Genomic DNA, 288358 nt, shown 5'->3' with positions numbered 1-288358 from the left:
GAAGATGAGACCAGATGCCTGGCATTTCTACCATACGCGGGACCGCCAACAGCCAAGATTGCCCGCATTCTGGAGAAACACAACATCAAGACAATTTTTCATGCCCCAAGTAAAATTAAGGACATACTTGGCTCAGTCAAAGACCACCTAGGACTGCAGACTCCGGGCGTATACAGTATTGAATGTGAATGTGGTACGAAATACATCTGACAAACGCAGCGCTGCATCACGCAGAGGCGCTCGGAACACATTAGAAATGTACGCCTTGGTCAGACAGAAAAATCGGCGGTAGCGGAACATAGCCTTAACGAAGGACACACCTTCCTCTTTGAGGGTACGAAGAAGCTGTGTGACGCTAAAGGATTTTGGGATTCAGTTTTCAAAGAGGCTGTAGAAATTCGGTTGAACAGCAACCTGATCAATCGAGACACTGGTTTCCAACTTAGTACAGCTTGGAATCCCGCAATAACTAAAATTAGAAGAGAACGCTCCGGCACGAAGACGGTAGCGGCCACAGACGTATTAGGAACCGGCAGGGACTCGACGCCCGGTCCGCGCCGCGAACCCTCCACCACTGGCGCGGCGGCCGATTCCGCAGGTACCTGATTGGTCGGCGCCCGGAATCAGTCACTGGTCCAGGAGCCTTTATAGGGTAGGCAGGAACTAAATTATACTAGTGCCGACTGAACGGACGCACATTCCCTATCAGAGGGGACACAGGCGAGACGTGTTAGACATGGCCCTCATCAAGGGCATTACATCGACACTCAACTTTGCCGTTGAAAACGATCTGCCCTCAAACCACCAACCTGTAATACTATACATTGAGGAAAAACTGCAGCACATGGAACAATGCAGGATGTTGAACTACGAGCGTGTGAATTGGACATTGTTCAAGGAAACGCTCAATAGCCACATCCCACCCATACATGAAATTAACGAAAAAGCAAAAAACGACGAGGCGGTAGAAACCCTCACTAATGCCGTCCAGGACGCAATGGCGGGCGCCATACCTGATCGCCTCTCACAACAACACAGTGCGGCCCTGCCCCAGGAAATCCTGGGCCTCATCTCAATGAGGAATCGCCTCAGGAGACAATGGCAGCGTACCAGGCGTCAGTACTTCAAACGGCACATTAACAGGCTACAGGACATCATACGCGACAAAATACAAACACATAGAACACAGCAGTGGAACCAAACCCTTGAAGGGCTGGACACCGCGCGACCTGATGTGTGGCATCTAGCCCGACACTTCACCAGGGAGAAAATGCATACCCCAACGCTCTAAGGGCCTGACGGACCTGCATACTCAGCGGTGGAGAAAGCACAACTAATGGCCCACGTCATTCACACCAAACCGGGTAGCATCAGATCCAGTGTTCACACTTGCTGCTGACCAGGAGGTTACATGCATTCTAGCCCAACCATTGCTCGACGACATTCGACATGCTAGTACAGCCGAAGTCTCCTGGGCTATAATGCATTCCGCTGCGAGAAAAGCCCCTGGTCATTATGGCATTTAAAACTGTGTCCTCCAGGAGTTCGCGGATAAAACCACTGAATACCTAACACACATAACGAATGCCATACTACAACACCAACACTTCCCCACCTTTTGGAAGACGGCCAAGGTCCTGATGTTCAGGAAGACGGGGAAAGAACACAGCCTCCCACAAAATTACCGACCCATCAGTCTTTTGAGTTCGCTCAGCGAGATTGTTGAGAAGGTGATTCTCAAACGCATCACTAGGCACTGCATAACAAATGACGTCCTGAGACCAGAGCAATTCGGCTTCAGGAATCACCACTCCACAACACAATAATTCTTACAGGTCACTGAACGTATAACTCATGGCTTCAATACAAACAAAGCAACAGGGGTGATGTTCCTGGACATCGAAAAGGCTTTCGACCATCTATGGCACAACGGCCTCATTCGCAAACTCAGCGATGCGCGGTTCCCAGATCGGTAGGTGCGTCTCATAAACTCATACGTCACAGACAGGAGTTTCAACACTGACGTGCAGGGAAAACAATCAACACAACACGCAGGAGTACCCCAGGGAAGCATCCTAGGGCCCCTACTGTTTAACCTCTACATAAACGATCTCCCAACCACACACAACACAACGATGGCAATCTACGCAGATGACACAGCCATCCTCGCGCAAGATTGGAAACCATCAAACATTACGTCAGGACTACAGACCGCACTCAGAGTGGCTGAGCCTTGGTTAGAGAAATGGCATGTTAGAATAGACGTCAACAAGTGTGAAGCCATTCTGTTCACTAGAAGACCGAAGCAACTGCGCAAACACCGATACTGCAGACCAATGACTCTACATGCACGCCCAATACGTTTCCACGAGAAAGCCAAATACCTTGGTGTCTGGCTGGACCGGAAATTACTCCGAGGGACCACATACAACACATGAGCCATAGAGCAAGTGTGAGGCTCAAACAGCTTTACCCTATGTTCAACAGGTGGAGCGCTGAAGGGTGCCGAGGTCCATGCACATGACACTTATTCGACCCCTGATGACATACGCAGCCCCTGTCTGGGGATACGATCCGCCCATACGCCTGCGCCGTCTGCAGCTCATACAAAACGAAGTACTCTAAATCATAAGCAATGCTCCACAATACATCGCGGATCTTCACCGGGAATACCGACTTGAGACTCTTACGGAGGCAATCCAAAAACTCACCACAAGACTATAAAGAAACTCCAGACATTCACAGAATCCGTTCATTCTGAATCTGGGGAACTACAGCCACAACCATAGATGGAAACATAAAAGACCAAAAGACATACTTGCAAGGACCCACCATCTATGGCCAAGTACACGCAAACACAACGGTATAGGTGAGCCCCTGTTAATCAGCCGCCATTACTGGATATCCAGTTGGAAGCACTTGCTGAATAACTGGCACCATGCAGGGAATCCGTATCGTACAATACATGCAAACAAGCTACCCCCCCCCCCCCCCTTACAGTGAGATGATCTATGGCCGATCTCCCACTAATACACTCCTGGAAATTGAAATAAGAACACCGTGAATTCATTGTCCCAGGAAGGGGAAACTTTATTGACACATTCCTGGGGTCAGATACATCACATGATCACACTGACAGAACCACAGGCACATAGACACAGGCAACAGAGCATGCACAATGTCGGCACTAGTACAGTGTATATCCACCTTTCGCAGCAATGCAGGCTGCTATTCTCCCATGGAGACGATCGTAGAGATGCTGGATGTAGTCCTGTGGAACGGCTTGCCATGCCATTTCCACCTGGCGCCTCAGTTGGACCAGCGTTCGTGCTGGACGTGCAGACCGCGTGAGACGACGCTTCATCCAGTCCCAAACATGCTCAATGGGGGACAGATCCGGAGATCTTGCTGGCCAGGGTAGTTGACTTACACCTTCTAGAGCACGTTGGGTGGCACGGGATACATGCGGACGTGCATTGTCCTGTTGGAACAGCAAGTTCCCTTGCCGGTCTAGGAATGGTAGAACGATGGGTTCGATGACGGTTTGGATGTATCGTGCACTATTCAGTGTCCCCTCGACGATCACCAGTGGTGTACGGCCAGTGTAGGAGATCGCTCCTCACACCATGATGCCGGGTGTTGGCCCTGTGTGCCTCGGTCGTATGCAGTCCTGATTGTGGCGCTCACCTGCACGGCGCCAAACACGCATACGACCATCATTGGCACCAAGGCAGAAGCGACGCTCATCGCTGAAGACGACACGTCTCCATTCGTCCCTCCATTCACGCCTGTCGCGACACCACTGGAGGCGGGCTGCACGATGTTGGGGCGTGAGCGGAAGACGGCCTAACGGTGTGCGGGACCGCAGCCCAGCTTCATGGAGACGGTTGCGAATGGTCCTCGCCGATACCCCAGGAGCAACAGTGTCCCTAATTTGCTGGGAAGTGGCGGTGCGGTCCCCTACGGCACTGCGTAGGATCCTACGGTCTTGGCGTGCATCCGTGCGTCGCTGCGGTCCGGTCCCAGGTCGACGGGCACGTGCACCTTCCGCCGACCACTGGCGACAACATCGATGTACTGTGGAGACCTCACGCCCCACGTGTTGAGCAATTCGGCGGTACGTCCACCCGGCCTCCCGCATGCCCACTATACGCCCTCGCTCAAAGTCCGTCAACTGCACATACGGTTCACGTCCACGCTGTCGCGGCATGCTACCAGTGTTAAAGACTGCGATGGAGCTCTGTATGCCACGGCAAACTGGCTGACACTGACGGCGGCGGTGCACAAATGCTGCGCAGGTAGCGCCATTCGACGGCCAACACCGCGGTTCCTGGTGTGTCCGCTGTGCCGTGCGTGTGATCATTGCTTGTACAGCCCTCTCGCAGTGTCCGGAGCAAGTATGGTGGGTCTGACACACCGGTGTCAATGTGTTCTTTTTTCCATTTCCAGGAGTGTATATAACGATCCCGAATGTTCCAGGAATACAGCGGCTGCAGCAAACCAGGATGCATCGCCATTGCCTGCCACGGTAATGATGCATTATACCCACACTAACAAACCCAACCTTGCATGAACTATCGCAGCTAGTAAGCCACTACTGCTCTTACTACCCATCTCACTGTTGCAGAGGTTTTTTTCCCACGGCACGAGCCTTGGCACTTTTTTCCCTCTGATCTTCAAATTGCTACCCTCATTCGCGTTTTGTCCACTATCTATCACCTAATGGACCGTGTTAATGCACACGGATAACATCACAGCCCAGCATCCTGTGATCCACCTATTAGATAACTAACGTGTTGAGGGAAAGGACAGTAGAACTTTTGGTTTGGTCACCACGTTGGTGCGAGCATGGAGGGGCCCCATTTCTATTTTTTTGACCAGTTAATACGCCTGCACTCCGCCTCGCCTTCCACATCTGCCTTCCGTCCCCCATGCGGATCCTCTATGATCTTATCCTCTTCCCCACCTTCTCCTTTTCCTTGAACACATCGGCACCCTACATATTATCCGCCGCCTTGATCCCTCTCACCCCCTGATGTCTCCCTTCCTCTCCACCACCAGTCCATTGCAGCTCCTTTACCATTGTATCCCATCCTCTCTCCATCTCCACATCCTCCGCCTCCTTTCTTAACGCAACTTCCATCATCTACCTCTTCGGGATGATGGACTTTGCCCTGACATTTACCCTTCCTACCAACTCTTGCCCCACCTTCCTCCTGCCTCCTCCTGAGGGCTCCCTCTCCTCCCCCTCCCCTCTCCTGAGCGGCTTTCCCCTACTACGCCAACTTCCTCTCCTGTGCTCCCCTTCAGTGTCTTTGCCCTCCCTCCTGCCTTGTCTTCCTCTTCATCTCCCGCCCCACCTGTCTCCTGCATCTTGGTGCACCCGCAGACGCCCCTACTCTTTTCATCCCGCTCCCTCCCCTGCTGCACCTTGCTCTTCCCTCCTTTTCAATCCTCTCAGGCCTCTCCCTCGGCACGTCCCATCTGGCAGTTTTATTCTTCATCATGTGTGCTCGAAGTGGGTTTAAAGTGTGTTGTTCTGGAATGTTTTTAATACTGTGGCCAACGTTTAACCTATGCATATGACTTCAGTGTCTTTTTTGTGCCCTACGAATCGTCAACTGTGTTTTCTAACTTTATGTCGACCTTTTTAATTGTCCCCCCATGAACGTCTCGGTGTCAGCGTATTTTTACCTCCATTATCTCCCCTTACTCTGTTTTATGTCCCCCTTTTTTATCGCCTTTCTTTTCTTCTTGTGTTAGCTGTCATGTCACTTGGCTGAAGAGCAGTGGATTGTGCCGCTGACAGCCCTCCCCTGCCCTTATGGACAGGGGAATGAAATCACAATACAGAAAAAAAGACCAATCATGGGTTGAACCCCTCTACCATCCTCAACACCTACAAATCCTTAATCCATCCCATCCTCTGTTATGCCCGCATCTCGTGGTCGTGCGGTAGCGTTCTCGCTTCCCACGCCCGGGTTCCCGGGTTTGATTCCCGGCGGGGTCAGGAATTTTCTCTGCCTCGTGATGGCTGGGTGTTGTGTGCTGTCCTTAGGTTAGTTAGGTTTAAGTAGTTCTAAGTTCTAGGGGACTGATGACCATAGATGTTAAGTCCCATAGTGCTCAGAGCCATTTGAACCATTTTAGCATCTGTTATGCCAGTCCCGCCTGGATATCCGCCCCCACCCCCCCCCAAAGCAAATTCTATAAGCCCTCCAGATCCTCGAGCACCATGTACTCCGCCTCACCTTCCATATATGCCACCTGTCCTCCACACGGATGCTCTGTGACCTGATTTCTTTCCCCCATCTGCTCCTATTCCTTGAACCTTTCCGCGTCCTCTACACCTGCCGCCGCCTTCATCCCCCTCATCCCCTGGTTGCTTCTCTCCTCTCCAACCCCCGCCCTCTGCTGCGCCTTCATCACTGTGTCCCCCGTACCCTCCACCTCTACACCCTTCATTTCCTTTCCCAATGTGGCTTCCTTCGACTCCCCCTCCTGGATGATGCCCTCCCTCCCTCCATTTATCCCTGATATCAAGTTTGATCCTCACCTCCCTCTCCCTTCCTCTGTCCTTTTCCCAGGCTCCCTCTCCCCCCTTCCATCCTGTTTTTTCCCCGCCTACCCTCTCTCTGCCTCCCTTCTCTCCCTCGAGTTCTTTTGCATTCCCCTCCTCTGCCTTGTCCCACTCCCTCTCGCATCTGCCCTTCCCCCCTTATGAGTCCTCTTGTTCCATTGGTTCCCCCCTGCCCATTTCGTTTTTCCTCTCCTTCCCCTTCTTTCCCCCTCATCTGTCCAGGTCCCCCCCCCCCTCCCCCAACTGCCCTTGGCTGTGGTGTGTCATCTTTGTGCCAAGTTTTTAGTGCAATGTTTCATGTGAGTGTTAAGTGTTGTGCATCTTTTCTGAAGTGTTGCGACTGTCGCTGTGTGTGATTTTTATACCTCTTGCGAACAGAAACCAGACTGTCGCCGTGTTTTTTAATTGTCTGTCTACTATTTTACCTGTCTGCTTCCTGTGTATTTTATTAGCATCGCCAACCCTTTGTTTTATGTTTTAACTTCCACAATTTTCCGCCATTTTACACTTTAAGTCACTGTTTTTATCGCCTGCTTTTATTGATTATTATCTTATTATGTTTTAAAAATTCTGTAGGCTGAAGAGCGGTGTGCTAAGCTGCTGCCAGCCCGCCTCCTTCTGGGGGAATCGAAACTCAATAAAGGAAAAAAAAAAGACCAGTCATTTGGGACAGCTGCCTCAAACTTATCCTCCATACAATAGGACCACTGGTCGCGACTGTGTCACCTACCGCCACCTCAGAGAATGCACCTCTCCTTCCTGACTGTCCTTGCCAATTTATACAATGTCATCCTCTCTACCAGCTTCTATTTCGACCTGTGGAAAACTTCTCGCATACTCTTATTCCTCAAACACAACAAACCACCTTCTGTCGCCTCTTCCTATTGTCCCACCTGCCTCACCTCCATCTTCAGTAAGGTCTTCGAATCTGTCCCCTCCTGTCGTATCCATCACCACCTTAGTCAACACAACCTCCTCCTCCTTACCCAGTGTGGTTTCCGACTCTCCTTCTCCACCGAAGACCAACTCCTTAACCTCGTCCACCTTCTCTCCCTCCAACATAACTCCCATCGCTCTGCCATTTTTGCTTTCCCTCGACCTCCAAAATGCCAACGACCACATATGGCATCCCGGTCTCCTCTTTAAACTCCAAACCTACGCCCTGCCTATCAATTTTGTCCGTCTGGTCGCTTCCTTCCTCTCACTCCATCCTTCCTATGTCACCCTCCATGACACCAACTCCCATATCTTTTATTCCACTGCTGGTGTCCCCAAGGGCTCCATCCTCTGCCCTGTCCTCTATCTCCTGTGCACCGCAGATATGCCCAAGCCACCCTCACCTGTCCACCTCCTCCAATATGCTGATGACACTGCCTTCCTGGATCTCTATCCTACCCTTCAACAGTCCCAATGCACCCTTCAAACCCACCTTCACCAGTTCACCACTTGGTGCAACCAGTGGTTCCTTCATATCAACCCCTCCAAAACCCAGGAAATCATCAGAGGCCACACCACCCGCTCCTTCTGTGTCCATGACTTCTACCTAACCATTTATGGTCGTCCCATCCAGATCACCCCCACCCTGAGATACCTTGGCCTCACCCTCGACTGTCACCTCACCTGGACCCCTCATCTCCTGAACCCAGCAGAAAACCCATTCCCACCTCTGCCTCCTCAAACTCTTGCCTGGCCAGACATGGGGATTGCATCCTTCCACCATCCTCCACACCTACAAATCCCTCATCCATCTTATCCTCTGTTAAGCCAGCGTTGTCTGGATCTCCGCCCACCTCCCCCCCCCTCTGCTTCTATAAGGCCCTCCAAATCCTCAAATGCCATGCACTCCGCCTTGCCTTCCCTATACACCTTCCTTCCCCCAGACGACTCATGTATGACCTCATCCATTTCCCCCATCTCCTCTTTTTCCTCCAACATATCTGCATCCTTTACACTGACTGCAGGCTTGATCCCCCCATCCCCTGGTTTCCTCCTTCTGCACATTGCCACACTTCTATTGCTTTATCCCTCCCTCTCTCCACCTCCACACCCTCTATCTCCTTTATCAGGGCAATTTCCAGCACCTCCCCCTCCCGGATGTTGAACTTAAAAAAAATGGTTCAAATGGCTCTGAGCACTATGGGACTTAACATCTGAGTTCATCAGTCCCCTAGAACTTAGAACTACTTAAACCTAACTAATCTAAGGACATCACACACATCCATGCCTGAGGCAGGATTCGAACCTGCGACCGTAGCGGTTGCGCGGTTCCGGACTGAAGCACCTAGAACTGCTCGGCCACCAGTGGCTGGCTGTTGAACTTCACTGTGACATCTTCCTTTCCTACCGTAGCCTTGCCTTGCTCTGCCCCCTCCCCATGGCCCCTCTTTTCCTCTCCCCAGAATGGATTTTTCTCCTTCCCGCCTGACTCTCTGCATCCCCTCCTCAACTGTTCCCTTTCAACGTCCTTCCCTCCTTTGCCCCCTTTGGAGCGCTCCCCACCTGTCTCCCCCCTCTCCCCTTCTCTAGTACCCCCTCCCCCCTTTCTTCCCTTCTCCCTTCCCTTCTCCCTCGTCTCCATCTCCCTGGTAGATCCTCTCAGTTTGTTCATCATTGTCAGTGTGCTACATCAGTGTTGTGTTTGGTGCTGCTCTCTCGTGACGTCAAGAGCTGTGGTGTTAATCGTGTGCTGTCAGTGATTGTTATGTGCTACGCTGCGCATCGCTACTTTTATGCTCTGGCTGTACTTCGTGTTGTGTTTCTTTCAGTTGTCACAGTGTGTGGTACTTTTGTGTACAGTTTCTAGATTTTTGTCACCATTTTTACAGTCACCTCCTTTTACTCTATCTTCCATTATGTTTTCCCCTTTTATGTGTCTGTTTCGCCGTATTTCCTCCTTTATGTTTGTTTTAAATGTCTCCATGTGATGTACTTACTGTCTGTCTCTCGGCTGAAGAGTGGCGCCTAAGCTGCTGCCAGCCTACCCCATATGAGGCATTGAAATACAATAAAGAAAAACAAATAGCAGTCATCTCGAGGGTTGGATCCCCTCATTTCCAGATCAGATGATTACACTTCCTGAGCTACACTATCAATGCAATCAATGCTTTTGGAAGAGCCGTGTATGTTCGCTTGTTTGTTCATTCGTTCATCAGTGTCCACCCGGTGCTCACCTCTGGCCCCAGCTGGGAATACCATGCGTCATCATCCAGCTGCTGCCGGGAGGGATATGCCGGACCACCTTCGCCGCCTACCAGAGGAGCTGCTGCCCCCATCCTGGTCCAGTCACTGCTGCCCCCCACTCCCCGCCCACTGAGGGCTACTTTGTCGCCGCTGCTGCTGCCACCATCGCTGTAATCCCTCACCAGCGCCGCTGTTATCGCTGCTCGTCCCTGCCGCCGTCACCGCCGCTGTCGCCGTTACCACTGTCACCATCAAAATGGTTCAAATAGCTCTGAGCACTATGGGACTTAACATCTGAGGTCATCAGTCCCCTAGAACTTAGAACTACTTAAACCTAACTAACCTAAGGACATCACACACATCCATGCCCGAGGCAGGATTCGAACCTGCGACCGTAGCAGCAGCGCGGTTCTGGATTGAAGCGCCTAGAACCGCTCGGCCACCGCGGCCGGCTACTGTAACCATCTTTACCCCTACTTGCTCACCCCCACCATGACCCACCCTATCACCTCCATCATTTTCACCTCCCCTTCTGTTGCTCCAACGACCATCTCCTGGAGCTCATCAGCAGACCCCATCCTCTTTCCCCCCTTCCCTCCCTGTCTGCCCCACTCCTGCGCCGTTTTAAGCTGTCACTTCTCCCAACTCCCCCTCATCCATAGCTGTCACCACATCATCATCTTTGGAATTCCCATCACTCCCTGCATCACCTAAATCAGTCTCCCAGCCAGCAAGAATCTCATTTCGCCGTGCCACAGTCTCTGGCATACCAATGCTCCCACCCCTGCATCACCTGCCCCTCAGGGAGGACCTTCCCTCTGACACCTCCCCCTCCAATTCATCCCCAACCCCCATTCCCAACCTGCTCTGTCCAAGAAACCTGCCAAATGCCCTAATGTTGACCCTGCCCCCACCCTACCCACAAAGAAAACGCCTGATTACTGTGACCCCCCCCCCCCATGGATGTGAACCCAACCCCCCACCACTACTTTTGACCCACACCTTCACCCTCTCCAATCCTGACCTTCAGTTCCTAAATGCCTGTACCCTCACCCTGACCATCCGTAAATACTTCCCCAATACCCCCAGATCCCTTCTCATTGCTCGCAAGGACTTGGTCCTCATCAAATCCCCTACTGCATCCTTCCACACCATCACCTATCCAAAATCTCACATATCCAGTTTGGCCCACAAGCCACCCTTACCCCATACCACACCCCCTCCTCTCCCCAACAGCCTCAACATCCTCGACATCTGCCGACCTTTACTGCTGTGATCACAAAGCTTAACGCCATGATCACAGAGGTTGAGTTTTTGGCGGAACTTAATTCCCAAACAGACATTGAAATCTCCTCGGCCTGTCGCATCTTTAATGATGCCAGGCTAACTTACTTTATGAGACTATTCACGGAATCCTCCTCCTCCATCGACTGCCTCCTTACAGAGGTACCCCTCATCTATAATAGATGCCACAAAGTTGATCCCTCTGAATCCCCCCTCCAATCCTACCAAGGCGAGTGCTGCCTTAAATATAATATACATGTCACTGTCGATTGCAAGAGTCCCCCTAACAGTCCCCACTGCAAAGATTCCCACTTTCTGAAGAACTACCCCCAGCCTCGCCTCTCCCCCTTCATGTAATACCTGCAATGAACCCCATCCTTCCTACTCATATAAATGTAAAACAAAACCTCCTCTTGTCATCTCACCATTCCCATCCTTCCCGTAGATGATCCCATCCACCCAACAACACCCTCCACCCTCCTCCCAATGCAGAGGATATCATCTGCGTTGTTACCACATTCCTACAAAATATCCACCACTTCCAATGCCCCCACACCCTTGTCCAACCTCCTTGGGAGCATAACCACGGAAGTCCTTGATCTAATTGGCAGCAACCACACCCCCATCCTCCTCACTATCTCTAATTGTCGCCATTCCCACCCTGTTGCTTGACCTGACATTCCCCCTAAACCTGTCCACAATTACTCCTGCACCAACTAGGAAGCCTCAACCCTACCCTCCAATCTCCTGATGACATCTCCCAAACCACTACCTTCCTCCACCAGACCTTGACTGGCGCTGTAGCCACCCATATCCCTACCAAAGCCATCTGCAGTCATCACCCAGTCCTGCCTCCACAGACTGTTCTTCTCCTTCACGAATCCTGTCGCCTCTACTGAACCTTCCTCTGCACTCATGAGCAGGACACACTAACTTGCCACCAGAAATTACAACAACACATCCGCAACATGTTAACTGTGAAGAAATGTCGTACCTCGCGACAGACATGCACACAACTCAACGCCACGTTCCCAATAAACTGCTCCAAGTATTGGTCTGCTGTGCACTGCCTTACTGGGAACCGCCCTACCCCAAAATACCCTCTCCTCCTTGATGACCGTTCCTTTCCTAACAACCTCAGTAAGGCCGACCACTTTGCCTCCCACCTATCCGATGTCTTTTCCATTACAGAGTATCGCCAATTTGATTATTCCCTCTTCCCTGACGTCATCGAACATATGGACATCTCCGCTCCTCCCCTTGCTCCTAGCTTCCAGTACTTGGGCCACACAGCACTATCGGAACTTAACACTCCCATCACTACACAGGACATCATCCTCACACTCCGCACTAAACGCACCACTATCTCCGGCCCCGACCACATTATCTACCACCACCTCAAACACTGCCCTCCCTCCTTCTTTGCAGTTCTTGCCACGCTCTACAACTTAATCCTTGCCACCAGTTTCTACCTCGACCTGTGGAAAACCTCCCATATCCTAATGTTCCCCAAACCTACTAAGGCTCTGTCTGATGTATCTTCCTATCGCCCTATAAGTCTCACCGCGGTGTTCAGCAATCTATTAGAATCCATCCTTACCCAGTGCATCCATCACCACCTCCACCAAAACCACCTCCTCCTCAACATCCAATGTGGCTTTTGACCTTCCTTCTCTGCTGACGACCAACTCCTACGTCTCACCCATCTCCTCTCCCTCCAGCTTAGCTCCTGTCACTCTACCATTTTTGTATCCATGAACCTCAAAAAGTCCTATGACCATGTGTGGCATCCCGGTCTCCTGTTTGAACTCCAGATCTATATCCTTCCTGTCGAATATGTCCATCTGATTGCGTCCTTCCTCTTCCGCCGCCCCTTCTATGTTACCGTCCATAACACAGATTCCCACACCTTTTACCCCTCCACAGGTGTGCTCCAGGGCTCTTTCCCCTCCTGTCTCCTCTACCTCCTGTACACAGCAATTATGCCCCAACCCCCCCTCCAGTCCACCTCCTGCAGTATGCCAATGACACCACCTTCCTTGCCCTCACGCCTACCCTTCAACGACTCCAACACCTTCTCCAGAATCACCTTGACCTTTTTGCCACATGGTGTAACTAGTAGCTCCTAAACATCAATCCTTCGAAGACCCAGGCAATCATCATAGGTCGTACCACTCGCTCCTTCTGGATCCTTGATTTTTCCCTTATCATCTGTGCCTGTCCTTTCCACCTCTCCCCCACACTCACCTATGTTGGACTTACCACTGGCTGTCGCCTTACCTGGACCACTTATATCTGCTTTATCCAATGCAAAGCCCACAATTGCCTCTGCCTCCATGATCACCTCTCTGGCTGGCCATGGGAATTGAACCTCTCTACCATCCTCCACACCTACAAGTCCTTCATCTGTCCCATCCTCTGCTATGCCAGTCCCACCTGGACCTCCGCCCCCCCCCTCAAATTCTATAAATCCCTCTAGATCCTCGAGCCCCATGCACTCTGCCGTGTCTTCCCTATACACCTCTCGTCCCCAACGTGGATCGTCTGTGACTTGATTCTTTTTCCCCTTCTGCTACTTTTCCTCGTACATGTCTGAGTCCTCTACACCTCCAACAGACTTGATCCCCTCCATCCCCAGGTTGCTCCTCTCCCGTCCAACCCGTGCCCGCTACTGTACCTTCACCATTGTGTCCCACCTACCCTCATCCTCTACACCCTTCATCTCCTTTCCCAAGGAGGCTTCTGTCAACTACCCTCCCAGATGATACCCTCTCTCCCTCCATTTATCCCTCCTATCAACTCTGATCCTCACCTCCTTCTCCCTACCTCTGTCCTTTTCCTGGGCTCCCTCTTCCATCCTGTCTGCCCGCCTACCCTCTCTTTGACTCCCTTCTCACCCCAAGTCCTTTTTCATTCCCCTCCTCTGCCTTCCCCATTCCCTCTCGTGTCCCCCCTGCCCACCCTTTATGTGTCCTCTCCTTCCATCAGCTTCCCCCCTTCTGCTTTATCCTCTCCTCCCCCCTATGTTCCCCCCTCATCTTCTCGGGTCCTCCCCCTCCCCCCCCCCCCATCTGCCTTAGGCTGTGGTGTGTCATCTTTGTGTCTGCTCTTTAGTGCAGTGTTTAATGCGTGTTAAGTGTTGTGCATTTTTTGTAAGTGTTGCGAACGGAAACCATTTTGACACTATGTGTGATTTTATCTCTTGTAAACAGAAACCAGACTGTCTTCGTGTTTTTTAATTGTCTGTCTGCTTAATGTGTGTCTTAATTAGCAACAGCAACACTTTGTGTTTATATTTTTAACTTCCACAACTTTCTGTCACTTTATAGTTTTAAAAAGGTACCATTTTTATCGCCTGTTTTTATAATTTATTTCTTCTTATTCTGTTTTTAAATATTCTATAGGCTGATGAGCGGCGTCCTGAACTGTTGCCAATAAAGAAAGGAACAAAAAATATAACAGTATCCCAGCGAAGCATCTGAAACCTCCCTACAGCAGAGACGCCGGGACTGGCGCAGGACAAGTACACTCCTCAACCTGACCCTCCCTGTCAACTCCTCCAAGTACTGGTCTCCCTTCCATTGCCTTACTGGTAGCCATCCAACCCCACATTACCGTCTTCTCCATGAAAACCCCCCTTCCCTGACAACCTCAGTAAGGTTAACCACTTTGCTTCCCACCTACCCGAGGTCTTCTCCACTCCTGATGATCCTCATTTTGATTACTCCCTCTTCCCTACAGTCCTTGAATGCACTGATAACTCTGTCCCACCACTCGCCCCTTGTTTCTAGTACTTGGATCAGTTACCCCCCTCAAATGGTTCAAATGGCTCTGAGCACTATGGGACTTAACATCTATGGTCATCAGTCCCCTTGAACTTAGAACTACTTAAACCCAACCAACCTAAGGACATCACACACATCCATGCCTGAGGCAGGATTCGAACCTGCGACCGTAGCAGTCGCGTGGCTCCGGACTGAGCGCCTAGAACCGCTAGACCACCGCGGCCAGCTACCCCCCTCAGACATAAACACTCCCACCACCACACATGACATCACACTTGTCCTCCACTCCAAATGCAACACTGCCCCTGGTCACGTTGGTGTCACCTACTGCCACCTCAAAGAATCCTCCCCAGCCTTCCTTGCTGCCCCTGCTACCCTGTACAATGTCATCCTCTCCAATGGCTTTTACTCTGTCCTGTAGAAGACTTCCCGTATCCTGCTCTTCCCTAAGCCCAACAAACCCCCATCTGACACCTGTTCCTATCGTCCCATCTGCCTCACCTCCATGTTCAGTAAGGTCTTTGAGTCCATCGTCTCCCACCATATTCATCGCCACCTTAACCAGCATCACCTCCTTCTCCTTACACAGTGTGGCTTCCAGCCCTCCTTCTCAACCGATGATGATCTCTTTAGGGGGGGGGGGGGGACATAGGAGAAAATGGACGTGTTTACATAGACTAACACAGTTTTTGGTGTTTGAAAGATAATGGGCCCGGCCGGTGTGGCCGTGTGGTTCTAGGCGCTTCAGTCTGGAACCGCGTGACCGCTACAGTCGCAAGTTCGAATCCTGCTTCGGGCATGGATGTGTGTGATGTCCTTAGATTAGTTAGGTTTAAGTAGTTCTAAGTTCTAGGGGACTGATGTTAAGTCCAATAGTGCTCAGTGCCATTTGAACCATTTGAAAAGATAACGGAACCAAATTTCGCATGGGAGGTAATTATGCTATGGGCTACATTCTGGAAGTTTTTCAAATTTTTTTCTAAAAATATTTGATCATGGCATTGTTGGAAAGTTTCGCTACACATGCTATCATGCAAGGAACATTTTCACAAAAATTACTTTACTTGCAACTTTCACATTGTGATAGGCAATTCTTAGTAATCAGATAAGCAATTGTTTTTTAATACCAGTTTTAGAGCTCTTACAATTTATTTTAAAAATTAGGCATATGAAACATAGCAATTTCAATTTCACAGAAAACTAAATAATTTTGACAGAAATACACTTAGAAAAAATTTGTACTAGAGGAAGTTGTTTTATACTATGAACAAAGTCTGCAGAATATTTCATTTTTCTATCTCCAATGGTTCAGGGGAAAATGTTCCTTATACACTGAAAAACGAAAGTTCCGGGAAATGCACATAAAAGATTTTATGAGGATTTACACCATAAGCTAGTACCTTAATGTTGACCATAACCATACTTTTGGTCTCCTAGCTCTTCGCATACCTGTTTACTTTTTATCTGATGTTTCTGGCTTGCCCATTTGGCTATATCCTTCACAGGCAGTTCAGAATGTCCAACATGGGCAGTATCTATTTTCTTCAATAGCTTCTCAGTAAAACAACCTGCAACAAATCCTAGTCCAGTAAGAGTCCGTATTCTTCCAATGTTACTGTCATTAAACACCAGACATGCATCATATGTGCCCATTTTGACAACAGTAGTTGAGCTAAATGTTGGTATTGGGCATGTCTTCCAAATTGGACTGTTGAAGCTCTCATTCGGGTTTTGATTTCCACTGTGAGTATATGCCTTTAACAAATCTGGATGAGCTAGAAACTGGAATGTTGGCTTTATGGTGTTCAATACTGCTTCAGGAAGACTGTGTTTATGTGAATAGGGTTTGTTTTCTGCTTTTGGCTGCTTATATTTGCACCAGGATGTATCACACAATTCTTGTACTGGCTTCTCCTCAGTTGACAACTTGTGAAAAAATATTGCCCACAATGCCTTCTGCATTGCCTTCAAATCTCCAGTGTTTTGCCTTATTGCTTTCCCATAATATATTTACAAATTGTGGGTCTCTTTGTCAGTCAAACGTTTTAACGCACCCAGTGGCTTTCCATCTTTGGGTATTACACCTTTTTGTTCTTGTTTCAGTTTCAGAAGTCTCCTGCCCATCCTCTTCTAAAAGGCCTCACACACTCTAGCTTTTCAATGTTGCACCCATTTCCATATGGCTTGCTGTCTACAATAGATGTGAAAGCACTAGAATCCACATCAACAAGATATTTCACATATCTAACTCCATGCCTCACTTCGCTCTGATGAAATGTTAATTTTATGCCTGCTAACTCCATGCCACCACTAGAACCATCATAATTCTTGATGCAAATTATTTAGTGTTTTATTTGACATTGTCTCTCTTCTTCATTATTGTCTGACATCTTCCTCTGTGCACACATAGAGCAATATTTGGACATCACTTGCAAATAAAAAACTTTTCCTGTGTCAACACTCATAAGTGGTGAAACACCATGATGCGAGGTGTGGCCCCTCTTCATCCATGTGGTCACACTAAACACATAGATCTGTAGAAGGCAGAGGGTCATTTACATCTGTCTGAATGTCTTTGATAAATAAAACTGTCTCTTTCACTGCTGCTGACAAACTGCTATTGCATTCTGTTTCCAAGGTGCTCAGAAGATGATTGTTTAGTGTTGAGTACAAGGCAGATGGAGATGGCATACTCATTATTCCACAAAACAAATTGCTACCTTCCTGTCCAACACCAACACATCTCATCCCATAGCAGAATCTTATGTTGGCTTCATACACCCAGTTCTTAGCACTTGAGTGTTGGTGTGACAGCTGTCACAAAACAAGTGCATATTACACATAATACCATCTCTGTCATTGCTGTCATATAATCTTAAAGATTTATTGCAACAGTTACCTCACGAATACGAATTTCTCATGATAGAACATATACTTTCTAAATCAATTATCCTAAAACTACTATTCACTTCATCTTTTGTGGACTGAAACTGTACACCAATTCCAAATTTCTTCAGTGAACTGCTCTTCGTCTTAGCTTCACAATTATCTTCCGCTGAATTATGTTGACTCACTTGTAGAAACTGTTTATTCACATGTAAATGGTGAGCCTTAGCCACTTTATTAAACACTTTACCATTATATCTTGTCATTTTAAACGGTAAATCATACAAAAAAAGGTTGCACACAGTCGTAATTCTCACACTAACAGCAGAACTAAAATGTTTATATTCCTGCATCACAGCTGCCAAAGATAGCTAGCAGAAAGCAGAGAGCAGGAAGTAATAAAACATGACAAACAAGAAGAGTGTCTTCTAGAAAAGTGGTGTGGCGCTGTGCAGTGATTGAAACAAGACAGCTATTTTTATCATTTGTATTTCTAATAAATCTGTGAAAATTGGAGACAGTATTTCAAATGTACTACAGAACTACCTGGTGGCAAAATTATTTTTATCATTTTTGACCAACTTTGCCTATTTCTCCCCTTAACCTTACCAACCTTCTTTCCCTCCAACTTAACCCATCACTCCACTATCTTTGTTTTCCTCAACCTCCAGAATGGCTACGACAGTGTCTGGCATCCTGGGCTCCTCTTCAAACAACAGACCTAAGCTCCCCACATCAATTTCGTCCATCTCGTTGCTTCCTTCCTCTCTCATCGTCCCTCCTTTGTCACTATCCACAATTACAACTTCCATACTTTCTGTCCCACAGCTGGCATGCCCCAAGGCTCCGTCCTTTCCCCTCTGCTCTATCTCCTGTATACTGCTGATATGCCCAAACCTCCTCGACATGTACATCTCCTTCAATTTGCTGATGACACCACCTTCTTTACCCTACTCGTCAACCATCCAAATATCCCTTCAAACCCACCTTGACCAGTTCATCACTTGATGCAATTAGTGGTTCCTTCGTATCAACCCCTCCAAGACCCAGGCAATCATCATAGTCCGCACCACCCACTCCTTCCATATCCATAATATCTACCTCACTATTTATGGTAGTCCTATCCACCTCACTCTTACCCTAATATACGTTGGCCTCCCGTTGACAGCCACCTCACCTGGACTCCCTGGCTCCTTACAATCCAACACAAAGCCCACAATAGATCTGCCTCTGAAACTCCTGTCTGGCTGGACATGGGTACTGCATCCTTCCACCATCCGTCACACCTATAAATCCTTGATCCACCCCATCCTTTGTTATGCCAGTGTTGCTTGTATTTCTGCCCCTCCCAGGTTCTATAAAGCCCTCCAAATCCTAGAACGCCATGCAGTCTGCCACACCTTCTGTATCTGCCTTTCATACCCACATGCATCCTTTACGATCTCATCCCCTTCCCCCACCTTCTTCTTTTCCTCAAACACATTTGCACCCTGTACATCATCTGCCAACTCAATTGCCCCCAACCCCCTCGTGTCCCCCCTCCTCTCCACCTCCAGCCCATTGCCGCACCTTTACCGCTGTGTCCTGCCCTCTCTCCATCTCCACACCCTCCATCTCCTTTCCTAATGCAACTTACAGCACCTACCCCTCTTGGATGATGAGCTTTGCTCTGACATCTACCTCTCCTACCAACTCTAACCCCACCTTCTCCCCCTACACCTCAGTGTTCCCTCTCCCCTCCCCTTCCCTTCCCCTGAGCATTTTCCTCCCTCCTACACCACCCTCCCTTTCCCATTCGCCTTCTGTGTCTCTGCTCTCCCTCCTGTCTTGTTGTCCCTCTTCATCTCCTGCCTCTTAGTGCACCCCCCACCCCTTTTTCCACTTTCTCCCACCCATCCAGCCCCCATCATCACACCTCCCTCCCCTCTTCTCTCCTCTCAAGCCTCCCGTCCGTTGGCAGGTCCCTACTGGCTGTTTTTATTCTTCTTGTGTGCTCCATCGTTTACAGTGGTTTTTTAAGTGTGTCTTGCTCTGTGTGTTTTTTGTACTGTGCCCGACTTTTAACTTGTGTTTTACTCCAGTGTATTTTAAGTGAGCCACTAATTGCCAGCTCTGTTCTTTTAACTTCATGTCGACTTTTTAACTGACCCCCAGTGCATGACCCTGCGTTAGTGTTTATTTTAACTTCCATTATCTCCATTTACTATGTTTTTATGTCCTCCCTTTTTACACCCTTTTTATGTGTGAGTTCCCCCGTTTTATATTTTTGTAAAGTCACTCACCTGAAGAGCGGCAGACTGTGTCACTGCCAGCCCTACCCTGCCCATATGGAGCAGGGGCATGAAATTACAATAAAGGAAAAAAAATTATAGCAGTATCCCCTGTCTACTCCATCTTCCCTTCTCACAGTCTCCTCCCCTTTTATCTCCTCCTCACACTTGTATACCCACTTGTATGCTGCTTCTGCTGCTGCTCCTGCTGCTACCACCTGTCAGGAGGAATTTCCCCCACTCCCCCTGCTTCCTCTGCCAGAGTCACCATCTACCACACCATGAGTCACCGCCTGTTGGCCCACATTCGACACCATGGAGCACCCATCCTCTCTCCAATGTACCACTGCCTCACATGAGGGGCTTGCCTCCTGCCACTTGCCAATCCAACCAATCCCTCAACCCATGCCGGCCGCGGTGGTCTAGTGGTTCTACGTGCTCAGTCCGGAACCGCATGACTGCTACGGTCGCAGGTTCGAATCCTGCCTCGGGCATGGATGTGTGTGATGTCCTTAGGTTAGTTAGGTTTAAGTAGTTCTAAGTTCTAGGGGACTGATGACCGCAGATGTTAAGTCCCATGTTGCTCAGAGCCATATGAACCACAACCCATCTCCCAGTCCTCCCCGCCATAAACCCCCTAAGCACCCAAGTAGTGACGTCGCCTCCACCCCGTCCTCAAGAAACCACTTCCTGCCCCTCTTACTTCTACTCCCTCCATGGACACCACCCCTCCTCCCACATACCCAGCCCCCCCCCCCCCCCCTTGCATACCTTCATCGTTTCCAACCCCGAGCCTAAATTCCTTGATGCCCGCACTCTCACCCTCAAAAGCTGCACATATATCTCCAGTGCCCCCACTGCTCAACCTATCCCCCACAGATACTCAGTCCTTATCAAATCCCCGTCTCCCTCTTTCCACACCGATCTCCTCCAGAAGCTTCCCCGCATCACTGTTGGCCCACATGTGTCCCTCACGCCTTAACTTACTTCCTCCTCTCCTTGTCAGCACCAACACCCTCATTGTCTGCCAACCCTCACTGCCGTGATCACAAAACTCAGCTCTGTGGTCATGGAGGCGGAGGTGTTGGTGGAATTGAATGCCAACCCCACCCTGTAAATCCGCTTGGCCCAACGTATCTACAACAACTTCAGCCCTACCGTCCTGTTGTGTGTGTTTGCAAAGTCCATCTCCTTCATAGATCACCACCTCACTCAGGAAGCCCTGATTTTCAACTATCACCACCCTGTTTACCCTTCTTGTTTCCCTCCTCAATCCTACCACTACCAACACTGTCTCCTCTACAACAATCACCTCACCCAAAACTGCAACCCCCTCCCCCCACCTGTCCCCACTGTAAGGCCTCCCACTTCCTCAAACAGTAACATAACCTCGCTTCTCCTCCTTCCTGCAACACCTGCAACGAACCCCACCCCACCTACTCCTCCAAACCCTCTACCACCAACAACGAGCTCACCGTCCGCATTCTCCCCATCGATCATCCCATCCATCCCAACAATTCCCTCTGCCCACCTCCTACTGCTGAAGACATTATCCAGTTTCTGACCATCATCCTCCAGAATATCCACCTCTTCCAACGCCCCCACACCCTCCAGCAGATCTCCCTTGCCGCCCGCTCTTTCTTCCATTTGAATACCTCCTCCACATACTCCCACAACCAGGCCCACTTCACCTTCACCCACCTAATAATGCTTGATTAAGCCTCTCTCCTACTCCCTCCGCTTCCTTCCCCCCTCCCACCTCCTGATGTGCCAACAGTATTATCTCCTATACCTAAATATTCGCTCCCTCCCTGACATCAAATACCTCTTCATGCATACCCTATCCCAGCACCAGGTCGACTCCTTCACCCTCACCATGTTGTCGGTAATTCTCACTATCTCCTTCACTGCACTGACAACACCCTTCCCCTCACACGAGGTGGGGTTACTATTGGCCATCTCAAGCATATCCCTGTCCAGCCACAGCCCCTGCTCGATGACCTGGCCAAACACCTTATCCTCAACGTCTTTTTTCCCTTCCTCACCATCACCTGTGCCACTATCTATGTCCATCTCGCAGCTCCTCTCCCCTACAACTTCATCTCCCACAGTGACCACACCTTCTCCACCTATGTGATTGTCACAGACCTCTAAATCCACAACCATGACCCTGCCCCCCTTTGGCACTGACGTTAGTTCCTCACCACCCTCCATGGTGACCTTGTTCCCCTCCCACAGCACACTCCTCCTGAAAGTAACTCCATCCCAGATGTTAGCCTCGTTCTCCCAAGCTCCTTGATCATATCGCCATGGATGTCCTTAATCCCATTGGTAGTAAGCACCTCCCAGTCCTTCACACCATCTCCTCAGCCCATCTCTCCCCCCTGCCCCCACCTCTTGCTGCCCCTCTGGAGTCCATCCATGAGTGCAACCGTCCCAACTGGGATGGCTACTGGGAATCCATTACCTCACTGGTTTAAAGCCACCAATTACCTTTCACTATCCTGCTGACATCACCCATGCCACGTCCTTCCTACAGAAGACCATCACTGACGCTATGGAGGCCCACACTCCTATCAAATTTATCCACCGTCACCACCCTATTCTTCCTCCACAGGCTCTCATTTTTCTCTGTAAATCCTGTAGGTTCTACTGCTCGTTCCTCCACAACCGTGACTGAGATACACCCCTCTGCCACCAGCAATTATGGCACATCTGAAACATCCTAATAGCAAAGAAACGCCGGGACTGGCGCCAGACATGTACACACCTCAACTCCACCCACCCTATCAACTCCTCCATATACTGGTCTGCCTTCCACTGCCTTACTGGTAGCCATCCCACCCCGCATTATCTCTTTCTCCACAACAACTGCCCCTTCCCTGACAACCTCATTAAGGCTAACCATTTTGCTTCCCTCCTCTCTGATGTCTACTCCATTCCCAACAATCCCCATTTTGATTACTCCCTCTTCCCCACAGTCCTTGAAAGCACTGTACTGCCCCCACCCCTAGTTTCCGGTACTTGGATCAGTTACTTCTCAGACATAAACACTTCCATTATCACACACAACAACAAACTCCTCCTTCGCTCAAAACGCAACACCGCCCCCGGTCACGATGGCGTCACCTACTGCCACCTCAAGGAATCCCTCCCCTCCTTCCTGTCTGTCCTTACTGCCATTTATAATGTCCTCTTCTCCATTGGCTTTTGCCTTGACCTGTGGAAGACTGCCTGCATCCTGCTCTTCCCTAAACCCAACAATCCCCCTTTTGAAACCTCTTCCTATTGTCCCATCTGCCTCACCTCTGTGCTCAGTAAGGTCTTTGAGTCCATCCTCTTCCACTGTATTCATCACCATGCTAACCGGCACCACCTCCTTCCCCTTACCCAGTGTGGCTTCTGGCCTTCCTTCTCGGCAGACAGCCAGTTCCTTAATCTTACCAATCTTCTATCCCTCTAACTTGACTCCCATCGCTCTGCTGTCTTTGTTTCCCTCTACCTCCAGAACGCCTACAACGCCTACAACCATGGCCTCCTTTTTAATCCAGACCTACGCTCTTCCCATATATTTCGTCCATCTCGTTGCCTCCTCCCTCTCCTGTCGTCCCTCCCATGTAATTATCCACAATATCAACTCCTGTATGTTTTATCCCACCATGAGCATGCCCCAAGGCTCCATCCATTCCACAGTCCTCTAATTCCTGTGTACTGCAGATATTCCCAAACTTCCCCTGCCTGTTCACCTCTTCCAATTAGCTGATGACACCGCGTTCCTGGCTCTTTTGTCTTGCCCTTCAACAGTCCCAACGTACCCTTCAGACGTACCTTGACCAGTTCACCACTTGGTGCAACCAGTGGCTGTTTCTAGACCCAGGCGGTCATCATAGGCCATACCACCCGCTTCTTCCAGCTCCACGATTTCTACCTCACCATTTATGGTTCTCTTATCAACCTCACTTCTACCCTGAAACAATTTGGCCTCACCCTCGACTGTCACCTTACCTCGCCCTGACTCCCCATATGCTTACCATCTAACACAAAGCCCACCTTATCATCTGCCTCCTGAAACTCCTGTCCAGCTGGACATGGGAACTGCATCCTTCCAACAAGCTTCACACCAACAAATCCTTTATCTCCCTCATCCTCCGTTATGCTAGTGTCGCCTGAATTTCTGCCCCTCCCAGATTCTATAAAGTCCTTCAAATACTTGAACGCCATGCACTCTGCCTCGTCTTCCATATCCGCCTCCCATCCCCCATGTGGATCTTCTACGACCTCATCCCCTTGCCATATCTTCTCCTTTTCCTCAAAAACATCTGCACCCTGTACATCTTCCGCAGTCTCGATCCCCCCCATCCCCTGGTGTCTTCTATCCTCGCTACCTCCAGCCTGTTGCTGTGCCTTTACCATGGTGCCCTGCCCTCTTTCCATCTCCACACCCTCCACCTCCTTTCCCAACATAACTTCCAGTGCCTACCGCTCCTGGATGATGAGCTTCACCCTGATATCTACCCCTCCTGCCATTTCTAACTCCACCTTCCCCCTCCTCAGGGCTCCCTCTCACCTCCTTTTGCCCTCTTCATCCCTCTTCCGCCCCCTCCTTTTCCAGTGCACCCCTTTTGTATCTCTGCACTCCCTCCTGATTTACCTTCCCTCTCCATCACCCACCTTGGCTGTCTCCTGCCCCTTGGTCCAGCTGCTCAGCGCCCTTTCTTCTCATCCCACCCCCTCCAGCGCCCCTTCGCTGCTGTCTCTTCCTCTCCTCTTCTTTTTTCTCTCCTCTCTGGCCTCCCATCCATCGGCAGGTCCCTCCTGGCAGTTTTTATTCTTTGTCGTCTGTGCTCCATCTCGTGCAGTTCTGGAGTGTCTTAATACTGTTGCCAACTTTTAACTTGTGATTGTGTCTTCAGTGTATCTTATGTGCTCTACGAGCTGCCAACTGTGTTTTTTAATCTTCATGTGCACTTTTTTAACTTTCCCACATGAACGTCTCCATGTAAGTGTACATTTAAACCTCTGCTGTCCCTCTTATCATATTCTTATGTACCCCTTTTTATCTCCTTTTATGTGTATCATTTACATCATTTTACTAAATGTATCACTCGGCTGAAGAGCGGCGGATTGTGCCGCTGTCAGCCCTCCCCTCCCCTCCCCACATGGGGCAGGGAAATGAAATCACAATAAAGAAAAAAACAATAGCTGTACTGGCGCACAGCAAGTGTTGGAATCTCTTAACTAGCAGTGACTGACTCGCTAAAAGCTACCCTTCTAGTTTCGGGATCTGTTAATCCAAACCACTTTGTTATCATATTGGACTGTCACAGCCGCCGCTACATCCAATGCCAGCAGTGCTTACTCAGCTTCTTCTGTTGCAGATGGACGCTACCTCCGTTACTGGATTGCTATACGACGACCAAGGCTTCAGAATGAGGACAACACCCAGAACTGCTGCCACATCAAATACAGCCCCAGTCTATACAGCTCCTCCTGCTGCCTAGAGAGCAACGTGAGCAACAACTACCTCCATCACTGCCAGCTCTCCCTGCACCAGCTACATCATGGCCAGAAATGTCATCAGCCACAGCGTCATCAGCAACAGTAGCGGCCACACCACTACCAGGGGCAGTCCCAATACTGCCAGCCACAACACCATCCACACCACATACCTTGATACCAGCAGGTAAACATTCCCTACCCCATGTAATCCCACAACCTCCCTGTCACACCTAGCCAAAAACTATCACTAAAACTAACAAAAGGCCAAGGACCAGTGATCGTCAGGCTGAAACTAAAAGGACCCAGTAACTCTCCAAGATATTGATGATATACAGCTCGAAATCATCCCAGAACAGCATCACATAGTACATTCCTCTTCCTTTCTGCTCAGTAGATGTGACCCCAAATTTCTCAATCCAAAGGCAATCCTAGCTGATGTTCAGCGCTAAATACGAACAATGCAAATCCAACAATTCATTGTTAGGAGAGATTCCATCGTCATTGCAACTAATGATCCTCATTCCCATTCATCCCTCCTTCAAATTTGTCCCTCTTTTGGTGGAAATTCTTTCATTACAACCGTTACAAACCCTCCACCTAAACAACCCCAAACTCCACATTGACAGTGGTGATCAAAAAGGTCAACTTCGAATATAATGACAAAGAAATTCAAAGCTAACTCAACTCGCAACTGGTAATCAATGTACACAAGACACTCCAAATTCAAAGTGATAATGGACCTCACTTCTTAGTTCGAGTGTTACCAGAGTCACCCAACACCATTGACGCGCTTATAAAACATAGGTCCTTGATTTACAGCATAGAACATCCAATAGAAGGGTCTCAATCCACTACTCCAGCTTACAGATGTCAATCATGCCCCAATTCAAAGACCATCTGACAGAACATTGGGGTGACCCACCCACATGTCATTGCAATGCCTGAATTTAAATTCCACACCTACCTGCAACACCTACGACCAACCTCACCTCACCTACTCCCAGAAATGCAAATTCAAGCCCACTCTCCAGAAGCCTGCACTCACCGTCCCCATACGTGTAGTTGATCAACTGCTCCACACAAACAACTTCCTCCATCCTACACCAACAATTGAAGATATAATCCATTTCATGACATTAATCCTTCAAAACATATGTCCTTTTGAAAGTCCCCACATCCTAAAATAAATAACTCTCGCCACTCGCACCATCTACATCTTTATATCTACATCACGTGTTTCCATTTCATTTTCTATTGTCTCGAATCACTAGTCCAAACAACCCCTCAAACACCTTTTTTTACTGAAAATGGAACTGCAAACATACAACAACCTGTACCAAAATTTCCATTCCCTCCGCCCTAAAAACATATTCTTATCCACACCCTCTAGCAACATGAAATCCATGCCCTCCTCCTCAACGAAACCTTTCTCCAACCCCACCATTCCATCTGCATGCCTCCTTACATCCTACATCATATTGGTAATCCCCATCTAATTGTTCATCGCGGTGTGGCCATCACCCATCTACAAAATAACCCCTCTACTCCTCAGCCACTCTCAATGATCCAACTGAGCTTCTCGTACTCAACATTTTTCTCCCAAAATTCACATTAACCCTTGCCACTCTCTACATCAGCCCTAACCATCCCTTTCCTTATGATTTACTGACCCATGTAGCCCGAAGCTTTACCACACACATATTCGTACCCAACCTTAACCTTCACTCCCGCATATCCGCCGAAAAACGGCGGTGGTATCAATTTACTAACATTCTCAATTCCCAAGATATCCATCTTCCTGTCCACACCCATCCTGACACAGATACCAACTCTGATGTCATTATTGTCTCCCACAACCTCTTGAGGTGCACCACAGTAGAAGTCCTAGATCCAACTGTGAGTGATCACTTACCTGTCCTTCACATCACATACCAAACCTGCACCTCTCCTAATCGTCCACCCCCACATATCCAGGATTATTCCCATGCAGACTGGAATGCTTACCATGCTCAAATTCATACCTTAATCGAAAGCCGTGGTTTTAACCCTCAAAATCCTGATGACATCAAAAGTGAGCCTTCATACAACACACCATCTCGAATGCCATTTCCAACCATATCCCACTCCGAATTCTCTACTATGACCGTCCTATTCTTCCTCCATGTTCTCTTTCCCTGCTCCAAGAATCCCATAATGCATACAGAGTATATCTTTGTAGTCATCACTGAGACATGATCACATGCCACCGACAGTTCATGCGTCATGTTTGCAGTTACTTATGACTTTATGACTGGCACATGACATGCACTACACTAAACAAAACACCTGTAAACTTTAAAAAGTATTGAAAAGCATTCCTTAGACTCTCCAGAAACAACCCCACTCCCACCTATCCCATCCTACATCATGACAATGTAGCCAAAGCCAACCACTTGGTATCCTACTCGGAAGACACAATCATTATTCCACATGATCCCAACTTGATCGCATGATGGACCTTTATGTGTATGAATGTGCCTACACAACTATCCCACCTCTAGCACCAGACTTTGAGTACTTACACAACACTCCACGAACAGGACTAAAAACGCCAATAACAGCTGATGACATTATATAAACACTCGCTAAAAAGCGAAACACTGCGCTCGGTCACGATAAAGTTACCTACTGTCACATCAAGGAATGTCCCAGAGCATATTACGAAACCCTTGCCATCTTTTTCAATACCATCCTGTACTCAGGTTATTACCCAGAGCAGTGTAAAACGTCCAAAGACCTTCTCTTCCTGAAACCTGATAAACTACCCTCGCAGACCTCATCATATCAGTCTATCAGCCTCATATCAGTTTTCAGCAAAATCTTTGAAACTATTCTCACACAACGAATTCATCAGCATCTAGCAACCCACTTACCCATTCCCAAAACCCAATCTGGCTTTCGTCCGAACTGTTTCATCGACTACCAATATCTTTACCTTACCCACTTAACCTCCCATCAACCGAATAAACAGAAGTCCACCATATTTGCCTCTCTTGATATCCAAAAAGCCTGCGACCTGGTGTGGCATTCAGAACTGTTCTTCAGTCTACAAACCTAGGCACTCCCAGTGAACTATGTGTGCCTTATAGCATCCTTCCTTCAACACCATCTTATGTATTTCACAATCAACCATACCTGCTCCTGCATCTTTCACTCTGCTGCAGGTGTGCCTCAAGGTTCTGTTCTCTCACCCCTTCTTGACATTCTGTACACCACAGAAATATCCAAGCCACCACCCCCGATGTAACTCCTGCAATAGCTCCTGGCAACACCGTCTACCTAGCCACTCATCACACCTTTCAACTCTTCCACGCCTCCCTTCAGCATCACCTGAATCTCCTAGTCGAGTGGTGTAATATGCGGAAACTTCAAGTAAACCCACAGAAAAGCCAATCCACCATGTTTGGTCACCCCAATCAGCGTTTCCATCGTCCATATTTCGATCTGTCACTCTACAACCAACCCATCTCTCTGTGTAACACAGTAAAGTGTTTAAAACTAACTCTCGACAAAAAACTAACATGGAACGCACATCTTCTTACCACCCACTACAAAGACAACAGCCGCCTAAAACTAGTGATACTACTAACAGGCGGCATCTGGGGTCTACATCCTCCTACCATTATCCTAACCTAAGAGGGTAATTCAATTATTATCCGCAAAGTAGTTATAAAATTTTATTGTAATCAAATAGGAAACTTACAAGAACATCATTTTTCGACATAGTCTTCTTGCGTTTCAACGCACTTAGTCCATAGTTGTACAAACTTCCTGATGCCCTCATAAAAGATGGTTCTCGGTTGAGCTGCGAGCCAGGAATGCTCCACATCTTTCACTGCTTCGTCCGAGGCAAATCAACGGCCCATAATGCCTGTTTGAGTGGACCAAACAGAAGGAGCAAGATCAGGACTACATGGAGGGCGATCCAGTACTTCAAATTTGAGTTTCTGGAGTGTTTCAGTAGTGTAGGCAGCAGTATGCGGACGGGCAGTGTCGTGCAACAACAGAACACCTTTTGACAGCAATCCTCGGCGTTTGCTTCGAATTGCAGGCTTTAGCCTGGCAGTAAGCATCTCACTGTAACGGACACTGTTTATTGTTGTGCTCCTTTCCTCATAATGTCCAAGTACTGGACCTTGTGCATCCCAAAAAAAGCCCTAAGCATCAGTTTTCCCGCGGACAGTTGGGTATTGAACTTTTTCTTGCATGGCGAATTTGGATGTTTCTATTCCATAGTCTGCTGTTTCCTCTCTGGTTCTTAATGATGGATCCATGATTCTTCACCAGTAATGATCCTGTCTGAGAAGTTGTCCCCTCCGTTACCATAGCGATACAAATGTTTTTCGCAGATGTCCAAACGTGTTTGTTTGTGCAACTGTGTGAGTTGTTTTGAGACCAATCTTACACAAACTTTATGAAACCCAAGTCTGTTGTGGATGATTTCGTAGGCAGAACCATGATTAATTTGCAGACGATGTGCCACTTCTTCAATAGTTAATCGTCTGTCTAAGAGAATCATTTCACGTGAACGCGCAATGGTTTTTTCGTTTGTGGTGGTAAACCGTCGTCTGGCTCCTTCATCGTGTGTAACACTTGTGCGACAATTTCGGGATTATTCAATCCATTCGTAGACACTCCACTGTGGCAAAACACTGTTGGCATACTGTACCGAAAGTCTTCGATGAATTTCGGCCCCTGATACGCCTTCCGACCACAAAAAACGTATCACTGAACGTTGCTCTTCTTTGGTGCAAATAGACAGCGGAATAGCCATGATTAACAGCACGGCAACGATAATGAAACTAACCTAGCAGCTTGAAAATTGCAAAAATATAACAGTAAATCAACAAAGCATGCGTCATCAACATAAAACGACAGTACTACCAAATAAACAAAAATATAACTAAATTGCGGGTAATAATTGACTTACCCTCGTATAAACCCCTCATTTGCCCCATCATAACCTACACTAAAGTTGCCTGGATACTGCCTCATACGAATTCAATAAGCCCTTTGCAATCCTGGAAAGATATGCACTCCACCTCGCCTACTGCATTCGCCTACCTTCCCCAACGCGCATCCTGTACCAACTCCTTCACTTCCCACATTTTCTTCTCTTCCTAGGAAACCTTCAGATCCGATATGTAAATTGCAAAACCGAGTCCCAGTGCCCAATTTCCCACCCAATAATCACCAATCCACGTACTCTGCTGCGGCACTACATCCATATTCCAAGCACCGCCATGCCTTATCCATCCTCTCCCACAGGTATTTTAACCGACTCTTACTCCCTAACGATGAAGTCCGTCCCGAGATGAACTCCTCTTTCCAATGCTATTCACAATGCTCCACCTCACACCATCCTTCAATTTTCTCCTTCCCCCTTCATTCACCTTGCTGACTTCTCGTCGCTGCCTGCAGTTCTGCAGGGCCCCATAGTCATACTCATCACTGCACCTTTATCATGACAACTTTTTCATGTGTCACCTAGCGTCACCATTACACTATGGCGTCATTCACATTCAAGAGTGACTGTGTTGTAACTGTAATATAAAATCACCAAACGAGTTTTAAAAACCATCAATATTCCATACATAAGTATTTTACAAATACACGTTTATTGTCACTTGTTTTTGTGTAAAAATCGTCACTATCGTCCAACGAGATATTTTTAAAAAAAATCATGTAATTGTCACCTTTCATCTGTGTTATTTTTGTAATCTGTGGTTGAAGAGCGGGTTTTGTCTGCTACAAGCCCGCCCCAGTTGTGGTGAATTGAAATAAGGACAAAGAAAAAATTAATAGCAGCACAGAGACAGTGGGTCGCTGTACTAATATTATGATCCATCCCTATTGTTTAATCCTGCTTAGTCGTGAAATTTGGGGTGTCTAGGAAACCTGTTTTCTCGGATCGCCAGACAAACAATTCAAACAAGTCGTATTAATGAGTTTTATACAAAAAGTAAACGACAATACTTAACTTTGAGAATTACGTAGATGTGTCACGCAAACAAAGGGCGACATACGAAATAAACAAGCTTCTTTAGTATAGCAGTTCTAAAACAAGCAAAGTAATACAGTTGACACTTCTATTCACATCACTGGTCTTGAAGCTTCTCTTCGACTGGCCACGACCACTTGGGCGTGATGCCTACGTCGGTATTGGGGTAAGGGGGACACCACCCCACTCTGCATTGTTGCCAGATGTATCCAAGACGGCGGCGATGACGTCATCCAAGATGGCGGCGTGTAGATATGGCAACAGCACATGACATCACCCAAGAGATTGCGGCTATGACATCATTCAGTATGGCAGATTTTGGCGGGAAATTTGAATAATGGTGGGAAGATAAGTCAATTGGGCTACCTCCACTAACCTAACACCCTCCACCCGAAAATTGCGGGAAGTTCAGATTCCATCAGAACAATGCAGTCTCTACAAACGTAAGACAAATGGCGGGAAGATAGGTCAATTGGGCTACCTCCACTAACCGAAGTCATCTGACCGCCACCTCTTCCTGGGGATTGGCATGAAGTTTGAATTTTGGCAGTAAAGAAAGGTCACTTCAGCTATCTCTACAAAACTAAGAAAATGGCGCGAAAGAAAGGGCACTTGGAATACCTCCACTAACCAAAGTCACCCGACCGCCACATAGTCCGAGGAAATGGTGGGGGAGGACATGACCTGTGCTGGACATAATCTTTATTTTGAATGCACCAGTCTTTATTTAAACAATTTAATGCAGTGCAGCCATCAAGTGTAGTCACAATGGGGTCTGGAGTCCAACTGATGTAGTACACAGTACTGTCACCAGAGGTCACTGTCGTCCATTCCGTAATGTAATCCGAGATGGCGACCGTGACGTCAGCTAATGAAGCAATTACTGTTATCCAAGATGTCGGATTTTGGCGGGAAATAGTGCCTTCACCACAAGGTCTAGACCTAGTACACAGTACTGTCACCAGAGATTGCTGTCGTCTGTTCTGTGATGTAATCCAAGACAGTGAGGGGAAAATGGTGGGCCGGCCGCGGTGGTCTAGCGGTTCTAGGCGCTCAGTCTGGAACCGCGCGACTGCTACGGTCGCAGGTTCGAATCCTGCCTCGGGCATGGATGTGTGTGATGTCCATAGTTAGGTTTAAGTAGTTCTAAGTTCTAGGGGACTGATGACCACAGATGTTAAGTCCCATAGTGCTCAGAGCCATTTGAACCATTTTTGAAAATGGTGGGAAACAGGGTGGTCGCCACTGTCAGCAGAGGGCACTGTCATCTGTTCCATGACATAACCCAAGATGACTGTCTGGAAGGGAAAATGACTCAGCCTGCACTGGGCTGCTGGAGAGAGGAAGGAGTGTACTTTATTTATTTTGGAACAATTTATTTAGGGATGGATTTGAGATAGTATGTTTATCACACTGATACAAAACACACACTCTGACATGCTTGGGGTCACACCACACAGCCCACAGACCTGTAAACCACTCCTAAATAACGCTCTGCAGACATGCAAACAACGCCCAAATTACCGAAATAATTTCAGTACAGACATAAAAACTCCTAAATAACGCAGTACACTGATGTGCAGACACGAAATCAATTGGTAAACTGTCCAAATAACGCATAGCACTACAGACCTGCTCCCAAAATAATGCAGCAGACACGCAAGCAATGTACACAGGCACCGCCCGCCACCCCCTGTCCACTGGTCCGCACAGGACGGTACCGCACACGCTCCCAGAAGTCGAGATGCACTGGCAGCTGCCAAACCAAGCACAGGTGCCCACAAGCATGAGGCAGCGACATCCCTTTCATACTTGACACCTTAGAAATTCCTCTCGAAATGCGTGGTCACTTAGGCATCATTGCTGACGCGACCGGATGGAACCGAAGAGCTATTTGCAGAGCACAGACGCTCCAAGGGCGCGAGCCACTGCTGGACGCAAGGCAGCGTGAGCCATCACCCTCATACCACTGCCGATGGCATGTCAAAGTTCTTCAACTGTTATACTGACGCCCCGTGCCTCTGTAAATAAACGCCAAGTCATCCTCTGGGCCGCGCGAACTCCCCCTTCAGACCCTAGGCTACCATCCCTGCAGCTTAGCGCACGTGGTCGTTCCAATGTAAGTCGGAACTGAGTAGGAGTCAGAGGAAATTGTGTCTACCACCGCCTGCAACCCATGCAGAAACAGGCGAAGATGAGTTACTGCGAAAGAACTCCGTTTGACCATTCGACAGAAACGAAGCCTGCTCCTGCAACATGAGATAGTATTAAAGACAGTACGGGAAATGGGGGAAGGACGTGGATTTTGCTACTGCATTGTGGTGCTTTTCCAAACTACAAGCAGGTACTATAGATCCACCTCCCTCAGGGCCTATTCATGTCTATCACCCCAACATTCTATCATCGTTATTCTGTTCCATGCACCAGAGAAAAATTACGAACTAGAAAGCTCCACTAACGTCATCCAATAGAGAACCAATAAGATTTTTACTGCATCTCTCTCATCCCATATATCGGAAACAAATACCGCATGCATTCCAGCATGGAGCACATGTGATGATCCTCTTAAATATATAGGTGTTGAGCCATTGCACCAAACACTTTAAAGTTCAATCACCTGCGCTGTAGGAGGATGATGGTATCCCACAGACCATACCGTAAGTCGCAAGAGGCGCTCCCTGTGACCTTGTATCGTTGTTTGAAACATTTTTTTCTGCTGTAACTCGTGTTGTACACTGCCATACATTTTGTTTTTCCACCATGACTTCGAGGTCTATGTCAGGTTCTAAACTGACATTAACACGTTCTGATCCATTGCCTCTTGCAGAAAACTAGATGTCACATGGTGTAAATTATCTTGTTACTGCAGCTACCATAACACACCACACACACTGGATGATTTTAAATAAAAGACAGTTACAACATAAGGAAACTGGAAGAGTTTGGCCATGTTGTGGAGAGTTTCCGAACTGCTGTCCGAAAGTGATTGACAACCTCTACATTTAAACTCATCTGTCACAGTGATGGAATAGCTGATGGCTCCGCATTCTGTTTCGACTGATTCCTCATATTGCAGTTATGTACGCAATCACTGTTGTCCCTCCACCAAAACTCTTTCTCCAACTCAGACAAGTGATGCCAGTCAGTTATTATGTAGTAAATAACAGCACACTAGTGGACAGATGGGGTGGAAAAGACGCCATCAATGTAATCTAATAATAGGCATCACAGTTGATAGTGCAAACAATTTTAGCAATTTTACAGCAATTTCAACACCGAACAATGCTGCGACAGCATGTTTCCCAATTTCAGTATCATAGCTAAACCAGCCCCCGATGATAGAATGTTGGGGTGATAGACATGAATAGGCCCTGAGGGAGGTGGATCTATAGTACCTGCTTGTAGTTTGGAGAAGCACCACATTGCAGTAGCAAAATCCACGTCCTTCCCCCATTTCCCGTACTGTCTTTTATACTATCTCATGTTGCAGGAGCAGGCTTCGTTTCCGTCGAATGGTCAAATGGAGTTCTGTCGCAGTAACTCACCTTCGCCTGTTTCTACATGGGTTGCAGGCGGTGGTAGATATAGATTCCTCTGACCTCTACTCAGTTCCGACTTACATTGGAACGACCACGTGCGCTAAGCTGCAGGGATGTTAGCGTAGAGTCTGAGGGGGAAGTTGCAGGAGGCGAGGGGCTACCTAAAACGAGATGGTAATTTTACTGCAGCAGATAGGTTCGAGAAGGGTGACTCGTTTCGAGATATGAGAGTGCTAGAAATATGATTCACTAGTGGCTGTAATCATTAAAAGACTTCTCAATAGGACCCGACACAGGTATGTGCGTGAATGGCGGGGACTTGATAGTTGATTCCTAATGCCAGACGGCATTTATAGCGGATAGCGTAGCACTGGAGATCTGAAAAGCTTGTGTACATTTCTTACCCCCTCAATCAGCACACCATCTACTACTGTTTGCGATCCTTCTCAATCAACCATTGCCTACAGCCTACTGGAAATATCACAGAACCTGTGACATGATATCAAGATGGAATATGTTACAAATATTGGAGAAATACCTAGTGGCGGCGGCGTGAGGGGGTTTCAAATACCGGTGTCATATCACGTTCCTTAGCCGAATCAATTTCAAAATTCAGCGATTTTATGACTAGGTTGTGTCGCGGGCTACGTGTAACGGGACTGCTGGTCTGATAATATACACTCCTATGATCACTGTCTTGGTATTTGTCTGGAAAAACCACGTGATTTGTAGGTAATACCATACATGGATTTATAAAACCGATATAGCTTTTAATATGGATACCTTTGTGAATATGTAGAACCAAGACCGCTTGTGACTGTAACATACAGTAGTTGTTGAGATCGGTTTTTTCAAATTCTGGCGGTTTGTAAGCCAATTAAACTCCTCTTTCTAAGACACGGTGGTAGCACTCGTAAGAAAAACTTATGAGACATGTCTGCAGAACGTTGATTTTCAGTCAATATTACTTCGTATTGCCAGCGATCAGTTATTGATGAAGTATTATACTTAGTAGTAGGGGATGCGTGATAGGTTCGCTATGAGCATCAGGCTTATAAAGCATGTGTTTGTGTTCCGATATGTGCAAAGGAAATGACTATTTCCAGTCGTAAGGAAGGTATGGATTTGACATGGAGTACTGTGATAGCAAAGGGAAGAGTATGTCAAGTCATACGAATGGTATCGATGTTTCTATTTCCAGAGCCGCCGCCGTTAGCAAGGTGTATTTCCAATACTTTCATCATTATCGAATGTCGTTAAGCTGAGACTACAATCGTAACATTTAGTTGTAAGTACAGGGATAAAATATATATGAGGCTTTTTTTTTTTTTTTAAGGACGATTCTGTCTATGCGAGCTTGGCTTGCAGCGCCGGTGATATGTGGGGAATGATTCACGTTTCCCATGAACAGCAGGAGCCGTCCGCTCTGGGCACCCATCGGGAGTGGATTACCGCCGACCTCACAGGGAAATATCTAGTGCCGAAAGTATATCTACATTGCTGTCTGTCTTCGTGGTATATGTACGAATGATATAAAAGGGGCGATTTTTGTATGGTGTAGAATACGAATTGTATGTTTACTACATCGACACAGTAGGCGGTCATATACTGCTGGGTTGGAGATTGGTTTCATGCTCTAATATTCAAGCTCCTGTCCTTACTGGAAGGTCAGTGTGATTGAGTAGGAGTCTTTCCGTATTTGACGATCTGTAGGCCACTTTGCAAGGTTTAAATGTCGGTGCAATATGGCGATCTGTGTTAAATAGTTTTTTTGCCATTTAAAGTCTCATCTGCAGAAAGAAAAAGAAAAGACGGATGGTGATACCACACCGGCGGCATTAGTAATTTGGTGGGTAAATTCGATAAGAGCCAATCATAATGCACAATTCATACACAAGATATCCTTTGTGCTGGGGTATAGGAGTCTCTACATAGTGGAGAGATCGTTTACGTATGTTGAAAGCATGATGGGTAACACGTGATGGACGGGGTGCCACGTTAGAATCGCGAGGAAGAATGCATTCGACGTTATTCTGCACTATTTTTGTAAACAGGTTCTGTTAGGGCAAGAATATCCGTGCATACATGCCGAGACATCCCAAAACCTCCTACAAAAGTGCACATTAAATATTTCTGTGGCACTATACAATTTCCTAGTGTTCGACATGGTTCTTATTTTAGATAGTCACGTGGCTTCCATAGAACATTGAGAACGTTGCTAGATGCACTTGCGATGGTATGTAGCTACGCGCAGTGATGCGTCAGCCATATGTCTCGCATGGCAAGTTAAAATCGCTAGGGAGAAAGCAGCCTGTGCTATTCTGAAACGGATTTCTACAGCGTCGCTCGGCAATTAGCTCTTCGCTGGACTGCAGGTAGAGGGAGGGATCACACCAGCAGCGACAAACACGCAAGCATGCAGCCCAGAGGATGACTTGGCTCTTATTTAGAGTGACATGTGACGTCAGTATAACATTCGAAGAACTTTGACATGCCGTCAACAGTGGTGTGAGGGTGATGGCTCGCGCTGGCTCTCATCCGGCAGTGGCTTGCGCCCTTGGAGCGTCTGCGATCTGCAAATAGGTCTTTGCTCTCGTACGGTCTCGTCAGCAACAGTGCCTAGGTGACCACGTATTACGAGACGAATTTCTCAGGTGTCATGTATGAAAGGATGTTGCCACATCATGCTTGTGGGCACCTGTGCGTGGTTCAACGGCTGCCGCTACATCTCGACTCCTGGGAACATGTGGGGTAGCGTCCTGTGTGGTCCAGTGGATAGGGGGTGGCAGGCAGTGTCTGTGTTCGTTGTTCGTGTCTGTTGCATTATTTTGCGAGCAGGTCTGTAGGCTGTGCTATGCGCTATTTGGACAGTTTATGAGTTGATTTCGTGTCTGCACATCAGTGTACTGCGTTATTTAGGAGGAGTGTGCATGTCTGTACTGAAATTACTTTGGTAAATTGGGAGTTGTTTGTGTGTCTGCAGAGTGTTATTTGGGAGTAGTTTACAGGTCTGTGGACTGTGTGGCATGACCCCAAGCATGCCAGAGCGTTTGTTTTATATCAGTGTGATAAATATACTATCTCAAATCCATCCCTAAATAAATTGTTCCAAAATAAATAAAGTACACTACTTCCTCTCTCCAGCAGCCCAGTGCAGGCTGAGTCATTTTCCCCTCCAGACAGTCATCTTGCGTTATGTCACGGAACAGATGACAGTGCCCTCTGGTGACAGTATTGTGTACTAGGTCCATCACCCCATAGTGAACACACTGTTTCCCGCCATTTAACTCACACCCCAGACCGCCATCTTGGATTATCTCACGGAATGGACTACAGCACTCTGTGGTGGCAGTAGTGTGTACTAGGTCAGGTTGACTCTGGACTCCATGGCGACTACACATGATGGCTGTACTGCAATAAATTGTTTAAATAAAGACTGGTGCATTCAAAATAAAGACTTTTGTCCAGCACAAGTCGATTCCTCCCCCGCCATTTCCTATGATGAGGTTGCGGTTGGGTGACTTAGGTTAATGGAGGTAGCCCAAGAGCCCTTTCTTTCCCGCCATTTTCTTAGTTTAGTAGAAATAGCCCAAGTGACCAAAATTCAAACTCTGCTCCAATCCCTAGGAAGAGGTGGCGGTCGCATGATTTGGGTTAGTGAGGTAGCCCAATTGACCTATCTTCCCGCCATTTGTCTTACGTTTGTAGAGGCTGCATTGTCCTAATCGAATTCTCGCCATTTTCTGGGTGAGGGGTTTAGGTTAGTGGAGGCAGTCCAATTGACCTATCTTCTCGCCAAAATTCAAACTTCCCGCCAAAATCATCCATCTTGAATGACGGCGTGGCCACCATCTCGGGTGATATCATGTGCTGTTGCCAAGTCTACACGCTGCTATCTTGGATGATGTCATCGCTGCCATGTGGCAACAATACAGAGTGGGGTGGTGTCCCCGTTGCCCCAACACTTATGTCCTCTTTGCATAGAGGCCGCTGCTGTCCCGTTGTCATCCTGGAGAGGGGTTGGTCAGTGTGCAATTGGTTGACGTCTTGCTACAGCCCTCTCTGCTCTATTGTTCCCGAGTGGCGTGCTAGCACTTGACTTTACCTTCTAACACCTATGTCTCTCCTAGCAGCTATTCACTTGTAGATTGGCAGGAAGCTACTCGCCTGCACTTCAGTGATAGTTTGCTGTCCTAATATTGCTACCCATCCTTCCCCCATAGGGCTATTGGATACATTCTCTGGAGCAACTCTCTTGTTTTGCACTAGTAGCAAAAATATCGTCTCTACATCTAACAGTTATTGATGAGACTGGCTAGAGGTATTCTTTAGAGCACATCAATGGCAACTACTTTTCCACAACTCCCATGCCTCATAGCCAGAGGAAAAAAATTGAATTTTCCTGCTGGTTTTTTAATTTCCCGCCAATTTTGGAATTTATCACCGACTTTTGAATTTCCTTCTGGCAGGAGGAGGGGAGTTAGACTGCAGCAGTATTCTGGGTTGCCATGAGAGTGCACTACATCTTCCCACACCAGCGATATAAATCAATAAAGAATACATTGTGCTGTTTGAGGCTTTCCCGGCGCTGCATCTGCTTGATAGGTTCTCGGGGCTTACGCCGGATAATATTGTAGAAGCCGCACAATATTTCAGCGAGACAACTGCCCGCCATCTTCAGGTGCTACTGTCGCGTCGCTGAGAAACGCGCCAATTTATATGCTGGCTTTCTAGAACAGCGCAGGCGCCAGCGGGGCATAACGTCATCGAAGACCAATCGTAGACAGCGTCGAATACCAGAGTCCTCTGCTGGAGAAACGGGTCGCGGTCTGCGGAAGCGCGCCGCGGCGCGAGAAATGCGGCCGGGAGCGACGGACCCCGTTCGCGCGCGCGAGGTGTTGGCGCCCGATTTAAGCATCTGCGCTAAGGCTTCCCATCTGCGTTGACTCGGTGCGGTTGCTAATCTGTGGCTGACGGTTCCTTAGTGCCGACAAGGCTGGTTCCCAGGCTTTGCTCAGGTGAAACCCCGTGTCTCTGTTTATTAGCTCACTGCTTATACGTATTTCGACCGCCTCTTTGATGATGGAGTCCCAGTATGTGGAAGCATGCGAGAGGATCTTGGTTTCTTCGTAATTCATGCCGTGTCCCGTGTCAAGGCAATGTTCAGCAACCGCAGATTTCTCTGGCTGACCCAACCTCGTGTGACGTTTATGTTCGTCGCATCTGTCTTTGACCGTACGACACGTCTGGCCAATATACAGACTTACTAGTGAGTTTCGATGTGGTTTCCTTGTTCACACGGGTGCTTCTGATGGACTCATTACAACTTATAGGAGCCAAGCTGGAAGGGGACGTCTTACACCTTTTCAAACATGTGCTTACCTCGACTTATTTTTTATTTAACAACCAGTATTTCGAGCAGACTGACGGTGTTGCTATGGGTAGCCCTTTGTCTCCCATAGTAGCAAATCTTTTTATGGAAGATTTCGAGGACAAAGCACTTCAGACGGCGGTTCTGAAACCCAAATGTTTTTGGAGATATGTAGATGATACGTTTGTGGTGTGGCCGCATGGGACAGCAACGCTTCCTTCTTTCCTGGAACATTTGAACTCCATCCATCCAAGTATCTGTTTTACCATGGAGGTAGAAAAAGATGGTGAGCTCCCGTTTCTGGATGTTTTGGTGCGTAGAAAAGGTGACGGCTCCTTGGGTCACAGTGTGTTCCGGAAGCCTACGCACACAGACTTGTATTTACAAGCTACGAGCTGTCATCACCCCTCACAGCGCAGCGGTGTATTACGGACGCTAGTGCATAGGGCTAGAGCCATCTCAGATCAGGACAGCTTATCGGCAGAGCTCAACCATCTCCGCTCTGTATTTGCCCAGAACGGGTACTCCGAGAAGCAGATCCGGAACGCGTTTCGACCAGCACGCTCCAAACCTCAAGAACAACCTGAAGAAGCAGATAACACCACAGGGTTGGTTTTTCTACCGTATGTCGGTGGCGTGTCTTTTAAGGTGGGCAGAATTTTCAAGAAACACCGTATTAAATGTGTTTTCCGGCCTCCAGCAAAAGTGAAATCGATGCTGGGCTCTGTTAAAGACAACCTCGGCCTGAGGAGACCAGGAGTATACAAAATCCCGTGCCAGTGTGGAAAATCTTATATTGGCCAGACGTGTCGTACGGTCAAAGACAGATGCGACGAACATAAACGTCACACGAGGTTGGGTCAGCCAGAGAAATCTGCGGTTGCTGAACATTGCCTTGACACGGGACACGGCATGAATTACGAAGAAACCAAGATCCTCTCGCATGCTTCCACATACTGGGACTCCATCATCAAAGAGGCGGTCGAAATACGTATAAGCAGTGAGCTAATAAACAGAGACACGGGGTTTCACCTGAGCAAAGCCTGGGAACCAGCCTTGTCGGCACTAAGGAACCGTCAGCCACAGATTAGCAACCGCACCGAGTCAACGCAGATGGGAAGCCTTAGCGCAGATGCTTAAATCGGGCGCCAACACCTCGCGCGCGCGAACGGGGTCCGTCGCTCCCGGCCGCATTTCTCGCGCCGCGGCGCGCTTCCGCAGACCGCGACCCGTTTCTCCAGCAGAGGACTCTGGTATTCGACGCTGTCTACGATTAGTCTTCGATGACGTTATGCCCCGCTGGCGCCTGCGCTGTTCTAGAAAGCCAGCATATAAATTGGCGCGTTTCTCAGCGACGCGACAGTAGCACCTGAAGATGGCGGGCAGTTGTCTCGCTGAAATATTGTGCGGCTTCTACAATATTATCCGGCGTAAGTCCCGAGAACCTATCAAGCAAAGAATACATTATTGTTAATTATTATTATTATTTCTCTTTCTTGTCTCAGACGTTATGTCTGGTCAAAAATGGAGAGTGACGTGGACCTTGATCAAGCGTGACTTCCTTTTAACTGTACGGTACATGTTACATTGCATTTAGGAACTTTCGGGTAATTGAACAAGTGTCAACAATTACAGATCTCTATAGTTGTATATATAAGTTTGGATGTAGCTGTATTGCTTTGATGTAATGGTGGATATTGTGTGGCATCACTCCTGTAGTTGATAGTATAATCGGTATAGTGTCAACTTTATCCTGATGCCTCATGTCCTTGACTTCCTCAGCCAGTTGGATGTATTTTTCAATTTTTTCTCCTGTTTTCTTCTGTATATTTGTTGTATTGAGTATGGATATTTCGATTAGTTGTGTTAATTTCTTCTTTTATTGGTGAGTATGATGTCAGGTTTGTTATGTGGTGTTGTTTTATCAGTTGTAATGGTTCCGTTCCAGTATAATTTGTATTCATCATTCTCCAGTACATTTTGTGGTGCATACTTGTATGTGGGAACGTGTTGTTTTATAAGTTTATGTTGAATGGCAAGTTGTTGATGTAGTATTTTTGCTACATTGTCATGTCTTCTGGGGTATTCTGTATTTGCTAGTATTGTACATCCGCTTGTTATGTGGTGTACTGTTTCTATTTGTTGTTTGGAAAGTCTGCATTTATTTGTTGTGGTATTGGGATCTTTAATAATATGCTTGCTGTAATATCTGGTGTTTATTGTTTGATCCTGTATTGCAATCATGAATCATTCCATCTCACTGTATATATTGCCTTTTCTTAGCCATGTGTTGGATGCGTCTTGATCGATGTGTGGCTGTGTTAGATGATATGGGTGCTTGCCATGTAGTGTTTTCTCTTTCCAGTTTACTTTCTTTGTATCTGTTGATGTTATGTGATCTAAAGGGTTGTAGAAGTGGTTATGAAATTGCAGTGGTGTAGCCGATAAGTTTATATGAGTGATTACTTTGTGTATTTTGCTAGTTTCTGCTCGTTCTACAAAGAATTTTCTTAAATTGTCTACCTGTCCATAATGTAGGTTTTTTATGTCGATAAATCCCGTTCCTCCTTCCTTTCTGCTTAATGTGAATCTTTCTGTTGCTGAATGTATGTGATGTATTCTATATTTGTGGCATTGTGGTCGTGTTAGTGTATTGAGTGCTTCTAGGTCTGTGTTACTCCATTTCACTACTCCAAATGAGTAGGTCAATATTGGTATAGCATAGGTATTTATAGCTTTTGTCTTGTTTCTTGCTGTCAATTCTGTTTTCAGTATTTTTTTTAGTCTTTGTCTATATTTTTCTTTCAGTTCTTCTTTAATATTTGTATTATCTATTCCTATTTTTTGTCTGTATCCTAGATATTTATAGGCATCTGTTTTTTTCCATCGCTTCTATGCAGTCGCTGTGGTTATCCAATATGTAATCTTCTTGTTTAGTGTGTTTTCCCTTGACTATGCTATTTTTCTTACATTTGTCTGTTCCAAAAGCCATATTTATATCATTGCTGAATGTTATTATTATTATTATTATTACTATCATTATTATTAATATTGTTATGTCCTTTGCAATGCAATGTAATCAGCATTTTAATTAACGGCAAAAATTCGAATTTACTACGAAAATTTGAATTTCCCGCCGATTTTGAACTTTCTGCCGATTTCCGATATTCTGCCATTTTCCACATGGGGGAGGGAGGTGAAGAGGTAATTCATTGATCAATTTAATTAGTTCGTCGATTAATTTGATATCAAAATTGTTCCAGAACCTCTTTTACTACATTTCAATCTTTACAGGCACAATTCCCAGGTTCGAGTCCTGGTTCAGCACACAGATTTGATTTACCAGGGGGGAAGGTTGGGGTTTCCCAGAAAGGGAGAGGGGAAGAACTCCCAAGATGTGCTGGGGATTTCCCAGAGAGGGAGGGGGTAATTAATTGATAAGGCACAATTTTGGTAAACATTTTTGGAATACAGTGATCAATTAATTGTTATATTTAGATTAAAGTTCAGTCTTGATCACGTTATGTGATCAAGACTGAACTTTAATCTAAATATAATTGATAAGGGGCAGGGATTGGGGGACGGTCAACCAACTTGAATAAATTAAAAATGGCTCCAAACAAAAATTATCCCACTGCTGGCGACAGGTGGTCATTTCTGATGAATCATGTTTTATACTCCATTGGACACATGGCCATTGGTGTGTACAGTCCTGCAATAATCCTCAGAAGGGTCCAGACTGGAGGTGGAAGCACTATGGCCTGGAGAATGTTTTGTGGCCTCGTTCTGGAAGGCACAGTGGATCAACACAAATATGCATCTATCCTTGGGGACTACGTCCTCCCCTATATGCAATTTTTTTCTTTCCTCTGGATGATGGTATCTACCAGCAGAACAACACAACTTGCCATCCAGCTTGCAGCTGTTCGAAGAGTGCCAAGATTAGTTTTCTGCACCATTCTGGCTACCAAACTCCCCAGAGTGAAACCAAATTGAGAGTGTGTGGGAGCACATGGATCAGGCTGTTTGCGCTATGTATAATCAGCCAAGATACCTTGTGCAACTGCCACGGCACTGCAGTCTACATGGCTCCACATACCTGTTGGTACCCACCAGAACCTCACTGCTTCCTTCCTCCATGCCTGCACTGCAATAGGTGGGTAGTCAGGTTTTTGACAGGTGGTCATGTTAATGTGACTGGACCATACATACATCCACATTTTTTTTCTAATTGCAGTGCAATTGCTTCTTATAGTTTGTAGTGACACTACCGTTTGGGATAGGAAAAGTCAGTTTGGTGCAATAATTCAGAGTGCACAAGCTACAGCCAGGCACGGGCCTTTTGACAGTAAGTTATACTACCGGCGGTTGTGGAGTAGAATGGAGGCCACAGTGCCGTAGAAACCCCGAAAAGAGTAAATGCAGCAGTTTGCATGGCGCAAGTTACAGACAGAAGGGGCCCATGGGCCAACCTAGGTGTTATGAGTATGTGACTCGGAACAGCGCGTTAGGAAAACAGAGGCGCACAGCCATGTATAAATAGGTGCCAGTTTTCTAACAAGGCATTCAAGTGTGGCAGCTCTCCTGGACAGCAGGGTGTGTCACACCACCGGCTACACACAGCAGCATATGGGGCACCAGTCCACGGCAGGTCTCTGGTTCGACCCTCTGAGGCCAACGTGTGGTCCACAGCCAACCAGCGGCGGGCCACGTAATGGGTCAGTACCAATGGCAGTTGTCTTGGCTTCCAACACACGCTGGAGGCATTCTGAGGCGAGGGCCACAGATTCGGATGTCGGATCGCAGGCGCTTGTTGTCGCCCACGGTCTGAACCACGATGGCGAAGAAGCATGCAGCGGGCTGCCTGCGGCTCCTGGCAAGCGGCGCTGAGGCGGCAGGGGCGAAGACCGCTGAATCAGCTGTTGGCTCATCCTGATGCCGTGGCCGCACAAGGCCGACACACAGCTGTGTGTTGCATGGGCCACTTAGGCAGCCATTCCGCGCCAAGCCGTTTCGCAGACAGTGAAGTTGTGTCCTCGGTATTACTGGACCTGGTGACACAGACCGAGAGGAACGGGGGCACTATAGTTGGAAACAATAAATCACTTGGAAAGTTCGGACGAGTCTTAATACGGTGCCTTCTACCTCTTCCCGCTACATTTGGTGTAGTTGTTACATTTGGAGTCAGAAGTTGCCACTACAAGTTACATCTACATCCATACTACGCAAGCCACCTGACGGTGTGTGGCGGAGGGTACGTTGAGTACCTCTATCGGTTCTCTCTTCTATTCCAGTCTCGTATTGTCAGAATAGCGAACTTATTCTGTACGCTATGACGTTTGAGCCCACTGCCTGCATTACAGTCACAAAATGTGGTGAATGTTGACCAATTTTTCTTTTTGAGTGTTGCTCGTTTTCTTTCTTTTTTGTTTATGTTTTGAGTATGGCTCCTGACAGGCCATTTTGGATGTTTTGCGTAGGTATGTAATTTTTTGGCAGAATAACTGTTAGTGTGTTTGGGGCAGTAAGATGTTGTTTTTCGTGGCATTTGATTACTTTTGCATTGGTTTATGATGATACTGAGTGTGATGATACGGAGCTGTAGGAAGTCAGGTTGTTCTTGTACTTAAATATTTTGTTTCCGGATTAATGGAGAACACAATGGCAGAGTCAGGAATGCTAGGTGTGTCGGAATCAGAAGCGGTACGGATTTTCTTGGAAAAGGTAGTACAATTGACAGTGGACAAAACGCAGTTGAGAAGTAAATTAGCATCTAGAAGTGAGCGGGAAACTGCATCGGATCAGTCGTTGTTGCCTAGGATGCCGCAGCAGGAGAATGATCCAGTTTCCGCGAGTTTGATTATTCCGTTCTCTGGCAAGGCATCTGAGGATGTGCGTTCGTTTGTGGAGGACTTGGAAACTTCAGCTGTGATGAATGGTTGGTCGGATGAACAGTTGTTACATGCAGCCAAGATTAGATTAACGGGTGAAGCGAAGACATATGTAAGGTGTTCTGAGGCCTCAAGGAAGGCAGGACAGTTTAAGCAGTTGAAGGAGGGGCTGTTTCAAAGGTACAAGAAACAGAGTAACGGTCGGTACTTTAGGGAGAGGTTGAGTACAATGACGAAGAGGCAGAGGGAGACGGTAGAGAAATTTGCGAACAGAATAAGAGATATTAACGAGTACACTTACAAGTTGGGTCACAGCGATGAAGCGAATGGTGTTCTGTTGCAGGAGGCCGAGCAAACGGCACTTGATGTATTTTTGAGGGGGCTACTGGCGCATATGTTGCGGAAAGGGCGTGAAGGGACTCCGAAAGATTTGTATTCGGCAATTCAGCTGTCAATCCAATGTGAGGAAATGGACGTGGCAACGTGGATATGTGATAGACAAACAGTGTTTACAGCGGGTATAAAATGTTATAAGCGTGGTCGTACGGGGCATGTGGTACCCAGTCACCGAGTAATAGAGGAAGGAGTGGAAATCTGCAGCTTGGAGGATGGAGAAGTGGAGTTAGTAGAGACGGACAATCGTTAAACGGCAGAGGGGGCCAAAGACCCACCTAAGGGAGCTCCTGTTTAATTTCAATGCTACAAATACGTATACAGAGGTGGAATATTCAGTGGTAGGATCCATAGGAACTAAAACGTTTGAGATTTTATTGGACACAGGGGCGCAAGTGTCAGTAGCTACTAAGAGTTTAATGGGACGAAGGAAGTTAGACCCACCACGTTATAGGTTGCGTGGAGTGGGGGATAAGGAGGTCACACCTTTGGGGTCAGTGACAGTTGACTTTCGCATAGGGAAAGTCCGATTTGAAGCATGCATGGAGGTAGTACCATGGGTAAGCGAGGGCTACGACATGATCCTAGGAGTAGATTTCTTGCATCAACATCATGCCAAAACTGACCTTGGACAACGAACTGTGGAACTTGGTGGAGTGTTATTTCAGCTAGGGGAAACTGTTGTCGATGCAGAGCTGTCGCGAGGGGCGTTGAACGTAATGAACAAACCAATTGAACCGCGAATATTAGCGTTAAGGCTTAATTCGCATGAGTGTGTGTCTGGTGGCACCGGGAAGTCGCTTTGGGTAAGTGTATGAGTCGAATCTGTCTGTGGGTACAGTATGTGTTATTGAACCATTGCAGGATAACGAAGTTTAGGGTCCATTGGTTGTGAAACGTATTATTGTACGAGTACAGGAGGGGAACGCCGAGCGAGTAGTTCCCGTAAACGTGGATAATTTTAGCGCTGTAGACGTGAATTTGAGAAAAGGAGTTTTGGTAGCAAATTTGGATGTGCCAGACGACGAAGACTGGTGTTCGAGAGACAGGCGAAGCGATCAACCACTAACTACCGATAGAACTGCATTGCGTGACAAAATTAAGCATTTGGAAGGAGGAGAAAGACAGCGTATGGAAGAATTGTTCTGGGAATTTAAGGATTTGTTTTTTCCACAAGGGCCGTTGCCAGCAACTCCATTAGTTCAACATAGGATACCAACAGGGAATGAAGCACCTGTTTACCGTAAACCATACAGAATACCAAGGAATTTGCAGCCGATTGTGGAGAATTTCATTGATCAGCAGCTCTGCGGACAGTATTATAGAGCATAGTGATAGTTGCTGGGGAGCGGGCATTGTCGTTGTGCCTAAAAAATCTATGGATGGAACTAAGAAATACAGGTTCTGTTGTGGCTACCGATACCTCAATAATAAGACAGTAACGGACGCATACCCCATTCCAAACATATCGGAGACTTTGGATCACTTAGGGCAGTGCAAATACATTTCTACGATGGATTTGTCAAGTGGCATTTATCATTTAGAGGTGGCTCCAGAGGATCGCCTAAACACTGCGTTCTCTACTCCTGGAGGCCATTACCAGTACATCAGAATGCCATTCGCTTTGAAAAACGCTCCGACGACGTTTCAGAGGTTGCTATACAGTGTCTTGAGGGGTTTGAAACCATGGCAGTGTCTTGTCTATTTGGATGACATTACAATGTTTTCAAGTAGTATGGAACAACATAGGCAGCGGTTAAGGAAAGTCTTTATGAGGTTAAGAGCAGCTCGTTTAACGTTGAGCCTGGAAAAGTGTCATTTTGCATTAGAAGAAGTAAAATATTTGAATCATATTATCAGTAAGGACGGAATGCGAACACATCCGAGGCTGGTACAGGCTGTAAAGGATTTTCGGGAACCAAAAACAGTTAAGGAACTGCAGTCATTCATTGAAATTTTCAGTTTCTATCGAAAGTTTGTGAAGGGTTTTGCAGATTTAGCACAGCCATTGACGCGATTGTTAAGGACGGGTGTGAAATTTGAGTGGACAGAAGAGTGTCAGAAAGCGTTTGACACACTAAAAGAAGTGTTAACATCAAGTCCGGTTCTTGTGTTTCCATATTTTGAAAAGGAATTTATTCTAGCATGCGATGCATCGAATCAAGCATTAGGGTGTGTTCTTAACCAGAAAATTGATGGGAAAGAACATCCTGTAGCCTATGCGTCTAGGCAGTTGAATGCAGCAGAGAGGAATTACTCAACAGCAGAGAGGGAGATGCTTAGCGCAATCTATGGAATCACATATTTTAAATGTTATTTATATGGGAGAAAATTTCGGGTAGTGACAGATCATGCTGCGTTGAAGTGGTTGTTGGGGTTGAAGGATCCGTCCACTAGACTCGCTTGGTGGACTTTGAGGCTCAGTGAATTCGACTACGAGGTGGTGCACAAGACTGGGAAGAAGCACGGGAATGCAGATGCAATGAGTAGAAAGGTGGCAAAAGTAGAAGTCATAGGTTGTGACGTAGCAGTATGGCAAGAATTACAGGACGCTGACGACGATTGTAAATTGTATTGGACGTGGCCACAATTTAACATGTACGACGCTCTTCTGTGCAGGGAAACGAAGTTAGGGCCAAGGGTAGTAGTGCCAGCGAAACTGAGAGATGATGTTTTAAAGGAAGCACGTGATCACATGTTATCTGGTCATGGCGGGTGTAGAGCGAGGTACTAGTGGAGAGGCAGGAAAGTGAATGTGTATCAGTATGTATACCATGTGCGCAGAGAGCAGATTTGAGTCGGAAACAGATACAGCTACAACGATTACCGGAAGTGACATGTGTATTTTCTTTGTTGGGGATTGATGTCTTAGGACCTTTTAGGCGAACACCATCGGGGAACAGATTCGTTCTGACAATAATAGACCATTTTTCGAGGTATGTGGGCATGGTGGCTATGCCAAATCAACAGGGAGCAATGGTCACGCAAGTATTAGCAAACAATTTGATTTTGAAGTTTGGTGTACTGGAGACAATAATTACTGACCAAGAGACCAACTTCACATCAGATTTAATGAAGGAGCTGTGTAAATTGTTGAAAGTAAAGAAGTTGAGGATGAGTGTGTTGCATCCACAGGCCTACGGAAGGACAGAATGGTTACACAGAACAATCGGGAAGATGCTGAGTTTTTATGAGGATTCTCATCACCATCAGTGGGACGAGTATTTGAAGCATATTGTATGCGCATATAATGCAAAAATCCATACAATTACCGGTTTGTCTCCATATGAGGTAGTGTATGGGCGAAAAATGCCGTCACCATTTGATTTAGTGAAGCTACAGAAAGGAAGGACCGGTGAGTCTGTACGTCAGTTCGTGAGAACAATTCGGGATGTTTGGAAACAGGTACAAAAGGCGAATACGAAGGCTTTGGAAAGGCAGGAAGACATAGTGAAGCGGAAAGGAAGTTTACCTCAGTATAGAGTGGGGCAATGGGTAATGCTGTCCAGCCCCTATACGCAGAAAGAGAAAACGAAGAAGTTCCTCAAGAGGTATCAAGGACCATACCAAGTTGTTGGAACCACATCCCCCGTTAATGTTAAGCTTCAGCTGCCAACTAGAACAACGATAGTACACATTGGGCGGTTACGATCATTTAAGGGTTGTTCAGCGCAGAGAAAACCAGGAAGATAGAGTACAGCATGCTGTACCGTACGCTTTGCGATCCAGAAAGTAGTAGAGTATTTGTAGTTTCTTTTTTTTTGTTTTTTGTTTTCTTGTTATGTATCATTGGGTTTGCGTAGATTAATTAGGCATTGTATTTTCATACAGGGTGTCCAGAAAAGGGCTCCCTGATTTCAAAATTATATATCTCGAAAACAAAGATCGATAGAGGAATGCAGTAAACGGTATGTTTATTGTGAAAGCTGTAAGAAGTTTATACAGCAGTTTGAAATAATAGTTACAAAAGCTGCTAACAGATGGCGCTGTACGCTGTACAGCTCATATCAGCATACATAAGTGAAATAATCGTATGAAAACAATCTTTGGAAACAATCACATCACAATGTTTTCAAAATGTTCACCAATGGCACTACAGAGGTTGCGCAAACGAAGAATGAAATTCGCCATCACATTTCGTAGTGTCTCAACCGAAATGGATTCACATGCCACAGAGACCGCCGATTCAAGCTCGTCCAGCGTGGCGGGATGCTTCGGGTAGACCATGTCTTTCACTATGCCCCACAAAAAAAAGTCACAGGGAGTCAAATCCGGCGAATATGGAGGCCAATCCATGCCTGCACCAGTAAATTTGGGATATTCCAAAGCAATGACTCGACTCCCAAAGTATTCCTCAAGAAAGCGAAACACTTGTTTGGTCCAATGTGGTCGGGCTCCATCTTGCATAAACCATTCAATACCTGGTCGATCCTCTAACGCTTGCTGTGTGGCGACAAATTGTTCCAAAATTGCAACGTAACGTGTACCGGTGACCGTTTCTCGAATGAAAAAAGGGCCAATAATGCCTCTGCTGCATACTGCAGCCCACACAGTAACTTTAGAAGAATACAGGGGTTTCGCTTCACACCAATATGGCTTTTCGGAACCCCAAAATCGCCATTTCGGCTTATTCACGTATCGATTCAGGTGGAAGTGTGCGTCATCTGTAAACCAGATGTAGCCAACATCAAATCCTTCACTATCAATCATTGTGAGGATCTGATTAGCAAAGGCAACCCTTTGTTGCACAGCTCGTACGGGTATGGCCTGGTGCGTTTGAATTTTGAATGGAAACATGTGTAGGCTCTTTCTCAGTATTTTCTGCGTGCTGGAACGCTTCAAACCAGTCTCAGATGAAATTCTACGGACGGATGACATTGGATTTCGCTGAATAATTCCAGAAACTGTGGCGATATTTTCGGCCGTAACTGTGGTTTACTTGCGGCCAACATGCCCCACTATGAGGTGCATTCAAGTTCTAAGGCCTCCGATTTTTTTTCTCCGGACTGGAAAGAGATAGAAACATGCGCCTTGTTTTAAAATGAGGCCGCGTTCATTGTAAATATGTCCCAGAGATGGCAGCACCGTACGGCAGATGGAATTTTACCGCCAGCGGCGAGAATGAGAACTGTTTTAAATACTTAAAATGGCGGCGTTTTCTTTACTTGAACAGCGTGCAATCATTCGTTTTCTGAATTTGCGTGGTGTGAAACCAATTGAAATTCATCGACAGTTGAAGGAGACATGTGGTGTTGGAGTTATGGATGTGTTGAAAGTGCGTTCGTGGGTGCGACAGTTTAATGAAGGCAGAACATCGTGTGACAACAAACCAAAACAACCTCGGGCTTGGACAAGTCGGTCTGACGACATGATCGAGAAAGTGGAGAGAATTGTTTTGGGGGATCGCCGAATGACTGTTGAACAGATCGCCTCCAGAGTTTTCATTTCTGTGGGTTCTGTGCACACAATCCTGCATGACGACCTGAAAATGCGAAAAGTGTCATCCAGGTGGGTGCCACGAATGCTGACGGACGTCCACATGGCTGCCCGTGTGGCATGTTGCCAAGCAATGTTGACGCGCAACGACAGCATGAATGGGACTTTCTTTTCGTTGGTTGTGACAATGGATGAGACGTGGATGCCATTTTTCAATCCAGAAACAAAGCGCCAGTCAGCTCAATGGAAGCTCACAGATTCACCGCCACCAAAAAAATTTCGGGTAACCGCCAGTGCTGAAAAAATTATGGTGTCTATGTTCTGGGACAGCGAGAGCGTAATCCTTACCCATTGCGTTCCAAAGGGCACTACGGTAACAGGTGCATCCTACGAAAATGTTTTGAAGAACAAATTCCTTCCCGCACTGCAAGAAAAACGTCCGGGAAGGGCTGCGCGTGTGCTGTTTCACCAAGACAACGCACCCGCACATCGAGCTAACATTACGCAACAGTTTCTTCGTTATAACAACTTTGAAGTGATTCCTCATGCTCCCTACTCACCTGACCTGGCTCCTAGTGACTTTTGGCTTTTTCCAACAATGAAAGACACTCTCTGTGGCCGCACATTCACCAGCCGTGCTGCTATTGCCTCAGCGATTTTCCAGTGGTCAAAACAGACTCCTAAAGAAGCCTTCGCCGCTGCCGTGGAATCATGGCGTCAGCGTTGTGAAAGATGTGTACGTCTGCAGGGCGATTACGTCGAGAAGTAACGCCAGTTTCATCGATTTCGGGTGAGTAGTTAATTAGAAAAAAAATCGGAGGCCTTAGAACTTGAATGCACCTCGTAGATAATCAATTACCCTGCCTGTTCGTTGAAATTTTGCGAAGAGCGTACGAATGGTTTTCGCATCGGGTCCTTTTGGAACGTTAAATCGTGCTTGAAAATTTCGCCTTGTTGCCGTAGGACTCTCTTCTAACCTGTGGTACTCTAGCACCAGAAAAACGCGTTGTTCAATGGAGTACATGGTTTTAATCTCTTCCTTCGGTACGCTAACCTCCTTTCACGTTTCAATAGTGGAACTGATCGCTCTGGGCTTCGGATCACTATTTATACTAGGCATTACGTATGGCGATTACAGCGCCATCTGTTAGCAGCTTTTGTAACTATTATTTCAAACTGCTGTATAAACTTCTTACAGCTTTCACAATAAACATACCGTTTACTGCATTCCTCTATCGATATTTGTTTTCGAGATATTTAATTTTGAAATCAGGGAGTCCTTTTCTGGACACCCTGTATGTTGTATGTGTTTTCGAGTATTGTGAGCCTGCTAGAGACAGCAGTTTTTTTTGTTTTTTTTTTGAAATGAGAGGAAGGGTGATGGTGATACTGTCCTCAGGCCGCTGAAAAGGGGAGCGTTGAGCGAGTTGGTAGAAGTAAAAAACTGAGGAGGTATTGCTGACATCAGCAGCTAGTAACCGGTATGCCGAGATGACAAGGGAGGAATTATGAAGCTGCCATAGAGGGAAGGTAACGGTATGTGCAGCCAGGATGGTAAGCTCCAATCCCGACATGTGAAGCCGGCCGGAGTGGCTGTGCGGTTCTAGGCGCTACAGTCTGGAGCCGCGTGACCGCTACGGTCGCAGGTTCGAATCCTGCCTCGGGCATGGATGTGTGTGATGTCCGTAGGTTAGTTAGATTTAAGTAGTTCTAAGTTCTAGGGGACTGATGACCCCAGAAGTTGAGTCCCATAGTGCTCAGAGCCATTTGAACCATTTTTGAACCGACATGTGAACGGTGCAATTAATTTTAGTCAGGAGGAAAGAAATGTCGAAGGGACATCGTGGAGCCGAAATTGAGCTCGCAGCGGGCCGGGATGCATTGGATCTTCTCCACCTAAGACAAATTAATAGTAGTAGGAAGTTGTTTTGTGCGGGGAGTATTTGCAGAAGCTAAACGTATAGAGCTCGAGGGTAGCGGAATTTTAATAACATAATAGGACCAACCTTCCACTTGCCAGCGTCAATTTCAGGAGTCACGCAATTGAATGTTACACCGCCACAGCTATACTGGCCAGAAGCAACTTTAGAGTTTTTGCAAGGCAGAATCTGACCTTGTTAAATCAAACTCTGGAGTTAGGCCTGTTGAGATCTGTAAACCAGTTCATTTCAGAGCAAAAGAGGCTCATATCAGCTGAACAGCTTGAGCAAAATGTCCCTCAGTATAGGAAAAGGCAACAGCAAATATCGATCATTTTGAGCACCTCTGTTCCAAGTGTCTTCGCAGCCTTAACTTTGTTGTGTGTTGTTTTCATTCTGATCAGGCGTAGAGCCAATTCCAAGAGAGAACCAAGGATAGTCCAAGTCCCAGTGGATTCGATACTGAGGCACGAGACGAGTACATAAGGGGTTGATCGAGCAGTGGTCGTCAAGTAAGGAATTCTTGCGTTTTGTTTCATGTCAAGTGTTTTAAGGGGTACTAGGCCACATTTAAGTTTTCTAAAAGTAGGTGCCGACCCAAATAACTTAAGAGTTAGTTAAAGGTCGATCCGAGGATCAGGTCTGCCTGAAGGGGATAATAATGTAGTGGCACTACCGTTTGGGATAGGACAAGTCAGTTTTGATGCAATATTTCGGAGCGCACAAGTTACAGCCAGGTGTGGGCCTGTTGACAGTAAGTTACGCTACCAGTGGTTGCGAAGTAGAATAGAGGCCACAGGGCCGTAGACCTTCTGAAAACAGTAAACACAGCTGTTTGCGTGGTTAGATACAGGCAGAAGGGGTCCACAGGCCTTCCTAGATGTTATGAGTACGTGACTCGGAGCAGCGTGCAAAACAGAGGTGCACAGCCATGTATAAATAGGTGCCAGTTTTCTAGGAAGGCATTCAAGTGTGGCAGCTCTCCTGGTCAGTGGGGCGTGTCACACCACCGGCTACACACAGCAGCAGATGGGGCGCCAGCGTTCCAGTCCACGGCAGGTCGCTGGTTCGACCCTCTGAGGCCAACGCAGTGTCTGCAGCCAGCCAGCGGTGGGCCACGCCACGGCTCACTACTGCGGGCAGTCGCCTTGGCTCCCAACACACGCTGTAGGCATTCCGAGGCGAGGGCCACAGATTCGGATGTCGGATCGCAGGCGCTTCTTGTCGCCCACGGTCTGAACCACGATGGCGAAGAAGCATGCAGCGGGCTGCCTGCGGCTCCTGGCAAGTGGCGTTGAGGCCGCAGGGGCGAAGACCACTGAGTCAACTGTTGGCTCATCCTGATGTCGTGGCCGCACAAGGCCGACACACAGCTGTGTGTTGCATGGGTCGCTTAGGCAGCCATTCCGCGCCAAGCCGTTTCGCAAACAGCGAAGTCGTGTCCTCAGCATTACTGGACCTGGTGATTGAGACCGAGAGGAATGGGGGCACTGTAATTGGAAACAATAAATCACTTGGAAAGCTCGGACGAGTCTTAATACAGTGCCTTCTACCTCTTCCCGCTACATTTGGTGTAGTTGTTGCATTCAGTGTCAGAAGTTGCCACTACAAGTTACATCTACATCTACATCCATACTCCGCAAGCCACCTGACGTTGTGTGGCGGAGGGTACGTTGAATACCTCTATTGGTTCTCCCTTCTATTCCAGTCTCGTATTGTTCGTGGAAAGAAAGATTGGCAGTATGCCTCTGTGTGCTCTAATCTCTCTGATTTTATCCTCATGGTCTCTTTGCAAGATATACGTAGGAGGGGGTAGTATACTGCTTGACTCCTCGGTGAAGGTATGTTCTCGAAACTTCAACAAGAGCCTGTACCAAGCTATTGAGCGTCTCTCTTGCAGAGTCTTCCACTGGAGTTTATCTATCATCTCCATAACGCTTTTGCGATTACTAAATGATCCTGTAACGAATGCTCTCCGTTGGATCTTCTCTATCTCTTCCATCAACCCTATCTGGTATGGATCCCACACCGGTGAGCAATATTCAAGCTGTGAGTCAACAAGTGTACTGTAACCTACTCCCTTTGTTTCGGACTGCATTTCCTTAGGATTCTTCCAATGGATCTCAGACTGACATCTGCTTTACCGACGATTAATTTCATATGATCATTCCATTTTAAATCACTCCTAATGCCTACTCCCAGATAGTTTATTGAATTAACTGCTTGCAGTTGCTGACCTGCTATATTGTACCTAAATGATAAAGGATCTTTCTTTTTGTGTATTCGCAGCACATTACACTTCACTACAATGAGATTCCATTGCCATTACCTGCACCATGCGTCAATTCGTTGCAGGTGCTGCTGCGTTTCAGTACAATTCTTCACTGTTACAACCTCTTGATATACTACAGCATCATCTGCAAAAAGCCTCAGTGAACTTCCGATGTTATCCACAAGGTCATTTATGTATATTGTGAATAGCAACGGTCCTACTACTAGTATTTCGGCCTTTAACCTGTCATTCTGTGTTTCAGTACCATTTTGGTCACAGAGTGTCTGGACATTTTGTATTGATACACCTACCGCTTTTACATAAGACCAAAATTTCTTAGGATTTTCTGCCAAGTCAGTACACAGAACTTTACTTTTGAATTCGTTGAGCGCCTCTCGCATAGCCCTCCTCGCACTACACTTCACTTCGCGTAATTTTTGTTTGTCTGCAAGGCTTTGGCTATGTTTATGTTTGCTGTGGAGTTCCCTTTGCTTCCGTAGCAGTTTTCTAACTCGGTTGTTGTACCACTATGGCTCTTTTCCATCTCTTAAGATCTTGCTTGGCACTTACTCATCTAATGCATATTGTACGATGGTTTTGAACTTTGTCCACTGATCCTCAACACTATCTGTACTGGAGATAAAACTTTTGTGTTGAGCCGTCAACTTCTATTTACGGCTGAAATCACCGATGGGGTAACCGCTATATGATCGCTGATTCCCTGTTCTGTGTTAACTGTTTCAAATAGTTCGGGTCTGTTTGTCACCAGAAGGTCTAATATGTTATCTCCACGAGTCGGTTCTCTGTTTAACTGCTCAAGATAGTTTTCAGATAAAGAACTTTAAAAAATTTAACTGGATCCTTTGTCCCTGCCACCCGCTATAAACGTTTGTGTCTCCCAGTCTATATCTAGTAAATTAAAATCTCCACCCATAACTATAACATGGTCGGGAAATCTACTCGAAATATTTTCCAAATTTTCCTTCAGGAGTTCTGCCACAACGGCTGCTGAGCCAGGGGGCCTATACAGACATCCTATTACCATGTTTGAGCCTGCTTTAACCGTAACTTTCACCCAAATTATTTAATATTTCGGATCTCCATCCATTTCCTTCGATACTATAGCACTTTTTATCGCTAGAAACACACCTCCCCCTCCACTGTCCCAGCATTTCATTACTGTTTACACCTGGTTTCAGCCGACTTTCCGTCCCTAGTACTATGTGGGCACTGTGACCGTTTACTAATGAGAGCAGTTCTGGGACCTTTCTATAGACTCCCCAGCAGTTTACTATTACCACATTAATATTGTCATTCCCTGTTGCGTTTTTCCTACTGCTACCTTGTCACGTCTCAGGAGGCGTCTTGTCGGGCCTAGGGAGGGAATTCTCTAACCTAAAAAACCCACATGTGCACTCCACACGTACTCTGCTACCCTTGTAGCCGCTTCCTACGTGTAATGCACGCTTGACCTATTCAGGGGGACCCTACATTTCTCCACCCGATAGCGGAGGTCTATAAATTTGTACTGCAGATCTCCGCAGAATCGTCTGAGCCTCTGGTTTAAGCCTTCCACTTGGCTCCAAACCAGAGGACCGCGATCGGTTCTGGGAACTAAACTTCAAACAGGAAGCTCAGATTCCACCCCACGAGCGAGGTTTTCCGCCTTCGCCAACTCCGCCAACCGCCTGTATGAACTGAGGATGACCTCTGAACCCAGACGGCAGGAGTCACTGGTGCCGATATGAGCAACAATTTGCAGTCAGGTGCGCCCAGTGCTCTCTATTGCTGCCGGCAGGGCCTCCTCCATATCTCGGATGAGACCCCCTGGCAAGCAGACAGAGTGAACACTGGCCTCCTTCCCCGACCTTCCCTAAGGGGCTCCATCACCCACCTGACATTGGAGCTCCCAATCTCTAATAAACTCCTCCCCCCCCCCCTCCCCCCGTGGCGGCCGATGTGGCCGAGCGGTTTTAGGCGCTTCAGTCTGGAACCGCGCGACAGCTACGGTCGCAGGTTCGAACCCTGACTCGGGCATGGATTGTGTGATGTCCTTAGGTTAGTTAGGTTTAAGTAGTTCTAAGTTCTAGGGGACTGATGACCTCAGATGTCCCATAGTGCTCAGAGCCATTTGAAATATTTGAACCCTGCTCGGACCTTGCTGAAGGAGCGGCCACATGCCCACTCACAGGCAGAGCGGGCGACGCCACACGGCCAGCCTCCACATTGACCCTCCGCCTCGTGCGACGCGAACGCCATTGAACCAGCCACTCCCCTTGGGGAGAGGTTGGCCCAACCGCTCCCGGTACCCGCGAAGATATCTCGACAGCAGGGACCGTGGATGAAGCATGTAACACCTGGGGTGTACCATGCGACGCACCAGACTCCCCACTGCCGCTACACTCCGAGGCAGCAGCCTGAAGATGGCTGACCGCGGTCACCAGCACGTTCAGCTGTTCGCGAACAGTGGCCAGCTCCTCCTGCGTCCGTACACAGTAGTCACACATCCTATCCAGCCTAGGAAATCAACAATTTACTGTAGAGAGTTAAGTAATGAACTTTTAACTAGACTGCTAATTTACTAAAGGCGGCTGATAGCTGACTAAACTGTGGTTACTAGACACTTCTTGTTGGAAACAATGAAAAATAAGCACTAACTGTCTCTGGACTGTATTCAAAAGAAACACGAAATCTGTGGAACGCTGTTACTAGCACTCGTAAATTAAAGCTTCCTAAAAGCAAAAACACACGGAAAAAGAAGTGAAAAGCTGGAAAGACACAGTTAATACTTAAATTTACGTTGCTTGCCGCACAGATGTGAAGCAGACGGCAGTTACGACGACACTGGAAGAAGCGATTTATTATAGCCTACCATACTCATACTTGTCATCCGTCATCCATCATGTTTGCTTTGTGTCATGATTGCATACAACTTCATTCAAGATGGTGTACATTACTACTGAGATGCTGCTACTAAAACGTATTCAGTGGATGGGCAGTATATTCAGTTACTTAATGTGGTGGTTGATCATACTCATAATTCTGTAGAATGTTTTCTACACGAAAACAAGTTTCATATTTGTTGACATTCAGAAAATGATGTCATATACAGTGGCTGAATATACAAGACCTAAATAGTTTTCAGTGTTAACAAACAATCGAAGTTAAAAACAAATTATTTTTTATGTTGGTTGAAATTACTTTTAAATGACACATATCTAATCAATCATCTTCATTGCCCCTGAACCATCTATTATTGACCCTAACGATAAAGCTGTTCTTCTGGATAAATGTGGTTAGAGGTCTGCATGTATAAGAAATATGTTATTTGGATCCACACTGCCTTTTCAAGTCCCTTATCTGCATCTACAGGTTTTTTATCCACTTCTGTCGATATTAAAATATTGTAAAACACTTTAACTGGCCAGAATTTTTATCTGATGAAGTTGGACCTAGTAATTTACATTCTATACACTAATTACATATTGGCTGAACATGATCACATTTAAATACAACATAATCTGTCGTATTCTTGATACATTCCTTAAATTACAACTTTCTGACATAGTTACTGACATGGATTTTGTGAAATTTTCTGCTGGATCTTTCCTCTATATTGGGAAGTCAAATAAAGCAAAATTGATTAATTTTATTGGTTTCTTGTCTGATATACAAACAGGAGTTAGACGATGAAGCAAAGGTTACAACGGATAGACTGTCCTAGAATAGCGTTCATGCTGCTTTGCGGCAGTTTTCAATCATTCTATAAAACACCTCTCTTAATGCAAATGAAGCTGAAATGACTCAGACATAAGTTGTCCGCTGGTATGATAGGAATAAGGCATACATTTATTTGTGCAGAAAACTGCTAAGATTTCTATGTCGCCATCTTCAGTGCCCACAGATACCAACAATATGTCTATCATTTCCAACAAACTGTGCATTCAAGTCACTATAGCGGCAAATTACGACGAGTTAAACAACAATTATTATTACTAATCACTTCTAATGCAAAAGTAGATCAAAATCGAAAGATTGACACTGTCCTTTATCTTTCAACCACAAAATACTTGTAATTACAGATATCTGTAGATACATCTGTATATACCCACATCACTGCAGGCTTTCACCCACAAAGTCAATATTACTGCACCTTCTACAGATACTTGCATCTATGCAGATGTCTAAACAAGTGCAGTTACATGATATATGATACAGTTGATAGAAATTATCTTTTCAATAAACGTTATGTCTAAACATAATACTACTATAAAACACAATTTATACTTTCCATTGTTGTTTTATAAGTCTTCAATTCAAAGACTGGTTTGATGCAGCTCTCCATGTTACTCAGTTTTGTGCATCCCTCTTCATCTCTGAGTAACTACTGCAACCTACATCCTTCTGAATCTGCTTGCTGTATTCATATTTTGGTATCCCAGAACGATTATAACCTACCTCCCCTCCCCCCCCCCCTCCCGCCCCCGATTCCATCCATTCAGATGCCTCAGAATGTGTCCTGCCAACCGATCCGTTCTTCTAGTTGGGTTGTGCCACAAATTTCTCTTCCTCCAATTCTATTAGTACCTCCTCATTAGTTCTAATCTTCAGCATTCTTCTGCAGCACTGCATTTCCATTACTCATCCAGAATTTTGTGTAGAGAAGAGTGAATTATACAACCCTAAAAATCCAAGACCAATCTCCCAGTCTTCTTATATACCCATGATAACTATTATTACCGTCAAGATACCTAATCTGCTGATGAATAAAATGGTTCAAATAGCTCTGAGCACTATGGGGCTTAACATCTAGGTCATCAGTCCCCTAGAACTTAGAACTACTTAAACCTAACTAACCTAAGGACATCACACACATCCATGCCCAAGGCAGGATTCGAACCTGCGACCGTAGCAGTCCCGCGGTTCCGGACTGCAGCGCCAGAACCGCACGGCCACCGCGGCCGGCTGCTGATGAACAGTCATAGGTAGAACAAGATAAATAGCTATTACATAGCCATAGGAGAATATGACAAATATATGGCATCAATTAGTTATTTTCCAAATTTTGAAACCTTCACATCATAATGATTTGTCAATATACTGTGATGCATGAGCTCAAGGTTTGGGTGGCAAAATATTACGTCTGCAAATCTCCTCTAATGAAAGAGACATTTGACTCAGCCTTAATTATCTAATTTCTCTGAGGTTAGTTTATGCTAACAGGTTCAGTTAATTTATTACAGTGTGCACCAGGTTGGTTGCTGTCACACTGTTGAAATGTGTGCAGTGTACATACAATTCTAAAATAGAGATGATAGGAATGTGATATTGTTTAATTGTAGATATTTACTGCCTCCACATCAAGACTCTCTCAGAGTGCTTTATCTGGGTAGGCAGAAACACATATTTTATGAGATTACAAGCTCTGGTGTACTATGGAACGAGACTTATGAAAAGCAAACGGAGACGTTGGTACACTGAATAGAAGCTGACAGCAAGCAGAGAAACGCATGTGTGGCGCGTCTCCAACTGTCAGACTGGCCTTCTCAGGTGTTCTCCTCTAGGGTTCCTACTGAACTTCACTGTCTCTCAGAGCGTTATCCCTCCCTTGCTCTTCTTTTCCACAGCTTACAATTCATTCATTGTACGTTCTCCAGCCAATGAAGTTTGGCAGTACAAACTCGTGGCTTGCACTAACAAGGGAACCACGCACTTAATTGGCCATCGATTAAGATCCTCTTTCGCATGACTGTAGTATGAGGGTAATCCCAAAAGTAAGGTCTCCTATTTTTTGTAAGTACATAGACCAGTTTATTTCTACAATGTATTACACCAGTTTATAGCTCGAACATTTAGCTATTTTTCGACATAATCACCATTTCTGTCGATGCATTTTTGTAGACGCTGTGGCAGTTTTTATATGCCCATGTCATACCAGCTCGCCGCCATGTTGTTCAGAAAGTTAAGAACCTCTTCTTTCACCTCATCGTAGGAGCTGAATAACTTTCCAGCCAAATGTTCTTTTAACCTAGGGAACAGGTGATAGTCACTGGGTGCCAAGTCAGGACTATAGGGTGGTTGGGTGATTATGTTCCACTAAAACTGTTGCAGAAGAGCAACGGTTTGCCGAGCAATGTGTGGGTGAGCGTTATCATGGAGAATGTGTACACCCTTGCTCAACATTCCTCTTCTCCAGTTCTGAATTGCCCGTTTGAGTTTTTTCAGAATCTCACAGTACCTGTCAGCGTTAATTGTGGTCCCAGTGGGCATAAAGTCGACCAACAATACCCCTTTCCGATCCCATAAAACGGTTGTCATGACTTTACCGGGAGACTGTGTTTGTTTCAATTTTTGTGGCTTTGGCGAAGAAGGATGCCGCCACAGGTGTGATTGTTGCTTGGTGTCAGCTGTAAAGTGGTATGCCCAGATTTCGTACACCCGTGACAGTTGAGTCCAGAAAGTTGTCCTGTTTGGCTGCAAGGACGTGAAGAAATGCACGGGAAGCATCAAATCGTTGCCACATGTGGTCCTCAGTCAGCATGCATGGCACCCATCTTGTGCACACCTTCCGTAGTTTAATGTTTCCGTTCAAATTCTGTGAGCGATGCTTCAGGAAACCTCAGGAACCAAGGAGCAGAGATCATCCAGGGTGACCCGCTGATCTTCACGCATGCTTTGCTCAACCTTCAATACTGTCTCCTCAGAAATTGACGGTCTCCCGCTCCTTTGTTCGTGGTAAATTTCGGTCCGACCAGCTGCAAACTCTCTACACCACTTACAAACATTTTTGACATCCATGCACGACTCACCATACACTTCCGTTAATTGGCGATGGATTTCAATCGGCGCAGTTCCCATTGCGTTCAGAAGCCGAATAACTGCATGCAATTCGCACTTGGCGGTAACATCCAACGGGAGCTCCATTCTCAACGGCTACTAAGCCAACACTAAGCGCCTCAGCGCGGTGTGCGCATGTTTACACACAGCTCGTGAAGCACTCTTCATAACGGTACCACCCACTGCCACACAAACAGAGTTCTGTACTTATAAAAAATAGGAGATCTTACTTCTGGGATTACCCTAGTACATAACTAGATATAACAACTACTGCTTTAGTATGATTTCGAGAAATCGAGCTCATGTTGTTGTTGTTGTAGTCTACAGTCTAGAGACTGGTTTGATGCAGCTCTCCATGCTTCTCTATCCTGTGCAAGCTTCTTCATCTCCCAGTACCTACTGCAACTTACATCCTTCTGAATCTGCTTAGTGTATTCATCTCTTGGTCTCCCTCTACAATTTTTACCCTCCACGCTACCTTCCAATACTAAATTGGTGATCCCTTTATGCCTCAGAATACGTCCTACCAAGCGATCCCTTCTTATAGTCAACTTGTGCCACAAATTTCTCTTCTCCCCAGTTCTATTCAATACCTCCTCATTAGTTTTGTGATCTACCCATCTAATCTTCAGCATTCTTCTGTAGTACCACATTTCGAAAGCTTCTATTCTCTTTTTGTCCAAACTATTTATCGCCCATGTTTTACTTCCATACATGGCTTCACTCCATACAAATACATTCTGAAACGACTTCCTGACACTTAAATCTATTGTGGATGTTAACAAATTTCTCTTCTTCAGAAACGCTTTCCTTGCGACTGCCAGTCTACGTTTTATATCCTTTCTACTTCGACCATCATCAGTTATTTTGCTCCCCAAATAGCAAAACTCATTTACTACTTTAAGTGTCTCATTTCCTAATTTAATTCCCTCAGCATTACCCGATTTAATTCAACTACATTCCATTATATTCGTTTTGCTTTTGTTGATGTTCATCTTATATCCTCCTTTCAAGACATTGTTCATTCCATTCAGCTGCTCTTCCAGATCCTTTGCTGCCTCTGACAGAATTACAATGTCATCGGCGTACCTCAAAGTTTTTATTTCTTCTCCATGGATTTTAATTCCTACTCCGAATTTTTCTTTTGTTTCCTATACTGCTTGCTCAATATACAGATTGAACAACATCGGGGATAGGCTACAACCCTGTCTCACTCCCTTCCCAACCACTGCTTCCCTTTCATGTCCCTCGACTCTTATAACTGCCATCTGGTTTCTGTACAAATTGTAAATTGCCTTTTGCTCCCTGTGTTTTACCCCCGCCACCTTTAGAATTTGAAAGAGAGTATTCCAGTCAACATTGTCAAAAGCTTTTTCTAAGTCTACAAATTCTAGAAACGTAGGTTTGCCTTTCCTTAATCTATCTTCTAAGATAAGTCGTAGGGTCAGCATTGCCTCACATGTTCCATCATTTCTATGGAATCCAAACTGATCTTCCCCGACGTCAGCTTCTACCACTTTTCCATTTGTCTGTAAAGAATTCGTGTTAGTATTTTGCAGCCGTGACTTATGAAACTAATAGTTCGGTAGTTTTCACATCTGTCAACGCCTGCTTTCTTTGGGATTGGAATTATTATATTCTTCTTGACGTCTGAGGGTATTTCGACTGTCTCATACATCTTGCTCGCCAGATTGTAGAGTTTTGTCAAGGCTGGCTCTCCCAAGGCTATCAGTAGTTGTAATGGAATGGTGTCTAGTCCTGGGCCTTGTTTCGACTTAGGTCTTCAGTGCTCTGTCAAACTCTTCGCGCAGTATCATATCTCCCATTTCATCTTCATCTACATCCTCTTCCATTTCCATAATATTGCCCTTAAGTACATCGCTCTTGTATAGACCCTCTATATACTCCTTCCACCTTTCTGCTTTCCCTTCTTTGCTTACAACTGGGTTTCCATCTGATCGAGCTCATATCACTTGCAAATCGAATCTCCGACATGTCATTGCACTTCACTTTGTACTGTGTTTACTACAGCATAAATGCACATGTGTCGCGGGAACGCAGAACTGCTACAACGTTGTCTATAGAACATGTAACTTAGCAATAAATAAAAATTTCGAAGTGGTAGACATCTGTCGTTGAAACATAAAAACAAGTGATTTTTGCATATACAAAATGCGTTGGGATACCTAAGAAAGTTCTTGCTTAATGTTTAGAAATGTCATTCATTTTTTATTTTCTATCGAATTTAAACAGTCGTAAGCTCATGTTCCAGAAGTGACTGACGCACTGTAGGATGCACGTATTCTCGCAGATAACAAAATGCACTAGATTGACTGACTCTTTCTCATATGGAATAGAGTTAATTTCTTTGTTTATTTTTACACGTTTGCTACCATAAGTTAGTTATAATTTATATTAGCCAAGACAAAACATAATTATTTCGAAAGGCTCTGGTAGCATACTATTTTATATCTTTGGCTGTGATATACATTATCTTGCTGCGGGGTTAAAATCGATTTGTCGAGATGCGTTTGCTTGTGTTTTGAAGGTGTGTTAGTGACTGAAGGAGATGCAAATAGAAGACAATATGATGTGTCTGTTTTCGTGCGCTGTGTTTGTTTCTTCGAAATAGAGACTCAGTTTACCTATGTAACCATAATATTGTAACCAAATCCGACATAGTGTTTTTTACGTGGAAGCAATTCCTGCGAGTGTTAGCGATATTATGGTTGTGATACCCAATGGTGGTTATATGTGTGTAATTTGTTGCTTCGTTTCGCTCAGGATGTGTTCAGAAAATTTATGTTAAAAGTGAGAAATGGAAGTTTTTGTAAACATCAATTATCGCAGGTGAGTCTGATAATTGTTTTGTTGATCTTCGATATAACAATAAAAGGAGGAGTAGAAAAATGAGGACGATAGTAACGTTAGTATATGGATGAGAAATGACAGGCATTTGTTGGTTCATATACAGCTTTCGTTAGATTTCGAACATTATCAAAACTTACATGTCATTTTCACCTTTGTTCTAATCATACGTGCAACACAATCGAGACTTGATTGATTACATTTGTGTACACAGTTCCACGAGATCTTTGTGATTTATGCCCATGGCATAAGTTGTTTGAAAACCTGGCTATTCATTTGGGACTTGTGGATTAATATTTTGCTGCTCGAATGTACTTCATGACCATTTTGGGTGAACGGAATTCAATATCCGTAACGCATTATCTAGTGAATGCAACCAGTGTATAATCAGTTTACGCAAAGTCAGTGAGAGTTGACGCATTTATTTAGAAATCGCGAAATAGTGAACCCACACAATACAGAATTCAACGTAGGCGCAGGTTGCAGGCTCATATGTTTCCTTATAAATTATTGTTTCGCGTGTTTGTGTTTACTTAGGGTATCACCAATGTAAATACTGGCTGGTTGGCAGCAGTCCCTCTATTTGTACTAGTCGTTGGAAGTTGTTACAACCCGTAGCATCTTAAATGGAAGCACAAATGAGGCTCACGAATAACGTCACCTTTTGTTCTGAGGGCCACGTTTGTGCTAGGCAAGTGCTTTGTGTTGCTCTGACTTGTCCTACAGTAATATAAATGTTTACAGAGTATTAATGTATGAAGGGCACACAAATTTCCGTGTTTCACAGGTAGGAGTTGCTTTTTAAAGTGGCATTTGCGTCTGTAAGAGCATTACTGCGGATTTTGAAGAGAACTTAAGAGTTGATCAAAGTGCGCGAGATATATATATATCCTTTTTACTGGGGGGTTCCTGAGTTCTTAGGGGAACGTGGAAATTGATACTTCGAAAGCAACTACCTTTGCATTTAATCTGTAGTGGCTTAGAGAAAACGTGAAAAATTAAATTTGGGTAGATGTACTGATGTTAATATGTGGTTTGTCATAATGGAAAATCATGATGTGTTTTTGCTGCGCCATTTGTTCTGTTGAGTAACAGCCCAACAAAGAAGATACAAGGGATGCTTGCTGTGTGTAGAAAGAACATGCTCTATGAAAATGCTTTTGGTGTGTAGTATATTTCTCTGAATAACACAGGAAGATGTGGTTTTGACACATTGTTAATTTGACTGGCTAGAATTAGCAAATGGGGGCAGTAGTTTGTTTTAAACAATAACATGACATCAATAGGAAACTATATAGATGTAAGTTTGTTTAGGTAGAGGACTGTGTTAGAATCGTAAATTTGTTAGTCTGCTGGCTCGTTTTATGCCTACCAATGTTACACTTATTATGTGACAAGAATGTCATTGAGAAATAAAAGTTAACAAAGATAAGCAGGACTGCTATGGACGATGCAAACCAAGGACCAGTTCTCTGCTTCAGCATATTCAAATTTTTCCTTTGAACATAGTTTCAAGTTTGAATATAGCTGAATGCAGGTCATTACAGTTTATATCTATCTCTCATGTAAGCTATCACCGTATCCCAATTTCTGATACACACCCACTTCTAATTTCATCGGTGGCTCTAGCTGAGAGTAGAGTATCAGTCACAACAGCATTAAATATTTGAATTTCAGTGAATTGTGCTTTGTTGATTGCCTTTCGTGGAAAAGTGACGAACACATACCTTAATGGAAGTAACAGCATATATGATGTTGAAACTTTGTGGCAGATTAAAACTGTGTGCTGTACTCGAACTCGGGACCTTTCCCTTTCGAGGGCAAGTGCTCATTCTGTGAAGTTTGGAAGGTAGGAGACGAGGTACTGGCAGAATTGAATCTGTGAGGACAGGTTGCAAGTCATGCTTGGGTAGCTCAGTCGGTAGAGCACTTGCCCACGAGGTCCTGAGTTTGACTTTTGGGCTGGCATACAGTTTAAATCTGCCAGAAAGTTTCATATCACCGCCCACTCTGCTGCAAAGTGAAAGTCTCATTCTAGATATAAGACATTGCCTTGGGATTTTCGAATAAATTAAGGAAAGTAAAAATAAAAGTGTCGCATGACTAATGATCAATAACGCACAAATCGGAAACAAATACAATATGGTTTTTGGCAAATCTCTGAATATTTCTTAATTCTGATGGCAATAGTAGTTTCTTCAGTTTTCTTGGTGTGTTTTCTCTTTTTATAAATATTTTATTGCTATGTTTGTTACATTGGTGAGAAGGGAGACTACAATGTACCCTTGAGATGAAGGTGGTTAGTGAAACTTGAATACTTATGTTGTTCTTCGGAGGAAACTGATTATTGGAAATAAAAATACTGCTAAGAAGTGTGTTTGTGTTACATTGTGTGTAAGCTTCTTATTTTGACTGAGAAGAGTAGTAATTATCTGTACTCTTTAAGTACAGATATATGTTGACTGTCTGATTGGAGTTTGATGCCATCCATAGCTGTTACGAGGCATTTACAGTCATCAGATCCGGTGTAGCACACGGTTTACTTAAAATTTGTGCACTGAGTTGTGCAAAAACGTGTTGTGCAAACCCAGTGTTTAAGTGATACAGGAACAATTTGGTAAGAATTATGTTTGGGTGTATGTCATTGCTATGAAGTGTCTTTTGTAAACAGAGTAGACAATGCTTGTGAGAATTTAATGTTATGAGAGGTATTTCCTTCTGCTCCATATTGTTGTATGTTTGCAAATTTTTGTATAGCTTTTACATAAATGATGATGATGACAAAATGTTGCAGTCATTCATCATAAAAGCTGTATGTTTCTCTTTTCTTTCCACCATGTGACATAGTGCGGTGTTAAGACACTGGACTCACATTCGGTGGTTTTAATCTCCACTTGTACACCCAGGCTTAGCCTTCCTGTGTTTCCAAAATTGGTGGAGGCAAATGCCAGAATTGTCTGTTCGAAATTGATAAAGTGGATTTAATTCTCCTCCCTTCCACAGTTTGAGCTTATACTCTTACTATGATAACCTTGACATCACATTCAACCTAGACTTTTTTCCTTTTGTTTCTTTTCAGGCTTGTCATCTGTTCAAGATACCCACAGAGTTGAAAGATGATTTACCTCATTTTCGTGGTCTTGCAAATTTATCTTGGGTGTGATTTCAATGCATAGTTAATCCTGTAGTATTTGAATCTTGAAATAAAATAGTAATACTAAAACACACAACATTTTGACGAATTGGAAAATTTGGTAGTAACAGTGTCATTTTTTTTGTAATGTGTCACCATTTCCTTTTCTAAGTGTAGTCTCATTTTTGTTGTGATTTTGCTGAAGTTGCTGTTTTTGAGCTACTTTTTTATGGATTTTCAGGAAAAAGTAGTGAATTTGGGAAATACGGAAGCGTCCGGTCCCGCCCGTCTGCTTTGACTCATGTCGTCACAAATATGGCGGAAACAAAAACAAACACACACACTTTCCACAAGAAGCCTAATGACACTAACGGGACAAGCGCGGGAAATGGGGTGTTTTGGGTGGGGGGCAAACGAAATATAAACAAATTTAGACGCCTTGCGTAGCTACAACGTGTAAGTGAAGACAGCCATGCAAGAATACCCACCCACCTCCCCAGGGGTCGTAACCCCTGCAACCCATAGAAGATAAAGATGCTTCAGTAGCTGATTAGTGTTTTTTTTTTTTTTTTTTTTTTTTTTTTTTTTTAAAAATCTCACGCGATAGAACGAACAGATCAGAAAGATAAATATAATAAACTAAAACAGAAATTGGAGGAATCAGATAATTAAAATAAGTAATAAGTGTTTTTAAATTTAAAAAAATCTCACGAGATAGAATGAACAGATCAGAAAAGTAAATAAAATAAGATAAAACAGAACTGGAGACAACCACACTCAAACCAAACTCCGCGCCGTCATGACGTCACACACGACAACACCCTTACGTCACGGGTCAAAGCCGACGCGTGGGATCGGACGCTTCTGTCGACCCTGAATTTGTTAGTTGGTCAATGTTCAAATCATAACTTTGCGTATCTGTTTCTGATGCCATTATAGTACATGAAATGCAGTTTGTTTCAGAACGTAACCAACAGACTTTGCGGGCTATAGGTCACACACAGAGGATCAGTTTATGTTAAGGGACATTTTCTTTTTTACCTGTCATTTGGGAGAAGTGTACACAAGTGAGGTGCATTCATTATTTCATGTAACCCAGTGTAGCCAACTAGTAGTTAAACATTGTAGAAATAATTATTCTGGTTGTAGACCTTCAGTTCGTAGGTGTGTGTATTTCATAACTGTTTTTATCATCAGCATGTTGATGGCGGAAGGTGCCATGTAAGGACAATGGATTTTCATAATGTGGTAAACAGGTTAATTCATTCATTTACAACCAGAGTGATGGGCACAGCTCACATAGGCCCCTTAACTGTATTGCATGGGTGAAACTTATTAAATATGTAGGCACAGTCAGGAGTTGTTGTCATTAGGACCATCTGATTTTGTACCTTATGTGGACTCTGTGCGGTGGTTTGTTCATGAAAATAGGAATAATGTGCTCTCCACACACGCAAGTGTTATTCACAGAGAGGAGCTACTATACGTGTACCACTTACTTTAACAGTGGGGATAGTCAGATATGGGATATATAATTTCTTGTAGATCTTGTTAACATTTGTATTGGAATGATAAGTAAACACCTTCTAGAACTTGTGCTTCTGCCAGTTTGTGTAATGGGAGCAGCTTACCATCAGTTTCTAAATCCTATATTTGCAGAACTCCTGGACACAGTGGCACTTTCTGTGCACAGCAACCTCTGGCTCCATCATAATGGAGCCTCAGCAACATTTCAATGTTGTGCATGTGTAGTTAACTTTTGAGTTTGGGAGCATTTGGTTGCTTGAGGAGGACCTGTTGTTTGACAAGTACATGTGGCTGATGGTGTAACACTCTTAAAATTTTTCTTTAGGGTACTTCAGGTGTTGTGTAATTTACTGCAATCTCCAGGACAGAGCTGATTACCAGAAACATGTCATAACAGAAATGTCAGATTCCATCCATCTGCTTTGACCCATGCAGGAAATGCATAGTTCCTGCGTATACAATATGGCGACGATGATGTCACTATGTACATATGCTGACAAATGCAAACAAAAATAAAAATGACACAGTAACCTCTCTCTCCCAAAATGAAACTAATGGGACAACTACAGAAATTTGTCGGGTGTTTAGGGAGGGAACAAGCTAAATATACAACAATAAAAAAAATACCACACCGTCCTAAAACAAATAATCACACCAACTCCACCACAGGAATCGGATATTTCCCTTGACCTATATAATTCAACCATTCAACCACAGCTATCGATTACTTACCAACAAGCCTCTGGCAATACCACTTAGGTTGCCTCCCCCCCCCCCCCCCCCCCACAAAAATCCCTCTCTCTCTCTCTCTTCTCTCTCTCTCTCTCTCTCTCTCACACACACACACACACACACACACACACACACACACACACACATACTAAACAAAAAATCTCCAGAAGTACCCACTCGAAAACTTGTCATATCCCTACGTAACTGTAAAGCAATAATTTTTTGGATTTCTTTCTGCACAACAAGCACCAAACTAATCGGACCTGACAAAAATGCCAAACACATAAACAAAACAAAAAAAACTTAGTAACTCATTGAAAACACTTTCACAACCCACATATCGAACCAACTACCTAAACTCAAAACCACGTTAGCACATTGACAATGGAAACTCAAATGAACCCAATGCCACACGTAAACTCAGAATGTCCACTTCCGCCACTAGAGGGCACCATCAAATACAGCAACGTGACATCTACAAACACAACCAACTCAAAAACACTACACCGTAGTGATGTCCTACACCACAACACCATTATGTCACGGGCCAGAGCAGACAGGTGGAACTGGACGCTTCTATTGACCCCAAATCAGTGATGCATTTCACAACATGGAGCAAGACCTTCTATGCTGAACACAGTTGGATGGTCATTGCTGTCAGGGTTTCAGGCATGTATTGTGATTTGGGATAGCCTCTTTGAACACTTGTTATAAATTCATTTGAACATATCCTTAGAAAAATGTTCTCAGGGTCTTGCAGATGTCTGCTGCAAATAATCCTTAAAGGCTACCTTTATGAGAATATGTTCCTTAACAAAAATTTATCTCCTGTGTGTGACCTCCAGTTCATCTCACTTTTGTCAGTTCTGTCCTCAAATTCCCTGTAGTAGGTCAGTATATGTTCAACTTATCCACACCCTTGGCCAAAGTCAGTTCCTTATCAGCAGTTTGCTATTATATTCTACTTTTTCTTATAGAGTGATCATTAGATGCTGTTATTGGCATAATCCGTATCACTTCATGTGGGAGGGGGGGTTACCTTCATAGTCTTGGATGTTATTGAATTTAGTGTATGTTAAAATTGAGGAGTAAGTAAAAAACACGTACTTTTTGTTTTCTCCAAAAAAATTTCTGCCTCGAGATACAGGCCTCCAAAGATGAAACTGCGAACATAATTTTGAAGATGTGAATTTCAGAAGTTTTTTTAAAATGCTGTATCTCTGTAACAGTTCTAGATATTTTGTTAGAGTTTTTTTTTATTTGAAAGATAATAATTGCTTTATGATTACAATGGTATCCTCCGTTTGGACATATCTGCCCAAGTTCTTTTACTGTCGCCTTGTGAATTTTTTTTATAATTTACAGAAATTTTTTTATTCAAAAATGCCAATCCAGCAAAAGTTAGATTTTTTCTGTTGATTAGTACCATGTAGTACTATATTCTCTTTAAAGAAGAGCTTGCACTTTTTAGTTGGTCAGGTTTTATTCTAAAAGATATTTTTTTTTTTAATTTTCAAGGGTAATGTATGTCTTCACTGTAGTTGTTTCTTACTAATTTCTTTGTTACAATATTTATTTCTATTGTCTTTGTTGCAGTTACTTCTTACCACTTTCTTTGTTGCAGTTTCTTGTCAGTTTCTTTGTCATGGTTCTTCATTGCAAGTTTCTGTATTGTAGTTGTTAAGTGCTAATTTGTTTACTGAAGAGGCTTCTAAGAAATCTGAGACCATCCAGTGAGTTCTGTGTTTTAGTGAGAAATTTGCCAGTTGGCACAGTCGCATTTTGTTTTGTGAAAAGCACTCTTTTAAATGTCTTCTGACTGGGGCCACAGAAGAATGAAGTGTGCTGACTATTTGCATATCCATAAAAAGAGTGATATGAGACAAACAGAAAACAGACTTTGTTCAGGTTGGGAATAAGTGTTCTCATTTGAAGACTCTGTTTCAAAGTGAAGATTTTTTCAGTGGCGACGACTTTTTGTGTTTTAAATGTCTTGACGAACAACAATGATCGTATCTGAACAAGGTGAAGCATCCCATGTGCAGATGATGCAGATTTTGTATCAGTAGAGGAAGAATTAAATACCATGAATCAGTCAACTACAGAGGTAGATGTAAGTCCTGTTAAGAAACTGTGGTCAGTGAAGTCGAGTCATGAGCTCTATGCATCAAGAAAGTGCAGAGAAATTACTAAAGTTCTGGATGAATACACTACAGCAAAACTGACCACACTCTTCAAAGTAGAAATTCCATCTTCAGAAGAAAATTTTCCAAAGCTCTCTTGCACCTCTTGCCAGGAATTTTTCACAAATATCAATTCAGCTGTTGAATGTTGTGCATCCTATAGTGAGAAGGTGCAAGTTTTAAACTATTGTTCCAGAGATATTTTCAAAGAAAACAATTTTGAACCATGTTCCATCAGTATCAAAGTACATAGTAGACAAATCAAGAAATGTAAGGTCTGATAAAAGCAGTCTTTGGAATACCAGATCCCTATTATGGTCATCCTGTGGAAGCAGCTCAAGTTCAAATAGTGCAGTCATTTTATCTGGAAGATAAATGGAACTGTTCTCACCAGAGTGCCAACAAGAAAGACACTGTAACTGTAACAGTTGAAGGTCAAAAAGTTGTGAAAGTGAAGAGGTACACGACTCGCAGTATTAAAGAAACTTTTGCAATTTATAAGAGCAACTGTACAATATCACATATTGGAATATCAAAATTTTATGCACTAAAACCTAAGTGGGTTGCTCCACACGCACCTAGAGATGTCTGTTTATGCGTGTACTGTGAAAATTTTAAACTTTGTGTGGTAACTTTGAAGAACTTACTGGAGTATGTGACATATGACACCTTGGTTGGGTGTGTGAAGTCATTAGTAGTCTGTGACGTAGAGCGAGAGACTTACTTGTTTTAAGAATGTAATGATTGCCCTGGAAAGGTAGGACTGTCTTTACAGGCACGTGGCCTGGAAGACGTAGCAGATAACTCTGCAGAAATTACATATGCAACATGGTAGGAAAATAAACTAATTAAGAAAACTGCTGCCTTTGACAGTTTCATTGATGAACTTGTTAAATGGACAATGAAAGCAGTACCACACCAGCATCTGAAGATATTGCAACAACAACACCACTTTGCAGAAGTGAAAGGGTGTGTAGAGGCTGAAGAACTATGTTTAGTGCATCACTGTGATTTTGCTGAGAACTGGTCTGTAATCCTCCCACCAGAAGTACAAGGGTATCTTTGGAGTAATAACCAGGTTTCAATTTTTACAGGAGTGACATATTTTCAAAACAAGACCACAAGTGTTGCAGTTGTAAGTGATGACACAGGACATGACTCGGCACATGCTTTGCTACCAATGCTCAAAATTCTTCAACTGCAAACAGGGGCAGAGAAGATTGTCATTACTTCTGATGGTGCTCCTAGTCATTTTAAAAATCGCTACCAGCTGTTTGAATTGACTTAAGTTGCTTGTGCCAACTGACTGGGTATACAGTGTACTGGTCACAGGAAGGGGCTTTGTGATGGTGTAGGAGGTCTGTTGAAGCACCATGCTACAAAACATAATCTTTCCAGACCAAATTCAGCTGCAATTCAGAATACTGAAGATTTTACGAGGGTTGTGAAATCTTACACATCCACAGCCCTCATTCTTTTGTCTAAAGAGGAAATCGAAGAATTCTGTGAGCAGAAGAAAGAAGAATGGTCCAAACAAACTGCTCCTGTGAAAGGAATTCAGAAGACACATTTTTGGACTCCAAGTTATGGGCAAACTCATATTGCACGCACTTTGAAGAGCAAAAAAGAAGAAATTTCGCTCATTTGGCCAACACCTCAGAAACAGCAGGATAATATTCAGATTCACAACCTGAGAAGAGGGATGTTTGTGGCATGTGTGTATGACTGTGACTGGTGGATTGCAGAGATTATACACACCAGTTATGGGTTAAATGAAATTGTAGCGAACTTTGTGCTACCACATGGACCAGCTGCTGGATATAGGTTTCCAGCTGAAGGATAGCAACAACGCCATCAGTGCTCAATTCCTGTTGACAATGTTTTGAAGATTGTAAGTGCTCCAGTTCCTATTGGTTCCACAGGAGAGCATCACTCTATATGAAAGGAAGATTCTGAAGCAGTGGAACACATTTTTAGTTCATTGACTGACTAATTTCAGTACAAAACAGAGCGCACAGAAGTTGTATATATTGAAACATTTAAGTCTTTGGACGTTCCACATACATTTTGGAACCATAAGTCTCTTACTCATCTTTCAAAACTAAAATTATGTTAAATAATGCTAGGTTTTGATTTTTATGAGCCTTTTATGTGATAATAAAACAAGTTTTATGCATTGCAAAAATTTCAGTTGTTTATAAAAGCTGTTCAACCTAAAAATGGAAGCTCTCCTTTTCAGGGAATGTAGAACTATATGGTCCTAACGAAAAGAAAAAAATTAAAATTTTATACACTGACATTTTTGAAAAAAAATTGCATTAATTATAAAAAAAGTTCAGAACGCATAGTAAAAGAACTTTGACAGATAAGTCCAAATGGAGGATTTCTTTGTAATCATAAAGCAATTATCTTTCATATTAAAAAAAAAAACTAACAAAATATCTAGAACTTTTCCAGATATACAGCATTTTAAATATTTTTAAAAACTTCACATGCATTACCTAGGCCTTCATTTTAACATATACTGAATTCAGTAACATCCAAGACTATGAAGGTAAGATTTTTTCCTAGCCTGCCTGAACTGATATGAACAATGCCTATTGGAAATCTATCTATCATAGGGAGCTGTCTTTATGCGAGTGATGTGCCCTAACCAGTGTATACCCTATCTATTCTTTTTATTCCATAATCATACATAAAACACAAACGTAACATTATGATGGCGTATTACTGATTGCATTGCAGTGTACATGCGCAGATGTAGCCAAGGGATAGCCTTCTGCCTCCTCCAGTCATTTAGTGGTAATCTGTGAAGCATGTAGTAGATATCTCATGAGTGTGTGCTCTCACCCAAACTTACTCCCGCTGGGCAGAGTACAACTTACTCCCGCTGGGCAGAGTACAATTGGCAGAACACAAGACAACTGGATCCATGGTGGTCTCTTATGTGGAGCTGTATGCCTTTTGGCTTACTTCAGTCTAATGCTAAATCGCTGTTTCTATTGAATGCAACCCATATTGGTTCAGCAAATGTGTAGAATAGCTTAATGACATAGGTAAGATGTGTATGTATTGAAACTTCCTGAGAGATTAAAGCTGTGTGCTGGACTGGGGCTTGAACCTGGGACCTTTCCCTTTCGTAGGCAAGTGCTCCACTGCGTGAGCTATCCAAGCGTTACCCATGACCCATCTTACTGTGTTACTTCACCAGTAGCAGCATGTATTCATTTCTTGAAGGTTTTCCCAATGGATAGAATATTCCATCATGTTTTGGGTGTGCATAGAATAATATTTTTTACATATTATAGAATTAGTCTGACACATGCCATCCAATATAATAATCAACCACATAATTTGCAAACAGCAAACACTGTGCATGTGCTGATTCTGTGCTTGCTCTGCAAGATGATGGAATATGTATGCATTTGTCTCCACATTGTGTGTGACTTTTCATCATTAATGAATAATATAAATCGTATTTCATTTGCATCTTAAGCTATCTCCATGGACACAGTTTGTGTTACAAAACAGGAACATTGGATAGCTACAGTGGTCTATGTCCTGTCCAGTGACTATGTCGAAATTGAGATACTCAGCTACCTTATCAGTAAGGTACTTTATTGTTCATGATTGCTCATGAAACTCTGCTTCTAGTGCATCAACACAGAACAATAGGGTGAAGTGTTACTCATATGTTGAGTTTGGGCGTATAACACACACAAGCTCTGTGGCAATGTTGGTCAAGGCAGTTTAATTTGATTTATTCATCCAGGGTTCATCTCTAAATAATGTAAAGTTTGTCATCATAATAAAATGAAAATAAATGGCTCAAAGTGTACCTACACATACTGTCTGTAAATCATCAGGGATTCAGAAAACATCATTTGTGCGAGACACGGCTCACCCACTCAGTTTACACATGATATCCTGAGAGCCAACAGGCAGGTTCTATGAGGACGTGCTGAAAAGTAGTGCCCCTGAATTTTTTATGTGAAAACTCATAGCTTTTAAAACAAAACAGAAGTTATTAACATCTTTGTTCTTCATATCTACATATGTGCAGCCCTCTGCTGCTAGAGGACTCTGAATCGTAACGTGTAAGCTGGTGTTTAATGTAACTATGCCAATGTGTTAGAAACAGCATTCTGTAATCTAGTTTCAAATTTGAAGAGTTTGTCCACACATGGAGCACCCTCACCTTCAGTATGACAATGCCATATCATGCAGGAGTGCTGTGACATCTGCAACAATCCAACACCTTCGATTTACTGTCATTGATCATCCTCCATACATTCCCAACTTGTCTCTATCTGATTTTCATCTGTTTCCAAAACTTAAAGAACACCCCTGAGGACGTCACTTTGATTGATGAAGTGGTGCAGGCAGAGGTGAGGTTCTGACTCCATCAACAAAGTCAAACATTCTACAGTGACAGTATCAACAAATTGGTCTCTCTTTGTGAGAAATGTGTTTGTCGCCAGGGTGTCTCTGTTGAGAAAAAAATTAGTAGATGTAGAAATTAAAAGTGTAGAATATTAATAATAATTGTCTTATTCAGAAAGCTTAGAGTCTTCACATTACAGATTCAGAAGCATTACTTTTCAGCATGCTCTCGTGTGTTCCTAGATATGTGGACAGTGTATGACATTTTAGACTCCTATTCAAGGTCAGAGCTTATGGTATAGGTTCTCAGATATATGAATGGAGTGAATACTCTTAGGGCAATATCACCCAGCATGTTTTCCTAGTCGGCAAGTGTTCATCGGAGATGAAGGGAACATCGGAAATGCTCCAGGGAAGTGTGATACAATCCAGTTCTCCATCTTGATGAATGATCTGTTGGGTAGTGTGGTCAGCAATCTGAGCCTGGTTACTAAAGACAGTGTTGTGTACTGGACAGTGTAGGGGTGTTGATGAAGACTTGGGCAGAATTTCTGTTTGATTTAATGAATGGCAGGTTGCCAAAAAAATATGTGGATGAGTGGGAGAAACAATCCTGTAATGTTTGTAAACTGTGTTAATAGTATTCTGTTTTATGTGAAATGGATGAAATGTCCAGAGCTGCAAAGTGTATAAAAATTCAAGGGATGCTAAACAAGTAGGGAAAGGTAACAACGAATACTCTGTATGATTTTACGGCTGATCATGAGTGATTACTCTTAGAGGATGAATGAGAATGTGATGGAAACCACTGGGGACCAATAACAGAAAAATGGGAAGTGGATAAAGCGATCCAGAGTCATGAGGAAAGGAAAGTGATGGACTGTGATCAAATACTCGTTGAGGAACTGGAGGTCTTGGTCAATGATTCTACAACTAGAATTACACATCTATTCAATAGAATATATGACATAGGTATCTGGTCTGAATATCTCCTTAAGTCCATAATGGCTTTCATATCAAAGAAATGCAATGCCAATCAATTTAAAGCTACAGAATAATTAGTTGTGTATGGCATGTCACCAAGGCTGTGAGCAGAGTGGTGCTGACAAGAATAGAGAGGAAAATAGAGGAGAATATATGAGAAGATCAGTTCAGTCTTAGAAAAAGAAGGGGCACCAGAGATACAGTTGGGTGCCTGAGGATGATGGCATAAAGATTTTTGGAAGTGACTAGAGAAATGTATCTTTGTTTTGGCAACTGGGAAAAAAACATTTGATGGAATTGACTGGCATATGCTTTTGAAGATTCTGAAAGATACTGGTGTAGATTGGAAGGTAGATAAGCAATTCTATACGAGTCAGAACATGGTAGTTCGAGTAGAAGAAGATGAAACTGAAGATTTAGGTATTGGAAGAGGTGTGAGACAGGATTGCTGTATGTCATCAGCACTTTTCAATATATATGCTGAAAAGCTAATTAATAACGCCTTGGAAAGACCAAAAGACTTTTAGTGGGAGAAGAAAGAATAAACACCATCAAGTACACTGATGATACGATTGTGGTAGTAGAAATGGAAGTAGAGCTCCAGGTAATGATACAGAATATTGTAAGTGTGGGTAAAGAGTTTAGAATGAAAGTGATGAGAATTAGAGAGACATTATTAATGTATGATTAGATGGAATGGTATTTGAACAGGTTTTAGTCATTCCAGTATTTGTGAAACTTGATAACATTCAATGAAAGTTGTACAGAGAAAGTGATATGTCGAATCTCTGTGGGAAAGAGAGCTTTCAGGAGAAAGGTTTGCTGACAGCCAGAAACATCCCCATTACACCAAGGAATAGGTTCGCCAAATGTTCTGTGTGGAGTGTAGTGTCTTATGGTTCTGAAACATGTACAATCAGACAGAAAGAAAAAAAAATATTTTCTAGATTTGAAATGTGGTTATGGAGAAGAATGCATAAAGTGAAATGGATCTATGTAGTGATAAATGAGAAGGTGCTCAGCGGGTTAGGATAGGAGAGGGATTTCATGAGAATGTTACAAAAGTGGAAAAATCTTGGTTGGGACACATATTATGTAGAAATTGTCTACTACAGAGCATCATTGAGTGAAAAGTGGAAGGAAATAGAGGCAGAGGAGGGATAAGGTTTGGAATATTAACATATGTGAAGAGAGGAAGAAGTAATAAGTAAATTAAGGAGGATGCTCAGGACAGAGAGATATGGAGGACATCTAAATAATACCCTTCGGAGAACAAATTTAATGAAAGAGAGAGAACATTGCCAAATGGCATGAAACGAAATGAGCATATGAACATACACTGAAATTAGATAGCTAGTTATGCTTTATTGGGAGAGTTCTGGGAAAATGTAGCACATCACATAAGATAGCTTGTGTAATACATCTTGAGCACTGTTCATATGTTCAGGATCCCACCAGTTTGGATTAAATGAAGACATCAAAGCAATTCAGATGCATGTTGCTGGATTTGTAACTAGTCATTTCGATCAATACAAGAGAGTTATGAAAATGCTCTGTGAGCATAGCTGGGAGTCCTTCAGGGGAAAAAATCTGATCTTTTTCTGAAACATTATTGGGAAGTCCAGAGAATCAATTTTCACATATTAGGTTTTTGACATATTTTTTACATATTAAGTTTTTTCCATTTTCTGCTGCACATCGATTTTATTTGCTCATTAGTTACATATGATGAATCTTGTTCCAGCAATTTGCTGGTTTGAAGTACTTCTGCTATATATAGTATACAGTTTTTTTGGATGAAATTATAAAAATATAAGTTTGTTGGCGTACTTTTATTTTGATAGTTGAATTTTTTGTATCACAATATGGTGTCTTGGAGTGATGTGGAAAATGTTTCTGTGCTGTTGAAGCTCATCAGAGCTGTATGTGTGGTGTGCAATTTTTTATTTGCTCTTATGTTTGTTTCGCAGGACAATCCACTCCAGTCACACACATGTGTTTACAATTGATAATTGCAGAATATAAGTGATAATAGCAACTTATAAAGATCATGTTGTTCTATGTTTTCATTTATTCCGCAAAGATATAATTTGTGTTGAGAGTTCTGTTGTTTTATTTCTTGGTGTCAAATCAGTAGAACTCCCAACACAAATTATATCTTTGCACAATAAATAAAACACAGAATAACATGATCATTGTATGTAGTTATTATCACAGAAATTCCACAAATATGAATTGTAAATTAATTGAAAACATATATGTGTCACTGGAGTGGCTTGCACTGTCAAAAGAACATACATATAAATAAAACAGTACACACCATACATAGATTTCTGACAAATTTCAACATTATGCGAACTTAGAAACATTCCTAACAGACACTCCGGGACACTATATTGTGATACATAAAATGTAAATATCTATTAAAATATACATAAGCCAGCAAACAAAAAACATGTATAATACATATAAAAACATGTATAATTTGTATTGAAGGATTACTTGAAAATATCAAATTGCCAAAACAAGACTCCTTGTATGTAAATAATGAGCTAATAAAATGGAAATATGCCTGGGATTTTATCAAAACCAAAAAAGGTGCACAAAATGACCAACGGATGGCACTTCATGTGATACAAAAGCATTAATTAGCATAACAATTGATTTTTAGTAAAGACAGTGTTTTTATAACTAATGCTCAGTATGTTGGCTTTCATACATCAACAATACCTGTAGTCAAGGTAGAATGTTGTGAACAGTACTGCACAGCACATCAGTAGGTACGATGAGAAATTGCCCTCCGACGTCTTTTAACATCCTTAATGAGGTCGGATGACTGGTAGACTGAGTTCAGGTGACCCCATGACCAATGATCACATGGACTGATGTCTGGGGACCTGACAGGCCAAGCATGATGGAAATCGTGGCTCAGCATGCGATCGTCAAGAAAACAATGTGCACAAGAGATCTTTCACACTTGTTGCAATATGGGGTGGAGGGCTGTCCTGCATTAAAGTCCTAATTTCCAGCAGGTGTTTATCAATCAGGCTGGGGCTGAAGTGATTCTGTAACATACTGGCATTCCTTCACCCATCATGGTGTCACCGACGTTTTGCTGTCCAGTGTCACCCACTGGCCGGTTTTTGCACACATTTGTGGTTTCAGTGAAACCTCATGTCATTTCATACATGTGTGTCAAGTTTTACCTCTCTATCCACGTTATTCCGTGGATTAGTGCATTTTCAAATGTCAATTGACTTTCGGGTCACCCTGTACTTGAAATTTCCATGTTCTCTCTCTTAAACTATCTGAACCTGCTGAGTATGTCACTGTGAGATGAATACTATTTTCATGTACTGGAGACATTTATTTGATGTATTTATCCAGACTGTACAAACAATCTGTTCAGCAAGACTTTGGACCATTATATGTTCATCTTTTCCCGTCATATCTTAATACTAACTTATCAACAGCTATGGCAGAACTGATAGGATGAGCTTAATACATGGATGGTCCCAAACATACTCCCCATTGCACCCCTCGTCAGATTTAGTTGTAAAATGGCTCAGTGGATAGCCCGTCAAGAACTGAATACAGATCCAGCATGAAAACAGGAAGAATGTGTACTGAACTATGAAAAGAAAGCAAAATAGAAAAGTGAATAGTCCAAGAACGAGAAGTGCAATAAAGAGCAGACTACAACAGCAATGTCGTCGCGGGTAAGTGCTCACGGTGTTGGACTGCCAAGCCGGCGAGCTGTATTTAAAACTCCCTTTTGCCGTTATGCCCCCCCCCCAACCCCCACCCCACCCCACCCCACCCCCCACCCCACCACCGCAACATTGTGAACTGTCCATCTGGTTATTGAAATGTTTATTCTCTTTCAGTAGTCTTGGCAGTTGTTGTTTATGGAGGTGTAGTCATGTGGTAATAATATGTTACTGTCGCAAGTAAATATGATGGTGAGATACCACATAGGTGTTTAACAGAAATGAAAACAACAAATTCATCACAGATTAATAAACTTCAAAGATGTACTTTTACGTTTATTGAGTTTTTTAAAAAGTTTTTACTCTGTAGATAAGGGAGCCCTAGATAAAGTAATCCATGAATTTGTAGTAAAAACTAAGTTGGCAAACCTAGCTTAAGAAATTCTGATAAAAACAGTATCAGAAGTGAAGTGTATGTGTGAAAGAACTCAACATTTCATCATACAAGTGTCAGGTAAGGTGGTGGTTTATCTCCACAATTCTAAGAATTTGTAATGAAAAATTGAAAGAACCCAAAATATTGCAACTTTTGGGGGGGATGACGTCAAAGGTGTTTCAGTTAATTGCGTAGCATTTACGACTGATATTGCCAGACTTTCTGAAAGACTGATAATAACAGAAGTGTGAGTCAGTCTTCTTGAAGAGACATTACAGGTTTTAGAATCTCTGCAGAGAAAAGAAAATTTCTTACAAATATAAGAAGTTCTCCAGTATATTAAGTAACAGATATTGGGCAAATAGGAAAGGTAAAAATATCCAGCTATGTATAGGACACTAAACAAGAAAATAGTTCAGAAAAATCTGCTTTAGAGGAAAGGATACATAAGATGGAAATGGCATAAGCTATAACTAGGAATACATACAACCAAAAGTGCTTATCTAAAAAAACTTAAAGCACTACAAAGTAGCAAATCCAGTGCTTGTATGCTAGCAAATGTCTAATGTTAGAGTTTAAGGTTCATAAATTAGAAAGAAGAATTATACAAAAATTATTAGGCCTTCTGAAATACGCAGCATTTTGGAAATTAAAAAGACATTTATCAGAAACAATAAAGAAGAAGAGACTGGTATTTTGGGACATATTTAGAGAGTGGATGACAACTGACTCCCCAAGCAGATCTTCAAATAACATAGGGAGAAGAAATTAACAATCATGTGGAGCTAGCGAAGTGGTGCAGCAGTTACCAAACTGGACTCGTATTTGGGAGGATGGTGGTTCAAATCCACATCCGGCCATCCAGATTTAAGTTTTCCTTAATTTCCCTGAATTGCTCCAGACAAATGGCAGGACAGTTCCCTTGAAAGGGCACAGCCAGTTTCTTTCCCCAACCTTGAAACAATTCGAATTTGTGCTTTATCTCTAATGACCTCAATTTCAGTGGGACATAAACACCAATCTTCCTTGCTTTAACAACCACCTGGATTTGAGAGATTACGAAAGATATGGAAAGGAAAAGCATAAGAGAAGTAGTAGTATTGCAAAAAAGAGAGTTTTAGAGAAAAACTATAAAACTGGAGCGATTCCAAGTCAGGAAGGAAAAGAAAACTGGCACAAGTTGTCTGAAGACAGGAAAAAGAAGGAATATTGGATGAAAGGAGAGAATGATAAAGGATTAAGAATTGAAACTGAAATATGGTCCTTAGAGAGCCTTAATGCAAGAAGAAGAGATATTGTGGCTTAGGCATCTGGGACAACGTAATCAAAGAGGCGGTGTGAATTTAGCAACATCATCAGCTGAAACAAAGGGAAAATTGGCAGCAAAATGTAAGACTTTACACTAAAATTGACACCTTTTTTTTGCCACCATGCCAAGAAACCAATAGTAAATGGTATGTGTTGGTCCCACCAAACCTTTGTCTCCTCCAGATGCAGGTGGCATATGAAACATTTCTGAAGAAACACTTGTACCTCCACGCAGCCAATTTTGAGATGAAGTGCAAGGACTGTACAAGGAACAAAAAGCGAAACATCTCATTTCATCAAAGTTCTTAAATATTATGTTATTTCATACTTACATTTAGTGAGAATCATTTCATCATCACTGATGCATGTATTTCATGGTCTTCAGATCATCTAAGGAAGCAGGATGTTTACTTGTGGAATGAAGTGATTCTTTCTGCAGTTAAGGCAGGTGAGCAGTGCTGCAGCTGTTGATATACAGACCACTACCAACCTCTGTAGCACAGATTGGTAATGCAATTTAATCTGATAGTAACGGTACTTGGCTGTAGGAAGCTAGTTGGTGGGAAAAAATTTCGCTATTGGTTGAAAAATGGGGGAAAGTTCACAGTGTGAAGTTCCTTATCACTAGCCTGAGTACTGTTATCTTGGGTTAAGTCTCAAATCACTCAGTAGTATCTAATGGTGTGATAGCATTTGATTCTGACAATGGGGATGCCTGATACAATGGTGATGTCTGTTAGGTTTTGCTGTATAAAACAGTGGGAGCCAGATATTAACCCCTTGCTTTTGTTTTATTAGCAGCCTCTCCTGCATAGAACATTCACCTTTAAAGCACACTGCACACATTAATTAGTGGAAAGTTGCCTACTGATAGCAAATAAAAATTCCAATTCAGATGACTGAATTTTATGGGGTAAATACCAGGCTGTACCGCCATACAATGTTTATATTTCATATGCAGACCTCCTGCATCGCAAGTGTTTGAATTGTGAGAGTGAAATATTGATTTACTATTAATTATTGCAGAGGTCAAGTTAACAACTCCTAAATTCTGTAAATCAATATAATTCCATGGTGTTATTGGGAGGTGTTAGTGTTCTATGTACTGAGACGACAGTCTCAAGTAACAACAGCATTCAAGTTTTAAAGTACACATTTTATTTCTGTATGAAATCAACTTAGATATTTAGTATTGGCATTAATAACCATACAGGTGTCATCCTTACATACAAATACATCAAGTCAGTAAGAGTTACATAGTGTCCCCCCCACCTCCCCCCTTGGATTTTTCAGAGTTTATGTATGGTATATGTACGTAGTATGCACTAACATATTTGTAGGAGACTAGTGTATTATCTAATATAGGTTATGTGAATTTACCTTGCAGTTTTTGTAACAAAAGTGTATTAAATGTATCAGAGTGCATTAAAATGATGTAAATGTAGACATCATGGTACACCACAGATCAGTCTGTTAACACAAATTTTATTTTGCATTCACATTCATCAGTTTTTCCAACTCACAACCAGCTTGTCACCAGCCATCGTAACCTAGGCCTCGGGTTATGATACGAATCAGTCTGCGACCACAATCAAGATTTCAACAGGGGCCACTATTGTGCTCTTGAAAGTGCGTATATTTAAGTTTACGTGGGATGAGGGTGACGGTATGTGAAAAAATGGATGGTGATGGTGATGGTGGTGGTGGTGATGATGATGATGATGATGATGATGATGATGATGATGATGACGATGATGATGACGACATTCAAGCATTGGCTAGTGTATTACATATCAGGTGTCTCCCTTTATCTGTATGGATCATTTTCTTACTTCTTCCTCTATTTGTATCACTCTTCAGAAAACTGTGGACTCTTGATGGTTCAGGATTATATATTTTCTTTATTGTACTGTGTTTCATTTGATTCAATTTATTGGACCATAGTGATGAAAGTTCTGCATGGTTCCCATTTTGTGAATTGGAAAAGAAAGGTTAATAACATCTGTCATTTAGTTATTTATAGATATGAACAGAAGTAAGACTGTTTTCCGCCAACTCAGTGAGGTGGTGCAGTTTTTAAAGCACTGGACTCATGTTTGGAAGGTTGCCAGTCATATTCCTGCCTGGCCACCCACATTTAATTTTTTTGTAGTTTCTCCAAATCACTTAAAAACAAATAGTGGGATGGTTTCTCTGAAAAGGACAATCACAGTTTACATCTTCATTGTCCTCCATTCCAAGCTTGTGTTCTATCTCTAACGACCTCATTCTTGATGGAACATTGAACCCTAATCTTCCTTCACTATTATGATTTCATAGTTGATCAACTGCAGTTAGTTATAGAACATAATTTATGATCAAACTATTGTTCTTTATTTTATTAGGTCGTGAGAGTTGTGTACTGAATTGGGACCATAGAACCTGTGACTGTGTTCTGCTTTCAGTCCAGCATGGCTTCAACACAAGGAGAAATAAGGGTGGGACCGTCACATCAGGTTTGTATGATGCTTGTCAATTTTCTAATAATTTTATGCCTTATAGTCATCGTGTCTCTGCATTTGAGAAATGCATGAACCACAAATAATGTAAATTATTACACTGTACAGGCCCGATTACCTGAGTATCGGCCAGCGTTGCTGTCAACTTCTGATATTGCAGAGCAGTCTTCAGATCCTGAATGGGAAAAAGAACGTGAAGATTTGCGTTGGGTGCCTTGCATGACACTTGATACAGATTTGCTTATGTATTTGAGGGCAGCGAGATCAATGGCTGCATTTGCTGGCATGTGTGATGGTGGCTCACCAGATGATGGCTGTGTTGCTGCAAGCAGAGATGACACCACAATAAATGCTTTGGATGTGGTGAGTGACAGTGCTTTAATCTCCATGTAAATAATATGACTAGTACACTCTGACAATTATGAATGTTTCTTTTTCTTTAGCTGCACGATTCGGGCTACGACCCAGGAAAAGCACTGCAAGCATTGGTAAAATGTCCTGTTCCTAAGGGCATTGATAAGAAATGGTCAGAAGAAGAAACTGTAAGTAATTTGTTATGTTGGACTCAGTAATCAAAGAAATGTCATTCCCTGTGTGTAATTATGACTTTTTTCCTGTTCTATATGTATCGTTTTGCATGTGCTACTTCTGAAACACTGTACATCACGGGGATTATAATTGATGCGGAGATAGTGATTTTTTTTTTTTCTGTTGCAATGCAGATTGTTTCAGTCATATTATAGAATGTTAAGGTATTGGATTAGTGTTGTACTGAGGGTTTAAATACACAGGGTGAGTCACTAACTATTGCCACCTAGAATAACTCCGAAGGCATGATAGTAGCTGAAACGTTTGTGGGACAAATGTTGCATGGGACAACGGGGACCATAATATAATAATAATAATAATAATTATTATTATTTTTAATAATAATAATAATAATAATCGTTATTATTATTATTATTATTATTATATAAATTTTTTGCTATGTGGAGTCCGTTAGTGAATGAAGGTCAACTTTTTTTTTTAAAAGTTGGATGCTGTAGTTTGGTACTTATTTTCTGATAGCGGCAATTGAGACAAATCCAATGATGGCTGTTAATACAATTCCAATGATGTGTAACAGTAAGGCCTTTAAAGGTCAACAAATGTGGGATGAACGTCCATTTACAGAAGGTGTTCGGAGTGATGACCATTGGTATCAATGCAGTGCTGCAATCTTCTTATCATGGATTGAGTGGTATTCCTTATCTGGCACTTATCGAAGCACATGCTCTGACAATTCTCTCTTGTATATCGTGCAAATAGTAAATATTTGCCAAATATGGTGTATCCATCTAATGTGTCATTGACACGTAAACACCATTCGACAGTTTCTCAATGCAACACTAATAGGAGCAGTAAGACTAGTATCGTCGAATCAAGCTAATGTGAATGATTTATTCCTTCGAAGAACAAGTCGATATGCTTCTCATTTATGGAGAATGCCAACGAAATTCAGTGAGAGCTAGAGACTTATATGTTGAAAGATATCCTCAACATACTCACCCTACACATCGTATATTTAAATATGTGTATGATAAATTGAGAACAACTGGATCTTTAACGCATCAGAAACGTATCTGGCAAAGGAAAGTTACCAATGAGGAAACGGAAATTGGTACTCTTGCCACTGTGGTTCGAGATCCTTGTGTTGGTTCGTGTCATGTCGCAAGGGAATCTGGCATGAGCCAGAGTAGTAGTGTTCGTGTTCTGCATCGCCATAAATATCATCCTTACCATATCAGTCTCCACCAAGAATTAACTGGTATGGATTGTATGCGCCGCATTGAATTCTGCCAATGGGCTCAACTCCAGATTCAGAGGGATGACACATTTATTAATTTGATTTTATTTACTGACAAGGCTACATTCACGAACCATGGAAATGTTAATTTGCGTAACATGCATTATTGGGCTACTGAAAATCCATGTTGGCTGTGGCAAGTTGTACACCAAAAACTGTGCTTGGTGAATGTGTGGTGTGGGATTCTGGAGGACAGAATTATAGGTCCCTATTTCATCAAAGGAAATTTTAATGGTAGGAAGTACACCATATTCCTGCAAGAAACATTACGTTTGTTATTGGAAGAAATACCTTTAGGAGCAAGGAACAGAATGTGGTATCAACGCGATGGGTGTCCGGCACTTTGTTCGCTGATGGCTAGTAATGACTTGCATAGACAAGTCCCAAATCATTGGATTGGACATGGAGGAGATGTTTCGTGGTCAGTTCGTTTGCCAGACTTGATGCCTCTGGATTTTTTCTTTTAGTGATTCGTAAAAGACATTGTTTATAAAGACGTTCTAACTACACCTGACGATACGCGAAAGAGAATTGTCAGAACATGTACTTCGATAACTGCCTATGTGATAAGGAATACCACTTAATCCATGATGAGAAGATTGCAGCACTGCGTTGATGCCAATGCTCATCATTTTGAACATCTGTAAATGCACATTCATGCCACCTTTTTGACCTTTGTTGACCTTCAAAGACCTTACTGTTACACATCATTGGATTCGGCTTGATAGCTGCTATCAGAAAATAAGTACCAAACTATAGCATCCCATTTAAAGAAACAAAGTTGACGTTCATGTCTCTGAAGCGACCACACCTAGCAACAAAAAACCATCGTCATACTATGGCCCCTGTTGTCCCACGCAACTTTTGTCTGACAAACCTTTCAGCTCCTATCATACTTTCGGAGTTATTCTTGGTGGCAATAGTTAGTGACTCATCCTGTGCAGTGAGATGTATAAACTGAGGCTTAAGTTGCCCCCTAGATGGTCAATAATATGAACAATATGTCCCAGATGTGCAATAATATTGACCTTGTGAGAGTTAGATTGAGTGGTTGCCCAATAATATTGAGAACATCAAAATCTTTGAAAACATATTGTGCTCCGTGGAAATATTGTGCCATGTGTGGGTAATATTGACAGTATTCTTGACAGTCTCACTCAGACCATGGAGGTGAGGTTAAGTTTTTTGTTGCGTGTAAAATGAGTTCAAAGCAAGGCAAAGAACCATTATTATTAGAATGCATCAAAATGTATAAATCATTGCTGACGGTGTGGGATGTTAGGTCAGATGAGTACAAAAACAGAAGTGGTCAGGTTTATGAGTCATTGATTTGTTGCCCAGAAAATATAGGGGACAGCCACAAAGGAAGATGTTTTCTTTTTAAAAAATTAATTAATTTAAGTTGTGATATTTATCTCTGTGGAAACCCTACTTACCCAAATATAATCATTTAAGGCACGTATTATTAAAACTGTGTGCCAGACCTAGACTCGAGCTCGGGACCTTTGCCTTTCGCGGGCAAGTGCTCTACTAACTGAGCTACCCAAGCACGACTCATGACCCGTCCTCACAGCTTTAATTCCGCTAGTACATTGTCCCCTACCTTCCAAACTTCGCAGAAGCTCTCCTGCATACCTTGCAGAACTAGCACTCCTAGAAGAAAGGATATTGCAGACACATGGCTTAGCCACAGCCTGGGGGATGTTTCCAGAATGAAATTTTCACTCTGCAGTGGAGTGTGCACTGATATGAAATTTCCTGGCAGATTAAAACTGTGTGCTGGACCAGTAGCTCAGTTGGTAGAGCACTGGCCTCGCGAAAGGCAAAGGTCCCGAGTTTGAGTCTCGGTCCGGCACACAGTTTTAATCTGCCAGGAAGTTTCATATCAGCGCACACTCCACTACAGCGTGAAAATTTCGTTGTGGCTCGTATTATTGCATGACACAATTCTGTAACTATGTCTCAAATAATGTAGGGTGAAACTGCACTTGTAAATTTCAAGTTTTCAAAAAAAATTGCCATTGGGAGGGTATCACAGCATAATAGATATCTGCTGGCTTGATACAACTGTGTGTCTCATTGTATTATTTTATTGTTTGATGATGGGTATATAGACGTCTGCAGAAATTTGGTGGGGGGGGGGGGGGGGGAGACAATTGCATATGTATGGGGATGCCAATGTATGGGGAGACGATTCCCAGTAATGTACCAAATGGTGGTCAAACAACACAAAAAGGTATGATAATCTTTTCTTCATTCAACCTCAACTCTCTCAACAACTTTTCATCAGTGACCTTTGATGCTTGTTGAACCAGTTTTTCATCTTACTTTTTTTTCTGCTTGTAGCATAGCAGAGTAATTATCACATCAGTGATGTTTTTATTGCCCAACATTCTGAACCACATTATTATTGCACAATATCATTTACAACATTATTGAGTAGTATAGGGAGAAAATCAGTAATATTGCACAATATCATTGTTGACCATCTAGGGGCTACTTTAAGAAGCGATGGGAATGGTATGGGAAGGAAGGTAGATGCAGAAATCGGACAAGAGGTGAAGGCATTTGAAGAACAGAGATTAGTCAAAATTAAAACTGGATGACATGGTGCAATGATAAGATGGGGTTCAAATTTCTGTTTCGTGATGTCGCTGTAGGTCTTTTGTGGTTCACCTAAATCACTTAAGGCAGATGTCAAGACAGTTCCCTTGAAAGAGACAAAGTTGATTTCCTTCCCCAACCTGACCTTGTGCTCTTTCGCTGATGACCTTGTTGTCAAAGAAACTTTTCATTTCTTCTTCCCTTTCAAAACGGAGGCTGCAAGTATGCGGGGAATCGAGTTAGCGTAGCGAATTATCATCTTACACAATTCAGGGAAGTTAGTGTTTGGGAGGGAGGGGAAGAAGGATGAAAATCAAAATCATATTGAGTATAAGGACTTGCAAAGTTTTAATTATTAATTGTCAGGTTCTGTCAGACTGTGCAAACCACAGCTACATAGTCATAGAACATTTCACTATATAATTCACATACTCTGTATATGAAAGTAAGTAAGTTACAAAATTAAAAATGTGTGGAAACAAAATATTGGTTATAGTTGATATAAATAAGTGACACATTCCAGCAGAAAGCTCTAAAATACTATGAGTAACTGGTTTTCAGGATAACAGAGGAAATCTGTTGACGTAAATTTGAAAATCTTGGACTTAGTACTAAAATTTTTCAGTTCTGTTGAAAGTGAACTGATAATGGAATCTGCAGAGTAGTGCACACTTTTCTATATGGTTATTTAGGAAGTGTTATCCAAATGAAAATCATTTTTTGTCAAGTGTTCCCAGTGTGATTGCTTCAGTTTCCTTTCAATAAATCCATATTTTTCACCAGAAATACCATAAGGCAGTATATTACAGGAACTGTAACATCAGAATTCTGAGACATCTGAACAACTGCTACATGAAACTCTTGAAATGATGTCACAAATGATTCTGACTGACATTTTCTGGGCTAAGGATGTTCTTTGTCAGTACGTATATTTGCCCTAATGTTATAGTACCATACCAGATAGTAATTGAAAGTAAGCAAAGTAAACAACCTTTTGCATTTCAGCATCAGTGATGATTGAGATTATTTGTACAGTAAAGATAGCAGCACTTGATCCCTGCACAACATTCAAAATGTCACACCTCCAAGGAAGCTTTTCATATTTCTTCAGCCATTGAACATTAAACATTCAACTTAATTGGCTATTTGATCATCTTTTGATGAAGTGTATGCACTGTGTGTTGTTGCAGTTAAGTGACAATCTGTTCTCTGTAAATTATGTTGATTTTTCAGATTTTGGATTCATTTGATGTTAAAAAATTACAGTTTTTGTATATGCTGAAGCATAATTCCCACAGTATAAGTTGTTAAAAAATTTCTTTCAGAAAAGATTTGTAAAAGGGCTACGCCAGTTTGGAAAAAATTTCTTCAGGATCCGGAAGGATCTTCTACCTCACAAGGACACTGTAAGTGAAAATTCCTGTCCATTATAATAGTTCAGTTGCCACAGTTCATTTAATACGAAGAGCTACATAAATTTTGTAACTATCTCAGTGAGAGTAAGACTATCATTGTGAAATATAATTTTTTTCTCTGCAGCCTGAACTGGTGGAATTTTACTATTTGTGGAAAAAAACACCAGGTGCTAATAACAACCGACCGCATCGGCGTAACCGCAGGCAGGGTTCTCTTCGGCGAATTCGAAACACAAGAAATGCTAGAGGGCAACCAAAGGAAACAGATGCTAGCTCTCCTGCAAGTAAGTTGTTATTAAATACTGGAATGTATGTTAGGAATCATGCAGTAATTTGGAATTTGTCACAGGATTGATTATTATTATTTGTAGTTGTCAGTATTAATAAATTTCTGAAATGATGAAGAAATTATTTTGGCATCTATAATTCTTGTATTTCTATGTTACCTCTCATATGTTGCAGCCGTCGGTGCATCAAGGCCATCACCACAAACTCCAAAGGAAAATGGTATGTTGCGTGTTTTTATTTTATGAAGTAACTGATGGTTGGGTGGTTTGATTTGACAGATCGATATATGTTGATTTGAGAATGGCTACTAGGTTGAGGATTTCTTAATAGGCAAAACTGTATGTTGTTTTGAGTAAAGAGTCGAACATAGATGTACACCACTGAAGTGTCATATGGTCACCGCTCGTTATGTTAAGTGGTAATGACTTGGCTGATGGTATTTGTCACAGTCTCAAACTTTCCACAGACAGTGATCCAGGAGGAAACATTAGCTGGAAACTAGATCACTCAGATATCCAGCCAGATCTTGATAAGATTTTAACATTGGACAGAGACTGCCAACGATCTCAAATTTTAGCGAAATTTGAAACCGTGTCCTCTACAGAATATAAAGTTACTGCAGCCTCTGACTATAAGTTAATGAATCAGTTGGAATTGGTTGTGCTGTGGGAATGTCTTTGAGGAATTGCCATGTAGGCTCAGTAGCATGTAATATAAATATCAGAACTCTAGTCATTGGTCACTGGGAAAGTTCCATTTATCTGTGGAAACTTGAACTACATTCACAGGAAAGCTGCTGAAGTGTGTGGGGCCCATGCCAGATGAGACTGAGTGGGAACATTGAACATTTTCGAAGAAGAGCTGTGATGGTAATCACAAGCTGGTTCAGTTTTTGGGGATGTGAGAACATACTTAAATGCTCCAAGAGCTAATTTTTAGAGTCAAATATACAAATAATTTTTGGCACACTACATACTACTCTTGTAGGGACCATGAAGATAATTGAACTCCAAGTAGCTCCCACGACTCAAAGTAGCAAGTAATGTATCATCTGTATGATTATTTGTAACTGGGGAATGAAAGAAACCTTACTGTGTGATGTAACAAGTAACCATATGTCAAATACCTTCTGAGGTTTGCTGAATATGATTGCAGATGTAGAACAATCAGTGCTTTTATTCTGCAAATACCTGCAACAGTAATGCAATACAATAAAAATTCAGTTGGGTTGGTTGGTTTGTAGATTAAAGGGACTAAACTGCAAAGTTATGAGTCTCTTTCAGTTAGGTTTTTGGAATAAAAATTTCACTGAAATGTGCTCACATCTCCTTCTCTTGAGTATGCTGAAGGAGAAGTTAAGTCAGATTCTTTGAGATGGAGAAAACAAAGTTCCACAGAATAAAGGAAGTGGGTGTGCAAAGCAAGTATCAAATTGGTTGTAGGAAAAAAAAAATCCGTAAGTCATTAGAAATGAACCAAATAAATTGGTGGCCTGCAATTTTTAATTAGAGCAAGAGTCTTGTAAATTAAAAATAAGTTATATTACAGAATTGCTGATAGAAGAAGAAGAAGAAGAAGAAGAAGTTACAAAAGGATGCTGTGGAACCAAATGAAGTGAGACAAAAGGAGAAAGTAGAGAGAGCGCAACAAACATGTTACAAATAGATAGTCTTTATGTGCAAGGCTAAAGGTCATATTAGAAATTATGTGTCCCATTTGCAATAATGAGAATGTAGATTTTTAATTCAGCCATCTCAGTCACATGAACATTTATTCCAGACTGTGGAGAAAAAAAGAGAAACTTCTCTTAATTCCATAACATTCACACTGACTGCCTCTGTCGGAAACCTTATTTCTCAACTGTGTATCCCAAACATATATCATTGTACACCTCCTATTCTTCTATTCTGCCACTCCCCTCAGAGTTTGTGATCAGCATTTCCACTCTTACACTGCTCTTCCATTGCATACATGATATGTCTGCAATCTTCCATATTATATGGATCATCTGATACTGAAGCATACCATTCACCTTTTCTTTTCTGTTAGGCAGAGTGCTGCATTTTTGTTCCTTTATTTCTGGGGCATTTCAGAACTACACGAAGTACTCTGTCATTTCTAGACTGTGCTTAAGTCATACAACAGTTTTTGCACCTATCCTCTTACTACCCATACTCATCTTGGATGTGCCTCATATTAGATCTTCACTCAACTGTAGTGTTAAGTCTTGGAATAGCTTAACTTTTTCTTGGGCAGATGGACTTAGGTCGTACAGACATAACGTACCTTAGAATACACTAGGCCATCTCCATAGATGGTAAGCTGTAATTAATGTTTGACTTTTGCTGCTCACTTGATTTGTTCCTTATGATAAATATTTTGTTAGGTATCTTCTATCTTCAGATGTGTTTAGGGGAAATATTAAAATTATTTTCAGGTATATGTTGCTGACATATATCACCATTGACAACATTTAAGAGGATCTGGTCACATTGCAATGGCATTGTCCGTATAGATATCAACAAATGTATTGGAACAGGTATGAGAAGGGAAAGTGGGCTATAATTCCCCACATTTAACTCCAATTACAAATTTATTTATTGCCATTTTGTCATTACTGTTGTTATTGATACAAATGCCATAATTTTAATATGTCGCTACTGATTATTTGCCTCTTTGTAACAAATTTTCGATAGGGTATGCATAAACTTTTACAAAAAAATAATGGAATTATTTAATATTACTCTCATTGCATAGTGCAGATGTTGACCAGGCAGCGGTTAGACACATGGACAAGAAGCCGAACATTGCAACTCAGATATAAAATTTGAATCTGCATGTGCATACAACAAATTGATCAGAATTTGTATAGGAGTTTAAGGAAGTTTGATACCCATACAGTATGACTTCGAAACGAAAATGTAAAATGCAGTTCACTACCAATACACTCATTGATCTTTTGATATTGTAATAAATGTATTTTTAGCTATTCTGCTGCTCCTTATGACAGTATTATGAAAATGATAGATTGCTACTCACCATATACTGGAGATGTTGAGTCGCAGACAGGCACAACAAAAAGATCGTTAAACAAGTGAGCTTTCGGCAAAAAGCCCTACTTTTAAAGAAAGCAAGTCACACACACACACACACACACACACACACACACACACACACACACACACACTTACACAAGCAAAACTCACACATATATGACCACAGTCTCTGGCTGCTGAGGCCAGACAGCCTCGTATGACAGGAGAAGCAATCTGGGTGGTGGGGATAAGGAGGAGGCTGGGGCAGGGAGGGGGACAGATAGCAGGAAAAAGAGAGGGAGGGGGATGGGAGCAGAAAAGGAGAGAAGTAAGGAGGCTGTGGGTGCCTTGGTGAAATAGAAGGCTGCATAGTGCTGGAGTAGGAACAGGAAATAGGATAGGTGGATGAAGGACAGTGACTAACATTGGTTGAGGCCTAGGGGTTTACGGGAATGTAGGATATATTGAGGCCTAGGGGTTTATGGGAACGTAGAATATATTGCAGGGAGAGTTCCCACATGCGCAGTTCAGAAAAGCTGGTGTTTGCAGTAAGGATCCAGATGGCACAGGCGGTGAAGCTTTCATTGGAGTAAAGAGCATTGTTTTCAACAGGGTGCTCAGCAACTGGGTGGTCTAGCTGTCCCTTGGCCACAGTTTGTCGGTGGGCATTCAAGCAGACGGCTTGTTGGTTGTTGTGCTCATGTAGAATGCAGCATAGTGGTTGCAGTTTATCTTGTAGTTCACATGACCGCTTTTGTAGGTAGCCCTGGGTTTGATGGGATAGGTGATGCTTGTGACTGGACTGTAGAAGTTGTTGATGGGAGGATGTATGGGACAGGTTTTGCATCTAGGTATATTACAGGGCAATGAGACATGAGGTAAGGCATTGGGTGTAGGGGTAGAGTAGGGACGCACAAGGATATTGTGTAGGCTTCAGTTAATAGTGCTATATGTAGCAGTTGAGTTGTTGTTCACACTACTGAATTTTGAAAATCAACTTTTATTTACCACCATTTCGAAGGAATTTTGTGATCATAAAATCAGTAAGACACTGTCTAATCAGTCACAGTGATCACACTACATATTGTGTTATGGATTAGAAACATTTTCATAACTTTTTCCAGTGTCACATACTGTTAATTCAAAAACATCATAAGTAAATACTTGATTGTATGCCTAGCCTGTTAAAATTGTAGATATTTTCAATGTGTGCTATAGAAAAGGTGTTTACTGTGTTTCTGTGGAAATGAACCAATATAAGTGTTTCTGACTGCAAATTGTGCAAATACTATTCACTTTTTCGCAGTGAAAACTGGTATTACTATTTTGAAATGTAAAATACATTTTTACATAGCAATTTGAACAAAATTGTCATAATTAAAGATAGTACTATGTATGAATTTATTTAAATAATTAATTATGTTCAGCTTGGTGGACATGTTTTACATTTGATAAAATTGATACAGCATGGCAATTAAATACATTTTTCATATTTTAGTGTAATTTTTGTGTGCTGGTTTTACACACAAGTTACTCCAAGTTTCAGCTGTCTCCTTCACATGTGTGATAAGATTTAAAAATTACTTTCATAAACTCTCGTTGCAGACTATTCATTCTAATAATTGTTATAAGTGCTACACATACATCACCATATAAGGAAATATTTGAAATTCCTACTTGTTTACAGGTGAAGCTAGTTCTGCAACTGATGAAGAGAACACAGAAGAAGATTCTGACTCGAGAGACAATGCAGCGTACCGTTGTCAACACTGTTTCTCCACAAGTAATTAATAAAACTTCGTGATTTTCTGATTTCTTTGTAGCTTGTATTTACATTGGTGTCCAGCATACTTTAACCAACTAACAAGAACATATATCCTGAAGAAGTGGTGAAAGGGCTACAGAATGGGGTTAAGTTCAATCATAGGATGTTTGACATATAAAAGTGCCCAAAATATGTAATTAGAAAATTTCTAGCGTGAAAGCTAAACGTATAAAAGGGTCACAAAAACAGAAAAACCCTTCCACAACAGCAAAACATTTACTAGGTGATTGGTTATCTTCAACTGCAACATGTGCTTGATAGTGTTGTGCCATAACCACTGTTATTTCTTTCATGAGCTATATTGACAGCCACTCCCATTTCAGAGAAAGAGCAGTGCAAAATGTACTGGAAGAGTGGCTTGTGGAATACAATCCATCTTGGTACTGTATCATAAATATGCTCTATAGGATTCAGATTTTAAGACACTACTGCCCAGTGCATGTCACAAATACATCCACTTTGCAAGCAATCCCTCCACCAGAGCATCTCACTGTGGACAAGCATAATCATTCATGAAGAAAAAGTTGGAACAAACAACATCTCTGAAAAATTGCTCAGTACCCCTCCAGCCACCAACTAAGGTGAGAAGCTAATTATACCCATTCGACATAATGTGTCTCCCACACCTGAATTTACCACTAGTTAACTATTTGCTCTCCACAGTATTGTTGTGACTGAACTGGCTAACACTTTCCCTTCATATGAATGTACAACAAAAATAATTCTGTATGCTGGGATGGGATTCATCTGTGAAGAGCACATTCCTTCATTGTTTTATGGTCCAAACTTGATGCTGACGATGCCACAATAAACCATCTCTGTAGTGCCTATGAGCACAACAGTCACAGCCTGACATCTGAAATACAGACCAAGTGAACTGAGCCTCTTATACGGTGTTTGTCAGGAAACTACAACTCCTGAGGGAGTTATTAGATCTAAAGATTGCTATCTTGTTGATATTTTGGGTTTGATCATGCTATGAAGGCCACATATACACTGATGAGGTGAAAACATTATGACCACCTTCTTAATAGAATGTTGGTCCAACTCTGGAAGATCAACACAGCAGTGATTCTGTGTGGCATTGAATCAACAAGTCTTGGTAGCTTTGTGGAGGTATGTGGCACCAGATCTCTATGCACACGTCACACAATTCCTATAAGTTACAGGCTGACGATATGTGGGCACGTAGCTGGCACCTGATAGTGTCTCATATCAGATAGTCGGATTCAGATCAGGTTAATTTGGTGGCCAATACATCAATGTGAGTTCCTCCAGAAACCACCGGAGCAGAATTCTGGCCCTGTTTGTGGCATGGACAGTTATCCTTCTGGAAGATGCCATTGCCATGGGAGAAGACATCCAGCATGAAGGGGTGCAGATAGTTTGCAGTAATGTTTATGTGGTTTGCAGCTATGGTGGTGCTTTGGAGTATTATCACAGGTCCCATGGAAGTCCAGGTGAATGTCCCCCATAGCATGTTTTGAGCAGCTGTTAGCCTGAATGGCTGTGTAACCAGACATAACTATCAATCTGTTGGAATGAGAAATCTGATTCAACTGACCAAGCAACACGTTTTCATTGAACCACAGTCCAATGTTGCTATCCTATGCCCACTCCATTCATAATTGGCAGTGTGTTTGGGTCTTTTGTTGTGGGGATCTATGTTTAACGCTGTGCACTGACTGGTGTTGCAGAGATCTATATTTAACAATGCACAGTGAGCGGTGTCTCTGGAAACAGATGTAGCTTCACCAGCATTATGCCCTGTTGTCAGATCTGCCGCAGATCAATGCTTATCCTGCTGTAGAGAATGGCCAAACCTCCAACGTGCACATTCTGTGATGAGGCATGGATTTCCAACACCTTGTCGCATAGTCGTGGTTTCACTGTCCTTCAACTACTTTCTATAGATGCTCATGGCAGTAACATGCAGACAGCTGACCAGATTTGTCCTTTCTGAGATGCTCATTCCTAGGTGTTGGGTTGTAACAATCTACCTTTTGTCAAACTCACTTATGTCAATGGATTTTTCCTTTTGCACCATGTATCGCTGCTAGAATGACTCCCCATTTGTCTCTGCTGTGCTTATATGCTTTCCTTACCATGGTACTAAAATGTAGACTTTCACGGTTGGAAATATCGTGTCCATTATAATTATCTGGGCTGTTATGCCGTGATCGGTTGATGAATTCTGTGTTGATTCCCAACGTTTCGTCTCCGACTGCGGGGCACATCTTCAAGGGGGTCCGTAGCTCGATGGAAGGTCCAACACACCCACTGGCTTGCTACTGACTGCCGCTAAATTCCGTGTCCGCGCGCTCCCACGCCGCGGCGTGACGTCACGTGTTTTGAAAACGCCAGTGCAATTGGCCGCTGCTCGTCGCCGTCGATCGCCGTTGCCATCACCCAGTAGTGGACGGGTGGTACACATCATCTTTAACACCGGCATCCATATAACGTTTAATTTCACGCCCTCCTCCTTTCGGTTGAAATTATTTGGGTGTTTAGCGATTTCGATTGCCTCCCTGTAGAACCTTTTGTAATATCCGCTTGTGGCCGCTAGTACTTGCGTCTCCTCGAAGCAAATATTGTGGTTCCCTGGCTGGAAAGCATGCTCCGCAACAGCTGATTGTTCCGTTTCTCCTCTTCTACAATTTCCCTTGTGCTCTTCCAAACGTTTAGAAACCGTTCTTTTAGTGGTACTCACATAAACATCACCACAGTTGCATGGGATCCCATACACTCCAGCTTTTTCCAATGGTTTGCAAGCGTCCTTGGCAGGCTTAAGGTATTCCTGTATCTTCCTGGTGGGCTTGTAAATTACGGTAATATTCCGCTTCGTCAAGATCCTCCCTATTCTTTCCGTTACATTTTTAACAAACGGCAGGAAAACCTTAGATTTTGCAGTAGCCTGTACGTCAGTATGATTTCTGCGTGGCTGCCTCAACGCACATTTTATTTCGGCGGACGAATATCCATTCTTCATTAGTGCATTGTGGAGATGTTCCATCTCAGCGTCGAGCAACTCAGGTTCACGAATGTTTCTAGCTCTGTCCGCTAACATCTTGATAACACCCCACTTCTGTTGTGGCTGGTGGTTCGAATCCCGGTGCAAATAACAGTCCGTGTGCTTGGGTTTGCGGTATACTGAGTGGCCCAATCTACCATTTTCGTTTCTAAAATCAAGCACATCGAGGAAATGTAATTTGCCGTCTACCTCCTCCTCCATTGTAAACTGAATTCTCATGTTTATACTGTTCAGATGTTCGTGGAACCGGCTTAGTTCCTCCCTACCATGTCTCCACAGCACAAACGTGTCATCCACGTATCGGAACCAAACGTTTGGTTTTTTGCTGGCAGTACCTAAGGCCTGTTCTTCGAATTTCTCCATAAAGAAGTTTGCAATTATGGGACTTAGGGGGCTTCCCATAGCCACGCCATCCGTTTGCTCATAAAACTGTTCATTCCACTTGAAATACGTGGTCGTCAAACAACACTTAAACAGTTCTGAAATGTCGGCAGGAAAAATTCGATCCAGCTGTTCCAATACATCATTAAGTGGAACCATGGTAAACAGCGATACCACATCGAAGCTGACCAATATGTCCTCCGGCTGGACCACTATGCCATTCAATCTGCTGATTAAATGTGTCGAATTCTTTATATAAGAGTCCGAACGGCCCATATGTGGTTTTAACAGTGTAGTCAAAAACTTGGCTAACGAGTAGTTGGGCACCAATGGCACTTAGTATCGGTCTTAACGGCACATTTTCTTTATACCTGCAACATGATCTAGAAAAAAAAATGCTTTTTTTAAGTGAAGCTTTTGCACTAATTTCACCATTTTAAATGCGCTAATTTTTGTGAAGCTGTTAGTATGGCTTTCTTTGAGGGTACTCCACTCCACATATTCTTAAAAGTGATTTCTTTTTAATAACACTTGAAAATTTGGTGGGTATGAGAGTTCATAGATCATCATAGTAACTGACACTAACTAATGATCATAGTAACTGACACTAACTAGATTTGAAAACAATGACTCTGTTTGTTGTCCTATACTTTCATCAGTGAGAAGTTGTGTCCTATCCTTTCACTACACCATATCTTACCTCCAACCCTCTTGACTTCATTACACTGACAGCTATTATGGACCATACACAAACAAGATTACTTCTGTCAGCTTATGTCCATATACATGCCCAGGCCCGTATGTAAAGGCCAATGGCTCCATTCCCACTTTATAATACATGTTTGAATATAAGTAAAGCACACAACAAGGCAATAAAACAATTTAAATTCAAGGTGGAGGTAGCCTGCTATCACCATGTATTACCATCAGAAGACTATATTTTCAGCTAGAAAGTTCAGAACTGGTTTTGTAAGGTATGAATAGGATTCTCTCTGTGGGAGCCCACAGGCTGAAACTGAAAAATATGTAAAAGACAATAGTAATTTTAAATAAATAAGGGGGACAATAGAAAAAAAATCAAATGCTACATCACTAATATGAAAAATTGTTTGGGAGAATGGACTCCACAAAGTAGGTGATCAAACAAGAAGTAAAATAAATCATTCTTCTAAACAATTTAATTATTGAAGAAAAGACTTTTTAATTTTTCATACCAAAGCTGCTATTAATTTATTGGCTGACTAGTTTTGGGCTTTGCAGATTTTTAAAAGCCATCTATTACAGAACAAAATTTTATGAGTGGGTGTGTCACATGTGGATAACAAAGGAATCAGTAATAATATGGTCCACACAGTAACTACTTAAGTATTTTGTATTCGGGAGATACTTGGTGTGTACAGTTCTAGTAATGTCAACACACTTTAGACGTGGCTCAGATCCATGTTAAAATATGTCACAGCCGTAATTGTACCTTACTGTAGCGTGTTAATGTATGCGCATAAGATATATTTTTCTTAATTGTGTTACCTTCATTATGCAGTATGATCTGATAAGCATGACAAAAACATGTCATATATAATGGAGAATTTGTTCCCGTTGGAGTTCATTGTGTGCCACACTGACATACTATGATATGTTATTTCCACAACTGCAACATGTTGTAATACAGATCTGAACTATATCTAAGAGTGTGATGACATAATATAACTGTCCACATCAAGTATATCCCAATTACAAAATACTTAAGTAGTTACCATCTGGACCATATTATTACTTATACATTTATTAACCATATTTGACACATCCACTCACAAAATTTTGTTCTCTGTAACGGGTAGCTTGTGAAAATGACTAAGGTCCAAAACTAGTCAGCCAATACATATGAGGGGCATTTTGAAAGTCCATGCAAAAATAAAAACTACCTGGGGTAAACCATTTTCATTTTTCGACATAGTTTCCTTTTAGACTTAAACACTTCATCCAACGCTGTTCTAATTTGTTGATCCCTTCCAAATAATAGGAATTGTCCAAGTCTGCAAAATAGCTATTAGTTGCTGCAATCACCTCCTTGTTTGAATAAAATCTTTTTCCCACCAGCCATTTCTTTCAATTGCGGAACAAATAGTAGTCCGAGTGAGCCAAGTCTGGAGAATAGGGGGGGATGTGAAATGAGTTGGAATCCTATTTCCATTAATTTTGCGACCACAACTGCTGAGGTGTGTGCTGGTGCATTGTCGTGATGGAAAAGGACTTTTTTGCGGTCCAATCACTGGAATTTTTCTTGCAGCTCAGTTTTCAAACGGTCCAATAACAATGAATAATATTCACCTGTATTATTTTTACCCTTTTCTGGATAGTCGATGAGGATTATCCCTTGCGAATCCCAAAAGACAGTCGCCATAACAGTTCTGGCCAAAGGAATGGTCTTCACCTTTTTTGGTGTAGATTCTCCCTTCGTAAACCATTGTTTAGATTGTTGTTTGGTCTCAGGAGTATAGTAATGTATCCACGTTTCATCCACAGTGACGAAACGACACTTAAAAGTCCTGCGGATTCTTCCTGAACAGCTGCAAACCATCCTTGCAACACTTCATACAATTCAGTTTTTGGTCAAGCGTGAGCAATCGCGCAACCCATCTTGAGGGTAGCTTTCTCATGTCCAAATGTTTATGCAAATATTATATACCCGTTCATTCGAGAGGCCCACAGCACTAGCAATCTCACGCACCTTAACTCTTCTGTCATCCATCACCATATTATGGATTTTATCAATGATTTCTGGAGCCGTAACCTCCACAGGGGGTCTAGAACGTTCAGCATCACTTGTGCCCATATGGCCACTCCGAAAATTTTGAAACCACTTATAAACTGTTCTAACCGAAGGTGCAGAGTCACTGCAATGTTTCTCAAGTTTCTCTGTTGAATGGCATTCTGAGAACATTGTCTTGTACCATACAGCTGAGGGGTGCTGTGACCCAACATTAATATATTTTACTTTTCAAGAACTCACTCTCGTTCCTTAACTAATATCTCCACAGTTCACAATACAAAGATGTTACAGATATCTAAAATGGTGATTTTGAGTACACCCAACACGTACCAACTAGTCTCTCATATCTGCTGCTCCACTTATTTACCAACCTTGAATCCAGTTCAAAATATTGTGGTATTTGAAACTATTGACAATTAGGCAAATAAGTATTCAAGCTGTCAAACAGTGTGTCAGAACACACTCGAATGCGCAAATGTGTGCAATGGATTTTGCATTCATCTACAGTCTTGGAGAGCTTCAGTACACACAGTGTAAGCTCGGTTTTACATTCCTGGAATTAACATTTTCTCGCAGTTTATAACATTTTTTATTGCTTCCGTCAAATTTTGTATGTCCACAATGTTAATCCACACCTCATTTTGCGTCAGCATATTTATAATTTTCCCATGATTTATGCTTTATAAAAAAATGTTAGTGGAGAAAAAAACTGACATAAAATGATGCTGGAATGATGTTGCCACCAAGTAGTGGTTACAGACATTACATGGTTAAGTTTCTTGGCACCAGGGCGCTCTGCTCAGCAGATTTGGAGCGGTATATGTGTAAAAGTTGGAACAATTCATCCCGTATCTCGTGCCGCTGCCAAGCTCTACTTGGCATGTCGGGCGTGATGGCTGATGGGAATAACTAGCACACTGTTTACATGGTTCTCTTAAAACTGGATTTCGTAAACCGATTTCCCAGTACCGCTTCTGGGTGGCCAAGGTTTGTTCAAATGAAGGTATCAGACCAACCACAACCATTTCCAAACTGTTTCAACTGTGCATGTGCAATTTCATGATTGTTGTGATCGTCATCACACCTTTGTTGAATCATACTTAGTGTGTTTCGTTTCTTGGCCACTTGTAGTGATAGTTGAAACCTTCACTCACTTTGCGTTGCTCAGCTGGTTTTGGTTTAAACACAGCACCAAACACGTATTTTTTTATGCTGGGCAAAATGCGTTTCGAGAATTTATTCTTGTTGTCAGGTGCAGTATTTACATATGTATTTTTTGTGATGTTACACAAACAAACAATGTAAGTGATAGTTTGTGTGTGTGTGGGGGGGGGGGGGTTATCTACGTAACTGAGGAAACAGAGGATCCGATAACCTCAAAAAGACAAATACAGTGCATGAGGCGTAGAACAACACAGATGCAAACGTCACACAAAATACTTATGTAAATATTTGTACTTGACAACAAGAAAAAATTCTCGAAGCGTGTTGAGCTAAGCATGAAAAAATACATAACTGGTGCAGTATTTCATTATTTAAATAATAAATGACAGCTGCAGGCTTGCCAAAAACATCGATTATGACATATGAAATTTAGTCGGAGGTTTCTACTTCCCAGACAAATATCAGTTTCAATTACAGCAGTGGTTTTTATTAGAAAATAAACTTTTATTAGATAATGAACATGCCCAGGGTGGTATCTTGATGCCTATACATAAAGTGCGAAAATGCAAGGTGTATCCTATATGTAACTTTCACAGCTTAAAACTATTTCCCACATTTTACATTTTCCTGCATTTTACACCATTTTTTTGAAGTCCCGTGAAAAGTGTAAAAGCCGGATTTCACTGTAATTTATTTTGATGTCAAAGCCAGAATGACATCAAGTCAATCACATCATGCTAGGTGTAATTGGTATTTTGTATGGGGAACTTTGTTTTCAGATTATTATCAAAATTTTGTGTGTCTTCATTTGTGTATGGATATATTTATAAAACAAATAAAACTAATTTCCACCCATAACCACGAGAAAGGACAATCACCACTTATAGAAGGGAACATCTATTGCTAATGGGCCGCTTTAGAAGGTGTAATAATGACAGCTCACTGTAGAGTTGTTTGTAGGCACATAAACAAGGCTGAAAGCATTGCTAAGCTTTTGGGTCCTTCAGACCTAATGACTGGAAACACACACACAAAGATGCTGTAACTTAGCAAACGAAAGCGTTGGTATGTTGATAGGAGACAATAAAAAAAAAACACACACAAACTTCAAGCTTTCGCAACCCACAGTTGCTTCATCAGGAAAGAGGGAAGGAGAGGGAAAGACGAAAGGATGTGGGTTTTAAGGGAGAGGGTAAGGAGTCATTCCAATCCCGGGAGCGGAAAGACATGCCTTAGGGGGAAAAGGGACAGGTATACACTCGCGTGCACACACACACACACACACACACACACACACACACACACGTACGTCCATCGGCACATATACAGACATGTATACAGACTGTATATGTGCCGATGGGTGTGTGTGTGTGTGTGTGTGTGTGTGTGTGTGTGTGTGTGTGTGTGTGTGCGCGTGCGTGCGTGCGCGCGCGCGAATGTATACCTGTCCCTTTTCCCCCTAAGGTAAGTCTTTCCGCTCCCGGAATTGGAATGACTCCTTACCCTCTCCCTTAAAACCCACATCCTTTCGTCTTTCCCTCTCCTTCCCTCTTTCCTGATGAAGCAACCGTGGGTTGCGAAAGCTTGAAATTTGTGTGTGTGTTTTTTGTTGTCTCCTATCAACATACCAACACTTTCGTTTGGTAAGTTACAGCATCTTTGTTTTTAGATATATTTTTCCCACGTGGAATGCACACACACACGATCTCAGATGATTACATTGTACTGGCACTGCAGATTGACTGAAATGAGGTGGTGTATTGGGTGGAATGTGCTAGGGGAGAAAGGAGATTGGTACAGGGAGGGAGGGAGGGAGGGTTGCAGGGAAGGGTAGCTCGGGTGAAATAGCTTTAACCCAAGAAGGGAGAGTTGTGTGTGTCACACAATGATGCGGAGGGGTATGATGTGAGGGGCAGATAGACCAGAGGAAGGGAGAGACTGTGTAAGGTGTGCAAAAGTTATGGCAGAGCTGATATATGGTACAATAAGTAGACCTGCCACTAGTAGAATAGGATATGCTTGTGAAGGGACTGAAATACGAGTACAATGTGGTTGGTAGGTGCATAAGGCAAGTCTTGCATGTGGGTCTTCCACAGGGATAAGAACCATGTAACAAGGGGTGGAGAATGGGTGTGGCATAAGAAAGGACAGGATTTTTGTAGATGAGGTCTGGGTATGGAATATCACTTTGTAAGAGATGGAAAAAGATTGTGTGTAGGATGTTTCTCCTTTCTGGGCATCGAAGCCCAGATGAGTGGGAGGATTAGAGGCATAGGTGGATGTGTCATGGGAGACGGTTTGCATACTGGGTTTGGGGGATAGTGTCTACCTGCGAAGGCATTTGTAAAACTTGAGCATACTGGGCAGGGGATTACCTTTCACTGCAAGTGCATTGTCTATCGTTTACCAGACTGTACTGGGAAGAAATTGTAGTGTGAGAGGGATTAGGGCTATCAAAATTAGAGGCACTGTTGCTGGTTCATGGGCATGCTATGTACAGAAGTTTTTATGGAGCCATTGGAGAGGTTGACGTCAACAGGAAGATAGCACGCTGGGTGGATGAGTACTTTTTATAGCATTTGGGAGAGAAAATATTGAGACTGTGGAGGAATGAGGAGAGAGTGTCTTAGCCTGGGTCTAACTCATGAGACTATCATCAGTGACACGAAACAAAATAAAGAGTTTGGGATCCTGGATGACTATGATAGCTTCCTCCAGATGATCCATATACACTCCTGGAAATGGAAAAAAGAACACATTGACACCGGTGTGTCAGACCCACCATACTTGCTCCGAACACTGCGAGAGGGCTGTACAAGCAATGATCACACGCACGGCACAGCGGACACACCAGGAACCGCGGTGTTGGCCGTCGAATGGCGCTAGCTGCGCAGCATTTGTGCACCGCCGCCGTCAGTGTCAGCCAGTTTGCCGTGGCATACGGAGCTCCATCGCAGTCTTTAACACTGGTAGCATGCCGCGACAGCGTGGACGTGAACCGTATGTGCAGTTGACGGACTTTGAGCGAGGGCGTATAGTGGGCATGCGGGAGACCGGGTGGACATACCGCCGAATTGCTCAACACGTGGGGCGTGAGGTCTCCACAGTACATCGATGTTGCCGCCAGTGGTCGGCGGAAGGTGCACGTGCCCGTCGACCTGGGACCGGACCGCAGCGACGCACGGATGCACGCCAAGACCGTAGGATCCTACGCAGTGCCGTAGGGGACCGCACCGCCACTTCCCAGCAAATTAGGGACACTGTTGCTCCTGGGGTATCGGCGAGGGCCATTCGCAACCGTCTCCATGAAGCTGGGCTACGGTCCCGCACACCGTTAGGCCGTCTTCCGCTCACGCCCCAACATCGTGCAGCCCGCCTCCAGTGGTGTCGCGACAGGCGTGAATGGAGGGACGAATGGAGACGTGTCGTCTTCAGCGATGAGAGTCGCTTCTGCCTTGGTGCCAATGATGGTCGTATGCGTGTTTGGCGCCGTGCAGGTGAGCGCCACAATCAGGGCTGCATACGACCGAGGCACACAGGGCCAACACCTGGCATCATGGTGTGGGGAGCGATCTCCTACACTGGCCGTACGCCACTGGTGATCGTCGAGGGGACACTGAATAGTGCACGGTACATCCAAACCGTCATCGAACCCATCGTTCTACCATTCCTAGACCGGCAAGGGAACTTGCTGTTCCAACAGGACAATGCACGTCCGCATGCATCCCGTGCCACCCAACGTGCTCTAGAAGGTTTAAGTCAACTACCCTGTCCAGCAAGATCTCCGGATCTGTCCCCCATTGAGCATGTTTGGGACTGGATGAAGCGTCGTCTCACGCGGTCTGCACGTCCAGCACGAACGCTGGTCCAACTGAGGCGCCAGGTGGAAATGGCATGGCAAGCCGTTCCACAGGACTACATCCAGCATCTCTACGATCATCTCCATGGGAGAATAGCAGCCTGCATTGCTGCGAAAGGTGGATATACACTGTACTAGTGCCGACATTGTGCATGCTCTGTTGCCTGTGTCTATGTGCCTGTGGTTCTGTCAGTGTGATCATGTGATGTATCTGACCCCAGGAATGTGTCAATAAAGTTTCCCCTTCCTGGGACAATGAATTCACGGTGTTCTTATTTCAATTTCCAGGAGTGTATATAGTGTGCCATGTGAGTGCCTATGACCATGCCATAAATTATTTGTTTGTAGATCTTCCCCTCCAAGAAGAAGAAGTTATGGGTAAAAAGACATTATTAGGAGTAGGCTAGTGCCAGTGTCTGATGTGCCCTTCAGGATTCCATTGAAGTTTGGGAACAAAATGGAGCCTGCAGGAGTTAAATCTAAGGAGTGTGCTGGATATTTGAGAAGAGTTTTATGGCACTTAGCTGCTACACTCATTGGTTACAGTTTGTGACTGAATCTTGAGACCCCAATTTGCAATGCTGTACGACTATATTTGAGCATGCTGGCTATGTCACAGCTGCTGCAAATTTTTTTTTACATAATTAATCATTTACAGTTTCACCTTCAGGTGCTAATTATACGTGAACTGTGCCATTGTTGTCAATGAAGATGAAGATGATTGACATTTGAAATTGTTATGAATGGGGTCCCCAGTTCATTTTAGTATATGATGATGCCAATAAACATTATTGCATTGATTGTTGCTTGGACTATTGCTCAGTCTTGTAGCACAGGGACATCTCCTGTGATTATGATTTTCAGAAAGTATGGATTTCAGTCATATGAGGCAATGAATTCTTCAGAATTTTCAATCTGAGTTTCTTTATGCTTGCCAGTCACTTTGTACAGCACAAATCAGGGACAGGTATCCAACTTATTCAAATTTGTATGCATTTAAGTGCCAATATTGTCTGCTCTAATTAGTAATTCCTCCAATATCATTCTCAGAGACAGTTTCCAGTTTTGTGTCAGCATCTGTCACATTTCCTTAGTGTTTTGTGTCATTTACAAACATGGCACATCAACAACAGTTTCTTTTCCATGAAAGCTCTTGTACCAGATGTAAACAGATATTCTATTCATGGTTTCTGTATTGTAAACTTGCAGCAACATCTCATATGCCTCCACAACTCTCTCAGTTTTTTATGACAAGTTTTTGTTTATGCGTTGCTCTATTGCACAGTGACATGAGTCATCCGTAGTATGTTTGATTAATTGTAGCAGATAGATTTGTGTAAGTTTAGTGAGTTCAGAGCTTCTCGAAGTCTCTATTAATGGCCATCCACATGCTTATATATTATTCCACCCCCCCCCCCCCCCCCCCCCCCCACATGTTACTGTTATGATATTAGGCCATTCAGTGAACTTTGTATGCACACTTTTTGTTTTTCACCTTTTGAGGTCTTATGATTAGGATGTGTTTGGTACTGCCTATACTTATATCTTGTCAAGTATTCATACATTAGAGAAGTAATTCTTTCACTATGTACAGATTATTTGCTATGTTGACTGTGTACATCCAGTTAAAACTGTGTTGTGGATCATGATTCAAATCTGGATCCCTGCCTTATATGGGCTGTGTGCTCCCAGTGGACCACAGTTCTTACATCAGTTTCATAAAAAGTTTCTAAGACTTAAAGATGTACCGGAAAATATACAGTGAATGATTTCAGCCTTTTTGAAGGAAAATAATTTGATAACATGGTTACCAATGTGGATAAAGTGCATTTTTTGATTTAAATTGTTTGTATTTGTATGTTGTGAATAGATTACTGATGTTAAGAATTTTGATTAGCAGATTCTCGAGATTGGCAACAAGGTGGAAAGGATCGGATATTACTCTGTTCAGAGTGTCGATCATACAACAAAAAATATGGTGAACTACCTCCTGTTAGCAATGTGGCTCAACCTGCAAATCAGGGGAGTGGTAGAGGAGAAACACCGTATCTGTTCAGACCTGTGCAGTCAGAAGGGCTAGATGATTCTCCTGGTAGAATGAGGACACGAACTAGAGCTAAGGAACAGGTAACAGTAACATTAACAATTCCTCTAATTCTTTTGTGCTCTTACACCACCTCTTATGCTGTTTATGTTACATTATAAATTTATGCAGTTCAGTAGCTGTTAATGAAACAATATGTGAAATGAATTGCGTGGTGACATAATATTCACTGTTAACACATTTGCTCTATTCAGTTAATAAATGGAAAGTTGCTGTGTATTGCAATAGTAAGATGTGTCAGTGAAACTCTAGTAGATTTTTATTTTTTTATTGATTGATTAATGTAAGTTGAAGTTGTATTATGAACTTTCCAGGTTCAGAAAGAAATATACTCATCTTAGTTTTGGGAAGTTTAAATACTGGCAGCATCTTGTATTTCTAGTATTGGGAAATTTGCTTAGTGGTTGCATCTCATGGCTGCTTCATTTTGCTTCGTACAAAGTCTTCCATCTTAATGAATGGATTTCTCATAAAACGACAAATAGAAGAGTACATGAAATATTAAGTTTGTTTTATCCTTATTTGCTAGATTTTTTTGGCAGGATGTTTTTTAAATTAGACTGTTATATGATTTTGGTTGCTCCCCATTGTCATTAATTTTCATTCCATTTCGTAGCTCAGTTGTGTTAGTTGCTTGCAGCCAGCAAATGATCCAGTTATATTTTAACATAGGTGCAGAGTATCACTTTTCAGTAGTAGCACATGTATCTAGTTTGGGGAAAAGTTAGTAATATCTCACTTGGCACAGGGTATATCCATTGTGATATTAACTGTATATTTCAAGCATAGTATTTTAATGATTTGTCTCTGTACACATAGAGAACAACTTGAGCTTTCTACTGGAATCATATTATTACACTTTTTATGGTTATTCTATGCTCACACAGCACTTAACTGTTGTGTGTCAAAATTTTCTGTCTTAACTAGACTTCATGAATTGGAGATAAGACTGTTGGTGGGCGCAGTGGCTACCTTTGAACAAGAGAACATAAGAGAAATTTGTTAGTTATAAGAAATTATGTGTTAGGTGGATAATAGGCTTCCTTGGTGAAAATAATAAAAACAAAGAAAACTAATGTACATACAGTTGCTGGGATGCGGTGGGGGGGGGGGGGGGGGGGGGTGTCACGATCTCGTCTGAGAAATAAAGTGTACTGTTGTTCTGTGTGTGCATGCCGAAGTACATACAGGCAATAATTCTCATTTGTGTTTGAAATATGGCTGAAGTACTTAACGCTGTTAGTCTGCTCATAGGGAGAAACCACAGTGCGCAGTTTACTGCGTATTGAAGGTTCATTTGAGGTTCTCTGGTTTGTAACTGAGAGAAGTTATCCCAAAAAGAGAATTATGGAAAAAGATATACCGATAGCTTAGAATGAGAGTCTTTTTATGCATTTGATAGCAAAATTATCTTTGTAGAGCTCACAAAGGATTACTGTATAATGTCAGTTAACCAAATAAGGGTACAAAACCACTGGATTTTTTGATTGGTTCCAAGTGGTTTTCCAACATTTCTGTTATATTGCTACCATTGAAAATTTCACATTTGCAGTTAGTTGTCATTGACTCCAGAAAAGTGTGATTCCACAAAATAACATTTTGCCATGCACATTATACTTTAACCATGGTATCACACGAACAATTTACAGCCTTAGCCATTTCGGAAATGCATCCACCCTTGGCCCAAAAGCCAATACTTATGACCTTTTGGACATCAGATAAATTGCTCCATTTCCTCATTACAACGATGACTGCACTGTTTTCTGTGTCCCCCCCCAATGCACTTCATATGCCGTGCACTGCTAGTGCAGCCATTTGCTGCATGTGAGTGGTTATTGCATGTTGATTTTGGACCCGGGACAACAGGGAGATCTGGAAGAAAACCCGGAAAAAACCTGGGAATATTTTAGAATCCTGGGAATTTTTCGTTTCAGTTTCCAGTTAAATTTTTGTAATTTTGACTGGTAAGAATTGATACTCTAACAAAGGATATTACTGTATCCCGCTACTGCAGAATAATACTCCAACAATAAAACATGAATGAGGGGGAAAAAAACATAAATTGCAAAGAAAATATGCCTTATACAACAACAAAACACAGTGCTCATACAAGCGTTTGCCAATAGCAAAATGTGTCAAAGGCTTTAGGAATAATATGCAATGCTTCATAACAACAAATTGCCTCCAATGAGCGTGAAGTCACAACTGTTTACATTAGATTCGTTTCAGCAGTTATGACCGAGCTCATGCACATGCTCAGTTGAGTGGCATATCAGTAGTACCTTCTCCTGTTTCTGGCTACAGAAATGTGGCTGTTGGCTGTGTAAGCAGTCGCAGCAAGCAGCTAGATGCAACCGGGAAAAATTTTACTGCCCCGCCCAAGCTGCCAGATTCACGCATGCGCAGCAGGCCTGGATCTATGAGGTAGGGTGGGGGCGAGCTAAATTAATATTCTTGAGGAGAAAAAACCTTGTTTTACAAAGCGCCTAGCTTCCAGCACACATTGGTGTATCGATTACTCATATGATTTTGACACGCATCCCTGTTGGTTTTTGAACACACTTTGTAAGTTGATTTCTGAATGACTCGTAAGCCTCCAGGGGTAGCCGTGCGGTCTGAGGCAACTTGCACGGTTCGCACGGCTCCCCTCGTCGGAGGTTCGAATCCTCCCTCGGGCATGGGTGTATGTGTTGTCCTCAGCGTAAGTTAGTTTAAGTTAGAGTAAGTCGTGTGTAAGCCTAGGGACCGATGACATCAGCATTTTGGTCCGATGGTAAAAAAGTTTAATGTGTGCATAGTGTACGTGATGTCACTGTCAGGGGAATCCTCATCGCATCTCGAAATAAACTTTCCTGCAGGCAAAAGGGGACCAGGCTATACAAGCTGAGTGGAGTAAAGCCGAACTGGTAAATGCCAATCGCTGTCTGATTATGTTTTTGTTTGGATTTGCGTATGATCAGCGTTGCTATAATTACAAGGGAAATCCATAGATTCATACTACCAGAGTGGAAATAAATGATTAACAGGAATAACAGGTAAGAAAGATTACATATTATCTTCTCGGTGTATCCAGGAAAATGAAATTTTGTCAGAAAATTTTTGGCTAGATCGCTACACTAGTAAGGGCCAGTTGTACAGTTCCCGTCTAGCAGCTGCTTAAGTTCTATTCCTGAAGTAGCACAGAAAATGGTTTGTACGAACATAACAATGCCTAACCAGAGAATAATCAGGGATAACTAAACTGGTGATTCTGGCAGGGTTAGTGAAGTTAACCGGCGAACAAGTTTTGACAAAGGCAGGAATAGTTCCAGAATTAGTCATGACAAGTTTGTTTGTTAGAACGAGGAAGGAGAAGAGATGGGGACATCACACAAATTACGGAAGAATATGATGATTCCAAATTTATATAAAAATCTCGTACTACTACTTTTCGATCTCATGCTCGAGAAACTGGAGCGTAGGAATGAAATGAGAAGCTATTTTCTAACATAAAGCTTTTTGCTTGTAGTTGACCTAATAGGCATTGTATGTTGGTCTTTGTGAATTATATTCTGTTGTGTTATAAAAATGACCATCTAGTCTCGTTTATTTGGTGTGTGTTACAATTTCTGCAGTGTTAGAAAGGCCTATTTTGTTTTACCTAGCAGACAGTGATAAAATAGACGTAATCAGATCGAGAAACCACACCAGTCCGGGGTGCTATTTGTATTAACAGCTAACATTAGACAATCGTATTTCGATTTTTCATGTAGCAAAACGTTTCACGAACTTTAGTGAGGTAATAGATTCTTTCGCAGAAAGGAAAGCACGCTATGTAAAGCTGTAGCAAGATTAGAGAGAAAACAATGCTAGGAGCTAAGGATTGAAGAAATGTGTACTATATTGCTTGTCTCTTGTCTTTACTGGTTTTGTATACCCTATATTTAATTTTATGTCACCCAAAAGAGAAAGTTATTAGCTAACAGGCAATAAAGAGTGCAAATTTTCTGAAGAGTTCTTGTTCTCCCAATTACAAATAATCCCATCCAGTATTAATTGCGAAGTTTTTTTAGGGGGGGGGGGGGGGGGCGGCAGGAGGATGTCAAACTGGGTGACTGGGAGCAGGAGAGACACCACAGGACATTTTAATTTCCACTGTCCTGAATATGGTTTGATGGCTCGAACATATGTATCAGACTCTTCAGAGAGATGTGCACTACAAAATGAACATATTTTTGAAAATTCGATTTTTAAAATTTTTTACGTTGTATGTCAAACGCTTGAGGGAGGGAGGGGGGGGGGGGGGGAGGAAGCACTATCTTAGTATTGCCCCGATTCGGAAATATCGTAGATCCGAGGCTGATGCGCAGAGCAGTCCGGGTTATAGTGGGGAAGTGTGTAGTTTCCACGTGACCTGACCCGTGTTTACATTTAGTGATTTTGCTGTTTCCTCTTTGTTTACTGCTCTCACGTCAAATGAAAACAAAATGGATTTCTGTGGCCGGGAGCTCTCAAGTGAATTAAAATACATTCACATAATTACGGAAGGCTAATATGCATTATTAGTTTCAGATTTGATTTTATTTCCACTTTTCTGACAGACATGCATTAATCGCCTTGTAGAACAATGAAGTTATTTTTGTCGGTTTGCTAAAGAAATTTGGTTTTTATTTATTTTTTGTGCTGAGGCAGTCTATGTGCTTGAAACAAAGTGTTTAGTTCCACACTATTGGCTAATTTCAACTGCTTGCTGCATTTCAAGTGCACATTTTCATCTTCTAGCACGTATGGCATTATGCCATAATAAAGAATAAAAAATGATTTAATACAGTACTGGTACTCCAAGAAAATTTACGTCCCGAAACCCACACTGAAAAGCTTAATATCAGCTCGAGGCCTACTTCATTGGGAATCTGGACATACGAATGTGCTCTTTAAATGCACTTTAAATTTGCCATTTTAGTATGGTTCATGAAATTCTGATGCTCTTGGAGTATCCTCTGATGTCTTTTTTCTTTTGTGACATAAGGTAAGATCCTTTAATGTTTTACCCATACGAACATACGGGCTTCCTGCATCATAGCAGCTGCCAATTCGCGGTGGTGCCTGTTATCTGGCGCTCTCTGACGACTGCTGAAATGAACCTATTTCTAACAAGTCGCGGGAAAATATTGCGAATGGTGGTTTGAAAAGTGTTGTTACTTTCAAAGTAAATTTCCTTTTACGCAAGTTGAATTATGTGCGAGAATCTGCGATGAATTTTGTAAATCACAGAGCGTTTGATGATGAGCCATTTAGAAGCATTTCGAGCGCAGAAGATCAGACATTCATGTCCTTATTATGAGCAAATTGATGTAGTGCTACGGGAAGCTCTCTCTCCTCTGCGGTAGCTAATTTATTTGTGGAAAACTATGAGGACAAGTCACTGGACTCGGCTAAAATTTTTACTGGCACATTTGTGTGATATATCTTGAAGTGTAAAATGCACAAAAAAACTCAACATTGTATATGAAAGCTTAGCTTCTCTTGCAGCTTATTAGCCTTAGAGATCATTATTATATGTGAATGCTTTGCTTTTCTTGTAGCAACACTACGTATATTAATTTAAAACGTTAACTTTCCCTGTTTGTTTATCCGTGCTACTTAACAGTGATGTTGCTATTAGCTGACTACATCACGTGTCCTGTGGTCTGAATATCCACTGTCATCGGCTGGCGGGATCACGTGACATGAGCTATGACTGGCTTACAAAAGCACATCGCAATCTCAATTACAATGGTTCAGAAAGTAACATGCGGTGTTTGGTGGAATTCAAATTTATACTTTCGTAATACGAAAATATGCAGCGTACATGTTGCTTCACATCAAAAATCTTTCCAAAAGGAGTTTTCTTCCCTGAGTTTCGTTTTCTAAAGTGCCGGGAAATTCTACACCCGTGTATAGAAACATAACCATTCAAAGGATTGGTAAGTTTTACAGTTACGAGGGAAAATATGCTGACACTTAATTACACGGAAAAAGTGTCTTTTGATCCGGGAGAAAGTGAATTTTTAACCGGGAAATCCGGGAATTTTTTTTCCTTGTCCGTGTATACACCCTGTGTTGGACATAGGCGGTGGTCGCATTAATGTAACTGGACCATATAAGTGATCTACCAAGCCACTGATGCATCTATTGCAAAGTCATCATGTCATCTATGAAGACTGTCTGCCTCTTGTTGGTATAAGGAGTGCCGTCTGTCATCATGGGTAGGTATGTTGCTTTGCAATGGTTCAAATGCCTACCAACTAGAGAGAACCTTACAACCTTTCAGGTAGTGAGGGCAAAGTGCTTCCAAACTATTAAAGGGAGTAAAAAGAGATCATGGAGTCAATTGCGGAGTACACACAATCTTTCCCTTTTGTGAGACAATCACACATACTTGTCTTTAGGGAGAGTGCATGCCAAAAAAGTTTATTTCTGAGGGAACTCAACTTAACCAGTTTTTCAGGCATTCTGGGATGTAGATTATGTACCTCATTTATTGTCCGGCTGATGACAGTATTGAAAAAAAAATGCATTCTCCATACAGTATGAGATACATAAATAGGTGACTCCCAAGGATGCCCATACAATAGTTTGTTGGGATGGCAAAGACCTGGGGTTATTTTCTCTGAACATTTTTGCTACTGACAAGTACTGAAAGAATTCGGTATCCTCGGAGCACGTACAGTTGATGTGAGTACAAGTCAAATATTGTGAGGAATTCCACCATGAATGGAAAAGTAATATCCTCGATAAACATTCCTAATATGTTTAACATGGTGTAGCAGTTGCCCGTTTTGTGCATTACACTCTTAGACATACGCATATAATATGTAATACCATTAAAAACGTATGACTGCATACTGTCAAAAGCACATCAACATTTGTAGAGGGTGTGGCAAACATTGATAGATGAACTTGTTCCTTAAAAATATCCTATTCAATTAAGAAGTAAATTTGCATCATGGAGTGGCCTCTTCAGTACACAAAATATTCACACATGGTTGAGAGATAATGCTCTTGCCACAGCAAAATGAAATTGTTTAGAGCAACTATTAGAGAAAATTTGGTGCTGCGTCATTCATAAAATCGTATTTGGATTTCGCATATTATGAACTGAATTTTCAGCTGTAACTATTTAATGTTCCTTACAGCAGAAATTATGAGAGTTTTTGGAAGACATGAATTTGGCTAAAAGATTGAGTTTGAGGTATATGTGAACAGATTACCTTTGCATTTTGTAGCGGAAATGGTTAATCCCATTAACAGTATTTTTTGCAATAATGTAAGATCTTAAGATCTAAACTAGTTGGATCAATCTTATTGAGGTCACTTGAACTTTATGATGTAAGAGGCTGAATTAGGAGATGATCCTAAATCACACCAAAGAATGCACTTGCATGTGTGTCAGTTCATGAAGATTCGGAGGTATTTTGATGAGTGACTGTATTCAGCCTATGTGGCAAAAATATAAGCTTGTCTTGTGACTGGAGTCTGTATAAATTATACGTTTTCCATGAGAATGTTGTTACCAAGTGATACGATACACATTAGACAACAGTATTCATCATGTTATTCTTTTATTTTCTGTGCTAACAGCAACCAGAAAGTTTGACATGCCAGCACTGCAGATTGTTGTATCCACAAACTGTTTCCTTGGCTTCTTTGTAAAAACAAAGTGGTTTGCCCATAAGTTTTCACTCACTAAGAGAGACCAGACCTTGTCTCTCACCAGTTTTGACAAGCTTCGACATACAAGTCTAGGGCTTGCTGAAAGTAACTACTCTGAAATGATTTAGGTCACTATTCTTGTACTGTCAAAAGAAAAAAAAAATCCAGGTCAGAGGTCATGATGATGCAGGATCCATTTTGGGCCAGGTGGAATCAATTTCCAAGAAATTGATGAGAGTGTCATTCTGAATCATGGGTGTATTTGAGGAAGAAAGCACTTGTTGAACAGGACAGTGGGCAAGTCGTATAAGGCATCTGTTCAGATCAGTCAACTCTGTGTGTGTAGGTTTGTACTGGACTTTTTGCGACATTATTTAATCTTATCAAAGATAATGGAAGGAGTTGTGAACTCTGTATCTTGTTGTTTTGAATGAAATATGCTGATCAGCCAGAACATTATGACCTCCAACCTATTATCAATATAAACCCGTCCATGTGATAGCAGTGTTATCTGGCGAGGAATGACCACTAGTCAGACACATCCACATTGCATTTCATATCAGTGAGCATGCTGTCCGTGTTTAGAATGGGGAAGGTGTGTGTTCTATCTTAATTTGACTGAGGGCAGATTGTGATGGCCCATAGGCTTGGCACGAGCAGTCCGGAAACTGTATGACTTGTTCTGGTGTTCAAGGAGTGCTGTGATGAGTGTCTTCAGCACATAATGAAACCAAGGTGAAACCACATTCAGACATCGTGGGGATGGGCGGCCACTCCTCATTACAGATTTTGGATGTCGTAGCTTGGGCAGACTGGTAAAACAGGACAGGCAGCAAACTGCGGTGGAATTTCTATCAGACTTTAATGCTGGGCAGAGGACAAGTATGCCTGAACACACAGTGAACCGATCACTCCTAATTATTGGCCCCTGCAGCAGATAATCCATGCACGTGCCAATGTTAACACCACGACATCGACAGCTACGACTTAAATGCACACATGATCAGTGGCACTTGATGTTGGCACAGTGGCAGATTGTTGCATGGTCTGATGAATCATGATACCTTCCTCATCATGCTGAAGGGAGGGTACGAATCCTTCGTCTTCCAAAGGAACAGCTTCTTTACCCTTGTACTGCAAGATGGAGACAAGCTGGCGGTGGCTCCATGGTGTTATGGGGAACATTCATGTGGGCATCCATGGATCTAGTGGAGTTTGCCCAAGGGACCATGATGGCCAAGGGGCATCATACACTGGTTGCAGACCATGTACACCCCTTGATGACTATCATGTATCCCGATGGCAGTGGCATTTTTCAACAAGATAATGTGCCATGTCACAAGACAAGGGGTGTGATGGACTGGTTTGAGGAACACAGTGGCGAGTAGCAGTTGATGTGCTGGCCTCCCTGCTCATCAGATCTGAACCCAATCAAACACATCTGGAATGTGATTGAATGTGGCACCAGAGCTAATCACCCCCCTCCCTGGAATTTACAGGAATTAGGTGACTTGTGTGTGCAGATGTGGTGCCAACTCCCTCCACTGACCTACCAAGGTCTCGTTGCTTCGGTGCTGTGGTGCATCGCTGCTGTTATCCATGCCAAAGGTGGACATACTGGCTATTATGTAGGTGGTCATAACGTTCTGGCTGATCAGTGTAAACATTATTGTGAACTAATTAAAAAAGTGATCAGCTTATGTCACTGTGTACTTTGACGGGATTGGTGCAAATTATATGTTTTGTGTTTTTATATTATTTCTCTCAAACTGTATTATCCTCTTTTTTTAACAGATAATATGAAGATATGAAGGATACCAAAAGTATTCTGCAATAGGCTATTTTCGTATTTTAAAAATATGGTTCAGATTGTTGATATTTTGACTTATTATAACATTTAAATAACATTTACAGTAAATGTCCTCACAAAATATCTCTTATTTTTATGTAATAAAAAGCTTAAAAATCATTAAATACTATCTGGTCACATGATCGAAAACTCTGTTATTGGCTGATTCTGTGGTGACATCACAGTATAGGAGTAAGATGAAGCTATACATCTACATCTACATCTACATTTATACTCCGCAAGCCACCGAACGGTGTGTGGCGGAGGGCACTTTACGTGCCACTGTCATTACCTCCCTTTTCTGTTCCAGTCGCGTATGGTTCGGGGGAAGAACGACTGTCTGAAAGCCTCCGTGCGCGCTCGAATCTCTCTAATTTTACATTCGTGATCTCCTCGGGAGGTATAAGTAGGAGGAAGCAATATATTCGATACCTCATCCAGAAACGCACCCTCTCGAAACCTGGCGAGCAAGCTACACTGCGATGCAGAGCGCCTCTCTTGCAGAGTCTGCCACTTGAGTTTGTTAAACATCTCCGTAACGCTATCAAGGTTACCAAATAACCCTGTGACGAAACGCGCCGCTCTTCTTTGGATCTTCTCTACCTCCTCCGTCAACCCGATCTGGTACGGATCCCACACTGATGAGCAATACTCAAGTATAGGTTGAACGAGTGTTTTGTAAGCCACCTCCTTTGTTGATGGACTACATTTTCTAAGGACTCTCCCAATGAATCTCAACCTGCCACCTGCCTTACCAACAATTAATTTTATATGATCATTCCACTTCAAATCGTTCCGCACGCATACTCCCAGATATTTTACAGAAATAACTGCTACCAGTGTTTGTTCCGCTATCATATAATCATACAATAAAGTATCCTTCTTTCTATGTATTCACAATACATTACATTTGTCTATGTTAAGGGTCAGTTGCCACTCCCTGCACCAAGTGCCTATCTGCTGCAGATCTCCCTGCATTTCGCTACAATTTTCTAATGCTGCAACTTCTCTGTATACTACAGCATCATCTGCGAAAAGCTGCTTGGAACTTCCGACACTATCCACTAGGTCATTTATATATATTGTGAAAAGCAATGGTCCCATAACACTCCCCTGTGGCTCGCCAGAAGTTACTTTAACGTCTGTAGACGTCTCTCCATTGAGAACAACATGCTGTGTTCTGTTTGCTAAAAACTCTTCAATCCAGCCACACAGCTGGTCTGATATTCCGTAGGCTCTTACTTTGTTTATCAGGCGACAGTGCGGAACTGTATCGAACGCCTTCCAGAAGTCAAGGAAAATAGCATCTACCTGGGAGCCTGTATCTAATATTTTCTGGGTCTCATGAACAAATAAAGCGAGTTGGGTCTCACACAATCGCTGTTTCCGGAATCCATGTTGATTCCTACAGAGTAGATTCTGGGTTTCCAGAAATGACATGATACGCGAGCAAAAAACATGTTCTAAAATTCGACAACAGATCGGCATCAGAGATATAGGTCTATAGTTTTGCGCATCTGCTCGACGACCCTTCTTGAAGACTGGGACTACCTGTGATCTTTTCCAATCATTTGGAACCTTCCGTTCCTCTAGAGACTTGCGGTACATGGCTGTTAGAAGGAGGTCAAGTTCTTTCGCATACTCTGTGTAGAAACGAATTGGTATCCTGTCAGGTCCAGTGGACTTTCCTCTGTTGAGTGATTTCAGTTGCTTTTCTATTCCTTGGACACTTATTTTGATGTCAGCCATTTTTCATTTGTGCGAGGATTTAGAGAAGGAACTGCAGTGCGCTCTTCCTCTGTGAAACAGCTTTGGAAAAAGGTGTTTAGTATTTCAGCTTTACGCATGTCATCCTCTGTTTCAATGCCATCATCATCCCGGAGTATCTGGATATGCTGTTTTGAGCCACTTACTGATTTAACGTAAGACCAGAACTTCCTAGGATTTTCTGTCAAGTCGGTACATAGAATTTTACTTTCAAATTCACTGAATGCTTCACGCATAGCCCTCCTTATGCTAACTTTGACGTCGTTTAGCTTCTGTTTGTCTGAGAGGTTTTGGCTGCCTGTGTTATAGGAGTGTTAGCTGAAGTTCTGACATTTTTACATACTTTTTCTGCAAACACTTTAGCTATATAATGATAAAAATCTCGATTACAACTTTTAAGTAACAATAGAAAGGAACTTTGTGAATGTTGATAGCGGTAACCATGCGAAAGTTCATGTGTTTATGCTCCACCCATTTAGAGCGGCGATATGTGCAACAATGGACATTCTGCAACATCATTAAACTTGCTCAGAACTAAGGAACTGTAGAATTTTGCAAGCGGGTCTGTGTATTATAACTGGATTGTCGACTATCAGTTCAGTCATGAGCTACGACCCAAAGCACAATAAAATTATTCTTGGCAAAACTTGGTGCTGATTTCTTCTATTGAGGACACTCAGCAGAAAACCTATCTCTAAATAGGTGTTTAGTGGCACAACGTATAATGCATCCGATTGCAGAGAAAGATGTCACATGTTTGAATGTCACATGTTCGAATATTTTTAAAATTTTTACACAAAATATGAAAATAGCGTTAACAATAACGGATTGTAACAGTAGCTTCGATTGTGGTATGTGTTATACACACATCAAAAAAAGTTTTGCATCACCTTGTTCCGAAACCTTTACAGATCAACATAAACTTCATTTCCATCCTTTTTATTGCTAATGAAAACCACACATTGCATGTTGTACCATCATACAGTGAGGCCTTCAGAGGTGGTGGTCCAGATTACTATACACACCGGTACTTCTAATCCCCAGTATAAACAGCCCTTTTCAATCTATCCCAGACATGTTCGACAGGGTTCATGTCTGGAGAACATGCTGGCCACTCTAGTTTAGTGATGTCATTATCCTGAAGGAAGTCATTCACAAAATGTGCACGATGGGGCCACGAATTGTCGGCCATGAAGACGAATGCCTCGCCAATATACTGCCGATATGGTTGCGCTATCGGTGGGAGGATGGCATTCATGTATCGTACAACCGTTATGGCACCTTCCATGACCACAAGTGGCATACATCGGCCCCACATGATGCCACCCCAAAACAGCAGGGAACCTCCACTTTGCTGCACTCGCTGCACAGTCTATCTAATGTGTTCAGCCTGACTGGATTCTGTCCAAACACATCTCTGATGATTGTCTGGTTGAAGGCATATGCGACCCTCATCAGTGAAGAGAACATGATGCCAATCCTGAGTGGTCCATTCGGCAAGTTGTTAGGCCCATCTGTACTGCACTGAATGGTGTCGTGGTTGCAAATATGGACCTCGCCATGGACGTCGGGAGTGAAGTTGCGCATGGTGGTGTCTCTGTCAGGGTTCCTCTGAGTCATAATCTGGTGGTAGCGGTCATCCACTGCAGTAGTAGCCCTAAGGCGGTCTGAGCAAGGCATGCGATTGACAGTTCGTGTCTCTCTCTGTATCTCCTCCCATGTCCGAACAACATCACTTTGGTTCAGTCCTACACGCCTGGACTCTATCCTTGTTGAGAACCCTTCCTGGCAGAAAGTAACAATGCGGACGTGATTGAAAAACAGTATTGACCGTCTAGGCATTGTTGAACTACAGACAACATGAGCCGTGTACCTCCTTCCTGGTGGAATGACTGGAACTGATCAGCTGTTGGACCCCTCCATCTAATAGGCACTGCTCATGCATGGTTGTTTATATATTTGGGTGGGTTTAGTGACTTCTCTGAACAGTCAAAGGGACTGTGTCTGTGATACAATATCCACCGTCAACATCTGTCTTCAGGAGTTCTGGGAACCGGGATGATTCAAAACTTTTTTTGCTGTGTTTATATAACTTCACATTTATCTTAGTCTGAGAAATGAACAAAGAAGTATAAATGCATTTACTTTGCAAGCAAACAATTCACTTTTTTGGAAAGCATTGCCAGTAGTGAAGATATCACCATACGCCCACAGTACAACGAGGTGTAGGACGATGAGGTTGTACGGAGAGATGTAAAGTGTGTACAACATGCAGGTGACACAAATGTAAGGGCTGTGATGTTTGTGAGTGTAAGCTAACATTGGCATCTGAGGCAGACTTACTTCATCTTTAAGTAAGATGATGAAACGGCAAAAGTTTTAAACAATAAGGATCCTCGCTGGACAGCATGAAGATAAAAACTTTGTTTCTCTTGAAGTGACATGTTTGGTCACATCAGCTAGAAAATGCCATTTTGAATGTAAAGTGTGTGAACAGCAATTGCAAATGTAAGCACATGTAAATGGACAGGAAAACACAATAATATTCTGTTTCTGATTGGTATGGTGAAGTTTTGTGATTGTGATTTGGTTGTCATATGAGAGGACTGTCGATTTGTTGTATGAATATGTTAAAATGTTCTTTGGGGTTAGATTTGAACCAGAGATCTATGGACATCAGCTCGTAAAATTCAATGGTGTACCACTCTAACAAGTGAGCTACCGAACAATTGAGGTGTAGTTGGGTGAAATGACAATTTTCACTAGGAGTTTAATTTCTTTGAATGATACTATCCTTCTCTGTAACAGTGGGAGAGTGTATCTCGGAGGTAAGTTAATGTTAACTTCACAGTGCAACACACTTTTAATGAAGTTAGTGAACTTGTGCGTCGACGTGGTGGCAATTTGCACATACAGTACAACCACAGTTATGCATCTTCTCATGCTCTGGAACACTCAAAAACAACTTTTCAGGAGTTTCTATAGATGCATTTGTACAGTGTGGTGCTAAACATAATTTGTAACCAATTTCCCAAAACGTAAATTCCAAAACAAGATGTCACTGTGAATTAGCATTATTACAGTAGAAGCAGTGAGCTGGCCGGTGATGTCACAGGAATCACATGACTCGAATGGAGCGTTTTAGTGGACTTTCAAATAATTAAATTTCATTTCCATTTTTGTAGAAGAATATTGAAATTCAAGAGGGGGAAAAAGCATGTTAGGAGCATAAAATGACATAGTTAAGCATTTAAGACACTTATCAGAAAACTGGCAAATACCCTATTATTGCTTGAAAACTCTATCTTTCTGGTTTTAAAAGACTCACTTATATTGCTCCTATTATGGTAAGCTTTCACTATACATCAAACTATATTTTTACATTGTTCATAGTAAAAATTATTATACTTAAAATGTCAGAATAAAAGTATCATGACAGATTCTGCCTTACCAAACATAAAAATGTGGTGCAAAAAGTGTGATTCCAACCCATGCTCACAAAGGATTTACTGCAATCTGAGTGTAGGTCATATTCCACTTTGCCACTGCACCAGTTGGTAAGGGCTTTTTTCCTCGGATACATCACCGATAGGTTTGGAGTTACAAATCCTTTGCTCTCTTGGATCTTTGATCTTCATTTTTTGAAACCATAAGTATACTGATGTAAACTCTGTCACAAAAGTTACTTTTAAGTTGCCCGAAGCTAGTGTGCTGAAGCACGTTGAAATTAGTAGATCTTAGGCTCTGTCATCTCCTTGTGAACTGCAGTTAAAAAAAAAGAAAAAAAGATGCAAAATGGGTCATCATTTGGAAATTGTTTGCATATTAAACTTACAAATTTCTATTTATGTTGCAATTTGCCCCTGCATATTGCCTTCTCTGCAAATGGTGAAACTTTTAATCAGAGGCAATTTTCATTTTTTCTCATTTGTAAATAGAGTGACAGTAACTCTGTGCCTAGTTTCAGATAGTTAGTTACAATTTTAACAAAAAGACAAATACAGCTGTTATCTTTGTTACAAAGGATTGGAAATTTTTTATTTTCTCAAGAGCTTGAAAGACGGCATCTGAATACTCCGTGTTCCCACAAAAAGTCTCTAAAGTGAAAATATGTTGTGCATAATGTGTACCTGTACTACTTATGACAGATCAGTGTTCTCATAAAATATTTGACTTTGGGTTTGCGCTGTTAGTTACATATGTATTTTACATTCCCTGGCACAGAAAATAAAAAAAGAATGACACAATAAAGTTTAAATATAAAAACTATTCATTACAACATTTTTGTTGTCTGTAGATGGCATGAATGAAGTTGCATAAGTGGGTGTCCTCAAACTGCATTTGTGTATCTGTTAGAACTTCAGAGTGCTCAAATGGCTGGACTTAATTATATCACCTTCAGGTGCTTGACATCTATTATTTTTTATCTGTCTTTTACAGCTTTTGGCCCAATAAAGAGTTGAAAGTGTATGGATTAAAAATCATTGTCAGGTTCCATGCCACAAAATAGTAAAGGAAAGGGAGTAGATGGATGTGTTGCCCTATTTATTGTAGCATTTGGGTGCTCAAAAAAAAAAAAAAAAAAAAAAAAAAAAAAAAAAAAAAAAAAAAAAAAAAAAAAAAACCTCACAAAGTAAATATTTATTCTGTTTGCACAACTGAGAATAGCTAAATAATACAGAATTTGCTACAGTACCAGTTACTTTCTTAAAATCTGTCAGACTTCATGTAATATATTATTGTTATTATTATTATTATTGTTATTATTACTACTACTACTACTTGTTTTAAGTTTTTAGAAATTGTTTGCAGCTAGTTCTGAGTCAGAGAAACTAACCTCATAAATTTCAGAAACACAAATGCCTGACTTAATTTTTAAAGACATCCAATCATCATTTAGTAAAGACCTTGAGCAATTAATAAGCACATAAATGCACATTTGGGACAACATTGTCTTTGTGTAAAAATGTTCACAATGTCAAAATTTTTTAAGGTTCCATTTAAACAAAAATTTCACACTAGAAATTTTTGGTGTTTGATGTGAACCGCGTGTAAGCATATAACAGTTGTCGAAAAGCCATATCGCCTAGCATGTTGTTATGGATGTTCAATGCTATGCTGACAGTGTGATCACAGCTGTTTGCCGGCTGTCAGTAGAGTGTAGGGGTGTAATAGAACATAATTCACTCGTAACAGTAAGCTAGATGATATGGCTTTTTCACAATGTATGTTATGTGAGGCAATGGCAAAGGTATTTTTGAATATATAGGAACAGTTTATCACACCCCTTAAAGATATCTAGTGTGGTGCTTTTGTTCAGTTGGGTAAGCAAGTTTGAATGGGGAGAGAGAATAGTCAGCATTTCCACATGGACAGTTTTTGCCATACTAATATATTCATCAGGAGAAAGCAGGAAGGTTGAAATAATCATTGCTGTTTATGTCTCTTCATCATTCGTTTTTCTTTTTGTCTGGAGGTAATAGAATGTAAACTGATATTGTTGATAGGATACTGTGCAAGTATCCAAATGAGATGGACTGTAGTTTTGTTGCCCAAGAGTAGGACTTTTTTGGGGATTCTTTTTGTGTTATAACCACATTTTAAAAAAGATGACTTTATTTCCATTTTGCTTATAAAACTGTTTCCAGTGAAACGAACACTGAGTGAATATCACATTGGATATAAGCAAAGAAAGAATCATCATTATAAGTAGTCAGTGAAAGATTTGGAACATTATCGTTGCTGCCATATGAGGTCTTACTACCATTCTTAGATGGAGGGTCACTAAAATTGCTTGTCTTTCTTGCCTGCTTAGCATGTACTCCGTAGCTGTACGTGTAGAAAACTTTTTTAAAATTTTTTCTTTGGAATGTTGGTTGTGTGATCCATGAGTGTTTTCTTGAATCGTGAATTCTGTTACGTATGACTGCCATCAGATTTTGTTCGTTGCAACATTGCTTAGGTTCATTTTTCACTTCTGTTGGACATAATTTCTTCCCGGGAAAAGCATTTGCTTCTTTTTCCAGTTTAAAGAATAACCATTTATGAGCTAGAATTAAAATATACTCCTGTCACTTACGTTTTTACCGAATGAATTCCCACTGCCCATGGTACAAGGATTCTCGGGTATTTGTGTAAATAGAAGCAACAGTTGAATTGGGGTGCTGAATGCTTGCTACAAGTGAGCGGAATGTTCTCAGTAACCTTTTGCATTTTTGCAGAATGTAAGGGGCCGTCCAAAGCGTAGCAGTGGAACACACACTCCAGAAAGTGAGATGGATAAGAAGTCATGTAAATCTCCAATAAGCAATGTGCCATCTCCTTGCGAAAAAAACAAGAAGAAGGTTTGCATCTTTCGTGTACTTATAAGGTGCTATAGGCATTAATTGGATGTGATCCGTGCATTCTGTTATAGTGGGTGAATGTTCAGTTCTCGTTAGTTTCAATCCAGTCACGAAATCTCTTTACCATAGACATTGTTTTGGAGGAGCTGTTCGCCGAAGATGTAGTTTTTGTTCCTCTGTGGTCAATGTGGTGATAAAGATACCATTACCATTGAAAAGACGAGTGTTTTGTAGGTCTGTTATCAGATTGCATAACTATTACTAAGAAGCTATCGCATACGTGAGTGCAAACCAAAAACATGGTCTCCAATTTTTTTTGTTTACCGCTTTGCACTGTATAAGTGAGACCTGATAATGCAAGTGTAATATTGTGTTATGATTTTATTTGGAAGTTGTGTATCCACAGTGTTTACTGTATGTGCTGGAACAATTCATCTCAGTCATTACAAGCCTTTTTATTCATTGTTCGAAATGCCAGTAACTTTTATAAAGATGCATTTCATTGTTTGTTATTTTGCAACTCTTAGTCATTATCCCATGTAATCTGTCCCCATATATTAAATGTCTACTTATTTTCCATTACTGATGGTGCATTGTGTACCCAAATGTTGAATTATACATTCTTTTTCCTGTACAAAGTTGAATTAAAATTTAAACACTGGAAAATCAAGGTTGGAATAATGACAGTATTATGAAAAGGATAGATTGCTACTCACCATATAGTGGAGATGGTGAGTGGCAGACAGTCACAACAAAAAAGACTACTAAACCAGTAAGCCTTGAGCCAAAAGAGCACTAAACCAGTAAACCTTGAGCCAAAAGACTTTTGGGCCAAAAGCTTACTTGTTTAGCAGTCTTTTTTGCTGTGACTGTCTGTGACTCAGCATCTCCACTATATGGTGAGTAGCGATCTATCTTTTCATAATATTTTTTAAATTGAATTTTAGCTTTTTTAGAAAATGTGTGCCAGTGAAGGCCCATTGTTCTCATAATGTTAGGTTTACATATTTACGAACTTTTTTTGTTGGCATTCCCAATTTATTTGAGCTCTTATGAGTGAATTGCAATTTGGTTACTGTGACTAGAACTTAGTTTTGGTGATATGCAACTAATAGCATACATACCACAGTTTGCTCCTTGACAATGTTTAAGCAGATAATTATAAGTTGATGCATTTGGAATAGGAATGATCCTTTTTCTGCACCTACAGTATAATCCCTCTTTTACATTCTCGGAATTAACATTTTCACACCATATACGACATCTTTATTGTTCCCGTCAAATTTCCTGTGTCCACAGTGATAATTTGCACCCGATTTTGTGTCAACATATTAATAATTTTCCCATGATTTACGCATTATGAAAAAATGTTCCTGGAGAAAAAAATGATGCTGACATGATATTGACCATCCAGTAGTGTTTACAAATATACGTCGTTGAGTTTCTTGACACCAGGGCACTCTACTTAGCGGATTTGATCCAGTAAACATGTAAAAGTTTGAACAATTCGCGCTGTATCTCCCGCTGCTGCCAAGTCATACTTGGCTGATAGGAGTAACCAGGTTCATTCAAATAAAGATTCATGACCAATCACAACCATTTCCAAACTATCTCTACTGTGCAAATGCAGTTTCCTGATTGTTGTGATCACTGTGACACCTTTGTCGAACCAAGTTTAGCGTATTTCGGCATTTGGTCCCTTGTGCTAGTTGACACAATCATTCACTTTGCGACTTGCGTTGCTCTAGTTTTTTTCCCCATGCTGAGCAAAATGTGTTTCTAGAATTTATTCTCGTTGTCAAGTGCAGTATTTACTTATGTTTTTTTTTAAAGATTTCTTGAAGCCTTCAGCTGCCATTCTCTCTTATTTCCTGTACGATTGTACAGTTTCGGCCTTAGGCAATTTTCAAGTATCTGAAACAGAAGTATCGTACATTGGATGCATTAGTGACACTTGTGATTTTGATGTAGGAACAAGTCATAACTATAGATATACTAGGCACGTTATAACATACTTTATGAATGATTTTTTAGTAGCTACTAAAATATCATCCATAAAGTAAGTTATAATGCGCCTACTATATCTACAGATATGACTTGTTCCTACATCAAAATCACAAGTGTCACTAATGTATCCAATGTATTGTACTTCTGTTTCAGATACTTGAAAATGGCCTAAGGCCAAAATTGTACAATAGCACAGGAAATAAAGATCTGAAGGCTTCAAGAAATCTTTCAAAAAAATTCATCACAGCTGTGGACCCTATCGGATTGAAAATTTGCATATATATATTTTTTGTGATGTTACACAAACAAATAATGTGAGTGATAGTTTACGTGTGTGTGGTTTTCCACATAACTGAGGAGGACCAATACCTGATAACCTCAAAAAGATGACTACAATGCAAGAGATGCAGAATGACACATATGCAAACACCACACAAAGTACTTATTTACATATTTGCACTTCACAACAAGAAAGAACTCTCAAAACATGTTGCGCTAAGCATGAAAAAAATACGTAACTAGTGTAGTATTTCATTATTTAAATAATGACTTACAGCTGCAGTCTTTCAAAAACATTGGTTATGACTTATGAAATGGAGTCAAATGTTTCTACTTCACAGACAGTTATCAGTTCCAGTTACATCAACGGTTTTTGTTTGATAATAAACCTGTATTATATAATAAACAAGTCCGTGACAAGTATTTCGATGCCTGTTATGTACATATATCATACATAAAGTGTGAAAATTCAGAGGGGTATCCTATACGTAACTTTTACAGTGTGAAATGTTATTTCCCACATTTTACATTTTCCTGCATTTTTCGCCTTTTTTAAAAGTCCCTTGAAAAGTGTAAAAGTGGGGTTTCACTGTACATTTGCACTCTGCAAGTCTGTTTGAAGTGCATAGCAACGGGCACTTACCATTGAATCATGTATTAAAATTTCTTCCTGTTCCATTCACACACAGAGCATGGGAGAATAATTTATTAAATGTCTTTGTACATGTTGTAATTAGTCTACTCTTGTCTTCGGAGTTCCTGCAGCAGTAATAGGTTAAGGCCTGTAGTATGTTCCTAGGTTCCTCACTTAATGTTAGTTCTTCATACCTTGCAAATAGGCTTTTGCACGATAGTTAGGGTCTTTCTTCAGTTGTCTGCCTGTCCAGGTTTTTCAGCATTTCTGTGATCCTCTCATTTGAGTCAAACAACTGTGACCATTCATGCTGCCCTTCTATGTGTATCAGGATATTCCATGTCTCAATATTAGAGAAGGAAAGTTGCTACTCACCATATAGTGTAGGTGCTGAGTCGCGATAGTCACAACAAAAATATTCACACAATTATAGTTTTTGGCCATCAAGGCCTTTGTCAGAAATAGACACACACACACACACACACACACACACACACACACACACACATACAAACGCAACTTGCACACATGTCTGCAGTCTCAGACAACTGAAACCACACTGCGAGTGGCAGCACCAGTGCATGATGGAAGTGGTGACTGGGTGGGGGTAAGGAGGAGGCTGGGGTGGGGATGGGGAGGGATAGTATGGTGCGGGTGGCAGACAGTGAAGTGCTGCAGTTTATATGGAGGGCAGGAGAGAAGGTGTGGCGGGGTGGGGGTGGGGGGTATGTAGCGGAAAGGAGAGAAATAAAAAGAAATTAAAAGTCTGGGTGTGGCGGTGAATTGACAGCTGTGTGGTGCTGGAATGGGAACAGGGAGGGGGCTGGATGGGTGAGGACAGTGACTAACGAAGGTTGAGGCCCAGAGAGTTACGGGAATGTAGGATGTATGGCAGGGAAAGTTCCCACCTGGGCTATTCAGAAAAGCTGGTGTCGGTGGGAAGGATCCATATGGCACGGACTGTGAAGCAGTCATTGAGATGAGGGATATCATGTTTGGCAGTGTGTTCAGCAACAGGATGGTCCACTTGTTTTTTGGCCACAGTTTGTCGGTGACCCTTCATGCGGACGGACAGCTTGTTGGTTGTCATGCCTACATAGAATGCAGCACAGTGGTTGCAGCTTAGCTTGTAAATCACATGACTGGTTTCACAGGTAGCCCTGCCTTTGATGGGATAGGTGATGTTAGTGACCAGACTGGAGTAGGTGGTGGTAGGAAGATGTATGGGACAGGTCTTGCATCTAGGTCTATTACAGGGGTAAGGGATTGGGAGCAGGGGTTGTGTAAGGATGGACAAGTATATTGTGTAGGTTTGGTGGACGTCGGAATACCACTGTAGGAGGGGTGGGAAGGATAGTGGGCAGGACATTTCTCATTTCAGGGCACGACAAGAGGTAATCGAAACCCTGGTGGAGAACGTAATTCAGTTGCTCCAGTCCTGGATGGTACTGAGTTATGAGGGGAATGCTCCTCTGTTGCTGGATGGTGGGACTTTGGGAGGTGGCGGGAGACTGGAAAGATACGGCATGGGAGATTTGTTTTTGTACAAGGTTGGGAGCATAATTACAGCCAGTAAAGTCTTCAGTGAGACCCTCGGTATATTTTGAGAGAGACTGCTCGTCACTGCAGATGCAACGACCACAGGTGGCTAGACTGTATAGAAGGGACTTCTTGGTATGGAATTGGTGGCAGCTGTCAAAGTGGAGGTATTGCTAGTGCTTAGTAGGTTTGATATGGACGTAGGTACTGATGGAGCCATCTCTGAGGTGGAGGTCAACACAGTAGTGGAAATCATTATAAAGGTATAAAAGTAATAGTACAATGTCTGTAGCTTAGTGTATTGAATTTATTATGAAAGTAGTAGATACATATACAACATAAGTAATCATGAGACGGAATTACATATTTTTTATCATAAAACGAGTAACAGAATGAGGTGTTTACGTTTCTTGGGGGGAAATTGGTATAAAGGCACTCACCGTCTTGTTGTATTATTGCATTGTGAGTACTTTGTCCAACCTCCGTTCTTCCTAATTACCTCAAAAATTCTCTTTGGCATTGGTTTTGTTATGGTTTGTGGTTATGACAGTGATATTGTTGCCCACTCTTCTCGCATCTCACTTTTCAGCTTACATATGGCCTCAAATTGCCTTCGATTGCAACAGACATGCCTTGCAAGTATTCCCCAAGGCTACACGCAGGCCAAGGCAAGACATTGGTATCTTTATCATCAAACCACTTTTTGGTTGTAGCAGAAATGTGAACAGATGCATTGTCTTGTTGAAACATTGGACTTTCATTTCCTAGGCTCTCATACATTCTAATCAATTCTGTTTCAAGCACCTCAATGTACATGTTAGAGTTCATTCTAGTTTTCAATCAAGCAATGCATGATTTACCTGTAGTGCTGAAGGCTGCTCAAATTATAACACTTGCTCCACCAAAATGTCTGCTCATTCTTACCTGCTGCTCTGTTCTCAGATCGTGCCGATAATATTGAAATCCACCCGGCCTATCAAAATTAAACTTTTCATCAATGAAGATCATTTTACCCCATTATGAAATCCATGACATATGTTTTTCAGCAAACTTCAAGCTAGACTGTTTATGTTTGGGTGTTAGAGCCAGTTTCTGCAGTCGTTTCTTGATCCAAGATGTTTGTCATTTGACAAAATTTGTTGTACATGTCTGGCAGTTACAGCTGTAAATCAGCAACAAGTTGAGAAGAATAGTGGTTTGTGGCCCTTGCTTTGCACCAAAGAAACTGTTTTGATGCCTCAGATAATTTTCTACTTAGCTCATATTTTCTGTTATGTCTATATCATGCACCCAATTTGATGAAATTATCAATTGCTACACTGAATGGTTCAACTTTTTGGCAATTTGATGATTAGAGAGTTCCATTTCCTTGTGCATACCAATTTTTACTTTTCTACATCTAAATCTACATCTACATCTACATCGATACCCCGCAGTCCACCTTAATGGCGTGTGGTGGAGGGTACCCCGTACCACTACTAGTCATTTCCTTTCCTGTCCCGCTCACAAATAGAACGAGGGAAAACGGCTGGCAATAGGCCTCCACATGAGCCCTAATTTCTTGTATCTTACTGTTGTGGTCCTCACGCACAATGTATGTTGGGGGCAACAGAATCATTCTGTAGTCAGCTTCAAGTGCCGGTCATGATCATCTCATGGTAACTATTTTCGGTGTGGCTTTGTCACAATTGTGGTTTGTGTACACAACATGCATTGCCACTAATGATATCTGTTTCCTGTCTGCAGTAAAGCACATATGCATACACTAACACCTCACACCTGAATCATTGATGTCTTGTTAAATACTGCACTACAGTTTGACTGCAGTTATCAGTATACCAGGAGCAAATTCTCTGCTGCTTTGTTGTTTTGATTTATAGAAAGTCGCTATGAAACTTGTGAAGATGCATTACAGTCCCCCTTCCGTCAGTGACGGATACTGGTTTCTTTCTATTGACCACACAATATCTCATGAGGACAACACCGCAAGTGCCACAACTCGATTTCCCTGAAACTTCACTCATTGGAAGGGGAATCAAAATAAGTGAACATGTGTCAATATGTGCAGAGGCCATGGCTGACATTGGAATGGTGCCAGTTGAGTCTGTCAATAGATCGGGTCTCACTGGCCCTGGCCTGTACCTCTGTATGTATGGGGAGGGGAGGCTGACAAAGCTTATATGTGACAGTGTAGTGGGCGGTGGTGGTTATTCATGTACAAAATCCTGTTGTAGTTGGTGTTAGATTTGTACCTCATAGGTATCCCTGCTTAAACGAAGTCCCTCTAACAAAGGAATCACCTTCAGAGGAGGTCAGGTATCCAAGTACTGAAGGAATAAGCATATTACATTAAAATGTGAGAGGTATTAGAGATACAGTTAGTGAATTGCTTACAGATGTTGACTCTGCCATTACTGGTATATTGGAGCACCACTTAAATAATTTGACAATTCAGAGGCTTCCTTTACTGGGATACAGATTAGCTAGCTGTTTTTCACCGAGTTCTTGGCAGAGTGGGGGGAATGGCCATGTATGTGAAGAACAGTGTTCCACTTGAGTCCATAGACGTATCACAGTGCTGCTGACTCCAATATTAATTTTATGTGTGATTGTGCAAGAAAAAGAATGTTGGAAGATCTCCTAAATTCATATGATCTGATGCAGACTGTGTTTTTTCCAACCAGGGTGCAGGGGAACAGTAGCACAGCCATAGACAGTATTTTTATTCATTCTTTATTATTAGATGCGCATTCTGTTGGTAACAGGGTGAATGGTCTTTCAGACCATGATGCACAAATTTTAAGACTAAAAGATTTCTGTAGCCAAACAAATGTTATGTATAACTACGAACAGTGTAGAAAAGCTAATCCACAGGCAATAGAGAGTTTTTTAAACCTCTTTAAGGAACAAGAGTGGACAGGATATTTATAGTGCCAATAACATAGATCACAAATATAATGCTTTCCTTAACACATTTATCGTGCTCTTTGAAAGTTGTTTTCCATTAGAACATTCTAAACAGAGTACTAGCAATAAAATACAGGCTGGGTGGCTGACTAGGATATCATGACTTACCAACAGGAAAGCACTGGTAGACAGACACAATAAAAAACACACAAACACACACACAGAATTTCAAGCTTTCGCAACCAACGGTTGCTTCGTCAGGAAAGAGGGAAGGAGAGGGAAAGACGAAAGGATGTGGGTTTTAAGGGAGAGGGTAAGGAGTCATTCCAATCCCGGGAGCGGAAAGACTTACCTTAGGGGGAAAAAAGGACAGGTATACACTCGCACACACAAGTCATGGAATCTTTGTTTTTAATATATTTTTCCCATGTGAAATGTTTCTTTCTATTTTATTTATATCATTGACTAGGATATCATGTAGAACAAAGTCAGAAAATGTTCGAAGTAGTCACAATCAGGCTACAGTAGCCCACTACAAACGGTATTGTAAGGTGCTTAAAATGTTATTAGGAAGGCAAAGAGTATGTGGTAAGCAAATAGAATAGCTAGTTCACAGGATAAAATTAAAACTATATGGTCAGTCGTGAGGGAAGTGTCTGGTCAGCAGCGTAAGGTCAATATGAAGTCAGTTCGTAGCACAAATATTCCTGTTGCTGATAAGTCAGATATATGTACAGTATTTAACAATTACTTTCTGAGAATTGCTAGTGAATTAAATAAAAACTTTGTTTCCAAAGGGAATCAAATAACTCTCTTGGATAATGCCTTTCCGAGATTAATGTCTGAAATATTCCTCTGTCATACTGACAAGAGGAAATTGAGTCAATAATTAAATTGCTGAAGACTAAGGACTCCCATGGATATGATGGAGTGCTTAGCAGAATATTTATGCACTTTGCTGTGCATGTTAGCCCTGTGCTTAGCCATGTTTGTAATTTCTCCTTTAAGAATGGTCAGTTTCCTAAACAATTAAAGTACTCAGTAGTAAAGCCACTTTATAAAAAGGGAGAAAGGGGTAATGTAGACAATTTTAGACCATCAGTGTTTGCTAAAGTTATTTAAAAAACTGTGTATGTAGGGATAATTGATCATTTTATTTCACATAATTTGCTGTCAAATGTACAGTTCGGTTTTAGAAGCGGTTTAACAAGTGAAAATGCTATATTCTCTTTACATGTGACTATGAGTTTTCAGTTGCCTGAGACTGCAGTCGGTGTGTGTGTGTGTGTGTGTGTGTGTGTGTGTGTGTGTGTGTGTATGTGTGTGTATGTGTGTGTTTGGGCACTCGCATCTGTCGTCTATTTTTGACGAAGGTCTTACTGGCCAAAAGCTTTATGTTTGACAATCTTTTTGATGTGTCTATCTACTACTTAGCATCTACGCTGTATGGCGAGTAGCAACTTCCCTTTTCATAATAGTGTTATATTCTCTTTTCTCTGTGAGATAATGCATGGACTAAACAAAAGGTTTCAAACGCTAGGCATCTGTTTTGATTTAACTAAGGCATATGATTGTGTTGATCACAAAATATTGCTTCAGAAGTTGACCCAGTATGGAATACGAGGAGTAGCTACATCTGCATCTACATGACTACTCTGCAATTCACATTTAAGTGCTTGGCAGAGGGTTCATCGAACCACAATTATACTATCTCTCTACCATTCCACTCCAGAACAGTGCGCTGGAAAAACGAACACCTAAACCTTTCTGTTTGAGCTCTGATTTCTCTTATTTTATTTTGATGATCATTCCTACCTATGTAGGTTGGGCTCAACAAAATATTTTCGCATTCGGAAGAGAAAGTTGGTGATTGAAATTTCGTAAACAGATCTCGCCGCAACGAAAAACGTCTTTGCTTTAATGACTTCCATCCCAACTCGCATATCATATCTGCCACACTATCTCCCCTATTACGTGATAATACAAAACGAGCTGCCCTTTTTTGCACCCTTTCGATGTCCTCCGTCAATCCCACCTGGTAAGGATCCCACACCGCGCAGCAATATTCTAACAGAGGACGAATGAGTGTAGTGTAAGCTGTCTCTTTAGTGGACTTGTTGCATCTTCTAAGTGTCCTGCCAATGAAATGCAACCTTTGGCTCGCCTTCCCCACAATATTATCTGTGTGGTCTTTCCAACTGAAGTTGTTCGTGATTTTAACACCCAGATACTTAGTTGAATTGACAGCCTTGAGAATTGTACTATTTATCGAGTAATCGAATTCCAACGGATTTCTTTTGGAACTCATGTGGATCACCTCACACTTTTCGTTATTTAGCGTCAACTGCCACCTGCCACACCATATAGCAATCTTTTCTAAATCGCTTTGCAACTGATACTGGTCTTCGGATGACCTTACTAGATGGTAAATTACAGCATCATCTGCGAACAACCTAAGAGAACTGCTCAGATTGTCACCCAGGTCATTTATATAGATCAGGAACAGCAGAGGTCCCAGGACGCTTCCCTGGGGAACACCTGATATCACTTCAGTTTTACTCGATGATTTGCTGTCTATTACTATGAACTGCGACCTTCCTGGCAGGAAATCACGAATCCAGTCGCACAACTGAGACGATACCCCATAGGCCCGCAGCTTGATTAGAAGTCGCTTGTGAGGAACGGTGTCAAAAGCTTTCCGGAAATCCAGAAATACGGAATCAACCCGAGATCCCCTGTTGATAGCGGCCATTACTTCGTGCGAATAAAGAGCTAGCTGCATTGCACAAGAACGATGTTTTCTGAAACCATGCTGATTACGTATCAATAGATCGTTCCCTTCGAGGTGATTCATAATGTTTGAATACAGTATAGGCTCCAAAACTCTACTGCAAACTGACGTCAATGATATAGGTCTGTAGTTCGATGGATTACTTCTACTACCCTTCTTAAACACTGGTGCGACCTGCGCAATTTTCCAATCTGTAGGTACAGATCTATCGGTGATTGAGCGGTTGTATATGATTGCTAAGTAGGGAGCTATTGTATCAGCGTAATCTGAAAGGAACCTAATCAGTATACAATCCGGACCTGGAGACTTGCCCTTATCAAGTGATTTGAGTTGTTTCGCAACCCCTAAGGTATGTACTTCTAAGAAACTCATGCTAGCAGCTGTTCGTGTTTCAAATTCTGGAATATTCCATTCGTCTTCCCTGGTGAAGGAATTTTGGAAAACTGCGTTCAATAACTCCGCTTTAATGGCACAGTCGTCGGTAACAGTACCATCGGCACTGCGCAGCGAAGGTATTGACCGCGTCTCGCCACTTGTGTACTTTACATACGACCAGAATTTCTTCGGATTTTCCACCAAATTTCGAGACAATGTTTCGTTGTGGAACCTATTAAAGGCATCTCGCATTGAAGTCCGTGCCAAATTTCACGCGTCTGTAAATTTTAGCCAATCTTTGGGATTTCGCGTTCTTCTGAACTTCGCATGCTTTTTCCGTTGCCTCTGCAACAGCGTTCGGACCTGTTTTGTGTACCATGGGGGATCAGTTCCATCTCTTACCAATTTATGAGGCATGAATCTCTCAATAGCTGTTGCTACTATATCTTTGAATTTGAGCCACATCTCGTTTACATTTGCATAGTTAGTTCAGAAGGAATGGAGATTGTCTCTTAGGAAGGCTTCTAATGACACTTTATCCGCTTTTTTAAATAAAATTATTTTGCGTTTGTTTCTGGTGGATTTGGAAGAAACGGTATTGAGCCTAGCTACAACGACCTTGTGATCACTAATCCCTGTATCAGTCCTGATGCTCTCTATTAGCTCTGGATTGTTTGTGGCTAAGAGGTCAAGTGTGTTTTCGCAACCATTTACAATTCGCGTGGGTTCGTGGACTAACTGCTCGAAATAATTTTTGGAGAAAGCATTTAGGACAATCTCGGAAGATGTTATTTGCCTACCACTGGTTTTGAACAAGTATTTTCGCCAACATATCGTGGGAAGGTTGAAGTCCCCACCAACTATAACGGTATGAGTCGGGTATTTATTTGTTACGAGACTCAAATTTTCTCTGAACTGTTCAGCAACTATATCATCGGGATCTGGGGGCTGGTAGAAGGAGCCAATTATTAACTTAGTTCGGCTGTTAAGTATAACCTCCACCCATACCAATTCACACTGAGTATCTACTTCGACTTCACTACAAGATAAACCACTACTGACAGACACAAACACTCCACCACCAATTCTGCCTAATCTATCTTTCCTGAACACTGTCCGAGACTTCGTAAAAATTTCTGCAGAACTTATTTCAGGCTTTAGCCAGCTTTCTGTACCTATAATGATTTCAGCTCACAGCTGGTTCACCTCTTATTTTAACAACAGACAGCAAAAGGCCATTATCCCCCAGTTTTTAGAACGGCAATGATTTAGGATCTTTTGTGGGGCACGGTCAAATTTTGGGTGCCCTAGGGATCAGCGCTGGGGCCACCCCTGTTCCTTATTTATATAAATGATATGTCCTCTAGTATTACAGGTGATTCTAAAATATTTCTGTTTGCTGATGACACTAACTTGATAGTAAAGGATGTTGTGTGCAACATGGCATTGTTTCAAATAGTGCACTTCATGACATAAGCTCATGGCTTGTAGAAAATAAACTAATGCTAAATCATAGTAAGACTCAGTTTTTACAGTTTCTAACACACAATTCAACAAAACCCGATGTTTTAATTTCACAGAATGGGCATATGATTAGTGAAAGTGAGCAGTTTGAATTTCTTAACATTAAAAGTACTCTACTTTGCTTATTTTTATTCGCTTATGACTTATGGTATTGTATTCTGGGGTAACTGCCCCAAATCTCAAAGGATATTCTTGTCTCAGAAATGGGCGGTTAGCAATATCAACTTATTCCCCAGAATTAGCAGCTTTCACTCAGTTAATATTAGGCAGAAATCCAATCTGCATTTGGATCACACTTCCTTGACTCCTATCCATCCATTTTCAATAAGCTACTACAAGAATTCAGAAATATTAGCAGTAATTCACATGCTTTCAAATCTAAACTGAACAGTCTCCTCACGGGTAACTCCTATCCTGTTGAGGAGTTCCTTGAAAATTATGCTGATTCCTGTGTTATATTGTTGATTCCATTTACATAAACTTATGGCTGGTCTTTTTTTGAGTTCATAAACATTTTATTTTATCTGATGCTACTCTTATGTTGTGATTTCATGTACTTGCATGTTCCACGATCTTGGAGATTTGCTCCTCAGTTTGGTCCTATGGAACTAGATGTGTAAAATAAAATATTACCTTATACTTTAGCCATTTTTAAAAATCTGGAATATCACTTTGACCACCCTAAAAGTCACCATTTTCATCTTGGTTGACTAGGATTTGGAGAGTTAACAGGAGCTTGCACTCCTTTTTCTGCCAATTATTTGGAAAATTGTGGTTATGAAACCAACTTCCATGCAATCTGCACCATTTTCACAAATTTTGAAGTTTCCTTTACTCTGTGAGATAGTGTTCCATCTGCACCTCTGTCAAATTGTTGACATGCCCAACAATACCTTTGTGATGCGTAAAGCAGTGGAATGAGTAAAGGTGATGACATGACGTGTAGTTCGGGAATCCAGTGGTCAACAGGTGTATAAACAAAATTGAAATCATTCCTGGACTTTTGGGCAACGTTATTGCATCGAGTTAATAAGACTCTCTCTCTCTCTCTCTCTCTCTCTCTCTCTCTCTCTCTCTCTCTCTCTCATGGTTCACATGGTCAGCTACATCGTATAATCATATCGTGTGAAATGAATTAAGAGTGGGTAATGGCATGCTGAAATTATTGTTTATTGATATTGTGGGCTATACTGCATCCATCCTGTATGTCACGCCTGGTTAAGATGAGAGATAATTTACTTATGTACTCAGTTCCAACCGTAATTACCTCTTGTGTAATCATTTCATGCTCCATCTCTTTGAAATTCTGTATCTGGTCATTTACAAATCTTGTAATTCTTACAATGTGGCTTTATTGACGTCAGATACCTGAAAGGCTAAAAGTGGCAGTTGGTGTTTGCATAATAATAATAATAATAATAATAATAGCCAGCCGTTGTGGACGAGCGGTTGTAGGCGGTTCAGTCTGGAACTGCGCCGCTGCAACGGTCGCGGGTTCGAATCCTGCCTCGGCCATGGATGTGTGTGATGTCCTTAGGTTAGTTAGGTTTAATTAGTTCTAAGTTCTAGGGGACTGATGACCACAGATGTTAAGTCCCATAGTGCTCAGAGCCATTTGAACCAATAATAATAGTAATAGTAATAATAATAATAGTAATAATAATAATAATAAACTACAGAAAGCATATAAACTCACGTGGAACTATTATAACAAAAAGTCCATATCCATTAACGTAAAGTTGAGGCACTACAACACTGTCGTACTTCCGGAGGCACTGTATGCATCTGAAGCAACACAAATAGGTGGGCAAACTAAAATCAAAGAAATAGAGAAACAAGAAAGGAAAATTCTCAGGAAAATTTTTGGCTCGATACAAGAGCAAGGACTCTGAATGAAGAGACCAACATCAGAATTATACAAATACACAGACAAGATTACGGATACAATAAGGAAAAGAAGAATGCAGTTTTCCGGACATATCCACAGGATGAATGAAAACAGAATTTCAAAGCGAATTCTTAAAGTCATCAACTCAGGCAAAATGGATAAAAGAAGTTGAAGACGACCTCAGACAAGCACACATAACAGTAAACGATGCAGAAAAAAGAACTGAATTCAGGAACATCATCAAAAAACATAAATTTGACACCACAACACATAAGAGACCAAGATGCAAATGCACAGCGGAGCGAAAGAAACAACACAGTGAACACATGAAGAAAATTTGGGCTCAGAAAAAAACATAAACAATCATCATAAAGGAATTAGAGTTCAAACGCTCTCTTAGATGGCAATAATCGAAAATAATAATTATAATAATAATAATAATAATAATAATAATAATAATAAACCCCGTGGAGGCCTGGGAAAAGAATAGGCCTCCGGCATGTTCTGCCAGTCGTAAAAGGCGACGAAAAGAACAAACCACTAATAGGGCTAACCCCCCTTTTAGTGTGATTAGTTGGTTCAGGACAGAACTAAAGAAGCCTCGGAAAAGCGCTGTCATGGTCGGGGACGACATTTGAACCCTATGCCCGCCCACAGTGGTAACGACACTGCTAGCCAACTGGAAAATGATTTAAATCCAAATAGAGGTGTTTTGCAGGATATGCTTCCTGCAACCACCCTAGAAGGAAAACAAGCACAGAGGATGAGATGGTCAGATGAAGTTAATCGACACCTCATGTTCTGTTATTACCAAGCAACAAACCTAGGAACCAACACAACTGGATACAGATCACAAGTATAAAACAACATTTATTATCAGATACCCAGAATTAAAATTTTTAACAGAACAATGACTAGCTGATCAGATCCGTGTAATAATAAAAAATAACAGGATACCCCAGTCAGAATTAGAAAACATCAAAGAACAAGTACAACAAATACTGGAGCAAAATAATGTGCAATCAGAAGAAGAAGAAAATACAGTAATGGACTCATACATCCCAGAGCAAACAAACAAAGAACAACACGCATCAATTAAACAATCAGAGGAAAACGAAATCTTAAGACAGCCACCAGAACAAGCACAAATAGAACTCGAAGTAACACTGATGTTAGATATAGAAGAAAAATTTCAGCTGACGTATATAGAATACAAAGACACAAATACAGACAATAGACCATTCTTGCATAGACCGCCAAATAACCCACAAGTCGAAAAAACAATAAAAACTATCAACACAATCATACACAACAAAATAAATGAAAACACAACTATGGAAGAGTTACAACTACTGGTTTATATAGGAGCGCTCACTACACTAAATATACACACTAGGCAGAGATCAGAACCAACCAACACACAGAAGAAACCTGCAAAACCAGCATGGCAACACAGGCTACAGATCAGAATAGAAAACTGAGAAAAGACATCGGACAGCTAACACAATTTATAGGAAATGAAATGTCAGGAAAAAAAAAAAAACGGAAAAGGTTAGGTAAAATCTCACAACAAGAAGCGATAGAGCAATTAGTTGAAAAGAGGCAGAAATTACAAGCATTGGCCAAACAACTTAGAAGATACAAAAAAAGTGAAAATAGAAGGAAACAAAACCAAACATTCAACGCAAACCAAACGAAATTTTAGCAGACAATAGATAACACACACATTAAAATAGACAATCCACCAAACATAACAGACATGTAACACTCCTGGAGCAACATATGGTCAAACCCGGTACAACATAACAGGCATGCACGGTGGATACAAGCAGAAACAGATACATACAAGATGATACCACAAATGCCTGAAGTGATAATTTTGCAACATGAAGTCACCCAAGCAATTAATTCTACTCACAATTGGAAAGCCCCCTGGAAAAGATAAAATAGCAAATTTCTGGCTAAAGACGTTCACCTCAACACATTCACATCTAACTAAATTATGTAACAGTTACATTGCAGACCCATACACATTCCCTGATACACTCACACATGGAATAACTTATCTGAAACCTAAAGATCAAGCAGACACAGCAAACCCAGCTAAATATCGCCCCATAACCTGCCTACCAACAATATACAAAATATTAACTTCAGTCATTACACAGAAATTAATGACACATACAACACAGAACAGAATTATAAATGAAGAACAAAAAGGCTGTGGCAAAGGAGCACGAGGATGTAAAGAGCAACTGATAATAGATGCAGAGGTGATATATCAAGCTAAAACTAAACAAAGGTCGCTACACTATGCATACATTGATTACCAAAAAGCTTTTGATAGTGTACCCCACTCATGGTTACTACAAATATTGGAAATATACAAAGTAGATCCTAAATTGATACAGTTCCTAAACATAGTAATGAAAAATTGGAAAACCACACGTAATATCCAAACAAATTCAAATAATATCACATCACAGCCAATACAGATTAAGCGTGGAATATACCAAGGAGACTCATTAAGTCCTTTCTGGTTCTGCCTTGCTCTGAACCCACTATCCAACATGCTAAATAATACAAATTATGTATACAATATTACTGGAACATACCCACACAAAATCACACATTTGCTATACATGGATGATCTAAAACTACTGGCAGCAACAAATCAACAACTCAACCAATTACTAAAGATAACAGAAGTATTCAGCAATGATATAAATATGGCTTTTGGAACAGACAAATGTAAGAAAAATAGCATAGTCAAGGGAAAACACACTAAACAGGAAGATTACATATTGGATAACCATAGCGACTGCATAGAAGTGATGGAAAAAACAGATGCCTATAAATATCTAGGATACAGACAAAAAATAGGAATAGATAATACAAATATTAAAGAAGAACTAAAAGAAAAATATAGACAAAGACTAACAAAAATACTGAAGACAGAATTGACAGTAAGAAACAAGACAAAAGCTATAAATACTTATGCTATACCAATATTGACCTACTCATTTGGAGTAGTGAAATGGAGTGACACAGACCTAGAAGCACTCAATACACTTACACTATCACAATGCCACACATATAGAATACATCACATACATTCAGCAACTGAAAGATTCACATTAAGCAGAAAGGAAGGAGAAAGGGTACTTATCCACATAAAAAACCTACATTATGGACAGGTAGACAATTTAAGAAAATTCTTTCTAGAACGAGCAGAAACTAGCAAAATATACAAAGCAATCACTCATATAAATACATCGGGTACACCACTGCAATTTCATAACCACTTCCACAACCCTTTAGATCACATAACATCAACAGATACGAAGAAAGTAAATTGGAAAAAGAAAACACTACATGGCAAGCACCGGCATCATCTAACACAGCCACACATCGATCAAGACACATCCAACACATGGCTAAGAAAAGGCAATATATACAGTGAGACGGAAGGATTCATGATGGCAATACAGGATCAAACAATAAACACCAGATATTACAGTAAGCATATTATTAAAGATCCCAATACCACAACAGATAAATGCAGACTTTTCAAACAACAAATAGAAACAGTAGATCACATCACAAGCGGATGTACAATACTAGCAAATACAGAATACCCCAGAAGACATGACAGTGTAGCAAAAATAATACATCAACAGCTTGCCTTACAACATAAACTTATAAAACAACACGTTCCCACATACAAGTATGCACCACAAAATGTACTGGAGAATGATGAAATCAAATTATACTGGAACAGAACCATTATAACAGATAAAACAACACCACATAATAGTAATAATAATTTGTTTTCTACCTATCCGCTCCCTCTCCTCATCACCAAATTATGAGAAAAGAGCAGAATTTTACAAGTTGTTTTATTTATAATCACTTTGCTCTCCCAAGTTGTACCGAACATTATTTGACCTAATTCTTTTCCTATATGACCTGACACAGAGGTATGTTTATTGGAATTGATCATATTGTCACACGGAAACCCCAATAAAGTCCAAATCTGAAGGCAGGGTTGTCAATAAAGAACAACACATGAAAGCACGATTAGTACTGATGCCAACATACTGCCAGTACAGGACAGAACTGACCTGGGTAGAGAGTGCAACTGTTTATATGAACGTCAAATATTCCAGAATGGTGTTGTTTATACAAATATTAAATATTCCAGAATACACAAACATCACAAACATATTTGAAGAATCTTCCAGAAATGGTAACTACTAAATAACAAATAATTTCTGGTCACTGGGTTGGAACCAGTGACCAGCAGCACACCAGCCAATGACACTAACCACTGCATCACACTTCATGCACCACAGCTCACGGCATTAGAGATGGGTAAACTCGTTCATCCTTGGGAACTAGTTCACTGCTGATCGTTCTTTTTTGGGAACCGTTCATTTTTACTCGTTCACCTTTCATTTTTGCTTGGTATATGGTTCTTATGAAAAACTGAACACTAGTAGTGTAGGTGACTGAAGGATGGAGGGCACCAAGAGGGGGCACTTGCCTCCCTCCTGGAGTATAGAGTTTTTATTCATTACAGAATTCTTACACACTTTTAGAAGTAATTTCTGTGATTCTGCAGAACCTCTCGTTTAGCCAACTGTAGCTTTGTGTGGCTGAATGCCTGATCGCAGGGAAATAATATAGGGTGGCGCATGGAAAACCGGCCCCGAGTACAGACTGCTCGCCAATTACAGGTGATGTGTTGCCTGTTACGAGCAGATGCAACAAACAGACAAACATGTAATAATTAGGCAGTGAAGAAATAACAAGCTAATGCAAGCAACAATTGCGAAACAATCGATGATGATGTGTAGCGAGCTGGAGAAGAGAACATGAAAATCTCACGCGACGCGCATGGGCTATAGTTCATGTAGTCTTGTAAACCTGTTGGTGGCTGTTTCCCAACTTAATAGACCACAAGTGTCTTGTATAAAAATTCTTCGTTTCGACTTCCACTACATAGCTATGCTACGTTGTAAACAATAATCATTTACACCCTATATATACTGCACGTTGTCTCTGAGTTTGTAGGCGAAGTAAAGACTTTATGGAAGCATAAAATAAAATGTGATTTTCTCATCATACTTGCGTCACACGCTTAGTAAAAATTAGGTTTTTATGTTGCATTATTAAAGTTAATGCAGCAATAATAATAGTAATTAAGTTTGCAGTAGTAAAGTTTTTGGTTTGAAAGCTCCTTCTGAACAAATGTTTTTGAGATAATAAGTAAATACGATTTTATGGCAATCTATGTGTTCTCAAATGGAGAGGCACCGCTTTTCCTACTGAGTCAAAATGACCCACAACCCACTTTTTTATTTTATTTTATTTTTTTTTTCAATGAAACCAAACTAGCGGGTAATGCAAATTGGAAACAACCAAACTTAAAAATAAATAGAGCCTTCCTAAATGTAATGTTTTGTATATGAAAGATACACGAAAATCGTTTTATATGAATTTTCTTACACTAAACATTAAGCAAATTATTGAAAGTTAGTTGCTAAATCAAGTTGATGAAACCAAAAAATATATGAATAACAAAAAAAACTTGCCTTGTTATAAGTATGTATTCTGCTGTTCGTCGATATAATGAATTGAGCTGATATGCCCTTTTGTTACCTGAAAAAACGTACCTATTACATACAACGTAATTTTTATGTAATTTACGTAACTATAAAATACTTTTTGATTACCGGTCACTGAACTGAATAGCCAGAGCCAAGTGCAAGAACAGTTTGGAACACATGTAAAATGGGCAAGCGCAGTGAACGAAACGAACAACTGGATACTGAACTAACTAGGAGCAGTCGGAAGTGGAACTGAGACAGGTGGTCATGCGAAGAATGACAAGTGCGGCCGAGGGAGGCCGAGACTGAGACGAGCGTGCGACCGAGGCTGGAACGAGAACTGCCAAAGTGACCGGCGCAACTGAAGTGAACTAGTGAACTATGAACTGATCGTTCCTCGTTCCTGGGAACTGTAAGTAGACTGCCGCGACCGAAGTGAACTACGAACCGATCGTTCCTCGTTCCCGGGAACTATAAGTAAACCGCCGCGACCAAAGTGAACTACGAACCGATCGTTCCTCGTTCCCGGGAACTATAAGTAGACCGCCGCGACCGAAGTGAACTATGAACCGATCGTTCCCTGGAATTTGTTCCTTGGTCCTTTCGTTCATCTTGGATCTTGTCCATGGCCCTCTGTATGGCTGTGCTGGCAGATCCTTATGTTCTGGTTATGTTGTCACAGCATCTCCTCTATGATGAGCATTAGAGGTAGCTCCCCTTTCATCATTGATTTGCATCTTTGGACAATAGCAGGACTTCATTTTCTGCCCTCGTCTTCTTGATGAAGGATCATAATCCTCAGACAAGTGACAGAGGATACAATATAGTCAAAAGTTATGCTTCAATAACTTTTATAATAGTCCAACATTCCACAGAAGTGTAGAACTCCATACATAGTCTACGGGGCTGTGTCTCACTGGCCAGTGCTTAATGTTATAGTGGTCATCATCTTTCTCCTGGGTGTCCAGGTTCTGTATGCAAGCAAGCTGCCTTGCTTCTTCTGTCCTGGTTATGAGATGTTTCATGTAGTCATCATGAGTATCGATCAGTTGAAATGAGAAAAGTTTATCCATTGTTTTGAACTCATGGCTCTAGAGCAGAAAGAACAGTGTGAAAACTATAGTGTCTTGCTCCACTGTGTTTTATGCGAATATCATGATGGGAAGTATTGTACCCAAGTCATTCTGTGCAGTGTCAGTGTACATTGAGAGCATGCCTGCCAACATCGTACTGACATGTTTTTTTTAGGCCATTCGTCTGTGGCTGGTAGGCAGTTATCCTCTAAGTGTTGTCGCAACGTGAAATTGCCCTGATACTATTCTCAACTGGAAAACTTTTCCACCATGAGAGCTCATCATGTGGGGAGCACTGCACTTTAGAATGATGCCTTCTACAAGGAACTGTGCAATTACTGGAGCTTCAGGAGCTGCATTGTTTTGGTGACAACATTGTGGGTGAGGTAGACTGTGCTGACTATTATTCATTGACTCCCTTTTGTCAACTTAGGGAATCTCCCCAAGAGGTCACTTCCAATTTGGTAAAGTGGTGCTGCTGCAGGCAGGTTTAGTACCAGATGCCCCAGAAGTAATTGCAACACATGCATTTTTTACAGTGGCTCACATAGTGTCTAATGGATCAGTAGAGACTTGGTGAGTGATACCTGCATCTGATTTGGTCTCGAGTCTTCATAAATCCCAGATGAGTGTCATGTCGACGTGATGTTGGAATATAATGGAAATACCTTGGGGTTGCTGACCACAGATGAGCTGGATGATGTGCATCAATTTCCACATTATGACAGTGTGTATACGACCCGGGAAAAACCCGGGAATTTTTTCATCCGGGAGAAAACCGGGAAAATCCAGGAAATTTTTCAGGATTCCAGGAATTTTTCATTGTTTTAGTTTTCAGTTAAATTTTTGCAATTTTGACTGGTAAGAACCAATATTCTAACAAAGGATATTATTGTATCCTGCTACTGCAGAATAATACTTCAACAATAATACATAAACGAGAGAAAAAACGAAAATAACTTAAATTGCAAAGGAAATGCGCCATATACAACGACGACACAAAGTGCTCATGCAAGGGTCTGCCAACAGCAAAATTTGTCAAAGGCTTTAGGAAGACTATGCAATAGCTTCATAACAACAAATTGCCTCCGATGAGCGTGAAGTCACAACTGTTTACATTTGATTCATTTTAGCAGTTATGAGCGGACTCATGCGCATGCGCAGTTGAGTCGTGTTTGAGCAGTAGATTCTCCCTCTTCTGGTTACAGGAATGTGGCTATTGGCTGTGCAAGCAGTCGCAGCAAGCAGCTAGTTGCTACCAGGAGAAGGGGGCAGCAAATTCATATTCTGGAGGGGAAAAAAAAACCTTGTTTCACAAAGTGCCTAGCATCCAGCGCACGTTTGTCTGTCGATTATTTTGAAACGCTTCCCTGTTGGTTTTTGAACATGTTTTAAGTTGATTTCTGAATGAATCATAAGTTGATTTTTGAAAGCGTGTATAGTGTACGTGATGTCTCTGTCAGGAGAATCCTCGTCACATCTAGAAATAAACTTTCTGCAGACAAAAGAGGTCAGGGCTATACGAGCTGAGCGGAGTAAAGCTGAACGGATGAATGTCAATCGCTGTCTGATTATGTGGTAGATTGGGTTTGCGAATGATCAGCTTTGTTATAATTACTACTATTGAAATCCATAGATTCAGTCTACCAGAATGGAAGTAAACGACTGACAGGAATAACAGGTGAGAAAGATTACATACTATCTTCTCGGTGAACTCAAGAAAATGAAATTTTGACAGAAAAGTTTTGACCAGGTCCCTACACTACTAAGGGCCAGTTGTACAGTTCCCGGCTAGCAGCCGCTTAAGTTCTATTTGGGAAGTAACGCGGAAAACGTGTTGCACGAACACGTAATAACGCCTAACCGGAAAACAATCGCGGGATAACTGAACCTGTGATTCTGGCAGTGTTTGTGAAATTAATCGGCGAACAAATTTTGACAATGGTAGGAATAGCTGCAGAATTGGTGATGACAAGATGGTTTCTTAGAATGAGAAAGGAGAAGAAACGGAGACATCACACAAATTATGAAGAATAAGACAATTCCAAATTTATATAAAAATGTCGTAATACTACTTTTCGATCTTGTGCTTGAGAAACTGGTGCGTATGAATGAAATGTGAAACTGTTTCCTAACATAAAGCTTTTTGCTTGTAGTAGGCCTAATAGGCATATGATATTGGTACTTTGTGGATTATATTCTGTCGTGTTTTAAAAATGGCCGTTTGTGCCAAAAAAGTCTTGTTTATTTGGTGTGTCTTACAAAATTGCTCCAATATCAGAAAGGCCTCTTTTGTTTTATGTAGCAGGCAGTGACAAAATAGATGTAATCAGATCGAGAAACCACACCAGGCTTGAGTATTATTTGTGTTAACAGCTTTTTCAGTATTAGATAACGACATTTTGATTTTTCACTTAGTGAATCGTTTGATGAGCTTTGGTGAGGTAATAGATTCTTTTGCAGAAAGGAAAGCATGCCATGTAAAGCTGTAGCAAGATTAGAGAGAAAAAATGCTAGGAGCTAAGGATTGAAGAAATGTGTACTTTCTTGCTTCTCTCTTTACTTTATTGGTTTTGTGTGCCCTGCATTTAATTTTATGTCACACAAAATAGCAAGTTATTAGCTAATAGGCAATAAAGAGTGCAAATTTTCTGAAGAGTTCTTGTTCTCCCGATTACAAATAATCTCGTCCACTATTAATTGCGAGATTTTTTTTTTTAAGAGGGGCCTGCTGGCAAACCGGCCGACTGGAAGCAGGAGAGGCACCACAGGACATTTCAACTTCCACTGTCCTGAATATAGTTTGATGGCATCCAGTACAAAATATACACATTTGAATTCCACAAAGCGAAATACAGTGATGAGTGATAGAAGAATGCTTTATGAAGAGGCGTGGCACTGCACTTCAGCACACTTGAGACCAAATAATATGTCTTACATTTCCTCGAACACATATGTTTTATGTTTCAGACTTTTCAGGAAGATGTGCGCTACAAGATGAACATATTTTTGAAAATTCGATCTTTTTTAGTATTGATCCAGTTCGCAAATATCGTAGATCCGAGGCTAATGCACAGAGCAGTCTGAGTTATAGTGGGTAGTCTCCACGTGACCCGTGTTTACATTTAGCGATTTTGCTGTTTACTCTTTGTTTACCCTCACGTCAAATGAAAACAAGACAGATGTCTGTGGCCGGGAGCTATGAAGTGAATTAAAATACATTCACATAATTACGGAAGGCTAAAATATGTCATTAGTTTCAGATTTTATGTTGTTTCCACCTTTCTAACTGTCAAGCATTAATCGCCTTGCAGAACAATGAAGTTAGTTTTGTCGGTTTGCTAAAGAAATTTGACTTTTATAAACCTTTTCCGCAGAGGCAGTCAATGTATTTGAAAGGAAATATTTGAATCCACAGTACTGGCTAGTTTCAACTGTTCGCTGCATTTCAAGTGCACATTTTCATCTTCTAGCATGTATGGCGTTATGCTATAATAAAGAACCAAGCATGATATAATACAGTACTGGTGCTCCAAGAAAATTTACATCCCGAAAACCACACTGAAAAGCTTAATATCATGTCGAGGTATACTTGATTGGGAATCTGGACATACGAATGTGCACTTAAAGTATGCACTTTAAGTGTGCGCATTTTAGTTATGGTTCACGAAATTCCGATGCTCTTGGAATATCATCTGATGTCTTGTTTCTGTTATGACATAATGTATGATCTTTCAATGTTTTATACGTATGTACATGTGGTCTTCCTGCATCATGGTAGCTGCGCAAGCGCGGTGATGCCTGTTATCTGCACTCTCCGTCAACTGCTGAAACGAACTTATTTCTAACATATCGCTCTCTGGCAACTGCTGAAACGAACCTATTTCTGACAGGTCGCAGGAAAATATTGTGAAATGGGGTTTGAAATTTGTTACTTTCAAAGTAAATATCCTTTTACGTAAGTTGAACTATGTGCGAGAATGTACCATGAATTTCTTAAATCACAGAGCGTTTGACTCTCATTTAAAAAATCAGCTCTTTGATGATGAGCCATTTAGAAAAATTTCGAACAAATTTCGAACCCAGAAGATCAGACATTTGTCATTATTAAAAATTTTACTGGCACATTTGTGTGATTCTTAAAGTGTAACACGCGCATAAAAGATCAACATTATATGCGAAATCATAATTTTTCTTGCAGCTTATTAACCTTAGAGACCAATATTATATGTGAAAGCTTTTCTTTTCTTGTAGCAACACTATGTATATTAATTTAAACTATTAACTTTCCCTGTTTGTGTGTTCGTGCTACGTAACAGTGATGTTGCTGTTGGCTGACTACATCAAGTGTCCTATGCTCTGAATATCCGCTGTCATTGGCTGCCGAGATCACGACATGAGCTATGACTCGCTTACAGAAATGCATCGCAATCTCTATTTCAATGATTCGGAAAGTAACATGCGGTGTTTGGTGGAATTCCAATGTATACTTTCATAATACGAAAATATGCAACGTACATGTTGCTGCACATAAGACATTTCCAAAACGCGTCTTTCTCTCTGAGTTTCATTTTCTAAAGTGCTGGGAAATTCTACGCCCATGTGTAAAACCTAAACCATTCAAAGTATTGATAAGGGAAAATATACTGTCACTTAACACGGGAAAAGCGTGTTTTCACCCAGGAGAAAGTGTATTTTTAACCGGGAAATCCGGGAAAAATCTGGGAATTTTTCTTCCTTGGTCACGTATACACCCTGTATCAGATCATAGTTCCTCTTATACAGTATACCATTTATTTGTTGGTATCCTTTGGCTGGACCTTCCCTCTGTTCAGCAGCATTGTCATCTAATGCAGCAATTACTGAGATTTCACTCGTGCTGCTGTGTTCTGCCAAAGAATTCCTTGAGTGACAGTCAGAACTATTCTGATTGTGTCCATATTTTTGTACCAATGTGATGTCATACTCCTGAACCCTCAGTGTCTGTTTTGCTAGTTGACCCGATGGATTCTTTGGGCTGGTCAGCCAGTATAGAGAGTGGTGATCTGTCTAAATAGTGAAGTGTTTGCCTAATAAATAGGGCCAGAACTTGTTTATGGCGGAAACACCTCCAAGGCACTCCATCTCAGTAGTTCTTCTTGAACTTGGAGGATACTCTTCCTGGATTTGTACTAGAACTGCCCCTATCCCACAACACATTTCAACACATTTGTCAGTTGGCTTCGATATTCTTCAGATGTCTTCAAAAAAATGGCATTATCATCCAGATAGCAAAGTCCAATTTAAGTGTAAAATAGATTGTCCATTGTATTTTTGAAGATGGCTGGAGCATTTCATAGTTCAAGTGGCATAACTTTGAACTCATAGAGGCTATTCATAGTTACGAAAGTAGTCATTTCCCAGTCAGCCTTGTCAATCTCGATTTGCCAGTAGCCTGTCTGTGTGTGCATTGTTGAAAAATACTTTACCCCTTCCAAGCAATCCAGGGTGCAGTCAGTGCACGGCAGTAGAAACAGAAGTCTCTCTTTGTGATTTTGTTCAGTTGTTGTAGGTAGTCAACTCAGAAACACCATGTGCTGTCCTCCTTCGCAAGGACAACAGGAGAGGAACAAGGACTCTCTGAAGTGTTAATGATGTCATCTTTCACCATGTTTTCCTCTTACTCCTGAATTATCCATTCTTCAGCCAACAACACTGTATGAGCATTGGCTATTGGTGGCTGATCCCCAGTGTTAATAGTGAGTGAGGTGGCACAGTTGCTAGCACACTGGATTTGCATTCGGGAGGACGACGGTTCAATCCTGCGTCCGGCCATCTTGATTTAGGTTTTCCGTGATTTCCTTAAATCGCTCCAGGCAAATTCTAGGATGGTTCCTTTGAAAGGGCACGGCCGACTTCCTTCCCTAATCCGATTAGACCGATGACCTCGCTGTCTGGTCTCTTCCCCCAAACAACCCAACCCCCAGTGTTAATATGACGTTTTATCATGGACTGCTTGGCCTGTCTTTCCTTCACTCTGGATTTGAAAGCTTCTGAAATTGACACAAAATAGCTATTACTTGCCAATGTTGATCCTCTGTCAAGCCAAATTCTATTGGCAGTTAAATAATAGCTTCCTCCCCTGTGTTGCCTGTAGTTGTAATTTAGCAGGATTCTTTGTTGATGACTCTAAGCTGCCCTTCCTGGATTGTTTCAGCTGTTCGTGTGCACACACCTTTAGGGATGAATGGGGGCTGCTCGTGACAGTGAGGGATCCAAAGTTCTCCTTGACCCTCCACTATGTTTATGATCATTGCCGGCATGTAGATTTGTTTTGTGAGCCTGAGTAGTTTTTTACAATCAACAAAAACTTCACATCATATTTGCCATTGACTGTAGAAATTATTTTTTTCACAATTGCAGTTTCAACTTTTGGGCCATTGTCAAGTGTTAAGTGTTACTGCAAAAGATTTTGCTTCAGCGCATGTCAGACTAAAATCCTCCGATAGGCCTACATGTCATCATCAGAAATAGCCTTGTGAAATAAATAATTTCTAGTCAGTGATATCCTTCAAGAAATTCTACATGACTGTGAGCCCCAACCATGAGTAGTTAATCAAAAACTTCACAGTTTAACTGTGCATCTTGACTGACTTGACTGATGACTGGAACTTGTCTTGTTGATGACAAAGGGATAACAATGTCTTCAATAGCCAACAACTGCTCAGAGCAATCTTTTTTTATGTATGCTTGTTAGAATATCTTTATCAGTTTGGAGATCTGATCTTTCACAGTCTATGAATGGTTGTGGTGACTGCAAGAAGTCCTACCCAAGAATAATGATATGACTACATTCTGATGAAATGACAAGGATCAAACCTCTCTTCTTCACCATTCTCAATTATTTCTGAGCTATGTGGTCAGCATTCATGGTGGATATGTCTTTTGCACTCGGTCCAAGATTTCTGGCTGCCGTACACTGTTGTGTCTCTACTTTTACTGTTTCGCACATGAGAGAAGTGAGGTCATGGTGGTCTTCTGCAACTACCTTGGGGACCAAGGAACCACATTCAGGAGTCGACTGTATCACTTTCACCTGACTCTTTTCTTTGTGATACATTTCCTTAGTCCACTGGCACCACTTGATAAATTCTTCTGTTGTTTTGACATCCTCTATCGGAGAAGCTTGGTGTGTGTCTTCTGCGACTCCTTTTCTCATAAGTGAGGAAACATTCTGTATGTGTGACTGTGTCGTTTTGCAATAGCAATGGGCCTTGTTCTTTGGTTGTTCTTCTGTTAAGCAGACTTACTGTTGATTGTCACCAATTGTTTTCCTCAGTTCAACCTGGAATTTGCCCCAGCTATTTAGCTTCTTTTCGTTGTTCTCAAACCATTGCTGGGCTGTGTCATACAAATAAAAGTATACATATACCAGACACGTCGTATCATCCCACTTGTTATATTTGGTGACTTGGTCAGATCCTGTTATCCATTTCATCAGATCCTGACCAGTATCCCTGGAAAACACTGATTGATGCCTGATTTTCAGCTGACATCTGCTGTTTTGGATTCCATCCATTTTCTGAATTTACAGATCTTAGGAATGATGTACTGCTTGTATTTCAATTCCTGTCCATGTAGGTGACTGCTTTTACATTGCCTAACTGGAGTCTTGGTGATTTAAATGTTGTGAAGCACCTGGCACCTCCACCAAACAATGCCATGTCGAAATCGCAATTGAGTCCAAGTCCAAAGGCAGGGTTGTCAATGAAATACAACACGTAGACTGAAAGAAATTTTATTACTGACATCAATATACAGCCAGAACAGAACTGATGTGGATGGGGAGTGCAGTTTTTTATACAAGTGTTATATGTTCCAGAATGCTATAATGGGAATCAAAAAGTTCCAATTTGAAGATGTTGCTGCAGCTTGTATGCAATGTAATGATTTTCTTATGCGGGTATATAAGCACCAATATGTAGGCAATGGATTAGTGTGGCTTTTGTGTCTTTCCACCATGCGTACAGTAAATGGGGAAATATGAATTATGACAAGAAGGACTAATATGCTATTATTTCTTCCTTGGCTGCTGAAGGACAAACACCGGTGACATTCATTGGAGAATGAAAAATGCGTATGGGACAGCATGTCTGTCAAAAACCACCATTGTGGAATGGTACACCAATTTCTGTGCTGGTTTCAATTTGACACAAGACAGTGGTTGATATGGGAGGCCAGCCTCATCTCTTACACCAGCTCAAGTGGTAGACACTTGGGCACTTGCCCTATGGTCCTAGTCTCTCCTCATGTGATTATCTCCTTATCCCTTAAAAAAGTCTTTGAATGATTGACAGTTCCTGTCAGTTTGTGATGTGCAGCAAGCACAGATTTCTTCATGCAACAGGATGTTTTACCAAACAGGTGTCTTTGACCTAATGCTTTAGTGAGATGATTGCCTCAGTGCTGACAGTGATTTTGCCTGATTGGCATAGTAATGCTGTATTGCACAGCCTTGAAACAGAAACTTTTTGATCACCCATTATAGTATTTATACATAAACTGGATTTTCCACCTATAGAACCACAATATATTTCAAGAATCTTCCAGAAATGATAACTCCAAAATAATAAATAATTGCTGGTAGTTGTGTTTGAACTGGCGATGTGCAGTATGCCAGCTGGCAACACTTATCACTGCATGCACAAGAACTGATGGCAGTATTTCTTTGTACATACAAAACAATAATGTATGCTCTGTTGGTTGTGCATGTCAGCGTCACACTTTATCTGTGACTGGCTGCATAAGCTGATTCCTAGGTCAGACAGGGGTAAGTGAATCATGCCTCTGAGGGAATTATGATTTGCTTATCCAACAATTGTTAATGCTCTGATTATTATTAGAATGTTGCTTACATGCCGACTGAAGGGCTTTCTTCATTAGAGTTATCAGATTGTAGATGTTATAGGGGGAGAGGAGTTAATTGCTCTTGAACATATCAGCATACAGATTTGAGATGTGCTCCATTTTTGTGTACTGTGTATGAGTGATGCCCTCTAAAATATAAAAGTGCACCTATACAGCATGAAATGCTACACTATGATAGTGTGTAAAAAATTCATATACTAGCTTTGTAGCATTCTTTTCATCTTATTATCAGGTTGGTGCACAAAAACAATGGATTCTGAAATGGCAATAGTTGGATGTTACCAAATGCCAACAAAGCACCTATATTTTCATTGAGAATTTTGGGTTTACTAAAATGGTCAGAGGCACTCAGGAACACCAACAAACATTTGTACCTGACACATTATGACAGTTATGACTGCAGTGGTCATTGAAAAAAACTGTAGTCTGTAGCATGGCTTTAGAAGATAAACCCTGTAAAGAAATGTTAGCAAGTACACAATGTGAAAAACAGTAGGGCTAGTGAACTTTCCTCCTCATTTTTAATGGGATACCAGTGATATTGAGCTACATTTTTATAACAGTGACTTCTCAGCATTTTCAAGAATATGGAAAAGTGTGCACAACTGATTCCTCAGGAGCTTGATGAATAATTTTTTATTTGTCACCTGGAAGAGTTGCTTCTCTGTTATTCTGATATAAGAAAATAAAAAAATATAATTACACACAAAGCACTGTCAGAAATTAAAAAAAAAAGTTTTTATTAATTGTCACTATTCTGGTCAGTACCTTTGTAATGGTGATTAGTGATTGCTGCATGTATTATTTGGTATTCATTGTTGAAAACTGGTGAAAGAATGAATGCTGGAAGATATTGCATCCCATTTACTGGGCTGCAAGGCATAAAAACTAAGCCAGAAATTGTCTTTTACTGTGCAGAAACTACATATCATTGAGACTCATGTGCTGACAAACTGTTTAGGCATATGGACAGTTTGTAGACAGGGAAAACTTTTGCATTAAAGCCACCCATTATATTGTTTTAGAATAGCATTTCACTCAGAAATATTTAAAATTTGTGACAGTGTTGCACTAGTGCCTCGTAAGGACAAGTGAATAGCATCGTCTCATGCAAATGTGGATTTATTATTTTCATCAGATTATTGTTGTTTCAAAGTGCACCACAGAACCCAACATTTCATGTGCAGCATTCTAATACACTTTAATCAATATTCATGTTGTAATATGGTGCATTGCGAGATGTGAATGTGATATTTGTACATATTCTTCCTGGTATGCCATAATGGCTAACATCTGCAGTGTAGTTGAAATAAATGATTGTCTGGCATACCTTTAGTTGGGGGATAATATTATGAAATATGCTTTGATATACATTATTTTGTTTATTAACTTTGTGTGATATTGTAAAAACAGGATATTTTGAAATATCCAACTGTTAGTTATATCAGTTAATTTGTTTGTAATATATTCAGACAAATGTCCCTTTCAAGTGTCATGGTTTTTGCTCACAAGGGGTTTTATCACATAGTCTTTGGAATTACACACTTTGATTTAGCTGACATTAATATAAAATTATTCCATTTTCATTTCTTTACTTGCAGTCAAAACCAGAAACTCCAACAAAAGGGAAAAAACGATCAACGATAGAGGTTGAGAATGAAGAAGAGAAGGAAGTTTCACTATTCAAGCGCAAAAGAAATGATAGGGCAGATGTAAGTAGTATTCGTAAGAACATCAAGACTTCCAACTTTTTTGTTGGTTGGTTGTTAAATTTTAAGTAAAGTGAATGTTAATTTGTTATGTAGCTGAAAAGTTTTTCATGGCTGTCTGCTGGATTCAGTTATTGGCCCTACATTAATTTTTGACAGTGAGATTTGCTGCCAACTTATGTTGACTGCAGAGGAATGCTAAGCTAAACTGACACAGTTTGGTGTCCCAGTCCAGGATTCAGCTGCAGTCACCTGAAAATGGCATCAAATCAGTGCAGTGAAATAACCTGGTAGAATTTGATTTCGATAATTTGTATCACTGAAGCTGTACTTTGTGTTGTTGTTGTGGTCTTCAGTCCTGAGACTGGTTTGATGCAGCTCTCCATGCTACTCTATCCTGTGCAAGCTTCTTCATCTCCCAGTACCTACTGCAACCTACATCCTTCTGAATCTGCTTAGTGTATTCATCTCTTGGTCTCCCCCTACAATTTTTACCCTCCACGCTGCCCTCCAATACTAAATTGGTGATCCCTTGATGCCTCAGAACATGTCCTACCAACCGATCCCTTCTTCTGGTCAAGTTGTGCCACAAACTTCTCTTCTCCCCAATCCTATTCAATACTTCCTCATTAGTTATGTGATCTACCCATCTAATCTTCAGCATTCTTCTGTAGCACCACATTTCGAAAGCTTCTATTCTCTTCTTGTCCAAACTATTTACCATCCATGTTTCACTTCCATACATGGCTACACTCCATACAAATACTTTCAGAAATGACTTCCTGACACTTAAATCTATACTCGATGTTAACAAATTTCTCTTCTTCAGAAGCGCTTTCCTTGCCATTGCCAGTCTACATTTTATATCGTCTCTACTTCGACCATCATCAGTTATTTTGCTCCCCAAATAGCAAAACTCCTTTACTACTTTAAGTGTCTCATTTCCTAATCTAATACCCTCAACATCACCCGACTTAATTCGACTACATTCCATTATTCTCGTTTTGTTTTTGTTGATGTTAATCTTATATCCTCCCTTCAAGACACCATCCATTCCGTTCAACTGCTCTTCCAAGTCCTTTGCTGTCTCTGACAGAATTACAATGTCATCGGCGAACCTCAAAGTTTTTATTTCTTCTCCATGGATTTTAATACCTACCCCAAATTTTTCTTTTGTTTCCTTTACTGCTTGCTCAATATACAGATTGAATAACATCGGGGAGAGGCTACAACCCTGTCTTACTCCCTTCCCAACCACTGCTTCCCTTTCATGTCCCTCGACTCTTATAACTGCCATCTGGTTTCTGTACAAATTGTAAATAGCCTTTCGCTCCCTGTATTTTACCCCTGCCACCTTTAGAATTTGAAAGAGAGTATTCCAGTCAACATTGTCAAAAGCTTTCTCTAAGTCTAAGCTGTACTTTATGCAAATTTTTTAGTCATGAAACTGTACTCTGTTTAAGAAGATGGCTTATTATCTTTTTATGGACTTCATATCTTCCTTTCTTTTTTTTACATAGCCAACAGATATCTTATTACTCCATTTCACTTAACACCCATCCCTTCTTCCACCTTGTACTTTCTTCTCACTAACTACTCCTCTGGATCTTTCACACATGTAGTGTCACAAATCAGTTATTTGATTTTCATATGTTTTGAGTAACACATGTCATCTTTTCTGTTTTTATCTGCCACTCTGTCTCCTCCAAATTTCCTCCCACCTTTGCCAAAAGCAAAGGGCATATTTTTTTCCTACAACTTCATGGCAGTGCCTTGTATGAGGTAAGTTGTCTTTCATATTTCACGTGGATTATTTACAGCTGCCATAGGCAAAGAAAATGGTTATAAAAATCTCTAATGATTTTGAGTCTGAAAACAATTGTTTATGGGCAATAATGTGAGGGCTTTCATTCACTTGATCATGGTAGTGGAAAATGTATAACTAGAGTCTGCCTGCTTAGTTGAACAGTAACATATTTTCCTACCATACAGTGGGTTCCTGTTCGATTACAGACAAGCTGGAGATTTTCTCTACTTGTGGACTGGGTATTGTGTTGTCCTCCTCATCCTTTCATCATCATCCCCGACACACAAGCTGCCTAATGTGGCGTCACCTGAAGTGAGACCTCGACGTGGCGGCCAAACTTCCCTGGATGGAGCCTCCCGGCCAACAGTGCCATATGATCATTTCATTTTCATGTAAAAGTAGAAGTGATTTTCAGTAAAAGAAGTTTTAATGTTTAGTTATTTATAAGAGTGGCTTGAAAACAAACTTTCATCTTTATCTTACTAGGTTGGAAATGTGGATATGTGTATTTGTTCATTCCTCATTCCAAGACGACATATGAGCATTATTTGCTATAAACGAAGATCTTGCCAGCTGTGAGACACTGACACCAATAGCTTTTTTCACCACAGTGTGTGGAGAGAATGGAATGGATGGAATTATTCTTTACCCTTTGTGTCACTTGTTCTGCGGTGAGTGCACTGACATCTGCAGTGAACATGTGAATGGATAACTATGTGTTGACAACCATGTACTTTTAGCAAGAGCAGGCATTTCCCGCAGGGGGAGCGACTTTTAAAACTAAGTTTATGAAAACAGTTACAAGTCGCACTTTGTATTTTTTATTTACTGGTTTCGCTCTTCAAATGAAAAAGAGCATTATTGGAATATACACTGTAAAAGATACAAATTGAGATAATATAGAAAACTCACACTGACATTATGTAAAGTACATATTCTATTTCCAGTTTGGTGACTTACGTTTGAAGTTGGCTGACAGCATTAAAGATTGTGTTTAAAGTTGGCTGGCAGCCCTATAAATTAAACTGGCTGTGCTGTAGTGTTTAAACTTATGTTTAAAGTGTGTTTAAAGTACAGCAGTAAATGATGATAAATGATGAAACTGACAGCGCCAAAAATGAAACTGACTGTACAACAGTACTTGTAATATCCATGGTATTGTGTATCCAAAAATAATTTACAACTAAAGAAAATGAAATTTACATTTTTTAGTTTCCTCTTTTATGGGTGTGTGTATAGCATGTCATATCTGTACATATTTGTTTATCTTTCAAAAAAATACAAGTACATCTGTAAAAATTAAAATGTATTCCGAAATATATTATAAAAATACATATTTAAAAATATCTTTACAAAAATGCATTCGAAACTATCATTTTTAAAAATATTTCTGGTAAGATAATAGACAGGTATTATATTTTGGTTGCTTATATACAGCACTTCATCAATTAACCCACAGAATCCATGTAAATTACATTTGCTTTCTTCATTTGATAGATTTTGTGGGGTTTTCTTCTTTTCTAAAAAAAAAATTCCAATTCTTCCAAAACCTGTAACGGAGGACCTTTATCTGCGGTGTGGATAATTTTCATACTGTCTCAAAACTCACCTAATGTATGTTTACTTGTTCTCAAATGCACCCAAATAGTAGATCAAATGGGATACGTATTTTTAAAGTTTACAGAAAGCCTACATATTCAGCTAGAATTATTGGTAGTAATTCAAATTATCTAATCCAGCACAAAAGCATATTTCTATTCAGCTTTATACAGACTATTACAGTTACCACTCACAGATAATGACAGAGCAACAGAATTACAACCAAAAGTATGACATTAAGGAACAATTACCAAGAACGTGATGTAACGATATTGTACCACACTACACAGACAATTGTTAAATGAAAGAAAAACAATAGTATAGGCAAGCCAGTAGAAAAGGAAAGGTATATTACACTCACATACAAAGGTCATGTAACAGAGATGTTTCCCAAGATAGAAAGTTAAAGCAGCATTTTGAAGCAGCAGCTCCCTTAGACATGCCCTAATACACAAAGAGAATATATGTAAGGACAAATACAGTAATTTAAGAATATATGAAATGAGGTGCCAGAATTGTCAGAGCATGTACATTGGCCAGACTGGAAGGGTGTTCAAAATACATTTTAAAGAACATTGCAGTTTAAATTCAAATCATACAGCATTTGGCAAACATTTGAGAACAACTAAACATACATTGGATGAGATCCAAGCTAGCCTGAAAATTATCCACATCACGATAAAGGTCCTCTGTTAAATGTCTTTCTAAGGCGCTGCCATCATGGACTGTGCAGCTGGTCGAGGGGGAGGTTCGAGTCCTCCTCGGGCATGGGTGTGTATGTGTTTGTCCTTAGGATAATTTAGATTAAGTAGTGTGTAAGCTTAGGGACTGATGACCTTAGCAGTTAAGTCCCATAAGATCTCTCACACATTTGAATATCTTTTTAAATGTTTTGGAAGAGATGGACATTTTCCTAGGAAAGAAGAAAAACCACAAAATTTATTAAACGAACAAAGTGAATTTAATTTGCATGGATTCTTCCAGTTATTTGATGAAATGCTGTAGATAATCAACCAAAATATAATACCTGCCGTATTATCCTAACAGAAATATTTTTAGAAATGGTAGTTCGGAATGCATTTTTGTAAAGAAATTTTTAAATATTTTTTTATAATGTATGTTGAAAGACATTTTAATTTTTACAGATGTACTTGTATTTTTTGAAAGATAAGCAGATATGTACAGATATGACATGTCTATACACAGGCCCATAAAAGAGGCAACAAAAATGTAAATGTTGTGAATTATGTTTGGATACACGATACCATGGACGTTACAAGTACTGTTGTACAGTCAATTTCATCTTTGGCACTGTCAGGGTCATCATTTACTACTGTACTTTATACGCACTTTAAATATAAGTTTAAGTACTATAGTACAGCCAGTTTAATATATAGAGCTGCCAGTCAACTTTAAACATAAATCACCATACTGGAAATAGAACATATAATTATGTAATGTCAATGTAAGTTTTCCTTATTATCTCAATTTGTATCTGTTACAGTGTATATTCTCATAATGCTCTTGTTCATTTGAAGAGTGAAAGCAGTGAATAAAAAATACAAATTGTGACTGTTTTCAGAAACTAAATCATGTACTTGTAGTAAAAGTGCATGATACAGACAGAATAATTTCACGTGTAAGAACGGCACAGATATCTTTGAGTAATTGTGCGTGATGGTGTGATGGTATGCTTTTCGTGAGTTTTATACCAAGTAAGTGCAAAGATTTCAGCTTAGGAAATTAATGTGCAGGGTTGTAGGCTGTGCCTGTTTCAACCACAGTATGATAGTGTAGTAGTTAAAGCTGCTGAACATTGGCATATTAGGTCGAGGTACGAGAACTGGTGTTCAGTTTGGATTTTTCTGGAATTGGAAGGTGTGGAGTGCATTTGTCTCAACATTGTTACTCCAGGTGAAGAGCTGCACAGCTAAATAAACAGGGGAGTTGACATGTAAGAAGTAGTATTAAATTGAAAGCCTTGGAGCTAACTGTAAACCACATAATGTGTATTTATTTATGCAGATTGTCACAGGAGGTGTGGGAGTTTAATTCTGTTTGTGAGTTTTGAAATAAAAAGATATCAGTGTACTGGGATCAAATGAATATGACTTAGGATAATGAGGTGGTTTTTTTCCCCCCCAAAAAACCTATGACAATAATTGGACACTGTTTGTAAATGTATCCTACATCTTCTGCGGCAGGGGAGTTTGAAAGTGTTTGATCACCTTCCACATAGAGACTTGCTCTCACTTCCACTAGTTATCAAACTTAAAAGATTGTTTGTATAACAGCACTTTTCATAATTATGAGCAAAAGAAAAATAACATGGAGTGGCTGCAGTTACAGGTGTCAAAATTTCATATGTGTTAGTGAGTGGGAATGTCACTTTTGTGTCAGAAAATCAAACAGTAGAAAATCCAGGATGGAATAATGACAATAGTATGAAAAGGATAGATTGCTACTCACCATATAGTGAAGGTATTGAGTCTTGGACAGGCACAACAAGAAGGCTGCTAAACAAGTAAGCATTTGGCGGAAAGGTTTTCTCCTGTATTAGGCAACATACTCACACACATTCACACAAATGCAACTCATACACAGTGCAGTCTGGCCTCAACAGCCAGAGAGACAGTGGTCCAGTGGTCATGTGTGTATGAGTTGCATTTGCATGAATGTGTGTGTGTATGTTGTCAAATTCAGGAATATCTTTTGACCGAAAGCTTACTTGTTTAGCAGTTTCTTTGTTGTGCCTATCTGTGACAACATATTTTATATGGCAAAACTATTCAAAATATAAAATAAGTTAACGAAGTTAATGGAGCTTATATTCCAAAGAGGTTTCATTTCTCGAAATGTTTATGGTATTTGTGTTAATGATAATGTAAGGGTGACACAATTTGAGGATCATTCACTCACCTTATGAGGTGAAAGCTCACAGTATCAATAATTCTACTTTCTCCTTGCGTCCATTTTCTCTTGCTGATGACTTTATAAGCTGAAGAACTTTTCTTCATTAATACTTTAAGCATTGTTAATCACTAGAGCCATAAACTATCTACAGTGCAGCATATCATAACCTTTCATGCCATGTGTAATTGTTACTGTATTCTTATATTTCAGAGTCCTGCAGAGAGCTTGACAACAGATAGTGGATCACTAGTAGATGATGGAGAAAACAATGAACAAGAAAGTGAAGCTGCAGAAGCCATTACAGGAAGTGTTACAATTATGTCCACTGGAAATGTAAAAGGAATAACAGACGTAATACGTCCTCTGTCAGGTGCACACAGCCCGAAAGTATCAGAGTCTCCATCATTGAGCACAAGCTCAGATAAAATAGACTGCTCAGTAGTAACTAATATTGCAGCTAATCCTGGACATTGTTCACCAGGACAGGTGGCAGGCTCTGTTGTCATTGTTAACAATGCTAATGCAAGCAGTAATAAACCTCTAATAAATGAAGCTGGGTTGACAGCTCACAATAACTTGCCAAACGTGAGTTCAAATTCAGTGTCATGCATATCGGTAGTAGGTTTGAAGGTGCCAGTTCCAAATTTAAGTGCACTTGATGATACTAGAAGCAACAAGTCAGCCTCCCAAGAAGAAATTCATGGTATTGTATGTGATATGAAACATAGTGTTGTTAAGGAAAATACAAAGGCAAGTCATCGGATACCTTACAGTGCTCTTGACGATGAAAGCACATCAAGCACTGAAAAAAGTTTGTCAGATAGTAAATTACATAAGTTAATGGATGAAGAGCCACCACGATTGGTCATAAAACGAGAATTTCAGCAGGACGCACTTGATAGAAGGGAGCGAGAAAAGGAAGCAGTCAAGATGAATGATGAAGTTCTGAATATGTCTGCAATGATGAAAGTTGTAATTAAAGAAGAATCTGAAAATAGTAGTGATGCAGTGTCAAATATGCAGATGAATTTGTCCAATATGGGTGTCATTGTAAAAGAGGAACTAGAAACCTCACGTTCTCCAAATCCATCGCAGATGCTTGGAAATTCTCCGTTGGTAGGAGTTGACCTGAATAATCAAATTGGACCTCTGGTTGGGAGCAGTAGTGTGCCATCACACTTGCCACTATCAAGATGTATTAAAATCGAACCAGCATTTCTGAGAGAGGATCGACAAACTCATGCATTGGAACTGTCAACCAATGTTCAGTCATCACCTGCTCGAGATCCTCTGTCTCCCATACTTTCGTCAAATATTGTGCAGGCACCTCAAGTAACGTCTGGTAGCTCAGGCAGTATATCACACTGTTCTGATTCACCTCTTTTAAAAATAGTTGGACATCATCATCATCTGTCTTCTAACACTGCAGTAATTAGGCAGACATCTGAAGTGCAAGTTTCAGGTGGTTCAGACAGACCAGTTAGTTTCAGTGATGAAAACCGAGATGCAAAGCTGCAGTCTTCAGGACAGATTCCTGGTCAGCAGCCGACAGTACTGCAACATCCTTCCCAGGTGCTGCAACTCCAACAACAAAGTCAAACCAGTATATCTCAGCAAAACTGCAATTATATGTCAAACTCGTCATACCACCAACAACAGCAACAGCTCCAGCTTCATCACCACCACCACAGTCATCACCACAGATCGGCTAATCTGCCACCAGAGAAATCTGCAGTGGGCTTGTTGCACATAGTTCCACCCTGCACAAATGGGGGATCAAGCAATCCACAACAGAATGAACCACAAAACTTAAAAATTAAACAAGAAGTTATAACACCATCTGATCGTATGTTGTCAGATCCTCTGCAGTCTCTGAAAGAAGTTAAGGTTCCCAGCCTTACTGGTTCCGCATTGTCTTCCTCACAGTCACTCTCTAGTGGTAGTAATGGTGCAAACACCTGCTCAGATACACAGAGACTACCTTCGCCGAGTGGGCCAGCACCTCCATTTCTGGGACCCTCAATTGAGAATATTAAGAGAGAACCAGAGAGCTATCCGAGCTCTGTTGTTGTAGGGCCTCACAGCCTTAGCAGTGTGATGCCTAAGACGCCACCCCCAAAAATTCATTTGGCAGGAAATGTGCAGCAGTCATTATCAAATCAACAAGGGGGAGGAACACCACACGGATCAGTAACACAGCAACCTGGGGTGACCAGTAGCCCTCGGACAACTCCATGTACACCTCCTCTGGCCTTACCCAGAGCAACATCGCGAACGCCTCCGGGTTCACAGCCTCCTTCACAACCGTCACCGAGACTCACACCGACATCAAGTCTGGCTGCTCAGAGTGGACGGCAGCTTTCACCTTTAAGCAGCTCCTCACCTGGACACCCACATCCTACTCCACATCCCCATCCTTCGCCCTTTGCTGCACCTCCTGGACTTCACCATCATCCACATTCACTTATGCATCACCATCCACTGTTTGCTGCACAAGTTGCAGCACAAGCTGCAGCTGCACATCACAGCACTTACCATCATCCTCATCCATATGCAGCTTATGGTTATCCACTTCCTTATCCATATGGGCCACCTCTTCCTCAGCCACCACCTCATCACCCTACCCCACCATCTTTACATCGTTCTTCTCATGAAAGTACAAAAGTTGAAGTAAGGAATAGTGAAACACATTCTGTGCATCATTCTACACATGCTACTAGCATAACACGACAGGAAACTGCTACCACACCTGTGGATGAAGCGGAGGAACGTCATCACTCTCAAGAACAATCTTCCTCTCACCACCACCATTCTTCCCACCATTCCTCCCACCATTCCTCCCACCACTCCTCACATCATTCATCACATCAACAGTTGTCTTCAGAAAAATCAACTAGTCATCAAAGTATCCAAAGTGGCAGTCATTCTGTTGCAATCTCTCATTCAGCAACTTCCTCTAGTACTGCCTCTGTTCACAGAATCAGTGTTAGTAGCAAGCAGAGTTCTTCTGGAACATCTAGTCCAACATGTCACATATCAGCAACTCTTTCATCATCCGTATCCTCCTCTACATCAATATCGCATCCTTCCTCCAATCAGAACAACCATTACCATTCACATCATCATTCACATAGTCATCATCAGCATCACCACCAGACAAGTTCCAGTGATAGATCTTCTCCGGTTGGATCTGCTACTGTTCCATCTGTAATGAACGTTCCTCTTCCGTTGAGCCAAACTGGTCCAGCAACAGGGAGGAGTTCAAGTCACCAACATCATCAGAACCCTCACCATTCAAAATCAAGTTCTGGAACCTCCTCTCATCATCATACTGGGCAGCCTGGACTAGTAGTTCAACCTATACTACCACCATCTCTTGCTCATCACCATGTTGCACTGGGAGGAGTTCCACCAACTGCTGGCCCTACATCTTCCTTGGAAGCACTGAGGTAAGTGCTTGTTATGTTGACCTTTGGATATTTTTCACCTGTGTTGTATTCTATATATTTTTCTGGAATTTTCTAGAAGTCCAACATAATTTTTGAGTGACTTTTGTGTTTCTGCTGTAAACGATACGTCTTCCCCCTTCATTGCTAGATAAAATCACAGTAATGTAATTGTAACATAATTTCAGTGGATCACAACTGGAAAGGAAAGAGATGTATAATTTAACACAATTTTCTTATTTAACTACTGCTCCATCCCAGTAAAAGTTGTATCGTGGAAGCAATGTAGTACAATTACTGTCTTAATAAATTCAAAGGGGCAACTAACCATTGTAGTTTCAGATTTTAGTCATTCAACCAACTGAGATCAGAAAGTAATGCGACATATGCTTATGGTATGATGATACATAATATCCCCATGAGCATATAAGCTATAGAGATGGTTTCCCACCTTGAGTGAAACTTACCTGCAATGAAAAAGGTCATGAATAGTTGATTTTTGATAAAACTGTGCAGAATGATGCGACTGTTACGAGTGATTTGATCAATGAACCTGTAGATGTATTATTCTACTTCGGTCAGTCTTGACCAGTTGAATCAATATTTTATAGGCTGTGTCATTCTGAAAGCTTAATTGTTGGTTATGTGTGTAGCATAACTATGCCTTGGAAATTAATAATAATAATAATAATAATAATAATAATAATAATAATAATAATAGGCCTCCGGTATGTTCTGCCAGTCGTAAAAGGCGACGAAAAGAACAAACCACTAATAAGGCTAACCCCTCTTTTAGTGTGATTAGTTGGTTCAGGACAGAACTAAAGAAGCCTCGGAAAAGCGCTGTCATGGTCGGGGACGACATTTGAACCCTATGCCCGCCCACAGTGGTAACGACACTGCTAGCCAACTGGAAAATGATTTAAATCCAAATAGAGGTGTTTTGCAGGATATGCTTCCTGCAACCACCCTAGAAGGAAAACAAGCACAGAGGATGAGATGGTCAGATGAAGTTAATCGACACCTCATGTTCTGTTATTACCAAGCAACAAACCTAGGAACCAACACAACTGGATACAGATCACAAGTATAAAACAACATTTATTATCAGATACCCAGAATTAAAATTTTTAACAGAACAATGACTAGCTGATCAGATCCGTGTAATAATAAAAAATAACAGGATACCCCAGTCAGAATTAGAAAACATCAAAGAACAAGTACAACAAATACTGGAACAAAATAATGTGCGATCAGAAGAAGAAGAAAATACAGTAATGGACTCAAACATCCCAGAGCAAACAAACAAAGAACAACACGCATCAATTAAACAATCAGAGGAAAACAAAATCTTAAGACAGCCACCAGAACAAGCACAAATAGAACTCGAAGTAACACTGATGTTAGATATAGAAGAAAAATTTCAGCTGACATATATAGAATACAAAGACACAAATACAGACATTAGACCATTCTTGCATAGACCGCCAAATAACCCACAAGTCGAAAAAACAATAAAAACTATCAACACAATCATACACAACAAAATAAATGAAAACACAACTATGGAAGAGTTACAACTACTGGTTTATATAGGAGCACTCACTACACTAAATATACACACTAGGCAGAGATCAGAACCAACCAACACACAGAAGAAACCTGTAAAACCAGCATGGCAATACAGGCTACAGATCAGAATAGAAAACTGAGAAAAGACATCGGACAGCTAACACAATTTATAGGAAATGAAATGTCAGGAAAAAAAAAACCGGAAAAGGTTAGGTAAAATCTCACAACAAGAGGCGATAGAGCAATTAGTTGAAAAGAGGCAGAAATTACAAGCATTGGCCAAACGACTTAGAAGATACAAAAAAAGTGAAAATAGAAGGAAACAAAACCAAACATTCAACGCAAACCAAACGAAATTTTAGCAGACAATAGATAACACACACATTAAAATAGACAATCCACCAAACATAACAGACATGTAACACTCCTGGAGCAACATATGGTCAAACCCGGTACAACATAACAGGCATGCACGGTGGATACAAGCAGAAACAGATACATACAAGATGATACCACAAATGCCTGAAGTGATAATTTTGCAACATGAAGTCACCCAAGCAATTAATTCTACTCACAATTGGAAAGCCCCCTGGAAAAGATAAAATAGCAAATTTCTGGCTAAAGACGTTCACCTCAACACATTCACATCTAACTAAATTATGTAACAGTTACATTGCAGACCCATACACATTCTCTGATACACTTACACATGGAATAACTTATCTGAAACCTAAAGATCAAGCAGACACAGCAAACCCAGCTAAATATCGCCCCATAACCTGCCTACCAACAATATACAAAATATTAACTTCAGTCATTACACAGAAATTAATGACACATACAACACAGAACAAAATTATAAATGAAGAACAAAAAGGCTGTTGCAAAGGAGCACGAGGATGTAAAGAGCAACTGATAATAGATGCAGAGGTGATATATCAAGCTAAAACTAAACAAAGGTCGCTACACTATGCATACATTGATTACCAAAAAGCTTTTGATAGTGTACCCCACTCATGGTTACTACAAATATTGGAAATATACAAAGTAGATCCTAAATTGATACAGTTCCTAAACATAGTAATGAAAAATTGGAAAACCACACGTAATATCCAAACAAATTCAAATAATATCACATCACAGCCAATACAGATTAAGCGTGGAATATACCAAGGAGACTCATTAAGTCCTTTCTGGTTCTGCCTTGCTCTGAACCCACTATCCAACATGCTAAATAATACAAATTATGTATACAATATTACTGGAACATACCCACACAAAATCACACATTTGCTATACATGGATGATCTAAAACTACTGGCAGCAACAAATCAACAACTCAACCAATTACTAAAGATAACAGAAGTATTCAGCAATGATATAAATATGGCTTTTGGAACAGACAAATGTAAGAAAAATAGCATAGTCAAGGGAAAACACACTAAACAGGAAGATTACATATTGGATAACCATAGCGACTGCATAGAAGTGATGGAAAAAACAGATGCCTATAAATATCTAGGATACAGACAAAAAATAGGAATAGATAATACAAATATTAAAGAAGAACTAAAAGAAAAATATAGACAAAGACTAACAAAAATACTGAAAACAGAATTGACAGTAAGAAACAAGACAAAAGCTATAAATACTTATGCTATACCAATATTGACCTACTCATTTGGAGTAGTGAAATGGAGTGACACAGACCTAGAAGCACTCAATACACTTACACTATCACAATGCCACACATATAGAATACATCACATACATTCAGCAACTGAAAGATTCACATTAAGCAGAAAGGAAGGAGAAAGGGTACTTATCCACATAAAAAACCTACATTATGGACAGGTAGACAATTTAAGAAAATTCTTTCTAGAACGAGCAGAAACTAGCAAAATACACAAAGCAATCACTCATATAAATACATCGGGTACACCACTGCAATTTCATAACCACTTCTACAACCCTTTAGATCACATAACATCAACAGATATGAAGAAAGTAAATTGGAAAAAGAAAACACTACATGGCAAGCACCGGCATCATCTAACACAGCCACACATCGATCAAGACACATCCAACACATGGCTAAGAAAAGGCAATATATACAGTGAGACGGAAGGATTCATGATTGCAATACAGGATCAAACAATAAACACCAGATATTACAGTAAGCATATTATTAAAGATCCCAATACCACAACAGATAAATGCAGACTTTGCAAACAACAAATAGAAACAGTAGATCACATCACAAGCGGATGTACAATACTAGCAAATACAGAATACCCCAGAAGACATGACAGTGTAGCAAAAATAATACATCAACAGCTTGCCTTACAACATAAACTTATAAAACAACACGTTCCCACATACAAGTATGCACCACAAAATGTACTGGAGAATGATGAATACAAATTATACTGGAACAGAACCATTATAACAGATAAAACAACACCACATAACAAACCTGACATCATACTCACCAATAAAAAGAAGAAATTAACACAACTAATCGAAATATCCATACCCAATACAATAAATATACAAAAGAAAACAGGAGAAAAAATTGAAAAGTACATCCAACTGGCTGAGGAAGTCAAGGACATGTGGCATCAGGATAAAGTTGACATTATACCAATTATACTATCAACTACAGGAGTCATACCACACAATATCCACCAGTACATCAGTGCAATACAGCTACATCCAAACTTATATATACAACTACAGAAATCCGTAATTATTGATACATGTTCAATTACCCGAAAGTTCCTAAATGCAATATAACATATACCGTACAGTTAAAAGGAAGTCACGCTTGATCAAGGTCCGCGTCACTTTCCATTTTTGACCAGACATAACATCTGAGAAAAGAAAGAAATAATAATAATAATTCATCAAGAAGCAGTAGATGGTTTTCTGGGAAACTAGCCAGGCAGTTATATGACGTCTGGTGAATCTTTCATTCTGATTTCTGAGATCAGTGGTGTTTGTTGCCAAAGAACTGACACAACTGCAGGAGAAGGAGAGACTGTTGGCACACTCCATTTCAAAACTATTGATTTAGGCTGAAATATCAGAAAATATCTCATGTACTATTTTTTCCACCTCCTCCTCTTCTTCCTCTTCCTCGCCTTGTCCCATTTCTCTGCGGTGTCAGCGTTCTTATATGGATTTTGGCAATGTTACTGATGGTTGGTTGTCAGATGACCCTCCTGACATCACCATTCCCCCCCACCTGCCCTCCCAGACAGAATCCATGTATCCTATGTCTGCATCTTGGCGTCTTGAGTAAATCTCATGTTCATGTGTGAGAATGTTTTCTAAATGTTTGTGCAGCATGTATTAGTGGCAGGACATGGGTACCAACCTGGTATTTACCTATCTGGAAGTGGGAACCCACTTTTAAACCATATCGAACCCTCAGCATTAATTTGCAAAGCGATTCGACCTGAGGCAGGCTCAAATCCCAGAGGCAGCATGTTATGTGCTCGGCAATCTGGGCAGGTTATCATATCATGTGTAAATTGGCATTATATTCCTAATCTTAGTAATTGAGCACTATAAACACTGTTAAATTCTGCAGTTACTAATTTTGATGTGCCATACCAAGGCCTGCAATGTATGTAGATTATACAAGAGGGGACCAAAAAATTCCCAAATCAAAATAATGCCTATTTGACCCAATGAATTTTTTCTAACGGCCTTCCCACTACCAGAAACATTTTTTGAAGGGTTCAACTGGGATTTGACTGATAGCTTGCAGTGTCTTTTTGCTCCCCCCCCACCCCCCTCAACTTCATCTAGATAATCAAAATGATGATGTAATAGTTCCTTCATATGTGAGATTGTAAGGAAATGTTAAGCGGGACAAGATTTGGTGAATGGGTGAGTGAGGAACGGCTATCATGGTTTCCCTTTTTGTATTTCTTTATTTTATGAATAATGTCATTTCGATCACTTAATGTTTTTTTTATTTATTACCTCATTTTGTTTAACAGATTTTGACTACTGCCATCATAGGACCCAAAATTAGAATTTCCTAAATTAAGTTCAGTATCTATATACTGTTAATTGTGTTTCGTGGCAAAATCTTTTGGTTTTGCTAAGCAATAAGTGCCAGGTATTGTTTTGATGCAGCAACAGTTTCTCAGTTGCCCTTAAGCCTAGTAATTTCTGTCACACATTTTCATCATATGTTTCCAAAACACTCAAGTATACTTCCAGATTAACAGTTTGTCCGGATGGAAAATACTCCCTTTCACATCAGTGAAACACATGAGCATTGTCTTCATGTGTTGTCTCAGTCGGCATATATTCTTGTGTCTCAGAAATGATTTTTACTAGCATTATTGTTGCTTTCCAGAAAAAAGTCTAAGCTATTTTGCAGCTAATATTTCAGTTTTTTTTTACACACAGTTATGCCTTCTGTGACAGCAACACAAATCTCATGAAATGCTGTTTCATATTCAGTTCCCGCAATAAAGTGTCCTTGCATGTGCTCCGTAACACAGAAATCATCTCTAAAATCTTGTTAATCATATAACAATGAACTATGTGACAGGAATTTGGATTCTTAACATGTTTCATGATGTTGCAGGTTGTTTAGGTTAAGGTTGATCTTTTAAAAAATCCACCCTCTCCCCCATTTGAAATGTGAAAAATACTCATGTATAAAATCTTCCTCAGTGTTCAGATCATGTCAGATCAGAGTTAAAACTTAAGCTTTAGGAGCTTAACTCCATGTTCTTTGCCAGGAAATGACTGTCCACTGGGAGGGAAGTCTGCCTCCTATATAGTGGTGTTCAGTCTTGTGATTGCTTCGGTGACATAACTTTGAATTCTAACTTCTGTTGGTGGTGACATCATCTGAAGGGCTGGATTCACATCTGCAGGTGCAGGAGATTATTAATGTGTCAGTATGTCCCCTCCACCACTGGGTCACCATTGAGGAGTGAAAGGGGAACGGAGACCGCCTCCAGTGCTATAAAGGAGGCGGACCTTGCTCCCAGCAGAAAATCATCCGCGCACAGTGTAGATGGTGTTAATTGTCAAAAGCTTGAGTTTTAACTCCAATTTTACATGGTCTGAACATTTAAAAGATTTTATACAGGGATGCTGCTATGAAAAACTTTTGATTTCTCTCACACTTGTGTTTTTCTTAGACTGTTTTCCTTACATGCCTTGTCAGGTTCGCTACAGTCTCAGCTGCAAAAATTTCTGGCAAAAACAGAAACACCACACGTATCTGTTCTTCATGATCTGCTGTAGTGAAAGTCCTAAAATACCACACAAAATGTATGAGGGCATGCTGAAAAGTAATGCCTATGAATTTTTTTATTCTGTACTCAGCATTGGTTGAAGTATTAATGTCATGCATTATTATTACTCAGTCAAATTTCTTGCTATGTTGATGCAAGTTGCATGCCCTCTGCCACTTGAGGGCTCTGAACTGTAGTGTGTAATGTGGCGAAGTATAATGTAACTATATCTGTGCATAAGAGGCCCTCAGAAAACTGAAAGTATGAATTTGAAGAGTTTGTCCACATGTGGAGCATCATCTCCTTCAACATGAAAATATGAGCCCTGTGATATCTGTAACAATCTGACACCATAGATTCACTGTAATTGATCAACCTCCATACAGTCCTGACTTGCTCCCATCTGAGTTTCATCTGTTTTCAAAATTTAAAGAACTCCTTGAAGAACTTCACTTTGATAGTGATGAAGTAATGCAAGGAGAGTTGAGATTGTGGCACAATCAACAAAATCAAACATTCTGTAGTGACGGTATCAACAAACTGGTCTCTCATTGGGAGAAATATTTATTTTTGTTGCCACATGTCTTTGTTGAGAAATAAATATGGAGACATGAGGAATAAAGCATGTAGCATGTTTTAAAGTTTGTTTCATTTAAAAAAGCTTTAAGAGTTTTCACGTGAAAATTTCAGAAGCATTACTTTTCAGTACACCCTCTTAGGTATTTTACTGTAGATAATGGGACCTCATCAGGAATAATTAATTCTATCAAATGTGATTTGACGTTTTGGCACTGAGGCACACTAATGTACAACGAAAGGAATTGGATTAAAGTTTGTAGATCTGGACAACAGCAGCTGTATGAGTATATTTGTTAAATAGCAACCACAGCAAGCAAATTCCGAAAACAGTGTTCGTGTAATAAAAGAACAATAGAGAATGAGTGTCAGGCCAGTGGTAATTACTTGTATTGGTGTTTCCCTGTTTTCCACTGCAAATTTTTTTTTTTTTTTTACATTTATGTAACTTTTTAATGAAATTAGTTTAAATGTTGTATATTTTGGCTAATATTGTTTCTCAATTATTTGACAGAGCTCATGCCCAGGCTGCAGCCAGTATGCAACAACAGTCACAACCGGTTCAGCAGGGATCTCTAACGTTTGGCATGATTCGCCCTTCATCTCATTCCCCATTGCAACAAACGGGTTAGTATGATTGGACTGTGCCTATAATGAAAGTTTTGTAAGTTTGAGTTCTACTTTTTATGGCTCAGGCTTTGAAAGAAAATCCAGATAACATCTATTGGATTATTATTATTAAAAACAAAAAAACTGTTGCTGTTCTTTGCTCATATTTTCTTCCATTTTTGTATGGAGGTTTTATGTCAGGTTCTTCCCTTTGAATAGTGGCACATTTTGGGTTATCTCCAAATGAACATCAAAAAGTAATCATTTTGTAGTTGAAATGATGCTTTCTTTAATTTTGTAAGTTGATACAACAGTAAATTTTGCCTTGTGTCAGATTCTGGAAACACATTGCACATTTGAAGAACTAAGTATCCTGAGAGAAAGGAATGGAATAGTCAGGCAAGATTAAAGACAGCTGAAGTGGGGAGAACTTATAGTAGTGGTAGGTCATACACATAGAGACAGTGGAAGGAAAATAGATACAGCATGAAAAGGGAAACAGTAATGAAAGAGATAGTAAAATGTTAAATTTAAGTTATGATCCAAGAACAAAGTAGATAAAATAGTTATAAGCAGACCAGAGGGTCAAGCCAAGGTTGTGCTTGTCGCAAAAGTGATATAAATGTCAAGTAACAAATGATAGTAAATAGAAAGAACAATAAAGACAAGGCTTTAGTAAGGACAGAACATGATGCAGGCCAGCACCGGTTAATTATTGAGACTTCAGTGTTCTATGGATACTGTTGTGTCAGTGGATTTAGTGTCCTGAGTGGTAGGCTGCATGCAGTAATTGATGAGTTCCCAAGTTGCATATAGTGACACATCATTAACACAGTACAGAAAGAACAAAGTTTAACATAATGTAGCTTCTGATTGATAACTGGAAAGGGTCTTTCTGATTCTGGTATGAACGTCGTAGCCAAGAATCTTGTCATGACTTTGGTCATGACTGTGATTTTTTAAAATATTTGAATTTTTTAAAAATTTTATATGTCATGTTCCACAGGACTACATTGAGGAGCAAGTCTCCATGATCATGGAACGAGTCAATACATGAAATTATAACACAAGAGTAATAACAGATAAAATGAAACATACATGAATCCTACACAGATGACAAGCCATGTCGTGACACTAGTCCATTGGGACATGGGTCTTGATGATAACTTTCATGGCCACTGAGATACAGAGTCCAGAGAAGGCCAGCATTGGACAGATGAAGGCTCCAAAACTGGTAACTGTTGGGTCGGAATGTTGGAGGTGGTGTGAGCTCCAAATGATGGGCCGTGAGGTAGGTGTTAAGGTCTGAGCTTAAGGAGAAGTGGGACCTGGTGTACTGCTGCCAGCTTGCAGTTGAGCAGCATCTTTGTAGGCAGCAGGCAGAAGGACGTCATGCGTGACTCGGCAAGCACATGACAGCGGATGCCGTATACTCTCTGCGATGGCAATGCCATTGTTGCCGATGCGCAAGCTGCTTTAGAGCGAGTCGGGCATCCCTGCTGATGCCTGCTAGAGGTTAACATGTCAGCAGGTGTTTATAGTTTGTCTGTAGTAATGTTTCTATAATGTGCAGTGTACTAGTGATGCTCAGTATGTGACTGTTCCCAATGGAGTAGTGCCTGCAGTACTGGAGCAAACTAACCACTGGGTTTGGGTGTTGTGGCAGAAGTAGAAGTTACCAGCATATAGCCAGACGTGGCATCCTTTCCCCTTGGAGGAAAAATACAGTGAAGCCATCTTGACATAGGCTACAGATCCTGCATCCCTTTCTATTGGTGGGAGATGGTGGAACAGATGAGTAAGAGTGATGGTGTCAGGTGTCCACAGGGAAGCTGTTCCTCCCCCAGTGATATGGAATGTCTGAGGGTTTGAGGAACTTGTGGCACCTGTGACCTTGTCCCCAAAATCTGGGACCTGAGGCTGTGTGGTGTGCGTAGGAGCATGGGAGAAGAGGGCTGGTAGGGAGGAATGGAGCGGTGTGTAGGATGTTGCTGGAGGTGGTGGTACGCATAGAAGCACGGAAGGAGAGAGTGGAGCAGCAGAGGAAGTGAAGACACTGGCACATAGTCAAAAGTCACCTAGATGAGAGGAGGCATGAAGTGTTGCACCACCCTCACGAGAGAGGGCGGCAATGGCTGCATCTTCTTAGTGGGGGAACATAGTGCAGGGGCAGTTTCAGGCATGGCTGGAGGGAACATGATGTGTGACACCCTCGTGAGGGAGGCTGTGGCCAGAGCTGCAACTTATCGCAAAGGCTCGTGTTGGAAGTAGTGTTGGGCTCGCTGCCAGAGGAGGATGGTGGAGGACAGGCCATGGCTGCAATGTCTAGAACACCATTGGGCATGGCAGGAGGAGAGCAGCAGCTGGGTGGCGGATGATATTAGATGCTGCGATGAGGTAACTCGATCCTTGTCGCCAACTTTAGTGTCTCGAGTGTTAGGCTGCTTGCAGTAAATGATGAGTGCCCAAGTTGCGTATTGTAACACTTTATTAACAGTGCACGGAAGGAACAAAGTTCACTATAATGTAGCTTTTGAATTATACAAGTGAAAGGGGTCCTTCCGATATGAGATGAACATGGCATAGCCGAAAGTCTATTAAAATGTGGGTCGTGACAATGTCGTAATGTAGGTCATGATGCTAGTTCACGGTGGTGTGGGTCGTGACAGTAACTGCAATGGCTGCCAAGATACCGAGCTGAGGAAGGTCAGTTTGGCCATTCGACGGCTCTGAAAGCGATGTTTACTGCTGCTTACATGCGGTCGAGTGGCGTCTTTATATGCAGCGGGCGGAAGGACACCAGATGTGATGCAGCCGCTGCGATGGCAGCATCACTGTCAGCAGTGCAAGTGATGCTTGAGAGCTAGGCTGGTGACCTGGTATTGGCTGCCAGAGATTGGTATGTCAGCATGCATTTATGGTTTGTCTGCAATAATGTTTCCATAAACGTGGTGTACTAGTGGTGCTCAGCATATGACAGTCTCCAACAGAGGAGTGCCTGTGGCACTCTATCCGCTGGTTGTGGGCATTGTGCTGGAAGCAGAAGTGGCCGGCGTATTACCAGAGATATGGCAGAGGGCAAGCACTAATCATTACAAATAAGGAAATACACTCCTTGCACGTTACTGCGTCTCTGAGCTGCTGGACCGCTTCAGAAGACCTTGTTTTGTCAAAGCTGTAAATTGTCATACCATTGTATTAGCTTTCTTGCTCAGTCAGTACCATCTGCAACTATCAATTTTTGGCCCATTTTTTATACTGCAGTACAATTTTAATCTTAGAGTATTTCCATTTACCTAGATGCAATTATTGACTGCAAAATCATCAAAAATCTGTTATGCCAAATTGGTCTCTTGCATGTCTTATGTATAACGCATGTCCTAAGCCTTGTACTGATAAGGACAAATATCATATGTATAATTAAATCTGTACAAATAATGCCTTTGGTCTGGTGGAACATGACAAGATTAAAATCGCCTATATTACTGAATAAAATAACAACACTTAATGTACGGGCTCTGACTGATCAACAGTTTATGTGTGAAACTGAAATCTAAAGTAACAAGTAATATTGTAAAGTGCAGTTTGTCTTAATGTTTTGTTTACAAAGAATTTGACACACTATGTCTCAAATTTACTTCTAAAAGCCTTCTGTTTGGTATTGAGCATGTGTATAAAAAGAAATGTCACTCAGTGCATTTCTTGGGAACTGCCAATGCTGTAGGAGTTCAGAGAAATATGACAAAACTTCAAAAATGAAACATTAAACTACTGAACAGTTTTAGGTAATATGTTTTTTCATGTTCCATGCAACACAAGTATTAAAAAGGAAATAGAGTTACATAAATCACACTCTGAAGAAACTATTGTCTTTTTAGCAGTTTTGAATAGCCATGTGCTTGTGTAAACAAACATGTCTTGCTAGGAACTTTGCCTGCAAGAGCAGTGTGCAACATGGCAAGTTTTGTATTACAGATGAAATTCCCATTTATTAATATTCAGACACAACTTCTATATCTTGTTTCACTTCATATGAATAAGCGGTGGGCAATAAAGAGTATTCCTGCAGCTCTGTATTCACATTACTCCATGCATAAGCTGATGTATTTTTTATGTTTTCCTAAAATCAAGAAACAGCACTGTTTCAGATTGAGGATTTGTAACATTGTGAGAATGTATCAGATATTTCACCATGTTCTGTGTTCAATGACACGAGAGAAAGACATGTCACTTGTCATTGTAATAGAAATTGATTTAGTATATTAACTGCTTTCATATTACAGAAGTTAATTTTCTTTTGAAACTTAGTGATCATTTGCTTCAATTTTTTTTGTGTTAGTATGGATGACAGTTACTGACATATGATAGTATGCTGTACATTTTTGAATTAGTAATAAATATGCATATACTTAAATAATTGCTCTTAAATGCATGACAGACAGAATTTATTATTGCAATATTATTGATTCAGGAGAAGCACTGAAACTGAGACATATTTAGCCCACCATTTGTTGCTTAGTTGCTTTAAAACAGCATTCCCATGAGTCCTTGTCTCATGTAACTTAAATTTTTTTCTTCTTCCTTTGGATTGCTTGTGGAACTAGTGTGGTTAATGCTGCCAGCTGCGGAGTCAGGGTTGCCAGGTAAGAAGCCTCACAGTGAATGTAAAATGTTACCCTTAAGTCACATGATGGAGGCTCAAAGGTTGGGCTCTGCAAAGATGTTTGACACTATATTATTTGAGCAGGATTTAGATTCTTCATCTAGTAAGAATCAGTTGGCAATTAAAAGGGAAAAGGTTGCTTGGGAGCTAAGTTATGAATAGACATCCAGAGATACTTGTGTATTTACTGTGATTTATAAATATTTGCATTCAAATGGTATACCTCTGAGTCTTTGCTTGGTGTAACCCAAAAACAGCTCTTTGTTTGTTTGTATGTATGTATGTATGTACGTATGTTGTTTTGCATTGCTTTGGTGTTAGCATGCCTCCATTCAGGCAAGTGAAATGTTACTACAATTTCTGTGACAGGAATGTGCATGAGTTGCTCCTCCTTAATTGTCTTCCTTCTTATTAGTTGACATTCTGATTTATTGGCATTTAATTTATTCAGTTGTTGACAATCATCAAATGATGTGATAAAGTTTGTAAATCAAGGATGAGAATTTAAATGCTTTCAACCCTTTTTAAAGCTTTGGTTTGAGTTCTTGAGCTTCCAGTTGTGTTTCAGAAGTTATATAAATTCTGAGTAATTTGAATGGCAGGTTCTGGATACAATTAACAAACAAAATTAATATTCCAGTGTCCAAATATAAATGCATGATTCATGGTGGAAAATAACTTTCTCTTAACAATTGTTTAATAAAACTGACATAATTTTTTGTATGCAGGATCACACCATCACACCCCTCGACATATTGTAGGTTTACCAGATGATTTGAAATCTGAAACATTGAGCGACATGGATGCTCAGATTACGGCATCACAGCAGCCAGAAGAGGATGAGATTCCGAGCCCAAATCATGTTCCAAGAGGCCCAAGCCCAGAACCAAAGATAGAAGATACAGAATGTCATCGTAGCCAGAGTGCCATGTGAGTAACGATAAAATAATGTGTCTGCACGTAAGTGAGCCTTCTCTCTCACTATTGTCCCTTTGATCTTAATATGTACGGTGGTATGTGATATCCATTCTCCTTTTAGGTGATATAAGACTTTGTTTGTTTTGTGCTAAGAGTGTTGTGAAAAAAGTGTTAATAAGTTTGTGGTTTAGCTTTGCATTCACTGTGGCACCTTGTGTGTATTGTCTTTTGTGATACTGCTTGTATCCAGTTTTATTTATGAATGTTATTCTTCACTTCAAGTAGATCCAACCTGTTCTTAACTATGGAGATCAAAGTAGAAATGACACAGTTTTCATCATACCATCTTTTATCCGTTTAAGGTTTCAGCTGTTAAGAACTTTTATTTTGATCTCACTTGTAAGAATCTGTGAGGGATAATTAGCTAAGTAGTTTTCTGTTCTCTCTCTCTCTCTCTCTCTTTAAGAATGACAGTGAGACTTATATAAGTGTATTATGTTATTTTTAAGTGTGTTTCTTTCTCGTCTTCTTTTTCCACTGCAAGCTGTTAAATAGGAAGAGATGTGATTTCTTTGCTGCATTGGCCAACTCATCAATTAATTCATGTTAATGCATGTAGGCATGAGCAGAATGAAGGTGCAATACTTGCAAACCTTTTATCTGGTGTTTGATTTCTATTTTATGTAAGAGCTGAAAGTTTTCTGTGGCTCAACAGTGTATAAGGGACTTTTTGATGAGATTTGATTTAACCAGGGAGACAAAACTGCAATGCTCTTAGTCCCTCGTTTCCCTCACCTAAACTAACTTTAATGTACAGTATCTTTCCCTTTCATTCTAGTAAAGCCAACCAGTACCCTAAAAGAGTAGCGGGAGTCCATTTACTGGGTCTCTGTTAGCCACAGTCTCTTTGGAATTAATGGCCCAAATATTTTGCCTCTTTTGGTACAATGCTTCACACTAGAAGATTAAAAGTGATGTGGTTTCATCTCTTGTACTATATAATTTGCACTTAGTGACTACTTTCTGTAGTCCCAGTATGTGCAGGTATTTCTTGAAGTTCTCATGGCCATTCACTAGATCTACCATGAGTTTATTTACCTCCTGTTCAAGCCCAGAATTACAGAACTCCTCTTTAAATATGGTTTTGGCATCATTAGCTTGCAGTTTTTTTTTTAAACACTTCTTGAGTATTAAGCTAGGTGACATCATTCAGAAGGCAAGATATTTTGGCAACTCAACTTCTTGCTGCCGGCAGGTGTTCCTGATAATTAATTGAATTCTGAGGGGCACCTCTTCCACTGTGCTGATAAGTTCCACTGTAGATAGGGTAGTTGGTGTCAGTGCAAAATTTAGCCCCTATTGTAGTACAGATAAGTTAGCACTGTCAGTTATTTTCTTTGTGCAATTGATTACAGTTCTTCGAGGTCTTTCTTGCAGTGGTTTAGTGGTAAGGCATTTGTACTTGCGGTTTGTCTGCAAGTGGCCAATTGTTGTGCTCTGTTGGCTTGAGACCAGCAAACTACATCTGTTCACTCCCACAATTCATGTGAGAGTGTTGACGCCAACTGGATGTGAAGTGTGAAGAGTTCTCTTGAAGTCTTGTCTCATCTGTGCCGAATGTAGCAGATCCTACCTAGTCTGGCCAAGTGCAGAGGGTGGATATGCTAATCATAGGGAGCTCCAACATTGGATGGGTAATGGAGTCCCACAGGGAAATAGAAGACAGGTCGGGAAAGAATGCCAATGTACACTTTGTATGCTTGTCGGGGGTTCTCACCTGAGAGGTGGAGGAGGCTCTCCCAGTGGTTCTTGAGTGTCCCGGGTCCAACTGGCTGCAAATTGTGGCTCATGTCAGCATGAATAATGCCTGCTAATTGAGTTTTGAGGCCCTTCTCAGTTCCCAGGTGAAGAGGTACGTGGGGGTGCAGGCTAAGCTCATTATTTTTAGCATTGTATGTGTTGTCATGCGAGTTGGTAACCGTTATGTTCCAAGGAGCCAATTGTTACTTCCTCATTGCTAATGGTAAATGAGTGGAAGGCAACCAGAGGATCTGTTACTGTAAAGAATTTGGACCGTCAAGTAATAGTATAGGTGACACAAGTGCACTTGGAATAAATATAATTTATACTCAACTATTGGAAAAGAACTGCTACACTGTTGACAATTTATAGTAGACATGGTTGGCTATAAGCAGAGTTGACACTGGTGTGCATCTGTGTACACCGAATGTTTGCCGGTAGAGCTAGCTGTCAACAACTCAGTGCAATGTTCGGCACCGACTAGTGACACGGAAGTAATCTTGACTAGAAGTCTGGTACCCAGGAGTGCGCCACTTGTAACTCCGTCTTGGCGGTCTCCATTGCCAGTGGCCTGGTGGTTTTCCATTGGTAGCAGTGTTCAAAGGGCTTCTTGCCGTGCCTGTAGGAATCTTCCAGGCACCAGTACTGACAATATTGATAGGTTACAATGCTACAATATCCGGGGTTGAGAATGGTCGTCTTGTGTGAAGCAGAGTGGATGGTTTAAATCAGAAACTCAGACGATTCTCTCTGTGATGGTATTGGATGCGAATTTCTTGATCTCTGTTTTTGGGTGGGGAGTTGTAAGGCTTCTCTTAATAGGTCAGGCATGCACTACCCACAGGATGTGACCGCTAGGGTGGTGGAGTACATGTGGCATGCATGTGGGGTTTTTTTTAGGTTGGAGGAACCTACCTTGGGATCAGAGATAATTTGCCTTCTGAAACTGAAGATACGTCTGCCACATTATTCTCAGAAAATGGTTTTCCTCACAGATAAAAAATATAAAAGTTTCATTTGATATTTATAAATTGCAGGAGCATCCATGGTTAGATCCTCAAATTAGTATTGCTTAGTGAAGGTTGCAATGCCAAGGTAGTAATAGGAACAGAAAGTTGGTTGAAACCAGAAGTGAATAGCAATGAAATCTTACATTCAACTTGGAATATTTATCATAAGGATAGGATAGAGGCCAATGATGGTAGCATATTTATTGCAGTAAAGAATTCTATAATAAATGTGTTCTGAGGTTATCACAGTATTCCAAACATTAATTAATTTGGGTAAAGTTAAATATCAGAGATGGGTCAGAAATTGTAAGCGGATGCTTTTGTAGATCACCTGTGTCAGGAGCTGTAGTGGTATAGTGATTCAGAGAGAAATTGCAGTATTTTGTGCATCTGGTGCTATTTGGCTGTTAATATGCATTTGGTCTACGAATCTCTCTGACACCCTTTCTTTCATGTTTGAATGCTTCCTTTTCTCAACAGGTGGGTTCCCTCTTTATACTCTTTCCCAAATACCCTCTCTTTTTCTCCCTGAAGAAGGAAATTATAATTTAAAAAGCAAGGGGTATTTATTTATTTTAAGTTTTTGTTGGCAATACTGTGAATTGGACTTTCTGAAGGTAAGTACTGGTTGGTCTTCCTCTTCATAATTTTAACAATTTTGCCAAATAAATTTTCTGCTTTAGATCTTAGATTCTAATCTCAGATTGTTATGCATTGGAGATAAAACTGTATTGATGTACAGTAAGAAGATGGTACTGTAACTGAAAACTTTTGAAAAGTGTTAGAACTGCCCAATGACATGAAAAAGTAAACACAGTCTTGAAGGATTAATATATATAATTTGCTATTCATTTTAATTTTTCACTTTTGCAATAATTTTTCTGAAATGGACTGAAAATGGGGTGGGGGCAGGGGGTGCGTGTGTGAAGAAAACAAAAAGAATTAGAGCCTGTGTGTGTGTGTGTGTGTGTGTGTGTGTGTGTGTGTGTGTGTGTGTGTGTGAGAGAGAGAGAGATAGAGAGAGAGAGAGAGGACAAGAGAGGACATTCCTTTTTATTGTCTTTGGACAATCATAAGGATTTTCATATTCCTGCTATTGTTGCAGTTTTCTGCGGCACTGGAACAGAGGCGATTTCAATTCCTGTGCAAGAACCGATCTCACATTTAAGCCAGTTCCTGATTCTAAATTAGCTCGTAAAAGAGAAGAGCGTCTTCGAAAACAAGCTGAAAGAGAAAGAGAAGAAAGAGAAAAGGCTGCATTGCAAGCACAAACGGTATGTCATATTTAAATGTTATTGCTAGAAATAGTATAGAAATTTTTGCATTGAAATGAGAACTGCACAAAATAGTATGAGCATTGAATTTCAATTTAATACAAAAAGCTGGAAGGAACTGTATGTGTTTGTGTTATTTTCATTGTTAATTTCTAGAATTTTTGCTATATTCAGTAGTGATTGCTATGAAATGAAAGGGATAGGTTGTTACTCACCACACAGAGGAAAGTCTCTTAAACTTATAGCTTTTGGACAGAAAAGTTCTTGTGAGTGTGTGTGTGTGTGTGTGTGTGTGTGTGTGTGTGTTTCTGCTTCTGGAGGAGGATTGTTTTGTTAGAAAGCTAAAAGTTTAGCAGTGGTTTTTGCTGTGTCTGTCTGTAACTCAGTGCCTCCTCTGTGTAGTGAGTAGCTATCTATTTTTTTCATATTGTTGTTATTCCATCCTGGACTGTCTATTGTTTGATTTACTGACTGGTATGACAAACTCTGAGACAGCATTTTATCCTGAAGGTACAAGTGTTACAGATTAAAAATGTATTGTGACATTTTCATTGCTACCCGGTCAGTTGGTTGTAGGCTGTAGGAATTCATCATTGAAGTGGCTTAACATGAATTACAGTTCCCTTAATACTTTTCTCTCTCTTCTTTTTTATACTTGACTTTCACTATAATTTATTTTAATGTTTTGTTAGAGGAAAATCACAACACCAGAAAAATCTGAGGGTCCAAAGCCTCCATCCCGTGGTCCCATGGAGACTATAACCTCTCCATATGAGCGTTTTACACCGAGACAAGGTTATCCTGACACACCAGCATTAAGACAGCTAAGGTATGTTTGTTAAATAATGTTTGTCAAATATTCACTGTCTGCTTCTCGTTTTTGCACAGTTCTTTTTTAATTATTATTTTTAAGTTTTTTATAAAATCACAAAGATTTTTCCATAAAAAATTGAGTGCTAGGATATGGACAATACAGACTGCAAATTTCAGTTTTTATTTGTGTGTTTTAGAAGAGTTGCATTACATGAACAAAGTTAGCAGCCCAGAGTTGTTGATCATAGCTTAGCTAAGATGACACTTAATTAGCGTCCCAACTGAGGACTGTTTCTTCATGAAGAATTACATTTATTGGGATAATAGCAAGGGTTTGTTTAAGAATGCTCTCTCTCTCTCTCTCTCTCTCTCTCTCTCTCTCTCTGTGTGTGTGTGTGTGTGTGTGTGTGTGTGTGTGTGTCCGTCCCATCCCATCCCCCATCCCTTCTTCCCTCTCGTCTCTTCGAACCCCCTTTTCCTCTATTTCTTCACTCCAGTGCAAACAAATTTCAAGACTGGTATCATTTTCTTTCAGTCTAATGATTCTATAATGATTCTAAACGTAAAAGTTTTGTCTTTTAAATAATACCAAAAGTGTAAAACAAAAGGAGCCATTTCTATGAACTATGATAACCAGTTCAGGAATGTGGAAACTACTGGTTGAAGCACCACTATTTACCTATAGTGTTCTGAGTTGTTCCCTTATCATCTAAAATTGAGCCAGTTTATGGATATTCCTTCTTTCTTTAATATTTAAAAATAAAAAATAAAAAGCAGTCTATCGAAGAGATAAAAGATGACCTTGAAATTCCAATTTGAATGGAACAAACTGCATGATCCCTCCAGATGATAATGATGATGAGACAGTTCTGTTGCTCTTAATTTTCTGTGCCCACCCATCACTTTTCTAGCAGCTGTACTGCCTGTCCCATTTGATTTACACACACCGTATACTTAATAAATATTTAAAGAGTTTTCAACAAGTAACATATTCAGTGGTGCAGTTACATTTGTTGTATCCTCTGAAAAACAACCAATTTTGAAATGGGAGAAAATATTATCAGTTTTCACCAAGAGTCCAAAGAGAGGTTAGCACACTGGACTCGAATTTTGGAGGATGACGGTTCAAGTCTACATCTGGCCATCCAAATTTAGGTTTTCTGTGATTTCTCCAAGTTGCTCCAGTCAAATGCTGGGATTATTCCTTTGAAAAGACATGACTGATTTCCTTGTCCATCCTTGAAACATTCCTACTTGTTCTCCATCACCTCCATCTTCTCAATGCGATGGGATGTTAAACCCTAATATTGCTATCTTTTCCAAAGTGGGATATATTTTGCCTTGGATAACAAATTAAATGAAGACGATAATAGAGAATATAAAACAGTTTTCACCTTGGTGTTTGAATTAAAAGGTAGTGCTGAAAAATAAGTTACACAGTGTGGAAATAAAAATTGGCACCAAGCACGGTGGAAGTTATGCAGAGATAACAAATACCAAAACAAGGTACAGAAAACTAAAGTTCCAGAATGACCATTTTGGTTTGAGTACTGGCTATGAAAAAAGAAATAGTGGATGACTGAAAACATTATGTTGCTCAGGAGATGATTTGCTGACCGGATTTCACTGACACTGGGCAGGCAGGTGCTAGCTTAAATCCATACTGAATTGGAAATAACACCTGACAGCCGGAACATATAGTGTGTTTAATATTCTTGGCAGGCACTATCCTGTAATTCATTGAGGGCAAGTGTACTAGAATTTTATTATATTGTTGATAATCTGAACTTTGTGTTCAAAGATATTCTATATATACATCTACATCCATACTCTGCAAGCCACCTGATGGTGTCTGACGGAGGGTACTTTGAGTACCTCTATCAGTTCTGCCTTCTATTCCAGACTCTTATTGTTCGTGGAAAGGAAGGTTGTCGGTATGCTTCTGTGCGGGCTCTTAATCTTTCTGATTTTATCCTCATGGTCTCTTCGCGAGAAATACGTAGGAGGGAGCAATGTACTGCTTGACTCCTTGCTGAAGGTATATTCTTGAAGCTTCAACAAAACCCCGTACCGAGCTACTTAGCATCTTTCCTGCAGAGCCTTCCACTGGAGTTTATCTATCATCCCCGTAACGCTATCACAATTATTAAATGATCCTGTAACGAAGCGCGCTTCTCTCCGTTGGATCTTCTCTCTCTCGTCTGTCAACCCTATCTGATGAGGATCCCACACCGGTGAGAGTAGTCAAGCAGTGGGGGAACAAGTGTACTGTAACCTACTTCCTTTGTTTTTGGATTGCATTTCCTTAGGATTCTTCCAATGAATCTCAGTGTGGCAAATACTTTACCGATGATCGACTTTGTATGATCATTCCATTTTAAATCACTCCTAATGCCTACTCCCAGGTAATTTATGAAATTAACTGCTTCCAGTTGCTGACCTGCTGTTATTGTATCTAAATGGTAAAGGATCTTTCTTTCTATGTATTCACAACACTTTATACTTGTCTACATTGAGATTCAATTGCCATTCCCTGCACCGTGCGTCAATTCGTTGCAGATCCTCCTGCATTTCAGTACAATTTTCCATTGCTACAACCTCTCGATATATTACAGCATCATCCGCAAAAAGCCTCAGTGAACTTCCGATGTTATCCACAAAGTCATTTATGTATATTGTGAATAGCAACGGTCCTACTACACTCCCCTGTGGCACACCTGAAATCACTCTTACTTCGGAAGACTTCTCTCCATGACATGCTGCGTTCTGTTATCCAGGAACTCTTCAATCCAATCACACAATTGGTCTAATAGTCCATACACTCTTACTTTGTTCATTAAATGACTGTGGGGAACTGTATCAAATACCTTGCGGAAGTCAAGAAACATGGCATCTACCTGGGAACCCGTGTCTATGGCCCTCTGAGTCTCGTGGACGAATAGCACAAGCTGGGTTTCATAACATCGTCTTTTTCGAAACCCATGCTGATTCCTACAGAGTAGATTTCTAGTCTCCAGAAAAGTCATTATACTCGAACATAATATGCGTTCCAAAATTCTACAACTGATCAACGTTAGAGATATAGGTCTATAGTTCTGCACATCTGTTCAACGTCCCTTCTTGAAAACAGGAATGACCTGTGCCCTTTTCCAATCCTTTGGAATGCTATGTTCTTGTAGACACCTACGGTACACCTCTGCAAGGAGGAGGGCAAGTTCCTTCGCGTACTCTGTGTAAAATCGAACTGGTATCCCATCAGGTCCAGTGGCCTTCCCTCTTTTGAGCAATTTTAATTGTTTTTCTATCCCTCTGTCATCTATTTCGATATCTACCATTTTGTCATTTGTGCGACAATCTAGAGAAGGAACTACAGTGCAGTCTTCAACTGTGAAACAGATTTGGAAAAAGGCATTTAGTATTTTGACCTTTAGTCTGTCATCGTCTGTTTCAGTACCATTTTGGTCACAGAGTGTCTGGACATTTTGTTTTGATCCACCTACCGCTTTGGCATAAGACCAAAATTTCTTAGGATTTTCTGCCAAGTCAGTACATAGAACTTTACTTTTGAATTCGTTGAACGCCTCTCGCATAGCCCTCCTCACACTACACTTTGCTTCGTGTAATTTTTGTTTGTCTGCAAGGCTTTGGCTATGTTTATGCTTGCTGTGAAGTTCCCTTTGCTTTCGCAGCAGTTTTCTAACTTGGTTGTTGTACCACGGTGTCTCTTTTCCATCTCTTACGAACTTGCTTTGCACATACTCATCTAATGCATATTGTATGATGGTTTTGAACTTTGTCACTTATCCTCAACACTATCTGTACTTGAGACAAAACTTTTGTGTTGATCCGTCAAGTACTCTGAAATCTGCTTTTTGTCACTTTTGCTAAACAGAAAAGTCTTCCTACATTTTTAACATTTCTATTTATGGCTGAAATCATCAGTGTAGTAACCGCTTTATAATCGCTGATTCTCTGTTCTGCATTAACTGTTTGAAATAGTTCGGGTCTGTTTGTCACCAGAAGGTCTAATATGTTATCGCCATGAGTTGGATATCTGTTTAACTGCTCAAGATAGTTTTCAGATAATGCACTTTAAAAAATTTCACTGGATTCTTTGTCCCTGCCACCCGTTATAAACGTTTGAGTCTCCCAGTCTATATCTGGCAAATTAAAATCTCCACCCAGAACTATAACATGGTCGGGAAATCTACTTGAAATATTTTCCAAATTTTCCTTCAGGTGCTCTGCCACAACAGCTGCTGAGCCAGGGGGCCTATAGAGACATCCAATTACCATGTTTGAGCCTGCTTTAACCGTGACCTTCACCCAAATTATTTCACATTTCGGATCCCCGTCAATTGCACTTTTTATTGCTATAAACATGCCTCCCCCTTCACTGTCCAGCCTGTCTCTGCGGTATACATTCCAATCTGAGTTCAGAATTTGATTACTGTTTACATCTGGTTTCAGCCAACTTTCCATCCCTAGTACTATGTGGGCATTGTGACCGTTTATTAATAAGAGCAGTTCTGGGACCTTTCTATAGACTCTCCTGCAGTTTTCTATTACCACATTAATATATGTATTCCCTGTTGCGTTTTGCCTACCACTACCTTGTCGCGTCTCAGGAGGCGTCTTGTCAGGCCTAGGGAGGGAATTCTCTAACCTAAAAAACCCACATGTGCACTCCACACGTACTCCGCTACCCTTGTAGCCGCTTCCTGCGTGTAGTGGACACCTGACCTATTCAGGGGGACCCTACATTTCTCCACCCAATAGCGGAGGTCGAGAAATTTGCACCCCAGATCTCCGCAGAATCGTCTGAGCCACTGGTTTCAGCCTTCCACTTGGCTCCAAACCAGAGGACCGCGATCGGTTCTGGGAACAATACTACAAATAGTTAGCTCAGATTCCACCCTGTGAGCGAGGCTTTCCACCTTTGCCAACTCCACCAACCGCCTTTATGAACTGAGGATGACCTCTGAACCCAGACGGCAGGAGTCGTTGGTGCCGACATGAGCAACAATTTGCTGTCAGGTGCACGCATTGCTCTCTATCGCCGCCAGCAGGGCCTCCACCACATCTCGAATGAGACCCCCCGGCAAGCAGACAGAGTGAACACTGGCCTTCTTCGCCGACCTTTCTGCTATTTCCCTAAGGGGCTCCATCGCCCGCCTAAAATTGGAGCTCCCAATCACTAATAAACTCCTCCCCCCATGTGCCTGCTCGACCTTGCTGAAGGAGTGGCCACATGTCCACTCACAGGCAGAGCGGTCGATGCTACATGGCCAGCCTCCACATTGACCCTCTGCCTTGTGCGACCCGAACACCGCTGAACCCGCCACTCCCCTTGGGGAGAGGGTGGCCCAACCATGCCCAGTACCTGCGAAGGTGTCTTGACAGCAGGGACCGTGGGTGAAGCATGTAACACCTGGGGTGTACCATGCAACGCACCAGACTCCCCTCTGCCACTACACTCTGAGGCAGCAGCCTGAAGACGGCTGACCGCGGCCATCAGCACGTTCAGCTGTTCGCAAACAGTGGCCAGCTCCTCCTGCGTCCGTACACAGCAGTCACACATCCCATACATCCTAAGAAATCAACAATTTACTGTAGAGAGTTAATCAACTTTTAACTAGACTGCTAATTCACTAAAGGTGACTAAACTGTGGTTACTAGACACTTCTTGTTGAATACAATGAAAATAAGCACTACCTGTCCCTGTACTGTGTTTAAAACAAACACTAGCACTACTGGCACTAAAGCTGACTAAAGGGACTCTCTGACTCTATTCAAAACAAATACGAAATCTATGGAACACTATTATTAGTACTTGAAAATTAAAGCTTCCTAAAAGCAAAAACACACGGAAAATGAAGTGACGGGTAAGAATAACACAGTTAATACGAGGGTCAGTCAAAAAGTAATGCCTCCTATTTTTTTTTCTACGTTTAATTGTCAGGAAATTTAAATGCAATTACATAGGTTGAAAACCACAACATTGAGGATCATTTTGTCATTTTTCAATGTAATCTCCGCCCATCTCTACAGTTTTGGTCCATCTTTGAACAAGGGCATGTATCCCAGCACGGTAAAAATCACAGCTCTGCTTCCTAAGCCATTGACGCACGGATGTTTTGACGGCCTCCTCATCTTCAAAATGAATCCCACGATGAGCTTCTTTTAGTGGCCCGAACAGATGGAAGTCTGATGGTGCCAGGTCAGGGCTGTATGGGGGATGAGGCAAAACTTCCCATCCAATTTTGACAATCTCGTCAGAGGTGTGACGACTGGTGTGTGGTCTTGCATTGTCATGCAAAAGAAGAACATCTGCCATTGATTTTGTTGGGCGAACTCGCTGAAGACGTGCTTTAAGTTTGTTGAGGGTTGTGACGTATTGAACAGAATTTATTGTGCATCCCTGCTCCAAAAAATCAACCAGAATCACACCCTCTGTATCCCAGAAAACTGTTGCCATAACTTTCCCTGCCGATCGCACAGTTTTGAATTTTTTCTTCCTCGGCGAGCTTGTGTGACGCTACTCCATTGACTTCCTCTTTGATTCGGGTTCAAAAAAATGCACCCATGTTTCGTCCCCGGTCACAATTTTTTTCAGAAACTCATCTCCCTCCAAACGGAAGCGCTGCAAGTGTTGGGAGGCTATTGTTTTCCTTGCCTCTTTATTCTGATCGGTTAACATTCTTGGAACCCACCGTGCACAAACTTTTGAGTACCCCAATTGTTTAATAATCGTGATCACACTGCCTTTACTAAGAGAAATAATGCGACACACTTCATCTGCAGTCACCCGACGGTCACCACGAATGGTGTCATCAACTTGCTGAATGTTGTGTGGAGTCACTGCACTCACCGGCCTGCCGCTCCGCTTTTCGTCAGTCAACGGTGTTTGCCCTTCAGCTTCCTTACAACGACGAACCCATCGTCTAACAGTGCTGACATCCACTGTCACAACACCATACACCTTCTTCAGTCTTTCATGAATGCGTATGGGCGTTTCACCTTCTGCATTCAAGAATTCAATCACACAACGCTGTCTCAAATGAACATCGATGTCGGCCATCTTACAAACTTCTGCTGTGCTGCCACCTGTTGACACAGAAAGTTACTACTGCAGTGGATTGCAGAAGAAGGTTTGAGGAATGGCGCCAAATTCAAATTTTTCACTTAACTTAATTTCTTTAAGTAGAAAAAAAATGGGAGGCATTACTTTTTGACCGACCCTCGTACTTAAATTAATGTAGCTTGCTGCACAGCGGATGTGAAGCAGACAGCAGTTATGACTATGATTGTTTTAAATGCAATGATGTATCTTTTAAATGATATTTAGGAGTTTGTGGAAAGAAAATTATAGTAATATAGTGCTTGTTAATGTTACCAGTAAGTTTTTGCGAAGGTAGTAATGAAGTTCGTTAGAAAAGGATGCACATTGTGTTAGCACTGGATAATTTTACCCTGTGGTAAAGATATGATGTAACAGAGTTGAAACTATACTTTAGTCTCAGTCTTGACCTCCCCTTTTTAGCACATTTTGCTTTAATTTGTGTAAAATATTTCAGTGCTTACCTTTACAAACATTATTTTAAGAGATATTGCATGCTATTAAAAAAAAGTCCTCTGTTCCACTTACAAAAATCCCTAGTCACGAATAATACCCTGACCACAAAATGCTCACACTTTTGTTTATGCTCTCTGTTGTGGCACACAACACAAACAAACAGTATTTTATGTTATCTTTGTGGTACATTACAACATGTGATGACACGCTGCACAATCATGAAACTGCCCGTAGGCTATACTAGGTCCATAGCATAACAATGTTCAGATCTTGAGGGCTGCACAGTAAGTAATGGTTCACAGCACAGAGTAGACTGAAGCCCGTGTGGTTGAGGTTGACCTATATATAGACCTGTGCAGACAGCACTGAAGTTGCTGGCAATAGTTTTGAGTCGGCTCACACATCTGGTTTTATAGACATGTGCTGGAGGTCGATGGTGGAGTCTCTGGTGCCGATTCCTGCATCCGCATCTAACAAGCCTTACCTTGGTACATTGAGGAACAACTGTAGTGTGCTGATTCAGTGAGTTACATGTGTGGCTGGTGGGTCTGGAACAAGGCGGGTAGCTTAAGGTGGTGGTAACTGGATTTACCACACCCTTGCACTCCTGAGTGGTGGTGTTGGGGGTGGGGGTTTGGGGAGGGGGGGGGGGGGAGACCCTGCTACGCCTGGCCCTGCGCCGAGTGGGGAATAACGTGTATGACCTCCATGTCTTCTGCAGCCTCCCATGATGGCTCTGGTTCCAGGACTCCCTGGTCTGTGGGCACTTGGACATAAAGCTGAAAGTGGCTAGTCCAGTGTTGGTTGAGCCAAGTGGGCAGTGGTGGAAACATGGGTGAAGCAGTGGACACTGGAGGTGATGTCGTGACGACATCTGTGTTCTAGAATGGCTGCTGCTCTGCTGGTGCACCCGCTGGGAATGTTCCCAGCTGTGGTAACTTTATCAGAAGCCTTGGTCTGCTCCGGGGTGGGGAAGCCATTGGTGAGGTTGGATTCTTCCCTTGTGATTGTGGTAGCCTGGAATAACTAACAGTTGAATTAGAGTCCCTTGTGATTGTGGTAGCCTGGGATAACCAACAGTTGCATTAGTGGGGGTCACTTGGAGAAGGATGGGGGAGTGGGGTCAAGGATGAGCTCTTCTTCCACTGAAGGATGGGAAAATGGGATGCAGTGGAAGGACTGCAGAGAAACAGACAGGGGGGTGCAGATGAGTAACTAGAACAGGTTTTGTTGTCAGGTGATAGTCTGGTCTCTGGTATCAAGGATAAAATCCATCATCCTCATTGCTGATGACTAGTGGATGGGGAGTGGGGACAATCAATCTTGTTGGCCAAACCTCTGGGTCCCCACACCTGCATCCCAGGCTGTAACTTTGGAGAGGGGGTGGAGGAATTGGGGGGAGGGGGATTTGTGTGCAAGAAGGAGTAAATGCAAGAGAGAATGGGGTTGATGTCCATGCAAGAGCTCAGATATGAATTTATAAAAATGTCAGGGTGCCTTTTGTGGATGTAAGGGGATGTAAAGTAGGTGAACAGGTGTGCATCACTCCAGCGCAGAAATTCACATGGGCTCCAATGGAAATTGTGAACCTTTGTCTATGGCTTATGTCTGTGGCAGGCCCTCGATGATGAAAATCTTCAACAGCGCTGTCACTGTGATTCCACTGTGGTTGTATGGCAGTTAACAATATACTGTGAAGAGTAAAAAAAAAAAAAAAAAATTGTACACCTGCCTAATATCGTGGAGGGTCCTCACGAGAACGCAGAAGTGTCGCAACATGACGTGGCATGGACTCGACAAATGTCTGAAGTAGTGCTGGAGGGAACTGACACCATGAATCCTGCAGGGCGGTCCATAAATCTGTACGAGTGTGAGGTGGAGATCTCTTCTGAACAGCACGTTGCAATGCATCCCAGATATGCCCAATAATGTTCATATCTGGGAAGATTCGTGGCCAGTGGAAGTGGTTAAAGTCAGAAGAGTGTTCCTGGAGCCACTCTGTAGTAATTCTGGATGTATGAGGTGTCACATTGTCCTGCTGGAATTGGCCAAGTCCATCAGAATGCACAGTGGACATGAATGGATGCAGGTGATCTGACAGGATGCTTATGTACGTGTCCCCTGTCAAGAGTTGTAGCTAGATATATTAGGGGTCCCATAGCATTCCAGCTGCACACGTCCCACACCATTACAGAGCCGCAATCAGCTTGAACAGTCCCTTGGTGTTATGCAGGGTCTGTGGATTCATGAGGTTGTCTCCATACCGTACACGTCCATCTGCTTAATACAATTTGAAATATGACTCGTCCAACTAGGCAACATGTTTGCAACCATCAACAGTCCAATTTCAGTGTTGACGCCACCAAAAGCCCATATCGATGATGTTTCAGTGAATGGTTCGTACGCTGACACTTGTTGATGGCCCAGCATCGAAATCTGCAGCAGTTTGCAGAAGGGTTGTGCTTCTATCACATTGAACAAGTCTCTTCAGCCATAGTTGGTCCCATTCTTGTAGGATCTTTGAATGCAGCAATGTCAGAGATTTCATGCTTTACCGGATTCCTGATATTCACGGTACACCGTGAAATGGTCATGCAGGAAAATCTCCACTTCATCGCTACCTCGGAGATGCTGTTTCCCATTGCTCATGCACCGACCATAAAACCATGTTCAAACTCGCTTAAATCTTCATAACCTGCCATTATGGCAGCAGTAACCTATCTAAGAACTGCGCCAGAACTTGTTGTCTTATATAGGCGTTGCCGACCGCAGCGCCATATTCTGATACACATGCCTCTACCAGTTTCTTTGGTGCTTCAGTGTATATGGGAACCTGGAAATAGCATCAGTGATGATGAGACCCATGTTGTTCGGTAATGGGCATGCAAAAATCGGGGGGAAAAAACTTGCGATGTGTCTGTCTTTCGTTCGACATATTTAGTGTATTGACAGATGAGGTTCTCCATGTCTTGGTCGATGCCTGGCCAATACTCACTCCAGGCAGGCAGCTTGGTGTTGGAAGTTCCCCAATGCCCCTGATGCAGCAGCTGTAAGATGTGTTGTTGTAGGGCAAAAGCAAAAGGTGCCACTGCCCTTAGTAATGCTGAAGAAGAGTAGGTTGTTGCTTAGCCCATTGCTCAGGGCACCTTCTCAAAACATAGGTGCGAATTTGTTTGAGAATAGTGTTGCCTCTGTGGTAGCATGCATGTGGGCTCCTGTAATGGGAAAGTTGTCCATCACTTTTTGTGCCTCATAGGTGAGAAAGTGTGTCCACATTTGTGTGCTGGGATGTCCTTCTGAAGTGGATTTCATTGGCATATCTTGAGAAGTACAGTGCCAAGCGCTGTAGACAATGAGCAGTATGATCTGGGACATGAGCTGTTGGGTTGAACAACAAGATCGATGGCTTATTGTCTGTTACCATGTGGAACTTGGTGCCATAATGAAAGACATGAAATTTCTTGAAAGCGAATATAATTGCCAGTGTTTCTTCTCAATTTGAGAGTATTTCATTTCTGCAGAAATGAAGGTTTTTGAAGCTTAAGCTGTGTGGGATGCTCCGAACCATCATACTCCTAGTGAGTGAGGCTGGCCGCATCCCAGGATATGATGCATTGCTCCCCACCACTATCTGCTTCCCAGTTTGGGATGTTGCTAAACAAGGTGCTGAGAGTAGGTACTGTTAGAGTTCCCAGAATGCTGTTTCACATGCAGCCGACCATGTAAAAACCACTCCCTTCTTACCCAGGTGATGTAACAGCTGAGCTATTTGAGATGCCACTGGAATGAATTTTTCATAATATGTAATTTTACCCAGAAACACCAGGAGCTGCTTGAGGTTCACCGGCCTAGGCATGGATGCGGTCGCTTCGATGTGCGACTGTGTTGGTGATAGTCCTTCACGAGAAAGGATGTGGCCTAAATGCTACACTGAAGGCTGAAAAAATTCACATGTGCTGAGATTGCACTTTAATCGTGCCTCCTGCAAAACGAAAAACAGTGACTTCGGTTCACTAAGTGCTGCGCGGTAGAATTTTCTGTGATTATGCTTTCATCAAAGTAGTTAATGGAATCCAGCACATTGCGAAGTAGCTGTTTCAGGAAATATGGAAAATTGCTGGGGCACTGGAGACCGCGAAAGCCAGCTGCTTATATTTGTGCAAACCGTACAGTGTATTAATCACCAATATCTTCTGTGAACATTCATCTAACAGGAGCTGTAAGTACTCCTCGGTGAGGTCAATTTTCTAGAAGTAGTGTCCATCCACCAGCTTTGCATACAGTTCCTCCAGTTTTTAAATGGTGTATGTGGGTATGTGTCCCTGTTGGCTTGAGATTCACTGTGGCCTTGAGATTAACTTTGGCCTTGAGATTCACTGTGGCCTTGAAGTCCCTGCACAGTGTGAGTTTGTCTCATGGTTTCCTGATGACAAGAGGAGTAGCATGCTGATTCAGTGATACAGGAAATATCACATCCAATCTGTGCAACATGTCTAATTCAGCCCTGACCTGGTCCCTGAGTGACAGTGACACCAACCGAGGGTGGGTGGGGGGGGGATGGGGGGGGGGGGGGAACATGAGGCAGTGCTGTAGGTTTCTGCGAAATGTGAGCTTAGAAATTCTTCACTTTTCCCAGAGCAGAAGAAAAACATTTTGGGGAGTTTAGTGCAAAGCATGTCCAATTGTGAATAAGGAACATTCTCTGAGGACCAGGTTTGCGCTATCCATGATGGAAACTCCAAAAGATGCAAATGTGTCCAAGTTGTGGCCTGTCACGTGTGTGACCTTGTAGGACTGTATTAAATGCAACACCTTGTCTTACAAAGGGTCATCAAACTGTAAGGCTTTTAACTGAAACTCTTTATTAGGTGCTGCATGGACAATCACACCTCTAACCGTGCATTCTGCATAATATTCCTTGGTGGTAGGCAGAAAAAACTTGTGTTGGTGACTTGGCCCCTGGAGTTCAGCTGCAAAGCTTGATAAGATTGACACTTGCTTGTGACATTGATAAAACTCGAGGGGAGCAGAAATCACATGACAGTATCTTTGACAGTGAGCACTTAACAAAGAGTAATTTTGTTGAAAGTCAGGTTATCAGGTTCTGTCAGAGGGGCCAGATTGCACAACAAATGATAAGTTTGTGGCGGTACCCATGATAAGAAAAGGGATTTAGCAGCATCATCATCACGTACCATAAATACCTTAAAGTGCTATCGCAGTGAGTTCCAGTCTTTCGATTTTCCCCTCATACGGCGGGAACAGTGAAGGAGTTATTGTTGGCTGTTGTAGTAGTCTGGCTAGGAGGTCCTCCATATGTTTTTGATATTCCACTTGATGAACCATCAGTTGTTGCATAACAGGGGCAAGAGATGGTTCAGCCATGGTGACAGGAAAGAAGGAAACGTTGGTAACTGTGCAGTAAACAAAGTCTGTAGGTCATGGAAAAGGTCACTGTCATATAGCGTCAGTCAAGTGCTGAAATTCGCACGCAAGTTTTCACAGTTCGAGCAATGGAACACATACAAGTTCACTCTGCAGTCACCAGATGCCATGACCCAAACACTGTTTTTTTTTTTTTTTTTATTTATTGGTGCACAATGTGCAGTCATGATACTGCCCAGTGGTGATACTAGGTCAGTCACATAACAACATCCAAATCTTGAAGGCTGCACAATAGGTAATAGTTCACAGCATGGTGTAGAATGAAACCGGAAGGCTCACGTCGGCCAAGATGTAGACCAGTGTAGACAGAACTGATGTTGGTGGCACTAGTTTTGAGTCAGTGTGTGCAGCCAGCGTTGTAGATTTGCACTGCAGGTCAATGGTGGAGCCTCTGGTGTTGATCCTCACATCTGTGGCTAGCGAGGCTTAGCTCAGTGCATCGAGAAACAGCTGTGGTGTGCTGGTGCAGCAAGTTGCACATGCAGCTGGCACAGTGTACAGATCTGGAGTGAGGCAGACGGCTTAAGATAGTGGTAACTGTGGGTTTACCACACGTATCTCTTGTTGAGGAACATGTAATGATACCTTTAACCGTTTATGTAAAGTGGGACACACTATGCAGTGATAAACGCTCTGTTTGGATCAATTTTGAGTGAGTCATGCTGGTGTAAGATATTGGTATCTGCATTAGCATAAAAGGTGACTTTTTAGTAGTAAGGGTGTCGTGAAAGGCATTTAAAAAAAATGATGTTTGTTTGTCAGCGTATTCCATATATGTCAACTTTTGCAATGTGCTGCATGATTAGGGTGTTACTGATATGACTTGATTACACTGTAACACAAAAAATGCAACAGCAGTGTAATGGGGAATGCAAATAATGTAACAAGTAAAGATAAGCACTCACCATATAGTTGATTGTTAAGTGGTTGACAGTCTCAGAAAGAACATAGCGTCAAGCAACAATGTCCTGGCAGTGCAGCTCAACTCGGCTGAGGGGTTGTGTCAAGTGGATTTTTAAAGAGGAGCAAAGAGGCAGGGTGGGGCACGAAGGAAAGGATGGTAGCAGCTAAGAGGGAGAGGCAGCAAGGGAATGAGATTGAAATGTGGCTCTGGGAAACCTGCCCTGCTTGTGACACATGTGAAACTGCTTGTGGCTTACAATGACATGGAGGAATAAGGAGGGGGTAGAGAGAGAGAACTGAGGAAGAGGAACACCATAGAGAGGAAAATGTGAGTGTAGATGAATGGAATAATGTGGGAAGTACAGGGAAAGGGATGGAAGTGGGTATGGAACAGGAGCTACCAGAAGTTGAAGCCAGGTGGCTTGTGGATTGAATGCTGTCTTTTAAGGACACTCTTCAATCAAGTAATTCCTCATGCGTCCCACTTTATTCACATTTCAATCTCCATGGTATCCCTCTTCCTCTGTTGTATCCCCCTCCTCCCCCTCCCCATGTGTGTATTTTAGTCAACATTGGAGGGCATTGTCTGAAACCTCAAATCTGTATTCAGTCTTGCTTATATGCCTGTCAGCTGCTGAAAACCTCAACTACATGTTGAGTGGTTACTTTTATTCCTTCAATTATTTGAATTTTGCCCAGGATTTTCCAGTTTCATGTAAGTTGGGGAAACTGTCAGAATAAACATTTTTGATTATGTTTTAATAAGTTTCATCAGACAACTAATGAGTAAAAGAAACAGTGCAATTGCTTGAAATAAAATAAAAATGTAATACAGTGCTTTTCCAATTTTATGTGTAGTCATCAGTATGACATGGCTTAGGTAATGAAAATCTTAATTTCTTAAGATATATTTTAAATTTAAGAAGTATTGCCTGGGCTTTTGTGACCATACTATCTCTGTGAATGCATTTTTCCTTATTTTACATATTGACAGTATTAATTATTGCAGTGAATATGCCAGGCCTCATGCAGGCTTTTCACCTGGGACATTGCCACGATCGTCAGGATTGTCATTGCCGCCTCAGTGTATTGATCCAATGCTTCATTATCAACTAAACAGCATGTATGCACCTGGAACTCGTGAAAGGTAATGCCCTAATTAATGAGAAATTTTTTAAGAATGTGATTTATATTTATCATTGATAAAATATTGTGGAATAATAGTTTCTCATGCTGTATTTCACTATTAGTTTATATCTTTATGGGTGTGAGCCTGATGTGGTAGAAAGCAGCCATACATTATGGCAAACAGTTATAAATTTCATATTTATGTGTAAGTGGTTAGAGAAAACATACTCAACAGTTTAATAAAGTTTGGTTGTCAGTAATAAATTAAATGATTTTGGTCTTTGCAAACTTCCTCAGATCTTTTCTGTGGATAATTCTGTATTGATCGCAGATCTGAATATGCTCATATAGACCAGAACTAGTTAGCTGATAATTGGCTCACAACTGTGATGTGAAGTAAACTGTTGTTAAACACAAATGTTGCTGATCTCTATGTACAAGTTGTGCTCCACAATTAAAAATACACAATAGTGCCATTGATCCATCACCATTTGAAGAACCCCGTATTAAGAGACATACCTGTATATAATAATAAAAAAAAAAAGTTATCAAGGCAAAAATATTTGTTTAACACTCATGAGTGAAGTTTTGTGTAGTTTACCTGAACATTTCTTTCATAAAAGTCAAGGGTTATAACTTTGTATGTCCTTGTCAGATTTACTGTAGTCATTATTGTGTAATTACTGGTCTGTGCCAGAAAGGTGGTCAGCACAAAAATCAAAACAATATACTTAAAAAAAATAACTGACACATTCTTTAAAAAGATACAATGTAACCTGCAAAGGTGATTACTTTTCAGGTTTGAGACTCGGCACTGTTTTTGCTTACTTATTGTAGGAAGCTTTTTATGCCTTGAATGAGCTGTGTGTAACGTTACTTTGTGTATATGTTATTACCTAACAGCAACTCATATAAGATTACTTTTCAGAATAACAAGAAGTAACCAGAGAAATAATACATTGAACAACTAATCAAGAAATAACAGTAAAATATATTTAAAAATGCAAACCAATTAATTCTAGAGAACTACTTACTGACAAAAGAGATGGCATCACTTCCAAGGGCACAATTTGGAGAAGATTGCACATTTAGCTTTTGAAATCAGTGATGCCAACTTCTGGAGTAGAGAGCAAGAGTGGATAGAAAAGTGGTGTGTGTGAGTGTGTTAAGGGAAGAGTGGAGGCTCAATCAGAATACTAAGCCAAGAGAGGCACTGCAGGATACTTTGGACTGGAACTGAACAATTAAGTGCAACAAGCGTATTATTATTACTGAAATTTCAATGAAACTGTCTCAGAGAAGCAGAGATCAATTTCTCTCTGGTCATTGCATTTATGCTTCTGCACACAGAAGCTATAATTACATGTTGATGTCTGCACAGATCAGTGTATGCAGCCACCCAAATTTCTATTGGATGAAGCAGTAGGGCTCTGAAAAGCCTTCACTAACTGTAGCTTGACAGTGCACTCACAGAACTGTTTTCAAGCAGACCACTAATTCCATGTTCCAGGGCACATCAACATCAGACTAGTGTTTCATAATGCAGCATTTTCATGACAGATACGTGGCTTCTAGCCACACCACTTAATTGAATGTTTCAGATTTTGTATCCATTACATTCACTACTTAATCCACAGTGTCTCCCAATTAACTCCCTTCCCCAAATCCTGTATGGTTTAGGTTCATATCCTGCCATCACTGTAGATGCCAAATTCACCCACCCACCCCCATCCCCAATCCTCCCCCTCCTCCTCCTCCTCCACCACCACCACCACCACCACCAATACCACCACCACTTGTGTAATGGATAGGAACCATTGTCAGTCTAGGAAGCAATAGTCATGTGTACACTTCAGCTGTGCTGAGTGTAAATTCTGGTCATGAACTGTAGGGTTTTAAACTTTTTCTTGAAGTTTTGTGGCATACTGAAATTCATTTCAGGTGAATGTCAGAGAACTTAGAGAATTTGGTGTGAGATGTAGTTCCTGAACTTCGAGTTAGCAACAATGTGGGCTCTTCTGTATAAACTTTGAATTATTTTTGGATACTTACTCCGAGGCTTCAGCAATTTGCTGTGTTATTTTGAACTTAAGATTTTCAATCCTGTGAGACTACTTCAGACTTTTAAATATTTCAGTGAATCACTTGTGACATCGATCTGAACTTCGTTCGATTAAAGTGGATCTTGTGAATGACCAAGCAGAGTTCAGAAATATTACTGATGCACTTCCATGCAACCGAAATTGTAATTATTAGTCACTGTAGCTGTAGTTAACCCTTTCACTGCTACAGACGTGCTCTCTGCATTCAGTGGTGAGGGCAGCTTTTGCCAAATGCTGGTACCTGTGCTGAGAGGCGGCATTCTGGCTGATACGAAATACTTATCATACAATTATTCAAAAACTATGAAGTGAAAAAACCTGAATTTAGCACGTATTACAGTCTGATATCTTCACTCGATAAAGAACTAAGTTTCGCTTTGTTACCCAACATACTTAACTGCGCCCCATCAAAGTAAGTAAAACATTTGCGAAAGATTGTAAGAGTTTGCAGAGGAAAAAACACATTGCATAAACTTTGCATATGATTGATTTTAACTCATAGATTGCAGTGAATGAAATGTAGATAAGATATCAAAATTTTATTTAAAACTGAGAGCAGAACGATATCTCATTTCGTTCGCAAGTTATCGGGTTTTACATCTGATGGAGAGTTGCACACAAAATGCCAGTTCACACCTTTGCACAGTGCTAACCATGTTGTCATACCAATCATTATAGCTCCTAAATGATTCAAGATATCGAAATGAGGCTTTTTGTGAATGATAGAATGCAAGGAGGCACTTATGTTGTATGATGAATACTCAAAACTTTTTTATTAACAAAGGTATTGAAGTAGCTCACCTGCAGCAGTGAGAGATCGGTAGCTCAGGACGCATAGAGAAGTCAGCCACACTGTAGGAAAACTCAAGGGGGGGGGGGGGGGGGGGGCACATGCATACAGCATCAGCACCTGGGAAATAGCATAACACAGCATGTATACAAGTTCACAGCAGCGAAACTGTTAAGCACTCACCAGTAACAATTTGTGGTCTTGTTTTGTGGAAGTAAACTGTCTTATTGAAGATCAGTGCATCGAGTGTTACCTAAAGTCATCTCACCATCAATCCTATGTTTATATAATTTTAATTACAGCTTACACAGATGCTGTTGACAAATGTGAGAACATATTGCTGAAGTGTACAGTAACCCATTGGCAGCTAACAAACCACAGCTGATCTCAGTGACCATGCATTATTCCACTGACATCTTGGCAAGTTGCTAGAAGGTTAATTTATTGCAGTGTGTAATATAACAGTTTTGCCTCTGGTTGACAATCTCTTCATTTTTGTTCATCAATTTTGAATGGCTTATTGTTTTGAAAATATTTCACTGTAGATGTATTATCCTATGATTGTTTAGGCTTCGTGTAATGACCAGGAGCATATCCTTTCAATTCCAGAAGATTATTTTGCCTTGAGTCTTGCTATTGCTGAATTTTCTCAGTAAACTGAAAGCATGACATTACATCTCGTTTGGAGTTGATATATACACTGAAGAGCCAAAGAAACTGGTACACCTCCCTAATATCGTGTAGGGCCCCCACGAGAATGCAGAAGTGCTGCAACATGATGTGGCCTGGACTCGACTAACTGAAGGACTGCTGGAGGGAGTTGACACCATGAAATTGCAGGGCTGTCCATAAATCCATAAGAGTACGATGAGGTTGAGATCTCTTCTGAACAGCACATTGCAAGGCATCCCAAATATGCTCAATAATGTTCATGTCTGGGAACTTTGGTGGTCAGTGGAAGTGTGTAAACTCAGAAGAGTGTTCCTGGAGCCACTCTGTAGCAATTCTGGGTGTGTAGGGTGTCGCATTGTCCTGCTGGAATTGCCCAAGTCCATTGGAATGCACAATGGACATAAATGGATGCAGGTGATCAGACAGGATGCTTAAGTATGTGTCTAGACATATCAGGAGTCCCATATCACTTCAAATGCACATGCCCCATGCCATTACAGAGCCTCCACCAACTTGAACAGTCCCCTGCTGACATGAATCCTTGGATTCATGAGGTTGTCTCCATACTTGTACATGTCCATCCACTCAATACAATTTGAAACTTGTCCGACCAGGCAACATGTTTCCAGTCATCAACAGTCCAATGCTGGTGTTGACGTACCCAAGCGAGGCATAAAGCTTTGTATCGTGCAGTCATCAAGGGTGGTCCTTTGGCTCCAAAAACCCATATCGGTGATGTTTCATTGAATGGTTTGCATGTTTACACTTGTTGATTGCCCAGCATTGAAATCTGCAGCAATGTGCCGAAGGGTTGCACTTCTTTCACATTGAATGAGTCTCTTCTGTCATCGTTGGTCCCTTTCTTGCAGGATCTTTCCCCAGCCGCGGTGATGTCAGAGATTTGATGTTTTACTTAGTTCCTGATATTCATGGTACACTCATGAAATGGTCGTACTGGAAAATCTCCTCTTCATTGCTGCCTCGGAGATGCTGTATCTCATCGCTTGTGCGCAGACTATAACAGCACATTCAGACTCACTTAAATCTTGATAACCTGCTGTTGTAGCAGCAGTATCTGATCTAAGAACTGTACTAGATACTTGTCTTATATAGGCGTTGCCAACCACAGCGCCGTGTTCTGCCTGTTTACATATCTCTGTATTTGAATACGCATTCCTATACCAGTTTCTTTGGCACTCCAGTGTATGTAATCCACTTCTATCGTAAATTATGCGAGGAGGAAATCCATCTCCTGGCAAAAAACTGTTGAAAATGGCACACTCTTTGTGAGCCTTCTGCACACAGTTGATGTGATGACATACCATGTATGTCAGTTGTGAACAACATTATTTTTGAGACAGTTACATTGACTGTTCAAATACTGGACCTGCAATGCCTGTCTTCATCATGGATGTTTCAGTAGAATATATGTCATGAAGATTGATGTGAACAGGGGTCATAAGAAGAGGGTAAATAGCAAAGACAATTAAATTTATTGCACAAACGATTACCATATTTACCCGACTATAATACAACACTGAATATTATAGCCCCCTTGTTTTTTTAGAAGTGGCTCCTTGAGAATTTTTTTTATTTTTGTCGTATTCTGACTAATCAAAATTACAAGTTGGTTTATTGATGATGAAAGTATCTGCCTAAAATAGTTAACATTACCTCATTTATTAATTGTCTACATTTCAGTGATACAAGATGAAATAAAATAAACAAACAGAAATGGTTGTTTTTTGGTATCAGGTCCTTAACTTCGTGGGTGAGGTGTGTCCTGGATGAATCCAGCACCAGCATTTTTCTTGTGTGAAGTAAAGTGTCTGATATTCTGTTTCAAACAAAGTTCAACTATTCTAGTACCAGGTCATTAGTCATCCATCTCTTACCTTGGCATTTAAAGGTAAGCTCTGCAAATAGTTTTTCTTTTGGTGCAGTTATTCTACGAATAATCATGTATAGGATGAACTTTCTTCCATCAACTAGCACATTCACCATTACTGTATTCTGGCCTTTTCATTGCCAAAACTTCTTATAGGAACACTTTTAAGGCTCTTCATGTTGACAGCAGCATTTAGTGGCATATCAAAATAAAATGAAGTCTGATGAACATTGCCCATATGGCCTAGCAAATAGTTGTGCCATTTTCTTAGACTCATTATATGATGCTAATATGTAACTAATTTTTCGTCAAATGTGGCAGGAAGTTGCTGAGCTAGTGGTAGCGCAAGCTAGCTCCACCCTCTTCATCAGCCTCACACACCGGCCAATCCTTGCTTTGAATTCTGTTATGCATGCAATTGGAAAAATTTCTCTTAATCTCTAGCACCTCAATTTTGATAATTTCTTGAGTGATTGGAAAGCCTTCATTGTGTTTCTCTTGCACATACTAGCATCCTGCTACTCCAATTCGTGAAATGTTCCCTGCTTCAGTCCCCTGAGAATTTGGCACGAAGAACTGACATTCTTTAATTTTTTTTTTCTTCTGATGCACAGTTGTTTGTGACCTCTGCTTAACGAATCACCATTAACTTATAATTAGCCTTGTACTGTCTGAATGAACCAATTTTGAACTGTGAACTTGTAGAGCTACGTTTCTTGACAGTCACAGCTATAATTTTCATCCATTATCAATTGCTGAAATTTATTTTTCTTATAGTACTGCCATTATATGCAAACTGAATGATAACAGTATGTTGTCTTCCTGGCTCCTCACAGCTTAATTGACAGAAATCTACCACTTTGGCGTAACACTATTGCCAACCTTGAAAATCTTCAATGCTGTAGAGCAGTAGGAGCTTTGGCACCATTGTTGAAGTTTATGTTTCATTTGTTGTGCTGTATTTCAAGTGTTCTGTTTAAACTTTTTTTTTTAGCCTTAATTTGTCTCTTGTAGAAATGTATAGCATTGTTGAGCATTTGTCCAATTGTTAAGTCAGTTCAGTTCCAATTACAACTGGATTCGGGCAAACTGCACTCTGAGGGTGGTGGATGTTCATAAAATGCCAAGGTATATGGTATATGTTTCCCCGACTGGCAGCATGACGAAATTTGCTGTCCTCTTGGCACTCACCTCCTCCCTTTCGTATTACTGCTCAGCCAACCAGGTGCCACTGTTCCCCTCTCACCCATCTGAATTCTTCAAATTAAATCTGTGCATGACCACGGTTACCAAAGCTTCATCTGAAAATGTAAGATACAGATACAGCATAAGAATGTTAACCTCAGGAATAATAGTTTAATGTGTGAATGCAAGATGATCCTGTATTTTTTGAATGGAGAATTTCAGAGGAAACCTCTTACAGTCGGGTAAATAAGGTACATACTTTCGACAACTTTTTTACGTTATTGTCTCAATTATGTAATATTTTTTACATATGATCGTCACAGATTGGACATCAGTTATATATTGTAGATTATCAGTCAGTTACAGTGTCCTCAAGTTTCTCAGAAGATTTACTCAGCTGCTGCCTTCACGAGGGCTATCGTACATTTCTTTTTAACTTCTGTTAGGGTGTAATAAGGCTTTTGAATTCATTTGCACACAAATGACCGTATGACGTGTGTTAATGTCTATGTAAACTTGTTGCAATTATTGGAGTCATTTAAATGATGTGCTCTGTGCTCACTGTCTGCTAAATCCAATTGTGAATTTAAAGAGAATGAGCTTTAATATCATTGCTTACGTAAGTTGCTCCTGGAGTCACAGTATTTCAATAACAAAGTTAATACCAGTAAAATTTCCGGTCTGATACAGTAGTCAGTAAATATTGCTGTATTTTAAAATCTCTATTTTCAGTTACTGCAGAAGTGTAATTACAAATCAGTAAAACAGAATTGGGCGTGTGTGACGATTAGGAAACTTACAGTCAAAATTCACTTTTACACAGCCACAGTGGATCACATGAAAATGAAGTTTCTTAAAGTAATTCCACTAACAGTAGGAGGGTTGCACAGCAAATATTACATGTTTTATTTTGGCTAATTGCTGCCAAATTATAATATATTCAGTCATTAATGCACTCGGTTGTATTCGCAAGCAGGGCATTCAGGTGTATGTTGCTCCATTGTTCAACAGGTTGGAGATAGAACACTTTGAGAGAGAGAAAAGGGAGAGGGAGTTAGAACAATTTGAGAGAGAAAAAAGAGAGAGAGAGATACGTGAGCTTCGGGAACGGGAGTTGACTGACCGCTTGAAAGATGAGATGATGAAGGCAGCTGGTCCCGGACCACGACCGATTGAACCTCACTGGGCTGATTTGCACAGAAGGTAACTGAAGCTGTTATACCTTATTATGAGACACACTGTAGGCAGTGCAAAATCTGAGTATGTAGCAGTAACCCGCTGCACATGGGAATTGCTACATCATTAAATGGTGGCTTGTTTGTCACCGGATCAGTGGCACAGTGATCTATTGTAGAAATTAAAATCGTCTCTCAAAACTACAAATGCGACATGCGATAAAAGGAATTTGTATTTGTGAATGAAAAGCCAAGTAACTGCCAACAAGTGATTTGCGTGAAGAAGTGTGCCAGAATACCATAATAATGGAAATAATTTTAAGTAGGAAAATATTGTTGGAGCGCATGGGGCCAAATCGCCAGCTCGTCGTAAAGTTAGTCAGACAGTCATGTAGTCACCACTGAGGAATACATAGTGTATATAAAAGAGTAGTCAAGTATGACTTCTATATATGCACTGAAAGTAATTATGATTGACACTTCACCGAGATACAGCAGCACAAATTGATGCAGTACCAACAAAAATTGTGCAGTTTGTTATTGTGCACCACAGTTCCAAATATTTATGAGAACTAGTTGTCATTATTTATAGAATTTGCACTACGAGCAGAGCATCCTCGATACCATTTACCTGCGACTCTCGGTACCATTTGATACATTCGTGTTGACACTATGAATGTTGAACCTGTGGACAGGAATGCCAGTGCATTGTCTTCTGTGGTGAATGTTACTTCAGGCCAATTGCAGATAAAGTTGGCAAACAGATAGGCTTGATCTAGGAGCGCTGCAGCTCATAGAAGCAGGTCCATTGTTTTATGTGGTATTAGTTATGCCTGCTGAGCACAAACCATTTGATAAAATGGTAGTACTATATCCCATATGGTTTGCATCAGACTAGTAGGCTTTACAAGCTATTGATTACATTCATTACCCAGTGAGACCACTGTCTATATGTCTTCTGGTGAGTGTATTTGAAAATTTTCTTTTTTTTTCCTTTTTTTTCCTTTTTCAGAACCTCACTTGGCTTCCTGCATTGCCAGTTAAGAAAGACCAGTCATTTATTTAAATCTTTACAGAAGTGACAAATCATTAAAACTTTTTTAAATATCTTCTGTTAGTGTCTGTTGGTTTCATAAAGTCTCATGCGCTGAAGGAAGATGTAGCAATTTTCATGTTCAGTGATGTGTTGATAAAATTAAATTTATACAAAAGTATAGTGCAAATATTTTTCTAATTTTATCATCTTAACCACGAATATTCTGTATTTATACCAGTGAATGCATGCTTTATTCCCTATGGTCACATACTTGTGCACTAAGCAGAAAATTTCTTCTCCCCTCCTGTTCTTACAGATATGTTGGATTTGCACCCACTGATCGGCCTCAGGGAGCTCTGCATCAGTTTGGGCTGTACCCATCAGCACCAGCGGCAGGGCAGACAGCTTTAGGACAGCTGGAGCGTGAGCGCCTGGAGCGTCTAGGTGGGTATATGTTTTTTGGGTATTGATGTAATCTCTATTTAGTAGATTTAAAGTTAACTAATGAATGGCCATCTCTTTTGAGACTGAGTTCCCCATGTTCCTTCCCGTTTTCAGATGCGCTTTGCAGTTTATAACATATTTGCTTAGAACACTTCAGAATGTTGATGTAGCATATTTTAGAATAGTAGAAAAGTGAATCATACACACTTGCCTATGGCTCATTGTGAATAGCTGATGTTCCATTCAAAATAACTCTCTTGCAAATCCTTATCTTGTTTTCACAGATTAATTTGTATATTTAAGTCAGTTATCTGAAGTCACCACAATAAAGTAGATCAGCCAGCCTCATGACAATTATTAAGAAAAAATGTTAATAGTTGTGAAATTACTTTGCAGTTCACACTTAAGTGTGTGATAGAGGGTGCGTAGAGCCACTTTCAGACTACAGTAAAATCACTTTGTAACAAATCTCTGGGAACTCAAATATTTTTTCCTTAAATAGTGGCTTTTCTTAAATGTCAGTTTTGCTAGAGTACATGGAAAGAGTGATGCAGAATCATAATTCAAGCATGTTTAGGTGATATAAGTGCTATTTAATTACAAAATTACCAAAATCCTTTGCTACAAATTTAAATGCAGTAAATACACAATTATTAAGCCCCTCATGTTTGTTTTGTAGTGAAAGACATATGGATCCAGCTGACTGATGTAAGTTAGAATTGTTTTATCCACATTAAAAGAGGAAAAGAAATTCCCGACAGTGTCAATTCCATGCACACCAACAGTGAAACTTGATGCAACTCCCTCTTTTTTCTTCCTCATTGCCACCATCAGCTTCTACCTATGTTCCTTCATAACATTTCACTTGCATCAATCTCAGGTATGTAATCAGGACATCATCATCACGCTAATGCCCTGGAATGTTTCATTTTTAGAAACATCAGTTCTGCTTGTCCATCCTTCTGGAACAGTGTTGTCTTCAGCAGTAACTGATGTACTACAGCCATCCTTCGGAAACAATTTAACACAGTCTTTTGTGTTACAGAATTCCAGGCAGCAACAAATATATTTATTGCCTTTACAAGGCTGAGTGTCATCACTTTCTATCATCATCATCATCATCATCATCATCATCATCTTGGACAGTTTCCAACCTCAGGCCGGGTCTGTATGGAACATAGGCCTCTCCATCATCTTCTGCCTTGCCACCATCTCTCCGTCTTCACCTTGGTCTGGTCTTCTCTTTTATTCTGGATGCATTCCTCTACTCCTTTAGCCATCTGTCTCTCAGTCTTCCTCTTGGTCTCTTTATTTCCAGTTTCATCTTGTGTATCCTCCTGGGTATCCTCTTCTCCTCCATTCTCTTAATGTGCCCATACCATCTCAGCCTTGATTTCTCTATCTCCTCCTATAATGGTTCCACCTTCATTAACTCTCTCATCCTCTCATTTCTTAACCTGTCTGTCTTTGTCACTCTAATACTGTTTCTCAAGAATTTCGTGTCACTAGCTTGTAGTTTACTTTTGTCTCTTCCTTTCATAACCCAGGTTTCTGATGCATATGTCAGGATTGGGACATATTATGACCGATATATGACCTTTTTACTGATTTGGGGTACATCCTTGCTCCATATCAGGCTTCTGACACTCTTCCCCTAAATGCTTCTGCTTTTCTTCTCTGCTCGTTTATTTCCCTGTTGTTTTTTTCCCATCTTCCTGTATCAGTCTTCCTAGGTACTTGTAACTCTCCACTCTCCTCAATTGTTCCTCACCAATTGTTATTCCAGTTGTTCCTTTCTCCTTCTTTCTTGTTGTGATAATCATCTCATTCATACTAAATTTCATCCCATATGTGTGATTTTAAGCTTTCCCGGCGAATTAACTGTTTGTACTGTTCTTGGGTCTCCAGGCGAATAGTACATTCATCCCATATTCTTGTCCTGTTTGTTCCCATACGTCCAACTGCTCTTGTACTTCCTCCTCCTTATTCCCCCAAATCATCAGATCATCTGCAAACACCATAGCTTTCATATTCCTTTTACCAGTTACTTGTGTCACTGTACTCATTACATCATCCATCTCTACAATGAAGAGTAATGGTGAAAGTGCACTTCCCTGCCTCAAGCCATTCTTCTGTTCAGTCCAAGTTGATCTCTCTCCTCTCATTTTCACACAGCTCACACTTCCATGGTACATTTCCATTATCCTCCAAATAGTCTGTTTTGCTACTCCTGTATTCTCCAGGGATTTCCACACTTTGCTTCTACGCGCACTATCATACACTTTTTCAATGTTCAGGAAGGTCATTAGTAGATCTATTCCATATTCATAGTACTGTTCCTGCTTTTGTCTTACAGCAAAAATTAGATCCACCATGGACCTTCCTGTTCTGAACCCATGTTGCTCTTCCCTCATTCTTCCTTCTAATTTTGCCCGAATTTGTGCTTCCAAAATTTTCTAAAAAATCTTTGCTCAATGACTCATCAGTGTTATCTCCCGATAGTTCTTGCACTCTTTTCTATTTCCCTGCTTAAAGATAAGGCCAATTATTCCCTTCTTCCAGTCTTCTGGGATCTGGGATCATCTTTTGTTTCCACACAATTTTCATTACTTGATATAGCCATTGTATCTCAAACTCTCCTGCTGCTGTCACCATCTCTACACTTAGCTCACTTAGACCTGGTGACTTCCTCCCTTCATCTTGCCCAATGCCTTTTCCACTTCTCCCTGTGGAAGGTCTTTTCCTATTTGCTGTTCCTCCTTTTTTTTTCTCCTCGTCTTGTTCCTCCTCATCCAGGTCCCCATTCGTGTTCAGGAGTTCTTCAAAAATACTCCTTCCACATATTCTTGAGTTCCTCCTTATTCTCTTCATCTTTTCCACTTTTGTTCACTATTCGAGCATAATCTGTTGTACTGTTCTTCCTCTTACTTTTAATCATCCCATATAACACCTTTTTTGAACCTTCACTATCCTCCTCCACCATTCTGGTCCACTGTTCCATCCACTTTCATCCTTCCTCCACCACCACTCTTTTTGCTTCTTTCTTTCTTGCCTGATACTCTTCGCTTGTCTCTACTGTTCTCTTCTGAAATCATACCCTTATAAAGGCTCTATTCTTCTTTTGTACTATATCCTTTGTTTTATCGTTCCACCAGGGTGTTTATTTCCATCTCTTTTTGGTGCTTGTCCTCCCACACATTGCTTCTGCCGCACTTACTAATATTCCCTTGAATCTACCGCATTTCTCTTCTACAGTTTTTGGTTCATCCTTTGTGATGCTTTCCTTTACTACTTGTAGGTACTGTAGCTTGCTTTCTTCCTCCTTCAACTTCCATACCCTTATATGTCTTTCCTGGTTTTCTGTCCCTTTATTATCCTTGGTCCCTCTCAGGTTCATTACCATCAAACGGTGTTCACTATCCAAGGCCTATGATGGTAATACCTTAATGTCAGTGATGTTCCTATTCATCTCACTATCATATAGGAAGTAGTCGACTATTGACTTTCTCTTTAAGTCTTGACTGTACCAGGTAATCTTGTGGCTCTCCCTTTTCTTGAACCAAGAGTTCCCAACTAGCAAGCCATTCCTTTGACAGAACTCCAATAGTGTTTCACCTTCCTTATTTCGGCAGCCCCACCCCTCTGGTCCAAGCACACTTTCGCAGCATTGTCTTTCTCTTCCAACGTGTGCGTTTAAATCCCCCATTACTATCATATTCTTCATTCCCATCTGCTTCTGCATTTCCTCTTCAAACTCTTGCTTCTCCTCAGAAGTGCGTACACTTGTATTACCTCTATGGTTGTCCACTTGAGTGATATTTTGGTCTTCATCATCCTATCATTTATTCTCTTCACTTCCTCTTTTAATCGATCTCTTACTACTATTCCAACTTCATTTTTCCTTCTCTCCTCATTTCCACTCCAGTACAGTTGGTAGCCTTTCCTCAGTTCTCTCCTTCCTTCTCCTTTCCATCTCGTTTCAGCTAGCCCCAATAGGTCTAACTTCCTTCTTTCCATCATGTGTACCATCTCCTCCACCTTTCCCGTCAATGTTTGTAGATTTAATGTTCCAGATCTTAGTCCTTGTTTATAACCAGTTCATTGTTGATTAAATCTGTCCTTTCCAAGGCCTGTTCTATTTTTGAAAGCAGAAAACATAATCCACTACTGGCTTGCTGGGTCAGAGCCCCATTAGCCGTCGCTTTTCAGGGTTCTTGTAGGACCTTCACAGCTACCATAGCGGTCCTGGGGCACACACAGTCTCCACTGTACCTCGCTCCTACAGGCAATCCCCTACTTCATGCCATTGCCCATCTCCCATGACTTGGACGAGGGATTGGACTTGAAGAAGGAAATTGACTTCTACGCATCTGCTGCTCTGTATTTGGCTTTAACAGTGTGTATTGTGCCCGCTTTAACAGTGTGTATTGTGCCCAGATCTAGAGACTGAAGATGACATGTGCAGCTCAGAGGAAGGAACACAGCATTTACATTCCTCAGAAATTATGTTTCCTTAGGATATACAGGTACAGTTCCTTCCTTCTGCACTCATCTCGGCACCTAAATGCCTTAAAAAGTCTAAGATTTCCAACGTCTCCAGAGTCTGCTGTTGTACTCATAAGAACAAAGTAGCATTTTTATGTTTTCAAGATACCTGGGAATTAATAGTAGATGCAACTTTTCACTTCTATCACCATTTACATTTTTCTCTCTTAACAGAATATGATTTTGTGGTAAGTAAATTATAAAAGACACCACTTTCATCAGCAGTGAAAATGTATCTGGGCTCATAGCACTTTATGAAATTTGGCAATGTAATGTTCTTCCAATATCTTGCACTCTGTGTGACCAGAGTCTCAGTTTCTCCACTTATGCTTTGAAATGACAGATTTTTTTAATGAGTTAACAAGCCATTTAATGCCCTGAAATTTTCAGTTTCAATGTTCAGTATGATATCACAAATCTTCTTTTACAGTATGTTTCCTCTTATAGACATACTTTTATTTCTCTGCCCTCGAAACTACATAAGAAGAATATTTTCCACAGCATGGACTGTAGACATACGAATGTCCCTCCTTTTTGTATCCGTAAGAATCATTAGATTCGCCAGTTGAGAACTCTTCCATATTTTTTTAATATTCTGCTAGATGGCCAAAAAGTGTATTTCTTCATTGTGTTGGAAATAGTAATGCCAAGATCGTCAGCTTTTGCTGAACTGTAAGCTTTCCGTATTTGATAAGTAAGTAAGCAAACAACTACATTTCTCATGCTTCATAGACCTAAGTCTGTGACGTCACATTACGTGATCTAAATCATATGGAAATCGACTTCCGATTCTTTCCATACATCTGCTGGTATTGCTACAAGTGAAGTCGAGTTATTGACTACAATCTACGTATGCGTCAACCAGCTGAATCAATAACCATTTACAGCTGAATCGATAACTATGACAAAAAATACTACTTGTATGAAATGAAGTGGAAGGAAATCAGAAACTCACTCAAACACATTAGGAATTATGTTAAAACTGGATTTCAATTTGCAAAATGTTCCAGGCTTATTCCTTAAAAATGAACTTTTTCTTAAAGCAAGGTTTGTTAAAAGCAGGGAGAAATAACATTTTACTTATTGGAGTTTTACCAGGACCAACAGAAATATTAGTTAAAAGTGGAATTTCCTTAAAAGTAGGTTTGTTATTTTGGGGTTTTACTGTAATTCTTTACCATTGCATTCTTGAATAGCTTGTGTCAAAGTGATGATGATGTATTTGGCTTCCCTTAGCTGATCCATGCTCTGTTAATAAAACTGCATATATTGTGGCAAATGAGATAAAGCATAATCTAGTTAAATGACAGATCTATCTTTGATCTGCTTACAGAGCTACACAATGAGAGCATTTATTGACCTATCCCACCACATTATGCCACTGTCAGACAGGAACATGACATTAATCTTCCAAGTTTACTAAAACCTAGACATTTACAAATATATTTTAAAACTCGTGCACTTTTTTACAGTGTTTTGTTCCAGCTGTTTATGGTTCCAGCTTTTCAATAACTGCAATATGTTGGTATTTAATCAGTAAAGGGTGATAATATTTTTTTAATGGATAGTACAACAATACTAATACATAAGTAGAGAGCTTAGTAACATTTTGCAATATTATAAAAAAGAAGAATAGCAGAATACTCAGAAATTAACAATATCATAACCGTGGGAAATTATAATACAATAATAATAATAATAATAATAATAATAATATTGACTGTCCATTGGCTGCCATGAAAATGAACATTATGTCTCAAGTTATGCTCGACCTGGCACAGAGCAACATAATTTTTATCTATGGCGGTATTCCATTATAGTTCTAGAAATATCATTGGCACTGTCTTTTGTCATGTTTAATAGATGAATAAATAAACCTGTTGCGGAGTGCAGTCTGTTGATTATTGGTAAGTGACTTTATTAAAGTGGATGTTAGATTTAAATTGAATGATTGGTGATATATTCTGTTTGTATGACAAAAAAGTGTCCTTTTATGTGCCTGTTAAAGCCATTGTTTGGCCTGTAGTATCCTCATTATGAATCTGCTCCAATACTAGCTCTCAGTGCGCCATGATGTTTTGAGTGAAGCTATACTTAATTTCTAGATGATTGATATGGGGACTGGCTAGCAATCAGCTGCTCAAATACACGGGTCAACAATCAGTTTGCCCCCAGGCATCTCACCTTGCTACCGCCCTTTTGGCTATAATCCTGGCACAGACATTAATAGTACATCTGAAATATGGCTTTAACCCAGGAAGTGGACAGTTAATGGTTAGTTAAAGTCCATGACATAATTTTAAATCTCCACTTAATCATAACTTAATTCACCATGTCAGCACAGTTACGTGATGTGGTAAAATTGCTATGCACAAACAAATGTCAGCATTGGATACTGAATAATAACTGTCTGTGTTGATGACTGGTTGTCAGCTGTCTGACCGCACTCCACAGGATTGGTGCAAAATGTATAAAGGGCACAACTAGACATTTGTTAAAGTTACAGGAATTTTGTGTTCCATGATATCAGCAGAACATTCCACAATTTGTAGTCTAGTGTTACACCTTCAATGCCTCTGAAGAATACTGTTTCACATTACAGGATGAAAACAAACTTATCCCTCTGTACTGTTTTCCTACTGCCAAAAGCCAGATAGTTGTGCAGTTCTTCAGTGGCAGAAATTCCCACTAGGCAGCTATTTCAGCATGGGCTTCCCAATTTCACACCTGTTTTTAGAAAGTGGTTGCATATACAGGGTGAACCAGAACTCCACGAACAAACTTTCAGAAGTTGTTCAGAGGTACCTTCTGAGTATTTTGATGTATGATTCCTGTGGTCTCTAGTGGCTCTTTACAAAGCCATTGCATTTCATTTGGTTTCTAGACCCATTTAACTCTATATCTATCTTGCACTGAAAATAGTGTACAACATTGCAAATGTCGACTGTAATGTGCTGTATATCTTGTTTCCTTTTGCTCATGATACCTGCTGTTGTCAACAGTAATGTCAATGTTAACCGTTGCCCCATGTTTGCATTCAATACTGCTTTGGGTTTTGTTTTGTGTTGTACTTTTTGATGAGTACATATTGTAGGCTTTCTCACTATTCTGAAGATATTTTCTCAGAAACAAAGGTAACTGGGGTAACAAACTGAATAAACCACATTTACGAGGGTTGCCCAGAAAGTAAAGAATGTTTTGACGTAACTAAATAAAAACCAAAGATATCAACATGAAACTTTATTTACAAAGGTGCAGTAACTTACTCTATTTTTCAGTGTAGTCACTATAACTGCCAATGAATTGTAACATGGGAACAGTTTTTCAATGCCCTTGTTGTACTCCTCTATCGCCAAAGATTTGAGGCAGGACATCATTGCTTGTTTGAAGTCTTCATCGTTTATGAACTGTTTTCCACCCAAAAATTCCTTTATTCAGGGAATAAGTAAAAATCACTTGCTGCCAAGTCAGGATTATAAGGATGATGTCCAAAGATTTCCAACTTAAGGCATTGAAGTTCTTTCCGTGTTTGAGCTGATGCATGAGGCCATGCATTGTCATGAATCAAAGACACCTTTGCCGACAACATTCTGTGTCTCTGAAGGCTCCTTCATTGCACTGTCACTTTAGACATTTCTTATTTGCCTATTAATTTTGATAGGCTGAACATTTTGTGCATTCAGAAAATGAATTACACTATGTACTTTGCATTTGGCAGTATTCCTAAGGGTTACTGAACAAAGAGGTGGGTCCGCTTGATGACAAAACTTGGCTTACGTTGAGACGGAGTACAGTGGTGGTGTATCAGTGGTAGGTGTGGTACACAATTTTTCTTTACTTTCTGGATGACTCTCATACATTATTATTCTGTAACCATCTGGCAGAGACCATTCGCCTTCATACCAAAGCCACTCAGAGGCTATCCCTGAACAAACTCTGAAACTTTATTGGTGAAGTTCTGGTTCACCCTGTACAATACTCATACTGTTTGAGTGATATGGGAGGCTTCTGGCAGTGAGTGGAGTGGGATATTCCATGACTTTCTGTTTTGCTACAAAATGGTACCTTGCCCAGTTTTTTTGTATATTCCATGAATAAATTTATGTAAGCCTTTAAAGGTAGTGGACTCCTGTGTAAACAGCCTCTTGTGAATCCACTTGTTAGACCTCTGTTTTGGACAATACTTAATTGTAATTTTTATTGTGTGCTGATTGCCAGTGCTCCCTGAAGGAAACTGGAATTGACTGTGATCAAATGATCAGATAATTTTTCATGGAATGAGTAATGGAAAAGTATCCTTTTCTTCCATTTCAGGACATGTTTGTTATAATAGCTCTATGAAGAAAATACCACTACTCCAAAATTTCGGCATTATGAAAAGCATTTTCTGCTTAAAAATGTAGCTAAAATCTGATAGCAGAAGTGTTTAAAACACGCAATAAGATTTGCCTTTTTTTCTTAACATATTCTTCTCTACTATTGAGTAATTCTTGAATAGAAATGATCACAGACCTGCAAAGGGCTACCAAGTAGTCATCTCAATACGTTTGTTTTAAGAGTTGTGTACAGTTTTTTTCATTGCATGTTCAATGTCATATATCTTGAATATGAGCCGTGGGACACATTCACACAAGATAACAACTTAATGATTGTTGAGTCTATAATTATAGTGCTACAGTTTTTCATATTATTGTGTACATTTTTTTATGATGATTAATTTTGTAGGAATACCTGCTGGTGGTCATGGACCGGCGGCAGGTCCTCACACTCATCCTCATCCTAGCTCTTTAGCAGCAGCCCAACTGGAAGCTGCTGAACGGTTGGCGTTGGCCACTGATCCTATGGTGCGCCTACAAATGGCTGGTATTTCAGCAGAGTATCATGCTCACACCCACGCACATACTCATGCTCATTCCCACACACATTTGCATCTTCACCCAAGCCAGCAAGCTCAGCAAGCACAGGCACAGCAAGAAGTTGCGACAGCAGGAACAGCTGCTTTCCCATTACCAGGTGGGAAATAGTGTGTGATGTTCAGCTTATATTATTTTTTATTAAAGTACAAGCTAGAGGAGAAAAGTCTGCTGATATAACTGTTGCATGTCCTTCGTTACATTTATCCAGTAAAGACATCCACTCACTGTACAGTGGAGATGTTGAGCAGTAAACAGTTTTGAGTTGGGCTGCATTGCAGGGTCTCTCTCTCTCTCTCTCTCTCTCTCTCTCTCTCTCTCTGTGTCTGTGTGTCTCTGTGTGTGTGTGTGGGGGGGGGGGGGGGTCGAGAGAGAGAGAGAGAGAGAGAGAGAGAGAGAGAGATTCTTGTTTATGTTACTGTCTACTACTCGAGGCCTCCACTAAACCAATTAATGTTATCTTTACTTTCTACAGTTTCTGTATCTCACACAAGATTTTTCCAGTCCATATTATACAGTAAAGAAATATATCCAAATTATCGAATGTGTGAAAACTTGTGCAAAGCACTTTTAAGTCATTTATTGTAGGATAAAATATGTTGGTATATAAATAGTTTTTGTTGTTGTTTTATGAGAGTAAGTCAATTATAAATGAGGTTTTATTTTAAAAAATTGTTGAAAAATAAAAGACAAATATAATTTAATTTTCTAAATAGTGTCCTCCTTTAGAAATACATAATTCCCACCGAGAAGGAAGGTTTTCCTTCCCAGCATTGTAGAATGAAGTGGGTTTCATCAGGAACCAATTGCTCACAAATCCCTCCACCCCCTCTTCATCTTTAAATCATTGCCCTCTTAGAGCTTCTTTAAGCAGCCCAAATAAATGAAAATCAGTTGTTGGTAGGTCTGGGCTGTGTAGGAAGAATGATTAAGTTGAGACCAGTGCATTTCTACAAGTTTTGAAACTGTGAGAGCTGCAGTATGTTGCCTGACATTGTTGTGGGGGAGGATGGCCTCTTGAATTGGTTGGTCTCTTCTTTTGTGGTGATGTGCAGACTTCACCTCATTCAGCAGCTCGCAGTAGTAAGCAGCATTGATTGTGCATCACTCATGCAAAAAGTCAGTGAGCAAAATGAATGAACCACCAGTCAAAGAAAACTTGCCAGCTGACAGTCTAGTCTTGGCTTTCGCTGGAGCTGCCTCCCCTTTTGCACCACCACTCCGTACTGACTTGTTTTGCCTTGGGAGTGTAGTGGTGGGCCCGCGTTTCATTGCAGATGATCATCTGACTCAAAGATGCATCACCTTCTTTCACAAACTTTGGTGTAATCTTCTGACATACCTCAAAACGTCTCAAACTCTGATCTATGGTCAAAAGGCAAGAGACTCATCTGGCACAAACATTATGCAATTTTATTCATTTGTGATGATCATTTGACAGCTCCCATAACTTATTCTGGTCTGACACACTCACCCATTGATCTTCTTCAAGAACATCTTTAACTGCATGAATGTTTTTGTCTGTTATGCTTGGTCAGAGGGTGGTGATCGTGTTCCTGTTTTTCCACTTGTTCTCATTCTTTTGTGAACACTTTATGCCAACAAACTCAAGAGTCCTTGACACTGTTTTGTCCCCAGACAGTGCAGTCAGTCTCCAAAAAATTTACGTTGCTTAAACTCCTTTACGAGCAAGAAATTTTCTTGTTATGCATTGCAAAATTGTGGGGTGCACTTGTTGCTCTGACACTGTGAGCACTACTGACAGACTGATTGGGAGTGTGGAATGGCCTGCTCACCCCACTCCTAATGGCCCCTGCCAAGCATATTAGAGGTATGGGCCCAGTCTTACCAACTGTAGACACTCAGGAACAAAAATCCCATCTGTATTTGATTTACCCTCATATTTGTGTGCTTTCTTTAGTGTACAGAATCAGTAGTCAGATGGCTATGTGAAAATTTGCCTAGTTCGCACCACAGTGTGGTGCAGTCCATTCCTAACATGTATAAGAGCACAAAGTATTCAATTTATAGTTTTTTTTTGTGCTCTGTTATTGAAAACTTGAAGGAGTGTTGGGTACAAGGGGGAACATTCGCTTCATTCTCACAACAAACACTACAGCAGGGCTGAGCATGTATTAGATTTAACAGTTCAGTGGTGTTTTGGGCTTTGGTCAACAAGATGTCATGACTTGTTTTTCTGTAATCATACTGGTTTTGATAAAGCACAGAAAAGTCACAAAAATAATTAATAAAATTTTATTTTGAATGTGAATAGACTAAGCCAAAGTGTTGAAAACATGTTATGCCTTAAATGAAGATGAATATGTTGTTCCAGTAAAGGATTTGTGTCAAGACTTAAAACATATTTGAAATGTACCAAAGGATCCCATCAGTTTGATACAGTATAAGTAGGGACAGGAAAATTTCTCAAAAACGATAACGCAAAGTTATCAGTTTTTGGCGGAATAGCATGAAACCAGTTACTTTTAAGGGATATCACAAAATTTATAATTTTGCTGTATAAAAATCTAATTCTGTGGATGGCACTTTGCTAACAGTCATAACTGACAGTTGTTGAATGTTAAAATTGCATTTTGTATTCTGCTGTCATTAAAGCTGAGGTTCATGCATAATTTTAAAATAATTCTACATTTCCTGAGTAACAAACTTTTTTGTGATGATAAAAATAGCACCAAATTTGGCCAAAACTAACACCAAATTAAAAAATCACCAATTTTAGAAAAAATCATATTTGGTAAAAAAATGTGAAATATCTAAAAAAAAATTGAATTTAGCAAAAAAATAACATCGAATTTGATAACAAACAACAAAGAACTTGGCAACAAACAACAAATTATTTGGCAAAAACAAAAAAAGAACTGTGGGATTTGGCAGAAAACATTAAACAATTTGACAAAAGAACATCACCAAATTTGGCAGAAATAAACAATACTGATGTTGGCAAAAAAACACAGAATTTGGCAAAAAACCATGTTGAATTTGGAAAAAATATAGTAAATTCGCAAAACAATCACCAAATTTTGCAGTACATAACACTGAATTTGTCGAAATTAATAGCACCAAATATGGCAAAAACACTGAATTTTGAAAAAAAAAAACAGCTCGTAATTTGGCAAAAATTTGGAAAAAGAGGTCACCAAATTTGGTAAAAAAACATTGAATTTAATAAAAAAAATTACACTGTCTATTGGGGAAAAAACTACCAAATTTGACAAAACATTCTATGAATTTGGCAAAAATAACACTGAATTCGACAAAAAAGAACACCATATTTGGCAACAAATAACATCAACTTTGGTCATAAAATAAAACAATTTTTTCCTGTCTGTAAGTATAAGCAATGACAAAATGCAGCATGTGCTGACAGTGATAGGCAATATAGCAATGGCACATACTGCAATGTGGAATGGTATTAATGGTGAATGTCAGTTCCATAGAAACTGAATTCTATTTTTCTCACATTGTTGCTAGGTGCGTGCTAAGAATCCAGGGTGCAGCAGAATGCCACCAAAGGGTACCTCAAACATGCTTTGTGGGAATTAGATCAGAAAATTGAATTGGCTACTCCATGCACTGATTTTGTTTGCAATAGAAGAGACTTCCTACATATAGTCCTATGTGGTCAAGCATTGCAGTCTTGTAAGATGAAGCCATCTGTTGCTCTGAAATAACATCATTCATAAACATAATTTTCATCTCTACACTGTATACATGTATAATCACTGTTCCGTGTGAGGAGACATGTTTTTAAACATTACGCATTTCATAGGGTTATGAGTAATAATTGGATCTGGCTTCATGCAAAATAAAGAGATGTCTGCTATAACTTTTCACATTAAACCAGTAGCCATTCACAAAAACAGTGATCCCCCAGTGTTCTGCATTCCAGTGTAACTGTTGGTGTGGCTGCTGCGAATGGTCCCTCTTCTGACAAGTACTGATTGGTAAACAGCACACCTCTGCTTATCTAGTATAAATACCACCTTTAAAAAATCTTCAGCACAACAGTTAAATGCTGAACTTGTGGTTACGAATTGTTGCCACAGCCTGTGTGCAGTAGAAGATTGAATACATTAGACCTGCTTCCTGGCTGCCTTTTCTTACTCCCACAGCACTAATTGTCATTGTAATCTCTGCTTTGTAAATAAGATTGAACAGTTAACAGTACTGGTTTGCATGTGATAGGATTTTCAGCACTAATACTGTAACAACACATTTGAATTTTGTGTCAGTTGCTTTCTGATTTATGAAAAATATTTGTTTCTCTGTCTCATGTTATACACCTTCATAAAGTTCATGTTGTGTGAATCTTGCAGAATTGTCACATTCGTTACACTCAGTAAAGCAAGCAAAATATTTCAAGATTATTAAAAATAATTGTAGTATTGCATTTTTACTGAACGTCTCATAGTCTTCTGGATGGTGAGTTACTTATTTGCATGTTCTTCAGATCATTCTCTGGCTGCCTCATTATGAAATGTAACACAGATTTGGTTTACGAACTAATGCATCTTCCCTTTTTTATGGAAAGGGGGCATTAAAGGTTAACATTTTTGAGTGAAAGCACAGGCACCTGGACGCCGAGAAAGGCCTTAACATCATTGTCAGGGAAATTGCCACTCCGAGCAATTACATCACAATTACATCCCCTGGCCATGTGGGTATCCTGGGTAATGAGCTCGCTGATCGTTCGGCTGGGGAAGCAGTCACTTACCCCCCATTTTCTGTAACCCCTCCTGCAGCAGATTTACGGCTTCACATCAAATCCCACTTCGCACAGTCATGGGCCAATTCTTGGGAGGCTACTCCCCTGTCTAATAAACTTCGTGCGATTAAGGTGACACCAGGCCCATGGCGTTCTTCTTTTCGCCTCTCCCCAAAGGACTCGACCACACTGTGTCATCTCCGCATTGGCCATACCAGGCTGACCCATGGTTTTCTTTTGCGTGATGAGCCACCCCCACTTTGTGGGTGTGGAGCCTTCCAGTCAGTAGCCCACATTTTGGTTGAATGCCCCCTTCTTTTGGCTCTGCGTGCTAAGTACAGACTTCCCCATACTTTACCTTTGATGTTGGCTGACGATTCCCAGATGGTCTCTCTGGTTCTCGGTTTCCTTCGGGAGAGTGGTTTTTATTCTCAGTTTTAAGGTTTTTAATCTCTCTTTGGTGTTGGGTATGGCGGTGAGTGTTTGGGTGTCTCCCACTGTAAGCCATGTTCGGAGCTTCCCGATTCACCTCCCTGACAGAGGTCCTCTTTTCCTCCCCTTTTACTCTGTTTTTACCCCCCCCCCCCCCCCTTTTTTTTTTTTAAAGGATTGGTTAGTCTTCTTTTCCCATACATACTTCTACATTTTAGCGGTTGTACCTTTTAAGTCACAGGTGGTCTTGCCTATGCTGCTTCAGCATAGCGTTGGGTTCGTTCTCTTGCTGACTTCCCTCGTTTGGTTTTTACCATTGACAACATGACTGCCCCTTTACGTTTTTAGCCTTTTCCCTTTTATTCTTCTGACTTTCCTGAGATGTCACATTAGCAGAATGGACCACATTTGAAACAAGGGACTGATGACCTTGCTGTTTGGTCCCTTAAACCTCACACAACCAACCAACAACCAATTACATCCACAAATACATCACTTATGGGAGATGATGACCTGTAGCTAGTTCTTCCTTGGGGTTGTCCCAATACTTCTCTGATGATGAGCTATGTCAGAGTTGTATCCTATGGTCTCCACATGATGTCTGGATTGATTGTGTTGTTCGGAGAAAACTTTTTCTCGACTTGAGTCTTGGTGTTTGATGTCGCATCCAAACAGGGGGTGTCTCTGATCCGTCTTCTGCTTGTTTCTTTCCACTTCAGCTGCTGTTCTCCTTCGGATGTCTGGAGGTGCCACGCCCATGAAGTGGTAGATTTTGTCAACAGAGTTGCCTTCAAGCAGCCGGTTACAGTTCATCCTGTTTCGTTTAGGGCAATATTTACCTGTTTGGCATGGCTGGAGTTCTGCCATACAGGTGCTGCATATTCAGCAGCAGAGAAGCACAAAGCGAGGACAGATGTCCAGAAGACCTGTGGGTGTGCTCCCCAGTTGTTGCCAGTCAGTTTCCTAATAATGTTGTTCCTCGCACTGACTTTCATTTTTGTATCTGTACAGTGGTCCTTGAAGGTGAGGGACCAGTCCAACTTCACTCCGAGGTACTTTGGGGTGTCACAGTGGGTCAGCTGTCTGATAATAAGGACCTTCATGTCATTGTATCACAACAGTACAAAATTGCTAATGAAATTCTTTTCCAACACTAGGATTCAAATAAGCTACCTACGGACTTAATTGGGATTATACTAGTATGTAGTATCAACCTTGGCTCTGGTTGCGAGAATGCTATAGATCCATATTTCAAAAAGTAAATTTAAAAAAGTTCTTTACTCCAGAACTGATATTGCTTTCCATAGCTTTTCATAGGATAGGAAGTAAAGCTTTGTGATTCTGTTGCTTCCTGGAGGGTGGCTGTGCTACTTGTAGGTATTAGCACCAAATTTAACAATGCAAACACAGTGATCAGTTTATGCAGTCTGAGACATTCTCCAGCCAGTTACCCAAAAACTTGGTGAGCAGGTAAATCATGCCTAACATGTCATGGATGAATACACTAGTTGTGTGATACTGATGATACAGAAGTGGAAGTTGTAAGCTTATCAGAATCACCAGCTGTCTGTAGCCCTTCCTAGAATACCTTTGACTCCTTTTGTCTGTATGCTTGGTAAGAGCTTTGCAAATAGGATAACACACACCAAAGTTCTTGCAGACTTGGAGGTAGCTTTTTGGAATGATATCATCTTTTTGTGAGCTATTCCATTACATTAAAATTTCCCTCTTGTATCTTATGTTGTACTGGGATGATTATAGCACTTTTTCATCAGTACGTGACAAAACTTTTAGTGTATATGGAAGCATATCTTCCTTTGTCTGGTATCATAGCAGAAGAAAATGTTTCTGTTAAATGACCTGCTGTATTTTATCTAACTCTGTAATTGTTTTCACCAAATTACAATAGGGAAATTCCTGCTATACTAGGACTTAAATGCTTGTTTAAATTTGTCCATTCATTGTAATTTATTGGTTCCTACTTTATTTTTGCTTGTAGGAGACATGTCTTGCAGAAGTCAGTTTACTGACTGACTTATTTATGTAGTATCAGACGGGTTTAGTGAAATCTGTTTGAAAATGAAGTAGATTCTGGCAAGTCCTTTTTATCTTTTGGCCATAAATATTTCTCTTTTCAAAACAACTATGTGTTTAAAAAAAAGCTAGCCTGCTTTCTCTTGTCTGTCTGTCAGTCATCTGTAATTTTCAGCGAGGAAATGGACTGATTTGAGAGTAGAAAGTCAGTACATTTATTGTATCATTTTTTTAAATTATGTTTTGTGCTATTTCATAGAAACTCTTCTTCCTTTAAATTATTCTTTGTAAATAATGGTATGTGGGTTGTAATTTGTAGTGTGCTATTTCACATGCAATTTCATTGTTATATGTAATGTTAGCTATTGTAGTGACATCTTACTGGTGTGTTTTAGCATCAGCGTCGGGATATCCACGACCAGCTCTGTTACCTCCAAGAGAGGCAGCACTTGGATTACATCACCCTTCAGATTTATTGACACGTGGCCCAGGTTATGCTGATCAATTGGCTCATCAGGTATATTTTGGCAGCTTCTTTAGGATGTTGCTTACATTGTTGTTTGAGCACATTCCTGCATGAATGCACGAGTCAGGCTACAATTACATATTTCTAATGTATAAAACTTACTGAAAGGTGTTGTTAAGTAAAGTGGGCCATATGTTATTGAAAGCATGTGCTTCAAGTTGTTATGTGTTAAAGAATGAAAATACAATTAGATAGCCACATGTGGTAGATGTTAAGATCATAAATAAAACCATGAATATCAAGCTTTTAAAACATACGAGTTGTTATTTAGAAGCTTGGAAGACAAATGAAAAGAGAAAATATTTTTGATGCTGTTAAATTATGGTGGAAAGTGTGGCAGATTACCCAGTACACAAATACAGGTCACATCTTTTACATTAACAGAAGAATGGATTTTGGGTAAATCAATGAAGCAACAATAGGTGTAATATTCTCTCATATTTTCTGCCCTGAGATTATAGGTCAGGAATTGGTCAAGTTCTCTCAGAATATGTCATCATAGGACATAATAGAGTAAAAATAAACAGTTTTAGCATGCTTGTAGTTTCAATGTCAGTGACAATGGTGATGGTGATTATGACAATAAACAACTTTCAGTTTCTTCAGAAGGTACTGAATACGAAACTTCAAAGAAAGCCCTCCATCTCCCTTTAGTCAAGTGACTTCAGAATTTTTGGCTTCGATGATTACCGGTTTGGCTTATCACAGTAAAATACTAGTTTTACAGATGTTCTGTGTCAGGAGCTGACCTCTTAATGTCTCTGAAAAATATCATGATTACTGCTCAAGCTGCCGATAAACTTCTAAATTTAACAGCCAGTTTTGGTAGACAGCCTCCTGTTCGGGTTCACACTTTGTACCATTTGGTGAATATAAAATTGTTGATATCAGATAATTAAACCATGAATTTGACACTATTGTTACATCATTATATAAATTACATCATCAGTATATAAACTTCCCTAGGGAGTGCACTCTTTTCATGCTACATCAGCAATTGGTGTTAATGCTAACTCTGTGGTTGACATTTGAATGACAATCTGTTTTCCATGAGGTCTGGCTTAGTGTCATCCACTAGCCTATTGCTGTATCATTTACATTACATTCAGCATTTTTCATGTTGCCATTTGTGTCATTTGTAAGTAGAAGAATTTCTGAACAATCCATCTCAGGTGTTGGTAGATCTGGATGTACACAGATGAACCAAAACGTTATGACCACATGGTTAAATATATGTGGAACAGTAATAACCTGGTGCAAGCATCATCTTATTGTTGTTCTTGGTAGTGCATAAGTTCATTGCCTCAAAACTGAAAACTTTTTGACTATTGGACTATGTCGCACAATACTGTACTGTACACAACACCACTGCTTTTTAGTTTCACTTGATTACAGTTATATTAACATTAAATTGACCTATTCAGTGATGATCAGTTCACTAACATTACTATTCATATTTCAAGATAATCAGGCTAGACCACCCAGTTAGTGACAGTTTCAATGGCAATACTTATCATAAAACCCTTCATCCCATAATCCACAGTTTATAGAAGCAGACAGTTGAACACCGTTCATTATTAAAGCCAACATAAACATTTAGTGTGGCACACAAGACAAAAACATTTATTATGTGCAGTCTGTTAAACTAAATTTTTGCTTGCAACAACCAAAGAAGTTCATGCAGTTGTTTCACACAGACATGTTGTCACCAAGAGAAACTATGTGGAAATATTAATTGTTCTCAAATGTTGCAACAGACTGACTTTTAGATTCTTCAGTGCATAATTTGATCCAAATAAACATTAACTTGCATAAAAATGTTAATTGATTATGTTCTCAGTACTGATTTTACTGTATGACTGTGGATACTGACAGAGAGATGTTAGAATAAAGATTGTAGTATGTGGACTCGATTCATAGATGTTAACATGGGAATTTCTTGATGTGGACTGAGAAGATTTTTGGTTGGAGTGTGCTATATAAAGGCTCTCATAAGGATATTTTATGATTTTGCAAACTACATATTTGTTTATAAATCTGTATGATTGAAATTTGCTACAGTGGATGAGCCATATGTTCAGGCAATAATTTAGTTTACATAGTAAATGATTAGTTAGCAAAGTAAAAAAGGTTATGGGACCATTTTGTATGCCAATGGTGTGAATTCAAACAATGGAAACTCCAGGTTGAAATATCAGCAATATAAGGAAAAAGATACATTATCACTCACTGTAAAGATGACATGTTGAGTTTCAGACAGACACAACGAAAAGACTGTTACACATTTAGCTTTTGTCAGGGGCTTCTTCAGAAAGGGAAACACATACACACATTCATTCGCACAAGGAAGCACGCCTCACCCACATGGCTGCCATCTCCGGCAGCTCAGACCGGAATGCTGGTGTTGTTATATTGTTGAAGATATTTCTTTTCATTCATAGTTTCTCATCCACAGTGTAAACAGCATTTTCTGTTGACATCAATATCTACTACTACAACACAAAAGGAGCATAACTGCTCAATTGAATAAGAAACAATTTGTCATGGAATTTTATTGATCAACTGTTTTTGACTGTGAATTGTGTCCTTTTCACACAGTCCAATGACAGTAGTTTATTATAGACTTATTATTGCACTTTCTTGGAAAATGTAAATTAGTTTAATCAAAAGAAATGTGACTGAGGCTGAAAATATGTGTACTTGCCACATAAGTTTAGTCTGTGGTGGTTGCCTGCAACATAGGAACTATTTGAGTTCACAGATGTCTGCATTTGTTCCTTCCAACCCTCAGAACATTTCTGCTTATCATTTTCCATGAGGTAGTGTGGAAGCTCAACCGTGTTTGCATCTGGCAGAATGCAGGAATACACCTGTATAAACAGCACCTGCTGACACTGAGTTGACTGATTTCCGTGAAACTCTTTACAGCTCAAGGTCGAAATTCAGTCCTGCACCAATACACTAGTACAAATAAATACTTAGTAATTTGAGCAGTTAGGACCTTTTGTGTTGAGATAGTGTACTCAGCAGAAACTAGCTTGCTCCATAGAAACTGAATTTGTTGCTTGGTAGGAAATACAGTGTTGTGTATGGACATATTGCTAAATGAAGGCATATTCCTATTTGTGTTGCAGTTATCAGCTCAAGCTGCCCATGAGCAGTTGCAACGCCAGATGTTGTTAGATAGGGACAGATTCTCTCATACTCATCCATCACTTGTTGCACCAGAGGAGTTCTTAAGGTAAATCTTTTAAAACATGCAGAGTCTGTGTTATTTATGTTGTATGTATATTTTCATCATCTTTAGATGTACTGCTGGTTCTTTGTTTATGGTATTCATATAAGTTGCAATATGCAGATAGTTGCAGCAGCCTCTGTATCATTCTGTGTAGCATACTGACACTGACTGACTGTCAATATATAGCAACTTCTTCCTAGTATTTGTAATTTAATATTTAAGTTTTCAAAGATATTAGAAACTACTTACTAATGAAATGATTCAGTTACTCAACAAGATTCAAAGTTATATACAAATAAGAATGCTTTTCCTCCATGAAGAAATTTCAGTTCAGTCCCTACCTTATTTGAATTCATGTAATAAACCTACTCTAAGTGACAGTCATTGATGCCCCTGCCCTCAGATTTATACAAAAGTAGCTATATGCACATGCTTTGCAATGGAAGTTGAAGAAAAACCTTTGTATACTGTCACTTTTTAGGGTTCCATACCTCAGCCAGTGAAACACAGAAACGTTATGGGATCACTTTGTCAATAAATTTATTTTTCCTTGCCAAGAAGTCAAATATAAATGAATCCTATCAAGAGAAGCAAAGAAATTTTGTTAAGTTTTGGGTAAATTCAATCTTAGTTTGTATTCGTAATGATATGATTGCAGTTCTTAATTCTGTCACTGGCACCAAAAATACTTCTGCTACAGAGATTTTATTTTTTTAATTTTTTTAAAGCACCATCTATTGATTTTTTGGTGTAATACACCATCACTAAGGTAAACATTCCTACTACTAAGCTGAGCAGACACCTAAAACAACAATTTACAATATCTTCTTTTTTTTCCCCCCATGACATGAGTTTGATGAAATAAAAAGTATATATTGCCGTAAGCTACACTGCAGGTTACCTGTGAAAACCCCATGAAAATTCATCAAATAGTTTTGGAGATTAGCATGTTTGGATAGACAGACAGCCATGAAGGTTTTATCGTTTTGTTATTTGTATACAGGGGCGTGCTGGAAAGTAATGCCTCCGAATTTTTTGTAAAATATCTTAAAGCTCTTTGAATAAAACAATTTTGTTAACATTCTACATTTTTACTCTTCACATCTACATATTTGCAGCTTTCTGCCACTATAGCGCTTCAAATTGTAGGGTGTAACATGGTGATGTGTAGCCATAACTGTCGGTGCATGAGAAATAGTGTGGCGTAGTCCAGTTTCGAATTGAAAGAGTTTGTCCACACATGGAGCACCCTTTTCTTTAGTGTGTTAATGCCAGACCACACAAGGGGATTGTAACGTCTGCAACAATCCGATGGCTTGGGTTCACTCTCATCAATCATCCTCCATACAGCCCCAACTTGGTTACATCTGATTTTCATCTGTTTCCAAAACGTGAAGGACTTCACTTTGGTAGTGATGAAATGGTGCAAGCAGAGATGAGGTTGAAGAATAAAGATATGAAATTTTAATAACATATGTTTCATTAAAAAAACTTTAACATAAAAATTTTTTTTGAGGCTTTACTTTTCAGCACACCTTTATAGATTATAGTGACAATGTGGCATCATTGTGTGGAGACATTGGATATTTTGGAACATTAACAGCACCGTGGCTCCAATTTGATTATGAATTACCCTTCACTTACACTGTCAGGGACCTCAGTACAAGCTGTTTGTTGTCCCTAAGGACTACATAGTTAAGAGACCGGTATACAAACCTGGCTATGAGTCATTTTCACATCAGACGTCTGTCAGTGTTTTCAGAAGTTATTCAGAACCCAGCTAAATGGTTGAAGGATTTCAAGCAAGTCGCCAAATACAATAGGTGCAGTGATACAATATGTTTTGCCAGTGTCTACTGTTACTTCGGTAGCATAGCCATGAGTGGTTTAAAAACAGTAGGCTAAGCTATTTACAGCTGCGAAAATTTCCGGTTACCAATTAATTTTTTGGTGATAACCAACAGGAAAGCCATCTGATGGAAGAATGACTGACGTATTGAGTCTAATACCATGGAGAAAGAACACAATCAATACAAGTGTTCTGGTACTGTACCACACTGTGAATCTGAACATAACAAAAGCAAATAAAGTTTCACACCTAATGTAAGCTGTAGAAGGAGAAGTGTATCAAGCATTTCATTTGAAGGAAGCCACCATTACAGAAGACTTCATGAAGTTTGCTAACCAATAGCTTGAAAGATGTCCAGTTGACTCCCACGCCAGTACTGTACCTATTTCTTTCATGGAAAACAATCAATACCTCACATTCCTTGTACAACAATTATAGATAAAATAAAATGGAATTTCTGACAGCTGTAAATGTGAAATTCAGCTGGCATGAAGCGGTATCAGTTATTTAAGAAGAGTTACATCAGTCTTTGGCACCAGTATCTATAAACAAGCAAACCTACCTTGGTTAATGGGATTGACCGCCTTAAACTTACACCACAACTGTGTAGCTCTCCAGCAGCTTGTGTGTAATCAGCCAATTGTCAGTGTGACATGATTTGGAGGACAACTTACTGTAATGATTCCTCTGTAGAGACACTGGGCACAGCATACATTATTGTTGAAAAAATAAATAGTGTGTTTGACCATTTACATGATTTTGTTTTCCACATAGCACACACTGCATACCCATGCTCTCAGAGACCCTGCAGCTGCACTGCCTAGCTCCTCTGGGGAAAATTAATTGTTTGCTGTTTTGAATGAAAATCGTAATAATGTTGAAGATTATGTATACTGGTTGTCCACTGCTGAATAGTAGATCTTTAACATAAAACTGTGGTTACTTTTCAGCACTTGAAGAACAAAATTTATTAAACCACATTTTACGTATTAGAAACTGATACAAGAGTTTTATTTACATGTTTTATTCTAGTCTGGCCTGCTTTACGTTACCACCTACTTGCACCAAAATATTGTTTGCTGTGTATTATTAACAAAGCTTTCCTAAAGTCATTGATCAAAATAGTCTCGCACCAAATTGTGTAGGCCACTAAGCAAAATGAACGGACAGACAGGATTCGTTTAATTAAGGTTAGTGGTAATCTAGCTCACTTATTGGTGTTTGAGAAATCATCTTTTACATTCCATTTACTAGCCAGTGTGTCTATACCATAGCTTTGCCTGTTGTGTTTAGTGCATTTCTGTGAAGTTTTCATGCATGCTTCAATGTTTGAACATATTCAGGTATATCACAGACATTCTGATCAGGAGGAAATCTGTAAATTGTTAATATTCGAAGAAATACTTCAGAACCAAGATCACATTTAAATATTTATTTTGAACTGATGACCAGTTTCAACACTACATTGCTGTCATCTTTGGATTAGCAATACGACATACACACACACACATTGCATTTGTAAACATATTTTCTATGCCAATAGTAATGAAATACATAAGTCTAATATTTTGCAATGTGTGTGTCTATATCATATTGCAAATCCGAAGATGACAGCAAGGTACTGTTGAAACTGGTCATCAATTCAAAATAAATATTTTAATGCGATCTTGGCTCTGAAGTATTTTTTCAGATATTATATTCAGATATGCCAATGTACTCAATCTTTCCTGTCGAATGTCCTGCTGCTAAGGTTTCAGCTTCCTGTGGTAAGCACAGCATAGATCAGGCTTTTCTCAGTGGCATATCATAACATTTTACTATGTGACCTAGTGTTCTGGAATGTGTCATGAAATTTTGTACTATCCAGACTGATGTCTGTCACTTCTTAACATGAGCTATAATAATTTACAATCAATTTTAAGACAGTTTGTGCAAGTACACAATTCAGTAACTGGCAACTGTCAATTCTGCTTGTTGGTAATTCTGTGGTAAAATCCTATACCAGTGGCTACCGTACTCTTCACACGTAGTGAAAACACTAGTAAGAACTCCCATGGTCAGTTTGCCAGTTTCATTGTATGTATAGCCTAAGTAGGTAATGGTCCAAAATTCCTATTAGAAGCTATAGGTTGTATTGGGGACATAGTATGTATAAAATTTTTTGATAAGTAGTCATTGTCACAAAATGCACTATTTTGATATAAAATAAGTTTAAAGATCATATCATTCCCAAATCTCCCTCTTCATGGTATGCAGACAGCGGTTAAAATGAGCTCCAACTTGCATGCTTCACAGGAGCTGCTCTATGTGATGATCCTGCTGTTTGTTGTACAAAGTGTGTCTGCACTTTCATACACATAGTCCACAAGCCTTGGTATGTGCCAAATAATTTCTGCTGCCACCAGAAATCACACGAGGAGATCTTCCAACTGTACAGAAGTCTCATACACATGACTCTTCATATGGCTCCACAAGAAAAAGTCAAGAGGTGCTAAATCTGATGGTTAAGGAGTTGGTCTACATTGAACCTATCCACCTTTCACTGTACATTTTGTTGAGATGTTTACAGACACCACATGTGCAGGTTCACCGTCATTTTGGAACCACATGTCCGGACAGAGTGACAGTGACAAATCTAATAACTCCTCTAGTACCCCTTGTAGGAATGTCAAGTATCTGGGACCCATTATGCAGCATGGAAGAACATGCAGCCCACTAAGACAACAATTGATTATAACAGCATATTCATTAATACCAAACCATTGCTGAAATCCACATTTTCGTTATACCCAATATGCCTGTTTTGACAGTGCAGAACAACCTCCCTTATGAAGTGAGCTTCAGCTGCAAATAGAATGCAGTGCAGAAATTTGAGCATGTTGACACAACAATGTAGAAATGACATATAGAAACTGTCATCTAGTGGAAAATCTGCCTGAGTCAATGCATGCACATTGTGTTGATGGTAAGGGTGGAGTTGCTGGTCATACAAAGTATGTTGTATGCTCACATGAGGCGTCCATGGCATGACATGGACAGTGTTTCAAGTACAGGTAGTTAGTTTCATGTTCCATGGATCATTTTACACAGTAGATCGTAATAATGTGGAACGAGTCATTTTACATTCATTTCCCAAATTAATATCTAAACATTCTGAACATTTGGAAGTTTTTCTTTCTTTTTTTCCAAAAAGGAAAATATTCAGATTTTGTTAGTTGTAAGTCCAAGCCACCACCTTTTACACATCACACTTTTGTGCTAAAAATAACCTTAATGTGCAGTAATGGATGTTATTTTTCCCTCTAGTATTGTAATTATGTTCATCATTGTTGCTTTTGAACTGTAGTGGATTATTTACAACAAACTTCATGAGGGAATAAATATACTCTGAAGCAGTAGTCAGAACACCCAACTCCTTAAACAGGTCTCTACATGTTGTCAGGTTTTCTTCTATGTGCCAAAGAACATTCTGTTGAAAGTTGAGAGTGTAGTGCAGCCATAGAACACCACAGTCAACACTCGTAGTTATGAACATACTAGTTTATCACATCTGTTGTAGTTGAATGAAATTGATATGTGATGGACTGAGTTGATCTGGGAAACATTCTCGATACCTGCATGGCTCTCCCCATAAGTCCAACTTCACTATAAATTTGCAACATATCTGTGTAATCTTCAAATGTAGATTGTATGATCCTGTGCTGTCTCATTCATCCTTATTTCTCAGTGACAGACTGACAGTTGAGCAGAATGCTGAAGCAGTGATTATAAACAGATGGCAAATTGCATCAGGGGACTGACGATGGTGCCCTTGTCTCAGTCTGTGTGCTTGCTGTGAAGTGGAAGGTTTGAAAATAATCTGATCTTCAAACGTCTTTTATTTCCTGACAAGAATTCCTTATCAAAACTTTACCTACTAAGTACCTTCTACAACTCCTAGAAGAGTAGACTGTTGTTGTTGTTGTTGTTGTTGTTGTTGTGGTCGTCAGTCCAGAGACTGGTTTGATGCAGCTCTCCATGCTACTATATCCTGTGCAAGCTTCTTCACCTCCCAGTACCTACTGCAACCTACATCCTTCTGAATCTGCTTAGTGTATTCATCTCTTGGTCTCCCTCTACGATTTTTACCCTCCACGCTGCCCTCCAATACTAAATTGGTGATCCCTTGATGCCTCAGAACATGTCCTACCAACCGATCGCTTCTTCTAGTCAAGTTGTGCCACAAATTTCTCTTCTCCCCAATTCTATTCAATACCTCCTCATTAGTTACGTGATCTACCCATCGAATATGAATACGAATTGTGAAACCCCCTTGTGTGTGACTACATATTGTTAAATAGAGTCCCCACAGTTTATTCTTACTATGGGCCTCTGTGACCTTAAACTGCCCCACAGAGGCAATGGGTAAAAAACATAGTTAGGTCCAGCATGGTATAGCTTACCTACCGTGTTGCCACTGATGTACCCATTACGTATAGTGCCAACTCTGCCTGCAGTAATGCCATTCCACTAGATTTGACTTGATTTCTTGGGAAGTTCTCAAAGATGGAGAATAATGTGTACATAAATAACCAATTTCTTTGTGGGAGACATAACTCTGAAGTGCAGAGCACCAAGTGTTAATTGTAATTGATGATGGAAAAGTCTTTAAGTTATGACTTGTGACAGATAATTTCATGTCACAACATTGCTAACAATGTGACATCTGTGTGCCACATGCAGGCAAATGACCACATGGAAAGCTGTCCATGTATATTGTCATTGACAGAGAGACTGATATATGATATTACCTCTCGTAACGTTCAGTTTCATCATACTGAAGCAAGACACTATAGGTTTGACCATTTCAGTGTGATTATACCAAGAATGATTTCATTAAGCAGCTTATCTACAAAACTGAAGAAGTGAGACACATGCAGTGCAAACAAACATTGGAGATTTTAGATAAGGGGCAAGAACATTATTGCATAAAATACTGACCACTAACTTTTAGCCACAGTGTCATTATGGAATGTTATACTTTTGTAGAAAGTTGTGCTATCAGAAAATTTTTTATTGCTCTGTGTGGTCCTTAAAGGATTCTACACGGCTGTGGATTATGATTGTACACCAAGGCAGAAAAACTGTGGATACATTGGTTGTATCATCCACATGAAGTCCTGTTCCAGTCATGTGCAGATTGACAATTGCGATATCCCATATAAAAGACCTAAGACTTGCTCAGTGATCAGTGAGTCGAGGTATCTTTGAATGTTGCAGTGATGGTGACGAAGTAGCAACCCCACTATAATGCAAAGCTGCTCAACTATTATCTTGTAAATAACCTTTGAAAACGTCTTGGGCTAGGGTGTTTTTATTCACCATAAAAAAGTGTATTTGAGTAGTAAAGATACTCTAGGTATTAACTGATGAATTCTGTTGTTGGCCCAGATGAATGTTACTGATGTAAACATATTCAGTATGTATGCTGCTGGCCATTATACTTGCAACACCATGAAAGTGGCATGCAACAAACATCAAATTGATATGAAATGTAGTACATGCCTAGATACGGAAATTATAAGCATTGCGACACAACTGTACAATGCCTGTATGAGCAACACCATCTACATTCTGTGCATAAGAAAAGATTATCGAGTGAGTTTCTCATTCCGAAATAGCATTTGGGTGTCAGTTCTTGGTGAGATTATCGTGTTATGCCTTATATAAGAAGAAGAAATGTTTGTCAGCATGTGTCAGAATTCGACAATGGCAGGACTGTGGTCTATTGAGTCTGAGGTTTATTGTTCTATGATATTGCTACTTTCATTGATCAGGATCCCATGCCTTGGAGGATCTCAATGGCCACGCACAACTAGTGCCTGATAGGTACACATTTTTTCTCGGCCTAACAGGATTGTACAGCCACATTGTGTACTTCAGGTCTGGAGAAGTCTTGAGCATCACAAACTGTCAATGCAGTGATTATTTTTACAGTATCTCTTGACTTGGCAGTGGAGATGGTGGCACCACCAGTGGTGAACCCAACGAGAACACTGGGAAACAGGTGTCGCGCCATATTGTTATATGATCCAGACTTTGGCCTCAAGTACAAAAACGTATTTATGTGTCAAAAGACGTCAGACTGGTATGAAATACCGGATGCACTGTGGAGACCAGGAATGAAAGTCTGCAATGTATTTAGGTGTTCTCACTTTTATTAATGACAGATTTGGCCTTTGTGACAAGATATGCTTTTTTGACAATGACTTATATTTCATGCCAGTCAGATGACTTTTGACATAAGTTGTTGTACTTGAGAATGGACTAAGGCCGAAATCTGGATCGTAAAACAATAAAATAAAATTTATCACAGACAAATGCCATCAGCATCGTAAAAAAAATTATAGTGGATGTATGTATGTGTGGAGGCTCCAAGGAGAGTGCTGGATATGGCCACAGAATTACATAATCTTTTCAGATGAGTTCCGATGGATGTATCTGTGAATGGAGGCTGCAAGGAGAACAAACTTACCAGGTTACACTGTCATCATCAGTTCCATCTGGCACCTAGCGTGATTGTATGGGTTGCCATTGAGTACACTACAGGGTCTCCTGTGATTTGCGTAGCCTGTAATTTAGACAGCACGCATTAAATTTTTGACATGTTAAGGCCAGTGGCCATGCTCTATTTTTTGTGATGTTATGTATAAATGAGATAATGCAAGACTGCACATTGCTTGTGCTGTTCTGACGTACCTCGATACAGAGGGTGTTTGAATGTTTTTGTGGTCAGGACTTTCTCCAGCTCTCTCACCCATTGAAAACATCTAGTAATGGTTTGCTGAGAGACTGGCACACCATTACTCGCTAGCCACTATGATTGACGAACTCTGGCACCAAGTGGAAGCAGTGTGGAATCACATATGGTACCTGTATCTGTCATCTGAGCTCAGTTTGACCTGATGCCCACTGGGTTAGAACCATTGTTGCTACCAGAGGTGGCAGCTCTGTGTGCTAAATTTTGCACAATGTATGCCCTCAAACCTCATACAAATTTAAATAATTTGTTCTTCCTAATATATTGGCCAAGCACAATAAGTAAGTTGTCATGGCCTGCAGTGTAATTAGATTTTTGCAATGCCAGTGGCCATAACTGAAGGTTTTTTCCGCCACATATATTTCTTAGTGTAGTCCTGCAGCGCACTTCTGCAATAATTTACACAGTGAGTTAGTGTGCTTGGTAGATAAACAAAGAAACAGAAAATGGTTTGTGATCTTCAAGAGTATGTGCCCTACTCAACATTTTCCTCATACTTAAAGTTTATCTCTTTATGAGTAGCAATAAGCTTTTTTGTGTAGATAGTCTCAGCAGAGACGTGCCCAGTTCCATTATCATTTTGAAGACAGTTACTAATTCACAGATAAACATAAGTTTTAATCATGTTCTCACTGGACCTGTTAAAATGTTTTTAGAAATGGAATTCAGACATTTACAATCACAGGTTGTGTACATTCCATGATTTATTTCAGCCAGTTTATTATCCTCAATGTGCAGGAAAAATTATCAATTGCATCTTGTGTTTTGAGCATTCCACAATTGGCATAATTTTGTTATGACGTTATAAGGAAGATTTAATATGCATTATATTTGTTGAGTGCATATCTCTTTGTGCTCACCCCCTTATAGGCCCACTAAATTACATATTTAAGTGAATCTTTATGAGTTCATTTTCAGTGAGCTTGGTATTTAGCTAGTCTTACAGCCACTTCACAGTAAACTTTTAAATAACTTTGTGGATAGGCTCATACATTTTTTTTCCTTCTGCATGCATTTATTTTCTTAAGAAGTGTGTTGTCTGTGTTTATTGTTTATGAATACATGCACGTAATACAATAGTGTACCTCAATTAATCAGTTGCATGAAATATGGAATACTTGTTAATCCTCTTTTATGTTGGCAGCTGCCTTAGTCTGTCAGATATCTGTTGCAATATTCTCTCTCTCTCTCTCTCTCTCTCTCTCTCTCTCTCTCTCTCTCTCTTTTGCAACTGCTGTGCAACTGAGCCATTTACCATATAGTTGTGGCACTGAGCAGACTACAGGCACACTAACACGTTTGAACATGTAGCATAGCTTAGTCAAGTCTCTGTGCTTATATTCTGTGGTCAGTGGTTATCTTCCATTGACTGCATTCCCAGGATAAGCCATTTTTGTATTAAATTAAATTAACATTAAATTTTATTTTCCCTCATACAACTGCATTGTTTTTTGTTCTATGCCTGTTCATAGTTCCTTGCTCATTCAGTGACAAATATGTTCCGTCTTCTAATAAAAGTGGAGAAGTAATTCTGCAAAATCTTATTTTTCTTTACAAAATTTGCATTAGAATTAAAAATTGATTACACTACATCATGTCTGTATGATACTGTGGGCTGTTTCATGCTGCATAATTGTGCTCCATGCTGTTATATATTTAATACATAAATGAAATTGGCCACTAGAATTCCTGTTTTTGGAAGTACTTTATGAGAGATTAGTTCTTATACTGCTCTGAGATTTTCTTCCACCACTTCTTCTCTAGTGTCACATTCACATTTGACAAACAGCAGTTCAGTAAGGATAACTACCAGGAATGTGCCAATTTGTAGCTTACTTTCCTCTGGTTTGTAAGAGACCTTTGTATATTAGTGAAATTAGATGAACTGAGTACAGGCAAGCTGTCTGTCTTTCCAAGAAGTTTCTTTATATGGTCATCAAATTTATCTTTTTATATACTTTTTATTTTCAGGCAACAGAGGGAACGAGAAATGAAGGTGAGAGCCTTGGAAGAGGCTGCTCGTGGATCACGACCATAGTAAGTGTTTCTAACAGTAGATTAATTCTGATGCGTGATGTATTTTGACATTCGTTTTGTAGACAAATTTAGGGTAAGAGTGTTAATGCAAAAGAGAATGAACTTAAAGAGCTACCATACATATTATATTTATCATGTTGTTTGTTTACCTTTTAATATGAATGAGCAGACCCGTTCAGAAATGGTAATGTCTTCCAAAACTTGGAAAGTTGACCGAAGTGAAGAGGCCATTTGATTAATAGCAAAAATAGACTGGAACAGTTTAATTGGGGTAAATAATGAGAGTGCAAGAAATGGAGACGGAAGGGGGAGAGTGAATAGAAAGATATAGGATTGACAGTGTAGGCTACTGTAATTTAGCAAGGGCAGTAAAATTGAATACACAGATGAGGATAACAGAAACCGTTTCAATCTGTGTTAGGATCTAGATCACATGGGCTGTGGAACAGTTATTAAGTTAACCGTATTATATGGGTTTCATACTGTGCAAGTTGTTGTGCTAACTTGTCTTTCACTACAGTTTGATGGTCATGTTTCATGCGATGGATTGGTGATTGGTGATGATACCCGTAAATGAATTACATGGCTGGCTTTGCAGTACAGGAACAGGACATGCTCAGGGCATTCATGAGACAGGTTTTGCAGTTAGGTCTGTCACACTGATGTGAATAATGTGGCGGAGGGTTGGTCGTGGGGGTGAAATAAGGATGGACTAGGATATTTTTTAAGGAGGGAGGGAGTGAAATACCATCTCAGAAGATGTAACAAGGATTTTGAAGAGTATATTCTGTACTTAATTGGGTTGGATGGAGTGGTAGAAGCACCAGAAATCCAATTTGCATCAGGTTTGGGAGAGGGCAGTTGGTACAGGAGTGCTTGGCTGTGCAGTTCTTGGCAAGACCTTTACAGTAATTAATGAGGGATTTACATCACTGCATATGTGCCATTCACCACAAGTGGCGAGGTATTATGGGAGACACTTTTCCAACATGGATGACTGGTTGTATTTACTCATAGACTTAAGTGTACTCCACGCGGGATTTTCCATTATACTTTCTTCTTTCTAAGATATTTATTAATAAATTTCCAATTCACTTACTAATTGTGTGGCTCTCTGTCTCCAGGACAAGAAGTACTCATAGTATTTGGCAATTCTTTCATGAAACCGGAGCTGACACAAAGACCTTGCAATTAGCTTTCTCTTGGTTGTAGAATAGAGGACTGTGATTTGTACATGATTTGATGAATCACCTTGTTGAATATATCATCACAGTAGCCTTATCTCAGATATTCTGGCTCTTCTATGTGTACACTGTTGTAATATTTTGTATCATTTGTGTATAACCATGTGAATGTTGTAAACTGTGTGAAAGCTGTGTATTGATTTCTCATCATGTGATTGAAAATTGGTTACCTGGAGATACTATTTATGAGTAACATTTCCTAGTAGTATGCCATTATCATTGTGTTTTACGTTTTACATCTTCAGCCATGACTTTTTGGTGTTGATTGTACCTTCTAGGTAACTACTTGGTGTTTGATTGTATCTATGGTACAGTCAACACAAAAAAATCATTGCTGAAGATGTAAAACATGAAACATAATGATAATGGCAAACTACACTCCTGGAAATTGAAATAAGAACACCGTGAATTCATTGTCCCAGGAAGGGGAAACCTTATTGACACATTCCTGGGGTCAGATACATCACATGATCACACTGACAGAACCACAGGCACATAGACACAGGCAACAGAGCATGCACAATGTCGGCACTAGTACAGTGTATATCCACCTTTCGCAGCAATGCAGGCTGCTATTCTCCCATGGAGACGATCGTAGAGATGCTGGATGTAGTCCTGTGGAATGGCTTGCCATGCCATTTCCACCTGGCGCCTCAGTTGGACCAGTGTTCGTGCTGGACGTGCAGACCGTGTGAGACGACGCTTCATCCAGTCCCAAACATGCTCAATGGGGGACAGATCCGGAGATCTTGCTGGCCAGGGTAGTTGACTTACACCTTCTAGAGCACGTTGGGTGGCACGGGATACATGCGGACGTGCATTGTCCTGTTGGAACAGCAAGTTCCCTTGCCGGTCTAGGAATGGTAGAACGATGGGTTCAATGACGGTTTGGATGTACCGTGCACTATTCAGTGTCCCCTCGACGATCACCAGTGGTGTACGGCCAGTGTAGGAGATCGCTCCCCACACCATGATGCCGGATGTTGGCCCTGTGTGCCTCGGTCGTACGCAGTCCTGATTGTGGCGCTCACCTGCACGGCGCCAAACACGCATATGACCATCATTGGCACCAAGGCAGAAGCGACTCTCATCGCTGAAGACGACACGTCTCCATTCGTCCCTCCATTCACGCCTGTCGCGGCACCACTGGAGGTGGGCTGCACGACGTTGGGGCGTGAGCGGAAGACGGCCTAACGGTGTGCGGGACCGTAGCCCAGCTTCATGGAGACGGTTGCGAATGGTCCTCGCCGATACCTCAGGAGCAACAGTGTCCCTAATTTGCTGGGAAGTGGCGGTGCGGTCCCCTACGGCACTGCGTAGGATCCTACGGTCTTGGCGTGCATCCGTGCGTCGCTGCGGTCCGGTCCCAGGTCGACGGGCACGTGCACCTTCCGCCGACCACTGGCGACAACATCGATGTACTGTGGAGACCTCACGCCCCACGTGTTGAGCAATTCGGCGGTACGTCCACCCGGCCTCCCGCATGCCCACTATACGCCCTCGCTCAAAGTCCGTCAACTGCACATACGGTTCACGTCCACGCTGTCGCGGCATGCTACCAGTGTTAAAGACTGTAATAGAGCTCCGTATGCCACGGCAAACTGGCTGACACTGACGGCGGCGGTGCACAAATGCTGCGCAGCTAGCGCCATTGGACGGCCAACACCGCGGTTCCTGGTGTGTCCGCTGTGCCGTGCGTGTGATCATTGCTTGTACAGCCCTCTCGCAGTGTCCGGAGCAAGTATGGTGGGTCTGACACACCGGTGTCAATGTGTTCTTTTTTCCATTTCCAGGAGTGTATTAGGAAATGTTACTAATAAATGGTATCTCCAGGAATCAAGGACTACTCTCATCTAAATTTACATACCAACAAGAAACCACTGTATTTAAATTAAATTTTGCAAGTTGTGTCCAGGACAAAGAGTTGACTGCGATATAGTTTAATCAGTTCTTTGTCAGAACCACATTTGGCACACAGTAATGTTATAAAAAAGGTTAAGAAATGGAGCAGAACCACCAACCTCATGTTTCTCGCATAAACATTGTTACTTCAAGAGCACACAAAACTACTCTCCAGTATTCAGCTTCTCCAACATGTCACCAGTCTTGTCGGCAGGAAAACCTTTAAACCCACATCTGAATCCCCTAATAAAATTTTTTTAATGGTCACAGAAGTAGTAAAACATCCTTTAAACTTTTCTTGGTGGCCTACTGCATGTGCAGATAATGTTTATCTTCTAGACATTAGCTCCCAGGCACTCTTCAACTGAAGATAATGCATTGAATATAACAAGAAGCCTTTGTGTCATAACATGTTCACATTTTACAACTGCCCATAATTATGATAATGTACATTACTCATCAGGGCATCCCAGTAAATTACTCTTCAGATCCCATCTGTTTTTGTTTACACTTTTATGAACAGTGAACTGCAGCTACATTGTTGCCATTTAATTCAGTTAGCTCTCGCATGAGCGTATTGTCTTCTTTCCTATGTGCAGTTAAGTCTACACTGTATGATTACCTCTACTTTCTCTCAATGTAATGTAGGTATAATGTCTTTATAAGCTTAAATGACACAATCTGGCGATCATCCATCTTTGTCTATTGTAGATGGAATTATATGCCGTCTTTCGGACTTCACACATCTCATTTTTGGTTGAAATGGCTCTGAGCACTATGGGACTTAACTTCTAAGGTCATCAGTCCCCTAGAACTTAGAACTACTGAAACCTAACTAACCTAAGGACATCACACACAGCCCGAGGCAGGATTCGAACCTGCGACCATAGTGGTTGTGCAGTTCCAGACTGTAGCGCCCAGAACCGCTCGGCCACATCTCATTTTTATTAATAACTTCTGCCTAATAAGTATCACCCATTGGACAGCACACTATTTGCTCTGGGAACTGCTTAGATATGCCACAAAAAATTGATATCCTGCAGTCCTTTGTAACATATTTGCATTTATGAATGTTGTTTTTGTACACTGCATAGATTTTATGACAGAGAGTTTATGTTTCAAATTATATTATAATTGCTATAAGGAGAACTTGGTGATTAACTGGTTGCTTCTCTCTGATTCAACCTTCAGGTTAAAAAAATTGGTATTTGCTGCATTACTAAAAGTTGACAAATGACTTGAGAGCAACCAGGATATCTCCATTCCATCCATACTCATGGATTCACACACAACATGTCTTTCACTTATCCTGTTCCTCCATACTTGCTTGTCATTTTGCATTGCTCTCAAGGTTCTAAATACTCGTTTGTAGAATTTTAAAAAAAAGTTTGCATTCTAAATTTATGGCACTTCACTCTTGATCTACAGTCCAGCATCCAGGAACAATTTGGTGCTCTACCTCTAAGGACTTCAGTGATGACAGGAAATTAAGGTACAACCTTCCTTCTTCCCTTCCCAACCGTCTTGACCCAGCGTCATGAATGACCTCTCTCTCTCTCTCTCTCTCTCTCTCTCTCTCTCTCTCTCTCTGTCTGTCTGCTTCTACCTATCTGTCTGACTTTTAACATATCCACAGTTTACCCATTGTACTCTAACAGAAAAGGTTTATGGTTTTATGTCTCCCTCTCTGCCCCCGCTCCCCTCTCTCTGTCTCTCCCTCCCTCTCTCCCATTCCCTCCCTTCGCCTCTCTCTCTCTCTCTCTCTCTCTCTCTCTCTCTCTCCTCTCTCTCTCTCTCTCTCTGTGTGTGTGTGTCTGTCAGTCTGTCTCTTTCTCTCTATGTTTGTTGCATTACTATCACATGCTGTTAAAATATTATTAATGTTGGACAAGTACAGTTATGTTACAGAGTAATTGTCTGGTTTCGAAATAATACTTTAGTTGTTATGATGATGTTTGTTATCGTTTTACAGGTGCAGATATGAACTACTTTGTAGTTGCATGTATAGTGACTGTACAGAGTGGTGCAGGTATGCACTTCTTTAAAGTTGCATATATAAAAACTGTACAAAGAGAATAAAAAAGGTAACAAGAATTGCGCATACCTCAGTTATGTGACAGAAAATAGTACTATTTTATGTGTTGTTGAATCTAAACAGATATTGTTTTAAGATCTTGTATGTATATATTTGTAGTAAATTTATTGTGGCTTGATTCATATGCTATAGGAGCACATAAAATAGCTCACATTTATTATTTTACAGAGTTCAGCGTTTAGCTGAATTGTCATTCCAGCATGGTTATATTTCACAACCATGTTTGTAGCATTGGTTACCACCAGATAGTACCTTATTTGGAATACACTGATTTATAAAACATAAATTTTACAGATTTATGATATATATTATTATTTCTCTTTTTTACATTTTAAAATTGTGAATAATTTTTAAAATCTAGTTTTTTTTTCTATTTAAGTGACATTATCATTTTAGATACAGTTTTTGAAAAACTGAAGTTCTAAGACTGGGAAATTACATTGTGTTTTCTAAGACGAGAGTAAAATACTTAGTATTTTGCATAAAAGCCGCATGTCGGTGCTTTTGTTGCCCTGTTAATTTGTGTTTTTTTCACAGTGTGTTGATTATAAGGTAAAGGATATGAAAAAGAACAAGAAAACAAATTATTTATGTGTACATTTACCACGAGTGAGTGTAATTCAACAGAAAATTGTCCACGAAGAGACATCGCCTGCTACTTTTCAGTAGTTGATTAGCTGCGTATAATTTAGTCCAGGGTAAAATAAAGTATGATGACTACTTTATATACCATTGATGTTTTGTACCTTTGTAGGCTTACCTTGTTTCAATTTGAAGTATTTTGCTTGCCATTTTGTTGACTGCTTCTGTCGTGAATATGGTACAGAGTGCACAATTTTTATTTTACATTTCCATGGAAGTTCATTTGCAGATGTGACATAGAGCCCTGCCTTATTTATGCTTTGTGTATACATTTTAAAGCTAGTGAATGTAAGTAAATATTCATCTTCGATTGTAAGCCCATACCTACATATGTTGCCTAACTTTTGAGCTTAAAAAAGAAATTATTGCAGGCGAATGGAAATAACTCAGTTATTTGTTCTGGGATAAAATTGAGTCATTGGCAAGTACCAACATTTCTTTACTAATTTATGGTGAGCATGGTTTTTCAATACTATGGTACAAAACCAGTCTGTTCATGGTCATAAATGCCTCTTTCAAGAGCCATAAAAGTCTTTTTCAAGAGCACCACATTTACTGTCCTGTAAAGTACCTCAATACTATGGTACTATGGTACAAAACCAGTCTGTTCATGGTCATAAATGCCTCTTTCAAGAGCCATAAAAGTCTTTTTCAAGAGCACCACATTTACTGTCCTGTAAAGTACCTCCTTCATACGAAGTTGCTCTCTTGTGTGTTTTCTTAAAAAAAAAAAAAAAAAAAAATGTTGTCTAAAAAAAAGTGCAATGAAATTAACTAAGTTTTTAGTTGCCCTGTAACACTACTCATTTACCTCTGTCTTTGTTAGTGTTGTGTACCAGTCCATAGATGCGTATATAACAAGTATCCATGCAGAAGTCATGAGAGTACATGCACTGTCAATAGATAATAACAGTAGTTACTTGCATGTACCAAAGAATAAATTTTAAGTATATTAGTCATATTTTCTTTCCATCCCTGAATTGTATATTGTGTTTAAGTGGAACTGTGTTTCAGCAGTAAAATACGAGGAAAAAAACAGTCTACGTGTCTGTACAAATTTCAGATTGTGTTGTTACTGTTACTATTATTTCATGTCTGGTTTTTTTTAGTATTGTCTCATTGTTTATATAAAGAACACTTTTCCCCTTACCATCTGTTTCTAACATTACTGTAATTAGTCCAAAAAAGTCACAAAAACTAGCATAAAAGGCAGTGGTTCTTTGACAGTAATCATTTCACTACAATTAAATATGAACATACCTGAGGCAATATGTTTGTAAAATAAATTACGGTGGTGTGCCTTTTCAACCATAGCGTTCTGTCTCAGATAATGTTGGAATACAAACACTGAGAGTTGACTAAATATATGAGTCCACTTTCTGTGTAATCTTAATGTGTGTTTTATATATAACAGTTGTACCATTTGTCATCCATTTATAACAATTGTAACATTTATTATCCATTGAGACAACAAAACAAATCAAACTACCAACCACTAAAATAGTTTTTGTGTTTATGTCCACATCCAATTACATTTCAATATCCTTGGAATCAGTCTATATGTAATAACACCTGGCTGTTTTGTTACAGTTTTGTATTTACTGGCCATTGGCCTAAGAACTGTATTTACTTGCTTTATAAAATAACATTTTTGCAAAATGTGAAATTCGAGGCTTAAAATGCTGGAATAAAGAATATGACCTAACTTGACTCTTAATTACCAGTTTAACACGTATGTTGACATATGAGTCAACATTTTTAACAGAACTTTATTTACAATTTTCAGTGTAGATCACATAGTGTGATCTAGACTGAAATTTACAAATAGAGTCACTTGAAAATCAAGCTCTGATGCTGATGGTCAGTTTTAGTACACATCTTGTCATTAGAAGTCTGCCATTACCTGTGGTTTGACAGTTGGAAATGCGGTTAGAATGAAATTTTTGTAGTATGGGTGGTCCCACATTTCTTAAATATTATGTGTGTACAGTGATTTTCAACCTCATTTATGGATCAGGGTCCTCTTGTTTAATACTGCAAGCATTTAATAAGTGAGGGCTTTAGCAGCATACACTATCCAAACTGCAAGAAACGATCCCTGAGGGTATGAGGAGCAAAAAAGGTCGTATGGTAATACACTGTCCAGTCATGTTAATGTGACCACCTGTCAAAAGGCTGAAGTGATTATTTGAAAAGGTCACCTGTCACCATTGAGTGGATATCCAGTTGCAGTACTCGCATGAAAATTTCAGCCTTTGTTACCAATGAACAGCAGTCAGATCAGTGCATGAACCAGGTGTCTACTGTAGAGGCCCATATGATGCAACATTCACTGAATGTTCATTGAGGAGACACTGTTGCTAGCCCCCTTGATTCATCTGGGCAGACAGTCACTCAACAGCTGCACGTCTTTTTGTCCAGACACATATCTGCAGCTGTTGTTCACCTCTCTCATCTATTGCCGACGGTCACTACAGTTGCCTCGGTGCCGATTTTGGGCAGTACCATTTTGCCGTGCATGGTGTACATTAACCATGGGGGCATGCGAACAGTTTACAGACTTAGCCATTTTGGAAATGCTTCCACCCTTGGCCCAGAAACCAGTGGACATCTGATAAATCGCTCCGTTTCTGCATTACGACAACGACTGCACTATTTTCTGCGTCCCCCCGGTGCGCTTTTTATACCTTCCACTGCTAGTGCTGCCACTTGCCGTCTGTCAGTGGTTACTGCATATTAATGGTGAACGTGAATGGTGGTTTCCTTAATGTGACTGGACCGTGTAGAAGGTATTGAAATTAACCAGTGATTATATGGGTGTCACCTGTGTAAAGGATGTAAGTCAATGGTGGCCACGAATTCGGCTCACAAGTCATGCCCTGGCATGACCTCCATCACCACAGCATGCTGTCTGAGTGAGAGGAGGGGGGAGAGGAGAAACTGTGAATGCACCACACTTAAATGACAGTGCAGTCACCCTATGTGCAACTTAGTTTTGTATTTTACATTTCTCAGCAATATAGACCACAAAAGTATTATTTAAATATTTTTGGCATGCTGATGACATAATATAATTTTTATCTGGTACAAACTCTCACCATATGGACAGACACACACAATTTCACAGATTTTCACACTCAGGTTGTTATGTAGTCAGGATTTATTTAGTTTCACAGTTGTAGAAATATCTGTCACACACGTGATGATCGAAGTATTGTGGCGCTTTTGAAACCTCATTATTTAGACCTGGAAACTCTACCGGAGGAAAGCAATGTAGACCCCCTGGCTGACAGTTTTAATGTAAAAGTATCTGTATTTAAAATGGGAATTAACTTTCATCTCAATCAGTTAAAACTGCACATATCTGCACATGCACAGGGGTGATTTCAACTGAAATGGCGAACGGTCTCAAAAACAGATGTAAGATTGGCAGTGCCCTCAAAATATTTATAAAACTGTGCTTGTAATCCTTTCAAGAACATAATGAATCCTTCAAACCTCACCCTTTCTTTAATGACAGTGGACTTAGGGACCTGGACTGTGCTTGTCAGAATGTGTTCCTTCTTTTTAAATATGCCCCCATCAAATCAAAAATAAGTTGTTTCTTACGTTTCTTACTGTGGGCAGTGTGCAATCAAATCCACTAGAAATATCAGGTCTCCAATCCATTTTGGATGTTCTAATTTTTGTTCCACCACTCCTTTTCCCTTTATAATTTCAACAATAGAGAGATTTAAATCAAAAAATTGTTCCAGCGTAATTTACAATAATGTATAAAGTCTCCACACTCTTTGTTCAGTTCCATTGAAAGCTGTTGCAACTAACAGTGGGATATTGCATGTGACTTCAGAAATTTTACTATTCCAGCCACCATCTTATTTATTTGCTGCATGCCTGTAAATTTAGCACAAAGGGCTTCTGGATGTACATTTGGATTGTAACATCATTTCATAACAAATGTGCTGTACTCATCACTTATGGAACTGCATAATAGATACTGAGAGTTCACATTCCTGTATTCTGTCATTCCCATTAATTTTTAAAGGCTTGTGACGATAGATCCCTAGACTGCCTCATTTTGTGCAAGCGGCCATTGGACCTGTGAATGTCCTTCGTACCACAAACAAATAGCAAGAGGTAAACATTGCTGACACCATGACTCTGCTGAAATGAAGAGAGTTATGCCAACCGAACAGTGGCGCACTCCAATACAAAATGAAATTTTGCACTGTCGCAGTTACTTCCAAGAAGAACAGAGCAAAGCCAGGACAGGGTGAGCCTTTGTGTGCACACCCGGCACATGTGAACTTTATTACGTTGTTGTGGCCCTGATGTAAGTGGTACAACTTTTTAACTGTCTGATTATGTCAGAATGGCATATTACAGTGAATTAACTGTGACAGCATGCAATTAGTCATTTGATCAGCTTTGACTAAAACTGCAGCCATTTATTAAAAAATGTTGAGCCTTTTAATTTCTTTTTGTAATAGTTTAACATTCTCTGTCAACAGCAGGGACATGTGAAATGGTATACGAACTCTGTTGAATATCCAGTCAGGAAAGAAACTACCTGTGATCTTGTTCGAGAACCCTTACTAATATTCAGAAGTGATGTAGAGAAAGCACAGAGAATCTAAATCTGGATTACCAGATCGGGATTTGAGACCTGCTTCTCTCAGTACCTCACTTTCTTGAGCAGCTTATTCTCTGGCGTAGATTAGGGCTGTTGTGAAAACAAACCATCATGACTCTCTCCTTATCAGTGATTAATCTTATTCACATTAATTGCTTTTCCATGTGATTCTGATAATGAATTGTAACGTACAGATGTGCCTTTTTTCATCATGACAAGCTGTATTTCTTACATCCACGCTTTTATTTTCATATGTGAAATCTGATTTATGACAGTTCTTCACAAAACTGAATCATGAGTGAGCACTGCACAGGTAATCTCATTTACTTGTCATTTCCTTATACAGATCAAAATCAGTCAGGACTCCTGTTGGACAAAAGTGGCAATTTTGTATGCATAAAATCAACAATGACATCTACAAGGTGAAAACAGCATTCTCACATAGTTCCTGACATTTTTATGACCATACGAAAGAGCTGTCATTTGATGCTTTGTCAGATATACAGCTTGAGTTTTCTAAAATCTAACATTCAAAGATAGGATTTTATTGATGATTGATTTATGGTTCTCACATTTTAAGCAAGCCATTAAGGGCAGATAGAATGGTGAACTTTATGTTTCCTGGAGGAAAACAAACTCGGTTTCAGAATTTCAAATGGGAACATGAGAAAAAATTGCTCACAGTTAAATAAATTTTTATCTAAAATATTTTGTTTGTATTTTGTGCTGTTGTGGTGGTATCATAGAAAAAAACTCTGCCTGGAGCTGACTGTCTGAACAATGCTCGGGGAAAGAAAAAGAAAGTTTGTTGGATATGTTGCTGTGAAGAAAAACTTTTTCTTACACTTTTAACTTTGAATAAATTGTATTGCAATTGTAACAATAATAACAAATTATTAGAAAATAAAAGTTTTGTGGTTTGGTTTATGGTAATAGGTGTTGGCAATGCTTTCCACCCTTTTCTAACCACAGTCATGCACAGTGAAAAAATATGAGCTTGCCATATGGTGAAAAAATATGAGCTTACTGACCAGGAAACCCCTTGAGTGTAAGGTCGCAAAAGGCCAATGATGTTTACGGCCGATGCCCCACATATTGTCTACCATGCAATAACAATATTAGTTGCTAATGGCAGTAGGGATGGGACTGGAGGTACTGAGTAGTGAGAGCAGAATGGGGCTACGGAGCGTAGTTGAACTGCTTAGTCAACAAGTAACTCACAACTCCACTACAGTGCCAGTATGGTGTTGATACAAAGCAGAGCAATGACAACAATAAACAAAGCAAACATTGCATTATATATCCAAGAGTTGACATTTTGTCAAAAATGAACCTAGGGAATTTTGCAGATTGAAAAGGAAGTGGCAGATGAAATGTTAGCATTTCTGCAAGATGAGTCAGTTGAATGTGTTGTTGCATATGCTCGACTGCGTGGACATGTACATGAGGAGTACAATGGTGAGGAGTGTCGAGCCCTGTATTTCATCATCCTTATCGAACAGGGAGCCACAAATCCCATCTCCACTGAAATGTAGTAAAGGACAGTTGTTGTCCAAGGAGCTGGTACTAAATGTAATTACATACATGGAGGATCATTCGCAGCATAGTAAAAAACAATTATGAACAAGTTGAGAATAAGCCCACAGCGATGTGACTGTGTAGTGCATAAGAAAAACAACGGATATTCAAGGGAGAACAAGGTGCACTTGTTACAAAAACGGATGTTTGCGTGCTTCAAGTATGCTCGATACAATTCACAATATGTGAATGATAGTGACCTCCTATGTTCTGCACGTCAAATTGTATGTGACATAGATTTTAGTGATTTTGAGGGAAGCAGTGGATGGTAGCTTTAAACAGTGCTACGGAATTGGAAGGCATAAGATAACAAAATATCAAACAAAGCATCAACATGACGATGGACAGCGAACTGTGGAATTGACCTGAAAATTTTTAGATGAGTAAACAAACTTATCCTATCATTAAGTGAAGAGTTTGTTTTCAACTCTGACCAATCAGGATCTGTAGAGGAAATGTATATGAAAGGAATCCTGGAAATTACAGGTATGAAGAGAGTTGCATCAAGATCAACTAACATCAGTCCCTTAACAAGAATTTTTACAATTACCCCGACTGTTAATCTGGTTGGTAAATTGGCTGGAATAGGTTCTGTGACCCCTACAATTCTTTATTGTGTGCATGATCTTGCAAGGGCAATGGGGGACATATACGTCAGCAAGCAAGAGTGGAAAAATAGGTGTAAGAGAACTACAGCTGTTGTATGGGCACTGTTTTTGGCCAAAATAACTTGCATTTGCTTGATACCTGGGCTGCACATAAAAACCATACTCCTTTATTGCAAATTATCCCTCGTGAAAAGTGTGTGACATTGCAAGGCATACCACCTGGAACCACAGGACAAATTCAACCTCTTGATGGTTATTTTTCCCGTGCCTATAAGACATATTATTGTAATATCTTCAGCTATGCCTTAAAGGATAGTAAGTTTCATTATTAGTGCCACAACAGAGTGTTCTGCCTTCGGTTGCATGCCATCATATTCCATCAGTTCTCGCCAACCCGTTACACCAATATGATTCTATATGCATTCTTTAAGCATGGTTACCTAGCTGAATGTTCTGCACAGTTTGTATCTCCCAAGGAGTTCGCTTTGGATCTTGATGGTACGAATGTTTGTGATCGCTGTGGTGTACCATCTTTCATTCAGTGTTCATGGTGCAAATTAATGGTTTGTTTTGAACATTTCTTGACTGTCGACGATGTCCAATTTGTGAAGTGTAGTACATCTCCCAGACACTCATTTTCTGTTACCCTCCTGATGGAAATGGTGAGTCATTAGCAGCTAATATTTTTTTTGTCATAATTGTTAACACTTTGAAATGAACCTTACTAAAGACTGAACTTGCGAACCTCACACTCATTAGGTTCCTTGTGAGCATCGGACCAGATCTGAGACTGGATTCAAGACTTACTTGCAGGTAAAACTCAACACAGTGATCTTAATGAATCAAAATCGACAGGTGTACAGACATTTTCCAGAGTACCCCAGGGAAGAGTGAGAGGGCCGTTACTGTTTACAGTGTGTATAAATGATTTAGTAGAAAGTGTCAGAAGCTCTTTAAGACTGTTCGCAGATGATGCAAATGTCTGTAGGAAAGTAAAAGCGCCTGAAAACAGTATCAATTTGCAGAATGACCCACAGACAATTGATGAGTAGTGCAGGCTCTAGCACTTGACCCCAAACGTAAATAAATGTAACATATTATGCACACACGGGAAAAGAAATCCACTACTGTACAATTACACTATTTATCAAAAAATTCTGGAAACCATATTCATCATGAAGTACCTAGGAGTAACTATCCAGAGGGACCTTAAGTGGAATCACCACATAAAACAAATAGTAGGAAAAGCAGATGCCCAACTGAGATTCATAGGAAGTATCTCAATGAACTCATCCACAAAGAAAATGGCTTACAAGAGGGTTATAAGACTGATTCTGGAGTACTGTTCGTCTGTCTGGGATCCTTACCAGGTAGGACAGAGAAGAACCATCGAGGAGCGGAATGTTCAGTTGGCGCGAAAGCATCACTGAGATGCTCAACAACCTCCAGTGGCAGATGTTACAAGAGAGGTGTTGTGCATCACAGAGAGTGTTACTGTTGAAATTTTGACAGAACACTTTCCAGGAAGAATCACACAATATATTACTTCCTCCCACGTACACCTCATGAAATGATCCCGACAAAAATTATAGAAATTAGAGCTAATACAGAGGCTTACCAAGAATCATTCTTCTCACACACCATTTGTAAGTGGCAGGGAAGAGGAGATCAGTTAATGGTACCAGAAGTACCCTCCGCCTCACACCGTTCTGTCGCTTAAGGAGTCTGATGTAGGTGTAGATACAGAAGTGTTTCAATGTGCTACTGTCCATTTGACTCTGTGGAAACCATACGGGGGATATGACTGTATCACTGTCTTTCCCCTTTTAAATCCAGACTCTTCTCTCAGAAAAACCTTTGTCAGCATCCCGATATGCAGTCAAATGCATGGAGTCCTGTTTTAGACATTTAGCGCATGGGTTGTGGTAAAATGACTGATGCTCATTTTCTTCTACCCTTATCGCTTTACCGCCCACTTTCCCATATAAATGGCAGCTGTTGCACCCAATCAGTTTACAATTACGTGTCCATGTTATCAGAATGTCACATTCCTGGATGGATATGTGTCCTGACACTGAGTTGCGCAGGATAGGTTCTAGAAATAGAATCTGCTACATTCAGGGCAGGTTACATTTTTACAAGTCTGTGGTAACCTCTTGACCTCCATAACACCACTTTATTTCCAGTATGCCTCTACAAGCTCGGAAGCTGTTTGCCAAGTTTCAAAACTGAAGATATTATTATATGTAACGGCCATTCGTTTGCTAAACTTGCATGTAAACTATGTGAATTCTTAGAAACTCTCAATCCCAAGCACCAAAACCATTGCTCTGACATTATCTCCACCTAACAAAAGTGATAATGCTTTTACTTATCTGTATATCGGTTACGGCATCGTGAGCGAGTGTGTGTGTGTGTGTGCGCGTATGTTTGTGTATGAATATCGTATGGTATTTTTGATGTTTTGATTGTGTGTCATTAATTTAAAATCTCCATAAATGAGCTATAATACGAATTTTTTGTACCCTGATCAGTTCGCCCCCCACACATCCTTCTACCACATTCCAGCATTGTATTATTCTACACATTAAAAGTCCTACTTAGGGAAGAAACTTCAATGTATGCTTACTCTCCGTCACTGTGTACTGTAAATGCCAATACCTTGTATTCCCCTACTGTATTTAGATTTTTCCATATATCATGTTGAAAGTAATTTTTAAGCGATCGTTCCTTACAATAACGTTACCATCTCCCTGCACAAAGAAGTTGTGGCTCAGTGTCAGGCATCAATTTTTTAGTTTGGTAATATCCCTATATTTGTCAGTATTTTGCCAAACAGTGCTCTGGATTGGGAAAAAAAGATGGTTCTCCTGCTTTAATATAACACATCCATATCGCTGGCATTTAATGCATTTTGATATACATCTCAAAAAATCGCACACGCAATCCATTCCATTGTTAGAAATCATAGGTTCTAGTAATACCATAGAATTTAGCCAAGGAATATGTAACAGTCTTAGTACTATTTATAATAACATTACCGTTTCCTCCACTAGTCGTCCTCTTGCAGACAAAAGTCATGGCTTAATGTTAGGTAGCCAAATATCCCCTATTTTGGTAAAAAGTCCCAGCAAGGACTCACGTTATATCCACATTCGTAAGGTGAAATGCATCTAGACCAGTGGTCGTAATTGCACCCCTCCCCCTATAAGAGCCAACATTGACACTCTAGAGTGACACCACAGACTGCACAGCAAGAAGCTAAGCTAAACTGACCACTCAGAGAGAGATCAACTTTCATCACACCATAGTTATTGATAGAAGCTTACCACTTATATACACTGATGTCAAAAATTATAGCAACAATCGGAAATTTTGCAAGGTTGTGTTTATTTTGCCACAAAACAGTGTAAACCTGTGATAGTAAAGTAGAAACAATGTCAAGAATACAGAATGTAAGCAACTGCAAAATGCATAATGTTCTTCGTTTTTCTCCAACTTAAGGGATTGATACACAAATACTGACAATTGGTTAATGTGCTCAGTATGGGTGGTGACCACCTCTGGCAACACTACAGGGTTGACGACGACAGGACGTACTGTGAATGATGTCATCAATCTCTTGTAGAGGCAATAACACCCATTCATCCTGCAGAATTGCTTGCAAATCTTAGAGAATGGTTGGTGAATGATGACATAATGGAACCTGTCTCCCTAGTGCATCCCAGACATGCTCCATGGGATTCAAATTGGGAGAGTGAGCAGGCCATGCCATGCATGCAGCATCTTCTGATTAGAAGAAAACACCAACCACCCGTGCTTTATGAGGTCAAGCATTATTGTCCATCAGTACGAAGTCTGGGCCAACAGAACCTCATGACAACTGCACATGTCCGCAGCTTGTCGTCTAGTGGCTAGCATTGCTGCCTCTGGATTATGGGGCCCTGGGTTCGATTCACAGCCAGGTTGGGGATTTTCTCTGCCCAGGGACTGGGTGTTTGTGTTGTCCTCATCATTTCATCACCACCACCATCATTATCAGCATCATCATTCATGACAGTGGCTAGATTGAACTGAATAAAAATTGGGACTTTGTACGAGCGCTGATGACTGAGCAGTTAAGCGCCCCCACAAACCAATCATCATCATCATCATCATTACAACTGCACATGAGGTCCCGAGAACTCGTCAAAATATCTGACAGGAGTTAAACCTTGCCAATTTCATGAAGAGATGTTCGAGCTGTCAACATAATCTGTGCCCACACTATTTGGTATTCACCTCAATATCGATCTCTTTCCACAATGTTTGGGTCCCAATATCATGTTCCATCAGATGTGAATCCATCGAGAATCACTCTCAGACGAAGTCGGGACTCATTTGTGAAAAGAACATTGGCCCACTGTTCGACCATCCAGGTGGCATACTGATGACTCCACTCTACATGCTCCCTTCTGTGAAGACGTGTCAGAGGTACACACACAGCAGGTCTCCGACATTAAGGGTCACTCTGCCGAAGCCTTCTGTGCACCATTTGTCTCTATACAGCACGTCCAGTTGATGCTGTGGTCAGATGCCAGTCGCCTTGCAGTGCTATGGCAGGACCATCATGCTGTTACGGCTAAGAATGGTCCTCTCTTTCTGATGTTACATGTGGTTGGCCTTGCCCTGGTCTTTGGGGTACAGCTTCAGCCTCAATAAAATGTCGTCACATCCGAGAAACAAACAGACCAGATTCACATGAAGCCATCTGGCCACATCAGTTTGCGACTGTTTTCCATTCTTCCTATGGCTTTCCACCGTAGAGAGTCTTGTAGGCATCTTCTCTGTGCCATAGTGCACCGTCTGTGACTGTAAACATAGCGACTGCGGATATGGAACTACCCGGCAAACACTACCCTGTTTGATAGGTGCCCAGACGTCATCGTTGGCATGATTTTCCATTGACCGGAATGCCATCTTCCGTGCAGACCACGACCCTACTGACTTCTGTGGACAGTTTGTATGATTACATTGTAAATTGGACCCAGAACGGAAGCATATTTTGAATCTGCGTGTTATAAGGTATCACACCACATATTTTCAAGTGGAAAAGAAAAATAAGAAAAACAGAATGGAGCCACCTGCATTTCTCTGAAGATTTCCAATGTTACCAGTTCTCTGTATTTTAATGCGACCAGTGACATCGCTCATCGCAACAGGAAGCCGTGTTTGTTTTTATTTCTGGCCGCATTTGCTGGGCATTTCGTCTTGCTGCAACATGTCTGGAATGTCCTGTCGTTACACATTTTAAGAACATATATGTGGTCTCATCCCTCTCCTACATCTAATCCATGATAAAGTCCGACAGCTTATGGCATATATATCGATTACTCCCTTTGTAAAATGCAATTTTTTTTGTAGACACGTCTATAAATCAGCGTAGTCAAGGAACTATAATCGGTATGCTACAAATGGTTTGTTTTGTAACCGAATTAGGTTTTTTCCATACAATATACTCCGATACAGCATCTAATAGCTACTAGTGTAGTTGGGTGCGCAGTACAAGACACCTCTGGTGTGGCATCTCCACATCGTGAAGCATTTGTTAACAGATGATACAGACCCAAATGTCTTACCAATAGCACTCTGTGAGGAATAAAATGACGTATTTGTAACCGTACAGAAGACATTGCAGATGGACAAACGATGGCATTTTACGTTTTACTGATTTTTTTAAAAAAAAAAAAAAAGAAAAGATTCCTTACTGTTGACCATTTTTTCTAAGGAAGTGTTAAGATAACAATGTAATCATATTAAGAATTGACCTTTCTAGATATTATCTGCCTCTACGAAGAATGTCAATGTGTGGTTATACAACTTTATTTTCTAATTCCACCCTAGGATCTCTAATGCAAGCAAGCTATACAGAATATCAAAGACACCTAGTTACCAAGTACCATGTAAAACTAGCGTACATGTAATGAAGACTCTCAAAATCATTTTTTCTGCAAGTACACCAACATATGACTAACTTCTAAATTTGGTTGGTTGGTTGGTTGTTTGGGGAAGGAGACCAGACAGCGTGGTCATCGGTCTCATCGGATTAGGGAAGGATGGGGAAGGAAGTCAGCCGTGCCCTTTCAGAGGAACCATCCCGGCATTTGCCTGGAGTGATTTAGGGAAATCACGGAAAACCTAAATCAGGATGGCCGGACGTGGGATTGAACCGTCGTCCTCCCGAATGCGAGTCCAGTGTCTAACCACTGCGCCACCTCGCTCGGTCTAAATTTGGTTCTTACACATTACAGTGTGTATAAATTAATTGTGTCATGCCACAATCTGCAAAATAAAGGAAAATTTTTCCATTAAGGCAGAAGACTACAACATATTCATTAGAAAGCCTGAAATTGCTTCAGAATTTAATGCTTGCGAGTTATTACTTTTTTTTTTCATTTCAAATTTTACAGAATGGTAAAAAATGTTAGTCCGGTGCCGCCATATCTGAAAATCAGTGGTGATGGCTGTTAAACTAGCAAACTGACAAGATATGTCGTAAAAATGGCAAATTGGTAGCATAGCGAATCTGGAAATTGGCTAATTCACAGGATAGATCGTACAATTGGCAAATTGGTAGGACAGAAAATTCAGAAATAGGCATATTGGCAGCACTGGCCGTAACATTGCCAAACGACTAATCTGAAAATTGGCCAAGTGGTAGGATAGACCGTTAACTGGCTGAAACTTTTCCACATAGACAGGATGTCAAATCTGGAATTTAGCGAAATGGCAGGATAGGTCGTAAAAATGTCTATAAAACTGGCAAATTGTTATGGCACCAAACCCAGAAACTTACAAATTGGCAGGATAGAACATAAAATTGATAAGGAACTAAATCCAGAAATTAACAAGTCTGCAGGGTAGGTCTGGGAGATGTTCTGGAAGTGAATCCATCTGCATTATATCCAGAATATTGTTCAGGATGGATTCACCCACATTAAGTTCAGAATAGCTTCTGTAGGTGGATCCATGTACTGCAGACTGCTCACAAAACAGTGTAACAGAGCTATGTGTGTTTACAATAGGATACAGACAGTTCATCAGACATTATTATTATTAGTATTATTATTATTTCCATGTATTAGTCACATCTTGTTGCTTTAGAGTCCATATATAGAGCTTTGCCAGTTTTCTAACTATGGAATTGATTATATGTTTGGCCTTAAGAAGGTATGTCTAAATGCTTTAAATGCCAGCGATTTGGATGTGTTATACTAAAGCAGGACAACCATGTTTCCCCCCCCCCCCCCCCCCCCCCCCCCCTCAGTCCAGAGCATTGTTCACTACAGTATCGTCAAATATAGTAATATTAACGAATTAAAAAATGGGTATGTGTTACTGACAAATATTGAGCCACGACTTCTTTGTGCAGGGATAAGGTAATAATATTGTAAGGAATGATAAAACTGTTTAAAATGAATGAGCTACAATTGTAGAAAGGCGTACAAATTACAGTTGACAGTTTGTGTGTGTGTGTGGGGGGGGGGGGGGGGGGGGGAGGGGGGGGGGGAAGGGGCAGGTGGTGAAGGAATACAATATACCACATTTATTGTAAAGAGCAATAGAGAGAGATCAAACACTGGCGTTTCCTCCCTCAGTAGGTGTTTTGGTTGTTACAATAACACTACTCTGGAATGCGGTAGTTGTCATTTGTAGGAAGATATGTGGCGTAAAGTAACCAGGGCGGGAAAAGATCGCATTCTACCATACTTATGACGATTTTAAATTAATTACACAGTCAAAACACGAAAAATAGCGTACAATATCCACAGACAAACACATGCATACACACTCGCTCATGATGCCTTATCTGAAATATGGGTAAGTAGAAGAGGTATCAATTTTGTTTGGTGGAGATCCTCGAACAGCAATTGTTTTTGTGGGCGGGGTGTGAGATTTTGTAGGAATCCACATAGTTTACATGCAGGTTAACCACATTTAGGAAACAAATGGTTGTGAAATATACTAATTCCTTTGGCTTTAAAACTTGGCAACCAGCTTTTCATTTTGTAGATGCATACTGGAAGAAGAGTTGTTTTTTTATATAGGTCCAAGAATTATATACCATGTTAGCACAGACATGTAAAAATGTATCCTGCCCTGAAAGTAGCAGATTCTACTTCTAATACCCATTCTGTGCAAATCAGCACCAAGACACATACCCAGCTAGGAGTGCAATGTTCTGGTAGTATAGAAACATTGTAAACTGATCAGGATGCAACAGCTGCCAATAGGGGACTGTGAGTGATAAATGGATAAGAGTGGGGGAAAAAGAGTATCAGTCATTCTATCACACACCATTCATTCCATGTTTAAAACAGAACTCCATTCTTTTGACAGTATATAAGGGTTTGCTTTGGCACTGTGTTGATGGAGGTTTTTCTGAGAGGTGTCCAGATACATAAGTGGTAAGATGATGATATAGTCATAGCCCCCCGCGCCCCCCCGCCCCCCCCCCCCTTTCCCCGGAGTTGAACCCTTTTTCTGCAGAGTCAAATCAATGGAAGAGCATTTTAATGCTTTTGTATAATATTTATGTGTTACCAATTTCCATAGTTGGTATGTTAGACTTCTAGAGGCTGGTGGTCGTATTTAGAATTACTATTGCGCTCGAGCGCATATCCATTTGACACAGTTCGATCATTCACAATCTCATTGCAAAACCCAAGTCCAATACTCCACCTCGGTATTTACACGAAAAATTACAGTTCACACTAGGCGAGCGGCTGCTCACCGCTCAGAGCCTAAGCCCTGCGATACCACACCTGCGAAATTTTCTAAGTAGTGCCACTTCCCAGCTACCTAAAGACCGACTGTCCCCTTTCGTCTCTCGACCAGAACTGCCCTCTGCCCGTCTCCGACCACATTTCCTGCGCGTCGAACATCTTCGCTCAACTGACTAGCGCAGTTCCCTTTCCTGAAGCCGTACATCTGATTGGCTACAGCTTATTCTACATTACTTTACATTTGAACATATTTAAATAATCAAAGCTTGACCACTTTCACGTTCGAAATAAAATAACAATAATATCTATTGTTAAATTCTTTTACATAAACAAATGCAATTTCCTTCTTAATTTTGAATGTCACGGCTAGTAGTCTTGCACCAATGTGCTTTCTGATAAATGAATAAAGAACAAAAGTAACTATTATGCATTAAACTTTACAACAAATATTCTACTACCTAATGATTCAATAAGGTGTCATGCTGTCATCGTTCAGTGTATTTTGTGTGCAGGAAATGATGATCTGATGCTTAACTGAAAATACTGATAACTTAAATTTACTATACCTTTTAAACACATAAAGTTACTGAGTTGATATTTACAACATTTGTCATTTTAATGATGCGCTTCTATATGAAATGTCGATCGTTACGATCGACCAAAGCGTTCAGATTTTAGCATTTAGGTCTTTGTTACAAAATTTGTTAATTTCACTTTAACAGTAAATCCTAAACTGTTATAGATATGATCAATATTCAAGTTTTATTGGGATCACCATGAAAATTTGTGGAGGATGGCAGATTAAAATTTCTGTGGCTTGATTCCCTGCACTACTACAGAATTAAATAGTTTTCATAAATGTTTCCCTTTATGGCCGACCTTAGGTCCGCCATATTGGCCACAAAAGCCTTCTACTAGGTTTTCTGGCACAGTGGTTAGCACACTGGACTCGCATTCGGGAGGACGACGGTTCAATCCCGTCTCCGCCCATCCTGATTTAGGTTTTCCGTGATTTCCCTAAATCGTTTCAGGCCAATGCCGGGATGGTTCCTTTGAAAGGGCACGGCCGATTTCCTTCCCAATCCTTCCCTAACCCGAGCTTGCGCTCCGTCTCTAATGACCTCGTTGTCGATGGGACGTTAAACACTAACCACCACCACCACCACCACCACCACCACCACCACCTACTAGGTTTTCCTATGACGCAGGTTCTCATCTGTCTCACTCGCACACTACAGCACTTAGGCCTCAATAGACAATAGATGCCTTTGAGTTTCTCCATCTCGTGGTGAATCTGTGCCCTTTGTGGTGTCCTGTCCTGGACTACAGGTTTCGTTTCACAATTTCTGAAGGCTGACTCTTACGGCCATATACTTAAATGAGAGTGAAATGCTCGTTAACTCATACACCTCTACTTCATAACATGTTTGTGTGCCATATATGTTATGAAGTAGCACCCAAATTTATAAGACACAAATTCATAATACAACAACATAAGCATTCTAATCGCCAGATCAATAGTGTAATTATTTGTAGTGGTGTTGATGCAGCATGCTCTAAATTTAAATAAACTTATATCTAACGTAAATTATGAATTGTGGCATATTAATTAAATGCCAAATAAAACTATACATTCATCAGAATCGCCTGTCTATTGAAATGCCACAGAAATATCAACGCTACTGCACTCACTTTCACAGAACTTTTTTCTCACAACGAAGTCTCCAGCGGCGCTCCATAGATTCGGAGCCGAGTACCCTGCCGAAATTCTGTATGGCTCTTGCTCTGCATTCTGTCACCAACGTTTTTCGGGAACAAATCTGTTGAAATTCGAATCAGGTGTAGATACCAGAAAACAAACACTTCCGAAACCACCCAGGATCTGCACTGAATGCTTCCCCCAGTGGAATTGATACAAACAGATCCAAACGACACAGTAACCAATTGATTTACAGCGTTTACAAGATGCTCATAAATTCTTCAATGACGTTATTCATGTCCCGCTAGAGATGCGTATCTCATGACAGATTCCCAGTCGACTTCATCATCAAATTAATATTTGCTTTTAATTTAAATAACTCCCTTATCCGGCCGGAGTGGCCGTGCGGTTCCAGGCGCTACAGTCTGGAACCGAGCAACCGCTATGGTCGCAGGTTCGGATCCTGCCTCGGGCATGGATGTGTGTGATGTCCTTAGGTAAGTTAGGTTTAATTAGTTCTAAGTTCTAGGCGACTGATGACCTCAGAAGTTAAGTTGCATAGTGCTCAGAGTCATTTGAACCATTTTTTAACTCCCTTAGACTGAAAACTAACAACAAATATGAACAAATATGACCCCTCGTTTAATTCCGTGCAGTGAAGCTGTGTACACAAATCGATACTCCACACAACAATAAATTATTCCACAAATATACTCAGATAAGTAGATAAACATACATCTGTCTTTGTAGGTAAGCATTATTAATTTTCATCTTCAAAATTTCTCTGACCTCCATGTACCCAAACTGCCGTATCTGTAACTTATAATTTGGAAATTACAACAAAATAAAATCATCCAAAAACTTAAGCCTAACACATAGATACACATAAATAAATCCCTTATATACCCCCAAAAACCTAATTTATAAACATATACAGCACTGATTTTTGACTTGATACCGTTCACCACCTCTTGCTATCATAAACTTCTCAGTAATTGAGTTCTCCAACCTCCTCGCACACCAACTGTGCGTGTAAACTATCTCTTTATAAATGCATGGAACTTGCGCAAAAAAATCCTTATGCAACAAAACAACAAACAGGCAAATTACCCCTCCAAATAATCTTATAATCTAAACACAGATAACTTATTTAGAAGTAAGTGGGCCCATTGGGTGCAGTCGCAGACAATTTATTGACATTTTTTCATTTTGTTATAAATGGAGAGGTTGAGCAAACTAGCCACTTACTAACATTTTTTATAAATGGATCACTTGAGTGTGCAAACCAACACACCCATAAAAATAAAAAAAGACACTTCAAAAATTTTCAACCAAAAATCAATGCTGTGAATCATATGTCAAATTCTGCAGCCTGCACTCCACAAAATGAGAAAGAACCCCAAAAAGCTACACAACAGACTCCAGATTATGAAATTCGTTTTGGTCTTTTACATTCCTTTATATTTTAGTTTAACGTCACCATCTTTAAAGAATTGGAAGTCCCAGTTATCTATTATTTTATTGAACCTTTCTGGCAAAATAATTTTAAATTTATTATCGAGCTCGAGAGAAATTTTCTCTCCTTATCTAGTTTTTAAACCTTTGCAATCAGTAATGTAGTACCTCTCATTTACCTCAAGTGCACTAATCTTTCTAAACAAATTAGAATTGCTTGTATTATTTACCTTGTTCAGTGAGTATCCACGTGGAACAAAAATTTAATAAGCTTTTAAATTTTTAATCTTTATAAATATGACTAATGTGTGGGATGAATTTAATTTGACATCTTTGTCGAGAGACGTAATAATCCAAGAGAGAAACAAGTTGAGTGTAATACTTGCAAAGAATATTTTAAACCACCATTAATTATAGAACACTTGAGAAGTCAGAATCATACTGAACATGTTAGTGTATTAAAGAGAATTTATGGAGAAGAATACGAAAAGAACTTTGATAGCTATGAGGAAACTGATATAGAAATATGGGACGAAATAGAAAACTCCGATTCTCTCTTTTTTATGACCATAAAGCAAATGGTGGATTCTAATTTGCCAATTAATAATTTCCTTACAAAATTACAAAAATATTTGAAACATTATTCATTATTTTTAAAAGTTTCTCACTCTATAACCAAAAAGTTAGATGGCACAGAATACAACAAAATGCAACTAACTACTTTATACTATTTGTATAAAGAATGTGGTATGAATTTTATTTTTTCATTAGAAGAGATTCAATAACAATAACCATAAGGCACAGTATCAAAATTTTCTAGAAACACTCTTTTATCATACTGAAATGAAAATTCTTTCTTAACCTGTTTGTTGACCATATTTTTAGTATCAACATCGCTGGTTATCTGATTGTGCTCTAGCTGCATCTTTTCTTTCGCTTCACTTTCTATTAGCCATATCATCGAATCGCAATTCAACTTTTGAATATTCTTGTAATTAATTACCTTCATCTCTGTCTTTTTATCATTTTTCTCATAATAGTAACTTTTCGAGCCTGTTGAAGCCCAATCTGTAATCCAGTTATTTCCCAATTCATCAGTCCATTCGTCTAACATACAGCCTGCTTCCACAGTATTTTCACCATCATCAATATACAGGGTGAGTTGTGTAAGACGTAACACCCCCATTATTCCGTTGGCGATTGCACGTATCGAATGATGGTAAAAAGTATAGCGTCCCATTTAAAAAACATCTACTTGCCTCATTATCTCGGTCAATATAAACATTGTGATTATTGTGCATGTACCAACATATGAGCCCCATAGTCCACTATGATTCGCCAAAAACCGCATACCGAAATGTGGAATCGCCCCCAGAATAAAGGCGACTCACCCTGTATACTACAGAATCAGTATCAAATTATATAACAGATTCTCCTAGTTTATCTAACATATCATATAATCTGAGTCTTGCATTTGATTTAGTGAATGCAGCTATGAAAATATTTGTGGCTGCATTATTTTCAACATAATAATCCTTGAAATTATATCTCATCTGAACCATCTGCTCTGTAATAAAATTGATATCTAAGCTATCTAATCAGTCATTCAGCAGTCTCTCATAAATGTGCTGTAAATTTGTTACATATTCTGTTTGACTCTTAGTTTGTCTTTGCCCAAATTTCCCCCATAACGAATTAAGATTTATCTTAGCAACAGCCCATTTTCCTGGATTTTCCTTTATTCTGTCACAATCTAAGTCAATATCCATGTTCTCAGTAACTGTTTTGATAAACTCTTCATCACTTTCAAAATTATATCCGCTGGTCTCTAATTTTATCTTCAGAAAGTCTTTCACATAATTTTTAAACAGCATATTGTTTTTATTTTTAAAATCCCAAGCTTCACATACATTTAAAATTTCATATCCTTTTTCTAAAGCTTTCATCACTTTGTCAGTCACCAAAGTTCCAATAAAACTTCTTTCGTCATCACTGTGATTGCACTTATCTATTTTTTCTTGAGCACATTTGACACATAAAGGAAACAACAGTTTTTCATTTTTATCGATTTGCATTTGTACAGGCAAAACAGGGTGATACAATCCTCTAGGAACTAATACTTTACTTTTTATTAAACCATACCAATTTTTAGAATGATATTTTGGTCTATGAATGTTTCTTGGATGTTGTTCAGGATAAAAGTCATGAAATTGCAGAGTAGGATAAAGACTACATACTTCAATATATTTTATTTTTGAGCTAACACCATCTGCTTTAGCTCTTAATTTTATTGCCTTTGCGTGGCCACCATAAAAAGCATGTGTTGGATTCAATGGTTCAACAATTTCAGGCAACTGCTTTAATTTCTTAAGCCTTTTTTACTCTGCTGAGTTCAGCCAGTTACATTTCCACATCTCTACCAGATTGTATCCAGCATTTAGTATTTCAGCACTTCTTCTCAAACTATTTTGATAAAGGTCATCCATCGTTTCCTTATTTTTATTGTTAATCGTCTCACTCTTGAAACATTTTTTACATCCATGCCAATAATAGCCATGGTATTGATATACAGTATTAGTTTCAACCCATCATTTTTTACCAGCTATTCTTACTTCACCACCATTAAGAGCATGTTGAAGGTTGTTACTGTTTAACCAAGCTATGGATTCTTTACTATAATTCTCTTTCTGTCCTTTATCCAATACAGCAATTGTATTTTTCGATAAATATTTAGATTTGTAAATAGCCATGCATACTCCAGCGATGCTTAAATAACAGAATGGATCAATGTTAGCTATCTCTAGAAATTGTTTTCTTAGTTCCAAACAGCCTCTTCTCAATATATCTACATCAGAATTACAGTACTCGTTAATTTCTTTCTTCATATTGAACACACAATTTTCTTTGACTCTTGAGCTGTGACATTTGAGAAATGGTTCTATATCTTTTGGCTTCGTAGTGTCAACACAGTAATATTCAGTATCAGGAATCGGTCCTATGTAGTTTTCATTTTATGGCGTATTGAATAAATGTGGGAAGTAGCCTTTCTTCAATTCTTTCAAATCAAAAGTTTTTGGAAAGCTACTGGGTGGTCCTTGGATAAAGTTACTGCTGTGTATAATTTTTATACCTAAATATTTGATCTCCAATACCATCAGTTTAGTTCCTGCATAGATGGTATATGGCCTTATTGTATTTTCAACACAGTACTTCAAAATGAATTCCGAATCGTAGCCTTCTGCATAGTGAGCTATGAACGCGTGATACTGTTCTTTTCAGATATCATCCACCTACAGAATTTAGCATTTGTCTTAAATTTATAAACAGTATCACCTTTAAAATTGTGAACAATTATGAGATTTTGAATGTGTGTTCCAGTTTCTTGAGTTGCTTCATAATCAAACCACATGTGTATCTCTCAGTATAGGTACAATTCACTTTCCTAGGGAAGCCTTTTTCGCAACATTTAAACTCTTTACCAGCGACTACTTTATTGCATTCGAGTCACTAGTAAATATAAAAATCTTTGAATTCTCCATAAACATAGAAACCTTCTTTATTACAATTTGGGCATCCTTGCACTATAACATCCTTACCAAATCTTCTTTCACAGATTCCATCTTTTGCAATACATTTTGCATAAAACATTTATGATTTCCAATTTCCACTACTTGTTTGCAATTTCTGCAAAGTTCAAAGCCACATTCATGTTCTTTGGACGTCAAACAAATCTTTTTACATCCTTCACACTTGTAAGCTGTATCACAGACTTCTTGGTGATTGTTCAAGCATTCTTCATTAAAACAGTATCTATTGCATTTCTCACAATAAATCTTTTTTTCTTCACTTCATGTTCTGGACTTTTGCATAATATGCACACTTTTCTCTCTATTTTACATCTGTGAACATCCTTGTTGTGATAAGGTTTGTTGCATTTATCACAGAAATATGAAGATTCTAGGTATGCTGTCATACTGTTAATTACATCAAAATGATTTTGATGTTTATAGAGATATATCTTGATTTCTTTTTCAGCACCGCTATAGATAACCACATTGAATTTTTCAGCACATTATTTGGATGTCCAACAATTCTTCAACATTTTTAATGTAATCTAAAGTAAATCCTTCTTTGTTGTATTCACCCAGCTGTTTACATAATTTTGTCAGTTAACTGCTTCTGTAATTTGTATTTATATCCTACTCTGATTTTCTTAATCTCATGTGTGGTTAGTTCTCTTCCCAAAATGTTGTTTGTGTGGTACGTTAATGCCACAATTACTGTTCTAGGACAACACAGATTATCATTGTTATTAATTCTTGTGATACATCTCTTAGTCTTTTTGTCTAAAGCTATATTTATTATTTTTTTACCACCTCCACTGCCTCTACGGATTGCTAACATCTGCATATTGAATGCTGCATCTGCTATATCAACAGTCTCATCAGATGTTAAAGTTTCTCTTATTTTGTTGCACAAGACTTGAACAGACTCTCATGTGTTATTCGATGCATTTTAACCTGTGCGAATTGGATAAAACATTTTTGGGTTATTGACTGGTATATTCAACTTATCTCCTTTCCTGATATTAGTTCTCTTTTTTGCTACTTTAACCATAGAATTGAGTGCTTTTGTTATGTAATCTGTTTTCTCACTAACAGTATCGAGTTTGGCAATTTGGCATCGTTAAAGACAATTTTATAGTGAACGGACCACACTTCAAATTTTTCATTAAATCTCGATCTAATTTCTTTAAATTCAAATAATTGCTTTTTAGATGGCTCAGCCTCCTTTTCTTGCTCAAATATTTTGCTACTAAATGGGTAAATTTGATCTAGCCTCACTATTTTTTCCTCTCTCAGCAGATGAGGCTTTTCAATAATGTAGTCATCAAATCTGTAAAAATAATTTATATTGGGTACTTGCTTTGGTCTTGATCTAGTCTTTAGGAATACTTCTGGATGAAATGTAAACTCTTGTAATCCAATAGCCTTAATTAACTCTGAATTCTTTAATGTACTATATTCTCTAATGCCAAGACTTTTAGCTTTAGCTTTGAGCTCCTTCATTCTCAAATTATCGAGGGTTCTTGTGGGAGCGGGCAAATTATTTGAAACGATCAAGTTAATTAAATAACCTTTTCTAAATCTGCTAAATACTCATAAATTATTCCTCCTGCAATAATCACGAAGTTGAGCAACTGTGAACTATCTAAAAGCTACAGCCATTTACTAAGGAATAAAAAAAACATTAGTTTTGCAAAGAATGAGAATTTTCATTTTCGGTTATTTTGATGTGTCTATTTGTTAGTAAATGTTTTTTGAGATGGTTTTTAACTATTTCATTTCCACACTTACACACAACTTTTCTTTTTTGCATATTTTCTAGTTGACAAATCTTGCATCTTCTTGCAAGGTTGTCCCTAGATGTATGACTTAAGTAAAAACAACCAAGATCTTTAATTTCTTGACAACCAATACATTTTTTACGATGTTGTTCTCTATTTAATGCTTGTTGCTGTTGTTGTTTGTAAAAACGAAGAAAATCTTTCATGTCCATAAACATTTCCAAAGGACTCTTATAATTAGATATAGACTGTTTAAAACGTTCTTTTTTTATTATTGTATGCATTTCTTATAAGCATTTTATTACATTCTGTACAAATATTTTAATGTTTATCCTATGTATATTTATGTGATAAAAGTTATCAATTGACTTCTCCACTTCACCTTTTTTACACTTCTTGTAAACTTCCATTTATCGAGAGAAAATTTTCATTAGTAAATAAAATTATTCCTTAATAAATGAGTCCTCTTTGATGTTGCTGTGGGCCTGATAACTCTATAGAAAAAGTATTTACACTCTTAATTTTCCTTCTATCACTAGTATTTCTACTGTGTGTTTTTTATTTCATGGCGTCCAGAGTGGCCGAGCGGTTCTAGGCATTTCAGTCTGGAACCACGCGACCACTATAGTCGCAGGTTCGAATCCTACTTCGGGCATAGATGTGTGTGATGTCCTTAGGTTAGTTAGGTTTGAGTAGTTCTAAGTTCTAGGGGACTGATGACCTCAGCTGTTAAGTCCCATAGTGTTCGGAGCTGTTGAACCATTTTTTAATTTCATTTATGAGTTTTTAGTACAATACATATTTCACAAAAAGCAAATTGATATCTATAATGACTCTGTTAAGGAAATTGCATTTGGAATTCCAGGCGCCTGAATAATTAACAGACCATGATGCCAAAGAAATTTAATGTATTTTCATTCTATATAAATGGAGTCGATTGTAGACGTCACGAATAACAAGCTTACATACAACAATAAGCAAGTGTTTGTGATTACTGATGACTAAAATAATCCTTGGTTTAAGGCTAAGGATGTCGCCGAAATATTAGAATATAGCAATACAGAAAGAGCAATATGTAAAAATGTAGATGTTGATGACACAAATAATTATGAAAATTTAAAGGGGGGCCATCAGTCACCCTTAAGAGGCAATGAAAAAGAAAATTTTATGTATTTTCACTCTATATAAATGGAGGTATCTAATGCAGTTGTCAAATCATCAATGCTGAATATCTTTGAATTCATTCGAGAGAGGAACTATGACTTAAATTTAGGAAGTTGGTTTGCAGATATTTGCGTTCCTTTGTTCAACAAAAAAGATGTTTTGATCACAAATGTTATTTTGTGCTTCATTCACAATGGAGTTGCAGAGGATCTGAGATATTAAAACTATAAAAAAAGAATTTGATCAAATCATTGAATAATTACAATTTCACGTACACTGAAATCAAACATGATGATCCTATTGCTTTAAAGTATGAATACATCCAGAACGAAGCCAAACAAATTACACCAAACAATTTAAGCAAAAAGATATGGATTTCTCTACCGGTGTGAAACTTCAAGAAACCTATCATGAGTTTATGCACAAAAGTTGCTAATAAAATTAAAGACTATTACATAACAATTGAGGATATATTAGTTGACTATCTTAATTACACAACATCTGTTGAAAAAGAGAACTCTCAAAAAAATATTGAACAGGAAGCGATAGAAATACAAACAAAAGATCAAGAATTAAAAGAAAGGGAAATAGAATGCCTAAAATTAAAAGATGTAATATCTTCATGAAGATTATCAAGTTACAATAGCGGAAGACCTAAAGATGATAAAATATTTTATGTCAGAAAATATAGATGTACTGATTATAAATCAATAGAGCAAATGCTTAATATTTATTTTGGTGTACACAGAGTAGATATAAGAAAAGAAATATACAATATGCGCTTCAAAAGTCTATCTTACTTTGTTGAGAAATTATGTGATCAATCCAATGATATTGTTGATGAAGTAAATGAGGAGAGCAAAAATATTTATAATGAAATTTTAACTGTGCCTGCTGTTGAATTTTAACATATTGATGAAGAAGACAGAACAAAGTTTGTCAATAATTTAGGGGTCAAAATCATGAGCCCACATTAATAATTGATAAACAGACCATTTTCATCATCTCAATGGGTGATTCACCAAGTTTTTAAGAGTGAGGATGTTCTCCCCCTGCAGATCTTAAATGGCAATGTCGACACAAAAATTCAACTTTCAAGGTTTTTGACACAAAACCATGCAAAAACAAAGAGTTTTGTGCTTTAGAATTTTAGGAGGTATGACCATACCTCCTGAAACATGAAGTGGAACATCACCTCTGCTGATTTAAGAAATTACTTCAGAATATTCCCCCCCCCCCCCCAGTAAATTTGAAGAAAAAAATGCTTTATTTTTCAGAGGCGCAGAGCGTCACCTCTGCAGATCTTAATTTAGAATTCCAGAGATTAAATATTTAATCCCTACACTTGGAATTCTGTGCTTTGTTCAGGGTGTATGAACATACTCTCTGCAAACATAAAAAGAGTTTCATGCTTTACTCAGGATCTGCACTCCCAAACCAGACAGTATGATGCCATCGGCTGATATTCTAGCATTTTTGAATGGAATTCCAGGCGTTAAATATCTACCACCTGAAATTGTGTATACTATGAAGTTTCAGGCAGGATAACCATCCCAGCTAAAAAAAGTTTCGTGCTTTATTCCAGGGAGGAAAGATTTCCCCCTGCAGATCGAAAGTCGACGATTGAATGCAGACACAGTTCTAAGACTGCCTCGACTTTTATGTGCGTCAATCCAGCTGCCGCTGTTTTTTGAAGTATTCATAAACAATACAAATTTCGCCTCCTGTGAGATTGTATAAATAATTCACACTTTCATCAGTTAATTGATTTATGAATGTAGAGATTATATCTCCTTCATCATCATCAGGAAAACATACAGACAGAAAGAATGAAAGTGTCCATTTCCTCATTTGTACTATTTGGTACATTTATATAGAAAATTTTTAATAGATTGGCAAATAGATAGGAAGTAAAATGTTTGAAGCTTTAAATGGCGTCTCGCATAGGCAACGAAAAATCTTGTCTTAAATCACTGGGTGATTCAGGTTCTACGCTCCGATCAACCGACTATTACTTTATCTTTATTCAACCAACTGTTGTGCGAATTATCGAAACCCAACCGTTTAAAATAAACTTTACCTCCTTTCTTTCTCAGAACTTTTTCAACGAAATACACATCTAGATATTTCGTTTTCTGTAGCTCTTGCTCATAAAAATTACCTTCGATGTCTTTCAGTTTACATGTGATTGGATTAGAATGAATAACAGATTGAATTTCGAAAATTTCCGTTTACCAATTGGCTGTATATCCTTTTTCAAAAAGTCCTTTAAATTTACTGATCCTCACTTTAACCCGTTTTTCAAAATTTAGCCTTATTGTTAGGCACAATGATGCTTATCTTATAGTTCTTTTCATTAACCTCTGTTGGCTTCATTTTTATAGTTCGATGAAATGTGTTATTGTATTCGCCAACTAGTTTCGAGAATAGAAAGATCCATTTGTAATTTCCTCGAAGAGCAAATTTCTTCCACATCTTTTTCTTAAGTGTTCAGTTGAATCATTCAACAGCAGATGCTTTTAATTCCTTAAAAGTTGAATAATAATTAATCTTGTGTTTCTTCATCAGTTCTTGGAATTCTTTGTTTTAAAATTCTTTGCCATTATCTGTCTGTAAATTTTTTGGCTTTCTAACTATGAAACTTTTTTCGAAAGCATCAGCCACATTCTTACCTGTTTTATCTTTAACAGGAAAGCCCAAGAAAATTTTGAAAATACATCAATAACAGTCAATAAATATTTATATCCTTTGTTTATTTTTGAAATGCCTTTCAAATTGCCTGAATTCGTCTCTACTAGATCAGCTTGCCATAAATCATCTGTACCAAGAGAAATGACATTTCTTCGTGTAGATAGGAAGTAAGATGTCTGAAGCCTTAAATGGCGTCTCGTCATTGGTTTATGCAACTTATTAATGATTGCTTCACAGAGCGATTCACCGACCTTTTCATCACCTGCTGTATGAATGAGATTGACATAGCCAGAAAGGGGTGGTGAATTGCCATCCCTTTCACCTACAAAATTTTTTTAACTTATTTACTTTTCTTCTTTTTACACACTGTGCAAAATTTTCTGTCGCCCATTTTTTGTTGTTACTCTGTGTGGATTATGTGTCTCAGTAAATTTTTTACAATTCAAGCAATAAATGTGATCGTCCTTAAGGACTAAATGCGAAGCGTGATCACTCTTAGGAGCTGAGTGCAAAGCACGATTGTGATTATCCATTTATATAGATGGAACTTTTTAAATTATTTCACCAAATATAGTTAACTTTACATCTACGGGAACAGTTTTAACCGTATCTTTCAATCTTACAGTTAGAAAATTTGATTTGTGTACCATGATTGCCTTTGTTAACTTCATATAGCATATCACCCACCCTTACAGTGATGTCAAAGTCATCAAAGTTCAAATCTCTAAAAATATTCTTACCAACAACAATAAGTCTTTTAAGCCTGAAATCATAGTGGAAATTGTGCATTTTTTGCTCGCCTCCAACCATGAATGTAAATTCAATTATTTGTCTATAATATACCTTATCTTTAAGAGTACTTAACTCATTCAAGTATGGGGTTATATATTTCACGTAATCTGTAAAAAGTATTTCTACTTCTTTTTTGTTAAAGTCATTGTTGAATAGTGTCTGAACGCTTGTTAAATTTTGTTTAAAGCTTGTTGAAACATCTTCATTATTCTGCTTTATTCGTCCATCAGTCTTTTGTAGTGACATAGTTAGTGAATTGTGTCAGAATACTTGCATATTCACACTTTCTAACAACATTTGATAATTCATTATCGAAATAATGTTTGTTCACTACATCATTTGCATCTATTGGGCCATATACATTCGCAAGTCATCTACCTTTAAAGCCAATATAACCTTTAGTTACTTTAAAGTAGCATTAAATTCTTTCTTAAATTGTTTAATTACATTGGCCATCTTTGTGTCTATTGATAGTTGAAAGTGCTTAATCATTTTCTATTTTTGGATCAATTTCATTTTTGATTTTTTCTAGATCGAACGCAGGCATGCTAAGCTCTTCAGTTTGTCCTATCTTATTTCCAAAAATGTCAATTTATTAAATCCAAAGTATCATTAAACGTATAATTCTCTCATAACAATTTAAAACAAATAGACACAAATGACCACATATTACTTCATCGAAATTTTGTATTCTCTCAGTTTTGTAGTGTAGTTCATTTTTTCCCAAATAGTTAACTAGTTGTTTTGGTTTATTATCACTAAATGAATCAAAAACAAATTATTGTCATTATTATTATAGTAACAAACCAGTGGGTACCAGTGTGATCAGAAGTGTCTAAATTTACTATTCCATGTTCAATTTTTGATGGTATATTCATAAATCATGCATATACCACCAAAGTGTTTAATTTTCAATTGTTTAGCAAGTTTTTCTATGTCAAAATTAGATAAAGGACAGTTAAATTTTTCGATCAACTCTTCGAAATTTTTTTTGCTTTCTTGAGTCCAGCCCCAGCTTTCTTCTTCATCGTTTGATTATGTCTTTTCTGTTCTTCTACTTCTTTAATGGCTTTCTTCTTGTTTAATACTGCATTTGCGATTGCTGCAGATCCACCAGCAAGTGAACCAATCGTTGCTAGATATGATAATGCAGCCAAAAGTAATGGTAGAAATCCACGTTCATGTTTTGTTAGTCCTTTCCATTCCTTCTTACTTGTTAGATATTCAATAATCTTTTTCACAACAGGAATAGCTAATGTAACAACTTTTCTTTTCTTTCTTTCTCATTTGAACATCAGTCAAAAATGGTTCAATCACATTTAATTGTTCATTATTCAACTTTAATTTAATTGATTTTGGCTTAGTCTTGCTTCTTAGAAGTAAGTATAATCAATCGAAAAGGTGTTCATTTATACAAATTAAAAATTTAATAAGATGAAGTTTTCATACTCCTCATCCATTCTCATCCACACCTAAGCCCATTCCAAATTTTCGTTTTCCATACATTACTCTCGTAATGAAGCATCACTTGCATGCATTCTTTCTTTTGCAGCTAACTGAAGTTCTTTATCTGCTTGGTGTCTAGATTCGATCACGATAAACAATATCATGTCTTTTACAAGCGTTGTCTAGTTGATTAATTCCTGGATGACCAGATGCTAGTCTTTCTTCAACATTAGTGTACTGCCCACACCAATTATATCCCTGTACATGCTTCTCTGACAATGGTAAATTTAAAGCCCAATCGACTGATCCTTTTCCATATTTAACACTTTCCCAGAAGTGTGTGGAACATCATTAAAAAATCCGATCATGTATGGAATCCCCTTAGGATTGTTGATGATGAAGTCGCTAAATTTGTTCATCACCATCTGCGTTATGCTGTCTTTTTCATTATGAAGATTTTTACTCCCCGCTAATTCTTCACCATGGATTACTGCTAATCCATCGATTAATTGCCAAACATCATCCATCGAAACATACTCAACTGGTTTCTCTGTATATTTTTTAACTAAACTTTCAGCTTTCTTCTCAGGTGACCTAGAGTCTATAGTTGGTCTTCTTAAGTTAGGGAAATAGTCATCAACAATTGGTTTTATCAAATGTTTATATTTGTTACCTCTACTTGATTTGATTTTATTTGGATTACTAACAGAATACAGTGCTGCTGAATTGTATAATATATCTGCATAATTTGATAAATCTACTCCATCGAATTTATAATTCGTATCATCCATAGTAATCTCTTTTTCAGTTAAAAGATTCATTAATCCATCAGTTCTTTCATATGTTTTTCCACCAACTGTTAATTTATCTCCTTCAAAAGTTACTAGTAATCTTCCTGTATCTTTCAACGTACCAACAGGCCTTAATCCAAAAGTAGTATCTTCAGTATGGTTTACATATTTTAGCATTCTTTCACTTATATTTATTTTCTTAACAACACTAGCCTTTATTTTTTTGACTTTGCTCCGTTGTTCATCATATTTCTCTAGAAAATTTGTTATTTCTGACTCTCTTAACATATAATCTCTTTAATCACTTTCATCATGTTTAATTGTTGGAATATCATTAAATTCATCAATATACTAAATTCTCTATTTTCTTCAATAGCTTTCAATACATTGTGACCTAATACTTCAATTCCTTGTTTGACTTTGTCAATGGCATCGATAGCTGGTAGACCTTCTTTTTTAAATTTCTCCCACTCTGTTCTTGGCTGTTTTTTCCATTTGTAAACTCTACTTTTAATTGTTCTTTTACTATCCTGTTCTGCCTGGCATTTTTAACGCTTTCTGGGTTCTATTTTGCAAACCTTTATTAAGAATAAGAAACATTAATTAAAATATTTTTATGTTAAACATTTATGTTTATGTTTATGCTTTACATTTATATTTGATGATGTTTACATTTATGTTTAACGTTTATGTTGTTATGAAATGTTTTATTTTATTTCTGAACTTGCAATCATTTGATTTTCTAGTCATGCCTATTGTAGAAAAACCAAACTGTTCGTTCCAACATTTACTACTCATTTCTTTAAATTTGTCAAACTTTAAATCTCCTCCAACAAACTCATAGTAAATATGATTGAAATTTGTGTCATCCTGTCTGAAAACACTTAAAAAATTAAGATTATCTCTGACTAACTGTTTCAGTATTTAGGAGTAAGTTTGAGCTAAGTAAAAACAATCCATTCCTTTGGGTCTCCCTGTAGTGAAATTTTCTCTAACAATATCTTGGTTCTCAAGAATGAAGTTATCAAATATGACAACTGAATTTTCTTCGCATTCATCTAATGAAATGATTTCATCGTTATTTTCAACAAAACTAACAATTTTTTCATTAATTTTATCCTCAATTTTTTCACATCTTTTTATAAATTCTTGATATTTTGGTTGATCTAAACTTTTTGAATAAACATACAAATGATTATTTTTTTTCCAGTTCAGCCATCCTAGAGCAAAAATATAATTATCAATAATTAATGTCGTTTTTCCACAACCACTCAGTACAATTATTGCACATTGAAGAGAATTTGGTAAAAGCTTACCATGTTTGTTTTTCGACTTCTTTTCTGGAAGTCTTATTTTTGGTTCCCAATCAGTTTTCCTCATTTATTAATAAACAATTTCAATAGTAAATGAGTAGATTATTTCAACTGAGTGATAAGTCATCAGTTCTCAAAAAAGACTGACTGTATCCATACAAGATAGAGCTATACTTACGTTGCACTGGTTGGTTTTTATACAACCTTTTCAACTCCAAACACTACTTCGAAGAATAATAAACTTAACTGTGATGGAGAGACAATAGAAATTACTGTAGGTAAGTATAGTTTGAAAAACTTGAAAAAATTTATTCATTCGAAAAATCCTAATATTCACACTAAAACGGATGAAATTTTAAATACAGTTTATATTCAAAGTAATGTTAAGTTGTATATGGATATAAAAGAAGATAATGTTGCAAGTGTGTTAGGATTTAGTGAACAAATTATTGAAGCTAATGAAAAGACTGTTGGTAACTATGTGCCTCAAATTATTCCATTTGAGTTAATCAATACAAATTTTAATGTCGCTGAAGGAATGTTTGTGAAGCATACTGATCATTTTCACAGAGAAACCAATATTACTGCTTCATTCAAGTGTAATGCAGAATTTGGTGGACCAATAATTCATGAACCGAATTATCCTGAAAATATACTAATTTTGATCCAATTCAGGACTTAGAAATTACTATACCTGACGAAAATCATAGTTTGATTGACTTTAATGGTGCTTGTGTAACAGTTATTTTAGAAATTTCTTAATATTTTTTTATTCTTAAATAAATCATGAACAAAATCGAGAGTTACCAGTTTTACTCATTCCCTGTGAATGAGAAGGCAAAAAATAATTTCAACCTCCCCAACAAGAACACAAAGATTAATATAAATATTATTGATATGGTTGGGTTCATCCTAATCACGCCCTATTATACATTAACTTCAGTATTATCGGAATAGATGGTACAGATTGTCCAACTTATGATGTAAATACCAATAAAAAAATTAATCGATAATTATGTAGCAAAACTGTTCAAAGTGATCACTATAAAGGAAGGTAACATACGAATGGAATTTCTATTTATTTCTTCATTGGCTCTTATTCGATTGACTTCGACTCTAGCCAATGAGTTAACCATGAAAGGCCATATTCTTAATAATAGAAAGATAAAAAGTAAGAAAACTAAAGTACCTTATCCATTAGAATTATTCGGCGGGTGTTTTAAAGCTTATAAAGAAACAGTATGGGATGGAGATTTAACAATAATTTTCATGTAATCATCAAGTGCTGGAGATTCTATTCTTCGTTGGTCAGATCATACCCAAGCTGGAGTTGAAGATGTGATCACACTTCCAAAAGTGGAAAAAATTGTATAATCAATGGAAATTCGTGTTCCTGTTGTTAAATTTGAACCAGAATATTCGCTTGAATTAGAACAAGATAGACTTAAAAATCCAAAAAGTTCCATATCTTTCTTTGAGCCACAAACTGTAGAGATTGCTGGATTGGATGAAAAGAGAAATTTTGAATTAGGTATTACAAATTTCTATAACTCTGTAGAATTTGATATGCCTTATTTCATCTCCGTTGTTTTCCAGACAAAAAGGAAAAATAATCAGTTAGTTGACTTCTTTATTTAATAATGTGAAATTACAGAACATATACTTGAAAAATGGGAGAAATGAAGCTTTTCCTTAAGAAATGTGGAATCTAGATCCGCCAAATAATTATCTAAAAGTATATGATGCTTTCATAGGTTTTAAGAGAACTACACAATTGAATGTTAATGTTAATGTGAGTCCATCAATTTTATTCAAAATTATCTTATCTATGTAATAAATACGTCAGGAAGAATGAATGTGTTAGCTACTCAGAAAACAACAACTTTTTTTGAAAAAATTCCGAAAGATACACTTATGTATGTAGTAATGTACAGCAAAAAGAATTTGACGTATGAGTCACAGCATAGAAGTTTGGTTGCAAATTTTTGAAGTGGCCTTTTTTTTGTGGGTGTGTTGGTTTGCAACTCAAGTGATCCGTTTATAAAAAAATTTTAGTAAGTAAATGGCTAGTGTGCTCAACCTATCCGTTTGTAATAAAATGAAAAAAAATGTCTGTACATTGTCTGTGAGTGCACCCAATGGGCCCACTCTTCTACAGTATCAATTCTGTCACATTTCTAAATCCTAGAAGTTTTCCTGACACAGGGTATTTGAGTCGGTAGGCATTAGGGTGCGGACATTCTGCCACTACAAATGGCTCATACTATAGGTAAAACAACTTTTTTATTTCTCCATCCACTTCGCTGGACTTTTCTTTTGCATGTACTAGGACTTTGTCTCCTATTTTGTACTTATTTGGTTTGTACCTCCTGTCATGCCGTTTCCTCCTTTCGGCTGCCAAGTTCTCCATACAGGATTTTACCGCCTGCTCCCTCTCAGCGGCTGACTCAGCCAGGCCCTGCGGGAGCTCACAATTTCCGTTAATAGAAATTTCAATTTGACTCCCATCATCACCTCCAAGGGCGAATATCCAGTTGCATTACTTTTCATGCTGATTAGAACATCCTCAAATGAACGTACGTATTCCAACCACTTTGAGTGTCTACCACTCACCTACGTCCAACACAGTCGTCAAACTTGTCGCATATACCGCTCGCAAGGGTTACTCGCTGCGTGATACACAGATATTTTAATGTGTTTTTTATTCTGGTCGTTCATAGAACTGTTCCAAACGTTTGGTGTAAACTGAAATCCGTTTTCAGATAACAGCCTGTCTGGATTGATTACGATTTTAAAGAAATCCTTTTCTAACTTGGCTCTCAGTGTCTTGCTGTTAGATTTCCGTATCGGATAAAATTTAATAAAACTTGAAAAGATGTCCATAACAACAAATATGTACTTCATACCGCCACGTCCTGTGGGCAGTCGGCCGAAATCGTCAACCGCCAGTAACTCTCCTACCTTGGTCGGTATTATACTTTGCATTTTCCCTTGTTGGGCTGTAGTGCAATATTTTACTCGCTGACATCGATCACAAGCAGCCAGCTGTGCGTGTACTCGTCTGGCGACGTTATTATTGTGGATGTATTGCTCTATAACTTCCGTGCACTCTGGGCCCCGTAATGACCGTGAATTACATGGACATAATCTCTCAGCTGTTCAACATATTTGTCTGGGAAGCACAGTTTCCAGTGATCCGTTTCCTTGTCTCTTCTGCGAAACAGCATACCCTTTTGGATCTTGAAATAGTGGAGTATTATTTCGTAGCCGTTGCTGTCAAAGTTTATTTTGATTTTCTTTAGTTCGGGGTCATCAATTTGCGATCTCCACATATCGCTGCAGACTGCACGATTTTCCTTTTCCTCCAGCGTATTGGGGCTTGGACGGTTATCTTCCAAATGCCCATTATCTAAGATGGCGGTGATGGCGTGATCCAAGATGGCGGCGATGACGTGAATCAAGATAGCGGATTTTGGTGGGATGTTTGAATTTTGGCAAGAAAGTGTCGCGGCCCCCCTCACCTAGAAAAATGGCGCGAAGTTCAAATTCCAACATGATTATGCTCACACGCCGGTTATCTCTGCTAAGTAATGAAAATTACAGGAAAAGTACTTGTCTTTATTATTTAACCAATTTCATGCATGTCTGTTCTCCACTGGGTCTGGACTCCAACTGGCTTAGCTCATATGGTCGCCACCAGAGGGCAGCAACGTGATGTCAGATCATGACGCAAGTACCGTCATTCTAGATGGCTGCACCCGATGTATCCACCACGAGCTCCAGTGCCCAACTGGCTTAGTTCATATCAGTGCCACCAGAGGGTCCTATCCTAACGTCAGGGTATGACACAAGTCACATGATTGGACTTCATAGAACCTATGACTTGGAATCAATTTTTACCAGTGATCCACCCACCTGGACTTGGAATCAAATAGTTAAAGTCTCCACCACGATCCTCAACCCAGCACCACGCACCCTTACCAACCCATGTTGGTGGTCTAATGTGCACTAACTGACACTAACCTATACTAACCTGCACTAATGTGCACTAACCTGTACTAAACTGCACAGCACATGACGTCATCCAAGATGGTGGGGTGAAATAACGGGCAAACAGGTCTGAACACAAGTCTTTATTTTGCAGGCTGTGTCTCCACCACGAGATTTACTATCCAACTGACATAGTACACATTACTGCCATCAGATGGTACTGTCATCCCTCCTATGACCTAATGGTGGCCTGTAGGGGAGAGAATTATGCTAAAACTAGACTCTATTTACTTTCGAACATTTTATTTAGAGATCGAATATATTCATCACATTGAGGCGAAACATTCTCCATCTTATGCACAGGTATGTCTAGACACGCTCAGTACTCATAAACTGTCCAAATAACTCATAGCACAGCCTACACACGTCCTCACAAAATAATTCATTCAACATCCAAAAGCACCCTCCGCCAACCCCTGTCCAGTAGAGCGCATAGATAAGCCCAACGACGTGGCGCGGCCGTCAGCTGTCAAACCACGCACAGGCACGCGCCCGCGATCCGCATGAGGTGACATCTCATTCGTAGTTCATTTCTGACAAATTCCCATCCAAATACGTGTTCACCTAGAAGCCTATGATGAAGCGATCGGGCGGGAGCGAATATATATTTTCAGAGCGCAAAGTCTAGAATCTCGTTCGCGCACATTTGCATTCGACGCAGCCGTCAGCTGTCAAAGCACACACAGACGTCCATTTAGGTTCGCGCAAAATGAGGCGGCCGCAGCTCGGGTCCCGTGCGCTCCGCCATAGTCCCCGAGCCGGCGTCGTCGAACACCGGTGAAAGTTGCATCCCTCCATACAGTCACGGTTATACTGATGTCATCGCATTCCAAAGCCCGTTCACGCCAGTCTCATATTCGAGGCATCTCCAGGCGCCACTTGTCTTTACCATTGAAGTCAGAATAACACAGAGCGTGTTGACACATGCGTTCAGCCGCGCGTACCCGCACCCAGCTTGACTGACACCTCGCCATCTAAAACATTCTCAATCTTACTTTTACGTCACATGGATTTTTGAAAAAAAAAATATCAGCCAAGTCTAGCTCTTCGTAATTTTCTAGTGCCCCAGAAATAGTTAATATCCGCTTTCTTGTTGTCTCAGCTTGTATGCGCGAAAATTCCTACCCTAACAGAACCTATTTACGAAAATATCACCCAATCCAGTCTTCCTCTGGACATAACGTGATAGCCTTCCTGCTCTCAACATACGCAAGTGTTCTCACCGCTCCTATATCCCACCACAATCAGTCTAGCATTCTGATTCACTCTTATCGAATTTACCAGTCGAATTACTAACGCCGCCGATATCAAAGCACCATCCACCTTTTCTTTCTGGGGCTTTCTATGGCTATTTAGCACAGACTGCAAAATTGTATCCACAGTTCCCTCAATCTATACGCCCCCAACCTGTTCTTTCTTTCTACAGACGCTACACTCAGCGGTAATAAACTATTTTACACTGATCACCATTTTGCACTGACAGTTAAACCCACAAAGTTGTCTACAGATCGTAAAATACATACTACCGAGCGAGGTGGCGCAGTGGTTAGCACACTGGACTCGCATTCGGGAGGACGACGGTTCAATCCCGTCTCCGGCCATCCTGATTTAGGTTTTCCGTGATTTCCCTAAATCGCTTCAAGCAAATGCCGGGATGGTTCCTTTGAAAGGGCACGGCCGATTTCCTTCCCCATCCTTCCCTAACCCGAGCTTGCGCTCCGTCTCTAATGACCACGTTGTCGACGGGACGTTAAACACTAACCTCCTCCTCCTCCTCCTCCACATACTAGATTCACAGGAAAGCCAGGATAACTAAAATTAACTATTACAATTGCTGCTACACCCTGACACCGACAGGGAAGCACCGTCAGCCTTTTCTGTCGTTCTACAGACACGACATTCGCCGGCCGTGGTGGTCTAGCGGTTCTAGGCGCTCAGTCCGGAACCGCGCGACTGCTACGGTCGCAGGTTCGAATCCTGCCTCGGGCATGGATGTGTGTGATGTCCTTAGGTTAGATAGGTTTAAGTTCTAAGTTCTAGGGGACTGATGACCACAGATGTTAAGTCCCATAGTGCTCAGAGCCATTTGAACCATTTGAACACGACATTCAGCGGTAATAAACTATTTCACGCTGATCACAATGTTGCACTGACAACTAAACCTAGCAAACTTGTCTGCAGATTATCAAATTTATACGGGACCCGCAGGGATATTGGACCGTGAAACCGATCTGCCGGCCGTGGTGGTCTCGTGGTTCTAGGCGCGCAGTCCGGAACCGCGCGAC

General features: G+C 40.5%; 1 protein-coding gene across 1 annotated transcript; it reads left to right on the top strand.

Annotated features, from left to right (window-relative positions):
- The first annotated feature begins 65731 nt into the window (after window positions 1-65731).
- On the top strand, window positions 65732-251446 carry LOC124554853. The gene is made up of 25 exons (XM_047128520.1): window positions 65732-66032; window positions 86831-86941; window positions 87053-87307; window positions 87388-87486; window positions 92720-92800; window positions 92934-93093; window positions 93272-93316; window positions 97820-97915; window positions 111063-111289; window positions 128778-128900; window positions 160038-160148; window positions 166675-169913; window positions 177843-177955; window positions 183329-183530; window positions 187434-187602; window positions 188295-188431; window positions 203349-203486; window positions 211116-211307; window positions 212632-212759; window positions 222030-222317; window positions 229805-229926; window positions 233070-233176; window positions 243793-243858; window positions 248433-248496; window positions 248977-251446. The coding sequence occupies exons 2-24, from the start codon at window positions 86897-86899 to the stop codon at window positions 248467-248469; spliced, it is 6180 nt and encodes a 2059-aa protein (XP_046984476.1). The 5' UTR covers window positions 65732-66032; window positions 86831-86896; the 3' UTR covers window positions 248470-248496; window positions 248977-251446.
- The last annotated feature ends 36912 nt before the right edge of the window (window positions 251447-288358 follow it).

Source organism: Schistocerca americana, chromosome X (assembly GCF_021461395.2).
Source record: "Schistocerca americana isolate TAMUIC-IGC-003095 chromosome X, iqSchAmer2.1, whole genome shotgun sequence".
Taxonomy (NCBI): domain Eukaryota; kingdom Metazoa; phylum Arthropoda; class Insecta; order Orthoptera; family Acrididae; genus Schistocerca; species Schistocerca americana.
This window is presented reverse-complemented; position numbering and strand designations above follow the sequence as displayed.

Excerpts from the sequence above, each read along its gene's own strand:
- LOC124554853 (XM_047128520.1), top strand. The coding sequence starts at position 86,897 with ATGGCTTCAACACAAGGAGAAATAAGGGTGGGACCGTCACATCAG. Across the intron at positions 92,801-92,933 it reads TTCTACCTCACAAGGACACT|CCTGAACTGGTGGAATTTTA; the intron begins GTAAGTGAAAAT and ends TTTTCTCTGCAG. Across the intron at positions 222,318-229,804 it reads AGCTGCTTTCCCATTACCAG|CATCAGCGTCGGGATATCCA; the intron begins GTGGGAAATAGT and ends GGTGTGTTTTAG.